The sequence below is a fragment of the Pungitius pungitius genome, chromosome 8 (genome assembly GCF_949316345.1).
Source record: "Pungitius pungitius chromosome 8, fPunPun2.1, whole genome shotgun sequence".
Lineage (NCBI taxonomy): Eukaryota > Metazoa > Chordata > Actinopteri > Perciformes > Gasterosteidae > Pungitius > Pungitius pungitius.
Window position 1 is genome coordinate 17481924 of NC_084907.1, and position 205133 is coordinate 17687056.

At 43.0% G+C, this 205133-nt stretch overlaps 16 protein-coding genes, 1 long non-coding RNA gene and 2 other non-coding genes across 30 annotated transcripts; 8 read left to right on the forward strand and 11 right to left on the reverse strand.

Moving 5' to 3' along the window:
- Window positions 1-684: 684 nt before the first annotated feature.
- Window positions 685-5139, reverse strand: minar1 (membrane integral NOTCH2 associated receptor 1). The gene is made up of 4 exons (XM_037491021.2): window positions 4988-5139; window positions 2133-4122; window positions 1401-1619; window positions 685-1175 (listed from the first exon to the last, which is right to left on the reverse strand). Exons 2-4 carry the CDS (start codon window positions 4110-4112, stop codon window positions 981-983), a joined length of 2394 nt encoding a protein of 797 aa, XP_037346918.2. The 5' UTR covers window positions 4113-4122; window positions 4988-5139; the 3' UTR covers window positions 685-980.
- A 737-nt stretch (window positions 5140-5876) lies between these two features.
- Window positions 5877-13223, reverse strand: LOC119229994 (evC complex member EVC). 2 transcript variants are annotated; one of them, XM_037490904.2, is made up of 20 exons: window positions 12787-13223; window positions 12572-12670; window positions 12273-12359; window positions 11803-12026; window positions 11605-11689; window positions 11388-11486; window positions 11177-11305; window positions 10900-11061; window positions 10600-10816; window positions 9631-9779; window positions 9435-9533; window positions 8969-9181; window positions 8687-8796; window positions 8311-8512; window positions 7928-8152; window positions 7712-7847; window positions 6837-6939; window positions 6587-6713; window positions 6385-6481; window positions 5877-6307 (listed from the first exon to the last, which is right to left on the reverse strand). In XM_037490904.2, exons 1-20 carry the CDS (start codon window positions 12964-12966, stop codon window positions 6156-6158), a joined length of 2895 nt encoding a protein of 964 aa, XP_037346801.2. In that variant the 5' UTR covers window positions 12967-13223; the 3' UTR covers window positions 5877-6155. The 2 variants fall into 2 exon arrangements, with proteins under 2 accessions (XP_037346801.2, XP_062420038.1); XM_062564054.1 differs by lacking the exon at window positions 12787-13223 and having other exon boundaries at window positions 5878-6307; window positions 12483-12689.
- Window positions 13224-13401: 178 nt separating this feature from the next.
- On the forward strand, window positions 13402-23600 carry LOC119229993 (limbin-like). Its single transcript, XM_037490903.2, has 23 exons — window positions 13402-14036; window positions 14234-14309; window positions 14585-14766; window positions 14978-15034; window positions 15113-15299; window positions 15430-15530; window positions 15792-15857; window positions 15967-16101; window positions 16302-16441; window positions 16713-17019; window positions 17124-17363; window positions 17581-17756; window positions 18124-18283; window positions 18392-18568; window positions 18713-18999; window positions 19291-19465; window positions 20006-20146; window positions 20347-20574; window positions 20681-20913; window positions 21017-21104; window positions 21242-21417; window positions 22924-23025; window positions 23205-23600. Exons 1-23 carry the CDS (start codon window positions 13809-13811, stop codon window positions 23596-23598), a joined length of 4056 nt encoding a protein of 1351 aa, XP_037346800.2. The 5' UTR covers window positions 13402-13808; the 3' UTR covers window positions 23599-23600.
- Window positions 23601-23653: 53 nt separating this feature from the next.
- On the forward strand, window positions 23654-26325 carry LOC119229995 (uncharacterized). Its single transcript, XM_037490905.2, has 4 exons — window positions 23654-24396; window positions 24485-24529; window positions 24886-25032; window positions 25138-26325. The coding sequence occupies exons 1-4, from the start codon at window positions 23953-23955 to the stop codon at window positions 25237-25239; spliced, it is 738 nt and encodes a 245-aa protein (XP_037346802.2). The 5' UTR covers window positions 23654-23952; the 3' UTR covers window positions 25240-26325.
- Window positions 26326-31504: 5179 nt separating this feature from the next.
- Window positions 31505-33400, reverse strand: msx1a (muscle segment homeobox 1a). The gene is made up of 2 exons (XM_037489692.2): window positions 32870-33400; window positions 31505-32696 (listed from the first exon to the last, which is right to left on the reverse strand). The coding sequence occupies exons 1-2, from the start codon at window positions 33300-33302 to the stop codon at window positions 32281-32283; spliced, it is 849 nt and encodes a 282-aa protein (XP_037345589.2). The 5' UTR covers window positions 33303-33400; the 3' UTR covers window positions 31505-32280.
- Window positions 33401-87134: 53734 nt separating this feature from the next.
- LOC119229830 (uncharacterized) lies at window positions 87135-89562 on the reverse strand. Of its 2 annotated transcripts, none has more exons than XR_005121652.2 (4): window positions 89428-89562; window positions 88917-89218; window positions 88543-88669; window positions 87135-88194 (listed from the first exon to the last, which is right to left on the reverse strand). XR_005121652.2 is itself a non-coding variant. In XM_037490586.2 (4 exons), the coding sequence occupies exons 2-4, from the start codon at window positions 89188-89190 to the stop codon at window positions 87825-87827; spliced, it is 774 nt and encodes a 257-aa protein (XP_037346483.2). In that variant the 5' UTR covers window positions 89191-89218; window positions 89428-89562; the 3' UTR covers window positions 87135-87824. The 2 variants fall into 2 exon arrangements, 1 of the variants encoding a protein (XP_037346483.2); XM_037490586.2 differs by having other exon boundaries at window positions 87135-88197.
- On the forward strand, window positions 89484-101074 carry stx18 (syntaxin 18). Its single transcript, XM_037490584.2, has 11 exons — window positions 89484-89819; window positions 96777-96844; window positions 98174-98289; window positions 98480-98557; window positions 98749-98815; window positions 98906-99000; window positions 99480-99571; window positions 99750-99808; window positions 100064-100133; window positions 100226-100306; window positions 100387-101074. The coding sequence occupies exons 1-11, from the start codon at window positions 89601-89603 to the stop codon at window positions 100480-100482; spliced, it is 1041 nt and encodes a 346-aa protein (XP_037346481.2). The 5' UTR covers window positions 89484-89600; the 3' UTR covers window positions 100483-101074.
- Window positions 101075-101419: 345 nt separating this feature from the next.
- LOC119229831 (neuronal vesicle trafficking-associated protein 1-like) lies at window positions 101420-105726 on the reverse strand. Of its 2 annotated transcripts, none has more exons than XM_037490587.2 (5): window positions 105574-105726; window positions 104932-105084; window positions 104581-104694; window positions 103523-103633; window positions 101420-102827 (listed from the first exon to the last, which is right to left on the reverse strand). In XM_037490587.2, the coding sequence occupies exons 1-5, from the start codon at window positions 105640-105642 to the stop codon at window positions 102627-102629; spliced, it is 648 nt and encodes a 215-aa protein (XP_037346484.1). In that variant the 5' UTR covers window positions 105643-105726; the 3' UTR covers window positions 101420-102626. The 2 variants fall into 2 exon arrangements, with proteins under 2 accessions (XP_037346484.1, XP_037346485.1); XM_037490588.2 differs by lacking the exon at window positions 105574-105726 and adding an exon at window positions 105399-105565.
- A 2232-nt stretch (window positions 105727-107958) lies between these two features.
- tacc1 (transforming, acidic coiled-coil containing protein 1) lies at window positions 107959-133946 on the forward strand. 4 transcript variants are annotated; one of them, XM_037489941.2, is made up of 14 exons: window positions 107959-108119; window positions 122886-122995; window positions 125113-126511; window positions 126973-127014; window positions 127422-127485; window positions 128128-128314; window positions 129021-129085; window positions 129502-129639; window positions 129757-129833; window positions 129932-129975; window positions 130487-130650; window positions 130748-130854; window positions 131001-131121; window positions 131977-133946. In XM_037489941.2, exons 3-14 carry the CDS (start codon window positions 125184-125186, stop codon window positions 132040-132042), a joined length of 2403 nt encoding a protein of 800 aa, XP_037345838.2. In that variant the 5' UTR covers window positions 107959-108119; window positions 122886-122995; window positions 125113-125183; the 3' UTR covers window positions 132043-133946. The 4 variants fall into 4 exon arrangements, with proteins under 4 accessions (XP_037345838.2, XP_037345837.2, XP_037345835.2 ...); XM_037489940.2 differs by lacking the exon at window positions 107959-108119 and adding an exon at window positions 111498-111622; XM_037489938.2 differs by lacking the exon at window positions 107959-108119 and adding an exon at window positions 121264-121487.
- aggf1 (angiogenic factor with G patch and FHA domains 1) lies at window positions 112001-117313 on the reverse strand. Of its 2 annotated transcripts, none has more exons than XM_037489943.2 (15): window positions 117163-117313; window positions 116875-117068; window positions 116580-116679; window positions 116309-116484; window positions 115942-116073; window positions 115623-115823; window positions 115337-115406; window positions 114187-114295; window positions 114015-114066; window positions 113826-113927; window positions 113575-113740; window positions 113338-113417; window positions 113129-113256; window positions 112942-113041; window positions 112001-112844 (listed from the first exon to the last, which is right to left on the reverse strand). In XM_037489943.2, the coding sequence occupies exons 1-15, from the start codon at window positions 117194-117196 to the stop codon at window positions 112590-112592; spliced, it is 1899 nt and encodes a 632-aa protein (XP_037345840.2). In that variant the 5' UTR covers window positions 117197-117313; the 3' UTR covers window positions 112001-112589. The 2 variants fall into 2 exon arrangements, with proteins under 2 accessions (XP_037345840.2, XP_037345839.2); XM_037489942.2 differs by lacking the exon at window positions 115337-115406 and adding an exon at window positions 114473-114902 and having other exon boundaries at window positions 112006-112844; window positions 117163-117308.
- A 1600-nt stretch (window positions 133947-135546) lies between the features above and the next one.
- Window positions 135547-156350, forward strand: LOC119229463 (lysyl oxidase homolog 2A). Its single transcript, XM_037489819.2, has 14 exons — window positions 135547-135665; window positions 137101-137399; window positions 139473-139648; window positions 145959-146167; window positions 147743-147959; window positions 148150-148333; window positions 149673-149824; window positions 149912-150079; window positions 151738-151903; window positions 152158-152398; window positions 152713-152828; window positions 152973-153109; window positions 153409-153520; window positions 155044-156350. Exons 2-14 carry the CDS (start codon window positions 137126-137128, stop codon window positions 155112-155114), a joined length of 2223 nt encoding a protein of 740 aa, XP_037345716.1. The 5' UTR covers window positions 135547-135665; window positions 137101-137125; the 3' UTR covers window positions 155115-156350.
- On the reverse strand, window positions 153745-159714 carry r3hcc1 (R3H domain and coiled-coil containing 1). Its single transcript, XM_037489821.2, has 10 exons — window positions 159707-159714; window positions 159031-159158; window positions 158634-158850; window positions 158135-158272; window positions 157407-157953; window positions 157054-157229; window positions 156772-156842; window positions 156599-156694; window positions 156357-156485; window positions 153745-154849 (listed from the first exon to the last, which is right to left on the reverse strand). The coding sequence occupies exons 1-9, from the start codon at window positions 159712-159714 to the stop codon at window positions 156373-156375; spliced, it is 1494 nt and encodes a 497-aa protein (XP_037345718.2). The 3' UTR covers window positions 153745-154849; window positions 156357-156372.
- LOC119229466 (golgin subfamily A member 7-like) lies at window positions 159490-162874 on the reverse strand. The gene is made up of 6 exons (XM_037489822.2): window positions 162726-162874; window positions 161577-161699; window positions 161342-161494; window positions 161149-161250; window positions 160440-160497; window positions 159490-160290 (listed from the first exon to the last, which is right to left on the reverse strand). The coding sequence occupies exons 1-5, from the start codon at window positions 162762-162764 to the stop codon at window positions 160450-160452; spliced, it is 465 nt and encodes a 154-aa protein (XP_037345719.2). The 5' UTR covers window positions 162765-162874; the 3' UTR covers window positions 159490-160290; window positions 160440-160449.
- Window positions 162875-167595: 4721 nt separating this feature from the next.
- rplp0 (ribosomal protein, large, P0) lies at window positions 167596-169950 on the forward strand. The gene is made up of 8 exons (XM_037489820.2): window positions 167596-167618; window positions 167943-168050; window positions 168145-168320; window positions 168559-168646; window positions 168957-169103; window positions 169206-169391; window positions 169484-169624; window positions 169746-169950. Exons 2-8 carry the CDS (start codon window positions 167997-167999, stop codon window positions 169905-169907), a joined length of 954 nt encoding a protein of 317 aa, XP_037345717.2. The 5' UTR covers window positions 167596-167618; window positions 167943-167996; the 3' UTR covers window positions 169908-169950.
- LOC119194330 (small nucleolar RNA SNORA63) lies at window positions 168726-168855 on the forward strand. Its single transcript, XR_005114146.1, has one exon. It is a non-coding gene; the product is annotated as a small nucleolar RNA SNORA63 (small nucleolar RNA).
- An 885-nt stretch (window positions 169951-170835) lies between the features above and the next one.
- LOC119229467 (uncharacterized) lies at window positions 170836-172674 on the reverse strand. Its single transcript, XR_009956811.1, has 7 exons — window positions 172518-172674; window positions 172329-172411; window positions 172056-172216; window positions 171729-171796; window positions 171285-171431; window positions 171107-171162; window positions 170836-170994 (listed from the first exon to the last, which is right to left on the reverse strand). It is a non-coding gene; the product is annotated as an uncharacterized LOC119229467 (long non-coding RNA).
- Window positions 171520-171649, reverse strand: LOC119194327 (small nucleolar RNA SNORA63). The gene has a single exon (XR_005114144.1). It is a non-coding gene; the product is annotated as a small nucleolar RNA SNORA63 (small nucleolar RNA).
- Window positions 172675-174162: 1488 nt separating the features above from the next.
- Window positions 174163-198130, reverse strand: LOC119230036 (paxillin-like). Of its 5 annotated transcripts, XM_037490982.2 has the most exons (11): window positions 197874-198119; window positions 185218-185387; window positions 185033-185118; window positions 184567-184703; window positions 184226-184424; window positions 183975-184122; window positions 179057-179215; window positions 178299-178472; window positions 176992-177073; window positions 176721-176869; window positions 174163-176634 (listed from the first exon to the last, which is right to left on the reverse strand). In XM_037490982.2, the coding sequence occupies exons 1-11, from the start codon at window positions 197884-197886 to the stop codon at window positions 176368-176370; spliced, it is 1584 nt and encodes a 527-aa protein (XP_037346879.1). In that variant the 5' UTR covers window positions 197887-198119; the 3' UTR covers window positions 174163-176367. The 5 variants fall into 5 exon arrangements, with proteins under 5 accessions (XP_037346879.1, XP_062420034.1, XP_062420036.1 ...); XM_062564050.1 differs by lacking the exons at window positions 174163-176634; window positions 176721-176869; window positions 176992-177073; window positions 178299-178472 and adding exons at window positions 181000-181269; window positions 182103-183389 and having other exon boundaries at window positions 179148-180709; window positions 197874-198130; XM_062564052.1 differs by lacking the exons at window positions 174163-176634; window positions 176721-176869; window positions 176992-177073; window positions 178299-178472; window positions 197874-198119 and adding exons at window positions 181000-181269; window positions 182103-183389; window positions 186679-186743 and having other exon boundaries at window positions 179148-180709.
- A 3198-nt stretch (window positions 198131-201328) lies between these two features.
- On the forward strand, window positions 201329-204073 carry LOC119229740 (coiled-coil domain-containing protein 40-like). Its single transcript, XM_062563924.1, has 9 exons — window positions 201329-201439; window positions 201645-201767; window positions 202005-202186; window positions 202273-202457; window positions 202542-202750; window positions 202834-202908; window positions 203530-203692; window positions 203773-203883; window positions 203972-204073. Exons 1-9 carry the CDS (start codon window positions 201329-201331, stop codon window positions 204037-204039), a joined length of 1227 nt encoding a protein of 408 aa, XP_062419908.1. The 3' UTR covers window positions 204040-204073.
- Window positions 204074-205133: the final 1060 nt, after the last annotated feature.

A 205133-nucleotide genomic window follows, 5' to 3' on the forward strand; every position in this document is an offset into this window, starting at 1 on the left:
CCCAAAGTCTGGCACATATAGTCGCAAGATGAAAATATAATGTCTACCGAGTTTACAGAATGCTTTGGCAAAATAGAATTTCACACAACTGGTGAGATTATTTTAATTATCTTTGAATGGACACCGATGAATCTGTTTGTGCAAAGGGAGTCTGCAGGTATGCGTACGCCAAGTGAGTGCAGTGATAATGTGCATAGGTGCACTCCAAACGTCGCATCAATTGAATTACAAGTGTAATCTCCCACTCAGAGAGCGTTTACTGGAAAAGGCCCCCTCTTTCCTTCTACGCTTCAACAACAATACAATTTTTTCATCCCGGGATGTGAAACCTGACACTTAGCAAACACTCCATCACAAACACATTCATGAGTGGTTTAAACAGCTTTAGTATCAAGTTTAAAAGATGTGAGGAATGCTGTAAAAATGTATTTTAAAAAAAATGAAACTGGTTTGATCAGTATACTGTGTTGTTTAAGCAAAGGAAAAGAGCATTCAACCTAAAAGGTAAAAACGCTCCTGTTGATAGAATCCATTCCTATTCCTTAAAAGGAACTATTTAAAAAATGAGAAAATTAAAGAAACAGACTTAAATCATCACTAAAAATCATTAAATCCTATATAGTATTTTACAATTATGTGAAACATTCATACCTTTTGCAGCCATTGGAAATTATTAAAAACAAAAATCATTATACAAATGACAGTAGAGAAAAGTAGGGAAAAAAACGTAACATTGGAGATCACTTACAATGTGTTGTAACCACATGAGGGAGATACTCACTGCGATTTCAAAATAAGCCACATTTAGAATCTTCCTTCTTTTTATGAGGTCATGAATAATGGTGCTGCATGCTGACAACTGAAAAGGCTTATTGAATGTTAACTGATCGCCACTACAGCTCTATGCTCCCAGTCAGCATGAGACCGCCGTGCAGGTTCCTGGATACAGCAGATATATCCGGCAGGGGCTGTAAAAGTCTTCATGATCCAACGGTGCAAATGACAATGACAATGATGACAATAATAACCAGTGCAGTGGCAATGACTGCAAGCAGCTTGCAGACCTTGGCCCGGCGGAGGTCCGCCTCTTTACGCCTGAGTAAAGTATCGTAGCCTGGTGTGTAAATGTCGTCCATCCAGAACTCCATGTTGTTGGGGTTTAGAGACTCCTGGTTCTGAGTGACACAAGGCCATATAAATATGATCAGATCAGTTATACACTCATACATCAAATATAGACCCTGATGTTAAAGTAAATTGCTGTTTCCTGCATATATTTGTACAAATCAATACAGAAAAACATAACATTTATTCAGTTATAGACTCAAACCAATGACTTTATACTAAAAATATGCGAGGCAAGAAACTACTGTAACATTTTCAAAGTCAAGAAATCTTACCTGTAAGTCCAAAGGGGAGATTCGTGCCTCTCTTTCATCTACAGTCCATATGGGCCTTCCCCTACCTTCGGAAAATCTGGGGTCCAGGACCTTCCCAGAGGTTAACCCACCTGTCAGACTGCTGTCTTTGGGCTGGAACAGGGACGAACTAAATACTTGTTCTACCAGGTTGGAGGACTTTTTGGAGATGAGGTTAGTCGTGCTGCCTGAGCGATCTGCCTAGAAAGAAATCAAATATTTTATAGAACGTGTTATATAACAGATATTTGATATAATGTTTCTTTTGAGTCCTGACCAAACAGTGCATTATATAACATTTTATTTAATATTTTGCATACGTGTTATATTGGATTCCTATATATGTCTTTTTTCAATTACTTGTAATTGCTTTGCCTTATAATACATTTTATTTGAATAAAATAAAAGTACTCAAGGTACTTTACATTGTGGGGGTGACGTCGCAGTAAAGAAACAAAAACATAATTAATATATGACATTGTATTCATTGTAAATGTTTAAACCAACATCCTACAAAGTGGCCTTTGTCAACCTATAACTAAATCACATTGCGCGGCAGACCAGCAGCTTCAGGCCAAACACACTGTCACACCTTATATACAAGGATTGTACTTTTGCCTTCAAAATGGATCACTTACAATACTCATCTAACACTTATTTCTTAATGTATCATTCAAAATACAGTATAAATTGCGCACAGTAAAATTACCCTACCTGTCCATGTGAAGACTTGCCATCTTTACTTTTGGAGAAGGACACCGTCCAGTCTCTTGCAGAAACATTCAGCTGTTTTGAATCGGACAGATTTTTCTCTACGCTTTTGGAAGCACGACAAGATGATGCATCCTTCTTCCCTTCTTTCCCCCCGCCTGAATCAGCCGGACCTTTGCTGCTTTCTATTTGCTCCACGGGAGTGTTCCACTGGTTCCAATCCAGACTACTAGTACTGATCCCTGGAAACAGATGCTCAGACACAGACAGAGGCTGAGGCTCTGACGAGTCAGAAGGGGTTATAGGGTGGCCTATGAAAGAGGAGACACCACTGAGAGGCTCCAGCCATCGCTCACTGCTGCCTTGTTCATCTCCACTGATAGGCAGCGGGATTTTTTCATCCAGCCGCTGCAGAGCTGACAGTACCTGGGAAATCTCCGCTTTGACATCATTCAGTGAGTCCAGTTGTCTTTCTATCTGGCTCATACGGAGCAGCAGCTTACAGACGCTGGCCTGGAGCCCATCGTCACTGCTTTCCAGAGAGTGGAAAAGCCTTTGGAGTTGACCTAGGCGGCCACGTCGCGCCTCGTGGGTGTCCTGGTTAATGGCCCCTGGTCCATCACTGGGGTGCAGGACTGCTGTCGAACCACACATGCTTATGTCATCCAAGAAACGAAAGATGGCACTGATGTCATCCTCACCAATGTCAGGGTCGTCTAATGACGTCATAAAGGAGAAGCGGTCAGCGTGGACAAGACTGCGGAGGCGCCGGACGTCTGGTGGGTCCGTCTGGGTTCCTTGAGCTCTTACTCCGTCCACTGCAATGGACAATCCACTGTCCCCCCTCTCGCATCCTAAGGACTCCCCCAATATGCTGATTGCAGGGCTTGATCTTCTTGGAAATTGCCCCCCTTGTGATTCCATTCCAATACTGCCAGGGCCTATTTGGTCCTCTAGACTGTGACTCTTGTTGTTCCAGATGGGCCTCTTGGTCCTCGGGGGTTGAAGGTGCCGGGGCGACCACTCGGGGATTGGCCGTGGCCCGAAGTAGGTTGAGTCCTGTAGATCATCAAGGCTCTCGCGTTTCGCCTTCTGCTCTGGCGGTTGGTTGACCGTTGCTGGTGATGGGTAAGGATTCGGGATGGTTTCAAAGCTGCGATTGTCGAAGCCTTTCTGATCCTTGTTGGGACTGGGAGACTCACTGTTAACAGTCAGCTGGGGTATTAGAGGCGGCTGGTTGTGAAAGTCCTTCCTAAAGATGTCTCTCTTTTGGTCGACAGACGATCCCTGTTCATCGTCAAACACCTCCATCGGCGCAGAGTCTACACTGGACTCACTGTCTGTCTCCAAAGGCAGGTAGATGTTTTTCAAAACCTCGTTCGGGATTTGGCCACTGGGGTAGAAAAGTGTGGTGTGAGGCAAGTCGAAAGACACAGCCCTCGTCCTGATTGGAGGGGAGGACACAAGCGAGATGGGATCCGAGGGAAGACTTGCTCGCTTGTGGCCTGAGTAATTAGATCTCGGAGACAGCAAGTCCTGATCAATAGGCCGGCCACTGGAGTCAGAGTGGGCACGCCCTCTTTCTCGACCAGCAACGTTCAGCTGCTGTACTCCAGGCAGACTGGGGCCCGGGCATTGGTCGACAGGGAGGACCATCTGCCCTCTTATTGGTTGGCTGTCATCAGGGGCGCCAACCGTCATCTGAATAAGATTAAAGATTGTTACGATATCAGCAGCGACGCCTATCGGTGAAAGCCCCTGGCCCCGTGTGGAAACACGATCTCTGAAGAGAGTAGCTGGGAAACAGGGGTCCTGGCTGGCAGCAGCAAACAGCAGGCTCCTGAGCTCGATGAGGTGCTCCAGGTCGAAGCGGGCACTGACCATACGACAAAGATCCTGGAAAGTGAGCCATTGGCGCATATTGGCCAGTTCCTCCAGTATCCCCAGAAGGACCCCGGGATATTCCTGCTGCAGGTTAGCCATGGCTGCTCACCTGAGCGAGGAAATCAGGCAGTTAGTGAGGCCAAGCCAACTTTTTTAATAGCACCTTTTAAACAAGACATAGAGAAAAGATAAGTACAGAGAATATGTAAATCTTAAGCACCTTCTGGGTCTCATTGATGCAAAAACAGTTTTAAAGAAAGTATGAACCCTAATAATAGTATGATGCACGTTGCATATTATCAAATGATACGGTTCATTAAGAAGAATAAAACACGGGATATTGTTATGTATTTAATATTTGTTGTATTATTATGTTAATATATCAAAGTGTATTGTAGATAACACATTACTAATAAAACGGTGGTATTTGTGGGACGTGGAACTAGCAGTCCTATCTTTGAATGTTTCACGTGTCCAAAAACAACAGTGTTAGAGATCTCATACTGTTACGTAGAAAGCAAATAATCATATAATTGGTCAACATTAAATAAGACAGTTTCAATTTGGATGGAAAAAGCCCTTTGATGGGCAAATTTAGAAAGTGACCTTATTTCTGTGCCCTAAAATAACCGATCATCTGACCTGATGACGGCGTCACACTGCGCCCAGCTGCACCTCACTGTACTCTTTAATCTACTCATTTCCAACGACCTCGTGGCAGACTGGGCACTTTACTAAACACGTGCTAGATGTGTTAAATATACGATCATGCATTCATTAACTTTTTTTCTAGGCACCCGTGAAAACGGTCCGAAGGCTAGAACAGGGCAGGACATGTTCTTAAAGGAGTAACACCATTTACTGCCATTTGATCCCCTTTCGATTGTCAGCTGGGACAATGTCGACGACATGTCCGTGTTGCAAATGCAATTTGGGTTATCGCAACTCACCAAAAGGTGTGTATTTCCACTTACCTGAATCAGATGAAAGATAAAGTCAGGCCTGCGTCCATGAAAACTGACAAATGAAATCCAGTTTTACGTCGACAGCATGGCCATAGTGCAACCAGATACTGGCGGCTCATACTGTTACACTGCTTTCATGTGCTTCTCTGTTAGTAACAGCATCGAGCCCACAGCTCAGGCAGGAGAGGAGAAAATTAGAAATTAGGTCATCTTCCCACAAGTCCTTGCAGTCCCCTTAGGGACCTCAAAATACATCCAAACGGTTTCCCCCCCCATCACAGACAAGCATCCACACCTTCAAATTCAACAGTGCGCTCACATTTGTGAGTGATGCATGGGAGGAAAACACCCTGCTAGCAGGACGTCCCAGTGTGAAGCAGTCGATCAAGTCGAGGAGTATATTTTCTCAGTGTGCCATGACAATAATTGGTTTTGTGTGCAAACTGAACCCTAGGAATAAAAGGCGAGTTTAAAAATTGATGTTTGCTAATTGACACTCCAAACTGACAGTAAACCATACGAGCCGAAGTAAATTATCTGCTACTTTGCTCCATACACACAGAACTGTCTGCTAGACTTCAACGCTGCAAGGGTTTTCACCATTACTCTGCATTATCATCCATAAAGGGTTGTACTTAAAACTCCATTAGAGCAAGAGTAGGACAAGCCTTTCTTCGACGAGTGGTAGCACTCCGCTACAATCAGATTGGACGTCTCTAATTCTTCTGAGAGCTCACAGAGGGGCCCATCCATCATCCCATGTACTCAGGAGTCACTGGGAATCAATGCAGTGAATGAGAATGTGGGTGTAGGTATAGGACAGTAATGTATTACTGTCAGGCCTGTGGAATGGCGCTTCTATATACAAGGTGAACATATTACAAAAGTTGAATGATGTATTCTACACGTAATCTGCCTTTTTATTTTTTCAGAAGACTGGTTATTTTGTCAATATTGCAACATGTCAGTAACCTTGTTCTAGCACAGAAACATTTAATATAAGACTCAACAGTCTGAACACTTACAAAAATAAGGGAAAGATCCATCTTGTTTAATGCAAACAAACCCAAGGTACCTTCCTAGACATCTTTGGCAAAAACAGAAAAAAATTGGCATAATAATAAAATAAATGTTTTACAGGACACAACAAATATGCAAAAGCGACTGTGTTATGGTTTCAGTTGAGATTGGATTCTCTGTCTCTTTTCTTCTTTGGTTTCAATTTCACCACAGGGGCCACACAGGTTGGCGTCAGTGAAGGATTCAAGGCTGGATCTAATGCCGGGTTTAGGGACAGCAAGTCCAATATAGTTGCAGTGGTCTCATTACCTGTTGAAATATGACAGCATGACAGACGGAGGGATGGTGAAACATATATTTACAATCAGAGTTTAAAAAGTGCTTACCAGTGTTGTCCTCTTCACAGCTGGGTTCTGGGAGTTCTTTGTGCAGAGAGACCCGGGCCAAGGCTGCCAGCTCAGTAATGAAGCTTTCTTCTGCCTCCTAATGGACACAAAAATGCAGTGCGCACAGAAAGTATGAGATTGTAAGTAAAGCTTTTAACCTATTGTCAGGCAGGGAAGCACATGATACATAAAACCTACTAACCAGCAGCTGTGCTTTGATACTTTCTGTGTTCTGATCCTGGGCCACTTTCTTCCTCCTAAGTTCCTCATATATCATTTCCTGGTCCAAGTCACACTGCGCCAACACCCTTCTTTTGTGGAATTCAACCCTGAGTCACCCAAAAACAAAAGAAAGATTAACATCCTAAATTCTGATTATTTAATGCTATTTAAGACTGACATTAAGTGTTTAGTGCAGACAAAGAGTGTAGTGTGTTGCATGGTTGTTGCACCTCTGTTGAAACTCAGCAGAAGTGGGTTTCTTGCCCCAGTTCACCAGCTCCTTCAGCAAGGACCTACTCAGCTGACTGCTGCTCTCTTGTTTCTCATTCACCTCTGAAGGAACAGTAACATTAACACACTTTAACTTTGAGGGTTCTTCCGTGCCTAAGCGGTTTGGTTTAGTTCAAACAAACTCTGGTACCATTTGCCTGGTTTGTATAGTTCATTGGTGCTCGTGGGAAAGTTGTCAATTGATGAAACAACCAAACCAAAAGAGTCTCACACAGGATTTTATGATGATTAGATCAAAACCTCCACTAGTAATCAATAGATCTGCTCAAATATGTTCAGGAATTATAAATTATCCATATAACTATACTTTATTTTTAAACCTTGAGTAAACAAATGGACATTTTCCTTAACTAGACCGCTCTGTAAACTCCAAATGAATGCTGTAATGATTATTGTATCAGAAAGATAAGAATTGCATAAACTTCGGTCCCCAGAATTGTATTTCCTCATGCGGTTCCTGATGATGCAGGACGACAATAGCTGTCCAATCAACAAGTTACCTGCAGCTTAGTATGCCTTCAGGTTCATGGTAAAAAGTCAGTCTAAACAAGAACCAGATCATTTTACCCCTTTGTCCAAACCAAAAGACCCAAGCTACAGGTGTGAAGCACGTAACTTAAAACAATATTGGCTATCATCGTACTGTTTTACAGCAAAGTTTCCCTTTGACCCAATGAAATAATGTAAAGAGCATATATTACATAAACTTTGTCTAGATCCAGGGTCAAGGCTGTAGCCATAACAGCATGGCTACATGCTGTGTTCATTTGAGTTCATACAGATGTGACCATGTGCAGGTGTGTTGTGATCTCACCCTGTTTTATGTTAACCTGATCCCGCTCATTTCTTTTGATGATGTCCTTCAGGTGGGCATAGTAGCTTTGGACCATTGCAGTGAGAGAATCTTTGGTCACATACACGCTCTCCGAGGCAGCCTCTGTCAAGTGGGACTAGTGAGAAACAAATGTTACTCTAAGTTGCTTAGCAAACCTACCGAAAGTAGAAAGATGAGTCAAATTCACAACACAACCTTCAAACCATCATCCTGTTGTGGAGAAGTCTGCAACTCAGCAGGTGGGTTCTGCATCATCTGTCGGATTGCGTGGCTAAGGGCGTTGCCTACCACCAGCTGTGCATGGCTCTGGAGAAGCTCCATCCCTGATTCCAGTTCAGACAAGAACTCCTGCTGGAAGCTGTGTCCAACAAGCTGACTCTCTGGACCCAGATGCCGCTCTGCTAGGCTGGCACTGCTATTCTGTGATCGGTATGGGACAACAACTGTATTCAATTGGCTGTGAACTTGGCTACTGTGTTAGACAAGGGAATAGGAGACATGCTGTATCTAGTGATCATTGGGAGGCGTGTCCTTAAAGGAACGTACTAATACAGATAAAAAGAAGCCATTTTCCCCACCTTGAGCGTTGAACTGACACAGGGCTGGTTCTTACTGGGCTCTTCCATTAGCACAGCTCTAAAATCAGTCTGAGAGAGTTCCTTCAGCTTTGACAGTCTCATCTCCTTCAGCATGTGCAGAGTAAAGTGCCTGACCACAAAGTACCTCTGCACAGCCACCAGGAGGTGCTCTTGTTTCTTCTCTATCAACCTTCCGATGTGGCTGAGAAGAAGATCATATTGCATCATTTCAAAGTAACTCAAAAACATGGATTTTCCTACTGGATAAGTGGCTGTAAATCTGCTCTGAGTGCCGATTTAGTTGTATTCATCATCAGGCAATCTTTTTAACTCAATACGTTATTAATCATTTTTAACAGAGGTTTTCCAATCTCACCTGTTGAGTGTGTAGCTCTGTCTGGCCACCATGGCCCGGAGGATCGTCATCTGTTGTTCACCCAGATGTTTAAAACAGGACTGCACCAAAACCATTTCTTCATTCCACACCTACAGCAAAATACACTCAGTAAGAAAAAATCAGAACGATTTTAGTTTGATTAAACTATTGAAAATATCTTATCGGTTCAAGAGAGACACTTTTCAAAGAAAGAATCAAGGTGCCGAGAACTGAAGGTGTCAAGGTGCCAAGGTGTATTTATCTGATCACCAGACAGTTTACCTGTCGATCCTTGTCCATCTGAGCCTTCATGTCCTCCAGTTGCAGCTTTGTAGTGCACTCCGCCTGCTGCAGATGTGCAACCAGCTCCTGCTCCAGGTCCAACCACAGCTTCTCGCAACGTTCGGCAGAGACTTTTGACAGGGCCGGGACCGAGGTGAGAAAAACATCCTTGGCTAGATCGCCAAGCCTCTTTGACCAGGAGGCACGGAGTTTCTGCAGACACAAAGACATAAATAATGCAAATACTCTAGCACGGTTATTCTCAACTGGTGGGTCGGGGTCGTGGCTTTGGGCATGCGCAATGTGTTTACAATCTGGGGGTAGGGGATTGTCTGCTCTGACTGTAGGAAACGCTGCGCTGGAAGTGGAGTGGGCCACCTGTGCGTGCTTAGGGAGGGGGGCCCTCACAGCGCTGAAAAAGTGAGAATACACCCCGCCCTACAAAATGTAGTATTTCCTCTTTTACCTTCCAATGGTCACAGAGGGCTTCAGCCATCCTGTTGTCCTTCTGCTGCTCCAAGTCACAAATCTGCTGCCTGTGTTTTGTCAGCAGCTCCTGATACACCTGAAGGGAAGGTTTACATTTAGATGCCACTGTAGTCTGCAAATAGTTTATAGGCCTATTAATTAAGTACCAGTAATGGGAGGTAAGTTGTTCCAACCTTGGTGAGCTGCTTAAGGTCATTGTAAGTCTGTTTCAGTTCCAGGGCGCAGCTCTTCTCCTTGGTCTGGCTCCTCAAAAGCTTCTTCCTCTTCGACTCTAATTTGCTGCTCTTTTCATCCACCAGCTCCTTCGTTTTCCTCATGCACTCTGAAACATGATTGATCAACTTTTTTATGAGTTGGACTAGTCCAGCATTTTGAAAATAACTGGTTTGTAAACCCAGCTAAACAATTATGTAATGATGATGATGATGATGATGGTTAAGATAGACTGTATGTGCAACAGATGAGTAGACACCACTTACTCATCAGTAACAGGTGCATCATGGCTGCATTGTTATGTGATCTAATGAGGCTTCTAAAAGTGGAAACGTGATTACGTTCGATGATGACCCCCTTATTCAATAAGGTTGTTAAACATGCATGTCATGAAAAGATCCTTGCTTCTTTCATTCTGATGGACCAACATTCAATGCTACCTTTGTGGGTAAGTAAAAAAAAAGAGTAATCAAAACACAGCAGAAAAGTTAAGATGAGGCACCTTGCCTAACTAATGATAGACGTCTTAGCTGCCTAAGAGTGTATGGTAAAGGAATAGTGTGATAGATATTCTGTGCTGTTCTCAAAGAACTTGACCGTATTTAATTATCTAAAGAGGATTCCCAGGTCTATTTTTGGAGATAATTTAATGTTGAAAAGTAGGCTAGTTATTGTCCACTGATACTTGCCCCCAGGAACCAGTTCAGTAAAATATTTTTAAAAATACATTGACATTTGGTCAGTATTTTCGATTACTCGGTCAGAATCTTGGTAAAAAAAAAACTCAGGTATGTGATCATTGTATTTTGATTTTCCCTGTGGCAATCGAATCGCTTAAACTACAAAATGCTCTTTCTATTCTTGTCCTGATAGGGTGTCGCAGTGAATTGACTTTGAGGAAACTGAAGTCCTCTCATGATGCGTCTTACCCTCTGTGCACAGTTGAAGGCCTTCAGTCACAGTTGCTTGAACCTCTGAGAGTATCTTTTCCATGTGGCTGAAAGTCAAGACGTCATCGCTTGTCAGCTGCTCGAGTGTTGTTGCTATCAAGCCCTGCCTCAGAGACACTTCCTGATTTAGCAGGACAGCTTGGGATTGAAGAAGCCCCGTCAACTCCTCCCACCACAGCAATTTCTTCTGGATACCCTGCGAGAAGTAGAAAACAACTTTCCCTTTAGTTTGGCAGGCAAAATGAATGTTGTGCCAACGAATAACTAGTAGCACTTTACCTTCAGATCAGCCTCCTGTGTGTTCATCAGATGGTTTTCTACTAACAGCAGAGTCTGGATTAGAGAGAGAATCATATCCTGTGCTTCATCTGGGGAGAAAACGCTGGTGTTCTTCAGCAGATGCTGGCACAGGTCCTCCACCTGTTTGCTGAAACATCTGGACTGTGAAAGAGAGACAGACATCAACTCTCCCTTTAGAATTTGCGATGCGAAAACAGGTGTTTGTAAATAATGAGAATTAGGAGAAATTAGGTGTAAAATAATTTGCTCTTTCTACCACTTGAAAGCCCTGTTCAAGAAGATCTTTCTGAGCTCGCTCTATTTCCTCCAAAGTACAGGGAGCATCATTCGTTTTCTCGCTAGCAGTGTGGCCTGTAGGCAACTGTTTCTTCAGCTCATTCAGTTCCTGAAATGACAGATGAGAACAGATGTGCAAATGTATGTATCTATGTGTATGAATGTGCAGTAGACATCTGGTCTGGCCCTACCTTTTCTTGCATTTGAAGAATGTTCTTGAAGAAGTCAGCATCATTTTTGTCTTTTGGAAAACGACCACTGAATATTATTTTCACCATTTGGAGAAACATCTATAGCAGGAAAATTTAAAACACACCTCTGTTTTGTCTTTTTCACTTTGACATACTTAAGAAAGAATTCTCAATTATTATTACCATGCTGTGTTAAAGAACGATGTTTAAAACTCACGAGGCATTTTTCTTCCTGAAGCTGGGAGCAATGTGTTTGGATATCCTGCAGAGCCAAACAGTAAAGACTGATCCTGCCTTCGAAACTGAAGAGATCACATGGGTGTCATTGCCTCCAGTAAACTAGGGTCTGTGCCCACTTGCTGAAAGATGAATGAGCACGGTTACTGCTTAACATTTAGAGACTACTGGTTCCTACCCTGGCTGTGTCAGCGTGCGAGGGTAGTGAGAGACCCTGGTGAAGCTCTGGTTCTGCAAGCTCTTGGGGAACAGTGAGGAGGAGATGAAGTGACTGCTATCGTCGTTGTCCTGTTCTTGACTCTGAGACTCTCCATCGGTGGACGAGGAGGACTCATCGTTGGGCATTGCCGGCAACTTGGAGTGCTCATGCAGAGATGGATTGGACGCTCCGTCTGCTAAAGGCTGACAAACGCATCAGCAGAAGGTTGCAGATGAGTGAAGTAACCTTGAACCAATTGATTGCAACTATATACATATGGCACGTAGTCACACATGCAATTGTTTGCAACTGGTTACCATTTCCTGTTATGGGCTGAAGAAATCCCATGTATGAAGCGTTTCTTCAGTATTTGTGTGACGACTATATGAACTTGTGTACCAGAAGGTATTTGCGATTATGGTATTATGCTGTATATTTATGATACTTACTCTGTATTTTTGGTTGATAGGATAAACCACCTTTGCTCTGGATGCAAATGCAGCCACATCACTGTTCGTGGTTGGCTGTTTCTTTTCCTGGACAATTAGTAAACAGAATCTCTTAATGGGATGTTGTTCATTGGTAGTGAAAGGCGTAACATGAGACACTCTTCAAAGTGTTTGACAGTCAAATCCAGGCGTTGTGTTAAATCAATTGACCTGCACACATTTCCTGTCACATATGACATCCGCCTGTATTACGTCACAATAAGTCCCAGGCGTGGATCAGATGCTAAAGAGAAGAATACTTTATCATTTGCGGTGGCAGTCGGAGCTTCTTTCCTGCTGCTGTGGTTCACGTCTAGCTCCCCATCGTCCGGCTCAAGCAGCCGCCTCGCGTTGTGACCCTTGGTGGATGCGGGAGAAGAGTGTCACTGAGCAGCAGAGGGGTGGCATGAGGCCACGCCGCGAGACGTGCGATTGTGCGAAGGAGAAAGACAAGGGTTGCGTGTGATGTACTTACTTGTCTCGTCAACAGCAAAGGCTTCAGGCAGAAGACATAGAGAATAGCAGCAGAGAGTATTCCCGAAAGCCCCCCGCACACCGTGGCCACTGTCAGCAGTCCTGTGTAAATGTGCGGCGACTCGGAGAAGAGGACCAACACATCAGTGGCGCATCCCGCTATCAGCTCCTGCTCTGTCATCGCTCAGCTGACCCACTGTTTCTGGACGTTAGCATGCAGCTAACGACTCATCCCGAGGAACGCGACGTTAGCTTCTGGTTGTAGACGCTGACGTTTTTTTTGCTCGCATTTGATTTGAAATGTTTCTTCAGTCGAAAAGTTTATCCGTTCAACCTTCAATTGCAACAACCTTTTCCGGGAAAAAAAAAACTTTTTCCCCCCATTAAAGACAAAACTCTGTGTAATCTTTAGCCAATGGTTGTACGGAGATTTAAGACCGAGCTGCGTCAAGACAGGAAAACCACCGAGAATTTATCCGGAAAAGAAGTGAACTTGTCTTCAACTTAAAAGCACAATCATAAAGAATAAAAACCGCTCCTAAAATATATCTATATATTGTGGTAAACAGAGGTAGATACAACGTGAAAATTCTATATATAGTTCTGTATTTCTACATATTATGCATTCTACGCCTAACCAAGTGTATGATCATCCTATGAGTTCGCTTCTGACGTTTTATCTTGAAAGAAATAACCGGAAACTAAATGATGTACCTTGTTTTTTACTTTCCTTGAGAAGTTTCCCGTTTTTTTCCCCAAGTTTTGGAAATCTTTTCCAAAAGTTGTGCAGCAACGGTAATCACGCAACTTGTTTTCGTGTACACCTCTTTGAAACTGCATCCATTGTTTTGTGTGGAAATATCCGCATATATGTAAGACGTTGTCGTGATCTGCCACAATCGAACTTTTCCAAAACAACAAAAAAAGCGGTTGCGAGTGTTTTCAATCGGTGATTTTAACAGCCAGAAATGCAGCCAGCTAGCTAGCGGCTCTCCCCGGTGAGAGTGGCACACCGATGTACGAATGCTTCAGGTAGGCTTCATCGCGAAACGGATCCCAATATGGTTCATGCTCTTGGACATCCAAGTGTCGTGTTGCTTTCCACCGCCCGTTGACTCGCGTTGTCGTCGCGATGGACCGTTAGCTGCCGCCGGGCTGGAGTCCGGAGCCGAGCGTCAGAGCCGTTGTAACGGTAACGGTAACGTCACGTCTCAGGACGCGTCGCGGTACACGACTCTACCGGCACAGGAGGTGAGTGACCTCATACACTTGGACACATGTTCTTATTCAATTCAATGAGAAAGTGTGTCCCAACATTTGACCTGTACTCGTTCTACCTTATTTCAGCATCCAATAGTTAGATTGACTTGTCATATCTTATCAGCCTTGAGCAGTGCCCCTGTTTATGCCTAATATGACACGTACTGTGTCTATTTTTCCTTTGTCAGAGGCACTCCAGCATCCTTGTAATGCAACAGGACGAGCGTGGGAAATCAGCTGAGCTGGCTTTTTCTAGGATGGATGGTTTGTTTTATTTTCACTTAATTCTTTGCATTAACAAAATAGTAATAACACAACTTCATTATTTGCAAACACCAGATGAACAATTGTAAGAAACGTTATAGGTTCATGATGCGTAAATAATGTGTTGCAATTTTATGACGTGTGAACTACAATACGAAATCTTTGGTACACTGGTAAATAGAAAACTGAATACATACTATTCATTTGTCTATTATTTATTGTCAGTTTGAGCCTTTGTAAGTGACTGCTCAAACACCCAATGCGCAACCTGACAGGTGCGACGGACATGAAGGGGCCCATGGTGTTGTCTGCAGAGGGCCGACTGTCCTCCTCAGCTTCTGCTGGTCCTTGGGATCACTCTTTTTACACGCCGCTCACCTTCATGTGGAAAATCTTGCACCAACGGAACCGCAGAAGCACTCTCACCAGATACAACCCGAGCCTCCCTCTGCCTCAGGTGTGTTTCAGAAAAGGGTTTCGGTCACAGGGAATCACTGTACACAATGGGTGACTTTCATGGAGTATGCAGATATAGAAATGCTCTTTGTTATGTGTATGTTAATTCAAACCGTCACGTTTTGATTTAACATTGAACATTGAACATACTTATTATTAACAAAACGTTCTTTTTCAAATAACTACATCAATTGTGTTTCATGTCTTTGCAGACTCAGAGTATGGCACCTCCATCCGCATTTGGGGTCAAATTTCACAAGTGTGCACAGGTACGTCAGAACAGTTTATTCATGAAGAAACATGCGGTGATTCATGCTTTTCCTTCTACTCAATCATGTGATCTTTAGGTAAAGGTGGACACCGATCCTCCTCAACTGACGTTCTTCCTGCTGATTCACAACATGGGCCCATTGGGTGGCACCAACCTGTCTCAGGTGGCTATCCGGGACTCCATTTCTGGAGTAGTACCCATAAAATCTGAAGGCCGAGTGGTGGAAAGAGGCTACCAGACATTTGCCATTGATTCGTTGTCTGGTATGTCTGGGGGTGAATTTGTTTTAAAAAATCTGATTGTAAGATTCTGGTTGTAACTTTATAATGTAAAATATTACATATTTGGGCATGCGGCAATCACAATAAATAACATGTTATTTTACTTCTTTAGCTGGATCCCAAGTTGTTGTCAACTATACTGCTCACATAAGGAATCTTAAGAGTGAAGTCATGGACCTTCCAGCCTTTGTCACCTTTTCCAACGCCTCACAGGTATTGTTTTCCTGCTCTTTCTAACTCAAAAAGCAGTGTTTCCCTTAGGTTTACAACTTCAGGGGGGGAGTGGTAATAGTCGGCCAAAGCCAACCGGAGGGAATTAGTCAGGCAGGTCATTTTTGATTAAATTGCACACTTTTTCAGCGGGAGGGAAATTGTAACGGTAGGGCAAACACTGAAAAGGATTCCACCAAATGTTATTGATCTCACGTGTTTCTCTCTTTTTACCAAGAATATATATTTTTTTCCACTCCACAGAACGATGTCAGTATGTTTGGTCCATTAACGGCTAATCTAACCTTAAGGGTAAATTCCACCGACAGTGTAAGTTGTTCAACTGGAAACACACTTTCAGCTTCAAGCATTGCAACTTTTTATGTCATACGCCGTTGATTTTATGAGAGGTGTGCTGTTTCTGTCCTCTTTTTTTCAGATTCATCCTAACCCCAGGGTTTATTTAGCTGCGTTTGTTGCTGGGTTCTTTGTTACACTGATGCTGCTGTCGCTGGGATTTCTGGCCATGAACCTGATAGGTCTCAGAACCAGGCTGACCCTTCTTCAACAAAGGGTATCATAAATGCAAACGTGTTTTGTTCAAGTTAAGGTTAAGGACAAACTGTTTTAACCTGATTTATTTGTTAATTACTTGATTAAATTTTTGTCCAAAAACTCTGTATCACAGGTATTTTAAAGAACTGTTCTCTCAATCTTTTATCTGTGTTTTTTCCTAATTGTTTGTCACAATGTGCGTTTATTTTCTTTCTGCAGAGAAACAGAGGTGATCCAGAACCGGAATATGCAGAATGCAACATGAGTGAGGCCGTAAAAGATGAGGCCGCATTTGAGGACAAGATGGTGGACACAATGGTGCTGGAGGATCCCCAGAATATGTACCAGGCTTTGGAGAAGTGAGTCAAGAACTTCAACAATCAGTTATGTGCGTTGTAGCTTTGGAGAAGGACTCATCGGTGCTAGATGTCCTTTCCACTGACCCACGATTTCACCCAATCCAGTAATAAGTATAAAATCGAATTCCCTTACATTTAAGGATGTTTTTATTGTCATAGATGTTATTTTCAAATCCCCCCGACAGCAAATATTAAACATTTTTATAATACATTAAATATAACGCACAACGCACAAACTTACCTTGCTTACTCTGCATTTCATCCCTTCAAGCCTCCAAATGTCCACCCTGCTGCACGCCACCAATAACCTGGAGGCCACGCGGATTCAGATCTACAGGGACGTGATGTCCTCCCTGCTGGGGGGCCTGCGTTCCCAGGGCCAGCAGAGGCTCCTTAGTGTGCTCCACGGACAGATGCTGGGCATGGAGGGTCGGCTGAAGGAGGAGCGAGAGGCCCGAATGGCTGCTCTGGCTGGCCGCTGTAACCAGGAGACCCGGGAAGAAATGGAAGCCGAGCACCGCGCAGACGCTGCTCAGAAGGCCCGGGCCGAGCTGCTGTGTCAACGTGCCAACCAACAGGTGACCAACAGCCAAACGTTTGTTGTCATTTTGCCCCACATCTGAGCGCTTATTGCGGTCATTGCGTTCTGTTAACTGGACTGTAAATCTAATTTTGTTACCAGGAACTCCTCCACTGCAGTGTCCTCCTGGAGAAGCTGCACAAGCTGAGCCAGAGTCAGCTCCAGCGCATGCTGTTGGTCAGACATGAGGAAGCCTCGGGGAAGGTCCAGAGGCAGATTGTTGAGTGGCGTCGGGTGGAGTTGCACAAGATTTTCACTGAGGAACTGGAAGAGGCCACCAGGATGGGCGAGCTGGAGAAGAGCACAGCCAAGAGTCTGCAGCACGATTACTTTGCCTCTCAGGCAAGCAACCAAAATTTACTTTCAAAGTTGTGACACATTACAGTTAGACATTTGCATGACATCATTAAGCATGCTTCAGCTTTATTGAGTCATTCAAACAAGGCTAACATAAAATATTTGCTCTATTCTTTTCTTCTACTTTTCAGCTCTCTGTATTTGTGATTATTAATATATGAAATCAACATTTAAAAGACATGTCCTTCTTTCTTCTGACCAGGATCAGCTAGAGGAGGTGCTGGACGTGGTCCTCGCCAACCAGCGCTATGTGCTCGCTGAACGCCATGCACAGAGGAAGTTCTTGGTGCACAGCCTTCACAGCCTCAACAACCTCATTTCTGACAGCTTCTCCAGCACCTCCAGCAATCTGGACAGCTGGTTTACTCACATCAGGAGGTTGGAGCTTAATGAATTTACCATCGGAGAACATCATGTGATGATTATTTCCCATCTTGATCACACTACAATACACTATAAATGTGGCCAAGCAAAAATTATATTACAGTATAAATGTACATTTTAGTAGTGCTTCTATTAGTGATGTAAAATCTGTATTAGAAAATAAAAATGTGCAAAAACAAGTGAGTGAACACACTATTGACAATCAACCAATTCTATTCAATTTTACATATTACTATATATAAATATATAAAAATATTTTTGTAACTTTTGTTAGCAGTTAAATCTTGTAGGCAGCTTCAAACTTGAATATTATAAGTAAGATTAACTAGTGTAACTTGAAGTTGTTTCATTTGTCCACCAGGGGGAGCAGCGTGCCTTCAGAGCAGATGGACCAGCTACAGGACAAGGCCCAGAAAGAGCTGGTAATGGTGAGGCAGAGACTGGAAGAGGCATTGAGCCAGGAGAGAAGAGCCATGCGCTGTGGACTGATTAAGAAGAGGCGGGAGCTCATCTCTGACTTGGTAAGGAGATCACGAACATTTCAGGATTAAAGTATATTATATTTATGTATATATATATATATATATAAAACCTGTTGCTCTCATCTTCCACCTCCCTTCCTTCTCCAGTTACGGGTCCACAAACAGAGACAGAAGGATCTGTCGGTTGTCTCCAAGGATCTGGAGGGAAAGCAAGATGTAGCTCAGCACCTGCACTGTTGGCAGAACTTCCTGACAGCTCACAGTTTGGAACTAGCAGAGCTTATCAACAACCTGGATGAGGAGGCTGCTGCAGACATCCGCAAGGTGCCACTTTTGACAGTACAGAATCGAGCAGACCTGTGACCTATTCACCTTGAAAGGTGCACAACCCCCCCCCCCCCCCCCCCCCCCCCCCCCCCACAGACATCCCACTGGGATTTATTTAGTTTGATTATCCCCGTTCTATAGGTGACCATGCGTGTGATTCAGGGTGCCGTAACAGAAATCAAAGCCATCCAACCATCTGCAGCTCAGGCCTGGCTAACACTCTTGCCTCCAGGGGCGCAACGTGCCCTGCCGCAGGTGGAGCCAGAGGCAGGAGGGAGCACTCTCTTGCAGGGCCAGGAAAGGCTGCACCAGGAAGGCAAGGCCGCCTTACACACCCTAAGCTGCACTAGAGCTGCTCTCAGGGAGGCCATGGAGAGAGAGCTGCAGGAGCAGAGAGAGCTCAGGGCGCACTGCAGAGCTTTCTTCAGGTCAGTGACAGAACAACACTTTATTTCAGGGGATCCAAAGAAAAGTGTACTGTGTTTTCCTATTAGTGGAGGTAGATAGAGGATGAAGACATGAGAAGGAATGAGCACTTTCTGACCAATTTAGGACGGTGTTTTTACACCAGTTGATGCCAGATGTCGTGTACTGCGGATGCTTCCCAATAACAACCCCATCATCGGATTGATGTTATTCCCCTTTCAACACAGCCATGTAAAGTGTCCCGGCGGAACCCCGGTGTGTTTATCCGCATGCCCTTTCTCCTCCCGTCCTAGTTGTTTGTGTTCGTCCCAGCTGACTCTGTCTGAAGATGACCGGCTCCGGATGAAACTCGAGTTTCAGAAGCGCCTGTCTGTGATGGACCTGTGTCTGGTGCTGCCCCACGCTGTCTCCAGAACCAAACTCCACACCGCTCTGGCGGCTTGGAGGAAGGAGAGGGAGCAGCAGATGGTGAACACACACAACAAACAACAATTACCTGAACCAGTTGTTATGTTGTTAGGAATTGTAATATCATTTAACTTGTTCTGCTCTGTTTAAGAAGAATTGTAAAAGTATAGTGAATACAAAAGAGATCCAAACCATGTGTTATTGAATCAGTCTTCCATGAGCAGCATAAATTCCCCGTTGTTAACTTCCATAGGTATTACACACCATAATCTCTTGTGGAAAGTAGGTTTCTTAGCTCACATATTTTAATCTGCGCTAAAAGTTAGCAGAGAGAAGGGAATTTCTTGTTTAAATCCCCCCATGATGCAATTACAGTTTAAAGCCCATCAGATAACTAAAACTACTACAGCAACTAGTGCGGGGAATAATGATGCAGTTAATATTTTCTTCAATGAGAAAGAGAGAACAGTGACAGCCACACTGCGATCAGTCTCAAAAGTGTTCCCATTGTTATTATAAAGCAGGGCTCATTTTATTCACATCATAACATTGTTCTTGGAGTCATTTCCCAACCAAAGTGTGGATATATATATTTTGCAGACTTCGATATCTAAGGGGAAATCCAGCGAGGCCAGACAGAAAACAGACACATCTGACCTGCTACTTTTTAAAAAAAGGCTCGAAGATGGAATCCAACTCTTTGAGAGGGAGAAGGAGATGGAGAGGACCGTCATGGACAAGGTAAAGCCACAAAGGACCTTTCCGTATAAATCCTTAATAAGTGCATTAAGTTACTACATATCAAGAAAGGGCCGGTAATCTCACTCTGTAGCAGGAGCCATCTGCTTAAAGCAAAACACTATCTGTGTTAAAGTTCAGTGTCTGGATTGGGGCTGAGTTCGTACCAGGTGACTGAGGTACATCCATCCAAATGTTGGCAGGTGATGGAGGAGATGCGTACGGAGAGGGAGAGCGACCTGCGCTCTCAGGGCGCCAGCCTGGCAATGCAGATGGCTGCCATCCACTACCAGAAGGCAGAGAGGAGGACCAAAGTCTTGGAGACTTGCAGAGCAATGCTCGCTCTGCACAGCCTGCTCATTCAGCAGCTCAGAGAGAGACAGAGCCTGGAGAGCCAAGACATGGCACAGAGCATACAGAACCACTGCTTGGTAGGCAATGCTTTACTCCAAGTTAATCCCCCATAGACATATAATACGGTTCAAAAAAACATGTTCTTCTCCAAAATATTCTCATGAAATTTGAATCTGCCCACAGGGCCTCGAGGAAGCCCAACAACAGCTCCAAAAGGAGAGGAGGGAGCTGGATGCGCTGCAAAGGTCTCGGTCCACAGTCGAGTCAAATCCAACCCACAGAGAGGACCCAGGGGAGGTTGAGGAGGGAAGTGAGCAGGAGAAAGTGTTTCAGCTGCGGCAGGATTGCAGGATGACGTCCATCCTCCAGGAGGCACTCTACAAAAGGGATCAGGTCACCACGCTGTTGGCCGAGAGGTGAGCTCCCTCGATAGCATCATCTTAAGGAGTAACAAGGAATTTTATTTATTGACACAGGCCGCAAAATTCATACAATGTCGAAACTCTGCGGTGTTCTCAGGTTGCAGGAAATGACAGGCAACAACCAAGCCATGGAGGATTTAAAAGAGCAAATGGAGCTCAGGGGACTTTATGCAAACTGTGATCAGGTTGGAATTTATGGAAACTTTTTTCAATGTTATACTGAACACAATGTCATATAAATGGAGTGGGGGAAATACAGGGACATCTCAAGTAGAAGAAACGGTGTGTTTAAGGCGGCTCTGTGTCGTGCGTTTCATCTCAGGACTTGGAGTTTGCCTCTCGGCTGGTGAAGCAGAGTCAGGTGTCCGCTGAGGGTCTCCTGGAGGCCCTGCGTCTCCTCCTCCCCCCGCTGCCTGAAAGCGAACTCCTCTCCATCACTGACGCCCTTTGCCCCAAAGAGATCCTCGTCGCATCATCTGCAGAGCAGGAGCAATCCATGTAAGAGCCAGGTTCAGGATCCTTCTATTGGCAAACTGTTGTTGTAGTTTTATATTTTCAATTTGCACAGTATTTTTACCACATTAGGGGAATGTGTTTTTCATCATGAGGGCATAATTATTGCTAGTAAAAAAACAATAAATGTATGGTTCTTTTTGAGAGATGTCTTTTCTGTTAGCCCTGTGCAGCAGAAGGATTTCCCATCATCATATGCTCTTCCAACTTGCAAATATAGCTTCGAGTTTGGTTGCCAACTGGTGCAGAAGCCAACAAAACCCTTTGTCGTGCACTAGTGTAGTCCATGTTGCTTTCCTTTCCTCAATCTTTTTAAAGGGGGGGAAATAATTGAACAGATTTAATAGAAGGAAAACCTTTTAGCCCAAAGTACGCAGTTATGTGGTTTAAGAAAGTAGTTCTCCGAGTAAAGTCACTGATTTAATAAAAATCAGCATTTCCACACAGCTGGCTGAAACAAAGACATCTTTGAGCACTGTCTGAAATTGAACCAGTGTTTGACCGCGATTCCACAAGGGTTGTTTTCCCCGAGCCACAACGGGCAGAATAAACAATTCTACTCATCATTTAATTTCCTGATACAATGGGACACTCAAGGCTGGTCCCCAGCTGAGTCTGGATCAGTTCACTGAATACTGTGCCGTGCAGGAGGAAAGGAGCTGTCTGGCCAAAGTACAAGGAAATCAAAGTGCTCAGTTTGGAACAATATGCAAGACATGTGTTTTGATTTTCTTTTTCAGCTCTTGTTTCTGCTTCTTGCTTCTTGTTTGTAGGACAGAGGTTACCTGTTCTTTGCAGCAGTTTTACATCTTACTAACGGGAGTAATAATGATGTAAACAGTGGGATTTTGAATACAATATTGAAATTGTAAGATTAGATTCCTGATCATATAGTTGTCTCTACACTGAAACCTTAATGTCATGTCTGAGGAGAGTGGTTTCGTGGGCCTACCACAGCAGTTGAGACAACAATCAGATGAAGAGCTGGTGTAGAAATACATTCTCAAAGAAAGCTGGAATGGACAAAAAATCTACGTCTTAACTGCCATGTTAGTTGCTATTTATGTTTGACAGATTTGACTCCAGACTTTTTAGTCCGCCATTTAAATGTCTGCCATGTGTGTCTTTGGATCTTTTTTTTAACCTTTTTTTTAACCCCCTTTTTAACCTCACATTCCTACTTCTAACTTGTAATTATTACAATAGGAAGATTTTTGTAATATTAATTCACCTAAACAAAATGATCTTCGTGTGGTTTTGTAGTTGTAATCATCCCTAATGAATGGACCATTTTGTAATACTAACACGATGTGCCTTACTAAGTTTAGAAATTCAAGATGTAATCTTTTACCATAAAACGTCACAAAGCTCTCCCTCTGAACTAGTGAAAAGCCGTTTCAGTGTTTCAGTTCCCTGCACATGTTCCAATCAAAGCCAATCATTGTCTGCAGAGCTACGGGCTTCATAATATGTTGATAACTTTTTGACCAGGTGTGCCGGGGGGCTGAACAGACTGCTTCTTGTCAAACTGAGAGAAGACGTGTTGCATAAAAATATGCCAAATATGCCGAGCTGTGCCGTGGAAAGAGGGGGGTGAGTGAAACTAACTACTTACGGACTTGATGTTATGCTTCAACCAAGAGCTGCTTGTAGTTCTGTTGTTCTGTTTTTTTGATCATCCGAGACCAGTCCTGAGCTATAGTGACTGCATGCATGTGGTCAACACTTGAGTCCCCACTCACAACCGCTCCTCTGTCCTCTGAATCTCACAGACTCCAGGAAAAGAGGCAAAGTTTTATGGAAAAACTGCTCCCCAGATGCCGTGACCTGGCTCCAAGAGATGTTGCACCGTTGCTGGTCGAAGAGAACGAAGTGGAGGCCGGTTTAGGGAAAGCACGACAACAGACTACTTACAGGGCCGGGGTTACACAGCGGCAGGAGGACACTGCAGAAGGAAGTGCAGTGAACGCAGTGAATGAAGCGTCACACGGCACAGCAGAGGACAGCGCGGTGTCCTCCTCCGGCGTCCCTGCTACAGGAGAGAGGCTGTTTGTGTTCCGCCATCCACCTGAAACATGTGGCAGCGCGGAGGCTCCAAAAAGGAAAAGGAGAAGGAACTTTCTCAATCTGAAGAAAGGCTCGGTGGCTCCAACAAATCTACCATGAGATTTACAGACGCTTGTTTTATTTTGTTAGGTTCCGTTTGGATTGTAGCATCGCATCGTTTCACTGTGTACAGAAAATGTTCTACGCCTGCAGAGGTAGTTGACAAACAGGTCAATGGTTTGGTTTGGTGGGTGAGTCCATTAAAGTTCACACTCAGGCAGGGTTTTGGAGACGATGTAGCATTAGTGTACACTGCCTTAGGATTAAAAAGTATTATTATTGATGTTCAAGAACGCAGAGATAAGTGTGCGTTCTTTGCTGTGATGATTTGCATATACCTCTAAACTCAAGATGCAAGATGACTTTAGAAATATGATTAAAAGTGTATATTAAGTTTGTAAATTAAACATTGCTATGTTCCCATTGATAAACCTCATGACTGCGAATCCAAACAACCATCAACAGCTGATATGGATAGTTAAAGACATTTTAATAAGCCACACAATCGGGTCAAAGTTAGGACATCAATCATCAGCCGTATTTGGTCCAATACGCAAGAACAGAGTCGACTTCCTCAAAACATCAGAACCCAAATATCTCCCTCAGCCTCGCTGCGCATTTCACGTCATCGCCCGACCCCCTCCCACCGCAAGTCCTCCTCTTGGCTACTTAAGCCCCCCGTTGACTGATCGGCGGCGTTCCCCCGCCACGATGAGGCCCGCACTCGCTGCCCTCGCGTGTTTCCTCGGCTTCGTGCGCCTGTCGGACTGCGCGCCGCCGACCTGCTACTCCAGAGCGCTCGGCCTGAGCACGGAGATCATGTCTCTGCTGGACAAAATACACACGTACCATCGCACGGTAAGCGATCTGTGTGTGTGTGTGTGTGTGTGTGTGAACTGTGTTTGGACCGGTACTCTGTGTAACGATCGTGTTTGTTGGTTTGCAGAAGCCTTGTGCTGATATTCTACCCACGATCTTCCTTGATGTGCATGTAAGTTGAAATCACCGGGATGTTGCAAGATGTGCGATGCTAAAAAGGAGAATATTATTAAATGATCTAGAATGTAGCGGGACTATTTGGTTGTGGTGCTTAAAGCGCCCCCCCCCCCCCCAAAAAAAGTCAACAAGTCATGAGCCGGTTACTCGAGAAAACAGGTCTACAGGTAACAGGACAAATGATAAAAGAGCAAATACCAGTGACTCGCTTATTCAATGGAAAGGCAGTCAAACCAACGTAGGTCAACGTGTACTGTCAGACAACATCATATCTGACAAAACCTTACGTCTATTTGAGTACTCTAGATTCCCCAAAGTGTAAATACCTAAAAAAAAAAAAAATCTTTCTAGAACTCGTGCGTCACAACCAAACTGCGTGACTTTCTCTACGTGGTCCTGAACCATCCCAGCCAGCACTGCAGGGAGCGCCCCAGGATGGTGCTGCTGAAGCGTAAAATGCAGAACCTGTACACCATCATCAACAGAGTCTGTTATCGGGTAAGAGCAAAGAAAACTCCTGGGGGGGGGGGGTGTTTTGAGCGTAACACCCGGGCTTTTCAGGCTCCAGTGTCTTGACCGCGTGTCCCTGCTCCCCGTCTTCAGGACCTGGTGTTTTTCACGGATGACTGCGAGGCGATCGACACCGGACACGCGAGGCCCCACCACGCCGAAGACAGGCTTCAGCTCCTGCAGGAGGAGCGATGAGCAGCAACGCAGCGCGGACGAAGGGGCCGAGGTCGCCCTGTTACATTCAACGTCTCGGTGATTTGTAGAATGGAAACGCATGTACACGACACCGCCCGCCACGCCCCCCCCCCGCATTACACGCATCACAAACGATACCCAGAGCGCGCCGCTTCCACCTAGTTGGTTCTTTGTCAGCTGCAGACCCGTGTTGGTGGACACGTGTGGCCTGCATTCCAGCCAGGGGTGCACAACTTTCCACAGGAAATTTGCTGAATGCCAACCGTGCCGAGGGAAAACCTTGGAATAATAAAGCAAAAAGAGATGCTTGTGAGCTGGGCTTAACCGATGCTGACTCACCAGGGCTGGTTAAAGGTTGCCACATACTGTATGTCGCATTGATGTAACTCTCGCTCTTACCTATATGCACTTTGAAAACATCTGAAGAGCTGAACACAGTAGTTGGAAATGTTTGGTCGCGTGTGCCCTTTCAGATTTGTCCCACTTAGAAAGTTTCTTTTTCTTGCTTTTGTTTAATACATAGAGTTCCCACAGTGCTAGTGTGGCCGGAAGCTGAACAATAATGAGAATTTTTGTTTGGCTCTCAAGACAACTGCGTGTAAAACAGCAAATCTCACGGATTAAGACGTTTTTAAATGCATGCCGGTTTTCATCTACGCACATTATGTCTCACATGTATGTAATAAAAAATATCTGTGTGCATAAGCTCTTGCTTTTGTTTTACTCTCTTAAATAAGTTCCTCAATGTCTGCCAGTGGATTCTGGGAAACACGGACTGTGTCCAGTCTGTGAATGAGCATGAGGCCCTTTTTTTTCTTTTCCTTTATTTCCATGTGGGAGGGCGTTTGTCTTCTGACTGATGCTCTGTTTTCCACTCGGCCTGTGACAATTACTGATGGATTTCATCATTATTGAGACAACATTAGGTTTTGTCCCCATTGGATGAATATAGAATGCATTTCAAGTAAGCAATGTTGAGGTCAAAGCACTAAAGTGCTTTCCCTCTGCAAAGCAAACTACACTGGTCGTTGTGTTTTCAAAATGTCATTAAACTGAAAGTGAAGTATAAAAAACACACACTCTTCACTCTCTCAGATGGTGGTGCAATTTCCATTATTTACATGTTGGATTTGGGAGTAAATCTCCCCCTCTGATTTCATTTAAACCCTCTGCTGCCCCCTGTGGGTAGTCACTCTCATCTGCATACAGAAGGACAGTTGTGTAAACTATTTTATACACATATTCTATTCGTATTGTGTGACTTTTGGGAAATGTATCCCTTAAATGTGTGCTCTTCTCCAACACAAGCCAAGATGTTTTACCCCATAGGTTCTGTGATTCTCAATTTAATCTAAAAATAGATTTAATCCATGTTTGAATACATTTGATTAAATGTGACCAATTCTTTGCGTAGGTGCCAGCAGTTTGACAACCTGCAAGCTGCTGCAAAACAGCAGTTTATTCAATGAGAGAAATCATTTCACTCATTCAATTTCTGTTTGAATGATTCGTCTTTAGACCTTTTTGACCTTTTTCACAACATACTCTTAAAATCATTGATCGCCTTCTCAATTAGTAGTTGGGGTGCAGGTGATCTTTCTGAGTGAGGCCATTTGCACACTTCACTAAGCTGATTTGGGGTCCCCATGCAACGGGCATCCATTCACTGATGGCAGTACTGCAGGTTTGTCCAAAGAAATGCTTCGTCAGTAGCTTCATTTTTCACAAGCTGGTGCTGGTTTCAGATTATCCGGTGACGATGGTTTTCAGTCATTTCTTATTGCTAAATATTAGACTGCATACTTTCTCTCTCTTTGTTTATTTCAGTGACAGCAATAATTAAAGATGTTTGTAGGAGCTATTATTTAGTTATTTATTCTTTAAATATATTTTTCTTAATTGATTGGGTAATTGGATCACTAATTGGGTAATTGAATCACTAATTGGGTAATTGGATCACTGATTGGGTAAGGCGGTGGGCACCTGGAGGTTACTTAGGGGCATAGCCAGGTGGGACCAGCATGCACCGGGGTGACTAATACGTTTTTACCAGTGAAAACAGTGAGACAGTGTATAGGAACTGCATAGGAAAGCAGCTCACTTTATGTTATGTTTTTTTGGTGGAATTTTGGTTAAAAATAAACAACAAACAACAAGAACACACCGCTTGGACAACACTGTTTTTCTGCGTAAAAGAAGTCGAACTAGGTGCAGCAGTGGCCCTTTGATTCAAGGATACGTAGGACAAATGGCCTCTACAATGTTGTTTTAGAATAGAGATGTATTGACCTTAAAGTACAATCTGCAGCTTTAAAGGTAAAACGGTGCAAACTGTGGACTGCTGGGATGAATAATAAATACCAACGTTTCAGTCAAAGGACGAGACTAAATGTTACATTAATAACCAACGACATATTGATTCACAAAGATATTATATAATAGTACATACATATAATAATATTAACCCAAAATCTTGTGGTTCACTATGTAAAGTGGGATTATTCTATAAATGTTTGGACTAAAATCAGTACTTTTCAGTTTTATTCTTACAACACAGTACCCATAATTATTTACAAGCCTAGTTTCATTTGAGCCCGTCTATAAGCAAATAAATTGTTTCATCTGGTTGCACTTCTAAACCGTCAGCTTGGAACACTATTAACTAGCCCAACAAAAACAACAATGTAAGTCCGCAACATGTGGCTTGTTAAGAAATAATCTTAATTGCTGTGCTTATTGATCATCATTATAGGGCCAGAATCCATATTATTCTCTTTCATTGATGGAAAACAAGAACAAAACCACAGGCGACTGGGCAATTTAACAATTTAATGTGACACTCCACCAAAAATGCTGCACAATAAAATGTTTCAAACTTAGCCGAAGGGTGACCGTAATCATTCTCTGCCTTGTTGCAATAAATGACCTTATAAAGGACAGATCCAAAGCCTAATTACATTAAAGCAGCGGAGATGTTTGTGATGCAGTTTTGTTTAGGGGGGGGTTTCAGGCCATTTTCCATTGCAATTTGAACTTTTATTACCTCTTAAAATAAATGTTCCCTCATTAGTCTACACAAGAAATGTTGCCCCCTCTTAATGTCTAATAGATGATTGGCACACTCCCCACATCTTTGCATTTGACTAGAATTGAAAACTCTCACATATTTAGAACAAGGCTGCTCTCTAGTGGACCCTGTGTGCCATTGAAACACACTTCATTGGTGATGTAGTATATATATATAGTATAGGTATGTAAGCTGCTAAAGGAAACTGAGCCCATCTTGGTGAAACATTTCACGACGTTGACCAGAGTGTAACTATAAATGTTTTTTTTTTATTTCATACAGTGGACATATTCGACCTTGACTATCCGAATGTTTGGGGCAATACAAAGTCCCACACAATTATGTCTTGCCTTTTGCATTGACTTTTACTGTATGATACTGTGTGCACAGTGACCTTATTTCCTCTTTTTAACAAGCCACTTCAAATATATTTCGTTCAATTGCTTACGAGAACATCTGGTTTTCTGCTAGATTTGTTTTATAGGTCCTTTCTGGAAAAGGCAGCCACGAGAAATTGGTGGTGATGTCTATCTTTGCTGTTAACTGAACATTGATTTATACCATTCTGGCTGCGTTGTCAATAGTGAGAGCACGTGACTCTGACGGACCGGGGCCTCGAACCGCACTTCCATTGGCAAACGCTTGTTTGTTTGTCTGCCTATTATTGAGATTTATGTATTTTTATAATCGTATATATTTTTTTCCTTTTTCTCCACGAGGACATATCCTCATTAAGCAGACCAAATGTACATGTGAATACATGTACAGCATCTCATCATGATGAAGGCTGAATCACGGCATATTCACATTATCAGAGGGCCAAAAGCATTTAGAGTTTTTTCCAAGAAGTGTTTTTGCTCATTTCTTTGCCGTGAATATTCTAAGTTGCTGTTGGTGTTTTATTGGCTCTCTGCGTGACTCTGAATAAAAGGCTCCGAAAGTACAGGCCAATATCATTGTAAAATATATTCATTTATGTTGGCCGCAGCGCATCCACAGGAGTTTGAAAAGTCTCTTTTAAGGGCGATGTCAATCGTTCATGGAGGTGATGTGTGTAATTGCCAATATTATACTGATTTTTTGAAACGAAAGAGCATTTTTTGTGACTCTGAATTTGAACAGAAGGTGGTGGTGTGGTATCTGAAGGAAACGCGTCTGCTTTTATATGTCATGTATTTAGCCTTGAATCTACTATAAGGCCAATTTCCCCCGCATTACAAATGAATATGGGGACGTCAGTGTTTCGAGCATTATTTTTTTATCCTTCTAAAAAAAATGTTGTATTTAGCAAAACGTTGTGTTTAATATTATGATTGAGATGGCAGCATCCAACCTCTCTCTAACCTTTGCAACAATAACCAGCTCAACAACATCTACTTCATTAAAAGTCTAAGGAATGTGCAGACTGTGTATTATGTCATTGATGCTCGACAAAGCTTCTTAGCGAAGAGACAAGTGCCGTTTATATTTTATTGGTGACGTCCTTGAATTAAATCACGTTTCAATTCACTAAATAGTAAAAACGAGAAGCTACGTTAGGTTTATTAAAGCCCCGTTGTTAGTTCAGTTAAAATGTTGAATATTCTTCAATAAACTATTTGTTAATACACTTATTTCAGTCATTTATAGAAATTAAAATCAAATAATCTTGGAGGAAAATCGATTAACGGTGAAGGTCTATTCCTCTCCCCGGGCAGTACGCGACTTCTAATAAACTATTTCCCCTTTTGTTGGGGATCAAGGAGTTCAACTGAAGAGTCAAATAGCGTCCTGTGATCTTTTGGATGATATAAACAAGTGAGTTTTGTTTTCTGCGGGGCTCCGGGCGAGATTAAGAGCCGTGGACAAAGGAATGAAAAGAGCTGAAATAATGGACGGATCCCTTTTGGCTCTTTTGTGTCAAGTTTCTCTTCCTTTTCAGATAGAGCGTCCATCCGTGTGATTTAAACCCATTGTCACGGGTGTATGTATTAATTCATGCCCGGTGGGTATAACGGAGGGTGGATTGTCCGAGGGAAATATAAAACACCAAATAAACGAAACAAGATCCACCGACACCCACAACGATTCAAATTAAACGGTTTTAAGAAACATCGAATTGAAATGAATGTTTCAACACTAAATCAACCCGGGACTGGTTCGGGACAGAAGCTTGTCGGCACTGGGGAGGAAGTCCCAGCACAGAGAACACAAGTGTTGCCCGTCCCAGTCCCCCGTTGACATTTTAGGAATGATGAAAGTTCCGCCTTGCCTGGAGCTACAGCCTCGCTGGAGCCGGCCTCCTGTCTGCGGCAGATTGCCTTTGCTCATTACAGCAATTATTTTACTGCAACGTAACCCTTTGCCTGAATGGCAGACAAACTCAACAGAAAGCCTTTAAAACGGCGCAGGAGTGGTCTGTAATTGTCTCCCTGTCGGAATGCTGTTTTGTCATTTAAGTCTTCCTGATGGCAGAAAATGAGCGCTCATCTAAAGGATGGTAATGTGTTTGCACACGTGGGGTCGAACGCCCTGACTTCTCCATAATGGGGGTGTCACCTGGCTCATTTTACACCCTAAACACTCCGTAATGACACTCCAGTGGATAGCTTACAAGCAATTTGAACCAGGGAAGCGATCTCCAATATTTATCGGTGTGTTTTGAAGTCCACGACTGGTTGCCCCCCCCCCCCCCCCCCCCTCCACTCCTCATCTCCACCCCTTGAATTCTCCTGGCGCCAACAAAATCTAGGTTAGTTGTCTCAAAGCAATAGGCAACAGCTGTAGCATTACATTCCTCCAAATGATATGTTAGCAGTTTAAATGTACGCTGCACACAAAAGCAGTGAAGAAATGTGGACATTATATTGTCAATGTTGTTATGGCGTGGGTCAAAAAAAGCCTTCAGACCCCCCCATGGCATTCCTAAAAGCATCATGTTGTATATGCTGACAAATTTAGCTATTTTCAATTTTATAGGACCAATAATCATTATCGTTTCAACTTTTGCCCATTCAAAGATGATATATTCAACAAGTTACAACTCCCCAAACAGGTACCTCGAAGTAAAAGTAAAATTATATTATAAAATAAAATGATTACCTGAATTGTCATATAATAAAATAAAGTGTAAATTGATTTTTGCCCTCTGCGTTGTCAAGAATATTTTTCAAATGAAATAGTCTCCAGGCACCATGCAAGTCAAAACTAACAACTGAGTAATGAAAAAGAATAAACAATTTATTGTTAAGTTATGTCACAAATATATTCATAATATAAATGAGGATATTCTTCAAATATACATTATTTTACAGTACACACATCCCTTTCGAAGGGAACCATTCCAACAACAGACAGTGCTGTTATAAAAAAAAAAATGCTGTGGTTCTCCAAATTCACAAAGAGCATTCATTGACACTGGATTCGGTATCCAACTATAGTTACCCATACTGCGAAAAACAAATAGACAGCCCAACACAAGGAGCTGGTTTATAAACCTGTTGACCTGGCTGATGTAGGCGAAGAGTAAACTATCTTTGACTAACTGAGGCACTCATTGTGGTCCACTTGACCGTCCATACAAGTACTAAAATGTTGTCCCACCACTGCACCGCAAAAACCTCCACTTTAAAGTCATTAAGACTCACGGTCAGATCGTTTTGTTATTAAATATGATTTATCTCGAAGTTCTAGATGGGCATTGTAATTCAGTCCATTTTTTAAGAATGACTAATAAAGTTGGATCATTTTGCAGTGTCTTTACTGTGAGCTTACTGGCAAGGTCAAGAAGAAGTGAATAAACTTCAAGGTCCTCACAAGGGTCTGTTTGGAGGCCCTGCACGGCCCCCTTTCAAGGTGTGTCACCCGCATGCCTGTTGATTTAGTATTTAGTGTGACCTCACCTGTCCGGAGGGCCACCCTCGCTCGGGGCCCTCAGAAAGTAGTCTAAACCCCCTTGTGTCCCACTGCCTGAACCCCTCGTCCTTCCGTCCGTGTCAAGCAAGGTGGTACATGCTGTATCCGACGTGAGCGGCGTACAGTCCCATGGGGGAAACCGGCAGCGAGTGCCTCTGGAACGGGTGCGACCCGTATGACGCGGGGACGTGCGCACCGAGAGGGAAGGAAATGCCGAAAGCTGGGGGCAGCATAGGCTTAGCTGCCATTTTCAGTTTTTCGAGTTCTGCCTCCTGCAGCCGCTTGGCTTTGGCTCTTCTGTTCTGAAACCAGATTTTGACCTGGGTCTCCGTCAAGTTGAGGGAACTGGAGAACTCTGCGCGCTCGGCGATGGAAAGGTACTGCTTCTGGCGGAACTTCCTCTCCAGGGCCAGCAGCTGGGACGTGGTGAAGGGGGTCCGAGGCTTTCTGTTGGTCTTGTGTTTTCGTAGAGGACAGGCAGGAGGACTTAACCTTCCTGTAAGCGGACAAAACGCTTTAGTTTTAACAGACTGGTTTGCGATGCACAATGTCAAAATCACCCAAGATGAATACACTGAATGAAGTTATCTTTGTTTTTAAATATATCATATTAAAGCCCAAACTGGAGTGCACATTTTAAATTTAGTATGTTTTATAGCTGACACTTACGTGGAGGTGTAGGAGAAAAACGAGGACTCTGTAGCCAGGAAGTCCTCTCGTTACTGTCCGGGCTCTCGGGTTTAATCAACACATCTTCTGGCATGTTCATGATGTCGCCCACTGAAAACGAGGAGCTCATCGATAAAGCAGGAACCGGGGTATCCAGACTACCGAAAGAACCCATCCGTGCGCCCTTTACCAGGGCATGGGACGTCCCGGGAATGGACGTGGCGTCCGGGGATACCACCTCTCTGCTAGGTTTCCTATCGGCCATCAGTGCCTCCACGCTGAATGGCAAAATAGCGACTTTGGGCTTCACGGTCTCCTTAGCGGGGCTCAGACTGGTGTGCATCTCGCCTCTGCTGACGAGGACCGAGCGGGGCGGAAGATCTTCAGTTTTCAAACCAGCGGTCAAAGCTGACATGGCGATCGATGGGGCCATACAGGTCCGACCGGCACGGGAGAAGTGACTTGTTGACTCTCGTGGGCTCAGCAGAGAACGTTACCAAAGTTATTGCGCAGCGCCCAAACGTGACAGTATCCTCATGTTTATGTGACCGAAATGGAGTGCTGAGCTATAATAAGGCAGGCCATGGGAAAGAGTCAGCCAATCAGGAGCGAGATGGGCTGGTCCTTGGCTAAGGAGAAGAAGAAAAAAAATCAGAGTGGAGAAGTTAACAACAGTTGCTCTTCTTTTTTCTTTTTTTAAAATAAGCAACTTCAGATAGACATAAACACAACAAACTCTTAATGGGCCATGTTTCATTAAGACATGCAACTAAGCTTGCGTTACTATGATTGTATCCACCTTATCCTACCACGTTATTGTACAATTATACAGATATACGTATTATTGCTCATCGTGTTTATCCCATCTTTGATAACTTCTCTGCAAACAACTCCAATGATGATGGGTTTTGGCCATGTGCGAACACGGGTAAAGCGTCTTCAGTGTTGCACAACAGTTTATTGCTCCCCCTTTGTGTGATGAACCTGCTGTTTATGGATGGCTGCGGGGCTCTAATCAGATTGAAACACACAGGCCTTGGTAGTCATTTAGGGATAATTATCGGGCTTGGGGGAGGGATCACGAGGATTTTCCCCCTTTGACTACATCCATTAAAGTCGAGAATTATGTGGAGTTGGGGGCAAGAGGGGGACGGGTGGTGGTGGTGGGGGGGGGATTTAACCCAGGACTGTCACTGATTTACCTACCTTTTCATTTTCATTATGTTGGGTCATTATATCTTGCAGGGAATATTCCACATCAATAAGGGGCTATATCTCGTGTATATAATATAGGCGTGGCGTGGTTTGATTTCCTTAAAAAATGGCATCTTAAAATGGGAAAATTCACAAATCTTAACTTAGTATAAAGACAACACCTTTGTTTTGTTGCTGCGTATAGTCTCTTCGCTCGGGAAAGGGTCTGCGTTGCTAATTGCCAACCATAAGCGATCTGTCACGATTTGTCAGTCGTCCTAATGGGCAGACAAGTTATGTTGTTTTTAGGCGCCAGCAGTTCTCGGATCAAAGCGCTCGGCTCGAGGGAAACTATTGAAAAAGTTCAACCCCGCACGGAGAGCGCGGCACCGCCTCCTCCGCCTCCTCCTCCACCCGCCCTAGCCCAGGGACACTCAAGCCATTCAGCATGAAAAATTAGCTTTTTTTCCCAGCCGATCGCACGCCATTTCCATCCATTCACATTAGCTCTAGAGCCGGTGTATATGGTGGGCTCCTCGAAAGAAAAGGTCAGCGCCCACTACTCTGAGTGAAAGGGACTGATTCCTGACGTGGACCGCAGATCCCCTCATGACGAGGCGGTTGTTGTTAGGGATTTGTGCAGCAGTGTGCAAAGCGTTAAACACAGTGGGGATTGTGAGACCTCAAACCAATCATCCTCATAATCTCTCCGCCACCGCGCCATCATTTCACCAAGGGGGGATTAAAATAACCCTCTCCCGGACCACAGCACCGCCGACCTCAGCCAATATGCCTCATAAAGTTTTAACTTGTTATGGACCATGGTGCAGTCATGGTTGAAACGCCGAATGGTTTTCCTTATTCGAACATTGCAATGGCATTCAAGGTGACACGGGGTCTTTACCTGTTGTGCACGCATGACCGATGAAGACCACACGATGAGGTAAATCATTGGCTATTCGGTCTTTTTGTATTGTGATTTTAGGGGAAGTGGAATCAAATAAAATAAACGGGTCTTTGAAGTCTCATTGTTTTACTGATGGCATTGGAAATAAAGCTATTATTATTACACCATATGTATTGAACAACAGCTCTTCCCCTTTGTCGGATTCTAATTTAAATCGCAGCCACAGGCGCCCCTAGTTGCTTTTGTATTTTACAATGCAGCGGGTTTGTCAGACCTTAACGCACAGGTCTTAACTCATCGTTTCCCTCGGCAGCACATCCTGTGTGTGCAGGTAAAAAACGGGGGCCTCGGCGCGCAGCTGCGTTGGATTTGGAAACACTTAAAGCGTCCAACCTGGAACGAGTCGCACTGCCCCGACAGCTTTGAAGTCCCCGCAGTCTCCAGGCTCCCGCGTGCGTCTGCAGTCCCCTCTGCTTGGGGCTCAAACACTTAACCCCCCCCCCCCCCCCACCCCTTCCCCTCGTTGAACGAGACTGCGTCAACACAAATAGGCACACGTGAGACGCATTAACGCCAGCCGTTCGTTAACGTGTGGCAACAACGCGTAGCCTGCTACTTTTTTTTTTAAAGTGTACTTGTTTCAAAAAAACTCAAACGTTTTTGCGCGTGCAACGTCGTAGTCCCGATTGCAGCATGTTGTTGTATCGGGGTTTCTCCCCCCCCCCACAAGTTGGAGACTTTTTTTCTGATTAGAAGGTTCAGTCCGAGGGCGTGACGTCGACGAACGTGAAAACAATCAACATGAAAGCATGAATAACCCGATGGTTGACGTCGTCGGCCTTAACACGCCACGCATTCGTACTTTTCATCAGATTTGATTCAATTTTTATTCTGATCTCGCCAGAAAGTGGATTTGATGAGCATTTAAGCAGAGTGCGGGCGTCGGTGGCTGCAGTATCCTGCCAACGAGAGGAACGTTGGTGCTATAAAACAATGTTAGTGGCAATTAGCATCCCAAACAGAGGCCCTTTGAGGAGTCTGAGTGTCCGCGGAGAAGACGATTACCATAACGCTTCATTTAAATCCCGAGGAAACAAATGAGGGCCAAGCTGGGGTACAAAACAACTGTAAGGCCTATCGGGCCTTTGTGTGACTTTATAAACTACTTTGATTCCCAGTCAAGGAGGCAGGGACTCCGGACAAAGACCCATTGTTGCCGCCTCTCAAAGTTGTCTTAACCCCTTTCATGCAGGGTCTGTCTATTTAGACTGTAAAGACATAAAAGGGAGGGACGTCAAGACATTTTCAGGCAACATATTTGCACTTGGTGCAACTAGATTACTTTCTTCTGGGGAAAATGACGCGTGTGTGAGTATATCACTCCCATATCACATTTTAAATGAATACTAAATGTAATCTTAAAATGTTGGGAGACATTGCTGTGAAGACGTGAAGTTAATTTGAGTAAACGTGCATATCACAGTAAAATCTGTAATCAAATCGGCATTCGAGTGATTTTAAATGAATTAGATGCAAAGCAACGTCAACTCGGAGAGATGACAAAAAACAGCCGTCAGTCGAATTCAAGGTCTCCATAATTATACATAATATATCTTATTTCCAAGTAATTAGCGCAATCAGGCAGATCGGAGCAGTAGTAACAATGCCTCACGGTCATTTACGCCTCGACGTGAAATCCACGCTGTTGCTCACGGGCCTTCCTGCAGTGCTTCAGTCATTTTGGCAGGTGTATCTGTCCAAAGTCATCACCGAGTCGGTTTTTTTTTTGCCTTATTCCCACCAAAGAGAAAATGCACGTTAAAACGTTTTTATAACAGTTTTAATTCAATCTGAAATACTGCAGCCCGTATTCAACACATAGCAGAAAATTAGGTTTGCATTGTATCATTTTCTATGTAAATGTAAAATTAATATGAGTGTGTTTTTTAAATGTCATAACAACAACAATAACAACCATAAAACCTGGGCAGATAAATTAACAGAAAACGTAAGCTTGTGAATAACACAATTATTATATTGTTATATTTATAATAATAATATGATATCGAGTATGGAACTCAAAGGTTGTAACACAGCATTATAATTTAGTCAAAATTAATACATTGTCGCTCATAAATAACGTGCCTATAAAAAAAAACATTTAACATGTATTTACCAAATGCATATTTAATAAAACCATTCAACACTACATTTTATTTGTGTTTTCGGTACAGTCCCACGTGACCCGGTGAACGGCAGGAAAAGAGCAGCTCAGAGAAGAAGAAAAAACCCCCACTGCAAATATAAAGGTACGCCGTGTGAGGACGATGAATGCGATGGAAGCTCCGGCGGCTGAACAGCTCCATCCCGCTTGAAGAAAGAAGAGACGAAGTCGATGGTAAACTATTAACTCTTTAAGTCCATCAGATCCCCGCGCTCAGTGAACTTTATTCCCCATTCATCTCCCTCACCTTTCCCCCCGGCTGCGTCCCACGGTGATGATAAAAACCCTCGTGCGTTCAGGGGGGAATAGCGCTGTCGCCATCCTAGCGGGGGGGGGGGGGGGGGGGGGGGGGGGGGGCATATTGTGAGGGAGCCTCTCAAAAGAATGACTTGCCTGGCATCGCTTCAATAATAACTCGGAAATGATGCTTAATGATTCAAGATTGCCTGCAACAGAATATCATGCTACTCTGCGGGAGGTATTCATGCAGCTGTGCTTATTAAATGTCCTCTTGTCTCACTGCCGTGTCTTGTACATTAAAATGTTTTTTTTTTCAATGGACTGTCAGTTCCAGTTTGCGGTACACACACACACACACACACACACACACACACACACACACACACACACACACACACGCACACCCGTGAAAGCCTGTAAACATATAAAGGCACTAAATGATAACCACTTCGGTGTCACTGATGTTTAACAATGCTCACCGGAAGAATATCACTTGAGGTGATGCAGATAGATGGTGACAATAATAAGATAGGAAGAATGTAATTAGTGTGCTGTCATCATTACCGACGAATATTTTCTATTGTTCTAAATCTAGTGGGTCACTGTGTCAGCATTTTCAACCTGCATACAAAATAAACTACATTGTCAACATTCCCATTTATTATAAATCTGCATCCTAGTGAGGTGCACATATGACTCAAAGATTAGTTACTTTGTTGTTTTGCATTACTTTATTTGTTGTTTTGTCATTCGAAAATGTAGAATGGATGTAGCCACTTTTGTGTCTATAACTGGCTACATATTCAGTAGCGGGCCTATGTATTATTATTAATTGTTTTATTCCTTATCATTATTATTATGAGAGGCTTATGACAAAATGTGTCCTTTTATATACAAATTATGAACTGTTACGTATTTAGAAGTGCTAAAATTCTCATTTTTTGATTGGTTGGTCGAGAGGTTTGTGTGTGCTTAAAGTCTGTGAACATATTTTTCCCTCCGTGATTCAGCCTACCCACGGACACGCACTCACACAAGCACACGCGAATGCGCGCACGCGCGGACATACAGCCTCAGTGAGATTAGGATCACTATCCCTCACACCCTGACCTCTGCATGACTTTAAAATCAAAATAATTCCAGGGTGCGTGTGGCGGTGTCAGTGTTTCTGCCCGCCTCTGATTCCTCTGTCAAACTTAGATAAAACTGCAGCTTTTACATTTACAACATTCCAGCGTTCAATCAAAGACATCTCAATTACCCGAGGTATTGGTGTGAAATTGAATTATCCTTCCTTTATTTCTTTCACGCCATTAAACGGGAAGCATACTAAAATCGTTTGCAAATCAGTGGCCTGGGTAATATGATATGGGCCATCTAAATTGAATGATTAACTAATGACAAATTATAGAATTTATTTGGATAAGTCCGTCATTTGAGGCTTTTTAAAAGGCGAGAGCGCGTGTTGATTAGAAACTAGAGTCTTAAACGAAATGCCTAATAAGCGCATAACAAGAAATATTTTTTTAGCAACACATCATCTCTGTGATGGTTATGTTGGGGTTCAGAAAGATGGTTAATGATGAAGTACATGATGTGCAACATCAAAACGCGGTCAACAATAGGCCCCACAACAAATTGCAGGGAATCATGAAAATATGTTCAGTTTAAAGCGGTTGTAACCACTTTTTAATTATTACTATTGTTATTATTAATATTATTATTGTTGTTGTTATTGTAGTTTAAACAATGTTTTTGATATATGTCCTTAATTCAAATTGGTTGATTCTTTTACTGATTTTTTCCACTTTTAGAGTAAACAGATGGAATTTACTATAGTAAAGAGGTCCTGTTATCATTTTTTAAATTTATGAATTTTAAAAATGATAACAGGACCTCTTTTGTAAAACCATGGGTATTCCTTTTTTAATGTATCAAGCAGGATTACATGCAATAATTAACAATATATTACATAATTAAATGTGTTCAAACTGATTTTTATTCTACCAGAAATATTTTCTACACTATATTCATTTTACCCTTGGAAAACTATCATCATTTACCATTTTTATCAAGATAGGCAGGAATAAATAACTCAACGTAATTGTGTTGGAAATTAAATTTGTGGGAACTGACATCAGATAAAACAACATGATTTGAAATGCAATCATAACGATTTATACAGTGTGGTTCAGCCATTACAAAATATCACTGCAAAATCTCTGGCCTGCCCTCCCGGTGACACCATGTGCATAAACCACCCTTCACAAATAAAAGCCGTAAGCTCATCCTTTCGGGTGGTTCCCTCCTGCTTTAGATCTGGCCAAAGAAAAGCAAAGCAGAACAACAAAGGGGGGGCAGAATCAGGGGGTTTGGGAAGTTGCACAGCGGACGGACGGCGAGCCGCTGCGTGTCCTGTCCTTCAGATCACAGCGCAGCAGACTTGGCTCCATCCTAATCTCACAAGTCTCAACAGTCTGCAACTCAAGTTTATCCAGAGGGGGTTGAGCCTCTGTTTCTCCCCCCCAACGCCCCCCCCCATCACCATCCTCCCCTGTCCTCCGCCTGCCTCCACCGAAAGGAACACTCCGTTAGTGGACCTTTGCTGTCTCTTTGTTTAATCTTCTAAATATGGGAAAAGCCTAAAATGATGAGGAGTTTTTTTTTTTTATACAGGTGATGTCCTTTGCCTCTCCATGTTTCCCTGTGGCTAAAGCAGCCTGATGGAGCACAAGGTCCTGTGGGTGTATTGGCTGAGTGGAGCAGTATGGAGCAGTCTGCAGCATGCAGGACTGTGGGTACATCCCCTTCGTTTGTTGTGAGCTAATCCGTAATCAGGAAGGCCCAATGTCGAACAAACCAATATTAACGTTCTGTCAGTCACACAAAGGACTATAACCAATGAATTGGTTGGAACCAAATGTTTTAAAAGGATCAGTCCACTCAAACTCAAAATACCAGTGTGTTAAAGTGATATTTTGTTTGCAAGTTCTCCTTTCCTTCGTGTTGATGCCTGTGCAGCGTATTGGGTATAGTGCAAAGAAACCTCATTTCATTGGATTTTTGTAGAAACCTGCAAGGCTGAAATTGACCTTAAGTGTGGCCTCTATGACATGTGGCATTATGCCGTTTCTACTCCGAGATCAGCAGAAATAAGTGCTTGATGAAAACGGGTCAGTGCCTGTTTAATGACATCATAGCGTGGTCACGTTATGATAATATTGTTTGCCGTCTAACGATGTTGTCTTGATTCCCCCCCGCGGTCACAGCTCCTCAGGCAGTGAGCTCAGGGCAACAGCACTTGTACCCACCTCCTTCAACTCCACCCCTCTCCTATGGGAGACATATTTAATTTAATTAAGGCCTGTCAACGCTATTGATTTTGGCACTTTCAATTATGGCCCACCCATTATTGGCTCCATGGGCTGTGGATCTACTGAGCTGTGATGAGGGGGGCCCTATCAGCGCGGGACCACATGGCCGAGGAGCCTCTCCGTCTTCCTTATGACCCTGTGCTGTCTGCAGGAGACACTGAGCTATGGCGGTTGCCTCTGTCCCACTCCCCTCCGGCAACCCATAATTAATCCCTCATTAGACAGGTCTTTATTGTTTAATTTGTGCCGTTCGTAATCAAATTGGGCAGATTAATTGCTACAGAATTGAGATACGGTGGTGAAAAATAACCTCTTTTAATTGCCTTCAGGTTTTATGACGCCCGAGGCTCTTTAGTGAGCAATCACTGGACCCAGTGAAATATTTCACACACTCAAGAAATTTCTCCACATCAGTTTTTGAGTGATGAACCGTTATCGGGGTGCTCTTTTTAGAGAGCATGGCTGCTTACCAGAAGCTCATTAAAATGTTTCTCACAGATCTATCCTCCCTTGCAGTCCTAATTGCAAAAGTCAACCTTACAAATTCCTGTGTTTATTTATGGTCATGGCCTTTTTCTTGTTTGTGAGTGTTGGCTGGTCAGTGTTTGTGTGTGTGAGTTTGTTATCAATAGAGTTATATAATAGGAAAAACAATTTAAATGTGTGTTTGTGTTTTTGAAGGGTGTTGAGTGCTTCGTAATTTAGTTTCATTAAAGTGCAGTGGGGAAAAGGGATTTGGATTAATAGTATTAGGTGCGACAATAAAACAGTAACAAGCCATTTGCTTGACACATTTTTACAGCACAAATTTAAGTGCTGACTAACACACTAGTAGCTGCTGGCATTTAATACAATAAATACTTTTGTATGCTTTGCACATGAACCTTGTAAACGCAGTTCTAAGCGAGATTTAAGTGAAAACAGAAAAGAATATTACAGCCACTTTGCATGGGGTCAAGTTTCACAGAGGTGACTGAAAAAGCAAAGCTAAACCTTTGTTCCTCCAACTGCGTGACTACTTGCAAAGTGAGAAGCAGGCATCTTAAGTTGCACCGATTCTGAAAAATAACTTCTGGAAAGAAAATAAAATGTTCTTGGCTTTGTTCGTTTTCAGAAATAGTGATCAATGGAGGGTAGTAGCATTCATAATATATTGCAAACAAAGCATCAAAGTATGGTAGAGTATAGTTCTTCACTCTCAAATGAACGATCTCATTGCATGAATAAATAACAATATTACTACAATTTGTATTTTAATAAGCAGATTGTTGTAGTAATCTGCTGACTTTTGAAAACACCAATATAATCAAGTGGAGATGTGACTTTGGTGCATGTAGTTTTCTGTAAACCCTCTCACAGACTGTGCGTTCATTGCGTTGTGTGTTGGCTGGCCGGCTAGGTGCGCATGTGTATGCAACGTGTCATGTTTCGATGACATCATTTAATGAGAGCATTGATGTCAAAAGTAGGGTAATTGCGTCGGCTGTCGTGTCACCATACACCTTGACAATTATAGCGTCACTCAACGATTATGGTTCATTATCTCTCTTAGAGGCCGGCAGTCCAAACAATGGAGTCGCACAAACCTATATACTAATTGCTAGCAGACACAACTGGACGTGTGGAGCCAGCCAAAGAGGTATATATTTAGCTTCTGTTGAGTGTATGGGAATTATGAGAGTGATGATTAAATTTCACTTAATGGACAGATGAGCAGAGTGCAATGGTGGTATTTAGTGATAGATCTAGCTTTTATCTGTAGTGTAGGAGGGACGGATTGGATGGCTTAGTGGAAAACCCTGAGAGACACATGAATAGTTGTATTATGGGTAATTTCAGAAAAGGCGATTGACTCCATTGCTAACCCCTTTTTGAAATGAAAAGTTTGGAAGAAAAGTTGGCTTTACCTCAAATCGTTGGAACCAGATGGGAGACGGGTGATCTACCCACAATGGAATCTCTTTGGCACGTGATATGAATTATTAAACTTCTCTTAGTTCCACTTTTGTATACAAACGTTTTTTTTTCTTCCCATGGATGAGCTGGTACTGTCCACAGTTTCGTGCCCTCTTTAACCCCTTCGCCCTCGCGGCCCCACTTGGGACCTTATAAGGCAGCGTGGATTCCTCTGGCTTGCATGCTTCATATTATCTTCACATCCCCCCCCCCCCCACCTTTTCAATATCTCTGATGGTTATCTCTGGAGAAGTTGAGGGCCGTGACCAGGAGCCTCGGCCCTTTTAAGCACAACTGGATCTCGGTTTATGTTTTCTGTGTCGTATGTGTAACCGTTGTGTAATTGTTTTCGCTTCCAACAGATGGTTGTTTACTGTTACTGCGCACGATCACAAACGCTGAAGGGATTATTTGGAGGCATGCAGATCTGGTTGAATTTTATGGTATTTCGCCTCAACTGGTTCAGATGTTTTTACGGGAAGGCAGGCTTTCAGAGTTATGATTGCACCGAGCCAGTGATGAAAATCAAAGTCAGACGGCATCATTGAATAACTTTTATATAACCATGCTTCATTTAGTTTAACATCACGCCATTCAGCTTCGTTGGCCTGACTTTCTTCTCAAGTTGAAAGCAGCTATGCGCGTACCAAGTGGCAATGACCCAGTGAATTTCAGCCATGCTTTTATTTTGGCTCGACTTTCTGATCAAGTCACCAACAGCATTTCTCCTCAGTGAGTAAACAATGAACAGTTTACATTTTGCACGTCACACAGCTTGAGATTTTTAACCTGGTTTATTTAATGTCCCGTGGGTTGTTACGGGTGGTGGTTGAATACTTCAGGCCCCACAACAACAGGGGGACAAAAAACATTTGTCTTTGTGAGAAGAAAAAAAATTACGAGAAACTGTGTCAGTTCATTGTGCATCTAAAACAATGACCATGTGTTTTTAAAGAAGGAAGTCAATAGTCAATCAGGCTTTTTCGGATTGTGCAATGACCAACCGTCATTTGATATTACGATAGTTTTGAATATGACAGCACTGACTATTTTTCATCCAATAGCCTGTTCTGGTTGTCGCTTCTTGTTTCAAAAGTCCCGGGCAATATTTAAAACTGATTCATTTCCATAAAATGATTGATTGTCATCAAATGGTCATCATTTCTTGATGGTAGATGCATTTTTGAGAACAATGGGTATCGGTGCATTTCCTAGGACTGCTACACGTTTTCATTCTAAGTGACTTCTTACAGCTTTGATACACCTATAAAAGACTACAACGCAAAACTATGATGGTATCAGCGTACACTGTTTAGTAATGTTGATTGCATGCAGATGTTGTGTCTTGTGAATCTCTCATGCATTGTTAAAACCAGAAAGGTAATGGTGCACAGGCCAGTATGAGTAAAAACAACTCAACAGGTAACTACAACAAAGTTTATTGTAGCAAACGCTGGTCATAAACTGTAATAAAAATCTAACGGAATACAAAAAGTGAAATTTGTATTCCAAAACCCACACACTTTCACACACTGAGACTGATTATGAGCTGGGGTTGCATAGCTAATTAAAGTTGCATAGGGCCGCGTTGGCATGGTACGCTGCTCGCTGTGTGGTGGAGCCACAAAGGCTGCACAAACATCTCCTCAAAGGCCCTGCTCCTCGTTTAATGAAACATCGCAGGGGCCCTGCGAATGCACACAGAGAGGAACAGCGCAATTTGACGGACAGTGTCACCGGGGCCATGCCACTTATGTTTTCAGCCAAAGCCCACCAACCCCTCTCCCTCCTTCATCTGTATTTCACGTCCCACCCCCCCCCCCCCCTCCTCCTCCTCCTCCCTGCCCAGACATAGAATAACAGGACAGATATATGATTACTAATCTGCCCCCCAAAAGCCAAACACTAAAGATGTTGAGATTTGTTTGTTCAGTCATCAAGAAGTGTTTCAGACTGAAGTGTGGGTCTGGGGGCGATGATGGTGTAATGAGGGTTTGCCGCTTCACGTGTTTGTTTTTGTTCTGATTGGATCGCGTGAGGCTGGACGCGTCTTTGAGTGCTCACTGGTTTCATTATGGTCGTTTTCGACTATCTACTTTTAATAGGGCCAATTTGTTGGGTATACCAGGATTGGTGTCATGGACTGTAAACAGGATTTAATGCAGTAATTCTGTTTTCTGACTGGGTGGATTTTTTATGTGGTCCGTGCCATGTTTGCTGTTTGGGTGAAATCACTTCGGGAGCATCTGAACATTATTTTCCACCATCGGTGTTCACGGACACAAATGATAACTTGTTTCGTGATGTTTCCATTGAGGTTCCTTATGCTGCTCATTCCACACGGATGAGGACAAGATGAAGTACTCTTCTTATGGGTTCATTCAATTTGCAGGCGAAAGTATTACATTGACCTGACAAGGACGAGCGGATAAGTCATTTGTCAATTTCTACAATTGTAAAGGTGTGATAAAAGAGAGCAAGAGACTGGGGAATTGAAGAGAAAGCAGGTACAGTGAAGCCCTTTGAAGATGATTTCCCTCCTGGCATGTAAATGTAATCAGAAGAATAGGTATCAATGTTTATTGTTTACATGAATCCTTTGTGAGGTCATTTAAGCCTCCACATTCCTGAAATCAAAAGCCATCTGTTACACTTGCAGTACTCGAGGGGATTGGAAAGCATAATCCTGTGTTTTCTTGGTTTTCTAATTAACGTTATGATATTTAATGATCAAAAATAAAATATTTTTTAACCATGTTCATCAAAATCTCAAAGGACTTGAACTTATACCGTCACCTTTCTGTCTCTATTCTTTTGTGCAATGCCACTCAGCCACCTACAACTACAGATTAGTAGATTACACGCTTTCACATTTGTAAACAATGTATACAAAGGAAAATGAGCAGAGAAAGGCCTCAGAATGAGAAACATGGTTCTTTCTGTATTTTTGCGAAACAGGATTAGCAAGCCCGTGAAAGGGGACATGTGTAAAGTGACACGATTATGGGGGGTGTCGGTTTCACTTTACAGTTGGAAGTGCTCCCACTCCTCCTCCCTCGCCTCAGAACCTCAGAGATCAACCTCAGTTGCTCATGAACCCTTCGAGCCTGGCTTTTTGTTGGGCTACTGGAGGGTGACACAAGGGCCTCTTCCACCCCCCCCCCCCCCGCCGTGCACTGCTCATTGGGCATAAGAAACAATTAAATGCAGCTAAAGCACGACCACTGACTGCTCTGGTGTAGCCTAATAGGCTTAAGATGGGGGGGGGGGGAATAATCTAATTGCGTGTTATTGGTCTGAAGTTAATCCGCTGGTTTGACACTAGACTGAGTTTAGGCGGTTGATGGCATGCCCCGTGGTTCTTGAGCAGTTCAAGAACGACTCAATGCAAAGAGTTTTTGGCAGTAACAAAGCCAAGGAGCTGCACTTGACTTCTCCTGACAGGAGCTGAACGCCACTCTCAAGTGGCTTGTATCAAGTGCACACTTTTGCGTGGGGAGAACGCGCACACCATTCAGATGATGATGTCAGGACCACAACGCCGAGTGATATAAGGTTTCAGTTCCTTGCGCAGTTTCCTTTGGGCTGAGAGGATTATGAAAGTTGGACTACGTTCCACCCACTGCAGGCGCGGGAGGTAAGAGGCGGCGTTACAAATGTATTGTTCCATCCCTCAGTTTTGAAACACATTCGATCCGATCAATATGGAATGACTCTGTACGCCGGTGACACCTGATCAGATTTCTAAAGGCTACATTTAACAAACCATAGCGATGTATAACACTTAACTTGCAGTCTGGTTTCGGAAATGGTTTCCAGTCCTACAGAAATCCTGTGAACACATTGTATTTTTCTCCAATCCACCTATAATTGGAGCCTCACTTTCGGGCCTTTTGTACGTATTATTAAGTTGTTAAAAGTGATCAAATCAGAATTTGGGCTTTTAACCGCGTCGCCACACGCATTGCTAATCCTTTCTCTGTTGTTTCCACTCGACAAGATTTGGCCTCTCCCAAGGTTTTCCCCTTAAGTGTACAATATCTTTCAGCTGTATGTTTGGTCATGGATGTGTTGGTGTAAGATGGCTAAATAGCTTGTGGTGTAAATAGGACCCAGACAATTGAGGACCCAAGTGGATGGAAACAGTTATCGAACGTATTTACTTTGGAACGATCAAGAAAACCACCTCTTTACATACCAGCCTTTCTTCCTCTGAAGATATAAGTCTGTCTTTAATTTAGTGAGCACTTGAACAACTCACTTTTCGCAATGAGTACTAATAGTTCTCACTTGGATGGGGGCCCTGAGGCAAGTGAGATTTGCAGCACTGAGACTGCCTCCTTTGCTGCAAGCCAATGACACTGAAACAAACCAGTTAAACCTCAGACACCAGTGTATTTGGTTCTTTGGACAAATAACCTGTTTAGACACCATCGGTTGCAGCTGAAACTCCAACCAGACCTACGAGTAAACTTCTCAACAGTGGGAAGGCAAGACCGAGGAGTGGTTTGTGGTCACTTCCTAACATTGGCTGTGGGATAACGTCTCAGATGTTAAGAGGGGGTTTTATCTAATAAGAGTATTACGAAAAATCTCCAATTTCTTTTCGAGAAAAAGTGAACAAACCTGCAATCAAACATAAAATGTAACTTTTTTCTCATGTAACACAAAGGCCACTTATAACATGTAGACCGACACATTTGGATAACATTGCAACTGCCATGTTACGTTTGCAAGACTCTGAAGCATGACTCCATCACACGACTTGCCATTCTGACAGCGGAGGAAGGCTTTGGCAGAGCGAGATGGCTGGCATGATGCGGGGTGAGACAGAGACTGGTTTGTGGTGGTACCTCTGTGGCAGAGATGATGGGTTGGACCTCGGTTGTCGCTCGGTTCTGCGTCCGTTAAGGTAAGTAAGTCAAAATTCAAAACCTTCATGAAGAGTGGCTTCTTAAAATCCAGGTATCTGCGGAAGCAAAGGCAGCTACAATTTATGTAGTTATTGTTAAAAAATAGAGAAGGCCAAACAGCTGGAGAAGCTCAAACTCTCCTCGCACACATCACATGCAGATGAAGCAGTAACTTATCTTGTTGAGTAAGCAGTTGATAATTAGCCCAATCATTTATGTTGTTTTAAAGGAAAGAATCTCCTTGGAAGCATTGTTGTGTCTTTGATCACAGCCTGATCACTTGTCTACTTATCTGGACGGTTCTACACACAGGGGACTCTGTTTAGTGTTCAGATGTCGTCTTTATTAGCCGAGTGGCTTCTTCCTTTGTGCGGTCAAGCATGGAGCAGATGAGCCTTGAAGTGAGAGCGGCTGGACTTCTGAGCTCAATGCACCAAACGTGAGTGAAACCCGAAGAGGGCATCAGGACTTTCCCTAACGCTGATAAAAAACAGATTTAGTGCCGCTCATAAAACACGAGGCAAATTGTGCGCTAATAGCTATCTACATCAGGACCTGGTAATAGGGTCACTAAATTTCCATCTCAAATACCCAATGCCGACGGAGGCAAAGTCTTCAATGTCGCAACCCTGTGAACGTTTTTATCTTTATTATTCTTTCTGAAAGGGAAGACCGTGCTGCCGTTTGTTATTTATTTTTTTACTTTATCACATATGGAATGCAATCTACTAGGCCTATATTGTCTTGTAATCTATACATTTTAATTGGGTGATAAGAAGACGGTTTAAAATAATTTAACATTATCCAAATAATGCTGCGTGGATATACTCCAATATGGAAAGGTATACATAGTTCAGGACCAAAGTCTGCAAGCTAAGGGGTAATAAGTGTTATCATTGGATTAGCTGGTTCATAAGCCTCCTTTCCGCTCTCATGGGTCTGGAAGAAAAGTCCTTTCACACGCAATTGAACCCAAAGTTAATATCCTAACGCATTGCGCCAATTATCTCAATATCCGGTTATATAGAGCCTTTAAACTTGAGGAGTATGACTAACTCTGAATCCAAACTCATTTTCCTGTTTGTTGTCTATGTACATTGATTAAAATAACACATGTAATGCTCTCTGCTTCTGCCAAGGTTCGATGGTTCACAACTGGGTATATTTAAAAATATTTGTGTAAATGATTTTTTTTTCTGAAAAGTAATGTGATGTGCAGGTGTATGTCAGACCCACAAACAACACGTTCCGCCGTGACATCTGTTCCCGTGTAGTCGAACCCTATCATTTCTTAACCACAGTGCAACAGTAGCTCAGCAGCGATAGTGTGGAAACAAATGTGGCAACGGAATCAGCCCGAGGCTCAAATTTATGGCTCACTGAGAGTACGGAGAAGGAAAGACAGCCGCACCTCCTGCAATTCCATCTGAAGCCCCAAACAAAGTTAATCATGATAATGACAACTTCCATCAATTCAATTTCACATAACATGGCATTCCTTATTTTAACCCCTATTCCTGAGAGTGACTTTCTCCCCAGTCCCACTTTTCACTCTCTGGCTCTCTTATTTCACAAGAAAAAAAAATATCAGAAGTAGTCAAGCAGGTAACTGCTGCTCTTTTGAACAATGATGGATGCAGTGCTTTCTCTTGCAAATAGCCCACAGAAAAAAGTAAAGTGACCAGGGAAGGAGTAAAATGACAGCCGGGACATTTACGCATTCAGGTGAATGTACTAGTTTATATATCTTATTCTTTGTGTGTGTCTCTGTTCGACAGAAACAGAAGTACAGACGGGGGCGAAAGAGATTGTAGCTGAGTGAGAGAGAGCAGGAACCTCCTCTGGTATCTAAATGATTACAATGAGTCCCTTTCAAGCCGTAGCGCCCATTGCTGTGACTTGATATGATTTTTATCAGATGCTGAAATGCTACATTACCAAGTGGGCAGTAAATTATGTCTAAACCAATTACAGCGGGACCCTGTGCGGCCCAACAGCCACAGAGGGCCAGGTGGGAGGGGACGCGGGAGGGTGGAGGAAAGGGGGAGGCAGGAATGAGAGAAGGATATGATAGGGTGGGTTTGGGGGGGGTGAGGGGAATGGCTGGAGTTTGTCTTGATTAGTGGAGTCTGGGGATGCATGAGAGTCTGGCGATAAGGGCCTGTGCAGGGTGTGTGTGTGTGTGTGTGTGTGTGTGTGTGAGAGACAGAAAGAAGAAATGCACATAAACAAAGGTTATTATGTGTGTATATGTTTCCATGCATGTGTGTGGATAGGCGTAGATATATGGGTGCATTTAGGGAAGGTGTGCGTCTGTCGGAGGTCAGAGAAATCAAAGAAGAGAGTCATGGGAAAATGCGTTTCAAAGTAATAAATTAGCCTCGGTTACCTAACGCTTGTTGGGTGAAACTGCTGAATTGGGTTCATAGATCTGACCAGCGAATCACTGCGGAATTCTGAAAATAAATACACATGTAGTTCAAAGTAATTACAGGTCATTTAGCTTTATTTTTCAATCCAAGGAAACATTTTAAATATTAAAATCTATAAAGATAAAGAAAAAAATCTGTGTGTATGATATCAGACAACTTTGGATTGTTTTGCTGCCATGGTTACTCCCCATATAAGTGACATGAAATTCTGATTCATATGGGCAATATTTATGTTGGTGAAGGTCTGAAATATTTTCTATCATTTCCAAATGCCTCAGATGCAGTGAATCAACATCAAGCAGATCCCATTTCCTATCAGTGCTCAGCTGGCCTTGCTACACTGTGACACTGTCAGTCACTCCTTGTCTATCGGAAAGCAAGCAAGCTCTTTCATTTATTCGAAATAACATAAATAAATGCAACATAACACCTAGCGGAAATGGGCGTTGTTAGATCTCCTAAAGTTATGCTCTGCGAAATCTAACAATGCGCGGATAGAATTTAAGTTTGACTTCAAGTAATGCCTTTAAACCTTAAGTGTGGAAGTTACGTGTGTGTGTGTGTATGTGTTATCCTGTCCATCTAAACTAATTTGTTTACTCCCATCCTTTTCATAAACATCATTAGGAGGCATAGAGGTGATAATAAACTGAAATGACTCTCCCTCCCATTTGCTCAGACAATTAAGATAAAGTGAAGAGATTCATTGGAGCATCTTTATGGGCCTCTGCCACATTGAAGACTAATGAAATAACTCTCCCTCGTCTCTTTTGTTAAGCTGTTTCTGTTGAGCTTTTCAATGTGGCCCACTGATTTATTCATTCACTGGGGGTTTGATGTCATAGTGGGAAACAATCAAATTAAATTAACAACAAAATCAAGATCTTGTTGAAATGAGCGGTACATTGCAAACTCCAGCAGCATCAACGCTAAAGTGCTTGTGGCAGATGTGATACATTGTTCCTTTCATGCTTTTATCCCCGTTTCCAATTTTTTTTCGTGCACTTAATTTATTCCACAAAAATGCTATTGGCCTGTCATGTGTAATTACATGTTCTATACGCGATGAAGTCCAGTTTTCAGTTCACCCCGTCACTTGCAGAGAAAGTTCATGTGAGCAGAAAAATGACCCACATTGTTGTTTAAAACCACCCGAGCTGCTATGTTGAATAGAAACCTTTCGTCCAATAGCCAACAATTGCCATTTATTCTATTATTGTGCCCATTTTTATTGTTTAAAAGAAGACGTTAAAAATGAAATGAAAATCCCCTTTCTTTGTAATGTTTATTTTGCCTTTTCCCACATCCGCTCTTGCTCCGTCTATATCCTCCCGCCCCTACTCACCATATTCCCGGATGCAGGGGCTTGGAGCCAGCGATAGACTGCAGATGAAAGGGGAGAAAGATGTTAATGAAGCGGAGGGAAGAGACAAGAGGTCCCCCGAGGACCCTGACGCCTCCTGGGACTTGTTTCGCTGTGAGGCCACACCGGCCCCCACGTCCACAGCTCCATGTGGAGAAGATGTGTCAGAGGATGTTCTGGGTCAGCCATGGGAAGAGATCATGTCTGAGCAGATAACAGCTTTCTGCCAAATTACCTCTGATGCTGCTGATGTCGGGGGGAGTAAATAAAAAAGCGAATTGGCTTGAGCCTGACTTGTGTTGTTCCCTGTGCCTGTATACATGCATGTGACCCAACAGACATGCGCAGACACACTTTGACAACAAATAGTCTCTAGAGTATTTCAATACATCCTTCCAACGCATTCGATTTTTTTCAATGGTGTTAGCTATTCTCTGTGAGTGGCGTGCGCGGCGCTCGGCGGCGTCATCTTGTGTGCCGCTCTGCTTTTCTTCAACAATTTACCACTTTAAAAGGCAGAGTAGCCAATCTGCAGACAATCGTCCCCTGTAACACTATCCGGGCCCTGCTGATAAAATGCAGATGTGGCTCCTCTCAATGTGAATTTGTGACCCATTAAGTGGAGCCCCTCCTTCTTCCTCACCACCCCATCCCTCCTCTTGGCAGAGACCCCAGACCGCCTTTTCACATGCATTCCCCAAAAGCAGGTATGTGCATAGTTTCAGGCTAACGAGTCACAATGGTGAATTTGTTCAACAAGGAGCACCGCATTACTTTAATCCAAGCGTGGCTCTCCCTCTCCTTGAGATCTGCGGACTAGATTGTCGCGGCCTCCCCAGCGTCTCGTTTAGGGACGGACAAAAGGTGAATTCAAGCGCTCCCTTTGAGGCTCACGAGACCTGACTCTAGTCTATTGATGTCAAGTTTCCCTCTCAGTCGCCCAAAATGTCTCCATTGGTCGGCCATCACCGCAGTTTGGTTCTACTTCAGTTGCTCAAATGCATATGTACAAGACAGTCTCATGTTCGACGTAATGTGTGTGAACTTTCCCACAATGATCCACACCTGTTACCTTAATCTTGGTCAATACCTGTTCATGTTTATTCTTTGTGTTCGACAGCATGTGTGCGGCTTTTGTTGATCGCAGAGTAACACAGAGCCGGCCGCGAAACACGTTTTGCGTGTTTACACAATGAGGCCAGTGATGCTGTAATTATCGAGACCTGAGATATCTACGTTGGCAGCAAACTGCAGTGACCTCAATAATGCTTTAACAGATGCCTAATGATGTGGTTGAAGAGAGAAACACATAAACAAAACATGTAAATCCCTCATCAATGTGCTGCATTCCCATGGTGTTGAATGTGCACCACATCCTCCTCACATGTCACTTTAGTTAGTTAAAACGTATCTTGTGGGTTTTTTTTCAATTTAAACAGCTCTCTTCAGAGGAAACAACTTGGTTAGGTTTAAGCGTTAAAACCGATTGGTCATGTTTAGGAAAAAAGATACTATTTGGATTCAAATGACTAAATTTGAACTTTTTGAACTTTTTTTTGAACTTTTTATTTATATTTTTTTCACAGGACAAAAACATGGAACATTATCTGAGACTAGGGCTTGGAAAAAAACAAAAAAAACAACATAATTATTATAAAGATATATACTGTGTACATACATGTATATCTTGCTGCATCTAATATGAATCCCTATATCTCAACAGACACAATACCACAATGTACAGCCATATCATTTATAAATTTAAATATTCTTTAACCATGTGCCATCTCCGGATAAAGAGGTCAGTTTTCAGTTGTAATGATGCAGTCATTTTTTCCATCAAATAAATCTGCTTCAGTCTCTGTTTGAGTTGTGCTGTTTTTAAACTCATCCATCTACACTGACCTCCTCCTTTTATGAATACGGTTATTTTTACTTCTTGGTTCAATATTTCATAGCATTACTTTTGATAGCTTTATGCATAATACAAACAAATTACTTTTACCTCTATTTAATTGATTCCTAATTTCTTACCTTAGTTCTGGTCACTCAATATATTGTACAAACTGGTTTGGGCATAGGCCTACTAAACGTCAACAGAAAAGACAGTGTTAGCCTGAGTTGTGAAATAGCTGCACACCAACCTGGATTAAATCTGTTTTTCAATTCTTAATTCCAACATAAATTGAATAAATGTGTGTCTATCGCTCTGTCAATCTATATTCTGTCTCTAACTGTATCAAAATAAAATCAGTTCCAATTAAGTGAAACGAGTAGCACAATGTCTCATGTATACACACTGGGGACTGGTGGAGGTACACCTATCAGACTACAGATGCCATGAGTTTTTCTAATTATGTTCAGAACATTTAGTTTTTCCAGATTTCCGTATAATTTCAGTTAATTCCGTTTTGACCACCCCGACCAGCCTCCAAATAACAGTGTCTGAAACTGTTTATACTGACCTCATTGTTCAATTTGTAAAGATCCCCCCTCATCTGTGGCTTGGCCTAGTGGCGCCTCTGGCTATGCTTTTACATACTCTGTGATCTAGCTCATTGCCCCACTTCACCGTGAATGGAGTGTGTTAAAGTCAAACCCTGGGGTAACAGAGGAGAGCATTATGGATGAGCAGCCTGCAAAAAAGGCCCATTGAAAATAAGCCTTTGACAGTTTAATTGGTCGAATTAGTCACGATATTCAAATCGTCTCTGTTGAACAGCCAATGACTGAAGTGTGTTCTACTGTAAACTGGGCCAACCACAGAACTCTGTCCAGATTGCAAACAAGACACATTAGTCTTTCCCTTCCTGCCAGCCTATCCTGGTCCACTGGCAAAGCGCTGTGGACACAAAGCACTATTGCCAGTGCGGCTTCTTGAAAAACTTTCTTTGCTACTTTCTGGCAACATGGAAAACATTCAGAACTCCTTTATAATATCTGTCAGCTCCCCCTCCCCCGTCTCCAATATAAACAGGTGTTCCACCCAAGGCAGTGTATTTACTTATGTCAGGGCTGTGCTACATATACAGACACTCAACACACTTTTAACATTCGCCTCAATGCTACAGTCGAGCGGCTCTTGGCATCAGTGTTTGCGGCGGGCTACACTGTTTCAAGCGGACAAATTAAAGCCATATAATTTGACTGCTGAAAGGCTCGCTCTGTGTTGCAGGTGTGAGGGCCCAAAGCAGGCGTTAACTCCTCCAGACCCCTCAAACACACACACACACACACACACATACACCTGTGGTACATGCTCAGACTAGCATGTATGTAAGACAGCTACAAAGGATTTTCTCAAGCAGTCACTTAAGTCCCCATAGCATGGTTAACGCGGTTGTAAAACATGCTGGCCTGCACATGGCTCCAGCTTGTAATAACGGGTGATGACAGTAATATGACTTTGAATGTGTGTGATTATGAAAAAATGTACATACTCATATTTTGCTGCAAAAAGAGAAAGAAAGAAGTGGATTGTATAGGATTAGTGGATTGGTAAAAGAACCGGTTTCAATAGCGATTTACTCATTGGCTATTTATTGCTTCTTTTTCTATTGTAATGATGAGAAAATTTATTTTCAACACCATGTTGATTAAACCTGCAAAAACAGGATTCGTGGTGCAGCGGGAACAAGCTTTAAAAACTGACATACAAGTTGATATGACAGATACAGTGTAGAGATCTATACCAAAACCTCTGCCCACCTATCAAAGCAACACACACCAAAATATTAACACGGCACATAACTATTTGGAGGACGGAAAAGACGTCATAGGTCAAGGAAATAGTTCTGTCGGGTATCAACTGTCACAACAGAATGCAGCTCGTGAAGAGAACTGTGTGTGTGTGTGTGTGTCAAGACGTCGCATTATTTCCAATGAAAGCTGTTTAACATCGGAGCAGGGAGAATCACTGTTGCCTAAAAAACAACACACTATAAATACAATACAAACATGTACCAACAGGTCTCTTGATTTTTATTGGGTCCGATGAATACGTATTTCCTTTCATTCACAGAATTCATTGTGTTTGTGGTAAAACAAGTATTTCTGGAGTTCTGGACATCACCTGACCTGCAATCCCTGGGCTCCATACCAAAGTTGTAGTAGTTCCTGAAGGCTGGCTCCAACTCCACACTAAATGTATAAACATTGACTTTCTGATCTCAAGAGCAAAGGAGCCTATGCCGCAAAATGTTGAACTATTCCTTCCTTTGCAGGGAAAAAGTGGATCAGCGGGGGGTGGGGGTGGGGGTGGGGGGGGTGAGGATGGGAAAGAGAAGAAGGGGGGAAAGGTGATAGAGCACTGAAATGCCTAAAGTAATAATCCTTATGAGACACAAAGGCGTGCACACCCTGGTGCTGTATGTGTGATAGTGTGGCTTGGCCTTCAGCCACTTCCAACAGTTAAAGAAAGCACTCGAAAAAAAAGAGCCCAGGCTGTCCCTTCGACTTACCTCCCCCCAGCCTCTCTCTCTCTCTCTGACTCTCTCTATATAAATGCTTGGCAGTTTTACGCATGGCTGGGAGCAATTTCCCACAATGTGTAAATTAGTCAATCTCCCAAGTCAGTAAAGTGGCCTTTGATGGGGAGGACATTAATGAAGTGTACCATTAGGCCTCACATTTGTATTCTTAGGGGCTCTCCAAGCTTTTGATGTCACCGGGCCCCATGGCTGATTATCCACATGCCAGCGCTGCATGCCTCTGTTACTTAGACGAGAGGGAGGGAGGGAGGGGAAGAGGGTTTAATGTTCCCAAGGACACTCGCTCGCTGTCCGCCTGGACTGTCCACACTGTCCTGCAGGGCCATTGGAGGTTTGCAAGAGGAAGAAAGGGAACGGAGGAAGGAGAGCGAGAGGGTGAGTGGTCCAAAAAGTGCAGTCCAGGACTTGGACTCTGTGACACTTCAAAGCGCAGGCTGGAGTAAATTGCTGTGGACCGCTTCATTCAGGGTAGAAGGGTTTTCCCTTCGCGGATGACAGTTGCATGGTGACAAAGTTCAGTTGGCATAAGTAGGAGTGAGGAGGGAGGGGGGCCGCAGATCAAAGCGGGACCATTGTAATGGTTTTGTTCCGTGGAAAATCGCTTTTTGTCCCGAGCCTTTTCAAGCCAACTCCTGGCTCCAGTCAGAGTAAATGGGATTTTTAACTCCCTTGTGTGGGTGGAAGGGAGGGAGGGGAGTTTCTTAGCCCCGGGGTAAGGAACTCAAGACCCTCCCCAACTCCCCTCCTGCTCCTCCTTTAACCCCTTTGGCCCCTCTCTCCGCCTGCTGACAATGCGAGGCCAACTTTGTTGACGTTATTGGCCCTTTCATCTGAACTCGCCATCATAATCTTCACAGAGAAAGTTTAGCAAAGTAATTGTACAATTACGTTTATTGTAATTAGCAGAATGGCACTCGGCAATGACTTAAATGTGCTCTGTCTGCTTGTTTGTTCTATTCTCTATCCTGGACAGCCTCACACAGTGGGACGGTTTTTGTTGTTGTCGTGCAATGGGAGCTTCGTATTACGAACAAATAAACCTTATATAAAAACATATATACCTAATCTTAGCAGCATTTTTCCCCAAAAGGATATATGTAGTTGCAATAGTTGCAATTTTCATTTCATTTCAGTAAAAGGGAAAAGATCAAAAACTTAAAGTTTTTAGGTTGAGGTTTTCATTTTTTATAGAGATCAAAAATATTTTCCCATGAGATAGACATTCGGTGCGGATAGTTATGGTTCCTAAATAATTGATGTTCATGAATTTGATTTTAAACTGACTTTTTCTGTGAAGCTATAAGCTACAAGTGATCATTTATCTCTGAAAACGGAGATAGAAAACTTCAATACAAAACCACGTTAATGCAACATGCCCTGCATATTACACTGATAATACCATTATTTGAAACAAACAAAACTTTACCGCGGCTCCGTGTGGCGCTTTCATGCTCCCCCCCCCCTGCCTGCGTTGGTTCTCCGACTTCCTCCCACTGTGCAAAGACCTGCGCCTGGAGTTAATTGGGACTGTAGGTGCGTGAAGAGCGATCGTCTGTCACTAAGCCAGCCCTGTGATTGACTCCGTCTCTCGCCCAACGCCGGCTGGGATTGACACCAGCCCTCACGCAACCCTAAAAAGAGATAAGCAGTGTGGATAATGGAATGGAATCTTCCATTGAATTTGCTTGGCTCTTCCTTGTTTGTGCTCACTAAACCAATATGAGGAGTGTTTCTTTCACATCAAATGTTCATATTTCATCTCAGTACATGTGACAGTAAGTTTCTGAATGATCCTAAACTGAGAAACAAACATGTGTGTGTGTGTGTGTGTGTGTGTGTGTGTGTGCCCGTCTGTAAGCCTCCACACACACACAAGGTATGAGGATATTTTAGTAGCCAAGTGCGTCAGACAGAGCTTGAGCGCGGTCTGTGTGATTGACTGTACGAGCTGCTGGCCAAATGTCTCTTTTTTTTCCCCTTGAGGTGGGGGAGAAAAGTGTTATTTCTTCAAAAGCCCCATTTGAGAAACCCTGCAAGCCTGTAATTGCCAGGGAAAAGGCCGAACAACCTGCCAAGCCAAACACTTGAGAGGGAATTTGAAATATTGTAAACAGTAGAGTAACCCACTCACTGTCGAGACCGAGACAGGAGGGGAGGGAGAGGAGACGTGCGGGTGTCGGAGGGATCGAAGGTGGTCACAGATAAAACATCATTTACCGATAGAAGGAAAGAGAAAGAGAAATGCCTCATTTGCAAACAAAACCCCGCGGCTTCCTTTTTGAAGCGTCACCAGTCCGAGGTATTTTTCGGGAACGGGAAGAGCAAAATCCTGTTCTGAAAACTCAAATTGCGGATGTTCGAGGATCAAACCTTCTGTGAAACCTGCCACCGCTTCAAAAAGTCTTTCCCCACGGGAGTTGTCAACATTAGCGAAGCCGTCCCCTGTCCCCACTTTTTGAATAGTGACTGTAGTTTATGACCACCACTAACCTCTTTTATGTGTTGAAACCATATTTTTCTTTTGCTGTCAAATAAATGCGGGGGATTATTATTCTAGCGCGACCTCATTTTTCCGTCTTAATGACCCGAGCCATGCTCTCCCAGAGTAGGAACCATTAAAACCCAGTTTGGGTTCAGTGCAACTCTGCAGTTCTGTTGGCCTGTTTTCCCCTCTTTTTTGCTTTTTTGTTTTTTTCACCTTCCCCTATTTAAAAGCTCAAATCCCCCGGCACCAATTAAGCCAAAAAAACGGAAATCTCCGACCAAACATGACATTTACAGGCTAAGAACTCAAGACTTTTACACAGCTCCACCACCCTCTCTCCCAGGAACATGTGATCCAGCAGCTCATGTGCAACACACATTGAGGTCGGCTGCAACTGCTATCAAAAACCGAATCGCTTCGTCGTATCCTCATGTTCAGCCACGTTTTTCGACGCTTACAGAGAGTTGGCGACCTAAAAGAAAAGATTGCAGGGTTTGCTTTGAACCTCCGTGAACCGAACGTAGCATCTCCCTAATTAATCGCTCCACCCGTCGGCAAATTCATACTCATGTCAGAGTGCCGCCCTCGGTGTCAATCTGTGTAAGTATGCACCGAATTACATCTACATGTGCCTCAGCTTTAACCAGAGTCGGCCACAGAATTAAATAGGCTGGAAACACATCATTAACTTAACCCCCCCCCCTTAACTGCCCCCACCCATTCCTCTTGCTGTTCTCCTCCCCAACCCAAGACGCAAAAACAGTTGGGTAATTACTGACAATTAAATCAATTACTGCCTCGCCAGCTCTGGATGGCGGCGGCGGGCCGCTTCAGGGCGCTCCAAATATTTGAACAACACAATCCAAATATTCGCTGCCAGCTGTTTTTGCATCAGGGTCAGTGTTGCCATGTGGGCAATGCCAGCAGGCGGCGAGGCCCCGATGAGCTTCATCATTAATGACGAGGTCGTCAGTCAGCTTTTCCATCCTGCGGAAGAGGATCGGCCATTTCATCCCAACCGCGGTTTACTTTATACGTTTTTTTTTTGATAGCTGTAAATAAAAAAATATGTTGGGGCAATTAAATAGTTTTTTATCTTTCTTTTTCCCAGAGTGATGTCTGGTGCTCTTGCGGCCACGGTTGACAGGAAATAGATGAAATGGACCATTTAATGCCGCATTTGGGCTTGGTCTCAGGCAGGGAGCGGGGGACGCTGGGCCGGGAGAACCGGATACTCTGCTACTCCTTTTCACTACTGTGAATTACTAGAGATTTTCTCAGGAAGAATGGCGTGTCACTCAGAAGAAACTAATTAAATTACAAACTGTCTCAGATATACCAGGAAGGATTGCACTAACCCTTCTTTGGTGTTGTCTTTAATAGCCTTTTCCAATAAGTAATCATATTCCTGAGTATGAATCTCTCATTGCTGTATGTTCCTACCTGAGCTGTGAGGAGTCAAATTGTTTTCTGTAAGCAGCACTTTACTCCCGCCACGTTTTGGGTGGCATTATTAGCTGTGTCTGATGTTGAGCAGTGGAGTACTAAGGGGGGGGAGGGGGGGTCGGGATTTTATCAGATGCAGATTTGTGGGTAAAGGCAACCACAGTGGGGAGTGGCCGCCAATGTCTCTGTGTGGTTTTGATAAAGATGGAGATTTATGCTCTTGCAGCGTTTATGGGTCTGGCCCATTGTGGCGATGCCTAACCAGACCTGCCGCCACCTCTTTCTCGACAAGCTGGAAAGGGAGGCGGATATACTCAACGGCTCCCTTTGCTCGTACCCCACCTCCTCCACTTTATTACTAACAGTGATAACGGCGATAGACTGGTGGCTCAGTGACTTGCATACAATGCAAGAATTTACCATGAAGAGGTTTAAGATGTGACAGCTGCAGGGAGGATTTCCCCAGGGTGTCTCTGTCAGGCCGCAGTCTTTTTTTGAGGTTATCAGATCAAACACAGGCATTAATATCAGGGTTAATCACGAAGGCCTCATTCGCATTCATGGATCCGTGGCAAGAGTGTTGAAAGGGGAAATCAAACCTCAGACCTTGCTTCTTTGGATGAAGGGAGTTTAATGCAAGTTTTCAATGGTGACACGATCAACGTCATTTAGAAAAAATGTCGTTGAAAAGCAACTGTTATTTAAACACGAAAATATGTCATTGGTTAAATCAGAATGAAGCACTTGTATTCAGCGGAAGCTCCTCGCAGACTGACATTTGTTGCAGATAGTCCACAGAGGCTTCAGTCGGAAGAGCGAGGGCGCAGAGGGCAGGGAGGGGGGGGAAGCAGTGCGCTTTAGCGCTAGTCCCCCCTGGCTTATTGAATTACCTAAATGAGCAGGGGAGACCAGGCTGGGGCTCTTAGTTGTTTGAAGTTTACAAATCATCGTGACTGGTCTGGGGCTTGGGGGGGAAAGGGAGACGGGATGTCGCAAAAGAGTGAACGGGTGAGGGCGCGGGAGGAGGGTCGGGGGGGGTGGGGGGGGGTCTTTTGATGCCTTAAATAAAAACATCAGGGAAACAAACAAACAGGAGAGAGAAAGGGGATAAAGATGGAGCCGGTAAATAGGTGGTATGGTCACCCAGAATGGTGATGGTTGAGAAACCAGTTCCTGTTCTGAGGACAAACTTGTCCCTCATTTAGACAAATCTGCTCATTTCCTTTCTGCCTTTAAGTGAAGCGAGAGGCTGGAAAATACTTGCGTGGGTAAGTGTTATGTTCAAAAAAGGAAGAAAGCCCAGACGGACAGAAGACATCTGTGTTGTGCTAAAAAGGAACATCTCAGCTGAGGGGCCGCAGCTCTTTGCCCTCAACGGGCCACAGGAAGCCTTTTGACTACCCCATAGCGACTGTCTCCTGCTTCTACCAACCAACTCTCAAACAATGGCTGCCTACAGGTGTTTGTACAGATCAGTAAAGGTGTGAAAGTTAGTGTCCACGCCCCCTGGGAGTGGTCTCGTGGTGAGCTCAATGTACCTCGAATGTCTCTCAGTCAATATCAGTCGTGGTGCCATCAAGTATTGCATGCATGCATTTTGGTTGTTTACATTACATTGAATACAATCAGAGCTGTACATTGGTATTTTTCTATTGATTACATTTTCAAAAACCCATTAATTTATTGAATACAAAGTTCCAGAATCATGGCTGTTTTCTGGTGTACACTAAATGCATTTTATTAATTGTTAACTTATGAACCGGGTCGTCAGTTTATTTATAATACTCTACAGTGACTAAGGATTGTATGAAAACAATGAACAAGAATCTGTGAAGAATCAAAAAAACAACAAATGACCTGACAAAAAGCCATAGAGAAATCTCCAAAGGGCCAAAGAGGGATAGCAGGTAACTGTAAGCTCATGTTTCATAGTAATGCATTACATTTATGCATTTATATATATATATATATATATATATATATATATATATATATACTCTACTCTACTATATATATAAGTTCTGTTACAAAACAACTAAAGAAAACAAGTGAATAAAATGAATTAGCCTTCTTTTCCAAATCAAGGATGAATTACGCTTAACAATATTTGCTTAACACCACTTTCAAAGCTCACTGATCCAACATGTATAGCTTTTTTTCTTGTTGAATTGAAAAAGAGGCCTGTTGTGGTTTCACACTGGGTTATAGTCTACAGTATTTTTCTGACGTAATTGCTGATTCCTTCGGAACGACACAGTAATGAAACTAACAAAGCTGATTTTGGTATATTTGTTTGCTCTTTTTTGAACATTTGGTTATTATTCGTGAAGAAACAGATGGAAACCCAAAGCTGAGCTTTGTTTTATTCCCATGTGGATCCATTGTTCAAGATTATGTTGCATTTCCCCTCCTTTTCCAGATTCAGCATTTTCAAAAGAAAATTTTACTTTCAAGACTACTTTCATTTCATTTTTTTCCCTAATAACGCAAACTACTATGATTCAATCAATAATTGATTTTTTCTGGCTATTTTAGAGAAAAAGATAGCATGTTGTTAGTATAATCAGGGGCCTTTTCCAAGCTATTAAGTGGAACTAATTAATTATGGCATGGAAATGCATTAAAACGTCTCTCTCCCACAGAAGACAACATCCATTTTCAAATCGGAAAAGCCTGAAATGTAATTAGTTACATAATCATGGCAAAATAAGGTTGACTTGATTCAAACCATGTTGTTCCCATCGCACGTCCCACTTCCCATTCCCATTCCTCAAAGCACCCGTGTTTGGCTTTCAAAAGATATTTACCGTTCCCTCTCAACGACAATGCTGCAGTTGATTTTTCGGATTCACGAGACCGTGTCATTCAAAACACACCCTCACATGCCTTCATGACTGAGAGAATGACAATGGGGAAAGAATGACGTCAGCGCACAGATTACCAGGAACTCAATCAACGACTGTCTGGGGACGGTAGGAATCCATTTCAACTTCTCGACCCGACTTTTTGTAACCACGCGACTGCGTTGTAATTGGACGACACAATGTCTGCGAGTTCTGAGGCTGGACAGAACACACGGCAAATTACCGCTCACTTCCTGTTCACTCCGAGCGGCCACTCGAGCCGTCAAGGGAGCTGTTGGACTTTGCAAAGTGTTTGCTTAGCTTGGCATCTCCAGTAGCCCGTGACCCGGTTGTAAGGAATAATAACTTACCATCCTGGAAAGTTCATTTCTGTGCATGCCTTATTTACAACGGCAACATCCCAACTGTGCATGCAGCAGCTTCGGTAAAGTCCGAAGTTAAATTGAAATGACACTTTTTCTTGTAAATCATTTAGAAAATAAACTCTAAGTCTAAAGGTAAAAAAAATAAACCTGATGGAATCCGTTTGGAAACACTTTCAAAAAATACTTGGCAGGAGTTTGGAGGAACCGCCTGTCAATCATAATGCAAAAAAAAAACATTTTCTCCACCAGAAAAGCTACTAACATCTACATTAACCATCATTGCTGTTTAAATTTAAAAAAATTGTCTTTCTGTGACTTCTCACCTCATCTCCACCCCATATCAAACTCTTTTGTTTTTTAATTAACGGCGGAACACCAGAACAAATTCCTTAATATAATTTAATAAATCTTGACACTGCGCGTCGTAAATACTTTTTCCGTGTGCATAGTGAGCATCTCTACATGTTAAGGATTGATGTACAAGTACAATGTAATGTATTTATGGTAAATGTCAGTTTTTTAAAAATAATACGGAAGTAGTCTCAGTCATCATTTTATTTTCATTTATGTCACCACGTAAGCTCCAACAAGCTTTGTGTCTGTGTGCTGCTGCCTGGTGGAGCCCGCGTCCAGTGGAAGAGGATTGGTAGTGACACCCGGCAGCTTGATAAAGTGGAATTGGTTTTCTAGGGGCAACTCCAGGCTACTCTCCCTGGGCGCCGGGCCTTTTCTGGTTAGTATATGACATACATGTGTAGGCTGCTGAAAAGGAGGACTGGTGTGTGTGTATGAGAAAAAGAGTGTCAGCACGTATAGTATATAGTAAGCAGGTAGTGTGTGTGTGTGTGTGTGTGTGTGCGGTTTGGTGCGTTGAGCAGAGGGGAAGCGGTTAGTTCAAATGGAAAACAGCAGTACCACCACCATTTACATTAATGCAAGCCTTTCATCACCGGCTCCCCTAAAGCTTGGCCTCTCTCCTTCTAATTTACTTTAAACACACACATTAGTCTCATCAATAAACACTAATGGCTCCATATCAAGCAGAGGTCTACTTCCCATTTTTCAAATGAAAACCCTTTGTCCTGCGGAGCCTCCGAGTCCGATCTAATCCATCGCCGAGATGGCTGATCCATCCTTTCTCAACATCCTCCACCACAGCGGCAAAGTGAAGACAATAAGCAGCATGCAGGCATCGCTAACATACAGCCTTTCATGCACGTACAGACAGTTAGAAGTCTATAGCTCTTATTATCAATTTACACAACACAAAGAGGTAGCTATTTTCAGTCTTCCTGTAACATTGTGATACATAAACAAAAGTTTACCATGATGATGCAGCTTTTCTGTTTTTGTGAATGAATTTGTGTAACTGGATAAAAGGCCCTTTGTAGCAGAGCCAGTAGAGCTCAACGTACTTGGAAGATAAAAACACTTATCTTTGAATGCAGCATTTGACAAAACAACATTTAAAAAGTGAAATCTGTTGTCTGCAGGAAAAAAGATGGGAAAATACTGGCACTGAAATAACAACTCGACAACTGCAACTGATTTAAATTGCAAAACCTTAACTTGAATATCTTTTCATTTATTTGACATCTTTAGTTCTTTATGTGCCTTCAAAACTGAATGATTATCTATTAGGATTATCCGTCCGGAGCAGCGGATTTATGAACCTGTTGTGGGTTCCGTGGGTTTGCTTTAGGATCTTTAGGACCACACGAAAGCCGAGGTGAAGGTCGGTAGCACAGGCCTTCTGGGGCTATGAAAACATCATGAGGTGTTTTCTCACCCAGAGACAGACCCCCTCATTCGGCAGTGACACCATCTTAAGGAGAGTTGGCCAAAAAAGAAAGTGGGACAATTCCATGAGCACCTTAAAGCAGAAGTACAATTGAGAAGCCGGTCTTAAAATATCAGTCATTGCATCTTTAGCCCAACAGTTTTAGGCTTTGCATGTTCATCAAAATATCAGAATTAGCTTCTTTGGTAAGTAACATGCATGCATAAGGAACAGGGACAAAGACAACAAAGCTGAACAGATAAATGTAACATTAGAAAGTAATACACACACAAAGTGGTGGTTGGTATAATTAATTAGGTTTTTGTCCTGCATTTAAAGTTGTACTTAAGTAAATATACAAAAGTGGTTTTATGCGCTAGAAGAGAAAAACAATGTCTTTAAAATTTAAAATAAAAGGAATTATTATTACCTAAGCTTGCACATATATTTTTATGCAGCATTTTTAATTGTGAAAGTGGAGTACTTTTAGCTACTTCATACACTGCTGCATTTAAATAATGTTGAAGATCTTACAAATTCATTAAGCTACAATTTAGCTGATAAATAAAGACAGCAGATAAAAACACTAAAATCCAACTAAAAGCAGCAATAAAGCCCTGCATTCAACCTCTAACTTAGTACAAAAGTATTTTTAGTCAAATGTAGGCTGCTTAAATAATACTATGAATGAAAGATAACTACAGCTGTCAGTTGATGTGGTGCAGTAAAAAGTAACTATTTCTACTCTATGTTTTGGAGTTAATATTACTTTATACTGGAGAACAGTATAAAGTAATATTAAGCGGGAATTATTTAGTACAATTATCAATTAAATTGTGCTCAAATGCTGTATTTGATTAAATTACAGTAAGTCACTCTCCTCCACTGTAAGATACAATGTGTTTGTATAGATGTAGTCATGATGCCGTAACAAGAATGTACAATTGTTTTTTAACTTAGAATTAGTTAGTGAAAATATGTGAAAAAAAGTCTAATACATGTATTGAGTTAATCGGTGGTTCCCAAACATTTTCTGTCTGGGCCCCTTTTGAGAATATAAGACCCCCCTCCTCTGGGGGGCGAGGTTTCAAACAACGCATGTCAGTTCCGCTTCTATTTTTTTAAACTTAAAAAAATAATAATTTTCCCAAACTGGGGGGTTGCAACAAATTCACTTTAAAAGGCTTATAACACGATCAACTAAAGTATTATTCAAGAAATAAACCGTTTCACATTTTTATAAAGACGTCCACACCGTAATGCCCAATATTGACTTGCAAGACAAAAATGTGTTACGTTTTAAATCCCTTTGAAAATACTTTGTAAAAGTATTAAAGTGTGTTTGTGAGGTATAAATGTAAAGATACCAGTGAAATGAACCAAATAAACATCTTAGTCAAGTTTTGCATCAAAGTGAAATCTAAAAATGTATGTTATTATGAATTTCTTTCATCTTTTGTCCTTGCTATCTTAATTATATCTGTTTTACATCTCATCCCTCTGTCTCAATCTTACCTCTGATTCTCTCTCCTCAGGAGGAAAGGGATCCAGTCGGGCCTAAACCCACCCGGGGCCTTGGAGGGGGGGAATTACAGAGCTTAGTTCTCTCAACTTGACCCCGCTCCTAATTACTTGTTGGATAAGTCTTTTGGCTCCATAGCGGAGTGTTGTCCTAACCTCCACTTGTCTGCTTTGTGTCCAAACATGGAGAAAGGAAAACACGTTCCAGTGTACCAGGAGGCTTAGCCTCAACCCGGCGTTCTCACAGAGTCAAACGGCCCACCGCGGGCTCCCAGGGACACACGCAGGTTGGACCGAGCACCCGAGCTTACCTCCGGGGTGCAGTGATGCGCTCACAAATGTGTTTAAATGTCTGATTGTCATATTCAACACTACGTCCCTCTTTGGAGCAAAAGAAAGCAACACAAACGTGTGCAGTGCGAGCCGGAGGCGGCTGGTCAGCTGGTGTCGATGTTGTTTTCAGGCAATATTCTCTTTTAAATCACGATAAGTGGCGGCAACCTGCAGGAAATTTGCCTTCGTCAGAACCTCCCGTGTAATCATGGCCACTTCAAACACAGTGTGACACCTCAGGGTGTAATATGCGCTAATGATGGATAATCACATAGCATACAGAACGAATGACTCATCGTTGCACTGCTGACATGACTTTACACTTAGCAGGGACGTGTTGGGTTTTTGTTCTTTTTATGAGTAATTTGTAGCATTGATGATTGACTGAGAGACACCTCGTCTCGTTTGTGAGTCACGCAACTTTAGACGTGAGCTGGTACACTCGCACGCTGCAATTATGATCAAATATAGCCAAAAAGTTAATGATTTTTACCAAAAGATTAAGTTATTATTACTTGCTGATCTTGTCTCCTCAAGTCATTCCACCCTCTAGTTCCACCGCTGGGAAAGCACTTTCTGTGATCACCATTTTTTAAATAAGAAGCTTAAAACAGGGATCCTCAGGCTTATCATCTTTTAAATGAGAGCTCCAAAAACATCTTAAGGTCTAAAATTCTATCAAAAAAAGATAAGGAACTTCGGTGGAAAAAGACAATCCTCCAGGGACTGAATAAGTTAAAGGAGGGGAGTTTGTTTCATTATTTCTAATAGCTTCCATAGCCATCACCCTTTACCCCCAATAAAGTTTCATTGGCCCGAGGATTGAGTCTGGATTACATGCTAGCTCTACTAATAATGTCAAACACATGAAGAGACCTGACCCTAAAACTCACCCATCACCACAGCGAGCAAAAGGTCAACCTTTCACCGGAGTGTTGAGAGTAACACACTGTGCTCACGCCAATATAAATAGCATCAGGACATGAAATTATAATGCATTAATAATATGTTGTGCTCGGCGTGTGACCTGTATTTAGGGATTGCCGTGTTTCATGTAATTGGCATTTGTTGCTTCAAAAGGAGCTGTGCTGTGACAGGGACAAGACAAGGCGTAATAGCCTCCTAGTATTTGTGTGTGTGTGTGTGTGTGTGTGTTTGCGTGCGTGCGGGTGGGTGTGCGTGCATACCTTAGTAGTAGGCTGCAGCACTGTACGCCCCCCCCCCCCCGGGGGCTGCACTGAGAGGCTGGTGCCAGACAGTCTCACCTAGTCAGGTTGGCCTGGGAACATACTTGCACTGCCTTTTCTTCCACTCACACGTGAACACACACCGCTTGCAATGTCACATGACTGCACGCACACTGTGCTACCCACACCATAAGCTAATGAGCCATTATATTGTCATAAGTGTTTTATTTGCACCAACCTGGCTTTTACACTGTTCACAAGGCGATGACTCAGACACTCAACAGTTGTTTCCAGTTTGTCTCCACACTCAGGTGCACGCATTCGTGACTGCGTGCAGGTCTGCATGATGTGCATGTATTGTTACATGTGCTTGACAGACAGACAACGTCACATTTGTCAAATCTGAATTCGCCTTGATGTCCACAGTCCAGTTTACGATGATGTTCCCCCCGCTCGGGCTCAGGAATCACTCATGATGTAAGTGGACTTGTATAAAGCATTTGTTTATGTACACAACGCTTCATTATCTTTGCATCTTGAATAGGTTTCTCATGTTTGTTCACCTAAATGATGGAAAGCGACTGTAGGACCACCCAAACCAAGCAATCACACGTGTAAAATAAAAAAGGGAGGCCGGTTATGTGGCAGACAGTTTGACGCTCTTTCTTTGCATGGTCTCAATTTGCATTTAATGCCTGAGTGGATCAGTGGGCAACTAAGAAAAGAAAATCATGACTTTACATACATAAAGTAAAACTTTGATGATGCTTGGCAATGACTTCAGTCATCGTACTTGACTCATAAGTTGAATTAAGTGATTTGTCTTCTCACACAAGAGTTCACAGTGTATTGAAAATCTGTCAACATCATTGGTTTACTAATGTAACCACAACTTGGAGCAGAGTGATCAGCGTTCCTCCCGGAGGGAAGGGCGCACGGAGCCAGGCTCACGTTGAGCAGACGGGCTCTCCCCAGTGTTCGCTCGGAGGAATGCAAAGTGTTGACAAAAGCTCTCAGTATCAGCTTGATTCCTCCCACGCGCCGAAACACACACACACACACACACCCACATCCTGCCAAAGATTCATCAGCAGACGTTTTGGTTGAGATGCATTTAATCTCGGTGTCAACCAGTTATGCCAGAATACGTTTTAAGCTGAGCTGATAGGGTGAGAAAAGCCACACGATCAGCGGTGATTTATACGGAGCAGTAAAAGAGCTGGCGTGGGGTTAACTTACAGTAAAAGTTGTTCAAGATAGCCTACCTCAAAAACGTACGAGTGCCCATTGCCGTTGGCACGGATACCCAAAAGTCTTCTGCTGGGTTCCCATTGTACTGTTCACTCTGAGCTGCGTTTATCACTGAACTGGAATAAATCTATTAAAACTACTCAGCTCTAAAGGTCTTTGATTTTGTTTCATGGCTTTAGCTCGACTCAAATACAGGCCTTACTAACGATGCTAATGAGAAGTGAATGATTATTTAAATCATATGTATTGTTAACTGAGCTAAGATAAAAAACTGCTGTGTTTTGGGTTTTTTGTGGCTCATCATCGCGGCCCAGCACTGATTAAGTGACAAGGTAATAAGGCTTCTGTCGTGCCAACAGTCCACTTTATCCTCCCACAATATTTTTTAGTTATTGGGTAGAGTCCGCTTGTAAAAAGTCCTAAAAGGAATTTGCAAACAAAGTATATACTTAGCTCCATTCAAAGCGGGACCGGCTCTCACAGCCTGTACCTGGGTGAGTCAGAGTTTCAACATCACCTGAAGAACATTTGGCACAACTACCTAGCAAGCGATGGAAAATTAAAATGGCAGTTAAAGCCTCTGGGTGAGAAACTATTATGGGTTTGAGTTCATTACAATGGTGTACAAAGGGAATGAAAATTCCTAAGCTGAGTGTTTTACCATCAAAATGCCAGGAGTGAAATGATTGTAATTAAGCTCACAAATACCTCAGGCTTTAGTAACAAAGCTGTTTTACTGCCTTTAGCAGCATGAACGTACTTTGCCTTCACTGAGTGGTCAACGCGAGAACCAATCAACATTGTGTTATTTTATATTGTTCATGTCTTCTTTTTTTTTTAACAGTTACCAATTCAATTTTATGATTCTATAAAATTTAGATTTGTACTAATGCAGCTCTTTTTAGCAGGGATGTGTCACAAAATAATAATAGCAGTTTTTCTCCCAAAAGGAAACTTGAAGAACAGCCAAACACTGGATTTCCCTAAAAAAATATCTAATAATTATTGGTGGTTACGAAAATAATTATTTAATTAACTTAAAAGAAGGGTTTTAAGCTTTGCCAAAATACAAGGAGAACGAAACCAGTGCTAAATGAAACTGTCTGTTTATGGTCCAGCCCTAGAGCTTTAGGGCTAAGTTTTAATTTGTTCAAAACTATTCAAAATTAAAAGGCAATGTTTTTAATGATATTTCTTGTCACTTTTTTCAGAGAAACAAATGAAACACCGTAACAAAACGCAGCATCATGAGAGTAACTATATATTACATAATAGAGACTGAAAGCAGAATAAAAATCTATTTATTTATCTAAAGGAACTACGAGTTTTAAATGTAATTCATGAAATAAAATGAATAAATTAGAATGAATCCATTAACGGTTAATAAAGTCTTATAATCAAGAGAATAATGTGCTTAAACAGACTACAAAAAAATGGTTGCTGCAGAACCAGAGAAATTGTCTTTTTCATTGCATCCATTGTTCTTCCTGGCGCTGAACATTAACCAAAAGGCAACTTGAACTCCTACAGAACAGTAGGAGATTTGTATGCATTAGGTTATTAGCAGCTAATGTAGCAGACACATGGGGTACATGGGCACGCCCATCTGATGCTGACATCAACTGACATAACTTCAGGCCATTCATCAGACTTCCCGCTACTCCGTCTGCAGCCAGTTTTACTCAACTTTCTTTAACAATGCAGTTATACAACCCAGGTTTCTCTTATGTAGTGAACAAGAACCCTATTCACTCTTGTATAACATGATATTGTGTGTTAATATAAACAGTGTTGCATTACTCTCTTTTTTTGCTTCCACTCACATATAAAAAATGAAGGAAACATTCAAACATTCACAAATTCAAGGGACCAGCTTGTGCGTAATAGGATCTACAATTTCATTTCATTTATTCATTCATTTTGCAGGGAAAATGCACACCCAACAGTTGCACTCTAAGTGAGCCAGAGTTAGCCAGAGAGGCTAATTTCCATCTGCTGACCTCGGCCAAATGATTTAAGGCAGCCTAAAATAACAAAATTAGCAAAACCTCCAAAGGAAACAGAATAAAAATTAACAAACGTTAACAGCATTCCTGACGCACTTAACATAAAAAAATAGCAACACTGATCAAGACAAATGTACATTTAGTGCATCGAGTCAGCTGCCTTCACACAGAACGTAGATCGGCTAAACAAGCTTGACCTTTGTGAAATGACACAATTAATCACAACAATAATACAAGCTTGTAACAGTTGTTATGGAATAAATGGCCCACTGATACATAGTTTGTTATACTGAACATCAGAAGGGTTACAATAATACAAATACAAAAGTGTTAGGCCTCAGCACTCGTGTGAAAACCGCATTTCAACAGAATTCATTAAACAGTGAATGAATATTACAAGTAGAAGCATGTGTGTGTGTGTGTGTGTGTGTGTGTCCTAGGGCCTTATTATAAAGCTTAGGTGTGCGCTTGTTTGTAACAATGACTGGGCATTATGTGTTTCCCTGACATATGGAGTATTAATAAGCAGATGTCAGTAACGGTGAGGCAAAACCACTTGTGAGTTTAAGAGGAACAACAGAAATCTCTGAGGCTATGAGCCTATTAGACACAGCATGTTTTATTTCATGTGGACTTAATTCTATCAATCCCACACTCAAGTTTGCCCTTATATCTGAGCCCTGCTTTTTCCTCAATTGGAAACATCTTCTCAGAGATACATAAACATACTTAAAAAGGCCTATTTCTCTCTCCATTTGGGTCCTGCCTGAGATCTGATTTTCCTCTCTTTGATGTTACGTTCATATTCTTCCTCCTTCCCAGCAACACATGTCCCTCGTTACATGACGTCATGGCAACGAACAATCAGTTTGTCAAAACACATCTCCTGGGCACCAAGAGAGGAGATGAGAAAGGGGAAGAATGGCTGCAAACCGAGGGGATTGTCTGGAGTATTATCAAAGCAGTAACAGATAGCTGCTCTCAGCATCGCAGGGCCGGCGGCTCCAGCGCCTCCCCCTTGATGTCGGTACCAGGCCGCTCGGGGAGCGGATCGGGCCGGCTTGTTGACTGACAGCTTCAATAAGGCTAATTACAGCGGGCTGCGGGGCCCGGTTTAGTTGTCTGGTGACTCCACCCAGCGTGGAGCCAGAGCGACTGTGTTAACTACGGTGCTAGAACAAGGTAGGCGTCCGTCAGCCAGCGCTGTAAACACACACACACACACACACTGTCAAGTGCTCACATCAGGGGAACGCACTCACGGTACCACAAAAGATGACCCTTGAAACAGCGATGCCAGTGTACGGTACCAGCAGCAGTGGAGCATAACAAGTGTGGTCCACTACAAATGTAAGGCCACTTGTACTTGAGTTATTTTGTACTTTTTAGTCCACCGCATTTATTTGACTGCTTTCGGTCACATTAAAGATGACAATTTTACACAAAAAAAGATGTCATTTATAAGATATATTAAACTGTTAAAATTAAATTACCATCATCATATATGCAGCTGCTATTTATGCAGCTACACATTAATGCATCACTAAAAATAACTTGGTATCATAGTAAAAAAACAACCTGGGGACTTCTTATTTTTTACATTTCAAATGTGTACTTTTATTGGGGATATAGAATGTGTCGACCACAGTATTGGCATTTCTTATTTAACTAAGGAGTCTAAATACCTTCCTCCCGTGACATCTTAATACCACGCACTTTAAGTATTTGGCATTGGCTTTGTGAGACTGAACCTCTGCTCTTTTCTATGAAATATTAAAAAATGTATTTTTATTTTTCATAATTAAAATCTTCACGATTCTAGACGAGAGAAGATTCTTCGTGTCGTGGAACATTTTGGATCCTACTCCGCGGTATTGAGGGAAAGTCAAACAGCTTCAGCTTGATATTGGGCATGTGAGCGGTGTGTGTGTGTGTGTGTGTGTGTGTGCATGTGTGTGTTAGACACGCCAAACTAAGGACCGAAGACTATCACAATGTTTATATACAACATCTGAGTGTCTTGGGTTGGTGTGTTTACAGAAAGTTTACAACCATGTCCTTTCGCTGTAATCACTGATTTGCTTTGTTTTAGATGTAACGTTCAATCAGATATGTTGAGACATTTTTAGAATGAGACATTTTAGGAGACAAAGAAAAACTCTTTGTATATCCAAACCTTGTCCGGCAGCTACACTGCTTTGTTTCCCATTAATTATAAATCAGTTTATATGAAAACTGGAATTTATGCTCAATTAGAAATCTGCTAAATCCCAGCCATTAAGGCGTATTGTGAGTCATTACAGGCATTTGGTAATTACTATTTTCTCAACGCAACAACGACACCAGCATGTTGCTTCATTATCATTACAAGGAGTTTTAATCTAATCAAAGATGTTTTGGTCGGACCACCTGAACTGTTCCGTCTCTGGTGAGAGGATTTCAAAAGGTTATAAAATAACACACACACACACACACACACACATGCACCAAGCTGCCACCTGCCAACGCGAATGACATTAAGGTCTTGTGTGTTTCAGTGAATTCGTGGCGCTGAGCTGGGGCGCTCCTTGACACATCGTCGGTGAAGACGTTAGAGCAGGACGGAGATGGTCGTGAAGTGAGTGCACCGGTGTGGGGGGCTCATTCCAATCCTGTACCAGGACTGTTTAGAGGTCGGTTGTGTCACTTTAATACCATGACGTGGTCCTCCTTCCTCCCTCGCTTCTTCTCCGCTGCTCTTCCTCGCCTTTTTCCCGCTGCACGCCGCTCTGTTGTGTCTAACTTGCCTTTCCCATTTCTCTTCTTATACTCAGCGTTCTGTTTCCTCCTCACGTTTCACTCATAAACATAACTGATGCTTAACACAAATGGCATTCTGTGCAACATCCTACTTACTAGGCCTTCAAACATTTAGTCTTTACGGTGCCATAGGAGATTTAAATGAGAACTTTTAATCCCTGAATCCATCATCAACCTTTTTTTCTGTTTACTCTGTCGTCCAACTGCCAGTAAACAGGTTCCCGTGTGTGTATTTGTGTTTTAATGTACACAAGTAATCCCCGTGAGCTTGCGTGTATACAATAATGCTTTTAGGGGATTGGGCCCTACGTTGGGCATTTTGACTTCAGTCAGCGCTGCATCCTGATATCCTGGTGTGACTGGTTTCAGGGGGTAATTCACTCCACCAGGAACACAGGCTTTTTAGAGGTTCCACATGTGCCTTGGCACCAGACAGAAGAGAGGCCGGTTGGTTTCATTAATTGCGGTAACATTCCTGTAGTGTTGTCAAGGAGTTTTATTAGTATTAGCTTTGCCCGCAGGCTGTCATTATGCACCAGTTAGAAACCAAATCCTTCCCATGGCTGTCAGGTCTCCACCGTTAGAGATTGTAGTTAACCACCAAAAACTTAATATTCAATTGATAACGTCAGTTCAATCTCATTTACTAATTGAAACAATCGGCCAATTTTAAAACAAGGCCTTGAATATATTAAGGGAAAATTAATTTCTGAATATAGTGAGGGAATTTATATTAATATTACTTATCCCTACTAAAGGTTCACTCTCATTTTCCCATTATACACTCACCTAACCTCACCCTCTGTGTTTTTTTTTTTTTTTAAAACAACAAGAAAATCTGCAGAAACAAATTACCTGCAAATTAGGATCTAAAATGTAATTATGTGTACCGAATTTTCTTTTACAAAGGTTGAGTGACAACATGTTATGCAGACTTCCCTTGTCAAACATCCCAGAAGAATCGTCAAATGCTCCTGTAATCCGGGCGGCTCACTGGGTGGATTCATTGAAGCAATCATCCTAATAACAGTAAATCCCCAATAATTGACATGTCAAAATTACTTGCAAGAATTGACTTTCTTTTTTTAACAGACCTTTAAACGGGCCGAGATGATCCAGCAGGTAGAAAATGAAAAGCAGATTGACTGTTGCAGACGGCATTAACCCCACCTCTGGTGGAGTCTCTTCAGGTCGGCTACTGAAGCAGTCGCGCTCCTCACCGGTTTGATCCGAGCCTGTTGACAAGGTCAGATGTAACTGGCTGAGAGGTTGTCACGACTGACTGCAAAGCGCTTGAGACTCATCTCATTTTTCAGTATGTGATTTTGCTCAAATGTGAGGGTTGAGTAAAAAAAAAAGGACAAATCATCATTGAGAATGACATTTTATAGTCCTTTGTTAGCATAAGATAATCCAAACACATAGTTTGGGACTTAAATGAAATATTTAAACATTCAATAGATACAATGTTTTTACTTGGATTTCATGTGTCATCAGGTGACTTATTCAAGCAAATAAATGTGATGTACTGATGCTTCTTGTGGTTGTCTGGACATGATTTGTTTGCACCGTTAAAAGCGTTTGTTTTTAATGACCTTGTTATCCACCATGGAAGCATGACATTTTATGTCTTTTTTCCATTGAGACCTCCAAGATCAGCCAAGAATGAGATAATGAAACTGAATCTAACTTTATTAGAAATGTAGCTCCTTTAGCATTGAGCAGTTATTTCACTTTTATATGTTTACTGCATGCAAGCACAAGCAAGATCTTTTAGTTTGTGCACAATGTACAGCCATTTAAAATAAAAATAAAAACTCATAAGCTCCTGCATCATTATGACTTGGTGAGAAGACCTCACGTGTGTGTGTGTGCGCGCGTGTGTGTGTGTGTGTCGTATACGTGCTCGTTGCTTGCCCGGTGTTTTGCTGTCTCTCTGCATGGAGGAGTGAAGGAGGAACACTGCTGCCATCCCAGTGCAGATCAAACACACACCAGGCGACGCGAGGACGGCAAACAGTCAAAACAGAACCTGATCTTCGGGGCAATTATCGGTGTTTGCTTAATCTTTGGAACGTGCTGTCGAAAACCAGGGTCAATGGCGCGGCTTGACTCTCCCCCTTTTTTAGCTGGGCGAGAGCGGGGATTATTACTCATTAGGACTTCACAGTTTGTGTGTGTTTGAAGATGTGGGGGCAGCAGGGAAATGTGTGTGAGTGGACGGACGCGTCTTGAGGCTTTATTCACCCCCCCCCCCCCCCCCCATCAGACACACAGGAGGAAGGACTGACTGACGAGCGGTGTGTTTGTGGAGGACAACATTTGCATGATATTGGTTTTTAATGGACAACAATTAAAAATCACATCCACAATTCACTTTTTTTTTTTCTTATTTACTCTTGAGGGCTTGTTTTGGTGACACCGACACTCTTTCAGCCCTTTTGGACGTTAACCTGCTGGCAGTATTCTCCCAACGATTCTGTTACCTGTCTGTTACCTCAGCATCAATTAAAGCTATTTGAAACCTCAGCCACCCAAAGGCTCCTGCACCGTACAATTAAAGGTGGCGTGGGACCCGGGGTTTGCTTCACACTAATTTCTCACCGCTTTTAGTCGAGGGGCCTTGAGGGCCGTGTGAACGGCTTTATTGGATAGCTGAGGATTGATAATTACTTGAAAAAACTAATTCCACCCAGCCTTCAGGATATCAGTTAAAAGAATGATAAATAATACGCCTTTTTTTGGTCTGACACTGACACAGAATTTAATTACTGTTGATGGATGTTATATTTCATAATATCTGCATTATTATCTATGATCTATCCATTGGCTATCCAACTGAATTACTTCTTCATCTGGGAATAAAACCTTGATCCATATGCCCAGAAACAACCAATGAAAATGATTCGGGAGAGAAATTGGTCGTAAAACCAATCTCCAAACAATCAACACAGACCGATTGTTTACTCTCAGATGGGGAAAGTATTTGTTTCATAACCGGAAAACAGGAAAAATAACCAAAGCCATTGGAAACAAGATGTAAAGTACTAAGTAGTAATTATAGAGCAAGCTGTCGATCCACTTGCTTCTTGCTTATTTCTCATTCTGTTTCTTTTAATCTGTCTTTTCGAAGAATTTGTTTTTATTTCCTATCCTGAAATAGATCTTTTCACGATTTTTACAAAACTACAGCTCTCATGAACATTTACACACACACAACACGTTGTAACTTGGTTGCTCAACATACTGGTGAGAATATTTAGAGTTTATTCAGGGGTTGATTCTTGTTGTTCTTGTTGATTTATGTTTAATAAAATAAAATAAATAGTTTTTTTTCTTCCATTGGAACAGTTTGTTTTTTCTGTGTCCTTCCATATAGGGTAATTATAATAAACCTAAGGACCTGAATTCATGACATGTGTAACCCTCCTTTCAATAGGTTTTCACTGTTCCTCTTTCCTCACAAATAGAAACTCTCTTCTTCTCTGTCTGTCACTCTCTCTCACACACACACACCCACACACACACACACACACACATCCTCAAACATCTTGTGGTCATGTAGTGACTAACCCGGGGGATGAGAGGAGGCTTCATGCTGACAGGATGTCGGTGCTCAGTGGGAGATGGCTAACTAGTGGGATCATCAAAGAAAAGCTAAATCAGCTGCCTTCCACCGCAGCGCGGTCCCCGCATTCCTCATAGGTGCAGATATGAAAGGGGTATTTTAAAAAAAATGGGATTGTCTTTGGCAGTAAAAGTAGTAGAAGAGGAGTTTCTATTCTCAAATGTCAAATTTCTTTTCCTGAATTCATCACCAACCTACGCAGACTCCTCAGCCCTCGATACCTATTGCAACATACATTTGTCCTTCTCCTTAACAATGCTATGCGTGACCGGACAGCTGGTTTCACTTTGTAGTTTACTGTTGCCTCTTTTCAATCCTTTGGCAGCAGTAACACAGTAACCACCGTCCTTATGAAAATCTCATATAGCACTCAGCACACACTGAGGGGTCGCGTGTATGCATGCATACTTCCAACAGCTTGGAGCGGTAAAAGTTGATGCCGAAAGGAAAGTGAATATAATGGGACATTTATTTGGTGACAGCTTCACTCACTGTTCCTCTGTTTCACACTCCCGCCATAAAAATAAATGCTAAAGGGAAGTCATGAACAACCCGACACCACATTGATTTTATAAGGAATATCTCGATAGCTGTGCCGGGGACGTATTTATGTAAATGTGGCTTTTTGTGGATGACTTTTAGAACTATCTCCCTCTTTTTCTGACTCAAAGTAACTGCAGGTGACTAAAACATTGACTTTATTTCATCAAAAGCGGGGTTTTCCCTTCTTAGCCTCACTATTGTGTTGTGGCCATTCTCATTCATCGTGAACTGCCGCCTCAACCCCAACTCTCCCCTGCCAAGCCAGTCACACAGCCAAACAGGACGGGCTTTGACTGCCACTTAATTACACACCGTTTTACTCCACAGTTTACCAGTCAAAAGGAGGGGCCGGCTGGGGGTATGTGGATGGGTGGGGGGAGTTGGGCCGGGGGTACGGGGCCCCCAGTATCCTCTCCATCAATGTCGGCAGCCCCCACAAAGGCCCTCGTGACAGAGGATGAGTAGTTATAATGCCGTGTCCGTGCCTGCCGCTCAAAGTCACCCCATTCCTAATTGCCCTCAGAGACGGCAGATAATGGAGGGGCTTTGAAGTGAAAATGGCCCCTAATGAGCGAGAGAGAGGGAGAGAGAAAGCGAGGGAGGTAGGTAAGGAGCACGGGGATATATATATATATATATATATGTGTGAGGATTGCCTGTCGACCTTGTTTATACGAAGGAGAAAGTAGAGAAAATGTCAGATAAATGTGGAAGACTAACAAAGGCGTGTGTGATGGGAGCTGCTGCACTCCTCAGTCTGTCCCACTGTGCACAGGGGTCTGAGACGGGAGTCCGAGACGGACACTCAGCAGGGGTCCGCTTCATCTATCTTCCTGGACCCCTCCGTCTGCAGCGTAGCCTCCAGGCACCTGCCCCCCCCTCCCCACCCCCAATGGTTTGCTTCGAAGCTCCTCTCTTGGTCTTTGCCTCCTTACATCATACTCTTTTCCTTTTATCCCTTTCTGCGTGGTCCGTCTGTCTATCCATCCATGCCTTGGTTCCCATCCCTCCCTCTCTCTGTGGGTTTCTGACGGACAAATTGACAATGGCACCGCCACTCGGTCTGGCGTCAGGGCCTTCCCATCCCAGCAACATGACTGGGATTCTTTACGTTGGCTTGCATACTTTCACATGACGCCAAGGGAACTCAAATGATTTACACACAATGCATTTTCCTTTTTACTGCGTGCTCCTTTTGTCATGGTGCTCGGTACTGTCTTTTGATTACCTTTTCTTTGTTATTGTGATGAAGCTCTCTCACCCTTGTCAGCAGGCTATAAAGTCAATTTACTCTCTGGGCCTACAGTACTACTACTAGAGTAAATACTAATACATGTGAGACACAGAGCTTTGTCTTTTAACAACAATTAGTCTTGCTCTGCAGCAATTTACACAAAGACACTTAAAAGTATTTAGATGACATTCCATCTGTTACTCAGTTTTTTTACACGTTTCCCGAGTCAAGTTTCTTTTTCTTAATCTAAACAAGGGGACTCTAACATATTTGTACAACTTAAACCAAAATGATTATATTATTATAATGTCTTATAGTGGTATACTCTATATCTTTGTATGTTTCTTTCCCTTCTCTATATTTTCATAGAGAATACTGTTAATACTTATTCTGTTTTTTCAACAATGAGAAATTCTATGCAAATTTTAATTCATTTCCTTAAAGATAATTTACCACTTTCAATTCTCTTGGATTTTGCTTCTATATGCATTCACCTTAGGTCTGTTGTTTGTGTCCTTTTCCTTTTTTTCATTTACTCAAAACAGTTACGTGTTGAAGCAGAAAAACAGCTGAAGTTATCTAATCCTACGTTAAAATGGACTGATTTGTTAAAAAAAAAAGTCAACATCTTTAATCGAAAGCTTCTCCTTAAACTTGTTGTCGAGGCACCCGACGGTTCTTGTGACCTTTGTCACGACCCGTCCTTGTTGAAAAAAAAAACACAACCCACTCGGTTAAATGACCAGTTAACTGTAATCTGCCTTATCAGCCATTGTGATACTCCCTTTAGCCTTTGTCTCCCTCTCCCCAAGATGTGTTTTTGGTATGGCCTGCCATTTCAAAGGAGGCCCTCTCTTCCGGACAAAGACCAGAGCCAGCGGGGCCCTTCTCAATGACAATACTTTGAGGAATCAGTTGGTATTTACTGCTGAAGAGGTGGAGTGCATTAAGCCGAGAGACTGATTGTTGTCCTGTTTGCCTTTACTAATTGGCTGGAAGGCAGTAAGCTGCTGATACAATTCACAGGGAAAACACTGATCAGAGGAGGAGATGGGGGGGGGGGAACTGCAGATTAAAAACTGTATGGTGGGTTGGCCCTCTGAGGACTGATGAGAACATTAAGATTGTAAGGATACATACCAGATAGCCATGTGCAGTAAAACCTTGTTTATTCAATACTACATTATACTGTGTGTATTGCCCAATGCTAAACAAGGTCGCGTCTTTATCAACTTGGCATCCAACGATGTTGTCTAAATAACACGAATCAACCGCCACTGTGGCGAATGTTTAAAAGACGCTCTTTTTCAGGATGTTCCACATTCCCTTGTCCTTCACAGAAACGTCGCTCTGAAATACGAGGGCAGGAAAGTGAGGACCAGAGAGACCTGGTTCTGTCGAAACGCGGGGCGAGGGGGGTGTACTTGTCTGCGTAGTAATCAGCACAAGCTGTGGTGAGACTTGGCTCGAATTCACAACCCCAATTTCTTCCTTTGCAGTGGAAGAACACGTGAAGGAACAACAGAGGGCAGAGCGGTGAGCCATCGTTTCTGCTGGACGAGCAGAAAAGTGGCCATACATCTGATGAAAGCCACAGGTTGAAAACGGGACGCTGTGTATCTGTGTGTGTGTGTGTGTGTGTGTGTGTGTGGAGGTGTTTTTTTTGTGGGCATGTGTGTGTCACAAGTGGACACAAAAACATGCATCAGTTCTTTTTTTTTTGCTGACAAGAGCTGCCCAGAAAAATAGAGACACTGCTCATCAACTTTTAGGTCAGAAGGAGCCCAAATTGAGTGTGTGAGAAGGAGACGGGAGGAGGAGGAGGAGGAGGAGGAGGAGGAGGAAGGGGGGGGACTCAAAATCACTGCGAAAGCCAAGAAGTTGGGCTCTCAAATGGTCATGGTTGAAACCAGTATTCACAGTGAATTTCCGGCCGCAGTGCCGTGCCTAAGTCGCCTTGATTATTTTCTGGTTCAGGGGTTGCCGCATTTCAAAGCCTCCTGTCTGCCCACGTCTGTGATTCGGTCTTTTTAAAAAAGGGCCTATATTTCAGCGGAGAAACACACATTTGAAAACGTTACGCAAAATGAAAAGTGACTCTCAATCACACAGAGTCCTCAGTCTTCCATTCGGGGTGTGGTGGTGGACCTGGACGGTGAGCGGTGTAAGGCCGCCACACTGAGTAGGCTGATATTTGAGTGTGTTGTTGGAGTAGAAGGTTAAATTTACAGAGAGACAGGAAAATTGGGGAAAACTTTTTTAATGCAAGACAGCCACGAAGCTCAGCTGCTTCAAACGGTGAAGTAGGTCTTTGTCCTCTGTGAAGAATCATTGGTAGAAATGTAAAACCACTCTTTGTCCAATGGAAAACATAATGTGCAACAGACAGATATAATTCCTTGCATCTTTTGTGAAATATTTGTTGAATGTTTGTAGACACTAGAAGAATAAGTCATTTTTGAATCTGAGCCACGATTAGGCTACGATGCCTGTTGCCATTCTTAGCATCCACATAACAATTTGCTTCGATTAGATTTCAGGGACATTTGAACAATTAAGTACTAGGATGAGTATTGTTAAATTAATCAATTATAGTTATCTATCCAACTAAATAATAGCAAACAGCCCAATGTTACATCACCAGTCTTTGTATATAATGTGACATCTTTGCCATTTAAGATGGAGCCAGTTTTTCTTAAACTTACTTTCAATGTTTCTTTGGTAAAAAATATTATATTCTATTTATAAGCTGAGTTGTGTTGCTAGGCAACTCTCACTGTATGATGTATAAGTGACACATAAACAGAAATTGATTGAAGTCTATTTCAGAGGTATGAACAGGGAAAAGCAACATATGCTCACAATTGAAAGATGAAATGTAAAAGTTGCATTACTTAATATTTTGGACACTTCTGTGGCCTGTATTTTTTGCACTGGATAAAATGCATGACAGGCCTGTGGCATAAAGTGGGTTTAAAAAATGTACCCATCAAATCTTGAGAGAAAATAATTTTCCATCAAAACTCCTGCAGGGTATGAAAGGGAAAAAAATGAAAGCATTCAGATGAGGAAGCAAGTATCTGTTTCACATAGTCCCTGTTGTTGTTCATGCCCCCCCCCCCCCTCCCCCCACACACCACCTCTCCTCCTCCCTCTCAAGACATGAAAGAGTGAACCTCATAATAAAATGGAATAAACCATCTTCCAGGTTTGAATTATTGTAATTACACGTAATTGAGTGTTTGGCGGCAAAACCATTTCCTCCTCAGATCCCGCATGTACTTTTTGAAAATCACGATCACTTTGTTCTTGGCCCCAGCCACCGATTGACCTTCTCCAATTGCAGTCTTTCCTGAACGCCTGTGACATGAGACAGAGTGGGACTTGGGGGGGCTGGTAAGGGGGATGAGGGCGGGGGGCTGCGTGCTATGTTGTCACAAGATGAGTTACTCTTCACTAGTTCCATATGGTTTCATTCATCTGTTGGGCTCATTTCTCTCCCTTTCCCCCTTTTCGCTCTATTTATAAATACATGAAGCCGTGTGCAACGTTTTCGCCTTGGCCAGAGGCTGGGGTTAAGAATGGGAGAAACCACCAAAACACAAATTAGTTCATGTTTCATTCCAGTGTCTCTGAGGAGTTTGGTTTGTTCTGGGGAAGAAGCACATGCCTGTACAGTCGACGTGCCGGAGCATGCATAATAGCGGCCATTGTTTTCAGGTTTGCGCTGGTCCGCCAGAAGTCTCTCAGCAGAAGAGCACCAGTTCAAATTGACTGACCGGTTGTCATCCTGGACGAGTTTTTCCTCATTTGTATTGTGTGGGTCAACAAAGATGATATGAAAATTACAAACGGTTATATTCTACCGCAGTATAACATTCTCGTTCTATGAAATGTATTTTCCCGAACGAACCCGCTGACTTGTGCTAACAAACTCAACATTACTTTTTCAAGGGTGCAGCTGTCCAGTGAGGATGAGGCAATGGGGCCGGGCAGTGACCTGCTTTGTAAACGCTTCCATGGAGCTTTTTACCCCTCAAAGACAATTGTGGCAGTGTGACTGTACTCGTCTGTGTCGGCCCTGTCAAGTTGTAATGGGGTGACCGTCCAGAAATTGCGAGGAACTATTTATTGAATCCCAAACCAATACCTTCTAGTTTAGCTCAGAGGGCGAAGCAATATAATTGTCGTTCCAGTGGTGACGAAGGAAGAAAGATCAATTCTGCCTCCACAACCTACTCGTAGAAAGCCTGTTTTTTGTTTTTTTGGTAGGACTCGCGCACTGTTAATTAATAACAGGACCTTTTAGTTGAGCTACTTTTTCCTTAGTTGACAGGATAATAAACTATTTATTTTTGGTTGAACAATTGCCCAGAGTTAATATTAAGACCGTCAGAGAAAAACAAAAAGGCTGCAATTCAAGTTCATGAATTTTCTTTGCATTCATTATAAGCAGCAAAGGTCCCCTGCCGAACCTGAAGTTGACACAATAATGTCCAAAAGACTTTGGTTAATCGTAGGAATAGATAGCTGTATAAATAGGTGTATAGTGATCATATACCTTTAGAATAAGTAGCATTACTCAGAGGCACATGAAAAACTCATCATTTGAAGCAAAATAATTAAATAGATAATTACCATAATATAGATAATGTATTTGTCTTTTCATTTATCAAGCGAAAATGCGTCTTTGATCTTAAAAATAAAAGATTCCTTAAACTAAAATAGAGAAATTGTAATTCCAGTATTCGTAGTCGATTTGTCAGTGGGTATCACACAGTCCGCTTGATTACATGGACTCCAGCTCAAAAGTAAGTTGCAATTGGGAATGTCAGGTTGCCATTTTCTTATGATTGGCTGATGAAAGGTATAATTTAAGAGAGCGACTTCAAAAGCTTTCAATGCCATATTAGGCTGGAATGTGAAAGCTGTCCAGGCAAAAAATTATCCAATTTTCCACTGGCTTTAATTACAAAGAGGATCCCCTTTCATTGGTGGGTCAATTGCTGTCCATTTCTGAAGTCTATTGTAGAAAATGATTAAGTCAAGCATATCCAGAATGCTTGATTCTGGATCGTCGTAATGTATAAATGGGATGATTATATCATATTTAAAACTCACATGTTCACAGTCTCTGCAAAACGACCTCTAAACTGATGGTATAAAGAATCCCGAGCCATTCGTGTGCCTTACGAGACACAATGATGACATTGATGGCCATAGTCCAATCGTTCAGTGGCATGAAGTAGGTTCTTTAATAACTGTTTTGTTTGCGCTCGTGGTGAAGGGTGGGACAAAATAAAATAAATGGGTAGAGGGTCATTTGCCCTTCAACCGTGTCTTTTCAGAAATTTTCCCTTTCTTGGCTCTCACTTTGCCAGCAAAATAAAAGCATGAATTGTGGTTAATCCCTGTAGGAGAGACGTTGTGCCTGAAGCCGGTTGGTAATGGGCAATGCCCTCTCTAATCTAAATAAAGTTAAACGTTTGTAACAGCGACTGCATTATGGAAAATCCAATTTGTGATTGCAACATCTGTACTTAACCTATGGGTTCTTTTTTGTTCCAGGCAGCTAAACTGAATGTATTTTCCGCAATTACTTACATGCACATGACCTTGCATGCAATGCTTGTGATTTAAATGCAAAAATTGGTTTCTGGCTATTATGATACTAAAAAAGAATTAACATATAAATGTTTTTAGACATGCAAACCCATGCACAGATTACAGCACCCTGAGAATCAGTCAACGCACAAAAGAAGTTTTACTTTTCTCACACAGACGCACAGTCATACATGGTTACTTCCAGCCAACATTGAAATAATGACAGCTAATTTATTTAATTGCCAGTTGTTTGACAATTAATAGGAATAACGAGTATTCAATTGCCAATTAAATGATCACGACTAACCCAAAACACTGTCACTTTTAATCACCACCTGTTAAATCCTGTTTCGGGAAGGGGTAGGAAGAGAAGAAAAGGGACAATGTCTGGCACGTGTCCAGAGGCTTTATTTGTAAGCCTACAGGGTGTGGTAGGCAAGCCTCCACCTCAAAGGTAGCAGCTCCCTCCCATGTAATTGCTCTTCATCAGATCAACCTGCAGGACATTCCTGCAGACTGTTTCAAGTGACTACTGCGAAGAGAGGGACAATCTACGGTTTGAATCTGTGGTGGTTGACGGCATATCATTGTGTCGTTAGCACAGGTTTCAGACCACACCCCAATCATGAACAATACAGACAGCAGAAAATACAGCACACCGAGACACTTATGCAAGCAAATTAAGACCAAGACCAACAAGCAAGCAACATGCAAGAAGAAAGAAGCTCTTTCACAAAAGAGTGTCATTTTCACCAATGAGATTTCTTTTGACAGAGCTGGGACTATCCAAGCGAGTCAGAGGAAGGATGCATCCTCAGGCAAAGCAGAGATAAAGGCCTTTGATAGAATTAAGCCAACGTCAAACAGCCAGTAGATGAGTCCTGTGAAGATAGAGCAGCCAGACTGACAGGTCTGATAATAGTCCAAACAAAGAGAAAGTGAAGATTAAGGGGTTCCCTTTCAGGCAGTTAAGTGGACGGCCCAGAGGACACTCCAAAACATGGCTCATCTGTCAGGAACGGCAGCAATGGATACCATCACTGACGCTTCATCCAGGGCACAGATGGTATCTAGTATGCTGTACAGTAGTTTTTGGGGTATTATCATTCAGTTTTATCTGCATGTTTGCAACACAATATTTGTTAAGATTAAGCTGATAACCATTAGTTAGACAAATAATAAATAAAGGGAATGCAAAGGATGAAAAAGAACACAATCCAGGCAAACAGCATGTGAGTTCAAGGGTCAAAGGGACGACAACATTCATAGCTTTACAATAAAATAACTAAAGTATAAGTGAATGAGGGCAACGATTCCAATGTCCCTCCAAGCAACTAATTATGGAAAGCTAAACTAACAATAAAATATATTAAAAACAACATCCACATGTTCTTGTGGGGAATGAATGTAAAGAGCCAAATATGAATACAAATTGTGTAATTTACAGTAACAAGCTGTGGAAGTACTTTTACTCAAGTGCTTAAATGCAATTTTGAGGAAATTTCTATTCTATTTCTATTTCAAACTTTTCTTTACTAAACTCAAAAAATGGATAAATTGTATTATTTATTGTATTTTTTGACATTACACAGTTTCGTATATATACACATTTGATAGTATTCAGTTTATATTCCATTGAAAGTTTTTGAGTGCAGGGGAAGTAGTACTTAAACCATCTGAAAGGGCCGTGTGGGTTCATCAGATGAAAAAGGCTGAATTGGAGAATAAGCATGACCCCAGAAAAGATGGCTTCTTAACAAAGCCTTTGAGGTTATGAAACCTATTTGGATAAAAAATGTGATGTTAAACAGCAGCCTGTCATACTTTTTGCAATTTCTAGCACAGCGCATGCTTGCAGCAAGCTCAATTAGTGTCTATCCCATGGTAAGATAAAAGTTTGGAAACTTTAATGCTCTGCTGGACTCCTCATATGAATAATAAACGTAGCCTTTTTATGCCCATAACCATAGTCCTCAAAAAGCTGTTCTCTTTTCACAGTTGAAGCTGAAAAAATGACGAGGAGTAAAATGCTGAGCGGGCCGAAGAGGAGAGACAGTCGGAGCACTCAGTTGTAACGCAGTCTAGCAAAACACTAACAAAGGAAATGAGCAAACCACACAGCAAGTAACAGACTTTTATTCTCACATCTGCTCACATCTGGGTGCCAACTCCTGTCACTTACAAATAAATGGATTTATGAGAAATATTACGCACAAATTACTACATTTGTCTAGACAGGACATTATTTTAACTTTACTTACACTGGCATGACCGAGTTCTGTTTTTTTAAACAAATATGTATATTGGTACATGTCAAACATTAACAGCTTCCAAATTTGCACTTAGGACTAAATGGCATGAATCTGTAAATAAGCTACATTTCTCAGTGTAAAACTATACACGAGTTAGATTTCCATGCCAGATAAAACAAACTCATTTACACTTACTTCAAACTTTTTCGAGAATTTAAAATTTTACAGCTTTAATTCGGCAGTTAAAATAAATACGGTTGTGTGAACCTTTATTGAGGTGTCATTGGTTCTCCGTAAACCATGGTTATATTCTAAAATATAGTGTGTGTCTTAGCAATATAACCCTGCCCTAAGTACTTGAAGTACACTGGAATATTTTTAAGCAAACAGTGGGTTTCTAACCACATGGAAAGGAACTTCCTGAAAGGAGCAATACTTAGCAGGCCTCTTAAAAACACACATTTGTGAACTTTATTCTTGGGCAATATTGATTATATTCAGACTTGTTATTTAGACCATCTTTGACGCATCTGTATGTCCTGCAGGTACAACAGGTCAAGGACTTCAGTCCTTTGAAGGAGGCTGTTCCATTTGCTTTTTCATCAGCTTAATTTTCAGTGTGTAATATTCCTCTTGCAGCTTAAGGACAGCCTCTTTTCTTCTTAGCACAGACATTTCCAAATCCATTCGCTCTTGTAAGGCTGTGCAGTTCACTGCAGGTGGAGGAGATGAGTAGAGAGTTTCTACAGGTTCTGCAGAAGCGGTAAAGCCATCAGCACGATGAGTGTTAAAATGCACCGCAAGTGATTTTGAGTTGTTAGCAAAATCTGTCATTTTATGTTCTGTTGGAGAATATGTGGGGAGCTCAAACTCTCTCAATGGATGCTTATTTGAGAATTTTTCATCTATTCTCTGGTCCTTTCGATCTTCATCACTGCTGAAAAACAATAATGTTGGACAATAATTTGTATTTTATCTTTAAAGTAGTTCATTTATACAGGTAAACACATCTTTTTTTGTGGTCTCAGCACTGACAAATTTAAATATTTTACATTATTGGCAATGTATTATGTCATAAAAATGTCCCTTTCTAAACAATCCCTTGGTTCTCAGTATGAACTGCTTTTACAGGGACAATTTATCTGTTACAATTCTTTTTGAATAACACAAATGTAATAGGACATCATTTGAAGATGGTGGGTTTTGTAATTGGAGTAACAAAGTTATACTTTTTTTCAGTCTAAGCAAAAAAATACCCCAGCAAATAAAAATAAAAAATCACCTGTTTTTTAGAGACTCCAGCCACCCTGAGCTTGAAGATTCTTCTCTATTGTTTTGCAGCATTTCTGAGATGTCCATCACAGAAATCACTACTTGAGTCACAGTAGTGAGCTGGTCAACGGACAGGCCTTGTATAGGTGAAAAGTCAATTCATGCATCAGTTCAAAATAAGTGCAATACTATATATTCAACTCAAAGAATATGTTGAGGATTTTCTTATTTCTTCCTCGAGGCTTCTAACTCAAAATCTATTTATCTGCAACTATTCCCACGTAGTCTTACCCCTTAAGGTGCTATTTCAACAGTCTTAGATTGCAGATTTTATGATACTGAGCGTTACACTTTTCTCTTGCTAACAAAGCAGATTCTCCTCACCTGTACCCGCTGGCCTTTTCTGTCGTTTGATCTCCACTTTAGACTTTGCCTGTAGATTTTCCCACTTTTTGTTACAGTCATAAACTGTCCTATGAATCTGTGGAAAGACATTGTTCATGGATTGGGCTACTTCCTCCCAGGCTTCTCTTTTCTCCTGTATTGAAACTCTGATGCCGCACTTCCCTCTGATTATTTCTTTCCTCTCCTGCAATAACTGAGCAAGAAGAAGACACTCCTGGTCTGTCCAGTTAGGTTTCCGCTTCCTGCTGGACATCCCTTCAAGAAGGTGTTTGGGCACGCTTCTGGGAAAATAGGAGACACATTTTGAACATTTGTGTATCTTGCCTGTATTTGGTCCTTACCAAATGCAAACGGTGGAGAAAACCTAACACATGTAGACGTTGCTATACTATTAAACATGATATTCCAATTGAACGGCTTTTAATTTAAGTATTTTTTTTAACTCAAGTTATTATATTCAAGATGTTTTTTAATTTAAGATGTTCCCTACCTGGAACCCAACCAAGGCGAAGAGTAACTTGATTGCAGGTCAGACCTTTGCTGGATTAATGTGTTATTAAGTACAGTATATGCCAACTTAAATAATAATCACAGGTAAAACCTTAAGGTAAAATATAAGGCTTTCTTCTCGGGCTAAGGGAAAATCCACAGCGTCGCAGGACGATGACGTCTTCTCCTGGTGACGTGTCAGGTTGTTTACAGCGTGCCCTGCGCTGCAGCTGCAGAGTTATGGCTGTGGATATAACTTTACTTTTCAAAGCCAGTGTCAAGACAGTAAAAACCAGGAACAAGGCAATAGGAATAAGCGTTGACTCTACCAAAGATGAAATATTCAAGAGGACCAGACCCAAGAGTGGCTTTTCTCCGAAGGCGAAAGAAGTGGTGAGTGTTTCCTCAAGCTAACTTTAGCTAGCTGGGCTAGCATCGAAACAAACTGAATTTACGCTTTATTGACAATTCAGTATAGGGGTGTTTTAATGCTATTGTTTCGCGTGCTGTACTGTAGAACCACCATTACGCCTATGAAATGTGTACAGAAACATTATCCATTCATTTTGTATCGCAATTCGCAAGGCCCCTCAGCACTGTGACGGGACACATCCTTAGATAACTTTATTGAACGCATCGTGAAGGTAAATAGGAGTCAGTGGGCAATAAGGATAAAATACCCTACCCCAATCTACGTTACTTATGTGATGTTATATTAAATCAATTAAATATATTATACATGATTGCACTACATTGGTGCTAAAATCATGGCAACATACATTATTTTGCCATAAAGCAGTCGTGCTTGTGGCTTCCTAACATTACATAGCCAATAGACATTGAAGGAAGAACTGCTTTGGTGTTAAATCTGTGGCAAAATCTCCGGTAAAGTTGTATACTCTTTAAATAACATTGGCCAGCCCAACCCTAATTATGTCGTTGGAGGGAGTTGGTGTTTTGATGCACAGCAATATTATCATTTATTGGTTTGGTTACTGAGCTGTTCTGAAGCCTTCTCCATTTAGATCAGGGTTTGTATTAGTTTACAATAACCATATACATTTAAGTGTTTAATGTTTTAGGTTCCAAAGCATTCAGTAATTTTAGTTGGTTCAGGAAATTCAAGGAGCTTGACAATTTGCAGTACACCAAATATCAAAAAGGAAAATAGTTTTTCCTCAAAGTGTGCCATTGTATTTGTCTATTTGAAAATCTTCTGGACACATTTTCTTATTTAATTCAATGAGTCTGTCTGTCCAAACTTACTATTTTTACTTATTACAGGACTTTTCAAATCATGCCCAGTGTGCAGTTCATGAAAAAGGACCACTCTGCTTGATAACTGGGAAGACAAAAGTTGTTCAAACAAAAATCACACTAGGCCAACTGGCCAGAGTCAGCATTTTTATACCCAGAATACTTTGTGCCAACTGTCAGGTCCTAGCGCCAGTGCTCCCCAAATGTTGACAGGCCAAGATTCTGGGCTTTGAACCTACCCGGAAAATTGCCCAATGAGATCTAGACTTCAGACTGCAAGCCGAAACTACGCTTATAAAACTAGCAAAGAGCTTTCTCCTCCATCTATCTAGATTGAAAAGACGGGGCATGTTTTTATTATAATGTTCTGAACTAGTCAAAACAGGATTTCAATCTGAGACAAATATTCAGCTCTCTATTTACATAGTTCATAAGGACATTTTTATTTCAGTACCTCTGATAAAAAACACATTGCTTTAAATATATTTGTGTCTTAAATCATTTGAACCTTAACTTGTCAGACGGGTGTTTAATTAGTTCTTGAAATCATGTCAAATTGTATTCTTCCTTTTGAGGTGAAGCGACATCGAGGGTTGGCAGCAGGTAATGGATCATTGGGAACTACAAGATTTCACTCCATGTCATGAGAGTTGATCCTAGGCCAGAAGTCCTTGGCCGGCCATGAAAATCGTACACATAGTAACACAAACCTCTTCAAAGGCACCTTGAGAAACCACTTTACGTTTCCCTCGGGGAGTCGGGACTATAAGTTGTACCTGATGTCTCCAACCATCAGTCCGGGGCAAACATGGGCCTGGTCACAGCAGTCCTGCACAACTAGGTTTTTGTTATGTTACGTTACATTGATATTAGAAATGGAGGTTTAATAAAAGCAGTGGTGCTGATTCAAAGAAACCCAAACCTATCCTGTGGTGCCGGCCCTCTGCTCTCCTCCCCCCCGACTGCTGTGGCCCTCACGCTGCAGATAATATCTCAAACCATCTCGCTGAAGCAGCTTTTGTAGAAATTGAAATTGCGAGCCTGGAATGTCCTGACTGCTTACAGTTATGTCGCGGTTTTCACCCACAACTCGGCTATCAATTCTTTTCTGTACAGACTGACATGGGCAGCATTTCTTGGGCAAGTCCCCGCTTCACATGTATGATTCCATAAACATACTGCAATAACATTTTCTTTCGGCTCTCCAACAATTTCTTGGGGAAAGCCGATCCTCCCAAGAGCCAGTGATTAAAGGTGGAAGATCAAAACAGAGAAAATATTAAATTAGGTCCCCAGTAACAATGTTGACGGCCGGCACCTAATGCACAACAGATGTGGGTGCCCTTCAAGACATGTACAACTCAAAGTTATTCCCACTGAAGCTTCACAGGAAAATAAAAGGAAAACATCACATTTGACAACTACACAGTGGACCTACGAGTCTTTTTCCTGCTCAAAGAGAAAGGACATTCAGCATTTTTTAAGGCAACAAAAAAGGTCTTGATTGGCTAATAAGAGGCCAGCGTTTACAGGGTGGGGCTTGGTCAGGGGAATCTTTTACCTCATAGGGGTCCGTTTGGGGCTCTGTGATCTCCATTTCACCGCTCACCTCGTCTCTCGCCGCAGCGTGCTGCCCTTCTGGAGCTTAAATGGAGAAGGTCACTTTAAAATTGGTAAATTGTGTGTAGAAAATAGTGTTTGGTTCCCCACTGTGCCTTCATTATTGGAATGCCAAAATTGGCTCCTTCTCACAGTGTTTTCTTAGAAACCCTGAGAGTGTGGCCGCCTTCACTTAAAAGTATATTGTGCTGATAGAGGCGGGGGACGGGGGGGGGGGCTCTTCCTTATATCTTTCATATTGAAATAGTATGCTTATATGTTGTCAAAACACATCTGTTAGAATCAAGAAAGGCATCAGGACAAAGTAATAATAATAATACCTAAGTACAGTTAAGATAGATAAATATATATAAAACAAAAAATTATAAATCTAGTATATTTTATAAGTGTAGATAATGAACATAAGTTGTGTAGCCAAAAATTACTTTGTGAATATTCCCTAAATGGCCTTACTAATGTCAACTAATTACCTCGGGGTGTAAATCATCACTCATCCATATGGTAAATAAAAGGTTAAATCGTGAGTTTTTTAGAATATTGTCTCATGAAACTTGGTACATTATTAACTTGAAACTGTATGTAACATAATCTAAAAAGAAACACTTGAAAGGTCCCACACTTGGCACACGGGTGAAAACGTCCTGACACACAGCTGTTGAGTACTATGCTCCATCAGGGAGAAGCTGAGACGAACCTGCTGCTAAACCCTCTCTTTACCAGTTGGCCTAATCTTCCTTCTGTTTTCCCATGAAAGCCGGGCAAATTAAACGTTGAGGCATCCTGTCAGGCCCGAGCACAAGCTTGGTTTGCAACTAAATGCTTTTGCATGATTCATGAAAATAAAATAAAAGGGGTACAAGTGATGAAATGCAGATTTACAGATGCAAGTCAAACTCTTAAATCATGAGACGGACACCAGAGACCCTGCAGGCTAAATAGTTTAAGCTGAAAAAATTAAAGCCCAAAAAAGCCAATACGTTGTAAGACTAAAACGGCTGCTGTTGACTCTGCTTGAAGAATGCTGCTGAGGCTTAGTCACACAATGTGGAGTTATGTGATCTACGATTACTGAAATACTACCACAACAGCGAGTGGAACACTTGACCCCGACACCTCAAAACACAACGACTGTCTGCTCCTCTGCTTAAAGACATGTTGATGTGTTTGTTGTTTTTTAGATTAAGACCGTAATGCATCACAACACGTCATTTCACCTTAAAGTTAATGCTTCAATTGAAGCTAAAGTCAAAGTTGCTGAGCAAACGGTCAACATTTTGTTCACTTACTACCATTAATCCTCAGTCGACGAGAGGAGAGGATCGAGATGAGTTATTATAATTATGTAGATTGCTGATGAGATTTGGGGCGTGTGTGCTGAATCCGATTGTCTTCACTGACTGACGCATCAGTGTTTGTTGCTTTCAAGTTGACGTTTTGTGTCCACGATCTGATCAGAAAGGAAGAGAGGCCGTATTCACTCACTACGGCTCTCTAAAAATCGAAACAAAGTCCTATTACTTCAGCACGTATCAAAAATGGGGTCAGGAACCCCGCTCATGAATTCTCTTAAGGAGTCTTCTTTGATGCCATCTTTTTTTGTTTGTTTACGGAGCTGACTAAAGCGTTCATACCGGGGAGAAGAAAAAAAAACAAAGCCCATTTCAGAGTCAGACATAAACATGACAAAAGAAATCAGCGCGTGTCTGAGTCGGGTCCACTGAAGCATCCTCTGTCTACCGGGCCCACGTACCCAAACACAGCGTAGCATGGCGTCAGCGCGGATAGCCCTCGGTCAGGACAAACCAAAGCATGGCAGTCATCATCAACCTCTGTCCGTTACCTGGATTTAACAAAACAAAAACCAGCGCTTCAGAAATCTGCCAGCTAAGCCTTTTCTCTTTTCTTCCTCATAATAATCCCCCCTGATGGTTTGTTTGGGCTCAATCGGGGCTGGAGGGAAACGGGGGGGGGGGGGTAGGAGAAAGTGAGGAGGTAAAGTGGGGGTCTTTGATGATGACGAGATTAGATGTAGCCCGGCAGACTGTCTCCTTCTGCCGTCGCTGCAAGCGCTGCCTCGCTCACGCGCACACAAACACACACGCATGCACATATTCGCAGAAACACGCCCACAAAGAAAGCTACATACACACATATTTGGTGAGCCACATGCACAAGGCCACCGCCTTCCTCATTGTTGAGGAATTACTTGCTCTTTAGGGTCTTAAGTTACAAGAGCAATTGATCCCTCTGACCCCCTGCAAACCCTGGAGGTTGTGCTGGGAATCCGAGCTCCAATGTATACACACAGGAGACAGCTCAACCCCCAGAGCAGCACTCTTGACACTCCCCGGCACCCCCACAACATGCACGCGCACGCACACACACACACACACACAATGCACTCTTTCTTTTTTTTGTCTCTTCAATGCTGTGTATTTAGCACTACCTGCTGGGCCAAATAAGCAGTTCAATTGGGTTTTGCTGGCAAATATATTTAGTATGTATGCTAAAGCCAAGTAGGGGGTTATATTTTGCGGCAGGCCAATGTCGTCTCAAGAACACCGAAAAATGTGCCTCACACTGGTTTTCCTGTTTATATCGTTTTCAAAGGGCTCGGAGGCTTTTAATAAGATAACATCATGATAATCAGACATCTGCCACATGTTTAGTTCTCAAATTCCATGGCAAATCTTTCTCCTTTTCAAATATCAAATCGTTATACAAAGGGCAATACACCTATGTTTGTTCAGATTGTCCATTCATTTCATTACTACCTTGTTTTAGTGGAGAAACTGTCCGTAGACTTTCAGTAGGTAGTGATCAATTTCCCCATCAGTTATAGTTCCAGACTCTAAAATTAAATAGCTGAAGAAAATAAAAACAGAAAATATTCTTTTGAGACAAAGGAGCCTTTGTGCTTAATTGCCTTTTTTTTACTTGAAATCAAATGAGTTGTAAATTGTAATGAACTGATTCTTCGATTCTAGATCAGACTAAATTCTTCAGATTAGATGCGAGTGTTTCATCTGGGAGGTGAGATAAATCACAAGGGAAAACCATCGCAGACGTCGATAAGATTCATTGGACAACCAATAGGTTCTTCGTCTCTACTTCAAGATACATTTTGGAATTGATGAATAAATCAATAATTCTGACTTTGTTTATCAAGAATGAAAAGATTTTAAATGCTTTCCAACCCACTGGATCATCCTGCACATTTAGCCTGTGATGCTGCAGTATTGGAGAATCGTATCAATCTTGTAGGAGTTCAAAGTTCTCTTGTTCCCTGAGACGCAGCGTAATGGATCATTTTTTTGAAAAGCTTTTAACCATAATAAAGGTTCTCTTCTCCCCTGGACGTCCCTCTAAGCTCAACTGCTCTGAACAACAATTAACTCTTGACCTCAAATAATTGTATTATTACAAGGGTCGGTTTGCCTTAACAGCCCTTGCCTGAGTCGGCGCCCTGCAGCGGTGACATACGTCACCAAATTACCGTCTAAACCAAAGAAGGAGTTCTGGCCTTCTAACAAATTGCTCAGCTCTGTTTTCCTTGACACCTTCTTTCTGCGTCGAAAAACATGTCATTTTTAAAACGTCGACTCGAATAAAAAGCCGCTTCAGGTCACCGCGACGCTGGGAACGAATGTTTAGAGACATTATTGGACTGCCGGTGCCAGGTTACCCCCTTACAGCCAGGGCAATTAGATAATTGAGGTTGTTAGGGTGAAAAAGCTGAAGGCTGAAGACAGTGATGTTATGATATCCAAACAGTCTCCCATGCTCCGGGGTCGCTGTCACAGTCCAACTCACTGTGTCATTTTTCAATCCTTAGCTTGTCTGAGTTCTGTCTTGTTGCCGATCCAACAGAGCCCGCTGTGTGCATATTCACACCCACTTGTGCGCTGCCAGCAGAGCTCTGTGGACAGGGAAGCAATTTGGTCTTTTTTAATATTTAACCAAATTACAGGAGCAAATATTGGATTGAACCAAGTTTCCTCCGGTTAGCCTGTGCACATATACGCATGGACATTTTCTCTGTGATAAATAGTAACAGGTCCATGAATTTGGAGCTTATTCGAGATAGCTCTGTCAGTGCTCTGTATGCAGCCGCTCATGGTTGGATTTATGAGAGCTGTTTGACGAGGAAATTGCAGGCTTGATTTTTGTATGTCCCTGACTTGATGAATTGTCAAAAGCAAATATTGGGAATTCACAGAGAGACAGACACTGGTCGCCTGTCACGTTCAATAAATACAAAATGCCACATTTACTCCTGCTCTGTCTAAATGTATTCGGGAGAAAATAGTTTCTTGGTACAGGTCTAAAAATCTCTTTTCTTAAGCCTCGTCGACGTGGTGGACATATTTAAAGGAGCAACAGAGGCGTATATAAGAGAGAGAGAGCATATAAAGAGACTAATTGACCCAAAGTGAAGCAACTAATGCCTCTACTCCCTTTTTATCTCGGCAGATCTCGAACATCACCAAGCTCAAAGACTTTCTGCTACAGCACAGGAAAGATTACGTGAGCGCCGGAAGGTGAGTCACGGCGAACGGTGCCCGTAATCCACCACAATCAGCTACAGCGGCCGGTAAAACCCCTCGGAGGCTGCAGGGCAGGTCGGCACTGACAAACTCTTTGAATTTCAGTCAATTCTGAGAAGGTCAGGAGTCAGTGCTACTTGAAGGTATCGTCAAATCTGTCTCCAGTGTGTGTGTCTGTGTGTGTGTGTGTGTGTGTGTGTGTGTGTGTGTGTTCTGTCTGCTGGCACAAGGTCAGCAGCGAGGAGGGTGGTCTGCAGCGGCCGGCTCCAGTCTAATTGTCTGGAATAATTGAGCTGCAAGCGAGTGAAGAACAAATCACGCCCTGGGACTAATCCTGGCCTTCCTCCCTTTCGAGGCCCCCCTCTGTGTTCTCTAGGTGTGGGTGTGTGAATTAGCCCCTGTTTTGTTATGTTTGTTGATAAAGCCTCAGCAGAGCACATTAACTGAACGTGAGCAATGTCAACGGGCGGAGTGCTGCAGCGTTTAGTGGTGGGAAAATCCATCAAGAAACCATCAGTCGCGGTGTATCCGCAAGTCTCGCCTGCAGTCAGCCGTTCCCGTCTTCCAGTTTTCTTATCGACTTCCGTTGACCTCCTCACTTTGCTTGATAGAATAATGAAACACTATAGATAAAACTAAATTGACTTCCAAATGTCTAGTAAACTATTGCAGCCGGTCATCATTTTCGACCAAGACGGGCTATGGTTAAATCAAGAGCCTAATTGATGGTGCCGTCAATCAATTCCAATATAATGTTACATTATGTTACGAGTGTATCTTTACCAAACCAAAGATCTCTCTCTCAACCCCCATAAGTATGATAAAGGATGATTTGGTCAACTTCTATCAACGCGTCGTTGTTCCTCAAAGTTTGTTTCATTTAGAGGCTCCTAAGAATTATCTTTATTAACTAAACCAGAACGTGTTTGGTATTTTTACTTGAAAAAGGACTTAAACGATCTATCAATGATCCAAATAGTTCCATCTTTAAACCGAAATGGATCATCACAAGCTCTTAAATGTGTTTTTGTGTGTCTACAACAAATGTTTGTATCGCAAAAGTCCACCAGAGGGAGACGGTGAGTTACAACTATGGACCACTGCCTGACAGCCTGGTGCTGTGTTGGTTATCATTTGGGTCATTTCTGTCTGGAGCATCACGTTCTCCTCACGTTTGTGCAAGTTGTTTAAATTTCCTCTCAAAGAAATGATGTCAGCTGGATGGGGAAAGTTGTAACGTGGAACGTTCGTCAAACTTTGAGCTTTCTGTACATGCCCACAACGTCGTTCCACCTACTGTGATTGTTCCTGCGTGTTTTACAGCCTGATCTCATCAGATCTTACCCGTATGACGGAGAATGAACGAGACCAGATTGACCAGGATGCTCAGATCTTCATGAGGACCTGCTCTGAGGCCATCAGGCAGCTGCGCAATGAAGGTGTTCTTTGCTGCTTTTACAGTGCAGCACAACAACGAGTTTAAAGAGAATATACTTGTATTGATAGTTTTGTCTTGCTTTGACTTTCAAATCACCAGCAGGTGGCTGGAAATTGTATGTATTATTATTGTATTCTTATTATCCTATACAAGTTTGTCTTTAATAAGAGAATGTTTTATTGTCTCAATAGCGGAGAAGCAAGTGATGTCAGCCCAGGTAAAGGAGCACAGAGGGGCAGTGCTGGACCTGATTGAAGTGTATCTGAGAGGTGAGTTCATGCACCGCTTTACATTTGAAGTGCTTTGTTCTATGGACTGTTTACCATCCGCTTGTCTTTAGGACGTTTACTGGCTCGACTAGTGTGTATGAGCTGCCTAGTACGTACCTCAAGTCCCGTAACTAATGTTGCAGCACTGAGGACTGCATGGCATCATTGTGTGCACCTGGTTTGTTTTTAAGGAGTGTGTAAGCTGTACTCTGAACAGAGAGCCATCCGAGTCAAGAGAATGGTGGACAAGAAGAGGCTGTGAGGATACGCGTACCTCGTTCGCAACACCTTTTATTTACTTTAACAACTTGCTCCTGAGTCACGTGACCCCGCGCTCGATGTCTTCAGGTCGAGGCTGGCCCCGGAGCACCGCAGCAAGGTGGAGAAAACGCTGCCGCTGGAGCCCAAAGAGGAGAAGACGACTGTCAGGGAGGAAAGTCCTGGTGAGTCAGTAAGTCTCCTGACATATATAACCCAGTAAATGATTCAAAAATTTAGATGCGCATAATGTCTATAGATTAATACTGAAAGAGGTCCCTACGCACTCTCTTCTCCGTTTGATGAGAACATCAAGCACCACAGAGAAGTCCATGTGGTTAAAAACAAATTTACTTCAAATAATGTGTCATATCTAATTCATCCCTACACCTACACCTGGTCCTCGTGCGCCCACTGACCTTCAATGACCTCTGGGGAAACTGGAGGCAACCAATCACCATCTATCTCCATCACTGCTTCATTATTGTAACACATTCTTTTCTTAGATCCAATGTGGATGTCTAAAATCATCTTAATAAATCTCTAGAAATAACCACTCTGAGTTATGTTTTCCCTTTTCAAAGTGACTTGCGGGTCAGATGAACAAAGTGAATGACTGAGTAAGTGATGAAAGACATATTGTTTTTACTGTTCCTCCCTGCAGAGAAAAGTATGTCAGAGGTCCCGGAAAACCCTGTCAACCTGTGGGAGGAGAGCCGAGTGGAGGACGAGCTCTCTCCTGAGGAGATCCAAATGGTGAGGCCCAATCCGCTTCATGTTATACAGCACATGTACTGCTTTTTGTGCACGTCTCATGTACAGCTATATTTAGATCGCGTTCTAAATGCAAGGACGCAGTCAGGCACACATTCATTGCTTCACTGTCATGTTTAAATCAAGTCAGGATGTGTCATTATTGTGTGTTTCTGTCTAGTTTGAGCAGGAGAACCAGAGGTTGGTGAGTGAGATGAACAGCCTGGTGGATGAAGTGAGGTAAGTCCCATTTTTAATCTGTTCTAAACAACACATTTGTTACCAGGGGATGTCAGTCATTTCATTCTGTTCACACATATGTATTGTTACCGTGGTAGCCAGAGAAAACTGGCTTGTTTATTCCAGATTGGATAAATATGGTCATACGCCGACTATTGCATGCCCCTGAAATATTAATGCCATCTGGAGGTGCTCAAATATGCTGGGCACTCTATTTTCATGGGATATTCAATGCATTTCTTTTGCGCATTACAGGCAAATTGAGGGGAAGGTGGTGGAGATCTCTCGACTGCAAGAGATCTTTGCTGAGAAAGTCCTTCAACAAGTGAGCCGAGTTCCTTCTGTTTCATTCACGTGGACCTTTTATTTTGAGAAGAGGTCGAAGTTAAACTCGACGTCCGTTTAACTTTCTGACAGGAAACTGAGATAGACGGTATTCACCAGCTGGTGGTGGGAGCTACAGAAAACGTCAAAGAAGGCAATGAGGATATACGAGAGGTAACATCACTACTCTATTCCACACGTGGTCTTGAAACTGTATACTATGTTTTTCCTTTGACTTTATTTTGTTCCCCAAGGCAATCAAAAACAACGCGGGCTTCCGGGTATGGATCCTGTTCTTCCTGGTCATGTGCTCTTTCTCCCTCCTCTTCCTGGACTGGTACGACAGCTAACACGACTAGGCAGCGTGGACTCTGTATTCGACAGGAAACCGTCCGGGACTGGCACATGTTGGTTATCTCAGAAAGGGGTGATGACATCACTGAGACTGAACGTACAGTCTACCATGTTGGAGCCTTCGTGAAGATTCTGTGTTCAAGTGGACTTGGGAGTTCTTCCTTTCCCTGATGCTAACTATGTAATAGTGTTTTTTCCAGCGCATTTGGGGATCCAATGTTTAAAAAGGCCGTCTATGGAGGCAATTTGTCCACTTTTAAGAGTTTTTAAGAGTCTTTCTTTGCCACTAAAAGCAGCAATGATGATGTTGGATTGGCAGTAGCTATTCATGTCTGTCTAACTGAAAAAAAGTGTTTGGACCGGACTGAAGGAAACTATTTGAAGAGCTTTGCTTTTCCTTGATGTTTCATGTACACTATTTAAAAAGCGTATACACTTGTGAACCTCAATGACACAAATGATACTTCACTGTCAAATCCCGATAAATGGTTTGCTTTACAGGCAATCATGGGCAGCAGAGCAATTTATTCAATATGTGATCACATCATGACTGTACTGACATTCTAGTAAAACTGAGCAATAGCCTCATTTCAATTCTGTGTGTTCTTTCATATTTTATTTCATATTCATGTCAGGCTTTCAGATAACATCAAGAGCAGCAGAAAGACACGGCCTGCCTCGGTTCATGCAGCTAACGATAGAAACCATCTACAGAAGATTTGATTCACTCAGCTTTTTAATATTTCTGCTAATCAGTTTAATAGGATTAATTACTTATCCCGGCGAATGCACTACAGCACTTAGATTGGTTTTCTTTGCTCTTAACTCAAAGGAGCTGTAGCGGTAAACGGTATTTATTTTTAGCACCGAGGGGGTTTCAGCATCACTGACTAATGTGATATTAATAAATAAGTTATTCCACTTGGACATGGCTAGTGAAATGTGGGCACTTTATTTCAGTTTTTCATTGAACAATTCTTTCATGTAGCAAATGCACTTCAATGGAAATAGTTACATTGTTTGAAAAAAGTACATAATTTGTGACAGTTCAAGTTAAATGAGAAACGCAGAAAACAGCAACAGGACAAGCGACTACCGCCAGATTGTTCCACTACATCAACCTAAGTCTAGTGTCTGTCAACAGCCATCTATGGTGACAATCAATCAACGCAAAGCGTTGCGCAATACAGTATCTTCCCTAGCAATGCAAAAAACATTCAGTAGCATAAAATGTGTACTATGAAAAGTGACCGTTAAGTGGCCAGCAAAGAAAAGCACATAGTGTTCACAGAGAGTTCAGATGGTTGGAGACAATCGTTAATGCTGGTTGAAAAGACTTGATGCATAAAATACTTAAGACTCCTTAACAGCACTATATGCACAGAGCCGTATGGGCCGCTTCAAAACAACACAATTAAAATATTTTTTTTTGTTTTTTTTCCGCTGGTTATAAGGTTTCCTCCAGGTCAAAGCCTCATTTCTTCACAACATCATGACAGTAAAATGTTTTGACACAGGATGACATCTGAGGCAAATGTGCTGCAAACTTTGTTGCTTCGTGAGAAATTTACCACTGGACCTCATGAGGTCGGACATGCAACATCAGTACTGGACCTATTTGAAAAGAAAAAGGCTTAGAAGCCGACAGAAGTCGCCGGGGCTTGTGAGTTAAAACAAGCAACGCAGACACAAGATGGTTCACAGTTGTTTCACAATGTGAGTACTAAAGAGTGTTCTGTTAGGTGCATACGTGTCTGTGTACAAAGACAGGGAAGTCATTGTGTGTGCGTGTGTGTGTGCGCGCGCGTGTGTATGTGTGTGTGTGTATCCCCGTGGCTTTTTATACGTTAGCCACAATTTGAAAGTGTAAATAAATAACAACACGTGCGATTCAAACAAACCATGAATCCACCCGTCGGTTGAGGCTTGCTTTGCTGACTAAATTTCCCGCTACAGTAAACAAAAGCTCCCCAGAACTACATCAACAAGCCTGCAGAGCATCTCCAGGTAAAGGTGAGTCGCTTTCTCACCAACAGAAAGCCCCAGGACTCTGAGGTTTGCTTGAATGGCACAACCATATTATTTATTTATTTTCTTTATTTCTGAAGCAGGCGAGTCCACCCCCTGATCCCGGGGTGGGTTAAGCCAGTTTCTGGGCGGTCTCCGTCTCCTGCTGGGTGACCTTTTCCTCAGACATGATGGTCATCCATGGAGATACTGACCGGGTGATGGTCTGCTTGGCTATGTTGTAGTGGTTGATGAGGGTGAAGAGGCGCCCGCGGCCCCCAGGGCCCTGAGGGGGGTAGTTTCCATACATCCCAGCCGGCATGCAGCGACCTTGCTGCTCCGAAGAGAGGGGGGGGGGTGAGATTAAAAGAGCAGAGATGGGACAATGTGAGAAGAACACAGAAGGTGACCAGGTTATTACTCAGGAAAGTAGGGTGGAATTCTGAGAAACAAAGTGATTCATAATTCACGGATAAACAAGAAGGAACAAAGAGATGTTTGATGCTTGTTTCCATTATATTCAACCGCTTATTCTCAACTATCACAGTCCACCACATACAACTCAACAAAAGCTATGCCGCATTCCCTAAACTGATACATGTGAAACTCGAATAACAATTTAGCTAAAATGCTAAGCTACTGTAACGCAAGTGGAAAGTGTCAGCAAAGTCAATGATAACCTAAAAATGTGCAATAAACTGCAATGTTTATCTAAATCAGCCGGAAAAAGTCCCCATACAGTTGTTCTGAAGTAAGGATGTAGCCACAAAACCCACAAAAATGTATTAAAGTGTGAAACGGTGTGTTTCATTCCTGATTACTTCAACATTTCATTAGAGGAATATTATTTTGTTACATTAGAAGTTGCATACCCTTTATTTAGGTTCACTTAAAACCCAGATGAATTCATTCAGTAATGAAAAACTACATTAAAATCAAATCGTATCAACTATAAATATGTTACTGTTAGTTTACAATAAAATAAAATCTCCTGCAGGGACACTAACACTGATGCTCGTAAGCGTTTACCGTGTAAACAAAGCTGTCGGGGCACGGCTGCTCGTACTGGTAGACCTTGTAGACGACCAGGAACACCACACACACCAGGAAGGCCAGGGCACAGATCACCAGCAAGGTCACCTAACGGAGCAGAAGTGGGTCCATACATAACAGCGATCACAGCCAGACGGGACCGTAGTGTTCTGCATTTAATAACTTCAAAGGAATATTCCGTGTGTGACCACGTGGACGGGAACACACGCATCCAAGGACCTTTATGTACGGTTCTTCTGCATGTTTGGAGCACGCATCAATGTGACCGAAATCCTAATAGTTTTTAATCTGTCTGTATGAGCCCCGCAGTTACACACGGCGCAACAGACACGAGCACAAAGCATCGCAACAGGAGATTATGAAAGGGACTATCTGCCATGAAGGGGATGAAACGGATGCAACGTTTCAAAAGCGGGCTGATCAGAGGATGTGAGCCGTGTTCTCTGAGACAGTGATGGGCCTCCTTTCCTTTCAGATCTTCAGGGATTAAAGCGCTAGTACGGAAGGAAGGGCGACGCACCTCACAGAAGCGGTTTCATCTGTTGCTTTAGGACGTTGGGGAAGCGCGTATTTGCTTATTCTGCACGCACGGTTCATGAATTTCAAAGTACGCAAGGAAGTCGTCGGGCCCCCCAGGATCATGTAGGGACCGTTTCTTTTACAGAAGCATATGTTTTTAATCATTATATATTGTGTGTCACCCTTCAGCCAGCCAGGGGGGCGTTGAGGGGGGAGGGGGGGGGGGGGGTGGGAGAGATGGTGCCGTTTGGAGGCCATCGCCATGGCAGCAGCTGAATGAATTAAGAGTGTCAGGGCGGGGTTAAGTGAATCATTGTGCATTATGTCTTCCTGTGTAGGAGGACAGGAGAACAGGCCGCACAGGAAGCAGGACACGCAGGTTGTCCGAGCAAAGATGAATAACCTAAGTGGTCGAGAGACTATAGTGTGACGGCGGCGACGGATGTCCGCTCTCAGGACATACGCGCGTGTTGCAGTGTGAGAAACACTGGAGGTGGGTGCGACGTTTCTCTTACTTTGAGTCGCTCAGATACGCCTTCAATGATGCTTATGGAGAATTCGGCGATTTTAGGAGATCGTAGCTTCCCCTTCTTGCTCTCAATATAGTCTGCCTTTGTCTTCACCACCACCTGGTAGAAACACAAGACATGTGACATGGGACACGTGCATGAGAGGAGACCCAATCAGTCGGCACTTATAGCTATAAAGATAAAGCAAGAACAATAGAAAGATACGATTTATAGGAAGAAAATTAGAAATAAAATAAAAAAAACGTTTTCTCTAATTTAATACATTAATAATTGGATTCATTGCTGTGCAGAAATAAAGGAGGAAGGATAATGGAATAATGGAAAGGATATGCTTACCTTATCTGGTGGAGGGAACTGCAGCTGACTGGCATCTAATGGTGTTATGAGAGGGATGGTGTCGAACCCGTCCTCAGACACCACCTTCCCGTTATTTTTGTCGCTGAAATTGTTCCCCAGTTTCACCATTTTCTCAGCACAAAAAAGCCCGACCTGAGGGGGGTAAACATGTGCGTATTACTTCTAAACGGAAGGCAACACGGATGCTTTTCTGTGTCATTTACGCTCCACAAATCCTTCGAGGCATCCCATCCGTCATGGTGTTGGCGTTGCTTTTCTTTTCTTTTCTCTGCATGCAAACAGCAGCGCGGTGACACGGAGGATGCTGAGAGGCGCCTTGTGGCCCACGAGGAAGCCCCACGACACACAAAAGCGCAGGAGAGGACCCGCACGGCTCCGACATAAAGGGGGCCGATGTCTAACCTATCAGCAAAAAGACATTTGATTTCCCGCATCCGAATACTTACCAGCTCGGCGGATAAAGCCCTTTGAAAGCAGCGTATTTCTCCTGGTGTGCTGAATATATTGCTCCAGTGCAGCGATGTGTTTTTTTGTTTTTTTTTGTAGGTGTGACGCAGCCGATTTGCGGGGAGCTGGTGCACAATATGGCCAGCTGGGGTTTTTTTTTTTTTTTTTTTTTACCTCCGAGCTGGATGCTGCTGCTGGCGTCTGGCTGCACTGCAAGTGATGTAACATCCTCATCGCATCCATCCATCCAAACCACCTCTCATCCGTGTCGTTAAACCCACGAGCCCGAGCTCATCACGGAATAAGATCAAGAGTCGTGATCTAAATGTATGACAGGTTTTGTTCTTTTATTAGAGGAATTCGGGATACCCCAAAACCAATAGAGGGCTGGAGGGATGTTTATCAACAGGGGGAAGGAGAGTCAGGTTTCATATGTCTCCTGTAAAATACATACTTTCATACAAATGATGTAGATGATGATTATACTTAAAACTTTAAATAGGCATTATGAGATGAAACGAATGAAACGTATCTTGCTCTCTATCTATTCTATCTGGGAACAAAGATCTATATTTCAGGGGGGTTGTGGTGGAGCCAGCAGGTATATGGGCCAAGATGGTGTTTTCTGGAGTTTACATTTTAATGCAAAATCTGTTCAGAGGTTATAATGAATGTAAACAAACAACCCGTCAGCTGTCACAAAATGATGTGATATCATCTTTCTCTAATGCTGCTGAGACATAAATACACAAAATCTCATTTGAATCTAATGTTGCTGTTCAGTGCTCATTTTAAAGTGTTTGGAAATAGATTTTAAAATAAATTGATCCTGACATGTGCAGGATTCTTTTACATCATCGCTTGCCTTCAGACCTTTTCATGTGTTGATTTGTATTCATTGGAAAGTGTCGTGCCTGCAGAGTCTGCCTCCTGCCCGTCCATCCAGTTCAGTTTCTCTTTGATCCTTTTTTTTTATGAGAGAAGCTGAGAATCCCCTGTGATTATCGGCATGCAGGGAGACTCTTAAGTGTAATCTGACCATCCAACCAGTGAGAAGATGAAACAGAAATATCTCACCCGAAATGCCAACAAACGTTGAATATGTTGTTAAAAAAAGAATTGTTTATGGACAGTAAAAATGATTCTGTTATCTTTTCAAATTTTACACTGTGGACCGCATGCTTATCTATATGGCCAAATTAGTATATTTCCCTCACTTACTGTCATTCAATGAATCTTAAACCTTTAAAAATGTTGCTATCAATTTGGCCAAGATACAAGGTAAGTAAAAAGAAGCTAAAATAAAAATACATTGCCCAACGAGCACATAATAATTGTCAAAAACACGTAACATTTAAATATTTACCAAGCCCTTTATATTACTTCACCATGAAATGGTGAAATGAAGCTGTGTCTGTGAGTTTCCAGTAGCCTGTTGCCAGGTTACCGTGCAAATGAAAGGGGTTAAGAAAGGGTGCATAAATGATCATGTCCACTTTGTTAATCCATAGTGAAAAGGAAGAGAAAATGATCAAATGCCAGATGGGAACCTCAGGTCTAAGCAGGCCTGGTGGCTCCCTGTAGATGCTGCCTGCTGTTAGAATGTCTGATGAAGAGGCTGTGATGATTCCCCCCCCCCCCCCTAGAGGTCAGAGGTGTCATATGATCCTTGAACATGAGGATGGTTATTCATACACATTGATTCATACAAATAGTGTCACCCTTATGTCTTTCAATATTATTAAAATATTTTTTTATAAAATAATATCTAGGCTCCTCGGGACAATTCTCAACTAAGATTAAAATACTTGTCTTGGCCTTAAATTACATTGTATATGATAGAGCGAACATGTTTCTTTGTTTCATTTTGTCAGGACACTGTGCAATGCACATAATAATGAGTTGCAGTAGTAGTGTACAGATGTTTCTGCTGCAGTTGCCTTCTCTGGACTCGCCTCTAGAGGGAGACACTCGCTCATTTGCAACCGTCCACAACTGCTTTTATGCATGTTGGGATGTTATTTGTGGTCATGACCATCAACACGATTAACAAAACTGTAAAACAGTTATTCTGTACACAGGCACATTGCAATAATATGTATTTGAAGGAATCTCAGTTGAACAGCGATGCCTCTAAACCACCGTACACATAACAAAATCAAACTTTTAGTCATTTGTATATGCATAAACATACACGCGTAAATGGGAAAATGTTTCTAAACTGTAGTTTGGTACGGTAGTGGAGTAAAAAATACATTTGTCTCTGAATTTAGTAGAAAAAGTAAAATACTGCTAATGTCTCACCTAAATTACATTACATTACTGTACACTACATGTCACTTAGCTGGCGCTTTTCTCCAAAGCGACTTACAATAAGCGCATTTGAACCGTATAGATACAAACTCAGAAGAACAAGAAAGGGCAAATTCACACAGTAAATTGTAACCCAGCCTTATATAGACCTGCAACTGCTGTGTCTTTAAAATCCCAGACTACTCTTGGCTCTTTGCCCAGAAAGTTCATTTCCAATCCAGCCACATGGACTGGTGAGCTCCGCCACGCAGAGAGAGCAAGCCTTTTTCCGTCAGAGAGCGGCAACTGGGGGCAGCAGTCAGAGCGCCGACTCCCCCCCGAGGACGCCTGCCACTGACCATCGAGGACGTCTCCATCCGGTGAGCTGTGAAGGACACGAGCCTCCCAGCAGACCCGTCACAGCCGAGGTATGATTGACTGCCTGAGACTCCGTGTGTGACAGCCACTGTGCCTGTCAGGTGCCTTTTATTCATGCCATCGAGTACAACACATGTTTGCTGAAGTTAACTTTGGGGGGGGGGGGGGGGGTTTACGGGGTGATCTGCTCACTTTTGGACAGAATGCCAGACGACTCTTTCAAATGTGTTGAGTCCGGTTTAAAGGTCCTGCTGCCATGTGGGATCTATTGTCTTCTGCATGAACACAAAGCCTCTTTTCATGAACGTATGATTCCCCTCACTAGTCGACCCAGCAGTTTGTGGCGGGGGGGGGGGGGGGGGGTGTGCGGGACCCCTCTTCATTAGACCTACTGTAGCAGGCGGCTTACGGCCAGATGTTTGTCCTTCTGAACCTCTGCATGAACAATACGTTTCTGACTGGAAGTTTTCACAGACGGCAGCAGTGACCACGCAGTGTAAACAGGATGGTTGTTACACACACAAACACACGCTGGTTGAATGAACAGTCTGGGGCCCCGACCCCAACGCCAGTTCTGTTGTTTGGCACAAGCAAAGCGAGGCGTCGATTCAATAATGTGAGCAGTTTGTTCTAGCTGACACGGAGGCTGCACCATGTGAGCGTTTGTGCCGCTGAGGCTTCTGGAGGATTTTCTGGGAAGATGAGGTCACCGGGAGGCACACCCAGAGGCTCGGGCTCCGAGCAGGAAAGGCCAAGGGGAAGACGTTCGGCAGCGGCTGTGACTGAGTCACATGTCAGGAGGAAGCCATGGCTTTGTTGGAATTTCCATTCCGTTTGGAGAACAAGAATTTAGGTCCGGATCTTGTGTTTATACCGAGACACATTGTGACATTTCCCCCTCAAATCCACAAACGGAAGCCCTGTGGCAGCGTCGACGGGATTACATCATGTGCTTTAATTTTACACCAGGAAAAAAGGAGCACTTTGAAGAATTGTGCTTCATTGAGTATAAAACATATGCAGACTGGAATGTGGTCGGAATGAGGATCATTTCCTCAAAAAGATCAAGTTGGATGACCTGTGAACTTAAACCCCCACTTCCTGACATCTCCGCTCCTCGCATCCAACAAGTGCATTTTTGGTGCTGAGATCTTTTTGGACTTAATTTCAGACAACGTTTTGAAACGTTGCAATCGTGTGTGTTTTTTTTGCCTGCGTGCTGTGTTGTGATATAAAGAGAGGCTCAGTGGACCCGCTGTGGACGAACACGGCTCGGAGGGCCGGAAGTGCGGGGGGGGGGGGGGGGGGGGAGTTGAGTCAACACGGGACTGTTTCTCAGACTTGTGTGGCTTCTGGTCTCATGCGTCTCAACGGCCTCACAGGCGCAAAAACGCAGAGTTGCAGACGCAGGCAGAAAGATGTGGTCTGGCTAAAATGAAATGAAAGTGTACTGGGTCAAGCGGAGAGGGGTCATTTTCTGCTGCTGGATCAAAGAGAGGGAAGGGAAACAAGCAGTGATAGAAGAAGTATTTACATATTTGACTAAAGTGGCCTTAAATTAGCAATGCTGTAATGTAAAAGCCTTGCATTAACTTTAATGATGCACATTGTAAAAGTGTAGCTGGTTTTAATAACATTATATACAGGTGGGTACCCTTCCCCATATACATATATATTTAGTGAAGTAAAACGCCCACTATTTGTCTCCGAAATATAGAAAAGTACAAATAAAATGTATTGTACAACTAAGTAATGTTCAAATGCTTCCAATTAAGGGCATATTGTTAAAGTTGTCACAAGTACACACTATACTAAAGAATTACCAGAGGAATATGTCATTTTTTCGTTAACATAAACAAAAGCGTGCTTGTGTCATCCTTCATCAGGAGCACCGTTTATTCGGATTTTATTTTCATACATTACCGTATTTATGCCCCAGATGGCCGCGCTGCACTCGGCCCTCTGGTGAACCATCACATTCCGGATGGCAGTGGATCACAAAAGAGGATCCCATCTGCCCATCGAGCTATTGTCTTCATTTTGTGGACGTGACTCCCTTATTGTGTACGTGTACACCGTATATTACAGAAGAATTGTCTCGACAAACATATTGGGACCGGCCTTTCAAAGTAACCACGAGCTCAGCCGAGCCCTCGCTGGAAATGAATGTCATCGTGCCCGGTGTGGGGAAGGATGAGTGATGACAAATGATGAGGGAGTTGCCCTCTTACTATTTCTGTGTGCGCACTCGAACACAAAGCAGCACGAGTCCACAGTCCTAAGATGTGTAGATGTAGTGTTCAAAGTCTACCATTTGATGTCAGGCTTTCTTCCAGAACAGATCAGGATTATTGCATTTCCAGTGTTGTGACAGATATCCATCAATTATTAGAGCCCCAAACCTTCTTGGTTTGTGACCCCTCAAAACAGAACAAAGTCTACTGCTGCTCTGCTCTCAGAGACATATGTGGGAGGCAATATTTGCGTCTTTTAAGAATCAAAGATGTAACAATCCAATAACAGCAGAGATGAGAGATTGCACAACTCTTTGCAGTCTGATGAACTTAGTTAATTTTATGCCATTGCAATTATTTAAATATATGAAGGTACTTTCTGTGGTTGGACTCAATAATTATATACATTTATTTTGTCTGTAGTTTGAGTTTCTAGTTTGACAGCATACTGAATGTAACAACTTTACCATAATTATCATTTTATTTAAGGACAGTACGTGATATTCCATTAGATATGAATTTAACCTTGCATCGGGGAAAATAAGCATACAATGTCAAGAAAATACATCACCTTCTCCCACAACTTCTTATGAAGATTGGAAGTAAGGACGTAAACATTCGATCTGAATACCTGAAACACTCACAGCCGTTAGTGTCAGACCGACGTTCCTCTCGTCTGATCGTTTAAAAACTGCTTTTAGTGCAAAGGTTCCACAACCCGTGGAGACAGGACATTGGATGCTGAGCAGTCCGTCAGCTTTACCCATTTTACTGCAATAAAATAAGAAATGTGCTTGTCTGTAATTAGAACACAAATCTGGTGATTTTGTTCTAAATTGCAAAGAATCCCTTCCCAGTTTTGCGTAATAACTTGTGAAGAACTGCACCTCAGTGTTCCACTCCACTGTCAGAATCTGGTCGAGCCAGATCTCCCAAAAGCCCCGAGCCACAACCTCGCCAAACAATCTAATCACACTTCATCTCATCACTCGCCACGCTTCCCTCTTAAGACATTCCGCTCAACCCGAGCGGATCCTTACCCGTTTGATTACTCCTCAGTAGCTGCCGTGGAGGGTTTCACTCCAGTCAGAGCAGTTGAGGGAGGAGATTTGAAGGAGGGAGGGACCGGAGGAGTCACCTGTCCAAAGAGCAGAAACCTGACGGCGTTGCACCACCGCTGCAAGCTGACCCAGTCTCAGAGAATATACGCTTCGATCTCATGTCCATCTGGTGGCTGGAGAGATCAACATGGGTGGTAATATCAGTCAGAAGAAGGGCAGCGGGAGAGCCAGCGCGAGGAGTCACACCCACAGCGTCACGTGAGTCAAATCCCTCACCTGTGTTCTGCCGATTTTACGCAGAAAGCGGGTCTGCATTCTTGTGTGGTGTGCAGCTGAACCAGCGCCGGACCGACGGGCACACGCTTGTGAGCATATATGGAGTTATAGTCATGCGGCAGCAGTGACAAGAAACAACACGCCACCATTTTTTCCCCCTTTGGTGGGAGACCGGCCTCGGTGAAAAGAGCACAGTTGCATACACATGCAAATATTCACACACACACACACACACACACACACACACACACACACACACCCTCACAGTTAACCCACAGATAAGACTGCGTACGGACGGACTCTTTGCTCACCGGCCCTACACGCCTACGTACGTGGGTGAGTGTGTGTCCATTTGCTCCGAGGCAAACACTCTTATGACAATAACAATAATAAGAGGCAAAATTGTTGGTGCTGTTCAAACCTTTTATGTGCACCACTGGTTTTGTTTAGTGGAGACACTGACACCGAGCAGTTGGGAGTGGTTTTACACGATCGGTTACAGTGCTGTCCACACGGATCCAGTTGTTTAATCATAGCATGATCTCACCCTGAGAAATATAGCTCAATGTCAATATTTGCTGGAGGCAATTCGTGTCCTCTGTGATTGGTGAGGCACGGCTTCAGACACACTGGACCGTGAAACCGGCACCGCTGGTCTGCCGGGTTTTCTTTTTGAGACTGTAAACAGGTCACACAGTTCACTTATGGAGACGAATGAAAAGGCATTCCACAGCCACTTAGTTACAGTTACAAATGATGTTAATGCACAGCGGTGGACAAGTGGTTGACGGCGCTTTGCAAATGGACAGAAGAGTCCCGTTGACGTCCCGGCTTTGCGATAGTTGTGAGGAGAGGAAAAAGAATTCACGTTCTGGCTGCCAGGGTCCTCAGCGACGCTTTCCCAGGAAAATAGAGACACACATAAAAACGTCGGTTTATTCTGTCCTTCCTAGCTTTGGTCGTTTGGATCAACACTTGCTTCCGTGTTTGGAGTCTCTGCCTCTTCTCCTTTGACCCAGGCTTTGGGCGACTTGTTCTTCTGTTGGTTGGGCGACAGCAAGTCCGGCTGGCATGAATCCGCAAATCTCTCTCGCGCTTTCTCCCAGTTCTTTTGGGACTTTGATTTGGTCACGGAGACGCTGTCTAAAGACATGGTGGCGCCGGCCCCCAAACCGGACTGGGACTTTCTGATTTTCAATTGAATCTGTGGTAAAAGGAAATAAGAAAAATTAAATAATTGTATTGCAACACGTTTTAGTTGATACAGAACCTGCAAAGAGGACGTCCACAGGTCGTCTTACCGGGTCTCTCATCCCAGTTCCCTCTTTACCGAGTCCCTCCCCTTTCTTCCAGCCCATCTTTTCCAGCATTTTCCGTCCTTTGTTGACTTCGCTGATCTCCCTTTGAGAAGACACGACAGATTACTCGGTTACCAATTCATCCATCATTGTCCTTCTTAAAAAATGAGTCCAGAGCTAATACACTTACTGATGGACAGAAGCGGGTGCGTCGTCCCGTTGGAAAACGCCCTCGCTGCCGACCGTCTGTCGCCGGGACTCGGCTCGATCCTGGTATCTGGGGTTCCGAAGAGCTTTGGCCTCCTCATACTCATTGCTCTGTTGGTGCAAAGACAGGGGGCATTATGAGAGAAGGAGGAGGAGTTTAACTGGCTCCTGCTACGTCTTAAATGCACTCACCTGCAGGCCATATTTAGCCTTCATCTGCTTCAGCTCTTTTTGCCTCAGTGCTTCTTTATCCTCTTTGGTGAGACCCGGGCCTTTGGGAAAATACAGCGTAAAAATCAAATGAATATCTTCTGACATGATGAGGTTAAAAGCACAACTAATGAGTGCAATCTCGCATGGAGCTTTTGCCTGAGGTTTATCAAGTGCTTGCTTCCATGACTCTATACTCTCCTCTGGAAGTTGGCTCACCTGTAGTCTCCTCTCTCCTGTGCTTGCTGAGGTGAGCCATCACCTGACCGGGCTCACAGCCGTCGCAGGTATCTGTCCCCGAGTGGATGTGGAAAGACAGCACAGTGTCTCCCATCTTCACCTCGTCGCCGTGCATCAGTGCGTGTGGCTCACATTTGGTTTTGGGCTGAAGAAGAAACATGGATTGATAACGTCAATGCTTAGTTTGACCGTTCTATTTAGAGGCGACAGCCAAGAGACAAAATGTTGACCTGCAAGATCCTGTTGCCATTAATGACGGTTCCATTCTGGCTTCCCTGGTCCACCAGCATGTAGCCCTGCTGCTCCTGGTCAAAGTACACCTCTGCATGGAGCTGGAACCAAACACCGTTCAGTTAGGGACACCGAGTGCACAAGTCAATTATAAAGCTGGACAAAAAAAAAAAATTGTAGAAAGGCACCTTGCTAACTCCCATCTCTGGAATTCTGATTGCGTGGTCCATATCCTTCTCTCTGCAAAATAAGGACAGCAGGTTGTGTTGTTTGCGACTCTTTCCTGCTGCTACCCCAGGACTGACGGACCCTTCTAAAACAATGTACAGTTTTCGGGCCACAAGGAAAAGGTTCACTGACCTGCCCATGGTGGCTGGAGAGTCGGCCGTGATGATGAACAGAGTGCCCACCTGCAGCACTGGAGATCGGACCACCGTCACTCTTACGCAGGGCGGCCAAATGTCTTTGACTGCAACACAAAGACACCCGTGGCATTGTCAGAGCAACATGGCAGCCTCAAGTGTTTGGAACTAACAACAGCGGATGATCTCAAGAACACAAACAAAAAAGTAAAGATTAAACAAATGTATCCAAGACCCATGTGTGCCTTGAACAAGCTCTAAATTTGGCTTGTTTCTCCTCTCACCTTCATGACCCCGAGTCTCCATTTCTGACTCTGGGCTTTCCTTGGAGCTGGAGCTAGAAGACGAGGGGGTGGACTCCCACTCCTCCTTCTCGGACTCAGTGATCTCACCCTCTTCTGGTTCACTGTTCCCCTCAGAGTCATCGCTCCGCGTTGGACTCTTTTTCTTCTTCGGCTTTTTCGACTTGGATTTCCTCCTTTTCCTCCTCGATCTATCCTTATCATCTTTGTGCGAATCGGTTTTCTGCTTCTTCCTCTTTGATGAGGATTTTTCACTTTCCTCTCTGCGTTTGGAATATTTCTTTTTACGTGGAGCCACATCTGGACTGCGAGACCTTCGTTTCAATTTGGGGGTCCTTTTTGTGGTTTGCCTTTCAACCCATTCAGTTTCTTTATCCTCTTCTTCCAACTTTACCGCATCAATGAGGAGATCCTGCCATCGGGACAGTGGACAGTGAGATTACCATCTCCAGTGGAGTTCACTGACAGGGCAAACTGGCTTTGTAGATCCCATTCTCCTTGTCAAATCGGGTTCGGATTTGTATATGGTTTTAGTCTTCAAAGACAAACCACTGTAGTCCACCGAATAAGACCAGGGGACTTTTTAGTTATAGGGTCCGTTTCACTAGTTTACTTTCCTGGTTGGGCCGTTACATAAAATTGTGTTCAAATCGCCTCACTCGCTTTAAGGTTGTTTATAGAAGCAACACGACGGTGAATCATCACAGTCAATGTTTTTCTAAAGGTATCGTTGTAACTAACAAAAAAAGCCACATTCATTGGAACTGTATGAGTGGCATATAAGTTATGACACTATTTTGAACAATTTTCTCAATTGCTTTGCAAGTTGGAATTAAAATGGCGTACCTCTTTTGGAAGCAGTATTCCAGTAAGAAGAAATCTTCATTTTTGCCAATGAGTTAGCCACCTCTTGCACCTAAGCCAAAGGGTAATCATTTAGTAATCTAACCTCAACCTCAACTTAAAACAAAAAATAAAAAGAGCATTTGAAGACTGAGATCGATAGATTCGTGACTATTTGAGTGATAAAAGGGTTTTTAAAGGGAACTACAAAGTCAAAAGCCAGCTGTCAACCACAAAGCATAGAAGGTATTTATGTTGTGCACGGATGAAAAATCCAGGTGTGACTTACCTTATCATTCTGGCGTGGTATTTTCTTGGACCCTTTCTTCAACTTTTTGCTCTTCTTTTCAGCAGCGCTCTTGTCATGGCAAGGCTCTGCAGCAGTTTGTACAGCCGGCACCTCAATCTTGGAATGAAATTGGTATCGACCACTCTCTGCATCAAAGCAGTAGTATATGCCTGTGTTGGCATCATAGTACAACTGACTGGCCTGTGGAAGAAAAAGAAACATGCATAGATTCAACAGACTGTCAGAGAGAAAAAATAATAATTTGCTGAATTAATTACATTATAGACAACTCAATTTGAAAAAGTGTTTTTTTACGAACCGAGTCGTAGTAGAAGCCTGTGCTATGGTCATAGTACAGACCGGTTGTCTCATCAAAGACAAACCCAGTTTGTGTCATGGCCTCTTCGGCAGTGGCCCTCAACATATCAGCTATGGATCCTGCATTACCCTCCTGAAAGAGACAATGCGATTTATCAAAGCATAATGTAAACTATGATGTGTAAAGTTCACCTAGCAATTTACATCAACTTCACAATACAGGATTTGGGATTATAGTTAATACAATAATCCCATTAATTGCTTAAATTGAATGATCAATTTCAGGAGGAATTTTAAATTCACGAAGAAAGAAAAAGTGGCTTCTACCTCAAGCAACTTTTTAAAAACAAACTTTTAATAAAGCAAACCTCTGTTGTGACTGCAACACTGTCATCATGGTTAGCATCAACAGGTGCCGCTTCAATCGGGGTTGAGGCCTCAGTGCCATTCACTGTATCCACGGCTGCTACGGTGTTCGGGCCATCCTTAGTGTCTGAAGCCTCTGGGTTCTGAGAGTGGCCTCCATAGTAGTAGTTGTAATAATCTGAGGAATATGGAAAACGTGTAACAGCTTACTCACTGTCTGAAAAATAGAAATAATTATCTCATTTATTTAATGTAAAAACAAAAGTAACGCACCGGATTCTGTCCATTCATATTCTTCCGTCTGAGTTTCACTGTCGACTCTGTGTTTATCTTTCTTCTTCCGCTGGTGAATCTCTGCGCTGAGCTGGTCAACCTGAGAAAAAACATTTTAAACCCATTCAATGCAGAAACTCTTACACTACGTTACATTGATGATGGGAGGGAGGGGGGGGGCATGAATGGGTTACAACGATTTACAAACCCAAATGGATTTATTCTCGAGCTTCCAGTGGCGCTGAATAGCAGATGTGGACCAGCTTAAAAGGAAGAGCACCTGTGCTGCACTCACCTGTTTCCGCAGGTCCTCGTTGTAGCTCTCCGTGCTTCTCTGCAGTCGTTCCGACTGGTTCAGCAGCTTCTGCAACTTGATCAGCTCGGCTCTGCAATCGTGGAGATCCTGCTTCAACGACTCCACTTTTAGACGCAGCTCGGTCTCTTCAGACTCAGTGTCTTTTTCTCCATCGTCGTTCTCCATTAGTTCAACTAGAGGTTAATAACACACTTTGTAACCAATGACGTAGAAAAGAAAGCCGCAGCCGAACATTAACAGTAGATCCATTTGAAAATGCTAGCTCACCTAGCATATCTGTTACAGCAGGTTGCTCGTTCATTTCTTAGACCGTGTGCTACATGCATATTGTTCAACGCCGAACTACTGCTAGTCAAGCACAGACACGTGTTGGTGTTAACCAAGTTACGGTCGTTTATTAAGCGATGATCTTAACCGTGCTAAAGTAGCGCTATAGCTAGCATTAGCACTGTCTTCATACGCTTACCGTTTGCGTCGTTTCGGTCTCTTTTTCAGTGAGTTTCCTGTCAGCACGACAGATGAGCCGATCTGAAAGTTGAAAATAGACATTTTGTAACTATCCTGCTTTTCCGACACACTCGAGCACATGTTTTGATGATAATGAAACAGTTACAGTTATAACCGTGGTAATGTTTACTGTCCACCCTGTTTACAACCGCCATTTACTAGAAGCTAACTAGCTAATTGTTCAGCCGGAAGTGACTTCTTCTTTTGGTTTGGCGGACTGCTTCTCTATTTTCAAAATAAACTCCACTGCTACACATCGACATACTGCTGGAATAGCTCAACGTCTGTAAAAACCATCAGGCATCTACGATGTACACTTTATTTCTTTACCGTTTAAGCTTTCTTTAAATTACCATGTAAAAGGGTACCTTTTCTTTGCCATCCCTTATTTACGGTCTTTGGGCCACATGTCCCTCTAACAAGGAAATCAGTCCCAAAGAGGCACAAAACTGAATAGATTACAATTTGAATTAAGTTTGTTTAAAGTGGACGTAAATTATGCTCAAAAGTGTTAAAATATGCTTGAAAAAATAATAATTATAACTTATGGAATGTAAAAATTCTTAATGACAGTTCATCAGCGTGCAACTATAGTCACAACAATTTACTTTATACAGTGTATTGGTGTATCATTTAATGCATGTTGAATAAACATTAGGTCTGTACTGTCTAAAATTGTGTCACGTAAAATATGCTAGATGCAATTTTTAAGTTTGAGTATCTAAGTGAAGTGCAGTGTCCGGGTAGAACTGTGCACTCTCACCACTAGATGTCGAGGCGGTTCTCCTTTTTGACAGCTGAGAGTGAAACTGGTAAATCATCAGTCATGTATGAGGAGCCTGCCTTCTTATCTGAGAAGGCGGTTATTCATCTCCGGCAGGATGTGGTCGTAACTTTAAGTCTAAGCCAAATGTTTTTCAGTTTCTATTGCTGGTGAATGATCACCTCACACCGTTCAGTTTGTCACACTTTTGTTATCAAAAGAAACTACGGTATGCTACCTTAAGCTAATTGTTGCACACATCCTCTCTGTCACAGTCTTTGCTTTATTAGTCCTTCCTCTTCACTTCCTTCCTCTATGTTTTTGTCTTGGTCCCCCTCCCCCACCTCCATTGTCCTCTACAAATAAAATGTCCACTATTTATGGCGGGAGTGCATTCAAAGTATGATACTGTAAACACAGTGCTAATATTGTCTCTGCATTTGTGAGCCTTGAAGTTACAGCAATACTCATAAAAATGGTGTCATTGATTAAATCTTCATTTTCACATGGATATCGGACATAAATGTTTCATTAGTCACATTTGTAGAAAATGCAGGCAGATTTTGTGTTGCTGTGACGAATGAGAACAAAAATTTGCTCGGAAGGCCTGAGATGTTTTTCTTCTTGTTGTTTTCTCAAAATTGCTTTTGGGATCCTCCCACTGTGTTTGAAATCTGAGCTCTTTTGAGTTCTATTTGGATTTTGGTGGAGTGTCAGACTCCTTGGCAGGACCTCTGATGGCTGTGGTAGAATGGGGGAGGCCTCTTATCCGGACGCACAGCTGCCTTTGGCTACCTACTAATGTTTATTGGTCCCATTTTTAGACTAGAAAAGGTGCTTAAAGCTGTCATTGATTACTATTAGTTTGTCTTTAAATAAGTGAAAAAGATTGATAGGCTCAGTTCAAGTTTTTAGTGTGTTTGTTAAATTGACTTAGCAATGAAAAGTTCTAAATGTACGTTAGGGATGGTAACAGAAACCCTCTCTTATGTAACCCTCCCATCCCTGGCTACGTTGACTTACTGGCTCCTCACTATGGGGCAGGGTTAGAACAATTTGGGTTTAAATGAAAACAGAGTCTAATGCCCTGCCTCTATGTTAAATAAAATCCACAAATGCAGAAAACACAACATGGCAACACCTTCCCTTTTTCTGGTTTGTTATAGATTTACCTATTTATCACATACATTTTAATCAAAGATTATTGACAAGGACAACATGGTGGAACAGTAATCTTTTGTTCTAATAAGCCTAAAGGGCTCCACTGTGGATCAATGGCTTCCGAAATAGGACAGTTTCGTGTTTTTTTTTTATTTTTTATAGTGACCCTAGAATAAAAGGAACATATTGACCTTTGTGCTCCTGCTCTTTGCACTACTTCATATCCTACTTGCAAATGGTGAATGCAAGCAGGGCTCATCCTCACCACAGCCTCACCAGACCCAGACATAAATACATGGGCAGAGGACAAACTCCTCCCTCTCTGGTCCAATGTGGAAACTCTGAGCCTGACTGAGGCACGTGTCTCTTCTCCTCCATTGGAATTTGGGAGGAGTTTAGCTCCTGCGTGGCCTAACCAAACCCCTGAAGGAGGAGCACACTCTTGGAAAACAATAGGACACATAGGGTGCATTTGCAGGCGCTATGACAAGGCATGCCAGATTAGAAAATATCCAAATATGCCATAGGAGCTCTGATATGTGCTTCATTTTGAAGCTGCTCAAATCTAACAATGATGATGATAGAAAGATTGTTTCTAATGTACTTTTGAAAACAGAATAACCAAGTGCTATAAATTACATAATCAAGATAGAATGATTGGCAATGATTGCCAATGAAGAGCAGGGCTCAGGCAACTCATAGGGGAGCAAAAAGTGTTTTTAACATAATCAGTATAATCTCAATTCATAACATAATGCTGCTTAACTTGAAAATCAAGATTTGATGACATAAATCCAGGCATGACCTTCTTGAAATGCTCCTCAGTTAGAGTAAATATTAATGGAAAACACATGTGATGGGAGAGGTCATCGTCTAAAACAGCCCGAGAGTGTGCGCGTTGGGATGTAGGGTGAGCCCATGTCCTCGATGTGGACTCGACCCGATCCATTCAAAGCATGGTACGTGAGTACCAATGTTTTGAAGTGGATGCGGGCAGCCACTGGTAGCCAGTGAAGACATCTTGGTCTACACACCAGGTCCTCTGTCGATGTGACAAATGACTTAAGTACCATCACATATTTTGGAGAACACTGTAATACTGGTGAGTTATTTCATGCACACATCCTGAGTGATGTCACGCTTTCTTTTCCTTTAACGACAGCTACCTGTGTCAGATTCAACAAGTGCCTTTTTATCATCAATTAATGAGCGCATTGAAGGCCATGTTTCCCTGTATCTTCGCTCAACTGTTACCACGGACAAATTGAATCCAGCCAGGTGGATCTCCTGGAGCTACCCACCAACAACTGGCTCCGCGGGTCGTGCGTGGCTGCAGAAACAGTAAACTGTGAACACTTCAGCGGCCCGGAGGAGCGAAGCGGGCTCTAAAAACCTGCCCAACATTCCTTTGCGTCTCTCTGGGCTGCAGAGCCCCAACAGCGCGGCTCCTCCTCCACCTTCTGTGTTTGTTTGTTTTGTGGACCGTACCATTCTCCAACCACAGATGGGGGGGGGGAGGTGGGGGACTCGCTGCGTTGAGTAACGACTTGCTGCGTCGCCCCTGAGGGCCGCGGGCTTCCGGCCTCCCCTCGCTGCGTGTTTCATCCGTGGGCCGGCCCGAGGTGAGGGGGAGCAGTCGAGAGGGAGGTGCTCAGTGGAGCGAGAGAGGGAGAACAGCGGTTTGAAAGCCAGCTGATCGGGGCTGTGCCATTCCGCCACAGAGGAGACGGCAGAGGAGAGGAGAGGAGCGGAGGAAGCAGCCGAGGAAGCAGCCGGAGTCTTTAAGGCATTTTACAAATAGAAGAAAGGCACTGAAATGCCTCCTTCCCTGCACGGGGAACCGGGAGCTCGTGTGCGGAGAGAGTCTCTGCGGAAAGATGTGAGAGCTGTCGGCAGGAAGGAAATCTGAGGAGGAAACGCAGAACAGGTTCGGTCCGTCTGTGCAAAGCATTCCAGCGAGTCTCTGAGCCCAAAACGAGGGGACCCGTTCCGTCCCCGCGGACCGAGGAGACATGTCTTGGCTGTCACCTGTGTCGTGGGCCAAATGGACGTGGACGGCGGTGAGAGGGGGAGAGGAGGATGAAGAGGGGCAGGAGGCCAGCGAGCAGAGGGAACAACGTGGAGACGAAGAGGAAGAGGAGGAGAGATCTCAAGGCTGCAGGCAAGTGTCGTGCTGGAGTCCTGAAACTAAACTGACAGTGTGATTCACACTCTCTGATCAGGAGTGTGTGTGTGGGGGGGGGCAGGGCAATCTCACACGTGAGTATGCACCTGTCGGGTTGAGGATTGTCTATTTCTAGGATGCAAATGAAGGGGTGGAAAAAGAGGCTTTGGCTTCATGTGCATCCACATGTGTTGTTTACGTGCACGTTTCCTCACTGCGTTGTGTTGTCGTTCAGTGCGGACTCACACGTTTGGTGTGGCTGTGGTTCACGGTGTTTCGAGCAGAATGTTTTTCTCCACCTCACTGACACTACATCCTCATTTCTGTGGCTTCACATGGAACGACACTGCAGCCGGTTTAGTTTAGTTTAATGAGGTAATTGTTGCTCACAAACATGACACATGCTCAATGCATCATGGCCGTTTTGTCTCTGCTGCTTTTGTCTGCTTTCATGTGATCCCCGCCGTTGTTCCCTGTTTATTTTACGGTGTGTGTGTGTGTGTGTGTGCACACTTTACCCCTTTTGCTGATCTAATCCTGTAAATGTCCCTGCTGCGACACTAATAAAGGATTATTTGATCTAATCTTAAAGTTTATGTTGTCATCCACACTTTATTATTTACCGGAAAAAGTATCACTACTCTACATTTAAGGCCAAAATCCATGTTTAATTTCCATGCAGTTACATAACTTAAGTCAAATCAATATCTGACTGCACTGCTATGTGGCTTACAAAAGTAATCGATCATTTGATTGTTGCAGCTCTACAGTTTTGCCATGTGCACATGTAACAAGATAAAAAACAGTTTGTATGATGTAGTCTCCTGCAATGTGACAGGAAGGAGTGGGCTGACCCATTTCCTCTTACTGTCTTTCTTTTACTTAATCCTTTTCTTTCTCTACAGTGCTGTCATTGATCAAATGCACAAATGCAACATCAGAGGAAAAAGTATTTGGTGTAATATTTGGATTTTGGACAGTGAAGACCTGTAACAGGCACATCAGTCATTTTTGTCCATGTCACTACAATATTAAAAGGTGTACATCAGGATTATAATATTGCATTATAATCCTGATGTACATGCAGCCAAAATATCAGAGGCTTTTTCTTCACTATTTTTTTATGTTCAAAATAGACCAACATCAGAAGGGACCATCGCTCTTTAGCTGAACTGCAGTGATGAGGGTTCAGGCGTTGGCAGCAGGAATTTAACAGAAATAGCTTTTGTCCTCCATACTTGCCATAATGCCGTTGTTTTAAAATGACTGAATAAGCCCTTTGCCTTTGAGTATGTGGTCCCAGTACATCAGTTACTGAGACATTTTTCTCCTCTGGCTTCCTTGTGTTTTGAAAGCTTGGAAAGTTCACGCTCTCTCGGCCTCTTGCTTCCACAGCTCTGACTCGGAAGGTCAATTTGACACCCCTGAAGCAGCAACTCCTGTCCACGGCCCTGCGGCCTCCCCAGGAGAGCTGGAGAACAACAACACTGATGCAGACAAAACAGGTCAGGCCACTGCTAATAAACGCAAATAACAGACAGAGAGAAGAAGAGATAGAGTTGGTGTAAACACACACACACACTGCAGACTCAACACATCTGTGAAGCTGAAGGTTCTCATTAACATTACAGATAACAAACCGATGGGAAGAAATGTCATTTCAGGTGGAGTGTCCCTCCTTCAAGTTGCTATGGAAACTAGAGTCTTTTGCTGGTGCTTTTGATGTTCAGCCATCACGTGTCTACACATTTATTTGGCTCTATTATAAGAAATGGAAAATATAAATGTTTCTCAAATGGGCCTCTAATCTTTACATTTTAAAATAGTGATTTTAAAAAGTATTTTGGGGTAATTACGAACTCAACTACTGTGTCTAAACTGTCTCATGGTTCATCAGGTTTCTAACATCAAAGCAATTTGATACACAAGCAATATTTCTGGGATGTATCTGCCTTTTTTTTACTTTATTACTAAGAGCATACTTGAAATATCGTAATCAAGTTTCGGTTGGATGATATAAAGGTGTTTAATTGCATTGTATTTTTTTACTAGTGCTAATGCCCAAGTAGTGAAACCTGTTCTGCATGCTTGGTATGCACACTGAGTTTTGGGTGTTATGATTAGCTGGTGCATTGTCATCTGTATCTCTGAGAGGAGGAACCTGTTGCAGAGTGTGGGAATGACCTTTGCTCTGGTATTCAACAGGTTCAACAAAAGCTTTGGTTTGCCTCCCATTGTATTGGTGACTAATGGAGGTCACAATAAGGGGAGTGGCTGAACAAGGCTTGTTATCAGGATGAAGCAATCTTGTAGTTCACTTCTTAAGCATGTTTTTGAAAACCATGCAATTCTTTGGTTTGGCTGCAGTAGATACTTTCTTTTTAAAGCAGCTCCACCAATGTTTTCAAAAAGCACACTTTGTGCAGCTCAACCAGCATGGAGCAAGGAAGGAGTTCCCTTTTTGTTTACACAAAACATCCCTTCCTCCAGCTGTGAATGAGGAAGTTTGAATCCAGGCAGGCAGGAGTTGAAGCTTCTCAGAATCTAAACATGCTGATTGCAGTGTTTGTTTGTGCCCATCCAACATCTCCATCACCAAACCAGCATCAGTCTATATGCTGTGACAGTTAATGGATATTTAACAGATAATGTAAGCCTTTTCCCAGAGCCAGAAAGGCACTTGATGTTAAATTACATTACATTACATTAACAGATTAATACTTGAAGCTTGAAGTCTCCTGAATGGATGTACATTATACATTTGTGGTGAAATAAATGATCATATGATGTTCAACTTGAGTTAATAAGTTCGATTCGATTATTAACTATACGGTTTGCTATAACTATATAAATACTATATTGTGTTTTAGTTTGAATAACATTGCAAACCTATTTTGAGCTCAGAGATAATAATGTACGTAGGTGTGGGTTTTGATTGGAAACATGCACAGCTACATGCTCCCACTTTTTACACCTATTAGAATTATTGAAGTAGTAAAATATTATTGCAAACAGGCCCTGCGCATGAGTGAGATTTATTCTTGCTGTGACATATTCTGCCTTTAAATAATAGGAGCGAGAAAACTAAAGGCATTCCTACTTTGCTTGTAGATTTCAATGAGGAAATGTTTGTATTGGTATGTTGGACTGCAGGATACTTTGAAAACGACACTGTCAACATGGAAATGTTTGTGGAAGTAGGTAGAAATACAGCAGGCTGTGCTGTCTCCTAGCAACATAATATTACATCAATATGGAGGGCATGACGGGCATACTAAAATATGTTGATGTATTAAAAGGTTCCCTAGAGGCAAAACTAGTCGCCCCCCCCTTTTGTCTTAAACACAACGCAAAATAAATCATAGCTCTTTTTTTCACCCCCTTTTTCCAAAGCAGTCAATCGTTGTAGTGTGTTACACGTTGTAAGACATTGCCATGGCAACAGCACTCATATGAGCACTTGGCATGCTAGGAACCAATCAGATGCCACCGACATCTGAGAATGGATTTGATGGGAGGAACCCTGATGGAGAAGAAGTGTGCATGCAGTTTCACATTTTGTATTATGAATTGTTATCATTTTTAATTCTAATTCTTTTTGTTTTCTTCAATTCTTCTTTAGATGTGGACCATGAGGAGCAGTTAATAGTGACTGCTCCTGTTTGGGATCAAGATATTTGTCATAACCACAACATGGGTCAAGATGAGCCTGTGGTCCCCGTGGGGGCCCCACTGGAAGTTAACATCCAGACCCTCGAAGCAGAACAAACAGAAGTCCCAGACTCTGAGGCTGTCGTTCCTCCATCCTCAGGGAAGGAACTTCCCGAATTGGCTGAATGCACAGAGCTGTCAACAGAGCCATGCAGAGCCCGAGTCCTAGTGGCAGATCCTGTCCCGGAAGTAGCTCTAGCTCCTTCTCCAGCTTCTGCTTTAGCTCCAGCTTCTACTCCTGCTCCAGCTCCTACTCCATCTCTAGCTCTAGCCCCTGAAACAGACTCAGTCTACAGCAGTGAACCTGCAGTCAGTACAGCTCCAGATCCCCCTGATCAGAAACCTCTTACTGAACCAGAACCACATTGCAATGGCCTGGACCAGATGCAGTCTGCTCAGAAGACAAAAAACAGAAATTCTAGGCCTCCACCCCTGAAGGTAAAGGCCTCTTTGACCGAGCTTCCCCAATCAAATGAGGAACAAGAACTTCCTGTTCCCATGGCTACTTATAAATTCGACCCTGACCAGCTGGATGAGAGCTTTGACCCCTTCAAGTGCGGCGGATCCAAAATCCAGAACTCTCCCCCACCGTTCGGTTCAAGCTCCCTCTGCAGACCTGAGCCAATCGGTGGCTCCACGCCTGTGTGCGAGGCCGGCTCAGCAGCTCCAGCGGAAGCAGCGGTGATGGCGGCGTCGTCATCGTCGGAGGCCAAGTCTGTGATGCTGGAGTTCGGTCTGGACGATGGGGCGGTCAGCAAGCCACCTCCGAGGAAATTAGGTGGTAAAAAGTCAATCGGCAAACTTGGTGCCAAAAGGCAGAAGGCCAAAGTATCCGAGGCTCCCTGCAAACCCGCACCAGAACCCACAATCTCGGAACCAGTTTCTCCACCAGCGTCAGAACCAGTTCCTCAAACGTTACCACAAGCAGTTTTGGATCCCCTTCCAGAAACTCCTCTGCCACTTTCCGACTCCACGGCGCCACTGAACCTCGACGACGTTCCCATTCCTAAGTCTGGAGCGTACAACTTTGATCCAAGTCAGTGGGACGATCCAAACTTCAATCCGTTCGGAGGCTACAGTGGGAGCTCCCCGTTGCCCCCGAAGAGCTCCTACAATATTGACCCAGACAATTTGGATGACTCCGCGGACCCCTTTAAACCCTCCAAATCCATAAGCACCGAGGACCCTTCCAGTAGCGCCCCTCAGCCAGAGAACAAGGGGAAGGAGGGAGGCAGGCAGAGAGCAGGGCCCCCGGCGGGAGAGAAAAAAGTGAGGCAGATTCCCAAGAAAAACAAAGAGAAGACCATCACGTGAGTCTACAGCTAAATTAAAACTTTCTTGCTCGCCACAGGAGTTTTGAGGTTGTGATATAAACAGCCACATTAAAAATTTGACTCAATGTGTCTGCGTGTGATTTTAGGTTAAGATTCCCTCTTCTTTGGTTGGATGTGTTAGCTTTGAACACGAGCCAACCACTCAGACTGGTCGTTGATGTAAATCACATACAGATTATTTACAGGCTGTTAGAACTGCTTGTGGTTGCTGCAGTTTGGGCTCATTTCAGCTTTTCCAGGTCTCTCAGCACTCTGTGTTTATGCTGAAATTTTAAATCAACATGATGAGGTGAACGCTTTCAGTCTCTCAAGCACTCTCCAGTGTTTCTTCCTCCTGATCTGTTTTACATTCCTTTTAATCAATATCCCCTTCATTTCAATCAATATTCTCTTCATTTTTCATCCTATCTACTGCTTCTTTCTTCTACTTCTACTAGCCCCAGGACATCTGAACAAGTCAAGTTTCTCTGTTTTCTGTTGTAAGTACTCTCACTATCAACGCTCTTTCTACCGTGCATGCTTGCTTCCCATTTTACCCTCAACATGGCATCCTCTTTGGCACAACTGAGAGTAGAGCATGTGAGGGAAAAAAAATCATTGTTTCCACCTCAACTCACAAGGTCGTATACATCATCAAGTTAATTTGTCCTTTCTTATGATCCCTCAACAAGTTGGGCACCACCAGAATGGTTATAGTAGCTGTGTATGTGGCTGTACTTCACCTGTTTTGGGGCTAAGAAATTGGCTCTAAAGGCACAGACGCACTTGCAGCTCTGTGGTTGTCAGAACAGGAGAAAGGAGGAATTAAACATCAAACAAGGTTTTCACTGCTTTTAGATCACTATGTCCTGACTATTGCATTGTTGCTTTTGTGCTTGTTCCTTAGGAATCCCTGTAAAGTTCAGAAATACGAGGACAGCCAGTCCTTGGTGCTTGACTCCTGCAATCAGGTGATGTGTGTGTGTTGTCAGCTGAAGTGATTCACCCTACTGCACTGAAGTGGAAAATGTCCAGTATCCAACAGCTGTCCGAACCTCTTGGCCTCACCTCGTTACACACAGACACACACATACACTCCAGCTCTTCACCGCTGGATTTGCATGGTGACGGATGTGTGACTTATAATTCTAGAGTTTAATATGCGTCTACTGCTACTGTTTGCCCTCAACATGCCTACAAGATATCCTTAACAATATTATGTGATTCCAGATTCTCTAAGACAAACTATAGAAACACAGTTTCTCATGTCCCAGTCCACCAATATTACTTTTTACTAATGCAAATTCATCAGGATAGTGCATCTCGAATATATTTATGAATTGGAGTCGCATTTATTCATTGAGATTGTAATAAGTTATAGTACATTTCTTTAGCCATAAACAAGTATATCTACATTTTTTGAGATTTTTTATTTCACTATGATACACACTTTCCCATGTAGGGAAACATTTAGTTAACGCTGCATAAAACATTCCTGTAAAGAGTTCACTATGTTTCTATTGACTTGTGTTTGATATTTAACATCTATTCAAGGTGAATGCTATCATGAATCTCATTATAATGTGGGTCCTATCATCCTTCCTTCTATACAGGAGGAGGATGAGGTGGTGGTTCACACCCCGGAGATTAATCAGCGGGTTCATCACGCCACGGATGAGGAGAAGCTTGCCTCCACTGGCATTAAGGGCCAGACAACTGACCAGGAGGAGGGAGGAGAACCAGAGTGCAAAACAGCACCTGTGAGGAAATATCCAATCGATGATATTTCTTTCATGGATGGTATGTTTACATCTTCAAACCCTCAACAGTGTCAAATTTAAATTCCCTTTTGATGTATCAGCAATAGTTATTTTAGCGGACTTGCATTGTGGAAGGTCAGTGTATGCATGTGGCACGGGGCTACAGTTGAGATAAAATGCAAATCACATCCTTAGTTAAATTTGTGGTCCCATTTAACACTATACACAAAAAATAGGAAGAAATTTATCCTATTTTTTTCCATATCTTTTCCAGTAAAAAACACACAAAAATTGCATGCTTATGTAAGCTTTTAACAAAGGATTTCAACCAACAATATCACAAAGTCCATCAATCAATCTGAGTTCCAATGAGATGAAATGGAAACTGAACAAGGAGAGCGATTCAGCAACGTAATCGTCTCAGTTACTCTGTTGGAGAGCTAGAAACTGCAATGACCCAAGAACGTGTCAAACGTAGTGAAGAAATACCATGGTTCCTACGCCTGTCCAGGATAGAAGAAAGTTACACATGTTACACGGGGGAACAAACGTTCCAGATCTTTTCAGGACGGCAACCAGAAAATAGAATATAAACAAGTAGTGGATACGTTCCTAATGCAGACATTCAGCTTTTTTTGACATTGGCACTGAAAGACTACTGTGTGGATTAATTTGTGGTAATCTAATGGGTCATTAGTCAAGTGAACCGTTGTCATTGAGTGGCGTGTGTTTTTCTCTCGTTGAAGGTCTTGGTAGTAAGATTACGGATCACAAGGAGGAGAAGGACGCCTGCAGTCTGAAAGAGGATATGGTAAGTCGACTATAGGAACCACAGGGAGGGATCAGGATGAATATTTAAACATTACCGGCTTGTTTAGCACCACGGTTTGGATCTCATTTAGTAAGAAGTTTGGCTAATAACTGCTCAGGATTATTCAGTAGGATGAACTTTGTTCCACTTTTTTATTTTTTTGCTGACTTTTTTCTCATAGCTAATATGCTACAATAATTGAAGTTTACTCAAAACACATTTCCAATATGATCACACTTTCTTATGTGTAAATTCAACACATATGTGAACAGTTTTCCCAGAGTGCATCATGCGAAGACCTCATGTCTGAAATGGAAAGTCAAAGCAGCAGATGATGTGATTTGTGACACGCTATAAGGGATGTTCTCGTCAGATCCTAGACTAAGCCCACGCTATGTTTTCTGCACGTTGCACAGAGTGAGTTATCTATGATCCAAACCATAAAGATGGCCACCAGTCAGGTCCAAGCCACAGCAGCTCTGTCTGCAGGACAGGACAACATGCCTCTGAGTGAGATGGACAAAGCCGGAGTGCTCAGCCTGATCAGAGAAGAGGTACGCCACTGACCGAGGGAACGGTTCTTATTTGATTATGTGGATCCCAGGATTGATCATTGTATTGATTTATTTTTATATTAAAATTCACCTCGTCATCTCCTGTCTTCCAATCAGATCATCACCAAAGAGGTTGAGGTCAGTGAGTGGAAGAGGAAGTATGAGGAGAGCAGATCGGAGGTTTTGGAGATGAGGTATGGAGCTTTTTTTTCTTTAAAACTGCCGTGAACAATACTGTGGAAACATAAAGCTAACAAATGTTGCACTTTCTATATGTTTTTTATCATGACAGGAAAATAGTTGCAGAGTATGAAAAAACAGTTGCACAGATGATTGGTAAGTTGCTGCCACCTGGTGGTGGAAAAGTCAAGACAGGTTTGACTATTGAAGACACAAATTGTTAACACATTTATGTTAATAAATGTTTTTATTATTGTAAGATGGCGCTAATGTCCAAATGTGGCATGCCTCTGTAAATCTGGACCTTCATAATAAGAAAGGTGTTGACTGACGTAATAACCGTTCCTTCTTTTAAACCTTCCCTCGCTGGAGGAGATGTGAATGAGATCAGCTGACCGGAGGTAAACCTGGGCCCGAGCTGTTGCCTAGTAATGCCGTTCCGTTGAGAGGCGTCTCGACTCTAGAGTCAAACATAACGTGAAGCCCGCAGACCCAAAACAATGGAATGAATCCCAGTGCTCCACACATTGTCTTTTGATCAATACAGCTTAGTAATGTGCACTGAAATTCTAGTAATTCATCTAATGATGGACCCACATAGACTTCAGTCTGTCAATCAGTATGTATACATCTACGTGTTGTATTTTGACTCGTCTGCTGTTTACAGAGGACCAGCAGCAGCAGAAGTCCTTGTCCTGCAGTAAGTCAGTCCGGCAGTTGACCGCAGAGAGGGACCAGGCCGTCGCCGACCTCAACTCCGTGGAGCGCTCCTTTGCTGACCTCTTCAGGAGGTACGAGAACATGAAGGGAGTCCTGGAGGGCTTCAAGAAGGTCAGTGGCGCTTCAGCATGAATCCCTTGAGATGTTCTCCTGCCCGCCGCCACAAATGAGCCAAGTCCCTCGACGTTCTCCACGCGTTTCTCCACAGAATGAGGAGGTGCTGAAGAAGTGCGCGCAGGACTACCTGATGCGGATCAAGCAGGAGGAGCAGCGATACCAAACCCTCAAGGTGCATGCTGAGGAAAAATTGGACAAGTAAGCTTCCATGTCTGCTGTTTTTGATTCCTGGATGTAATCGTTAGGCAGGTTTTTGATAGATGAAAGCTTTTTGGCTTTTAAAAATGAGACGCAATCTTTCTCTTTTCCGATCACTCTTGTGTCCTTCACTCCCGCCCTAACAGGGCTAACGAGGACATAGCCCAGGTACGTGCCAAGGCCGACTCGGAGAGTGTCGCTCTTAACGCCAGCCTGAGGAAGGAGCAGATGAAGGTGGACTCACTAGATCGAGCTGTCCTTCAAAAGGTAGGATGACTGCAAACATGATCAAGATGGATTCACTGCGTTAAACTATTTAGGGGCAAGGCAGGGTATGCCGAAAAAACACTTTTAAAGGGAAGAAGTTTGTGATTGGGGCTCTGAATTCTCTTTTCAAGGCAGAAGTCTGGTGAAGTCTGGTTAGTGGAAGTTCTGAATATCTTTCAACCAGCCTTTTTTCTTTTGGTTGTGTAAAGTGTTTTTGAAAGTGCTTTACACACATAAACCTACTAAATGAGTCTCCAGTGATTCTTCATCATCATCATCATCATCATAGCACAGATTTTAGAAATGCTCTTCTGCTGACACACTGGCACAAAATCTAACACTAAATGGTAAATAGACTGTACTTGTATAGTGCCTTTCTGGTCTTCTGACCACTCAAATCGCTGTAACCCTACACGACATGACTATTCATACACTGATGGCAGGACCTACCATACACAGTGGCACCTGTCCATCAGTAACATTCACACACTGTAGTCGCAGCTACAGGAGCAATGCTGGATTTAGTGTCTTGCCCAAGGCCAACCCTCTGATTGGAGGACAACCATGCTCCCCACGCACCCACAGTCGCCTAACACTAGGGGGCAGTGTTTAATTTACTCCAGCCAGACTGGGGAAATTAAGAAGATTTAAAGACACACCCATTATTGATCCTTGAAGACAAATAACATATTAGTTGAATGATTAAAGTCGGCACATGCAGTCTTCTGCGATCTATACAAGACAAATCTCTGTATAAATTCCAGCAATGTCTATTGTACCTGTGCAGAATTCTATTTCTGTCCTGGTTTTTTGGCCTATCCCTAATTTTCAAATCTTTTTCTCTCTGTCTCACAGAATCAAGAGATCGAGGAGCTCACTAAAATATGCGATGAACTGATTGCCAAGCTTGGAACGGAATAAGAGGCCTTTACTTACACCCTTTGTCTCTCTTGATGTGAATTCTGTACGTGATCACACTTAAGCACACTTCAACCCTTTTCTCTCTACCTGCTCACAATAATTATTGAAAAGAACAACCTTTGAAATACAGATGCTGTTGTAACACTTATTTACAAAATCAGGGCAATTATTTTTCTAACTGTGAAAACAGGGACACAGCAGTTAAAGAGGCACAAACTTATCAAAGGAATGTTTTGATTATTTAGAAAATGTTGGGATCTTTGGCGAAGCATATACAGTCATTTAGTTGTACTGTTGTGTGTGCATTTGCATGACAAATAATTTCCATCACTATTTTTACAGCGCTTTGGGAACAAAACTGTAGTAAATAACGAAGGAGATGAGGGAGAGAGGCTGTGGTCACCAGCACGGACATCTTTTTTGCCTATATTTGCTAACAATACAAAAGAAATGGACTGATACAAAATAATCCCTCTCAAGCCTCACTTATGGACCACGAGAGGTGGATTACAATATCTAAAGCTCCAGAGACCCTGACCCCTGGCTGTCTTCCCTCTTTTGGTATGATTTTGCTCATATGTGCGTCTGCAAAGAGCTTTTGGGTCCCATGTTGGAGAGGTAACCCCACAGCCAATAACCCGGGGGTGGGCACCGCTCTCCTTCCCAGGTCAAACAGACCGGTCCGACACAGACGGGTCCATTTGGGATGCCGCGTGCTTTGGGCTGCATTCGTTTAAAATGGGGCACCTTCCCACAGAAGGTTTGTGAGGAGGTGCAGATGTGCTTATTTGTGCTTCAGAAGATGAATGCAGTGAAGCAATGACCACGTCTCGACTGTCGAGCTGGTGAGAAAGAGCGGATATTGAATTTGACTTCATATTCTACTTTTAACTGTGTGGGTGTTACAGTCTTTATCAAGGACATGTCTCTATTGAGTGACTTTACTGCTCCTTGTGGATTAGTTTCCAGGCCTATAGATATGTCTTGCTGCCATTTATTTTGTGATACAGTTTACTTTTCTTCTTCCATCACTAAATTAACTATAAGGTAAGTAATATTACTTATATACTTCATATAGTATTAGTATTTCTTAAGTTGCCTTTGAGTTGTTTTGCCTTTGTTTCACATTGTAACATACACAAGTGTGTGGCGTAGTCCTTAGTTATTAGTTTATTTTGACATAAATCTCTGGGATTGATAAATATGAAGAGCACTTAAGAGAATCTTAAATTCTCTTCCATAAAATTGTAATAATTCTGTGTTACAATGCCGGAACGTTAACATTCTGTTGTTGCCATGTACATAATTTTGGATTGTATTCATATTTTGTGTGAGCTGGTGTGACGTTGCTGGTGTGCCTTCATTAAGTCTATTTTGTAACATTGTGGCCAACGTTTGCTATATACAGTATAAATGTTTTATGATCAAAAACATCCTGAACAACAGCGAGTTTGATGGTAAGAGGGAAAGTCTGTGATCAACCCGAGAGTTCATCAGTAATATATAATGATTATAATAATAATAATAAAATCAATACCCTCAATTCCAACGTAAGCATTTTGTGGTCCCATTGAATTCGAGGGAGCACACAAGTTAGTTTTCCATTGGATTTGTTTGATAAATTATGGACAAATTCCCCTGGATGCCTTGTTTCGTCAGCACAATCAATTGTCCTTGTAAAATTACATGAGTGACTCGGTGTCCTATTATAGTGGTCTTACATTAGTCTCAAGGTGCTTTTCCATGAAAATACATTGTTAAAAGTCCAATATGTGTACATTTTATACTTTATGAAAAGAATGTTGGTTTTAATATTTGTAAAAATGAATAATTAAGTATACCCAGATTGTATGTTAACAGCTATATTTTGTGCATTCCTCAATAAATGGATAACATGTAATATATTTCCTCCTTTTACCTAAATCATTTAAGGTGAAATCAAAAACACAATGTCTGTGTTGTTGCCAAAACCCTGCGCACTGCACAAAACAGGAGCAAACTCCGCCATGGTTTCTCCTACAAGCAAGAAACCAAATCCCACCAAAGCCTTCATGCATACACATCCTGTTGCTTTTTACAAAGCTGTCATTAGTGGCATTTTGTTTGTGAGTCAAGAGACTGCAGCTTCCTCCAGCAGTCAAATTGAAAAATTATAACAAAAACGTATGAGCAAAACGGTCTTGGGTCAAATGCAGTCTAAACAACTTTTCTCCTTTCTATTGCAATTGGATTACAGAACAACCTCTTTCCTGCAGCAGAACGGCTGACCATGTTTTTAGATCGACATAAAAAAAAAAAACTACATAGTGGATCCGTTCAACAGAAGAACAGACAGACTTATTTTATTCTTTACCTTACAATTTTATTCTTTACCTTACAATCCACAACAGGTTCATGATTACTAGTCAGGCCGAACTTTTGAAACAGGGCAGGTCACCAGCAAGTTTTTTGTTGTTGTTGCGTCTCGGTGGCCGGTGCACAAACTCTATATAAAACAATGTAGGAGTTAATATAAATCCATTTGTATCAGGCAGTGCAGGATAGAGACGAGGAGTAGTCACCAGGATGGAAAGGACAAAACTAGTAAAAAATAATAATAACTGGACTACCTCGAATAAATTTGTGCAAATGCATCAACATTTGAAAAATTGTTGATAACAATTGAATGTAAGAAGTTTCGAGGAATATTCAAAATATTCCCATTCATTGTACGAACTTATTGGAACCTTACCACTTGGTGGTGTCCTTAAACCCTGCAGTACCAGCAACATACACTTTAAATAGAGTTTGTTCTAACAGATCAGTCAAGAAGGTTCAGACGTGGCAGTCTGGAAAGCCTGGTTCCACGTAGCTTATATATATTTTCGGCACATCTTACTGCTGAGCAGGTCAAGAACCTGATAGATTGTTCTTTATTGTAAATGTATTAACATTATTTTTTTATCTTTCTCTTCATTTTTCCTACAAACTCTTAAGAAAATATCAATCTTTCTATCTGACTGGTTTCATCAGCCACATCTGCTGTGTCCTGTCAGCCGTTGCAACATAAGCACAAATCCAGAGCACTTGACTGAGCTTGTTTGCTACAGTTTGTATATGCAGTCTATGGGCAGGCACACAAAACCAATGTAGAGTCGAACGTGTGTTTTAACAGTCACTTTATACTATTTGAAAACCAATAATTTTTTTCCTCAACCTTGAAAAATAACTTGTTCAATCATATATCAAGTGCCAAAAAGAACATTACAGCAAATAGATATAAGTTCCAATGAATATAATGCTCAATTAATTTTTTTACTGGATACTAAATAAGCAAAGTCCACGAGATGCCAGTCAATTTAATTTTACATAACCTTATATGACCGATTCCATAATTTCATTTCGTGTGCTTTTGTAACCCTGGTGATCGGGCCAGAGAAGGCGGGTCCTGGATGCTGAGGCGGCCTCTGATTGGCTGCTCTGCGCGGTGAGAAACGTGCCTGTAGCGCGCGGCCAGCTGTGAGGGGCGCAGAGCTAAGAAGAGTAGTAAAGGGACAAAGAACCGCTCCCCATCTCATCCTCTCCGACAGGTCGGAAAGCTCAACGCCTGGAAAGTGTGTACAACTTGTACTTCGTCGGTCAAAGTAAGTGTTGGCTTTCACCTCGCGCTAGTCAGCTGCTGATGGGAACTCGTACGCGCATCAATTTGTCACCTACTCTAATAGCGACTTTTCTTTTTTCCTCCCGTGGATGCTGCTTTAAACATGAAAGTAACGTAAATTAGCATTTTCACCTTTTTTAAAATTATTTGTATTTCCTTCCATTCAAGGTTCAACCAATGTTTAAGTGTGTCAAAGTTAGATTAACCCGAGGCCTGGGCTACAGTGTGTTAAGGATTCACAATAAAAGAATAACCCAAACCCCAAATGACTTATTACTCTAGTTTGCCTTACTTTGGTGCAGACATTGAATAAGCTGCAGCTTTCCTTTGACTGGAGGAGGTCTTGTCTTTTGACACTCAATATTTGGATCTGTGCTGACCGGCTTAACACACACTTGATGGTTGACTTGTGCTTTTCTGAATTGAACAATAGACTATTCAATAGCAATAAATAAATGCAGCATGTTGGATTTCAAATTTTCCATGAGCTTATTGTTTGACTAGTCATACAAATTTACATGTTTCTACTTCAATCTTCTCATTGAAGTGTCAAAACGTTCATCTAAATCTGTACATATCAGTGTTAGATTTGCAAAAAATATATGTTGTTGTTGGTTTATTCAGTGCTGTGTTAAACGGGTGAATTTAAGGAGAGCCTTCCTCCTGCTCAACTTTCACGAGGAGACAAACCAGATGTTTCAGATGATCTCAAGTGACGTCTCACACAGTAGGAGAGTTTTTTTTTTCAAGCGTGTGCGCTTTGCCGTCTGTTTGGCTGTTGCTATGACGTCAACTTGGACCCCCTACCCCACCACACACGCATGCACTTCCTCCCCTTAACGTGGAGGTCTCCGTCCTTTCACTGTCTTCCTGGTCGTGCTTTCCTCCGTGAAAATGATTCCCTGCGGGATTTTTGTCCCTCCGTTGATACTTTCATGGTTGACCATGAAATATCGGGGCAGAGTCAGCTTTCCCTTTGAACGTCGGCTGTGCACCCCTCCAGGCACAGATCAGCAGAGATAAACTAGAGAGCCAGCCCCCCCCCCCTCCAACACCCTGCAGGAGCTCACCATTAGGCTGTCAGGAAGAGAGACCGAGACAAGACCTTGTCTCAGCAGCATCACCCGTATTCTCATCCAAACATTTCAAAGATTCTTCTTCAGACGTGTTCTCAGTGTTTTATTGAATAATTTCAACACTTAAGAGGCCAATCTAAACTGTTGAAGACTTTGTACTTCAACAGCACACTAATTATGGACCAAACTACCACACACGACACGTTACTGTCTGCCTCTGCTACGTACCGCCCTCAGTTTAACTTTGGAATTGGAAAACGATTTAAAGAAAAAGCTGTTGTTCAGAACATCTTCCATTACAGATGCTTACAGTCTTTTCCCTTTTTATCTCCCCTACGTCAGTCTTTTCCCCCCTTCGTCGTGCATCATGCTGCGTCCAGTTGGCGTCCACTGTCTGCTCTGCACCTTGCTGTGCGTGTGGGCGCCGTGCAGCTCTCAGTCAGCCCCTGTAATCCAGCTGCGACTCGCCGGGGAGAAGCGGAAGAACTACGAGGGCCGCGTGGAAGTTTTCTACAACGGAGAGTGGGGGACAGTTTGCGATGATGACTTCTCCACGTCCGCTGCCAGAGTGGTGTGCAGACAGATGGGCTTCGTGGACGCCGAGTCCTGGTGGCCCTCGGCCAAGTACGGTAGAGGAGAAGGTAAGGCCCTTGGAGTTTATTAGAAGCATCTGTCGGTTTCCAGAAATGTTTTTGAGCACTGTCATAGATAATCGAAATCCTTCTTGAATCGTCACAGAATCATGTTATCCAGCTGCCTATGAAGTGAGGTGTGGGTCAAACCACATTGACCACATTCCAAGACAGTGTATCGCTTCAAACTGTTCAATAATTCCATGGAATAGAGTGAGGTTCACGTTTCCTCCCGTCTGACTGCTAATGTCTGTCCTCTGGCACTGGTTTCCCCATTAGAGGAGAAAGAACTGCGACACGGCAATCACCTCTGAGCATAGCGGGAGGAGTGCGGTGGAGGGGAGGGGATGCGTGTAAATCCAAACCAAAGACGTAATCTCACTTTTCTCTCACTTTGCCATGAACAAATTCCTCCCTCCCTGTAAAGACAGTGATGAGATTCCCAACGCGGTGAGTGTGCTGCTTGGTGGTAAATGTGAGTTGGTAGCTGTTAAGTAAACTCGGTGTACCTTGTTAAAGGCACATGTTTTCCACTGGGTTGGGCCACAGCCATCCACCTAAGCCATCCACCTTTAAGACTTGCTTTCAAATGCGACGCGCCCATTAAGGCTATGTCAAGAGTAACATATATGAAGTGATACACCCTGTGAATATAAGGTTGCGCATATAGAATATTTTACATAAAGCAATTAAGATGCGGTTTGATGTCGATGAGTAGATAGTAGATAATAATTTAAGTGAAGACACAGCAACATAACAAGTACATGGACATCCCTTTAGGATGAGTTTTTCCTGCAGGATCAGATCCTCAGCTGCCACAGCTACATTGCTATACTTCAAATTGGGAAAGCATTTGTGTCAAATAAGTATTAGAAAAGGAGAAGGCTTTTTCACTCTACAGGTGAAACGTGAATGTACACAGCAAAATCCCTTAGAGTTAATTTTCCAGTGTTGGGCAAAAGTGTTGAAGTGCAGAGTTGAAATCACACTGCAAACTCTTACAGAGTCAATTGTACGAAAGAGTTGGAGTCATTATCCAGTGTCAAGATCAGATTCATTTGCAACACTTAGTAAAGTTTAACTAATGCTTTGAAATGTAACTGTTCAGTGTCACACTTCTGGGTGTAGGGATTACCTCTTTGCACTATGGTGCATGGACTGGTGAGGGAGTGCCGGTAACCATGAGGTTGGTGGTTTGAACCCTGGCTTCAAACATCAAACTCATGTTCCATGTCAAAGTGTCCCTGACCCCAAATTGCTCCCTGGGCTAAAATCTAAACACCATGTGTTAAAAATGCAATGTTAGTTACTTTAGCTAAATGACGTTGTATTTAACAATGAGCAGATTTATTTTTGATACTTATTCAGAGTCAAATTGTTAACACTTTGTTGAGTGTTGATTTCACACTGACAAGATTGGGACAATATAAACACCAGCTTAGAATGAATTTCTGAAATTTGCTGTGTACCGATTTGATTTTACTTAGATATTCTGAGGAGCGCCTCTGTTAACATCTACATTGTGGGGCGGTTGCTGGTAAGTTAGTGGCTGAACAGGCCAATAAAAGACAAACCCGCTCCCTGTGCACTGTGCTCGCTGTTCTTTTCATTGTATAGAATTCATTTCTCATAAGGCCTGCTTGTTTTAACACAACAATATAGATTTACTCCACTCTGTAATGCTGAATATTTGTTTGGACAACAGTGTGCTGAGACCAGGCTGGTTCTCACTTGGAAACTCCTTATTAACAAAATGTTCCAGAGGAGTTCAACTCTGTGCCTGGAGGCAACTACGTGACCGTATAACATGCCCTCACTTTTTTGGCATGATTGCGATGTTCCCCAACAACATCTTGAGACTGTCCGAGTGATGAGTGATGTCCCTCGGTGGTTTCCATGGCTACAAATGTGTGGTTTCCGTTCGGGCTGATTCACAACAGCCAGCTGGACAGCATGTGATCTGCTTCAGTGACCAAACATTTATTTGGCAGGTTACTTTGAAAACTCCACAGGAGTAGATCTATTGTCTATGTGACTAGACTTGGGTGGAAGCTCAACATTCTCCTCTCCTCTTTGTTCCAGGTCATATCTGGTTAGACAACGTGCACTGCTCTGGCAGTGAGAAGAGCCTGGCTCAGTGTCATTCCAATGGCTTTGGAGTGTCGGACTGCAAACACTCGGAAGACGTCGGAGTGGTCTGCACCTCGAAGCGCATTCCCGGCTTCAAGTTCATCCGGAACCAGGCCAACAGCGACGAGGTACTTACAGTAAACCGATACGTCCGTAGAAAGTCACACAAAAAGTAAACACCGGGGCGGTGGCTTGATGCGCTCATTAATAATCCTCATGGTGCATTTACTCGCGGTTCAAGCACACGCAAGCAACTGGAACTGGGTATTCAAGCACCATAAAAAAAGGGAACAGGAGATCATGATGAGGCTTATGATGAAAGAAAAACCTTATCACAGCGCATCGCTCCAAGCAGCTCAAAGTATTTTCTTGTCTTCAGACTGATCCAGACAGATAATTGGATTGAACTTAATGTCTGTCTGTCTGTCGCTAGACATTAATACGACAAGTTATATTCCCACAGTAAGACTGTCTTCAGATGGCTGTGAGGCACCATGATATGATTTATGATGCATGTCCTCAATAAAACACCCCCAAAAAATTGGGATAGAGTATGCATGTCAGAGTTTGTAGTATCAGACTGCCTAAATATACTAACTTATTTGAGGCCAAATGTGTCTCTGTTTTAGAGATCTAAGTTCAAAATGTCTCTTTACTATTAACTAGCATTTTAGTTAAATGTCTCCAGCTGGAGGTTTGTAGGCATAAATATTCAGCAACAATTTCTCTCCTTGTATGTGTGCATAACAGTACTAAGCTAATAAGAACTTACAAACTGCTTTTGCAATGGATAAAACCAGTAGTAGCTGAATAAAATCAGTATTTGCAGACAAAATGATACAGCAATTATTCCATAGACGTTGTCATATTTATGACATAAAACCAGTGAAGTAATCCACAAGTCTGCATGTCATGTTGAGTCCACTCCGCCATTTGCCCTAATGACTTTGCCAGGCTCCTATTAGTCTTTCCCTGCCTCACACAAGGCCCCACTCAGGAGCTTGGGATATTTTGGAGATGACTCATTGAGGGGGAAGACCATCCTGTCTGGCTGCAGAGAACGCCTTTGTACCGGATGGAAAGTCGGTGTGGGTTTGTGGACCCGGCGGGAGAACGGGGGGGGGGGAGGTAATACTTGAGCTTGTCTGAGAACAAGTTATTAAAAGGACTTTCTCTCAAAGGGTTTCCCTGTTAAAACCAGACCGATGGAGACAATCCCATAACGTGATATAACTGCATTAATACCAGAATGAACTGTGTGTTCATACTACTAAGTTGGGTGGGCGATTTGGCTGCGTTACCAAACGCTACAGCAGCCAAAACAGTGACTGTGATTTTTACTGGGTCGAGTAAAGGCAACACGCTGAGGGGATCATTTGAAATGCTTGTTGATCTTTCTCATGCCTAGTGGAGTCGTGGGAATGGAGAAATAGAAGGTAACATGCATTGAAACATCTATTCACAGACTACTGAACACTATTCATAATACATTATTTTTACAGGTAAGTAAAGCAGCAACCTCTTGTTCCCTGTTGGTCTTGTGTATTTCGGGTGTCGGGGTGTTACTGCGATTCAGTCCCCCACCCTGTAAATATTTCCCTGGTCTGGCAGTAGCCTTTCAAGTGTCAGGGGGGTGTAGCTACACCTCTTTAACCATTCTTAAGCTGACGTCAGCAATGGGGAGCACAGTTAGTTGCTTCAATCTGTTTATTCACACCATGAATTGGCATCCTGTGCTCATTCGGGAAAGTTAACACCCTAGTCAAGCTTGCACCTCGGTCCATGTAGAGGTCACGGATAAATGGGTGGAGAGATTGGTCCCTTTGCTGCAGTGTAAATGCCTTCAAACTTTCCAGATTACAAATCACATGTCTGAGATATGAGTAGTTTATCAAGGCTTTGTCTGCACAATTGTGCACTGTTGGTCTTAAGGATGTGTCTGTTCATGTCTGTATGGTTACGGTTAAGATTCGGCCTTTGACTTAACCGGCCGTTTGTTCTGCAGGTAGTGAGAAGTTTTACAATACTGTATTAGGATAAATCAAGACGTCACAGACTTGCCTAAAAATAACACCAAAAACATCGGTCCGTCATTCATGAAAACAGCAGCTTGCACTGGCATGAGTTGCAGTTTAAACGCAGACATAATATGAAGGCATCATGATTTACATAATATCAAGTTGAAACATGTGTCACATTCCGTTGACAGCTAATCTACGGCTTTCTTTCTTTGTCAGCCCAAGCTCTTTTCCTTCCCCGCTTCATCTAAGTCATTTCGGTGTTTAATGCCATCTGCTTTCCTCTGGAGATAAAAGTCCGTTACCAAAGCAGCGCCAACACAACAACAGAACGGACATTCCTCGCTGACTGGATCATTGTCAACAATAATGTTAATTATTTTAACATGTAGAATCCAATGCTGATGACCTTTGCCTCCTACTGTATATGTTTGTTTGGCCTTTCAGTCAGCGGCAAGCGGAGAACGTTTTGCAAACAGAACCAAACATTCAGATGGCACCAAACTTTGTTTATCATCTGTTTTCAGGGACTTTTCAACCCACTCTGCCAGGTACGAGTGTTTTTTCACGTGTGAATGATGCGCTGCATGTCATCAGGGTCTACAGGGTCTTTACGTGATACGTCTCCTATGGTTACATTGAATAAGAGTTATACCAGGATTTTCTTTACTTTGTGGCTGTTTTCCAAAAAGTTGTTATTCATGCAACATAGAAATTTCCACAGTTGCTTAGGTAAGCCTGAAACTTTTATTCTCTACTAAAAACAATGGTAGAGAAAATATGCAATTTTTTTGATTAATTACACACTTCTGCTTGCAGATAATAATTTACAGATTACAAGCCTAACGTAGTTCATCTTCTTCCTGAAGAGATGAGAAAATAAATAAAAAAGAACAGCAACTCGAGCAGCTGCAGTTTCCCACCACAAAACTCGGCGCGTTCACTCTAAACACCGAGAAGACGTCCAAAGCCAGTTGTAATAACAGAATGCAGCGCTTTGAAGCCTTTTGATTCGCTCCACATTTAAACAGGGCAAAGGTTGCTCTCAATCAATGGGAAACATCAATTTAAAGGAATTCCATTTCCTTACATTCCCGAGCCAAAGTTGGATTTGCCTCCGAAAAAAGGCTTGTGAGGAGGAGAGGGATCAAGGGGAGAAAAGGTTGGTGTGTGTGCTGAAGCCAGCTTCTCTCTTGTGAATAGAGTCGCAGACGGATCGACCACATGTTCCACAGCTGGATCCCACTGGGGCCTTACAGTAGATCTCCTTTGGGCTACTGCAATCAATGATTTATCACTATCAGTTAATAATGTAAAAGAAAGTATGCACAGTTCATATATATATATGAGTCAAAAATAACGGTACCAATGAGTCAAAGATAAATGGTATTAAAATGCTCCTTTTTGAAGTAGCTTGAAGTGTCTTAATGAAACAATTATGTTTCCACATTTAAGACGTTTAGCTTACCATATAAACTAGAATATTCCCATCATGCTGTTTTCAATTTAACCCGTTTTGACATTTTTTTCAATTTTGAAATATTGATTTTTACAATGAATTTAAGACCAGTTTCAGATTAGCTGCATGTCTCAATGCCTTATGATTATTTTCCTTCCTTCCTTCCTTCCTTCCTTCCTTCTTTCCTCGTTGCCATGACAGAAGTAGTCAACTCACTGATAGGTATTCCAGATGCAAAGCACACAGACACACACGCACACTTGCACACACTTCCTCGTTCAAGTCAGTCAGGCAAACTTGGGGCCAGTGAGGGGGTGGGAGGCGGGGGGTGGGAGGGGCAGATGTGAAAGTCATTTGAAAGAGCCTTGCTGTTCTCCTGCCTTTCATCTGAACTGTGCAGTGACTATCATTTGTACGCACATGTGTGCGTGTAGATAAACGTGCAGCGGGGCTGGAGGGCTGAATAAAGCAGAAGAAATGCCCAACAGTGGAAGCACTAGTCAGACACCGGCGAGACCACAGTCTCATTTTCACACATCTACATATTGAGGGGGGCTCCCTCAGAAAAACAAGTGGACTCTCCATTTGGAAAGAGTTGAGTAATGGTCAAAGCTTACCTCACAGACTAGTAATGAAAAGAACTAAATATAGAGAAAACTCTTGCATTGCCTTTTTTCATCACATTCAAACTGGGCCAATAGTTGAATCATTTTAATTCAGTATTTCCAACACAGACTAACCAAACATTTCTCTTACGACATATGACAATTTATAAATGTTGGAAGAGGAAAAGAATGAATCACGAGAGTACACACAGACAGGGAGTGACTGTGGGATGAGACTCTTGGACAAGTTGACAATTAACCTCAGTATAACCTGGAGATTTAATAAACATATTATCTGTCAAATTGTGACCTCGCGAACTTCAGAGGTGCTGAAGATATTTCCATGTATTTCAGACATGGTCCATATTTCTATGTTGATATTGCTACATTGTGACTTGTTCTTTGTAATGTAGTTATTTTGTGGTTGTCCACAAAGAATGCTAAAAAGAGGGACCAGCCAGCATGTAGATTTGCAGTCTGCTGAGTTTATATCTGGTGGTCTGGTTTTTAGGGCATAAATGCCTGGACTGGTCCCAGCTGTGGATATCCGTCCTCTTCTCTTTAGTCTCACACGTTCAGACGCCTGTTTCCTCTCTCTGTGCCAAATGCAACACTGGCCGGACCCATTTCAGTGCTGCATTTCATACTCACCTCGAACCCCATGTCCTGTCTGTTTCTTCCCACCTTGTTACTCAAATACTGCATATTATCTCAAGTATCAGGTTTACTTCAGTTAGTCATTTTTGAGTATAGCTTTTGCATTTATCTGCATTCTTTCTTTGTCTTTTATTTACTTACATGTAGCTTTTAAATGTAGCTAAATTTTTATTTTTCTACACTACTATCTGTACTTCATTTTACCTTTTTTAACGTTTTCAATTGGGAACCCCAGATCTGTGATCTCGATCACGTCTCCTCACCTTGTCGTCGTGCCAGGCGCTGACGGAAAACCCTGTGTGGCATCGGCCGGCAGGAATCTCTCCGTCTTTTTTTACCCGCTCTAACCACGGCGGTCAGTGGGAGGACTACGGTCACTGTAGAAACCGTCTGACTTAGTCGTGGCTCCTCCTGCAATTCCATTCTTTAGTGTTTAGAGACTCCGAAGCCTTGAACATTCCCACAGGCTGACGCCATCTCAGGAAACCACCCTGTGGGCAAACGTTTCATATTTCTGGGAGACAGGCCTGGATGTTAAGGTTTTTTTTTTTTTTTGCAGAGTTAAGTAAGCCAGCCTTTAAGAAATGACCTGAGATCAGCATTCGCATACCACCGAAGAGCTCAGCTTTGGCACATCCACAGTGCAACATTCCCACCCAGCAGGACTTGGCAGAAGGAGGGAAATGAACAATGGCAGCAGTTTACTCATGAAGCCCCAGAGGTCAAAGGTTGCCATTCCTTCCCAATTTTGGGGGTCTTCAGGATACATGATACTAACTGGATTGGGTGACTCCCGTCCGACCAACTGGCCCTTTATTGTAGTCTTGACCATCGTGAACTCTGTCAGTAGCTTCTGTCTTTAGTGTCTCTTTAAAATCTTGATAATGATTTCATGGAATATCAGTGATTGTCCAGGAAATCCAAGATGCTGTGTGAGAGGTCTATGAAGAGAAATTTCGCTATATATAATCTTCCCGAAAGACATGTAGAAAACCAAACTAAAAAAATTTAGCTGTTTTTGTCAAATTTGTCCTGTCACATTTGATGTATGTTGCCCTCTCACTGCCTTTGGGCCCGTACAGATGCAACACGATGGAACAAAAATTCCACACATTCATCCAATCTGCTCAGGCCTCTCGGCAGGTTAACAGGTTCCAACAAAGATGTGATCTTCAGATTTTTCAACTTGACTTACAGTATTTTCAAGCATATGTAGAAAACTTGTCAACCTAAATGCTTCAGGCCTGTTTCACAGTGATAAACAGAAACACATTTGAATCATAAACGAGTTAAGAGAACATATTTCTTTGCTCGTCTTATTGACCTATTTAAAGAAAGGGTGGATTCATTCAAATACCATTTTGACTGCATTTTAAACTTGCCAGTCTCAAGCTGACTTTCAGTAAGTGCTTCAATGAAGTAACTGACTTACTGCTGTTTGGTCGTCCTTTAAGCACATGATTGGTGATTAAATGGATGGCTCCTTCTGTCTCCATGTCAAAGAAGGTAAAAATAACACAAAAAAACAGATATGTAGCAGTGTAGTCTGATTAGCAGATGACTGAATATCCTGCTGAAAAAAAACTCTTAGTTGTCCATGTTGAGGACCATTGTCTCCTTCGAGAGGTCAAACTGGTCGCCCATTACCTGTAATAGTGTAATAAATAATGAATGAAACATTTCCTCTGCTGTTCCTTAGGGTATGACGGTGCAGGTGGAGGACGTGAGACTCAGAGCCACTTACTCTCAGAGAAAAAAGATTCCCATCACCGAGGGCTTTTTGGAGGTGAAAGACGGAGGCAAATGGAGGCAGATCTGCGACGAGGAGTGGACAAAGAAAAACAGTCGAGTCGTCTGTGGAATGTACGGCTTCCCCGGGGAGAAACGCTTCAATGCCCGACCTTACAAGTGAGTCCTGGGGCCTGACACCAGCAATAGGGTTTTAAAAGGGCCAATTACGTCTTCACGGTTAAACTCCAAATTAAACATTTAGCTTCTAGTTGAGTTAGTTACGGTTTCACTGATGGGAAAATAGTGGTGCTGGATTAATAAGCAATTTAAAATTCTCACCTGCGTCATATTCATATATTATTTATCATTTGAGACACATACCACATTCCTGTTAGTTACAAACACTTCATGTTTAGAATATTTATTTCCTGTTGATTCAATGTGTCAGTCAGTTAGTGGGAATGCTTTATCACAGCAAAGTGACGTTAAGAAAGGTTGCATAACCACGCTTGTTTACACCGGTCATCATTCAACAAGTCATCCAGTTTCCAACTGAGATTAAACAGCCTTCAGTCTGGAGATTCTTGACAAGAAGCCAAATGCTGCCAGAGGAAGCTTTAGCGGATGAAGAATGGGCCTTGCTCGGAAACCCATGAATGCAATACCCTTTGAAACAGTGGCTCTTTGGGCTACATTTCACTGTTTCCCTCTGAGCAAAATGTCAATAAGTGGCCTTACACAAAATCAGCTATGTCTAACACACATTGTGTCATATAATTTAAAACAGCTGCTGCCGGAATGTGAGACAATACTAAATCCCAAAATAGATCTTCTTATCTTGTAAATGCATGAATGATTTTTCTCTTTAACAGCGGAGGTTCAGTGAACTTTTTGTGAATTTTTTCATGTTTAGATTTGTAAGTCTAATCTATTCTGTATGCACATACAATCTGTGTAGGTCTCCACAATCAGCACCACAGTCCAACCACAGTCAAATTAAGACTTAAGACATGTATTTATTAACTAGAGTTGAGAGTCATTAGAATGATCACATGTAATGGCGTCACGTTTTCATCTTTTAACTGAAGGAAGCAACATATACAGGCACCTTAAACCAGAAATGTGTGCTTTGTTTTTTTGTTTATTTCTTAAGATCACAAAGCCTGTGTGGGTTTTAAAGTGTGTGGTCTCACATGGCTCTCTCTCTTTTACTGAGGTGAAAGATCTCCTTCAATCTGTCTTTTATCTGGAACCACAACTGACAGCTCTATTCACCAAAGGTGCAAAAAAAAGTCTAACAAAATTTAAAAACCCAATCAAATTTAGCGTCTCTTCAAATTTCACAGCCCACAAACTGTTAAAACTAGTTTGAGCTGCGTTCTGTTTCCAGCACCTGGACGAGCTGTAGAAGATCTGAACGGCTGTAAATAGAGCTCATGCTGGTTTGGTTTACACGGTCGGCCTCTTTCAAGACCCAGAGCGGCTTCAACATCCACCGTTGCTCCTTAATGACACTCGAACACACTGAGCAACACACTTTTTAAAACATCCCAAGCAACGGCATTACTATACTACCATGACATAACATAAAATAAGGACAAATACAACGTGTTTGCTGTGAGGGATTGCTCTTCCGAGTTATATTATATATTATATATAATGCTTCTGTAATATGTTAGACAGTAATTGAAACACATTAAAATGAACTGAAATGTATGTTATTTATTTATTTTTTGTTTCATTCCCTCCCAGATTGCTGGCCAATCGTCGTAAGAAGAACTACTGGGGTTTCTCTGTTAACTGCACAGGCAACGAGGCCGACCTGTCAGACTGCAAGATAGGCAGAGAGATTGAGTTGAAGGGCAACAGCACCTGTGTGCAGGGGATGCCTGTGGTGGTCAGCTGTGTGCCTGGACGGGCCTTTGCTCCCACCCTCAGTGCTGGCTACAGGAAGGCTTACCGGGTCGAGGTAGGTCCGACAGTTTCTTCTTTTTTACAACAATGCATACTAAAATAATGAGAGAAAAGAACTGCAATATTTGCCGTAAAATGGGTTTATAATGGTCAATGCATTTTCTATAGATACCTTACTGTTTGAATGCAGGCAGCAGAAAGCAGCCCGGATATTAAGTTTCTATTTGGGTGCATCGTTTCCGTAGCAACCCCTGGTGCGTCTCAGAGGCGGAGCTATGATTGGCGAGGGGCGAGTGGAGGTGTTGAAGAACGGGGAGTGGGGTACGGTGTGTGACGACAACTGGAACATTCGAGCTGCCACCGTAGTGTGTCGAGAGCTGGGCTTCGGTAGTGCCAAGGAGGCCATGAGCAGCGCCCAGTTTGGACAAGGTATGATCCACAGATGAATCAATTACTCTTGTTGTCGCACTATAACACAAAGCACTGTAAATGGTGGTACTTTTGAATTAGGAGTTGGTGCCAGAATGAAATAGAAGACAAAAAAATAAGTAAAATAATTGAAACAAAATGGTTTTAGACCGCAGTCTCACATTCTCCTTCATACAGGTAGACTATAACATTTGAATTCAACCACCCAAGCTTTTAGCTCTAATGGCATTTTCACAATTATCACTCAAAAAAGGTCCTGCTTTGAAAATGAAAAGCAGAAACCAGAGATCCATATCGGCACCTTATGTTTGGCCGCTTTTCCACATCCTGTTTTTGCCTCCCTTCTCAGACCTTTAGCTAACAGGGCAATACATTTGGGAATGTATGCAGCAGCATATTAATGCTTATGTTTTGACCCAGAACCTGAATCGGCGAAATGTAATATACCGCAGGGCCTTATAAGAATCACATGTGTACTGGATTAGTTGTCCTCTCCTCTGCCTGACGCTCACACCAAAACACAAGAGCGCACAAAATGTCCCAGCAACAAAAACCCAGCCTTTATGGGTTTCAGGGAAGGAATTCTTTTTTTTTTATTGTAGAGCACAAGGTCATTTGAGGGATGGATCTCTTTATGAGGTAACCATTCGTTTCAGAAGTCACTGAAGTGGACTAAAGAATAACAATACAACTGAAATGGTAGTTGCAGGTTATTCCCAGATTAGTATGAGAGATTTTAGGCTTGGTTCTTATACAATGCATTTCAATGAATATCATTTCATATGCCTTTCACAAAAGGATACAAACTTAGTTGTATTTTTGTGTGTCTTGCATATAATAAGTTAGATATACATATATTACATTTAAGGCAGCACTGTTTCTCTCCCTGTTTAGTCAGTTTATTTTCTCCGCTGGCTGTCTGTTGCGTGCATCACTTCCTGCTCAGTTACATGGGAAGAAAACCAGCATTGAGAGAGTATCACACATGTTATTATGGAAACTCTGCTGCAATAAGATTACTTAATTTTTCACATGCCTCAAGTGTGTAATTTTCATTAGACATAGCTGACTGTTTGACAGCTGTAAATTCTAGAGGAAACAGGAAAGCTCCCCATCTGTCTTTAGATGGACTTGATATTCTAAGAAAACGAAGCTGATGCCGTTTTACTCCAAAAATAATTGTGCCACTAAAGAGCAGCTGCCAAGTACTGGAGATGAATGGCAGTTCTTCTAAGATGATTGTCTGTAATTTACTGTTCATCATGCTCACGCTCTAGCTGGTTTTCAAATGCTTTAGAGTTTACAATTAAACCCGATGCGCGTGTTTGTTTTTCCGTAGGGACCGGGCCGGTCCACATGAACGAGGTTGAATGCTCTGGGTTTGAAAAGTCGCTGACTGAGTGCCGATTCAACCGGGACGAGTTGGGCTGCAGCCATGAAGAAGACGCAGCACTCAAGTGTAATGTCCCCGACATGGGCTTCAACAAAAGAGTGAGGACCCCCTCTGTATTCCTATAGTATGAATAATTAACATTTGCACAGAACTGGAAGAAAACGTCGGCCTATCTTTTTTCTCAGCTCCGGTTAAATGGCGGCCGCAATCCCTTTGAGGGCCGTGTGGAGGTTCTGGCTGAGAGGAACGGCTCCACGGTGTGGGGCTCGGTGTGCAGCGACAGCTGGGGGACTATGGAGGCCATGGTGGTGTGCAGACAGCTCGGCTTGGGCTTTGCCAGCCATGCTTTCCAGGTGAGGTGTGAATAACACTCTCAACACCTACCTGCAAAAAATGTAATCACATAATGTATGTACTATGTAAGGCATGGAAAAATTAAACCCAAAATATATTTGGTTGTGGGGGACCTTAGCCTCTCGTGGCCAAAATGTGTGTGTGTGTGTGTGTGTGTGTGTGCGCGCGCCATTAACTCTGACTTTAACAATCTTGATCTCAGAAGAGAGCAAAGACAGGATGTAACTGTCTTAGAAACTTCAAAACACAACAGAAATCTGCGCTGAAGTGATAAACCTAAGACACAGTTTAGCTTTAAACTCTTCAGCAGCAGTGGTGGGAAAACTTTAATGTGATATTTGAAGTTTAGTGGAGCTTTGCAGCACTAAAGCCTGGGGCTTGACATGGGAGTGTCACAGTGCTGTCCTGCATACGTTTATCTCTTTATTCTTAAAGGACACCCCCAGGGCTTTCTTCATGTCATGAGGTGAGAGGCAAGTTAAAACCCCCTTGTGTTCTTATATTTCTATTTTTAAACCAGGGTTGTATCCATTGTTTCAGATGATATAGGTCTGGAAAGAATGTTTGCTGTCACTACTAGAGTACTCGCCTTGTAGTCAACTACAGTTCAACATTGTGTTGTTCCAGTGTGAAACTAATGGCCTACTTGGATTTTGGATACCATGTTTCTTTATAACTTACAGTTGGCATTAGACTTCTCATGGTGAAAGTTTAGGAGTAATATACTGTAGGTCTGCTCTCTCTTTGGTAGCCTGGCAGAGCAGGGACTCTCTGGAGACTCTTTCCAGTTTAATGCTTCAGCACGCAAACCCCACCACCAGATGGAACTAATGACACCAAATTATACTGCTGTTTGCCCCTCTCCTCAGCCCACCAGCAATTCTCCCACATCCCTCAGCTCAATATCTTTTTCATCAATCGTCAACCTTCTTGGAAGATGACGACAACGGAAAGTATGACTGAGGGGTTTTTTTGCAGGTGGTTTCCTTCGTGTTGTAATGAGGCTGAGTCAGCACTGTGAAGACTGCAGAGCACTTGGTGTGTGTGTGTGTGTGTGAATAATGATAATGTCTGCCCATGAAATACACTAGGACAATAAAGATAATGTTTCAGCTTAAAACCTTCCCACGCAAATTTCCAAAACAGCTTGAGCAACATGATCTTCATCCTTTTGAGTCCAGCTGGCTCGAGCGTTTATAGGCTTAAATAACCAATGTTCTGAATGTACTTGAAAGTATTGGTCTACTTACCTATAGCCTACCTGAATTTCTGAAAGTACTATGTTTCTAAATATGCTATTGCTACACTGGAATTGGTTGAACAAGTTGAAAAAAATGACTTCTCACTGTTCTCAGGTCAAATATTTGTATGTATAATATATGCGATTAATTTCGATTAATTAATTACAAAGCCTCTAATTAATTAGATTAATATTTTTAATCGAGTCCCGGCCCTAATTTTAAATGAACAAACGTGTCCGGTGTTTCTAGGTGGATTTTGTTTCCTTGAGTCAGAACCAGGCTACTCTTTGACTGCCTCAAGGCTTCACTAGTCCTCAGACCTGAAGTCGTATATATATATATGACCTGGGAAATCATACAATCATATAATGTTGCGTTCCAGGTTAACATTGATGAACTCACTTTTCTTTTATCAGGAAACATGGTACTGGGAAGGAGACTCGCCAGCGGACGTAGTCTTGATGAGTGGAGTGCGATGCTCAGGGACTGAGTTCACTCTGGATCAGTGTCTACATCACGGCAAACACATTGACTGTCCCAAAGGAGGTGGACGCTTCGCTGCGGGCGTCTCCTGTACTCAGTGTAAGAAATAATTACTCTACATTCAGAATCTTTGTCAGCTGCAAATGAGGTCTACTGGACAACTGGACAAAAATATTTAAAAAAAATACACCAATGGATAAGAAGTTTACAGCATTCTTATTGGAAGGATAATGTATTTTAAACATTTTGTCAATGATAGAATTTTTGCTATACAGCTAATTGTGAAACTTTTTGTTTCTAATGATGAATGCTGCTCTTAACCATTTTGTCCCTGGTTGCTCTCGCCCTCCCAGTGGCTCCAGACCTGGTCCTCAGTGCCCAAGCTGTGGAGCAGACCACCTACCTGGAGGACAGACCCATGTACGCGTTGCAGTGTGCCCACGAGGAACACTGTCTTTCCAAAAGTGCTGAGACAGCTGACTCCAACTCGTACCGCCGCCTTCTCCGCTTCTCCTCCCAGATCCAGAACAACGGCCTGTCAGACTTCAGGCCGCGGGCGGCACACCACTCCTGGGTGTGGCATGAGTGTCACAGGTGAGACCTCAGCCACTGCCGACAGTGTGTAGTTTGCTGCTGCTTTTATCATATCGAGCGTCTGAAGCCTGGTCTGTTACTCTCAAATGAGGCGTTACTGTTAATGTTAATGTTGGGTGTCAGCAAAGAAAAATACAATGTATTGAATACTGCGTTTGTTAAACTGAATGAAATCTGGCTCTGCCCCGACTCGGCCTACTCCTTCATGTGGTTTCGGAGTGGATTCTCGTGGATCAGAGCATGTGTGTTATTGCATGCTAAATATAAGCGTACATTGGACGTTTGAACATTGCGTTTTGTCTCGTTCATTCCAGACATTACCACAGCATGGAGGTTTTCACCCACTATGACCTGCTGAGCCTAAATGGCACTAAAGTTGCAGAAGGACACAAAGCCAGCTTCTGTCTGGAGGACACTCACTGTGACGAGGGTAATTAATCTTACTTCCCTGTGGCTTTGTGTCAAATTGTACTACTAATTTCTGATTTAGCAAGATTCCGCTTTCATATTTCAAGAAAAGATTGTTTAAAAAAAAAATGGTTGTTTAAACGCTTAGTGTCAAAACTGTTGACAGGTGTCCAGAAGAAGTATGCATGCGCAAACTTTGGGTCACAAGGCATCACAGTTGGCTGCTGGGACACCTACAGGCACGACATTGACTGTCAATGGATCGACATCACGGACGTGAAGCCCGGCAACTACATCTTGCAGGTGCGTCAGTCTGGCACAGTGAAAAACATCTGTTTCTAGAAAGATGGTCTAATAGACCAAACCGATACCAAGACTCCACATCTGCTCGGGTTTGGCATTCGGTCTGAGTATAAGACTGAGCAGAGGCTATTGAAGGACACAGAACCTGATAGTTACATTTCCAGTCAATTGAGACAATCTTGAAGGTTATTTTTTTGCAGCCGTAAAACTCACTTAAACTATTTCTTTCGGCCCTCAGTAGCACTTAGAAACTGTAAAGAAAAGAGAATGTTTTTAATAACAGTTTTTTGTTCTCTCAGGTTGTGATAAACCCAAACTATGAGGTTGCAGAATCAGATTACACCAACAACGTTATGAAGTGCAACTCCCGGTACGACGGACAACGGATATGGACATTCAACTGCCAAATAGGTGAGACCCTTACTTTATACGGAGAACTGTCCTTTCTACACTTGGTTCAGAACCTTATTAGATACAATGCCAAGTAGTTCACCTGCAGTGTTCAAGCTAAATATTGAATATGGGGGTTTCTATATGTATATATTAAATACAATTAGATGCCTGATGTAGATATAAACATCCTCATTAAAGCTTAGTTAAGATAATCAACATTGCAACCTACCAAAGTAGAGGCATTGAAACACATTCACTCTTTTATCTGCTGCTCCTTTTCTTTATTCCAAATGTTACACAATTGAAACTTTTATACAGCAAAGAAAAACTAAAACCATTTGTGGTTTTCATATTCTATGGGATCTTGGAGCATTTCTTGAAATTAGTATTGTTTTACTTGAATTACCTCAAAGGATGCAGTTAAATCCTACATTTAGTAGACCTAGGTACAGAACAAGTCCTGTCACTCCCACTTCAGCCAATAGAATTTCAGGGAAATCTCAGTTGAGTTTGATTAAAAACATAAAACACTCAACCTCTTTATTTTACTAATTGCAGAACCGGTGCAAAGGGCCAAACATTCCAAGTCCTCAAATCTTAAACATTATAACATAAACGTTATGTCATATAGAGTGAGCAACAACTTGAATACCTTATTTTTGAGGCAACAATCCCACAGTAGCTTTGTGGAAAATAATAAATATAAAAAACAACTGGTAAATTGTTAACAACAATTCAAACAAAGTCTGCGTTACATAACGACTGGGGTCTGGCTGGCTTTTGAAAAAACATTCCTGTAATAAGTTACAAATCTTGGAAATGAATATGTAAAGGAATTAAACATGACATTAAATAATTACTTAGTAGTATTATGCAACCATCCTGCATCACTTGGGACAGGAGGAAATAAAACTAATCCCAGTCTAAGAATACTTAAAAACTCCATGCATTCAAATAAAAACAAGCTAAGAGCTTCTCCTGCTTTCTCCATTGGATATTTCGGTTTGCATTGGAATCTACTTTCTTTGTGATAATTGATCAGTGAACAACTGGAACTACATCAATATTGACCAAAGAGGTCAGGTTCAGCTTTAGAGCAGCAACTTTGAGGCGTGTTGTGATTCTGCGTCTTGCACAAACACCCTTCAGCGGTGTGGATGTTGCCGATGTGTGACGGGCATCTGTTGCTGGTGCCCTTCTTCACCGTGTGAAACATGCTGCACCCATCGGTGAAGGGCGCAAACCGTGCTGGACGGTAGTCATGCTCTTCCTCATCAGCTGGCTGTTTGTGGCCTCTGTGGAGCCTCTAAATGAACGGGGGGGGGGGCAGACCTGGGCTGGACCGCTCTGTAGAAAATAGACCTCCGTGATTAATGATATAATACAGTACAGTTTATTACAACATGCTTCAAAATATACATTTTCCAACAAGTTTGCCTTATTTTGCAAGTCACTTCATCAAATGTAGTTTGGTGGGGGAGTGTTTTTATGCTGCTACATGGTGAGCTTTTTTCTCATCTTCTTCCTGTGTGAATTCGCAGGTGGCTCGAGGAGTTCAGATACAGAGGAAACGTTCCCTGGACTGCTGACTAACCAGGTGTCTCGCAGGTAGAATGAAAGGCGATACAGACGGACATTATATTGATGTTTGACAACCACTAGAGGGAGCGTTGCCGTTTTGCTCCCTTGGAGCCTGGATTGCTGGATTGTTTTTTGGGATCAGGGCTCAACTGGTGCAGCGGACAATGATTCTATGGCAGTGAACTGCTTGCTTGCGAAATCTATTAACCACATTCTGCTGTACAAAAGTGTCAATATCGTTTAATGCCGTAGTGCCTTTGCCGTCAGTGACTTGGTGCTTACCCGGGGAGATGTCAGGGAGGATTGCAGCCAAATAATTTATTATTATTATGATGATATTATTATACTGCGCCAAAAGTTGTTTTCCAAGGCAGTCTCAAACCTGCCCCCTTTAGATGACACATTCACCCACATGTTCTGTCTGCTGTGCTTAGCATATATAGTCCACTGTTAAACTTGGTGCTACAACTGAATTTTGGACAATGTGCCCCCCTCCAAAACCGTTGAATTTAAATTGCACTTGCTTGAAAACTATCAAATGCTTTAAACTCGTAACCAAAACGGTAATTCAGGCTACCTAAAGTTAGATTTATTTTCAAATGTTATGTCAAGGCTCCTTCAGTGCTGAACACAGTAAATTCCTCTTCACCAGTTGCTTACTTCGATGTATCGCACAGTGTTTTATGTCAATCTGTAAACATGTTCCATTCTCAATTGCAAGAAATAAGCGTGAAAATACTTTCTTCTACCAGGGTTTTACTTGAGCTAGTTTTTGAAAGTGTTTTATTTATTACGTTTTTTTATCTTGGTTGTTTCAGTGGACACGTGTGCATCCCCTCAGCTTATTCATCAATGTCTGAGTTTATTCTAGTCAGGGAATTTAGTAACATGTGGATTTAGCGGAAAAGCCACGTGGAAATGCCTCTCCATTGTTTTTGTGTCACACATTCAAGGATCCTTCATTTTAAAGAGTACTTGTTGCTTGCTGCCTGACTGGATATGTTTTGTATGCTTGTGTGACTGTGCAAAAGTATTTACATTTTTCAAATAAATATTGGTGAATTCAAGTTCAAAATTGAATTGCTGAAACTTTTTTGTAGAAAGTCTTTGTGCGGGAAGCATTGCAGAAGTACTCGATATGCTATGGTATTTGTGCTATCCCAAGTTAAGTGTTCTGCTCACTAGTCACTGTGCTGGTTATAGTAAGTCAAACATTACAAAAACTCCTCATCCAAATGCACAATTCTTCCTTTAGTCACTCGCGTCAGTTCACCTGTTTGCATTTCCCTTCAATATCGCTGCCCTCTTCTGCCTCGTTCCTGCATCCCAAGCGCTCTGGTCACCATCCGCCTGGCAACAGCACAGTCGGTCCGAGGACGCTCCTTTACTGGCTGGATAAACTCTGGAAGATGTCAATCCAAAGATAATTTCCACCATTAACACTAGATACCACGCCAAGAGGTGCACAGATATTTATTCCGCGCAGCTACAGGGCTTTTAAAATAAATCACCTACCTGCTCGTCTAACGGCCTTCCCTTTGGCTTTTTTACTCCCTTCATTCAAGGCTCTTGCCTTCAGCAATGGATGGCAAATGGAGAGTGCCTGGATGGCTGCACATGACATTACTTTATGTTAGTACAATCTTTTGAGTCATTCCCCTCTTGACCTCAATGTCAGCACAACATACCTGCCGTCTCATTGGAGAAAACCCCCAGGGCATGCGTGTCGTCAACCCACTCGATCTTCATTCCACCATCACTGTGACATACGGAGCAGCACTTATGAAGTTTGCTTGCTGGACCATTGGTCTGACAGCTTATATTTCCTCACAATGGAAATACAGGATGTTTTCACATTATTGTGTTTACAGAAACATTTATGAAATATATTTGAAGTTGAATAAATGTAAAGTCGGGTGACCTGATGAAATAGAACAGAAAGGTATTGGATCTCAACTTTATGCTCACACCTGTAGTCTGTGAAAGCATCCAGGAGGTCATCCGTTTTGAAAAACGCAGGAAAGTGATAGATCTCGATCACGTGGCAAAGCTTTTCCGGGATGATGCAAACACTCTCATACATGGAGTAGTCATTCTGGACGTGCTGAATGGAAACAGTCACCAGTTCTTTTAGATGTGCCTTGATCTGATGAGACAGGAAAAATACAAATGATTAAAATTGGTGATGCTAATGCGGAGAGTTGGATGTAATAACAACAATTGAAAAAACCCAAAACAGAGCAATGACATGATGCAATTATTACGTATGTATCAGTAAAATGCATTAATAAGAAGAAAAAAAAAAGAAAAACAGCAGGCTTACCTCTTCAGTTACATCATCTGAGTCTGCGCATACGTCCTCCTTGCCCGTCTCATCTTCCTCCAGAGTCAGGTCATTGAAGGAGGATATTGTCTGCTGCCAGCCTCGGGGCTCAGCTTCATCCACAGCGAGCAGCAACTTGTCATCGTCTTCCTGAGGACATATTGCTGAACAGTCAGCAGCATGGTGGGGGAAGCACTCCGCTACACTGAGGGGACAATCCTGCCTGGGTGTGGTGGAGGTTTTCTCTGCCGTTTCGGTACAGAAAGAAGAGTCACACGAAGTGCTAATGAAGCTACAGCTACTTGAGGCTGGACCGGGCAACCCAAGGTCTCCCGACGGGTCTTGTGGGTTCTGCAAGGAGAGTCTCTCCCGAGCGGCTCGTGGCATGTAGAGGGGTTTGTCCGGCCTCTTAGGACCTCGGCCTCGCGACGAGATAGAAGATTTGGGCTTTGTGTTGTCGCCACCCGTCTCCTCCCTGTTTCTTAGGGGATGTTCACACAAGCTGCTGTTGCTGCTCTCCCAGTCACTGGCTTGCTCATCCACACGCCTACAGGAAAATACAAAGGATTTATCTTAACTTATTCCACAAAAGTATTGCAGCAATTTCAACTAAGACAAAGAAACAGCAAAAAAAGCCAAGAGACATCTTCTCAACAGCACATTCTAAGCAATACAGCAGTAAGTGGTTAATAGCACATCTAATAACCCAGATGTTGTCTGTCCCGGACCTTATCTCCGAGTGGCAGACCACCACCCTTCGACACCAGCTGCCCCCTACTGAGAAGGTGGTGAGGCCCGGCCGGTCCTCCAGGGTCCTGTGGATCAGGTATCGCAGTCTGCTCGGAAGTGGAGGGAACAGGAGCACACTGACGGAGACACAGAGACACAGAGTGCACGTCAACACAGGAACAGATTTTCAAGATTGGTTTTAAAAAAGACTAGTATCACGAGTTTAATAGTTGGAGTTATTTTTTAATAGTTTTAAAACTGAAAAAGTTAACGTGCTGCAGCTTCCAGGGTTCGTTGCAGGTGGTGACCTGGTCCACGTTTTAATAAATGAAATAGCGGCACTCTTGTTTCTGCAGTAGTTCCCTCACACGAGTTTGAAAGGTAAGCCCGTCTCCTAAACTATCACTGGGTTTAAAGCAGTCGCATTACTAACGCTTAGTGGTACAAATGATATTTTCGCCGCCACTGACGCAACGTTAAAACCAACTTGACATTTACCTTCCGTGGCCGCAGTTTTCCTCTTGGAATGTTTCCAGCTCATCCTTGACTTGATGAAGGAATGCAGCTTCTTCCTTTGGGAGATAAACGCCATCGAAACAAGGAAAGGCCACGGTGACCAGAGGGGGGCGGATCCTGTGCAGAAGTCGGTGTATTGATGACCTAACGTGAGCTGTTCCGGTAAAAAAAAAAAATAAGGAATAAGAACCACCGTTAGCTCAAATGCTAATTCATCTCGGCCACTAACGTAAGCTTAGCAGCCCCGGCTTTTGGAAATGTGATGATACCGGTTTACTAACGTGAGTTCCAGCTAACTGTTGATCACAAGCAGCCGGTCACGGTGCGAATGTGTGTTACGTAAACCACGCGTGAACAACTCAAAACGAAGCTAGCAGACTTCGGGTGACCTTAAGAGGCTTCGTGAACTGTCCGGCGCAAGTTAGCCCGAGCTCTCGGTTGTCGTGCCTACCGGAGCGGTTGACGAGCGGTTTGCTCTTTATAATCTGACTTGTTGCAGTGAGGCGACTGGAGACCGTAACCAAGTTAAATCAGGGGTAGAAGCAGTGGCACCAACGTTAGTAATCGTTCCGGAAGCAGTTTTTTTTGTGTTCCCTCAGAAGCCGCAAAATATCCGGTCAGAGTTTTTCACAATAAAAGCGACGTTGCTACTAATCTTTTCTAAAAATTGCAATTATTAAATGAGTGGTAATTAATATTCAATACAAATACTGGGCTTTGAATCCATTGCCCCCCCAAAATACAACTGCTTATTCTATTTACACACAGATGCATTCTGGTTCTTTAACTTTAAACACAAGCACTAATTTTACAGGCAGGAAAAACATTTATTTAGATAAAAAAAAAGAACATCTGTAAGAAAGTATAACATCTGCATCAAACACCAACAAAATCAATAATCTGTGGTGTTGAGTGTTTAAGGTTGCTGTGGCATTTGTGAGAAAGGGAATGACATTTGCAATGTAGATGGTTCATCTTATGAGAAACCTGCAGCAGGACTTGAATGTGACTTTGGAGATCCAGTGGTGTTGCCCTATGACAGGGTAAACATCTACCAGGTCATGCTGTTACATTGTGATGGAGGTATTACCGTATACATGCTTCATCTTCAGTCACATAAATCCAGTTCAGAAATTTCAAGCACATATTTCACAAGACATTACTGCACAACCACCCCGTCAAAAAAGAAAAGTCATATTCTTGCACGGATAAGAAAACATCTGCCTCAACAAAGGCTACAACCAGCATGTCAACACTGAGGAGCACTGCCCAGAACAGGATTACCGCTTACAGACTGCCAACAACTTTAACCGTTCTTGGAGACTATATGCATAATCTTATTCTTAATTATTTGTGAATACATGAGTGAAATCCCTTATATTTACCATGGTCAAAACATTTAACACAATGGCACAGTTCATAAAGACCGGTCTTGATTAACTAGGACATGTTTCATTCATCCCTTCATGTGTAAAAAGACATGACAACACATTTCCAAACATAAGAATAGAAAGAGTAGATTACTTATAAATAGAGAAAAGGATTAGATCAATTATATACAGGACATCCATTAAGGTGAAACAGACATCTGAATATGTGCTGCCAGACAGATGATGCGTATCTGGCCAGGGTCACCAGCCTATACAGAAAGGTAGAAGAAAAGAGGAGAATTATAATTCAATAATCAAATAATAATAAAACCTCAATATCTTGGGTTGAAGGACAAAACATCAATTTGTAGACAGTGGACCTTATTTTTCCTTAAAAATGTATAGAAAGACTTCATACCCAAAGTTCTTTATCTTCCTGAACCAATACTTCTGTCTTCAAAGATGGTAATTTCAACCTAGAAGTTGGCAAGTTAAGAGAAATACAGAAATCTACATTCACATTTTTATTTATAAAGTTAGAAGCTAGGGTTTTTAAAGTACAAATGCTTTATATTTATCAAAATCAATAAACCAAATGCACTGACATCATCTGTAGTTGTTACAGGAATGTAATAAGCCAGACACATGGTCCCTACTTGCATACCTGCCCGCTCTCTGCTAGTACACACCGGAGTCTTTTATTACCAACTAGCTGGATACCTGTGTGTACCACCAATGGGTCTGTTTGTTTACGTTCTTGGTAATAGGTTAGTATTCTTGATAATAATTGGAGCACAACCTGGAGGAACAGGCTGTCAGTTACCAACCTGTCACCTTTCTGGCTAAATTTGGAGCGAGCTGCTTTCTTTGGAAAATAGTTGTTAAAACTGGGCTAAATATTAAATATATTTATTAAAAATCTAGATTATTCCTCTCTCAACATAACCAACCCTAGGTTCAAAAGATTTGGTTTTTCTCCTCTGAGAAGAATAGTTTCATAAATGAAGTATGTAGTAAATATTACTAGTGCCACGCAACATCGCTAACACTTGTAAGCCAAATTCTACATGGGTATATCATTACTTTTCTACCCTAGTGCATACTACTATATTTCAGCATAAGGATACGACTCTGAGGCCTCTCTCTATGGGGTCGGTCAACAGCAAGCCCCTGGGAGCATATATCTTCTCATTCTGGTCCTTGATGAACCTAGAAATCTTCTTTAACACCTGCACACACAGAGCAGCACACACATTTAAGATATGCATTGTTAAAATATGAGCCTCCAATAAACACAGCACAACATTAACATGGCTTTACCTTTTCATAGTGCGTTTCCATACAGAGAAATATTGTATAGGCCGTTAGACAAGCCAGGCAGCCCTCCAAATAAGACTTCCCCCCCAGTTTCTCTGCCTCTGCATACAAGTTGTTGAGAGTCTTGATTGTTTCCTCAAACTGCTGCTTATCAAGCTGAAAAAACAGTTTGGATATTACAACACAACACAATCGTCCAACATTCTTGGCATCTGCGTAGACACTATAACTTGCATACCCTTGACTCAAGCTCAGAGGGAAACCTGGTCTGGAATTTGGAGATTGTCCCCGAGTTGTAGTCTCTCTGGACAAACACCTTGGAGGAGACAGCTGGCTGCCGGAGGTCCTGTAAACTGTGGGTCTGCAACATAAATCAATATTTTGGAGAATGTGGCTGGATTCGAATTGTCAAAAAATGACCTACTAACTCCTATTACTAACCACTATTCATTATTCTCAGGTAAATGTGGTTAGGAGAATTTAGGAAAGAAACCCCACTGTTTAGGGAATCTTACTCCGCTTTTACTAAGCTATGTAATCATGATGCGACGGAGACTCGTGTTAGTGACGTTAGTTTGCAACGGCGAAACTACAATTTCTCCGAATATGCACTACAAAAGATCCGCATTTTTAGATGCCTGTGTTACAGTGCCGAGTCATGCAGACGACATAAAACAACCAGGTTCAAAGTATTACTTTATTACTAAGGTTACATTCACGTGTAATTAACGTTACATGATCTGCGTTTCTCGGTCATATTTATTTTATCGTGAACGTCCGAATGATAAATTACTATTTAAATATAATATAGAAATTGTGGGACGGGATTATTGCCTTTTCTATGCTAAAGGAGCCAAGTAGGGAAGCATTGCCGCTCCTTCCTTAGCATTAGAGAATCCAGCCAGTCTTTCATGAAAAAAAACCTGTCTGGTAGGTGGACTCCGTGAAACTAACCACAAAAAAAAATAAAGCCACGAGCCACACACCATCAATTTACGTTACGTTAGTTTGATTTATAGACGTAACGTTACACAAGCTACAATTGTTAGCAATGCTTACGTTAATAGCTACGACAAGATCGAATATGATGCCGTTGACAATGACCACATATGGGATGTTGAGATTGTTGACGCAGGCTACTCGTGACATTAGGAAACAATATAACGTTAATATTATCCAAAATGAATTAAATACAATGATCGGCCTGCGGTGACGTTAGCTAGTTAGCTAATAACACGTTAGCTTACGTTTGCGGATGCATCAACGGCGCTGAAAAGTATGGCATGTCAGCCTTTATCAACATCCAAACCAATAAGTCACCGTGTTGAGGTCAAACATTTAAGTATCCAAAACTCCCCAAGGCCACTTCAACAGAAAAAAATCTTACCTCAGCCATAGTGGACGCTTTTCTGTTATTGCTGCGCATGTAGGCCCTTTCTCAATAGACGGCGAGAACGGACGTGCGTTCTCGCGAGAATAGACTCGGGAGTCACGTTTTCGGGAGAACGGTCATTTCCGCAATTGTACCAGCAGCTGACTTGACGTCACCTTTATGGTTTATGGTTTCATAAAGACGCTGGATACAGTAACAGTTAAACAGTTAATATTTATTTACACACCTACCGTTTGTCTTGTTACTCAAACATCAACAGGCCAATAATCATTGTCGTAGTCCTCATCCAGTAAAATGAACAAACATTACTATAAATTAAAGATGTACCTGAACCTCTGTGTCTCTACGTTGTAATGGTGATTATTTTATGTATATAATAGTGATCAATGAGGCTACATACTGTAAGATAGGGGACGTCATTACTACGTATTAGTATAGTACTACGTACTAAGTATTTAATAGCTATGAAACAGTGATCATGGATGTTACAGATAGGTGAACTAAAACACAAACAAAAAGGAAATAAATAGAAACATTTTCAAGCAGCTGAGCAGACATTAAATATAAGAGAAATACACAATAAGTCATACGTGGATAGTATTTGTTTATTATTGCAATTCAGAGCTTCAGACATTCTTTGAAGCTGACGTGCTGCCGGTTTAGAGTCTCGATGGCTGTCTCTTTTCCTTTAATTAAAACATTTTTAATTTGAGTTTTAATGCACAACAATAGACAATAACAAGCTGCACACTGTATACAGACAGGGCGTTAAAGTTAAACATTAGGTTATATATCTAAACTCTGCACTCAAACAGACGTAACGTTGCCGGTGAACAAACAGTCTGACAACTGGTTAAAAGTTATGAACACTCAGATATAGTATAGTTATATCTTATGTTTAACCGCTGCAGAGACGTGAATACAAGCGGAGAACAGGCTGCTCTCTGCGGGCTGAGATGAGGCCGACCGCTCAGTGCTGGAGGGGTCTGACAGTCCTGTTAACTACACCTCACATCACCCACTTCCTGTGGTTAAATGTTAAGAAGGCTCAATGTTTACTAACCGTTCACACAAATGCTGACTAAACAACCAACTTTCATGAGTCCACGAGATCAAAAGGCCACACAAGAACGCATATTGAGAAAGGGCCTGTGTCTCTTGTCGCATCATTGAATTTTGTTCCTGAATGTTGCACATTCGTGAGTTCCTGGTCCCCGTCCCCTGGAGCAGTTTCCGAGAGGAGGGGGGGCTGCCACTCTGTCACTGCCTTGACCTTCTCTGGTCCTCCCTCACCTGACCAGTCTCAATGATGAACCCCAGGAACCGAACTGAGGTTACAGGAAACTCACATTTTTCCACCTTCACGAACAGCTTGTTCTCCAGTAGGCGTTGGAGGACGTGGAGAAACAGTTCAGTGTTGTTGTATTAGCGCTTCCTGATGGAGGAATAGTACACAGAATACTTTAGGCCTTCTCTCATCCTGCCCCATCGATATGTTCAAAAAGTGCAGAAGTCGGCATCTGAATTGCGCATAGTTTTTTTCTCTGAATGAAGGACAACCTGCGCCTCGGATTAAACGACTACGTCAACTTCAAGCACTTTGGCATGGCCATGTTCACCCTCTTCCTGGTGTGCACCGGGGACCACTGGAGCGTGATCATGATGACGCACATGCGCGCACACACACACACAGGCCAGTTTTTTGAAAGTGATCCACATCCTGCAGCAAATGAGAAGGATGAGTGTTGTTTTATCTCTTCACTATTTGGTTGGCACAATTGGTAATGTCACCATGGAAACCAAACCGTCCAGAGATCCTCGTCTGTGTGGAGTCCTTCTTCCCTCTCTGAACCTCTCTCTTCTTTTGGCCTTTGTGGTCATCGCCACGTTCGTGCTCGCCAATCTTGTTGTGGCCGTCATCGTGCTATCTATGGTAATGATGATACTAAATGTAGGCAAAATAGTTAAACGTGTGTTTATTTTTCTTGTTGGACCCGATGAAAATTGTTAATCTCATACGGTGGACTATTCGGACTATCCGGGAAACAAGAAACTTTGATTATTTAAAATAAAATTTACAAAAATGTAAAAAGATGTATATATCTATATATCTTTATATAGATATATATCTTCATGTATTTTATGTATGATGTGCCTTTTGAAAGCCATTGTTCTATTCCAATAGAACAATTTATTGATTTTGCTATTTATTTTTAAGTGATATATGTATATATTTATACATTTGTTTTTAGCCAAATGGTTCCTATGAAAAGTTTTTTTTTACTCCAATAGAAAAAAATGATTTAACTGCTATTTTAATGTTTAAAAAAATGTGTATATACACATTTCTTCATGACTCTTCCATGTCCAATGTTCCTTTCGAAAGCAGTTATTCTATTCCAATAGAACAATTGATTGATTTATCTGCTCTGTCTACACAGTAAACCTTCAGTGTTAAATATGCAGTGTCAAAATCCATTGACTCTTTCAGAGTTATTTCATCAACAGCTTGAGTAAAATGCTTCCGAGCCTTGGTGTTAATTCAGGAAGTTAAAGCATGTGGTGTCAAGTTTTACGGGATCGATGGGGGCGAGATCAGCGAGAGGTGAACAGGAAAAACAACAGCTAAATACTACACCAAGTGGACTTACTTTGTCAACGGATAAACTTTATATATTGAATTTTCCAAAGCTCATGCGGGTTCTGATTACTGAACGATGCAAATAAAACTTCATCCGGCTAAATAATTACATTAGATGATAAAGCTCATTGAGCTTTTGTAAGTTTGCTTAAAGTAAATGCTGTACTTAATACATTTCAAATTAAATCAACATTTGTTTGATCCCAAAAAGGGAAAGAAAAATTTCAACCGTCGGACTGGCTGCTTGATGACAGTAATTCAATACACCTGACAAGCACAATGACATGAAAACGCATCTCTTCTGCGAGGAGACGTTGTGACCTGAAGTCTGTACTGTGTGAGCGCTTGGAGCTTCCCAGCCAGCTTAAAGAGTTGCGGGCTGCTATCCAGAATCTCCAAATATCCCAAATCCTGCAGCAGGTGAAGATTTAAGAAATCTCTTTCTGGTACGTGTTCATGGCGGAGTTTGAGGCTTTTGAGCTTCGGAAAAAGATGTGGAATTTGAGCTGTATGGACCCCCAAATGTGAGGGCCAAGGGTCTATGTGAAGGTGCAGGAGTTTTGGGACCTGCACTGCTACAGCTGCCATTTCTTCTGAGGACAATCCTGCAGCACACAGTGTAAGATTGGTCACTGTTGCTGGAATGGAGGTGACGTACTTCTTCACAAGTGGCCCCTTGGCAATGACCAGGGTGGATAGTTGAGGGAGGTCACTCAGCCATGTGTTCAGGGGATGGCGGTCAGGTGATGGACGCCCTTCTGTGTCCTGACTTGAGCACCTGTAGAAAACAGCAAGAGTCTTGAGGCCAGGCATCAGCCTCATTACATCTTCTGGTAACGAATGATCTACGCAGTGGATAAGCTCCAAACTGGACAAGACTGGTGCACCAGCTCCTCCTAGGTGGCTGGGTTTGGGCCCTGAAATATTGGAAAGGAGGAGTCTTTGCCCAACGGACAACGAGAGATGCTTCAGCTTAGGCAGGCACTTCAGTATGGAGTGAATCACCCAGATTGTTTCGTCAAAGATGCCCATCTGGTGACAGACCAGAGATGTAAGATTTGTAAACTTGGATAGAGCAGAGATAAATCTATCGATACCTGCGGTGGGAAATTTCACGTCACACACGCTAAGTTGGGTCAGCTGCTGGGGGTGATGAACCCTAGAAGCATCGAGCAAAAAGTTTGTGCTACCGCTTCTAATGGCCAGACGTTTCAGATTAGTAAAGTCCTTAATGCAGTCGAGCCCGGCGTGGGAGCCCTGATCCATTACCACTGTGGTGAGAGAAGGAAGGGACAGGGCAAGTTGTTTCCAGTCCTTGGCTTTGGTGCCCCTCATCACCACAGCGGTGACTCCTCTGCGGCGAAGAGTGGCCCAGAATCGACTGTTGTAGGCCCCGCGTTGGAAACCCAGAACTACTGACCAGTCTCTCCAAAGGGATCCTTGGTCAACAAGATGTTTGAAGTACTTGCAGGACGCCCGCACACTAAACCGGTCCGCCGGGGACAGGTGCCTCAGGACGTAGATCCAGATCTCTGGGGGAAGCCCCACAGCCGGTTCCATCGCTTCTCTCTGCTATAGGATACGTTTGATAGTAAAATAACAGTGGCCTTTATTTAGCAAATGACTGCTAACATTGACCGGTTGCACCGCCAGACCCATGTGACTTTTCTTTTCCCCACGTTTCTAGAGTATCGTTGATATTCTTCTTCTGTGGTGTTTTATCTTGTTTTTCTTCTTCTTTGGTGTTCATCGGCGATTGGCAAACCATCTTAGAGAGGTGCATTACCGCCACCGTCTGGAACAGGAGGTTATGCAGAACCAAAATAGATACATAAAATAAATTAATAATTAGGAAAACTCTGGATTCGTTTAACTAAATCTGTTCATCTCAAAAACGGAATAATTGAAAAGTATATTGCGCGATTCCCCAATAGACCAGACAATGACCAGTACTGATGTTTTGCCTTCCTTGATGACTGAAAAGGATTCTTCTGGACAGTAAAATTTCCGCATTGTAACAGTACACGTTCAATAGTTTCTGGTTGATTACAATAGGATCATTTCCCAGTTGTGGTGGATTTTATCTGGTCGGTGATAGTCTGGCAATAGTAGTGATCGACACAGCAAGCATCCAATAGCTGGGAAGCTGACGCCCAAAGGTCCTTGTTGATTGGACAGTTGAGTCTTATAAATTCTCCTCGCGTCTTTCCGCTTCCTCTTTCTTTCACGCGACCCTCCTGTGTGAAGTAAGGATTTGGTCTCACCCTTTCAGAAAATAAAACTTAAAATGCACTTTACGTATCCCGTGTTGTATAAATGGATTCTTAAAATCGACACGTATCCAATCTTAACTGAAAGTTTATCATGCTCTAACGTGACCTTAAATAGTACTGTGCTAACACCTAGCTGTACTGCTAATACTAAGCTAACGTGCCGCGGCCTATGATTGCTAGCCTGCCGCTAGCTGTCTTAACGGCACACGCTAGCTGTCGCCCCCCTGGCGGAAAGTATTAACGTTCTACATGTTTTCCGGTCTGTAATGTACATTTACTAGTTTTTTCTGTGTTCAGGTACTACCTTGTCTTTAAATCTGCTTTAAAGCGATCCTTGGAAGCACTGCAAAGATGCCCAGGGAAGACAGGGCCTCGTGGAAGTCCAACTATTTTATAAAAATAATCGTAAGTAGGCCCTGACTGGTGACATTTTAAACCCAAGTAAACCTAATTTATATACTCTAACGTTAAATCTTAACATTGTTCTCTTTATTTGTAGCAACTTTTGGATGACTATCCAAAATGCTTCATTGTGGGCGCAGACAACGTGGGCTCCAAGCAGATGCAGACCATCCGCCTGTGTCTGCGTGGAAAGGCTGTGGTGCTGATGGGTAAAAACACCATGATGCGCAAAGCTATTCGCGGCCACCTGGAGAACAATGCTGCCCTGGAGAAGTGAGTCTTTTACTTGAGCTATTCAACATGCGTTTGTGAAGCAGGATAAGTTACAATGCAGCCAGTGAGGTACTGCTTTGTCGTTCCCCCTGCACACAATGACCTGTTTCCACGCTATACCTGTCAGTCAGCATCCCTAGACTGCCAGGCACGTACGGTTTCAGACATTACACAATATGTATTTGTAAGCACGATTTTTTGCACACCTATTGTAACTGTTAATTCCATGATTTGATAGGCTTCTGCCTCACATTAAAGGAAACGTGGGCTTTGTCTTCACCAAGGAGGATCTGGCTGAGGTCCGGGACCTGCTGTTGAACAATAAGGTAATGCAATCAACAGAATCCCCAAATGCCGCTGCTGAGCCACCATGCCATTGGAGTAAAAGATCCCACTTGTTTTATAAAGCAGGATAAGTTACAATGCAGCTTGTGAAGTACTGCTTTGTCGTTCCCCCTGCACACAATAACCTGTTTCCACGCTATACCTGTCAGTCAGCATCCCTAGACTGCCAGGCACGTACGGTTTCAGACACAAATTATACTAATGTGGAGTCTCAGGCAATCATTTTAAAACCTACTTATGATATTTATATTCAGTTGTCACATGCTTAATTGTCCCCCTCTAACAACCTAGGTACCTGCAGCTGCCCGTGCTGGAGCAATCGCCCCTTGTCATGTGACTGTGCCAGCCCAGAACACCGGTTTGGGTCCTGAGAAGACCTCTTTCTTCCAGGCTCTGGGTATCACCACAAAGATCTCTAAGGGAACCATTGAAATCTTGGTAAGTTTAACAGTCTACTTTAAAGGATGGCAGTGTTGAGATGCTAATGCTGAAGAAATCGAAATACTTGCACCAGTAATTAAAACGCTTCTCTATCCCCAGAGTGATGTTGGTCTGATAAAGACTGGCGACAAGGTTGGTGCCAGCGAGGCCACACTCCTCAACATGCTGAACATCTCGCCGTTTTCCTACGGACTCGACATCCAGCAGGTGTATGACAATGGCAGTGTTTACAGCCCTGAGGTGCTTGACATTACAGAGGCTTCTCTGCATGCAAAGTTCCTGGAGGTGAGATTCTGCCATTGGTAGTTTAATGACTGTTTGCTCAATGCCCAATATTGATCCCTAGCAGTGCATGGAAATAATTGTATATTTTTTAGGGTGTGAGGAACATCGCTAGCGTTTGTCTGGAGATCGGCTACCCCACTCTGGCATCTGTCCCTCACTCCGTCATCAATGGCTACAAGAGAGTTCTGGCTGTCGCTGTTGAGACGGATTACTCCTTCCCCCTGGCAGACAAAGTAAGCTTGTTAAATCATTGGCTGTCCTTTTAGTTGGCATAAATGTTACTAATGCCTGTGTCTTGCATCATTAGGAAACAGTTTGAATGAAAAACAAAACTTGTACCTTGTTTCCTTATAGGTCAAGGCCTTCCTTGCAGACCCGAGTGCTTTTGCTGCTGTCGCAGCCCCTGTGGCAGCAGCAGCAGCTGCGGTCACTGCTGCAGCTCCTGCTGCTAAGGAGGCGGTTAAGGAAGAGTCTGAGGAATCTGATGACGATATGGGCTTTGGTCTTTTCGACTAACACAGCGAAGAAAGCAGATCTGTCAAACTATGATTGAATAAAATGGGTTAAAAATCCAAATTGTTTGTATTTTGTTTAGTATTGAAAGATGTTTTTACACGGCTGTGAAAGTACTTCATGACTGGATAAAAGTTGAGTCATGAGTTCTATTCTGATAAAGAAACTACCTGGTGTTATTTAAGTATAGAAATTTTCTCAATGGGGTTCCAGAGTAGTTTCATTTATTTCAACAAAGCATTCAGTTCATGGAAAATGCTTGCCAGTTTTTAATCTGGCTAATGGCTGCAGTCTACAGAGTACCAAAGAAGTAAATGCACAGCCATTTTATCAATGACTATTTCGAGTACCGGTGTAACTAGCTCTCAGCCAACTAAAGCATAGGTGAATTAGACAAGAGCTCTACATAACCTCTGGGCAGTTTTATGCATAACTTCTTTCTTGCATCCTAAGAACTTTAACCTCATTTATACAGCATTTAAATGTTCAGTTCCTAATGAAGTGAAATCAGAGGCAAAATAACGAATTTAAAAATACTAGATACCATGTTTATCATTGGTCATTTATGTAGGTGGTTCAGATTTAAGGGAAAACATTGGTCTTCCTTTCTGGAGAACAAATAGTTGTGGCTTCAGGGTAACTAGTTATTGTTGAGGGTGTCCATAGCTTGGTACCATAGCCTTGGCAGACCAAAACTTAGTGCATAAATTCTTAGTATGCAATCTTAATTAAACTTATTCGGATAAGCCACTCTTTAGCGGCATGATCAGTTAAAATCAAGGATTTACAAAAACTGCACTCATTATGGCCTTAAAACTAGACCAATATCCATTCTGGTCAAATGCAAATAAATGAAATTACAATGTAAAAATCATACACAGCATCCAGTCAGAAAATCACATTTTAATTTGAAGCAAAAACAATTCACAAGTGGGGTATTTAAGAGATTTTATTGATTCATGGTTCAGTTCAAACCTAGCTATCGTATTGGTGTCGAATACCATGTGGTCAGATGCCTCAGACTAATTCTCAGCAGCTGCAAAAGTTAATGCAGCAGCTAAATAGTCATGTGTGCCAGGACGGCCTTTACCTGTAAGGAAAAAGTATATTTTAGGTTTTCCATTTAAAATTCCCTAACCAGGCAAGACAACTCCAAAGTAAAAATGTATACCAACTAAAAGGAAAGCTACCAACTAGGATACCTTGTCTGCCAGGTGGAAGGCGTAATCCGCATCGATCTCCAGACAACCGCTAGAAACTTAAAAAAAAAAAAAAATATTACACACACACACACACAGGTTAATTTCCATGCACTGCTGGCAATCAAGGTTGGTCATTAAGCAAAATGTAATCATTAAACTTCTAATGGGAGAATCTCACCTCCAGGAACTTTGTATGCAGAGAAGCCTCTGTAATGTCAAGCACCGAATGACTCAGCACTGCCATTGTCATACACCTGCCGGAAAAGGACCGTGCTCTGGGCTGGCGTAGTCACATGACAAGTAGCGATTGCTCCAGCAACGGAACCTGGGTTGTTAGAGAGGGACATTTTAAAATGTGAATCTCAATAGTTGGTTTTAACATTGTTGCCTGGGACTCCACATTAGTTTAATTTGTGTCTGAAACCGTACGTGCCTGGCAGTCTAGGGATGCTGACTGACAGGTATAGCGTGGAAACAGGTTATTGTGTGCAGGGGGAACGACAAAGCAGTACTTCACAAGCTGCATTGTAACTTATCCTGCTTTATAAAACAAGTGGGATCTTTTACTCAAATGGCATGGTGGCTCAGCAGCGGCATTTGGGGATTCTGTTGATTGCATTACCTTATTGTACAACAGCAGGTCCCGGACTTCAGCCAGATCCTCCTTGGTGAAGACAAAGCCCACGTTTCCTTTAATGTGAGGCAGAAGCTTATCAAATCATGGAATTAACAGTTACAATAGGTGTGCAAAAAATCATGCCTACAAATGCATATTGTGTAAATGTCTGAAACCGTACGTGCCTGGCAGTCTAGGGATGCTGACTGACAGGTATAGCGTGGAAACAGGTCATTGTGTGCAGGGGGAACGACAAAGCAGTACCTCACTGGCTGCATTGTAACTTATCCTGCTTCACAAACACATGCTGAATAGCTCAAGTAAAAGACTCACTTCTCCAGGGCAGCATTGTTCTCCAGGTGGCCGCGAATAGCTTTGCGCATCATGGTGTTTTTACCCATCAGCACCACAGCCTTTCCACGCAGACACAGGCGAATGGTTTGAATCTGCTTTGAGCCCACAATGAAGCATTTTGGATAGTCATCCAAAAGTTGCTACAAATATGGAGAACAATGTTAAGATTTAACGTTATTTGAATTCCGTTGCAGCACATAAGGTTAGTTGAGCTTGCGTTTCACAATAACTGACGAGTCATGGCCTACTTACGATGAATGTTAGTTAACGTTAAATAGTTGGGGGCTCCACGTGGCCTCGTCTTTCCTGGGCATCTTTGCAGTGCTTCCAAGAACCTGTATACACAGATTAAACTCGTTAATAAACTACAAAGAACATTAGAAACCAAACAAGCATGTTCCATTCGGCCATGAGGTCGACGGAGTGAAGCAGAGTACTCACTTTCCAGAGCTGAGGTTAGTGAAAGAGACAGTAAGAAAGTTACGACACAAATATATATTAGAATAATCTGTCCAATCACGAAAGAGCTGTGGGCGTCAGCTGGTCAGCTATTGGATGCTTGCTCTGTCAATCACTTCTGCCGCCACACTGTGACCAATAAAATGAATTCCACTACAACCGACGCCTCACTTCTTCTTCTTCTCTCAAAGGTTGGTAAAGCATGAATTGGCGCAATACCGCCAGCAGCTGGTACGGAGTGTGGACCAAGATATTTAGTTAGTACTAGTGCAATTACAAAAAAGTGAAAAGAAAAGAACATTCATATTTTTTAAATATTATTCTAATCTAAGAAATTGAAATAATACTGCATAACACTATTTGAGTTATTCTGCATAATTTCCAATTGTCCTGCCGTACTTTTATCTCGCTGAGGTCTTCAATCAGCTGGTCTCTTTCCTGTTGTATTGTTTCTTGTTGCCCACAATAGTCCCATTTTCCTGTTTTATGTTCACCCATTTTGAAGCATAATGTTAAGGCCAGTGTGTCCAAATCGAATCCTTGATATTTTCTTTCTGCACACCACATTTTTCTTCACTTGGTAAAACCATCGTCCTTTTCCATCTTCTTCCATTTTCTTCTGCCACATTTCCCTCACCCTGTGTTTAATGATACGCTGTGTTTCGGATTTACTGTAAGCAGGGTTATCACGCCGTCCCTCGTGCTGCGCTGGGACACTCTGGCTGTGTTATGGTCCACCTGATTCCTCTCGGACCATCAGCACCAGCTCCATCACCAAGAAGGCCCAGCAGAGGCTGGTCTTCCTGAGGCAGCTGAAGAAATTCAACCTTTGACTGACTCGTCACACTCTACATGTACATACACTTTGTCACTTTCTGTTGGCTGGTGCACTTTATTTTTAACTTACCTAACTAACCCATAGCTTCAGATTACTAACCCATAGCATTATATTATATTTCCATCTTTTTCCTGCACTATGTTGTCTGTTGTCTATTGTCGTACTGTCTGCTTTCATGCACCAACCGCCAAGTCAAATTCCGTGTATGTCTGACATATTATGGCAAAAAATGTTTCCTGATTCCTGAATCTAACTAGGATATTAGTTATTCTTTGTTGCCTCTTTTGCAGCTTTATCTGTCATTTCATTACCCTTGACCCCAAAATGTGCTGGTACCCATATTAAAACAGCTGTCACTCCCCAATTTATTCTGAACAATTAAATTTAATAAGGAAGTCTGGTCGTTCTGAATGGCAGGTTTGTAAGCTTACTAATGATGAACTTGAATCTGAGAATATGATTTTTGCTCGCCATCGACTGTAGCGCCGACATTATTGCCAACATTTTCCCTGTGTGCAGTGAGTTTGCAATGATCACTGAGGCACTATTTTAATAAATTCTGCAACAAAAACGCTTCAATATCTAAATGAATCTAGAAACATGGTGATAAATTAATTATGTTTAGTTCATGTGTCTGTCTTTTCAAAATCACAAAGGGCTCACTGAGCTTTATCATATAAGCTTGATTTGGGCTTCTGCAGGATTTCACAACCTAGGGTTCAATACTTGACGGTTCACAAAATAAACCGGTGAAAAGAAACACAAAATCATCAACTTCACACACAAAAATGCCAGAAAAACTTGTTTTATTTGCAGCAGTTATAATCATTCAGTAATCAGGACCCACATGGGCTTAAACCCCACCCACAAAGACCCAGAAAAATGTGTGGCTCACAAGAAAGTTTAATTTGTAAAGTTTCACGAGAATGTCTTAAATTACAAAGAAAAGTTCACTTAATGTCATTAACAGTAAAAAGCTTAGATTTTGTTCAATGAATTCTTTGACAGGATCAAAAACGATAAGGCAGTATATTGTAAGCACATACATATGCATGGGGCAAAGAACTCATCATTCCTGTTTATGTCCCCGTTACTTCCAGTCAATCTGAATCAGCTACAAGTGTACACTATACTTTCAGCCGAGGGACTCGGCATGAACCGTTTGTCCTTCAGCGTAAACTATTGGGTGTTAAGTTGCACCACAGCAGACGAAGCTCTGCTAGAGCTCAGCCCATAAAGAGTCGAATCAAATGAAAAGCTGACAACTCCACAGTGTATGAGACCTTATTGCATTGACACAAGAGAAACATCAAGTAAAAACCATATGAATGTAAATACTGGGTATTCACTCTGTGCACACAGTGAATCACAATTACAGACGAGTATTATTGTCCCAAAAATGGCACAAAACTGACCTTCATGTAAAATAAAGATGAAACGAGTCATAACGTCACTTTTGCTAGAGGCTTGGCTGTGGCTTGGTGTCGTATTCTGATTCCTGACCAGCTAACACCAAAATCCAGCTTCTATCAGTGAGCCAAGTGCGAACATCATGACTCAAAGTGAAAATAATTAGGGCTGCGTTTCCTGGAATCAAAGCTGGTACTCGTTGCGTGTGAGAACTGAAACTATTGTTAGCCTGCATGCCAATAGAGCCAGCTCTTTGCATATCAGTGTAAACCCAAACAGCTCAAATATATATATATAGATATATTTTTTTTTTTCACAAATCACTGTTCTGTCACAAAGTCGAGCATATTATAGGAATACAAATTTAGATTCTGATTGTAACAGCAACTGGCAGCCACTGCTGATAAAACTCCACATATAAGAAAGCAAAGCTTCTAATCATCATCATATTTTAAATCTTGAACCAGGGTTTTTAATCGATTCAACAGTGATAAATTCATGACAGTAGCAATAGTAAAATATGGGAGAAACTTCTTTTCTGAATTAAACTACATAAAGCATGACAATCTTTACTTTTAAAGTGGAGTAAAGACAATCAACTTTGTTTTGGCTTGTTTAAAATTGCAATCGTAAGTTCAACCGTATTTTCCGTAATACAAATATTATTCTTATTGACTTACTTTTCGTCATCAGTCGCTAGCGTTTCACTTTATTTGAGGGTAACTGACGCTGTGCAGACTTTGTGGTGAGCAGGTGCATCTTGGCATAATGTATTTAAATACTCATGTTGGATCTCTCTCCTGATTGGCAATAATGAATTCACAAGAGCACAAACGTGAATCCCATGTATGCTGAAAACCTCTAGGTTCAATTTCATAGTAAAACAGTAGAAAAATAAGGACTAGCTAACATCTGGCTCTTGTAAAATGCACCTTAAGACGGTCTCATCGAGAGATCTATAGTTGGAGTGTGCAAAGTGGTATTTTAAAGAAGTAAAGAAAAAGATGGATGGGTTTGGTGTGTGTGTGTGTGTGTGTGTGTGCGCGCATGTATGAGTTGTTTCATGGTCATTTTTAAATGGCACCTCAATAGTTTCTAAAGCTAAAAAAATACATATTTGTCATTGATTGTTCCACTCATTGGCCGAGCGGTATGTATTCAACTTTCAACATTTTCTAAGACTGCTTGAAGTCAACTGTCCATGGTCCATGCAATTAAGCAGCTGTCTCAGGATATCATCATAAAACCATCAAATGGTGCAAGGTTTTGCGCTACAACGGGGGGGATTAAAACATTTACAAATCAGCGGGGCTTATTTTCTTTGCTGCACACTCGAGGAAAACTTTAAATAAAAGATCTCTTTGGGCTCTGTTAAAAATGTCTTTAGCAAAAGTTTGAAAGGCCAAGCCTGAGAGGTCGGACAGCCTGGGGAAGTCCCTCCCATGCCAAGGGTTAATACCTTATGACGTGATTCACGGACTCATACATGCTAAAACATGTGAGGGCACGCGCATCCACACATCCAGACAAGTAAAATGGATGTGTATACGGGTGTACAAACGCATTCATACACAAGCCCACTGTCTAACTGAAGAGTTTAACGAAGCAGCCCTGGCAGTAAGGCTTGTCGTTCTGCTCCTTGAAGGTGCCTTTGTTGAGCTGCTTAAGGCAGAAGGCGCACACAAAGTGCTCCGGGTGGAACTTCTTGCCCATGGCTGTGATGCAGCGGCCCGTGATGGGCTTCTGACACCCGGAGCAGAGCGAGCCGCGGCGCTCGTGGTAGTGCGACTCACAGTACGGCTGGCCGTCGTGGTCGAAGAAGCTGCCGTTGATGAATGGCGTGAAGCACTCCTGCAAAATCAGAAGAGAAGAGGTTTAAAAATACACGGCGATTGGCCACAACATTTTTTTTTTCGCGGACACGTGGAGAGGCTCACCCTGCACACGAAGCATTCAGGGTGCCACAGTGAGTTGAGGGCAGAGATGTAGTTCTCCAGGATGGCACGGGCACAGCCACCACATTTCGGGGCGAACATGTCAAAGTAGTCCTTTCTGCAGAACGCCTTCCCGTCCTTCTCATGGAAACCTACAGGGCAGCAAAGACACACAGCGATTCACCGCATGCTTCACTTGGGCAGATGGGAAGTTTACATTGCTCTTGTTTTACTCAGCCAGGTGTTATGCTGATGATTGGTGAACGCTCGGTACCTTCTGGCCCGAAAAAGGCTCCACACTGGGCACAAAAGAAATGCTCTGGATGCCAAGTCTTGTCCAAAGCGGTCACAACTCTCTGTAAAACAAAGGACAACCAATCGCCCAGTCGTTATATTTCTTCAGCTGGAAGGTGTGACATGAAAACTAGTGGTTCTCAAATGGGGGTATGTGAAGGCACTCAAAGGGGTATTTGAGATTTTTAAATTAGTTTAAATTCATTTAAAATGAGCATTTATTGAAAAATCCTTTTTTTTTTAAGTTGAAAGGTGAAATAAGGGGGTAGATCAGTAAAAAAGGTTGAAAGCACTGCAAAAAACTGTCTGCTCTAAAAGAGAGTCAACATGTATGCATGCATGTTTGCAATTAGGGACGAAATAAACAAAACGTGATGGAAAGTCAGACGCCAGGAGAGCGCAGGGAAAGTCCACAGAGGCCGTGTGGGAGGTGCTGGTCATTGCCGTGACTGGGAGCTCATGTTTTCCAGGCCTGATAGCCGTTCTCAGAAGCATCAGCTAGAAGCATATTTATATGGTCAGAGATGGTATTAAAACTTGCTCTGCTGCTACGTTAGTGGAGCTGCGCGAGAACTGTGAACTTCTTGTCAGAGCACGAGTGATTCTTGGCTTCACCACCAGTGGGTGTAGTGTTGAAAAGTACATTGAATCCATTAGAACAGAACAAAAACACAAAAAGGTAAATTACCATCTGCAGAGTCAACTTAAATCCATAAATATAAAAAAAGAAAAGGGTTCAGAATCATTAGCACTGAGCAATTCACAATCAAAACCAAATGTTTAACACATATATGTTGAATAAGTATATGGAGTCAAGCAAATGATTTACTTCATTCAGAAATCTAAAATGTTGTGGTTCCCCCCGGTAAAAAAAAACATAGAAGATTTGAATGTAAACAATTAAAAGTAAAAAGATGGCTGGCCAAAGACAGACTGACAAAGAGAAGAGGCGAAAGAAAGAATAAAAGGAGCTGTTAATTTGGGTGGTGTGTGTGTGTAAGAACAAAGGCTGGAAACTCCATACGGGAGTGTCACTATGAGGTTACGAATGAGCATTGTGAGAGAGGATCGGAGTCCGTCTACATGCACGGGGCAAATACATGTCCTCCTACTGCCTCTAGGATTGATTGTGTGTGTCTGCTTTAGAAATAAAGGATACCTCCCCCATGTAGTGATTTTTCCTGTAAGGCCTTAATCCATTAAGTTATGAATAAATAAATATAAATATCCATCATGGTGAATGTACCAGAGTGTGTGTGTGTGTAATTTAATGTATGCATTACTAACATCCAGTATGGGTCCATTGCAGTAGTGGCATCGTGGTGAGAACAGGTTGTGGTAGTCTTTCTCACAGAAAGGCTGCCCCTCTCGCTCAAAGAAGTTCCTCGAGCCGATCTCATCCTGGCAGTGGGTGCACACAAAGTGCTCGGGGTGCCACGTTCTGCCCATGGCCGTTACCACCTGGTGAGGGAGACACAGTGCATTAAACACAAATTAACTTCTGAGGGAAAGACCCGGTTCACTAGAGAAAATTTCCACAGGCTTGCATGCAAAAAAACAAACAACCAAGGGGATATTGCAAACAGCAGCAAATATCATAACTCAATGTGTAAAAACAGGGTATTCGAGTCCATTGCAGATGGATCATGGTTCACAAATAAGAACAATCCTGCTTCTTTAAATAGAAAGTCTCATCTCACAATGTCCCGAGTCATGTAATGAGAAACAATAAAAGCTTTAACTTTTTATTGCCCCACTTTTTGGTTGCCAAAAAAATAAGAGCTGAATATTTGATAGATTGACTGGCTCTGGACCTCACGCAATCAGCACAGCCTGAGATATGCGGAGCTGGAGGCCAACACTTCACGTTCACATTCTTAACCGAGAAAAGAAAAAGGGAGAAGATGTTTTTATAAGCCTAATTGGTTATCCATACTATGTTTATTCGTCTGCGTATAGTAAACAAAGTCATGCGGTCTGTGCACCGACCACGGCGTGAATCTATGGGGACTTGCGTGCGTGTGTCTGATTCAGCTGATCATCACCTGCCCAACAATGGGTTTCTTGCAGGCTCCGCAAACACCTTTGGCCACCGTCTGGACTCCGAGCCGGTTCAGGTCGGACTGCAGGCTTCCGAGCATGTTGTCCAGCTTGTTGGCTGGTTTTGGGGGACCCGTGGGAGAGGTCTTTCCCTGGGACTGGATCTGTGGAACAGAAAATACCAAAAAGGCTTTACTAACAAATAACTACGCGTGATCATTTTTTTTTAGACTTACCTTCTTGTGACCGCACATCATTTGCAAACGTGGTTCGTATGTTTTTATGTAACGGCTTTTGTGAATGTCTGTTACATTTATCTCTCCCTGGATCGCTGGTAGGTAAACCAAGGAAAATCTGGACGTCTCCTCTTTCCAATATCAACACAAACCGTGGCCAAAATAGCCAGGACGAAAAAAACATCTTAATCTTAATCCATGTTTGCAGGCATTTGATGACGAAGTCCAACATCAACAGCTTGTGTTTGAATGTGTTTAGAGCAGTGGACGCAAACACAAACCATCTCAAATGATGATTGGAGCTTCATGACTGTTGAATTCCACCGACAGAGAAAATAGCATCCCTGCTCACACACACACCAATAAAATAGCCTCTCACTGAGACTTTGCCCGGTACAGCGCTCATTCATCTCATTCTATTCAAGTCCTCACCTGAACCTCCTCACTAAAGACACCACAGATTATTAAAGGAGGGCTGGCACAGGACATTAAACCTCAACCTGCTTGCATCTGACCTCGTCCGACCTGTTGACGGAAGTCCTGTGGGAGAAGCTATAAATGTGCTGGTAACCGTGGTGTCATGGGGCTGATGGGGTTCCAGTTGCACCGCGAGTCTTCCATTCCTGCACATGGCAGGACAGGGTAACGAGAACATGGCAGGACAGGGGGGGGGGTTGTTACACTGCTCTTGCCTCTAAGCTTGTAAACGCTCCTCTCCACTCTGAACACACAGCGCTCGGCGCCGTCAGAGGTCGGAATTAGAAAAGGGGCTCAGTCTCTCCAGCTTGAATGTCAGCTCCCACCACAACCCCGGCCCGACTGGATTTCATACAAAGCATTTAGGAGACTACCTGCTGCAACTTGGCACGAATAGACACCGGCGGTTGAAAACACGTGCAAATGACCAGACAAATTATATGGCTCAACTGCTTGGATTTGAACCGGAATTACTGGAGAAAAAAAAAAAAACACACTTGAGCAAAGTTTAGAAGAAAGGCTGAGAAGAGAAGGAAGAAGAATGGGGGTCCATGCCTGCATTGGTGGGAAGACGGGGTCATACTCGGTCTGACAGCCCACTGACACAAAGACCTTGGGAGGCGGAGGTGGCGTGACGGGCTTTGGAGGGGGGCTAGGTGATGGAGGGGGCTGGAAAGGGGGAGGCGTAGGTTCCCTGGGGGGAGGAGTATCTTCCTTAGGGGGAGGAGGAGGGGTCGGGTCCTTGGGGGGAGGAGGAGGGGTGGGTTCTCGGGGGGGAGGACGGGGGGGTTCTCGAGGGGGGGGAGGGGCGGGTGGGGGAGGGGGCAGAGGCAGTGGCGGGGGAGTCTGCTTCACTGGGGGTAACTTTTTGGGTGCTGGGGGAGACTGCGGAGGGGGGATGACTTTTCTCTGTGGGGCGGGGGATTCGGGAGGGACGATGATGATCTGGGGGGGAAAGAATGAAAAAGGAAACAGCAAAGACAGGAAAGCAGACGTCAGAATGAGGGAAAGGAAAAGGTGAAGAAACTGAATTGTCACGACAAAACAAATTGTTTAGACTGAATGTCAAAAGACAAATACAATATTTCTACCAATACGATGAACCATCATAACTATTTCATATTTCCCAGTGAATTTATAAGCAATAAGCAAAACAAAGCTGAACCACCAGAGTGACGGATTGTTTAAGATGGTCCCGGAGCAGCACTGAATAGCACTGGCTCTACAATGTCTACCTTATCCACAGATGGCTGGACCCTTTCGTCCCGCGTTCGCTGTGGGTTGGACATGACGACGACTCCCTCGGTCATCCAATCGTCCGGCTGTTGTTTTCGCTTGCGCTCCACTCGCCCAATTCCCAGTTTCCCCTGGAGCTCCATAATGAGTCGGTCTTGCGAGTTGCTCTTATTCACAATGACCGGTCCCATTTTACGTCGCAACATTCCTTCCCTGAACATCGGATGCACATTGGAGGTCTCTTTGGTGCGGCGGATAACCGACTTCAGCTGGAGGGCAGATGACATGAGGAGGATTTGGTAGCTGAGATTTTGCCACTCAACCAGAAAGTCCACGACGGGATGCAAACACGAGCAGAACGGTGCCGGCGCAGCGGTAAAAAGGCTCAAGCACGGGCTCCAGAACTTACTTTTGTCAAAATGTTCTGGAGCCCGTGCTTGAGCGCTCAAATATTCACTCAAATTTGCCTCCAGATGCAAAGCACAGCCCTCCATTATCATTCAAAGTCACATAGGAATCAGAGGCACAACATGCTCCACAGCACGGCAACACAAGCCTGTCACAAACTACTTGCACATCGGTCTGCACAAGTCAAAGATAAAATAAACAACGTCCTTGTATGCCCTTTTAATTGCATGTGCACATTCCCAGTGCATACTTGCATTAGCAGCAGTACGAATATTCACCCTACAGTATTTGTATCACCACCATCTGGGGCCAGGCCAAGCCCTGTGACTAACACAGCAATGTGGACTGGAGCAAGTCGGGGCGCGCAAAAACGTCCCTTCGAGCAAAGCTTTCGACATCCGCCACAAACAGTGTCTACGGGGAGATTTCTCCTCCTTCTCCCATTTTGTTATTGCAATGCAATGACACCACATGCATCACAACACATAGATGGAGGGCTCAAGGCACTTGTGTGCGCGGGAGTGGCTCTCACAATATAAGCTCCTTTTGGCTACTAGAGACACACTCTGTGCAACACGGCCATTATGGTCTGAGAATCTTATCTTAGGCCATGTGGTAATTAATAGTAAAAGAATGGATTCTCTAGCTTTTTGGCCTGCAGCTTATTTTGGGAGAGTCCAGCTGAGCGTCCTACTTGGCCAGAAGCAGAGAGTCGATCGACAGCAGAGGGCTGCTGCGCAGGAAGGTCCAGCGTTGCATCGGGTGTCCCGGGGCAGGTCGAAGGGGTGAAACACTCATCCATCCAGCTGCAATCGGTCATGGGTGTCAGGGTTCCATCTTGGCTGAGATCCGGGTAAATTCCGTCTTCCTCCTCCCAAAAGCGGTCTCCATCTCCGGACGTGACGGAAGAAGGTGGCAGGATGTCGCTCATTCCGGAGGAGTTGGGGGCTAAGAGCTTGTCTAAAGCATCATCTAATAAAGGTTCCCGACACGGCCACATTAAATCCATAATTTCACCGTCTTGCTTTTCTGTAAGTCGGAGGGACAGGCTGTTTGATGGTGCAGCTGGAAGAGGTGAAGCTCTGGGACTACTGGTACCTGGGACTGTGTAATTATTAATCCTTGAGAGTATTACTGGGCAAGCAGCCATTGGCAATGTATCAGGACTAGAACCCTTGGACACCCGTGCTGGACTAGAGGCACAAGGGACTGTCACAGGACTTGCAGTCTGTGGAACTGGACTTGAAAGTCGTGGAATTGACACTGGACTTGCACTCTTGGGAACTATTTCTGGGCAAACACTTTTTGGAACTGGACTTGAAGGCCTGGTGACTTTTACTGGACTGGGAGTCTTTTTATTGTCTGCTGGGGTGTGACTTATAGAAAGTGGACTGTAGCTTTTAGGGATTGGGCTTGGATTCTTTGAAGACCAATTTAGATTGGAGCGCCTAAGATCAGGTGGACTGGGACTCTGGGTTCTAGCAATGGTACCGGGGTTTATAGAGAGACTAACGGGGCTAGAGCTCCCTGAAACAACTACTCGACCGGAGCCGCCGGCAGTGGTTACTGGACTAGAACCTCTGTCACTAGAGATCTTACTAGCGGAGACTTGGGTGATGGACGCGTGGTCTTCCGTTTGACTAGGAGGCTTTGTGGTACTAGAGACACGGAGGCTCTCCTCCTTAGTGATCTCACACGTCACACTGCCACCACGATTGATCTGTTGGATCCGGGAGTACTGAAGGCTCTTGAACGATTCGTTGACTAACGTGGACCCAGCCGCAGACGGCGTGGCTGAAGTACCATCTTCATCGATGTGGAGCTCCAAAGGAAGAGGGGTACAGGACGGAGTAGTGAAACTAGAAGGTATGAGAGTATCCACTGAACCAATATCAGGGTTTATAGACAGGGTCGTTCCCGGGGAACCAGCTACCAGTGAAGGCTCTACGGCCTCCTGATTCACAGACGACTGAGAGCCAGACTGAGTCGGGTGCATTGACATAACGATCGCAGTGTTCACACAGAGACGAGACATGAACAGTGGTAGAGAAAAGAGAGAGAGAGAGAGAGAGACCAGATGAGACACATTGAGAACCAAGGGACAGAAAAGTTGCAGGGTTCACACAATTCTTTAAATAAATACTACAAAATTATACCTAAATTAGTTTTTTGTTTTATTTGAACAAATTTAGTCTAGAGAGCAGGAACAATACTCTCTCGTCTAAAAATGACAAGGACGAAGCTCCGGTCACTTCATTTATGCCATTGCAACACTGTAAAAGTTGATTGGGGTATGAGGGAAATTTACGAAAAACAGAAAAGCAGCAGAATATCTGTTTCCACCATGAACAGCTACAGCATTTCCATTTAACCACAGCAACTGAAAAATACGCTGAATGAAATTAGTGTCCTCCTACTTTCTTGAATTCATTTCCCAGTCAAGCAAGCCCCTAAACATCTGCGGCGCAGTTCTAAACAGTTACACAATGCCAAAAATAAACATCCTCTATCCAGTATGCCAACCTCCCCCCCCATGACCCAAAAAGCGACCAACTACCATACTCACATTGCTTTGGACTTTGAAGTCGGACAGGGAGGCCATTAGCTCATCCAGCTCCCGTGTGGCAGAGGAGGCCGACATCCTGGCCTGCTGCTGTGCTGGAGTTTCCTCTTGTCCACCTGTGTGTCCCTCTGACACAACCAAGGGCGCGGGACTAAGGAAGGACAGAACACCGTCAATCCAGGGGTTAAAAACTGAAATGCGGCATCCTTGATTTAAACAGCTACGCCCGGTGGCATGATTTCTACATCGCTTACACGGCTGAGGGCACAGAGTTCTCCAGCTCGTCCAGAAGGCTCTCTACACTCGGCCGTACGTCCTCTATCGGCCGAGCCGCTGCGCTGCGTTTGGGCTTCTCCAACACGCGCGGCGGGGCCTTGCCTGGCGGAGCGGCGACTCCGTTTTCATGGACGTGGTGGATGACGCTGCTGGCGGGCAGCGGGGGGGCTGCTTCCTCTGTCACAGGAAAACCATGCAAAAATACATCTCCTTCACGAATCCACAGGGCGTTGTTTATCATAATGATAACTGCAAAAACACCTGTTTTGACACCACGGGAGAGCATTTTATCAAATGGAAAAGTAACCCCTGTGTGTACCTTCTGTGGGGAAGGCCGGGGTGCTTTGCTGCACAGCGTTGAGCTCCAACAGCAGGCGGTCCAGCTCGGACAGGTTGCTGCCCAAGGCTGAGTTCATGGCAGCTGATGACTCACTATTTTTCTGCTTGTTAGGGAAACTACAGATGAAGAGAGAATATTTATAATCGAGTCAAGGACGGAGAGTGATGCTATATTTTGACACTGGCATCATTTGGACAGTGGATCTGGCTCACAGATGAGTCAACACCCAAAGGGAGATTTGTGTGTGTGTGTGTGTGTGTGTCAATAAGATAACGCTCACCATTTTATTCCTCCTTTTATTGCCTTTACTATAATTTGCAACATACTGTAGAATATTCCACAAAGATCTAGCGAAGTAATATAATCAATAAGAGTCTGCTAACTTCAGAGGGTACAATAATCTTTTCATATATATTTATGCACTGTTGTGATTCAAAAAGCCTACCTGTACACGTGGTCTTCTTCACCAATGGGTTGAGTTGGACTGTTGCTCTCTCCAGACCAAGGACTTCTCTGAGCAGAGCTGAAGGACTGAGGAGTGGGTGGGTGGGAAGTCACATTAGGGTTAAATTAAATGATGCATTGTTGTTTCACTGAACAATTCCATTATCCAAACGAGGAGCTCGTTACCTCCGTGTCATCAAGTCCGTTTAGCTCCGAGGGCGGGACTTGTGGTGGAGAGCAGAGGTGCCGCTGGTTCTGACCTCCAACGGGGAGGGAGTAAGCGTTCTCGTCAGCCAGGAAGAGCGGATGCTTGGAAATGTGGGACGTCGTGGACTCGAGGTCCGCCAACAAAGCATCTGCAGGAACACAAAAAACACTTTCTTAATCACAGGCCCGCCGCAAAGTGTACTCTCGGACGAGGCTGGGCCAAGGACGGCACGCAGCGGAGAAGAACAGTTTGGTTTGTATACACACACACAAGAAAGAGTAACGACGGCGTCTTTCACAAACGGTCGCAAAGTCCGTGCGCCCTGACGTCGGGGGGGGGGGGGGGGGGGGGGGGGGTGGAGCTGTGAAGGTTGAATCATGCAGACTGCCGCTCCTTCGGTTACTCATTGACCCTCGTCTGCCTGGAGTCTTGACATGTCTTAAATCAGAGGCTCACTGTCAAGTCTGCAACCATGTACACACACACACACACACACACACACACACTCTAAATGGACCACGTACACCACAACAGCTGCCATCACTGCACGCTGTGGGTAATTTGTATTTTCGAAGAAACACAGACTCAGAAAACTATTAATTTAGCGGTCCTAACCCGCAGGTAGAAGGACACATGATATTATAGGGCGTTTAATGAACAGCTCAGACTGTACTACTGGACACCTGGGCTTATTTTAGCGCGCTCACTCACAGTGAGTAAACGAGCACATGGCACAATGGTAACGTTATTGTATTGTTTATTACAACAATATATTTGAGGCCTTTGAGGACAATTACACTGTCAATGTAAAGTTAATGATCCAATGTATATTTTCGACAAAACCAAATAAACCCTAGTTAGGAACAGCAAGTGAATCCTTACAATCAAGTTGTATTCCTGAATGTAAAGGGTGGGGGGTTTGGACGCTCGACTGAAGGGCTCAAACTATATTTCCTTGTTAGGTGTTTACTTCTGCCATTTCCTCGGTAGACCAAACTTGAACGAAAAAGACCCGACCGCAAAGCTCTATCCTAAAATAAAGCAGCGGGGCAAAGAAAGACAAAACCATGGTGAAAGGAACAAGAAGAAGAGCCATACCTTGGACTAAGGACAAGAAGTTACACCCAGGGAAGTGAGGAGGAGATAATAGAGGATTCCAAAGAAAGAAGAAGAAGGGGGAAACAGAGCGACCCACACCGACAGTCTGCCGGGAAGGAAGTGCTTTTCTTAACTCTACCATCAGCATAAGAGATCAAGAGCGCGAGAGGAAGGAGGCGGGGGGGGGGGGGGGGGGGGGGGGGGGTCAGGAAGAGGAGAGGGAGGGTTTTAAAATGAATGCCGCCGGGCCCTGGGGGTCGACCCCCCCCCCCCCCCCCGCGCGCTGCTGAGCCAGCTCCAAACTTTGCTGCCTGAAAGCTCAAGAAAGAGATCCTACTCACGCAAAATGACCACCCTCTGAAAAAAAAAAAGGTCTCTTGAGGACTGTGGCGAGAGGAGCACGTTGCGGCAGGTGAAGGAGAACGTTGTGAAATGAGGAAGGTTAGGAGCAGGCAGAGCTCTTATCAACAGAGGCACGGCCAACTTAGGGAGTGGTATCACAAAAAGGGTTTTAAAAAAAAAAAGGTGTATTCTGCCCCTCCTTCACGATGTCCGCACACCTTCTGCTTACGCTTCTCATGACTCACACTGTCTTTTGCCACATTTAGTCTTTAAGTATAATAGCAATTATTGAGATATTGTCTCTTTCACTCTGTCAAGACTGCAACCAACTACAGTTGCACATTCCAATGAGTAACTTTAACTAGGAAATTGGTATAGCAGAGTATCATCAGTAGAGAAGTAACTTGGACTGCAGTGTTATCCAGGCTGGGAGGAAACACCAGCTTAGCGTTAGCATTAGCATTGTTAGCCCGGCTAACATGCCGGCTCAATGGGTTTCACAGCAGAGTTTCATTAATGGACACAGCTCACCGTTTACACTACTACGGCCAGCTCTGTGTCCTACACTCTTACTTGGTAGTGGCAAAAAAACAACAAAACAACAAAGCTGCATTACTCACAACAAGTATGGAGATAAAACATAGCATTAAAAGCTGCCTGGAACCAAACAGGCAGGTGTGCTCACCACGGTCTCCTGGTCCCGTAGAAGGGGAAGTCTGCAAGATTGGGAACTAAGGTGTAGGTTTTCTTATGTAACCACAGAGGCATCGTCTTACCCATTTTTACCCATGATGCAACAGAGTTTCTTTAGCGTGGGAAAACATCACAGGTAATGTCTGATATGTACAGATGTGCTCCTTAACCCTCAAAGTCTCCTGTAATCTTCATAAAAAGGTGTACGGATTTACATATTACAACGCATTTATGATAAAAACGAAGACCGAGACATTTTGACCAGAAACTTCTCTGAAATATTGCATAAATAAATAGTGAGCATATCGGAGGGCTTTGGCACACATCTGCAGCAGATGTCAGAACAAAGTTTTACTGCAGCTGGTGGAGACCTCAGTCAACAGATGTTCGTCCAGATTGTTTACACAAGAGATGTTAATCAACTTAGCTCTGAAGCTGAACTGGCCTCAGACCTGGTTATAAAGATTCTGCTGCTGCAAAATGGAGTTACGCTAAAACACCCCCCGGGCTATATAAAATATAACACAGATTCTGGTGCCTTGTAGGAGAGATGCATGCTAACATTTATATCTAAGAGAGTTGATTGAAATCAGCCAGACGCAACAAAGTGGTTGGAAAACACACCTATAAGTTAAACAAGAGTATACAAGCAAAGCGGTAAACATAGATACTAGCAGCATACGGGTTACGCTTATTCACTGCATGCATGCTGTGACCCATCCACAAACTACATAAACACACAGAGGTGTGTCAGCCCCATCTGCCAAGGGAACATACCGTGACTCACAGACTCGCGAGCTCCCCAGTGACCAAAAATGGAATCACAGTAAAATGAGGAACTCAGCATGAGACACCCAAGTAAAACGAGCCTCCTGAATCGCTCTTGAGCCTCTGTGAGGTGAGGCAGAAACTTTTGGAGATGCAAGATAGGACTTGTATGAATTTTTGAGCCCGTTCGAACTTCTGTTTTAACCCGTTTGTTCCGGAGAAGCACGCTGTTGTGTGAACAATAGGCTTCATCCAGATCTATCACACTGTCTACATCAATGTAACACAGTCACCCCTCTGTCAACAGCAACAAAAAAAACACAGTGTCCACCACACTAAATTTGACATGACAGGGCACAGCTGTGCTCAAACAATGAGGAATGGCGCTGGGAGTGCCGGGAGACACGGCAAGTGAAACCGGGAAGTGTGTGTGCGGGCGTGGAGCCGCCGCCGAATCCTCAGAGGCCAAAATGTGGGTTGACGCAGATTAAGGAGACTCCCTTCCTCCCAGAGGAACGCTGTGCATTTTAATTACACAAACGCCGCTCCGTATGGGGTTGCTCACAGGAAAGAGAGAGAGAGAGAAATATATACAGGGGACCGCAAAGATTGGAGCGTGCAGAGGAAGAGATGAATAAGACGGGGAGATTACAAATAAAGGGAGGTGGATGCAGGAAAACGAGGGTATGGGAAGGAAACCATCTGCAGAGTGTGTGTCAACGGCAAAGGGGAGGAAATATGGTCAAACAGCACTTTACCAGAAACCTTTCATAGTCAAAATCAACATAAAAATAAAACATAAGTGATCAAAGCAATCCTGCAGCCATGCTTTTATTTTCTGATCAATACAAGGCCTGGACGTCCAGAGAAGCAGGCCTCCATTACCCCTGATAGGACATCCGGCTGCTTGACATCGCACACCCACGGCTTGAGGCTCTATCACTGCTGACCAAGGCAGTGAGTGAATCAAGGCTGTCCACAACTCAACACATATCTTGTTTATTTAGCCATGTAGCACTTCAGGGAATGGGTCCTATCAAATGTAATGTGACAAGACACCACCTTTGGCAACCTGCAGGGGGAGATGTCGAGTCGTGTGAGAGGACCTGAGCCCTGGCTTTTTTCCTTCTGAGGGCTGCGATACAGAGCAGGCTTTATCTGTGAGGTTCATGAGTGCCTTGGCATTTCCTGAGATATGCACCGACACCAAAGTGAAACTAACAGGATGAATAATCAGTCGCAAAATTTGGTCCGTGCAGCCGCTTCACCTGCGTTCTCTGACCTCCTTTTCGCGTCTCCCTGCCCTCGATTCCTTTAATTTCCTACATACGAATCTGATATGCGGCAAGGTGCACAACGGCTGATATGAATTCCTTACATGCCACAGCTCGTCTTCCAAATATGAGAGAACGAGCGAGAGGTGGAGATAGAGTTGAGCGAAAAGATAGTGGGATAAGATGAGAGAAAACAAATATTCGGCTTTTAGACAAAGCCATTTTTTTTTTTTAAACGATGCATGCGTGTAAAAACAAGGAACAACCTTCAGCTACTTATCTGTGTGTCTGCGTCAACATGAAGTGACAGCCTTTCATGTTGTGTTGGTGGGAGAGAAGGCCTCTCATTGTGACATTTTGACAGACCATCCCATAGATGAAGAATCGCTCTCTTTCATCACAATCCAGACGAGATGCGCACGCATGCATTTACACTTCACTCCCGTCGGGGCTTGTGCTACCTACCAACAGAAGGCCAGCGTTCATTCGGTGCGCCTCAGTGGGCAAAGTGCTGCAAATTAAATCACAGCAGACACACACATTTCAAAAGGTGGTGCAACAGTAGGGCGACAACAACACGGCACACAGGTGCCTCTCGGGCCAGGCTTCATACCAGAGACAGACTGAGGCGTCCAGGCCCACTATAAATACCTCCCCGCCCGACCCCGACCCGCAGCAGGGGCATCCAGTGGGTGATGGATGGCCATGCCGGTCAAAGCAACAGTAGGACATTACAGACCACCCAACCAGCTTATACCAGGTATTCGATTACATTTGCTCTACAGTCTCACGCTGGTCTGGATGGAGTTCCCTTATGTTCTGATCCATGCGGTGCTGCCACGTCCAAATGCTACTAGAGTCAATGGCGGCACGGCACGCTCTTGCAATTAATTCATAGAAATACAACTGCTTGCACAGCAGTTTGTACTCCACTCTGAATTATTCAATACGACTACAGGACAGTCTCAGCCCTTAAATACTCAACGACCACTACGGCCAAAACGTCCTCATTTTAACCCAGTTAAGACACAAGTGTGAAAGTCAGCATGATAATCATTACAGCCAAAAATACCTGCTGCCTCAGCAGGGCGTTTTTGTAGATTAAGAAAAATTACACTCCTGTCTGCATTGACATTAAAAGACATTTTGAAAAAGACAAAATACAAGCATGAATTTTTTGTGGCAAACAAGCTTTGATAAATCAAACGTGTGTTACCTGCCCTGCAGCAGAGACACACCGTTAGCTACTAGCTGGTGAGCGTTGGCAGCAGTTGGCAGATCAATTGTCGGACAATTTAACTAAGGCGTTGACAGATGCTAAAAACTGAACTAAAGGAGGGTAAATATTGAATTTATATACACCTGCTGGGCAGAAATACATTTTAACTCTAGTTCTACTTCAGCGCTAAGAAAACAATAATATAATATTACATTAAGGGCAGTTTTATATTCACATTCTTGGAATAAGAATTTAATTCACCCAGTTCTGGTCAAATAAAGTTATCACCTAACAGATGGCCCTAAAGAAGGCCTTCTGACAAGAGGCCGCGGCCTCGACACCTTTTCTCGGTTTCCTCACAGAGCGTGAACACCCATTTAGCCTTGTGATGAGTCTCCCTTCCCCCAAAAGCGCTGAATGTTTGACAAATGTGCGTAAAAAGGCTGCACGTTCTACCAGGCGTAGGACAGGAAGTAAATGCTAATGTCGCCACAAAGTCCTCAGACCCTCTTGGTGGAGAAATCCATCCGGCTCATGGGACTTAAGGGAATTACCTTTCCCATCTCCGAGTGCGTTTTTAAAATCTTTCAAAAGGTTGTTTGTGTCCTAACTTATCAACATTTAATTAACTATCATCTAATGTGAATGAAATTTTCTAAAGGAATCTCGCCTAACAACTAAATTTAAGCCACATTTTAACACTACAACACTACAAATTATAGCTCTGATCTCTCAGATATTTTAAGTCATTATCACGCTGCAGTAGTTACAGTACAACATCACTTCCCCTCCTGTCTCCACTTCTGCTTATCGGCCTGACGCTTTTGCTAAGATGTTCCCATTGTTTTACCTACTGCTTTCATGGCTTATGACTGGTGTTTAATGAATGTGTTTTAATCCTTGCTGCAAATAAATCTACAAACTATCTAATGAACTGAATCATTAAACTGGAGAAAACGGACTACCCACGACAACTGAAAGATAAAAGTGAGACAAGAGTGTACGTGACAAAAGCAACACCAGTCGAAGGATGAAAGACGGTCTCGTCTTCCTCCTCTCGGCTTCCCTATTCCCCACAGAGAAAGCCTTACAAAGAAACCGAGTCCGTTTTTTTAGCGCACACGCTTTCCTGTGGTTTACATGTCGCCCCTGCGGCTATTTTCAGCATCTGTGTGCAACAGCGGCAAGAGCACAAAATAAAAATGTTACTGCGCCACTAAGGGTTCGTTTATTACAGACGCTATGAACCATTTATGTTCCGTTTAAAAGCAAACAAATGAGTTTGTGTACGTGCGTTCTGCTATATTTTTTTCAAATGCACCTGTGAAAAATCCGAAAAGAAAGGATTAACACAATATTTACTCTGCATATATTGCAGGTTACAATTAAATGTACCAGTATTGTGCAACAATCCCCAGCATTTCTCCTGCAGGTGTAATCAAAGCCACACTTTAGGATGACGTGTTCACGCCACTCCTGTTAGAATGAATGTGTCACAGTACATTATTGACACAATTACAAATCATAGAAAACCACTATCTTATCTAAAAATAGGTCATCTTATTTCAAAGAAAAATCCATCTGTCGAAAAAAAGACATTTTTGCTCTGGGAGAAAAAGTTTGTGAGATTTCTAAATCATAACCCAGACCTGCTAAGAAGATGGAAAATCAATGTCCGTGTAGTTTTTCCTTTCCCCTAATCAGATCGGTCTGGTTCCGTCTGTTCTGGGTTGAAGTAGGTCATAGCACCCGGAACAAGCTGCTCTTTGTCCCCCTTTGGCAGGACGAGGACACAGGGAAGAGGATGGAGAGAACAGTATGTGAGGTCTGCAAAGAAGGCCAACTCATCCCACTGGAGAACAGTCCCTCCAGCAGCGTGTGTGGGTGTGCAGTGTAAACTCTTGAAAAGCCAACACCAGTAATCCTGACACAAGCATCAGTCATTGACTTGAAGTGGGGTCTAGATTGGGCTTCCTGAACGACCCTCATTAAACAAGCCAGATGTCAATCGTACATCTAACGGAGGCACAGGCGATCTGAAACGCACGCATATGATCCTGCTCACTTTCCCTGCACCTCCCCTCCAAGTCCCCGATTCATCGGAGGCCTTCGCTGTGGAGGCTTTGTATCCCAGACGGGACCGTAGCAGCAGCAGCGTGTTTGGGACAAACCGGCGCCAAGGCCAGGGGAAACCTGCCGACCACAAATCCATTTCCTAATAAAACCGCAATGTGTTATCTAGGCCTGCAGCCAATTAAAGAGACAGCCTGAAAAAAAAAAAAAAACATACAGGTGCATTTGAAAGGACATCTGACACTGTAGGACAAAAAAGCCATTCATTGGAACAGGAGCAAAAAGATTTTATTTCTACAACAGTTTTTCTTTTGACATCCGTTGGTTGTTTCCCTTTCGTGACATTGATCGCTCACCAACTCTTTTCCTGTTAACGCTTGCATCAAAAGCATAAGCAGTATCGCATCAACCCGGCTGTCAGTCACTGTCACTGCCGGGATGAGAATATCACCAAGTCAGCTTAACACAGCACAGCAAGATGGAGGGCGAACAGCCTTAAGGAGATATATATATATATGTGTGTAGTATAGAGTGTATACACAGACACATATATATTAGTACCAGTCAAAAGTGTGGACACACAAACTGTCTCTATAACGACACAGATATATATATCTCCAAACATCCGTTATAACTGCCCCTTAGGTTTCATTTCTTCACTGACATTAAGCCAATGATCTGCTCACCAAAACGGAAAACAGCGGGAAAGAAATATAGGATTTAAGGAGACTGAATGCAAACCTTTCCTTCTGCCAACACTAAGGAAGTCGCCAAAAGAGCGGCACGCTGAGGCATGTGCACGAGCTCGCATGACTAACGTGATGTGTGTGACCTACAATAGGCTCTTCTTTTGGTCAGTGGCAAAGAATCTACATGAGCGCCAGACCCCACGACAGAGGGGGGGGGGTAACTGAGACCACTTCCTGCCGCTTAAGCGTGCGTCGGGCGAGACGCCGCCCAATAAAAAGGCCTCACTGGCAAAAAAAAAGCAAAAAAACATCACTGGCACATGCAGTTCCTTTACTGTACGACATGCATGTTATATTCATCACAACACAGACCCGGACCGTGGGCAGAGTTTGCTTGAATTCTAGTCTAAATATGTTTTGGGGGCTTGAAGGCCTAAAAAAAAATGCTTTTGTTAGGGCGCTTTGGGCCCCGGGAGAGATGACACGCCGGTTGGACCCGAGTGCCGAGCTGCCGCTGCTTAGTCAGCTTCCCCCTCTCGGAGCGGTCTGTCCACACCCCGCGAAGAGGAGCGCGTCGCCTACGAGGGTTTGTGTGCCCGAGTGTGTGTGTGCACAGCCCGCCATGTGTTTTGAAAGCCCTGCAGCATTTTAGTTTCAAAGTCAAAACAGATGGACCAACCCTGGAGGAGATACAAGAGATTTTCTCAAGCCTTCAGAAGATACATGTGTTCCGTGTGGTTTATAAGCCCCACACACACACACACACACACACACACACACACACACACACACACACACACACACACACACACACACACACACACACACACACACACACACACACACACACACACACACACACACAAGAGACTCATCATGGGAGGCTTCTCCTTTGCTGCATCAGGCTGAAGGTTACTGGAGGCGTAATTTACCAGGTTTTGAAGCTCAAGTGAAGAGGAAGTTAACTGAAAGGGTGTTTTCGATGAGGGGAAGTCTCCTTGTCTGGACTTACTTTGCACTTTTAAACCCTATATTTCAGTGATTCACTATTGCATTTCCATAAGGTTAAGGGCCCTAAAAAGCCATTGTTTATAATTGAAGTGAGGGAGGGAGAGCGATCGTTGTCCTTAGTTTCTAGTTTCTGGTTCAACTTCCAAAAAAGCCCGGATAATACACTTCCAGTAATGCAAACCCCCAGGGTATTTTGTTAAATGCTTGGGCCTGATTAAAATAAACTATCTGCTCGTAACCTTTAAAGGTCACTGATTAACAGCTAGTAAATGCTTAATCACACAGAAACCAAACCACACATGACTTCTCCTCAGCTGAGAGAACAAGCTGCAGGTTTCTAATCAGCAGGTGAATTCTTACCACAACCCCCCCCCCCCCCCAGTCTGCTTCATATTTAGCATTCAGACGTCAGAGATGTATTAATAAGGACGTTAAACAGAGGTACTCCACCACATTTAATATTTCTTGGAACAGAAAACATATTAAGAAATGTTAGACAACTACGTCCAAAACGCCGGGTTATTTCGACTAATCAGCTGAGAGGGGGGAGTCTAGGATCAATCTTCTGGATAAGGCAGCGAGTTAGCCCATCTCCTAAATCATCAAACTATCTATTTCAAGTCTCAAAGGTGAAGAACTTGTGGGCAGAAGGGAAAGTTGGTTACTGCAACTACACCACACAACTACACTTGAATGAATCTGTGAGCTGTCAGAGGTTTTCTTTCTTTTCTTTTGGCGTACAAACGATGACGCGAGCTACATTCTGAATCCGTTGAGCATCCAGGCTGAATCACATCTCGTTTGGTGCAAGTAAAGAACCGCTGCGCCCACGCCCAATCCATGACTGACATTTCCAACGCTGCAGCTGCTGTGCTGACAGCGCTCCGGGGAATCACTTCACTTCAAATGATGCCCGTAAAAAGCGACAGTAAAACAAATCCGCGAGAGACAAACAGAGCCGTTGCTGTCCTTGCAGACATGTAAGAAAGAAAACACTGAAAAAGGTACAGAGGATCAAAGTGAGTAAAAGCACGTGAAAGTTGGAGGCTATTTGACATGCTGGTCTTGTTGGTGCAGGCCCAGAGCAGTGAAGCAAGGCAGCGCTGATAGCTGGGGGGGGGGGGGGGGGACAATGAAAGTTGGCCAAAGAACACGCTTCGACATCTAAATAGCGCGGACTGCGCAAATAAAAGGAAGACACAATAAAATTATTCAACTGTAGCACAAAGAAAGAAACCTTTTTAAAGCGATTTCGCTTTTCCCGTGTTTCACCACCGTCCGGAGTTGAAAGCTCATCATCTCAAGTGATCAAGCATCAACATCCGCCTGAGTCCAAATCTTCCTAAAAGCTAACCTGTTCTCCTGCAAACCCGGGCCATCTTGCAAACTGTCAATAGATTGCAGCCTGCGGCGTCCTGTGGTGGTTAGCCACAGGAATGCTAGGGAGTGGGGGGAGAGATAGAGAGAGAGAGAGAGAGAGAGAGAGAGAGAGAGAGAGAGAGAGAGAGAGAGAGAGAGAGAGAGAAGGTGGGTGGGGCAGTGCAGTGTTCCAGGAGGATACAATTTGGCTGGAGGCCCAAATCCCTGCATGTGGGCCTGATCCACCCCCCGGAGCCCTGCATGTGAGCAGCGCCGGTCCGCTCCCATGGCTGGTTCTGAGGGCAGCGTGGGGGATTAAGCCCAGAGTGAGAGCGTGCATATCACAGCAAAGGTGTCTTTTAGGGAGGTTTCCAATGCTGCTGGTGATGGGGAAAAAGCGCTTAGACATGAGCTGAAAAGGAAGGGTTAGTGGAAGGGCTTTTGGTCTTATCGGCTCTGCACTTGAGAGGAAGAACTACTGTGCTAAAAAGTTGGTTACTTCTTGGTTACCTCTCTGATGTGGACGACTCTCAGCAGTTCCTCTATTTGGCTCTTTGGGACGTGCTTCTTTAAATGCCTTGACTTTAATGTACAAATGCAGAATAAATGGCACTATGGCTTTCATCCCAGCAGCATCCAAAAGGACACGAGCGATATCTGCAGCCTACATCCTTGCACAGGTTTGAGTGCCAGCGCTTTACAGGTCTCAGCTAAAACGATGAGAGAATTTACCACCCCGTGACTTGATAATTACACTGGGTTGAGTAACGTTCTTTTTAAAGCTGCTACTTTAAGGAAAGCCCTTTGCCCACGTAAGCCGAGAAGGTATCCATAAATATTGACTGGATATAGAATGACCAGTATTCCTGGTACACTCTTGCCACCAAGGTGTCAACCAGTGAGCTATCCTCAATTAGATGGACCCAGGTTCTGCTGCGGAGCAAACATGATGCGGACACGTAGAGCAGGTTCGCCTGCAGCTTCCAAGACCGTTTTCGGGCGTTCTTATCCCAGGACATTTGTCTGTCTCCCCCCCCGTTGACTTCATGCATGCATTGTGGTGTTTGTTTTTAGCACCCAATGAACCCGACTCCTCGGATGCGTCTCGCGGTGTCCTGCTAAACTTAACCTGACAGTTGCCAGGGGACAACTCAAACGGCACATTCAATAACAAGAACATTAATACGTACACACTGGATTACTTCACATGGTTACTTCTGCTTTTTAATGAGGGGGGGGGGGGGTGTCCGCGTATTGTTTGTGAATCAGTTCTCATTATGGAAAGTGACTTGTGAAATGCCCCCCCATATGGCCTGCAGCAGTCTCAATGGGCTGCACGCACTGCCAGGCTAAAAACGGTGGAAAGAGTGAACTCAGAGTGGCTTGTAGCAGGAATTAATGACAGGAGTAAACTTAACAGAAATAATGGCAAAAGCAAAACCGGTCAGAGTGGATCTGGAGAGCTGGGTTTCTCGTGTGCATGGTGTTGAGCCCTGCACACCCTTCCTGTCACCATAACCTGGCCTCAGGGATCACATTTTCTTCAATGCAATTTCATCAAGTTGGGAAAGATTTTACGCTCATCTGTGAGCAGAGGCAAGGGCACCCCCCCCCCCCCCCCGGATGATTGTGACCATTGTCCACGACTCTCTCAATGGTCACCGTCTCGTGAGACGTCAGACGACCTGTTGTCCGATTTATAGATTTCGCCTTGAAAAAGTTAGTGACCCGCCGGGCGGATGGGGCCACAGCGGCGCACCGCGTCGGCTCACGCACGGCTCCTACCTTTTACCCAAATACCAGCGTACACGCGCGTCAATCGGGATCACTGTCTCAATGGAAGTGATGCCTCGTGTCCGCGCGGACGGCCTCCGCGTTGAGCTTAGTGGAACCGGGGGGAACTTAACCCACCTGGACACGCGTCCACGGCTGATTCTCTTCCCCCCCCCCCCCCGAGACAGCAGCATAAAAAGCCTTTGCTCGGCTCAATATTGCGCCGACGCAGGGATCGTTTGTTTGCGCCAACAGCACGCGTACACGCACGCGTACACACACTGGCGCACACACACACGTCGTGTAAATGTTGCGTTCACGGCGGGCGAACTTACCTAAATCATCCATGATGTCCCGGAAATCGTTCCAACGCTGAGAACCGGACCCCGGTCCTCCTCTGTCGGTCTACAGCGGGACTGTGAGCAGCCGATTCCGGTCCCGATCGGTCGCAGATCTGCCTCGCTGGACGCAGGGAAGTTTTCAAGTTCCCCTGCTGCTCGACGAGCCTCAAACACACTCACAAACACGCACACCCTGCCGCGCGCCCCCCCACCCCGGAGTCACCGCCATCCCACATCCAGCCCCCTGCTCGCCCTGCAGCCCTCACGCGCGGGGACCAGCGACATCTAGCGGCACAGGGTGGTAACTGGCGTGGATCCACACAGGAAGTAACACCTGCTCTTTCTGCACATTTACACTGTGCAAAGGTACACAGCTCTAGAGGTCATGCAACCTGCGATACGTGTTCAACAGAAAAACAGAAACACTGTGACAGAGACCTGTTGTTTCTTTCTGTGGTGTCCTTAAGGTTGTCATTATTGTGGAGACTCCACCATTGAACCTGCCCCATTTGTGCTCAGAAGGAGATTAGATAGGAGATATATTGTTTTAACATTTCACAAACTAGATTGCTACAGATTGACGTAGTGCAGTTAATGCTTTTGAAACGACTTAAGATGGTCCACGAAAGCACAATCAAGGCTTCTCTTTTAATAAATGTTGTGGTCAAAGCCATTACTCTTCAACGGGTTTCATACAATACAATATAGAATTATTGCTCTGATCTTCACAACCATTTCTATCCTAACGCATTGGTTTGTTAATCCCAGTTATCACGGGTAAAATTGAGTTCTTGGATATTTGCCGGAGGAACAGGTCTTTATTTCAAGCAATCCAAAGAGCCATTTTGTTCTTTTAACACAACAACATTTATACAAATGACAAACAAAAGGATTTTTTACACTAATCCCACCCCAAAAGATAAGGAGAAAAACTGACAGAGTTCTCCCAGAGAATTGATCCATTTTTTCCCAGTGATGGTAATGGACCCAATGCCACTTATGAAGTGTATTAAATCTCAATACAAACCACTGTGATAAAGCGTTAATTGCACCCTCGGCTACAACGCTCCCTGATCATTGATTGGTGTAATATTCCTAGAGGGATTTACAGACATGCTTCATTTAGCCCATTTGATATATTCTTAAGGAATGCTGATTCAGTCAAGGATGTTGAGGGTCCCTGGATCTCCCTCGACCTTCGTCGCCTCGTGCACAGCCAAGACGTCCACCGAGGGGACCTCCTGTCCAGAGAAAAGACGTTCACCCATTGCTCAAAGAGCAATAATTACCGTTTTTTAAAAATGCAAATAAACTAACCTCAGCATGTAGGCGTTTTAATTTGAATTCAAAGCATTCTTCTTTTTTTGTTTAATTGCCACTTCAAATCTATCACATCACTTAAGCAGCCTTTACAGGGTGCAGATTGGATGGTGTAAAGGAAATTGTCTAAAAAATAAATGCCTGCAAATTGCAATTGAATACACACAGAAAAATCCAACTCGGCCTACCTTGATAGTGTAAGAGGTGGTGGACTGCAGTCTGGTCCCGTACTTTGCGGCTTAAAGATGGGACACTTTAATGTGTGCCCCCGATCTGCACTCACAATAACGCAGCATCCCTCCAGAAACCCGGAGACATCTGGGATTCCCGCTGTGGACGGTCACCTGAAATCCTATCTGAACTTCATTTTCTTTCTCTCTCTCGCTCCGCGTAAAGTGGATTGCCCACCTGCTGCAGAGTTATGTTGCGCAGGGGAACGACCCTTCTCGCCATGGTGATTTATTTCACCATGGACAGCTGAACAAAAGGGATTTTTGCAGTTAACTTACATTTTGCACCAACTTCTAGGCTTGTTTCCTTATTCATAACCAACGTAGGCAGAAGCTACCTCGACCACTTCGTCCACCACGGTGATGAGGCCCGGGGCATCCATTGAGATGCTGAGTGGGGTGAGAACAGCTTCATTTTGTCCACAGGAGTGTCTTTAAGTGTCTTTCAGTGATATGTGTGTATAATAACTGGACTCCATTTATGTCAGGTATTATCTCATTTAGAGAGGAACAAACTCCCTTCTCTCTCAGCATTCACACGCCTGACGACTTAAGGTCAGTGAAAATCGATCACTGGCTGTCAGAGACCGTCTCATCTTTTCATCTCACCGCTTTTGACCCAGCAACCAGTGGCTGAGTGCGTTTGATTGGAGAGGAATGCACAATGCAGTCGGTGATTGGCCGACAGTGATATTAACCGAACATGTCACAAATTAGCGTGCATTGTGTTGTTTAACCAAAACAATCATGAATTAATTTGACTGTGGAGGCCAAAAAATGGCATGTCATCAAGAGTCTGATGGTAAATAAATTGCATCATGATAAAGTGCAGGGCACTGCCTCCTGCAATAATTGTTGCCGTGGTAGTTTTTGTGGTTCTTTTAAGCACACATTGAGGATTTTGACAGTGATATGCTTTCTCAATTGTCAAAGGAAACATTACATAATAAAGTTTCCACATTTCTAGAATTTACTACTTGTATTAAATGTATGTAATATGTTAATTTGAAAAATTGGTTAAGATTTCAATTTTTTTGTGAGTTAAATTGCATTGACTAGTTTGTTTGCCACTTGTTTGTCAGGCACTAGTTAGCTAGCAGCCAACCGACGTTAACCAACATATTGCAAACCTTTTCTGTGTGGTCCAGCTGAGCTAGGCTTGCATAGTCTTGTTCTCAACTACATTTAAGTTCTGTTAAATACCTTTGCAAACATTTTTTAAACATGGACTTCCCATGGAAAGATTCCCGAAAATTTACCGGAAATGTTCCGCACCTTTGCAAACCTACACACAACCTGCATAGAGGTGTGAAATCTACCTGAGATCCTTGTAATTAGTTCAACTATCAGAATATTCTACTCATTCAGGACTTGGCTGTCTTTGCCAGTTATACATTATAACTAGTAAATTATGCAGTTTAATGATTTTAGTCTTATGACGGTATTTTCTCTTTTCTGTATTTTTACAATTTCTTTTTCGAGTTGATGTAATCTTCCCTCGGTGGCAGCTAGGTGGTGCTCTGATCCAGTGGGAAAATATATACTCAACGTTACAGATGTTGTCGTATGACAAGTTTCTTTTATTTTTAAGCACCAAAATGTCAGTCCACTTTAACAAGCTTTTAGAGTGGCTATGTTTTATACGTTATATTTTATATATGCTATTGTATTTCTCATTTGGTCCAGGGGATTCATAATGTACTGTCAAAACATATTTTAGAATGTTTGCGTTTGAATCTAAATAATGCTGTAACTATAGAAAACCAACCCAGATGAATATTCCCAAAGTAAGATTCACCATCCCCTGAAATTTTCATGGCCAAACTGTAAGTGATTATTTGCACAATTAGCATTATTATATGTCACTAACTTTACCCAAAACAAGGTTTTTTAATAAAAATGGCAAAGGACTGTTTAATGAAGCAATACACCGACCTTCGGGAGGAGTATGATCGACGTGAGAAAGTCATCTGCAAGCAGAAGGATAAGTTGGCCTCTCTGGATAAGGAGGTAAAATACACTGGTTTTACAATTGTATTGTGGGAGACTGTGGGGGGCTGCAGTATGTTACCTGGTCAAGTAACCTTTAAGCAGAACGTTCTGTTTCATTTCAAACCAAACGGGATACAGCCAACTAAAAAGCGATCGGTGTCCACATCTGTAAAGTTACAGAATGCATTGTATGTGTTGAGCCTTATTTCCCGTGTGGCTCCAGAAAACTCTGTCAGAGAGCAGGATTCGGGAGAGGTCAGCAGTCCCCGGTGGCGTCCTGCAGCACCAAGGGAAGCACAGACGCGACTTGAAGCACATCAACGACTTAGAGCACAAACTCCACCTGGTACTAAGCCTTAAAAAAACTACCATTATTACAATTACCATCATTATCTATTGTTTTGTAATTTTGGAATGTATTGTATCAGCATATTCCCACAATAAAAGTCAAACTGTCCCATTTATTAAAAGCCCTACTTTTAAACTGACACCCCTCATCACAGTCTTGACTTTTACAAAATTTTGAAATTCTTATAGTTCTCGATTTTGACCTCAACTGCACTTCCTCCCTCTTTTTCCGTAGGAAAATATTAAATTTAATAAGGTTATGTGCAGGAACACAGAGTACCGTAAAGCAATTGAACTCCTGCTACAGATGAAAGGCTCACTGTGCAAAAGTGAGGAGAAATCCAACAGACAGTTGGCCCAACAGAAAATCCTCTCAGAGAAACTGGGGGAGGAGCTCGCCTACCTTTTCGAACGGAGGTAATTCAAGTGTTTAAGCGCAGGTCGGAAACTTCAAGGAGGTTTAAAAGAGATGTGAGCTGTGTGCGCTCGTGTTTGTGCCACAGGATTCAGGTCGAGACCCGCGTCCTGGAGCTGGAGGAGGACATCAAGGAGGAGACGGCTCAGTTCACGAAGAGAAGGTCAGCGCTGAAGACGCTCATCGCCCGCAATGGCCAACTGCAGAATTTCATGAAGACAAAACTTCGAGAATTTCCTCCTTTGGAAAAAGATGAAGACTCAAAGAAGAAAAGTACATTATATCTCTTGATTTAAGGCTTAAACACGCTTCATCTTGCCCACTTCACAAGTTGCATCCTTTACTTCGTTGTCACAGAGAAAAAAACAAATGTGAGTGGCGACGAGAACCTGGAGATGTACAGGCAGGGGTACAGCACGCTGGTGGAGGTCACCGGGGAGACGGACCTGTGTCAGATGGGCCTCGCCATCGCCCAGAAGGAGCAGAAAAAATGTCCTCTCACCAAGTACATCAATGAGCTGCATAACAGGAAGCACACGCTGAGGAACAGAACCGAGCAGCTGAAGGCGCGTGGAGCTCCTGTTAACACGCGCACGCACGCAGTTCAACCTAGCGTCAGCTTTTACTTATACGCACGTTTCTCCCTCAGAGTGATATCCTGTCCTTGGAAGAAGAGAACAGAAGACACGATGATCAAATTAAGAGCGATCTGAAGCGTCTGCAGGTGATTTCATTTGCGACACCTGTCCGATCACATAAATCAGTAGATTCATAGTTTTCAAAAATAAAAACTCAAAACGGTTTATTTCCCGTTGCAATGTTCCGTTAGTTCAGTGTAGCTGGACGGGATTACAATAAGATGGGAATGTTGTACAATGCGAAGTCGCTCACAGGAAGTAAACCTGGATCCAAAGTAGTTTCATAGCTGCACGTTTTCCAGGAACAAACTTTTTGATTCCATGATCTTAACGCTCATGGAACTAGAAACTCAGCTTGGTTGGCTTGACTTAAATCATTTTTTTGACATTATTGTAACCAAGTGGACGTAGTTGTACAATCAATGATCAATGTTTTTATACCACTGAGTCACATCTACCATATATACTGTTGAGGTTTAAGAAAGTCTCTGAAAAGTTACTTGCATGCAATGTTGAGTAATGTTTGTTCACTAATCTTAGTAGTTGATGTGATCATCACACGTTATTGACACTAATGGTGTGGATCGGTTTCCTTTGTTATGGTGCGGTAAAATAATCGAGTTAAATAATGCGTCTCAGGTATTTGTTAGTTAAATGTATCTAGAGTCTATACAAAGATGAAGAGTTCTTGTCTCTCTGTGCCGTAGCCTGAGCTGGAGGAGTACGGTGGTCAGTCAGAGGCCCTGGAGAAGCAGCGCGCCGTGGTTCAGAGGACTCTGGACCAGCTGGAAGCCGCCATCAGCGGCCTTTTAGGCGACGTAATGCAAGAAGATGTCGTCGTCAACCCCGACGACATTGTACACTACATCGGTAGGTGAACTCCTAAAGCTGTCCCTGAATGTACATGTTTCACATTCCCACCCCCTGCTGTCCCTTCGCCTCTCCCTCAGGTGTCCTTGAGGAGAGAATTGTTCACCTGCTGCTCCAGGCCAACGCCAGCGAGGAGAAGATGAGGCTGTTTCCTCAGAACATGCTTTTGGCCAACTTTGACTTGCTACCAGGTATGAAACAACTGTGTAGTGTCAGATTCTTCTTCTTTTCTTTTTTTTTTATCTAGACCTGTCCAACCATAAACGGTATTTGTTGCAGAAGAGGAGGTAGTCATGGAAACGGCACGCAGCAGGTCTGCTTCACGTTCGCCCAAGGAAACCCGATAAGACAGAAGATGGAGTCGTCCCACCCCCCCCACAGGGGTTCAACAGCCTCTCACACAGTTCAGGTGGCAATAAACAACTCATGACAGCATTACACACGTTTTTCTTTTTTTTTTACTGTATGTAGCACACAGAACTAAAATGTCTTAATTCAGAACAAAATGAGAATTACTTTTTATGTGAATAATAAATGATCAATTTAAATCACATGTGTGTTACTCAGTCTGATATTGATTTTGTTGGTGAATCAATATCAATGTTTTTTTGGGGGGGGTTACTTTGGGTGAGCGGAACTTTGCAACAAGCTGTGAACAGATCACAGCAGGTTCCCTCGTTGTGGATAAAGTACACAGGAGATGGAGAGCAACATTAGCAGGTATTTGGTTTCACGTTTCTGGCCAACTGCTGCTTTGTTCTATTTCATCTCCTCCAGCTTGATACTAAGCTGAACACGTAGTGTCCAAACATCTGTGGCTGCTAGAGGTACACACGAGCCTTCTCTCTGGCGTAAAAGCAAAAAGAAAGAACTGATATGATTTCGTACAGCCGAGTAGAATTGCAGCCCTGCAAGTTTTCCCACTACAAATGATCTCCTTCACATGACACATTGTTCTTTCATTGATCGGTGCAGCGATAAGATGAGCGGTTACAACTTAGGGTCCAAGGGCCACGTTGCTATTTCTCCCCAGTGTCCAGATTCCTCTCCTTCAATGGCCCCAGTCGGTTCCTGTTAAAACAGCTCAAATGTCTGAGCTGATCCGCACTTATCCCCCCCCCCCCCTTCCTCCCCAGCAGGCAATGCTTTAGTCTGAGGTTGACAGGCTGGATCCCCCCCGGCCCCCGGCCCTTCCAGCTGCCAACAACCAACCGGGGATTTTCACCCCGCCGAAGTCTGGCAGGGGGGGCTGGATGAGGGAGGGAAAGATTGCTTAGTGGCATCCTATTGTGTGCTCCACAGTGTAGACTAACCCTCGACACATCACCACACCACTAAAATAACATCAGGGCTTTGTCTCGCTTGAGCCCCCCCCCCCCCCCCCCCCCCCCCCCCCGTCTCAGTAGCCAAACGTTTACATGTGCACGCACAATGCACACGT

What these genes read in the sequence shown, in the direction of transcription:
- minar1 (XM_037491021.2), bottom strand. Translation starts at nt 4,112, where the DNA reads ATGGCTAACCTGCAGCAGGAATATCCCGGGGTCCTTCTGGGGATACTG. An exon ending in GCAAGTCTTCACATGGACAG is followed by an intron (nt 1,620 to 2,132) that starts GTAGGGTAATTT and finishes ATTTCTTTCTAG; the next exon opens with GCAGATCGCTCAGGCAGCAC. An exon ending in TCTCCCCTTTGGACTTACAG is followed by an intron (nt 1,176 to 1,400) that starts GTAAGATTTCTT and finishes TGTGTCACTCAG; the next exon opens with AACCAGGAGTCTCTAAACCC.
- LOC119229994 (XM_037490904.2), bottom strand. Translation starts at nt 12,966, where the DNA reads ATGACAGAGCAGGAGCTGATAGCGGGATGCGCCACTGATGTGTTGGTC. An exon ending in TCAGGTTAACATAAAACAGG is followed by an intron (nt 6,940 to 7,711) that starts GTGAGATCACAA and finishes CTGTTCCTTCAG; the next exon opens with AGGTGAATGAGAAACAAGAG. An exon ending in GTATCAAAGCACAGCTGCTG is followed by an intron (nt 6,482 to 6,586) that starts GTTAGTAGGTTT and finishes TGTGTCCATTAG; the next exon opens with GAGGCAGAAGAAAGCTTCAT.
- LOC119229993 (XM_037490903.2), top strand. Translation starts at nt 13,809, where the DNA reads ATGCTTCAGGTAGGCTTCATCGCGAAACGGATCCCAATATGGTTCATG. An exon ending in GGGAGCTCATCTCTGACTTG is followed by an intron (nt 18,284 to 18,391) that starts GTAAGGAGATCA and finishes TTCCTTCTCCAG; the next exon opens with TTACGGGTCCACAAACAGAG. An exon ending in GCATACAGAACCACTGCTTG is followed by an intron (nt 20,575 to 20,680) that starts GTAGGCAATGCT and finishes ATCTGCCCACAG; the next exon opens with GGCCTCGAGGAAGCCCAACA.
- LOC119229995 (XM_037490905.2), top strand. Translation starts at nt 23,953, where the DNA reads ATGTTCCCATTGATAAACCTCATGACTGCGAATCCAAACAACCATCAA. An exon ending in TACACACGTACCATCGCACG is followed by an intron (nt 24,397 to 24,484) that starts GTAAGCGATCTG and finishes GTTGGTTTGCAG; the next exon opens with AAGCCTTGTGCTGATATTCT. An exon ending in TCAACAGAGTCTGTTATCGG is followed by an intron (nt 25,033 to 25,137) that starts GTAAGAGCAAAG and finishes CCCCGTCTTCAG; the next exon opens with GACCTGGTGTTTTTCACGGA.
- msx1a (XM_037489692.2), bottom strand. Translation starts at nt 33,302, where the DNA reads ATGGCCCCATCGATCGCCATGTCAGCTTTGACCGCTGGTTTGAAAACT. An exon ending in TTTTTCTCCTACACCTCCAC is followed by an intron (nt 32,697 to 32,869) that starts GTAAGTGTCAGC and finishes GTCCGCTTACAG; the next exon opens with GAAGGTTAAGTCCTCCTGCC.
- LOC119229830 (XM_037490586.2), bottom strand. Translation starts at nt 89,190, where the DNA reads ATGTCCAGCAGGAAGCGGAAACCTAACTGGACAGACCAGGAGTGTCTT. An exon ending in GAAAAGGCCAGCGGGTACAG is followed by an intron (nt 88,670 to 88,916) that starts GTGAGGAGAATC and finishes CACCTATACAAG; the next exon opens with GCCTGTCCGTTGACCAGCTC. An exon ending in CTGGAGTCTCTAAAAAACAG is followed by an intron (nt 88,198 to 88,542) that starts GTGATTTTTTAT and finishes ATTGTTTTTCAG; the next exon opens with CAGTGATGAAGATCGAAAGG.
- stx18 (XM_037490584.2), top strand. Translation starts at nt 89,601, where the DNA reads ATGACGTCTTCTCCTGGTGACGTGTCAGGTTGTTTACAGCGTGCCCTG. An exon ending in CAGGCAGCTGCGCAATGAAG is followed by an intron (nt 98,290 to 98,479) that starts GTGTTCTTTGCT and finishes TTGTCTCAATAG; the next exon opens with CGGAGAAGCAAGTGATGTCA. An exon ending in CTGAGAAAGTCCTTCAACAA is followed by an intron (nt 100,134 to 100,225) that starts GTGAGCCGAGTT and finishes ACTTTCTGACAG; the next exon opens with GAAACTGAGATAGACGGTAT.
- LOC119229831 (XM_037490587.2), bottom strand. Translation starts at nt 105,642, where the DNA reads ATGGATGCGATGAGGATGTTACATCACTTGCAGTGCAGCCAGACGCCA. An exon ending in AGTTCCCTCCACCAGATAAG is followed by an intron (nt 104,695 to 104,931) that starts GTAAGCATATCC and finishes TGTTTCTACCAG; the next exon opens with GTGGTGGTGAAGACAAAGGC. An exon ending in GCGTATCTGAGCGACTCAAA is followed by an intron (nt 103,634 to 104,580) that starts GTAAGAGAAACG and finishes CTGCTCCGTTAG; the next exon opens with GTGACCTTGCTGGTGATCTG.
- aggf1 (XM_037489942.2), bottom strand. Translation starts at nt 117,196, where the DNA reads ATGAACGAGCAACCTGCTGTAACAGATATGCTAG. An exon ending in ACGAGGACCTGCGGAAACAG is followed by an intron (nt 116,680 to 116,874) that starts GTGAGTGCAGCA and finishes GTTTTTTCTCAG; the next exon opens with GTTGACCAGCTCAGCGCAGA. An exon ending in CAGGAGAGAGGAGACTACAG is followed by an intron (nt 113,418 to 113,574) that starts GTGAGCCAACTT and finishes ATTTTCCCAAAG; the next exon opens with GCCCGGGTCTCACCAAAGAG.
- tacc1 (XM_037489938.2), top strand. Translation starts at nt 121,339, where the DNA reads ATGTCTTGGCTGTCACCTGTGTCGTGGGCCAAATGGACGTGGACGGCG. An exon ending in TGCTTGACTCCTGCAATCAG is followed by an intron (nt 127,486 to 128,127) that starts GTGATGTGTGTG and finishes CCTTCTATACAG; the next exon opens with GAGGAGGATGAGGTGGTGGT. An exon ending in TCGGAGGTTTTGGAGATGAG is followed by an intron (nt 129,834 to 129,931) that starts GTATGGAGCTTT and finishes TTATCATGACAG; the next exon opens with GAAAATAGTTGCAGAGTATG.
- LOC119229463 (XM_037489819.2), top strand. Translation starts at nt 137,126, where the DNA reads ATGCTGCGTCCAGTTGGCGTCCACTGTCTGCTCTGCACCTTGCTGTGC. An exon ending in TTCAATGCCCGACCTTACAA is followed by an intron (nt 146,168 to 147,742) that starts GTGAGTCCTGGG and finishes ATTCCCTCCCAG; the next exon opens with ATTGCTGGCCAATCGTCGTA. An exon ending in CCGGCAACTACATCTTGCAG is followed by an intron (nt 153,110 to 153,408) that starts GTGCGTCAGTCT and finishes TTGTTCTCTCAG; the next exon opens with GTTGTGATAAACCCAAACTA.
- r3hcc1 (XM_037489821.2), bottom strand. An exon ending in GCCTCTTAAGGTCACCCGAA is followed by an intron (nt 158,851 to 159,030) that starts GTCTGCTAGCTT and finishes TTAGCATTTGAG; the next exon opens with CTAACGGTGGTTCTTATTCC. An exon ending in TTTCTCCAATGAGACGGCAG is followed by an intron (nt 156,695 to 156,771) that starts GTATGTTGTGCT and finishes TGTCATGTGCAG; the next exon opens with CCATCCAGGCACTCTCCATT.
- LOC119229466 (XM_037489822.2), bottom strand. Translation starts at nt 162,764, where the DNA reads ATGCGCAGCAATAACAGAAAAGCGTCCACTATGGCTGAG. An exon ending in AAGCGTCCACTATGGCTGAG is followed by an intron (nt 161,700 to 162,725) that starts GTAAGATTTTTT and finishes TTTATGTTGCAG; the next exon opens with ACCCACAGTTTACAGGACCT. An exon ending in TAGAGAGAGGCCTCAGAGTC is followed by an intron (nt 160,498 to 161,148) that starts GTATCCTTATGC and finishes GCCAACTTCTAG; the next exon opens with GTTGAAATTACCATCTTTGA.
- rplp0 (XM_037489820.2), top strand. Translation starts at nt 167,997, where the DNA reads ATGCCCAGGGAAGACAGGGCCTCGTGGAAGTCCAACTATTTTATAAAA. An exon ending in AACAATGCTGCCCTGGAGAA is followed by an intron (nt 168,321 to 168,558) that starts GTGAGTCTTTTA and finishes ATGATTTGATAG; the next exon opens with GCTTCTGCCTCACATTAAAG. An exon ending in TGCATGCAAAGTTCCTGGAG is followed by an intron (nt 169,392 to 169,483) that starts GTGAGATTCTGC and finishes TATATTTTTTAG; the next exon opens with GGTGTGAGGAACATCGCTAG.
- LOC119230036 (XM_062564050.1), bottom strand. An exon ending in CCCGGCCTTCCCCACAGAAG is followed by an intron (nt 184,425 to 184,566) that starts GTACACACAGGG and finishes TTCCTGTGACAG; the next exon opens with AGGAAGCAGCCCCCCCGCTG. An exon ending in ACTTCAAAGTCCAAAGCAAT is followed by an intron (nt 183,390 to 183,974) that starts GTGAGTATGGTA and finishes CACCCGACTCAG; the next exon opens with TCTGGCTCTCAGTCGTCTGT.
- LOC119229740 (XM_062563924.1), top strand. Translation starts at nt 201,329, where the DNA reads ATGGCAAAGGACTGTTTAATGAAGCAATACACCGACCTTCGGGAGGAG. An exon ending in TGGCCTCTCTGGATAAGGAG is followed by an intron (nt 201,440 to 201,644) that starts GTAAAATACACT and finishes GTGTGGCTCCAG; the next exon opens with AAAACTCTGTCAGAGAGCAG. An exon ending in CGACATTGTACACTACATCG is followed by an intron (nt 203,693 to 203,772) that starts GTAGGTGAACTC and finishes CCTCTCCCTCAG; the next exon opens with GTGTCCTTGAGGAGAGAATT.